At 37.3% G+C, this 288,358-nt stretch overlaps 3 protein-coding genes and 2 pseudogenes across 10 annotated transcripts; 2 read left to right on the top strand and 3 right to left on the bottom strand.

Moving 5' to 3' along the window:
- Window positions 1-15,810: 15,810 nt before the first annotated feature.
- Window positions 15,811-148,781, bottom strand: PPP2R5E (protein phosphatase 2 regulatory subunit B'epsilon). Of its 3 annotated transcripts, none has more exons than XM_019733634.3 (14): window positions 148,179-148,781; window positions 144,936-145,099; window positions 73,367-73,563; window positions 54,455-54,556; window positions 48,259-48,351; window positions 32,744-32,874; window positions 32,562-32,621; window positions 31,449-31,557; window positions 29,976-30,029; window positions 29,829-29,879; window positions 27,975-28,094; window positions 24,407-24,534; window positions 21,913-22,014; window positions 15,811-17,351 (listed from the first exon to the last, which is right to left on the bottom strand). In XM_019733634.3, exons 2-14 carry the CDS (start codon window positions 145,090-145,092, stop codon window positions 17,252-17,254), a joined length of 1,404 nt encoding a protein of 467 aa, XP_019589193.1. In that variant the 5' UTR covers window positions 145,093-145,099; window positions 148,179-148,781; the 3' UTR covers window positions 15,811-17,251. The 3 variants fall into 3 exon arrangements, with proteins under 3 accessions (XP_019589193.1, XP_019589194.1, XP_019589195.1); XM_019733635.3 differs by having other exon boundaries at window positions 144,936-145,096; window positions 148,179-148,312; XM_019733636.3 differs by having other exon boundaries at window positions 17,119-17,351; window positions 21,928-22,014; window positions 148,179-148,764.
- Window positions 148,782-154,683: 5,902 nt separating this feature from the next.
- On the bottom strand, window positions 154,684-200,819 carry WDR89 (WD repeat domain 89). 6 transcript variants are annotated; one of them, XM_074327393.2, is made up of 6 exons: window positions 200,544-200,675; window positions 190,730-190,807; window positions 186,864-187,029; window positions 164,409-168,633; window positions 162,074-162,301; window positions 154,684-158,471 (listed from the first exon to the last, which is right to left on the bottom strand). In XM_074327393.2, exon 4 carries the CDS (start codon window positions 168,600-168,602, stop codon window positions 167,439-167,441), a length of 1,164 nt encoding a protein of 387 aa, XP_074183494.2. In that variant the 5' UTR covers window positions 168,603-168,633; window positions 186,864-187,029; window positions 190,730-190,807; window positions 200,544-200,675; the 3' UTR covers window positions 154,684-158,471; window positions 162,074-162,301; window positions 164,409-167,438. The 6 variants fall into 6 exon arrangements, 5 of the variants coding, with proteins under 5 accessions (XP_074183494.2, XP_088653489.1, XP_019589098.3 ...); XM_088797363.1 differs by having other exon boundaries at window positions 200,490-200,645; XM_019733539.3 differs by lacking the exon at window positions 186,864-187,029 and having other exon boundaries at window positions 200,544-200,674.
- Window positions 200,820-226,950: 26,131 nt separating this feature from the next.
- SGPP1 (sphingosine-1-phosphate phosphatase 1) lies at window positions 226,951-268,345 on the bottom strand. Its single transcript, XM_088797364.1, has 4 exons — window positions 267,470-268,345; window positions 251,206-251,295; window positions 241,793-242,284; window positions 226,951-235,157 (listed from the first exon to the last, which is right to left on the bottom strand). Exons 1-4 carry the CDS (start codon window positions 268,163-268,165, stop codon window positions 235,074-235,076), a joined length of 1,362 nt encoding a protein of 453 aa, XP_088653490.1. The 5' UTR covers window positions 268,166-268,345; the 3' UTR covers window positions 226,951-235,073.
- On the top strand, window positions 253,853-260,244 carry LOC109448334 (peptidyl-prolyl cis-trans isomerase D pseudogene; annotated as a pseudogene).
- Window positions 268,346-280,092: 11,747 nt separating the features above from the next.
- On the top strand, window positions 280,093-282,508 carry LOC109448213 (60 kDa heat shock protein, mitochondrial pseudogene; annotated as a pseudogene).
- The last annotated feature ends 5,850 nt before the right edge of the window (window positions 282,509-288,358 follow it).

Raw genomic sequence — 288,358 nt, forward strand, 5'->3', positions numbered from 1 at the left:
TCAACTCCTCAAGTCCCACAAGGGATGGTGGGCTCCGCCCCCTGCAACTAAGATTGAACACGGCACCTTGAGCTGAGCTGCCGCTGAGCTCCTGGATGGCTCAGTTGGTTGGAGTGCATCCTCTCAACCACAAGGTTGCCGGTTCGATTCGTACAAGGGATGGTGGGCTGTTGGAGCTGAGCTGCGCCCTCCACAACTAAGACTGAAAGGACAACTTAAAGCTGAACGGCACCGTCCACAACTAAGATTGAAAGGACAACAACTTGACTCGAAAAAAAGGCCTGGAAGTACACACTGCTCCCCAATCCAGTCCTGTTCCCCTTCCCCAATAAAATCTTTAAAAAAAAAACAAAAAAAGTCTTCAAATTTTGGGAAATTGACAAGTTCACACTAGTGGATGCAAGTTTTTCAAAATTCTGATTTTCCCTTGACATTTCTAATTTTATTTTGGTGACAGATACTGCCAGTGGCCAGTTATTTTCCTTGAAGTAACAGATTCATTTGGTTAATCTTCTACAAAATAACTGCCAAATATCCAATTCTAAATGACCACAGATTGTCTGTCAGTAATTCTTTTAAGTAAAAGTGGTGTCCCATGAAAAACAATCAGCTAATTCAGTTTTCGACTCAGTCACACAAGTGCATTTCCTCAAGACAATCATCATTGCAAAATGCAGCAGAAATGCCATATGCACACTTCTCGTATCATCATCATTCAAGTATGAAAATGATTGCATTTTGGCAAAATTTATATTTACTGCTTAACCCAGGACATTCTTCATTGAAACTGGCTTTTTACATTTTTAACTAAGAATGTATGGTGGTGAAAATTTCAGTGACTACTATTATGGTTTGGTGATACTGCTTTAGTTCATGCCAAGGCACAGTACTTTCCTCTTCCATTGCTTTCGCTCTCCCAGTGGCAATGTCAATACAGTGAAAAGAGCAAACGATATCTTCATATTATTCTGAAAAAGAGTTTTTACCTTGCAAACTCCTAAAAGAGTCTCAGTGTCTGAAGATCACACTTTTGAGAGCCACGGCCCTACAAAAAAGATAGACTAAACTTTAACTGCGAAGAGAGAGGGAAGGGGAGAAAGAGAAAAAAGAGAGAGAACGAGAGATTTGATTTTTGGTTAATTCATTTCTAGAATTCACAATCATTTTCTTACCTAAACATATTCATGGTAGAACTAAAACAAATACATCCCAATACATTTTCAATAACTTTGAACTGTCATTAATGGTCACGACAGCAGTCACACATTGACTGACAGCAATTGCCAAGATTTCTTTCTGAATCTGAGAATCAAATTCCTATGGTTTTAAGGAAAAGCTGTTTTAACTGAAATAATGGTCTTCATACTAGATGATTCGCCTGTTAACAATGTTAGTTTTTATTAAAGATTCAAAAAGTGTTTTGCCCTGCAATACAGCTAATTCATGAGGATTTGTGATATGGCATTGGGAGTTGCTAATGACTTCAGTTTATCAGTGAAATGGCCCAAAAAAATGGAGCAGCAAAGAGTTGATATATAACAATTGTACTCAATCCTTCGCCTTCTTAAACCTGCTCAGGAACTTTAGATTTCTTTTGGGATACAGTCCAAATGCTTTAATCATGCCTGCAAAGCTGTGTGTGACCTACCTCCCTACCTCACCAGCCTTGCTCCTTGCTCCCTCCATCTGGACATCCATCTTCTCAAGGCCTCACTGTAAGTAAAAGGTGAAGTTGTCAGACTGAATAAAAAATTCTAGATGGATAAATGATAGAGAGGTAACTAGATAGGTCTATAGATTTTATATATATATATATATATATATATATATATATATATATATATATCACTATATATATAAAATATTACTATATATCACATGACATGTTATAGAGAAAGAGAACCTAAATCTTATCAATATTTTCCTTTTCTTGAAAAGCTAACATATTTACATTATTTGAAAAGCAAACCAATATTATAAGTCTTACTCCCACCCTGTTCCCATCCACCCTGTTCTGCCCTCATCCGCTACAGGTAACCATTTATATTAATTACTTACTTATACTTTCAGTGTTTCATTTGCCCAATACAAAAAAGTACCCCCTCAATCTTATTTTCCCCTCTTTTTATTACAGGAAAATGTAAGCATATTATATGAACTCTTTTGAATACTGCTTTTTTTTTTTCATCTAATGATATATCCTAGAGATCTCACTTTATCACTTCATTGAGATCGCCCTCATTTTTTACTACTAGTTGCATGTTACACTATAACATACTCCATCAGTCTCTATTGTTTCCTTGTTTCCAATCTCTGCAGCCACAAACTATGCTGTAATGAATAACTGAACACATATATGACTTTTTTAAACCTAGCTTTTCACCTCCTGATCAGGAGGAAAGTATAAGCATGCTTTTATTCTAACCCCATGGGTAGCTCTTGATCCCTTTAGCTTCCAATCTTTCACCCTAGAACTCTAAGAAGCTTAATTTGAAATGGAATGCCGGAAAACTTAATTTATCCAAAATTACACAACTGTGCAAACAAGGGAAACCAACTCTGGTAGACTGAAAAGAGAAGAAAGGCTGGACATTGGGCTCAGAGATCAAGCAAAGAAGAAATGACCTGGTCAGGGCAACACTAGTCACAGGCCACCACTGGCAGGACTGCCACTTGCTACTGACCAGTTCTGTTTGGGCCTCCTCCATAGGACACTGGATGCGCCCATGATGGATGTACCCCATCACTGACTCATGAAAGAATGCCTCTTCTAGAAGCATCACTCTAGATTCTAAAGTCCAGGAAAGAGGTGGGAGATGAGCTCTATGGCATGAGTAAGAAGGGGATTCCGATGTTGGCAGCCAAGATCCCAATAAATGTGTGCTCAAAAGAAATTAGTAGTACAGCCATAATTGGCCGCCCGGTCTTGGAGACATACGTTGTTCCTCCCTCTGAGACTTTACTAAGTTATTCCATCTCAGTGAAGACAACACATCCACAAACTTGCCCCTGGCTAGAGCTCAGGTCCTCTGGTCCCTCAGATAGTTCTAATGACTTCATTAGTGAAAGCCCATAGAATTTTCCATTACAGCTGTCGAGGAATGGAGAGTGGTCATTCTTTCCCTCTTCTCTTATGGTTAGCTATTTCCAATTAATTTTACCCCAACCAAATAATTTTGGTTTATTTTAATGCCAAATAAACTAGCTCTCAACTTGTTTCTCATAGAGTTGTGGCAACTCAGGGCTAAAAGGAACTCTGTCAATGGGTTAGGCCAGTGTTCCCCCCACCCCCCATTTTTTCTTATTATGGTAAAATACACATAACATGCAATTTACCATCGTAACCATCTCTAAGCATGCAGTTAAGTGGTATTAAGTACATTCATAGTATCAAGCAACCATCACCTCCATCTGTCTCCATAAATCTTTTCATCCTGACACTCTATATTGATTAAACAATAACTCCCCATTCGCCCCCTCCCCACAGTCCCTGGCAACAAACATTCTGCTCTCTGTCTCTCTGATTTCAAATAGTCTAAGTACATAATCTAAATGGAACCACACAGTATTTGTCTTTTTGTGAATGGCTTATTTCATTTAGCATAATATCCTCCAGGTTAATTGATGCTGTTGTCAGAATTCCCTTCCATTTCAAGACTGAATATATTATATACATTATAGATAGATAGATAGATAGATAGATAGATAGATAGATAGATAGATAGATAGATAGATAGATAGATAATCCCATTTTGCTCATCCATTCATCTGTCGATGGACACTTGGGTTGTGTCCACATTTTAGCTATTGTGAATAATGTGGGTGCACAAATATCTGAGACGCTGCTTTCAATTCTTTGGGGCATATCCCCCAAAGTGGAATTACTGGATCATATGGCAATTCTATTTTCAATATTTTAAGGAACAGCTGTGCAGTGTTTCTTCATTCAGATATACCTAGAAGGCCTGAGCCCCTCTTTTCTGACCTGCAGCAGTGCTGAGAACAGGACAATCTATGGAAATCTCCTCATGCCTGGGGACTCCTAGACTGACCTGCAGCCATCTCAACCTGGAGAACCACAAAGGGCAAGTTCTGTGGATTATGCCCCTTCTCCATTGCATATACACACATTCCCAGTGGGTGCTTCCTCACCTTCCAGGAAATCCCACCTTTCCCACATGAAAAATGAGACTCATGCTTCTGTCCTTATTTGTATGGGGTAAAGTCTAACATCTGCATAAGCCATGTTGTAATGGGCTTTCCCTCTGCACAGATATCTAATGACTCCAAAGCGGAGAAGAGTATATTCCACCACTCTGAGTGAAAGAAAATGGTAATTTCTGATTCCAGTTCAGTTTAGGCAATGGCTGTGGTCATTTCCCTCATAAATCATCTAAGTGCAAACAAATGTCATCCCAGCAAGTGTTCATTTTCTACACAGACAGCGCGGCCTGGTTTCACACAAGAGACATACACCCCTCTCAGCTAAATCCCTGGTATTATGAGGTCAAGGAGACCTCCGGTCCATCTTAGCCTTTTTTATTTTCAAAGGCCTTGCAATAGCCATTCTGGACCCATGACACCAGCTCCAACTAATCCTCTAGCCCCCAATTCTCTCTCTTGAAGGAACTCAGATTATTCCATGAGACCAAAAGACACTGCAAATAGTAACATCTCACACCCCTGCCAAATGTCCTATGCGTTAGTTTAGGGCTGCCTAAATGAGTTACCACAACCACGTAATTTACTCTTTCACACTCTGGAGGCCAGAAGTCCAAAATCAAGGTGTTGGTAGAACTGGTTCCTTCTGGAGGCTCTGAGGGAGAATCCATTCCATGCTCTTTTCCTAGATTCTGGTGGCTCCTGGCCACCCTTGGTGTTCCTTGGCTTGGAGCTGCGTAACTCCAGTCTCTGCCTCTGGCTTCACATCACCTTCTGCATCTCTTGTGTCTTTGTGTCTGTGTCTCTGACTCCCTTTGCTCTTCTCTTCTAAGGGCATCTGACATTGGTTTTAGAACCCACCCTAAATCCAGGATGATCTCACCCATTTCAAATAAGGTCATACTCACAAGTTCTAGGTGAACATATCTTCTGGGGGCCATCACTCTACTCACTACATCCTGGGGAAAGAGAAAAGGGAAGAGCCCAACTGATCTTGAGAAGAGACAGGAGGGGTGAAGAAATAGTACCTTTGCCTCTGCTAAGCCAGCTGTCCTTTCCTCCAGACAACTTACGCTCCAGGCTTGGTGATCAAAAATAATATATAACTTGATATAACTTGACCTGAATAGGAACCTACACCCAAAGAGCTAGTAAAACAAGAATTACCTTTGAATTGTTTTTGTTTTGTGATTTTTTTTTAACTATTGGTATTTTATACTTAGAAGAGACTCTAAGACAGCTTTTTTTCTCACACCCACTGAAATTATTATTACCCTTACACCCCTTTCCCTGGAAACCCTACCCACCCCAAATAGGGAAATAGATAATGAGCTTTAATTACAGTTGATCAGAAAGTTGGACAAAGGCCCTTGGAGCTGATTACAAGGCAGGGCCACCCATGATCGAGGGAGCTTTCCTAATAGACAAGAAGTAAAAATGAATCTTTCAAAGAAGACATAGAACATATTTACATGACAGCGGAGAATAGGATCCTGGTAAGAATTCAGGACTGTATGGACCTAGACTAAATGGAAACATATATAAGAATGGATGCTGCCCATGCAATTTCCCATGCAGAAGACTGATTCACTGGGTCAACTGAGATGTAAGGACCCCAAGCTATAAAGGCATGGCCATGGCATTCATAAGATCATGCAGAATAAAGCTCATGTGATACATATCAAGTTAGACAGGCATCATCTAGGGCACTCGAATGTCCATAGATTTGTCATTCTGGTATTTGCTATCGAGAGACATTCCAGATTAGTCGGGACCAAACATGAATGCCAAACAGCACTCTTGAGCTGTAGGAAGCCCCGAGCTGGGATCCCAAGGCTTCCCTTCAGCATGTATCCCAAGAAGTGGACATGGGTTATGGAATCCCATTGCCAACTTGGCTTGTCAAAAACAGAACAGCATTGCTAGAAGGGCTTTCTAGCCTGAAGCTTCTTTATCATGCTTTTTCATGTGTCAGAATGTTTGCATACCATGGTTGCCACCCCAGGGGACAGCAGTCACAGGAACTACTCATCCCTCTCAAAGGTCACACTGCTGGATGAAACATACGGGCAGTAGTCCAACAGCCTGCTGGGGAATTCATGTTTTCAGATGGGCTGGAGATCACAAACCCCAAACCCATCACCAAATGTTTCATCTCTCACACCCCTCTAAGTCACTCTCACCCAGTTGTGGCCTCCTTGATGTTGAAATTTCCCAGAAACCCCAAGCCCAGACTCTACACCCAGTGGCTTGGCTTCAAGGGAATTTGCCCGACTCACTCAGCAGAGAGGCTGAACCCCTCAGGCACAGTAAGAGCAAAGGCCCTGAGGCATGGCCAAGGAACAGGACGGCAGCCAGTGGAGTTCAAATCAGTGAGTAAAGGAGGGGAGTAGCAGGAGAGAAGGTCAGAGAGGTGGGTAGTGCCAAATAACGTGCATCTTGTAGACCATGGCTGAGAGTCTAGTTTTTATTCCCAGTGTATCAAGTAGTCATGGAAATGTTTTAAGAAGGGGAGTGACATGCTGTTATATTCAAAGCAATCCACTGCCTTTAAACCTTCACGCTTTCTTTCACTTGTCTGAATCAGTGATGAGTCATGGGATGAAAACAAACCCTGAGTATACTGGAAAAATCATAGCAGCATCTTTGTTATTTAGTCCCTTCCTTGCTCACCGTCCGATTTGTTTTAGAGCCTGGAACCTGAAGACGTTTACTGCCTACTCAGGTGTTGCTGGGTGCAACCAGAAAGTTGGCAGGACAGAAGTGAGTCGCTGTGGGTATCCCCACAGGGGTCATGCCTGTGGCAATCCTGATTGGTCCTTCAAGGAGTGGAAACAATTCCAGGGAGATGCAGCCACACCTGGCCGTTAGGTGTACACTGGAGCATCGAGCCACTCATCCCTAGACGGTGACAGAGCAGAACATCGTCCCTCTCCGTCTGTCTTCTACTTCTCACTTTGATTTGTTTTTATCTCTAAAAAGAAATTGGTAAAAATTCAGTGAGCTGTTCATGTATGATGCATGTACTTTTCTGCAAGATCTACTTCAATAAACAGTAAAAATGAAAGGATACATGTAATCTCATAATGAAAATAAAGCCTCCAAAATTAATATGTTTATTTATGAGCTTTTAAAAGGATTCTCCCCAGCATGTCCCTTCCCTCGTCCACTGCTGTAATTTGGCTGAACTGTTCATGCAGTGTCTTATGGATCTTCAGCGGTTTCTCTCTGATAATTCCTCATCAAATTACTGAGGAGTACAGGACGACATCCCCACAGGATGCCTTGAGACCTTTGGGCCCTCACATTTACAGGGTGTCCAGAAGCCATGATGAAAGCTCTTCTCCCTTTCCTGACTGCCTCCTCTCACGCCCTGGCTCCAAGTGGCCCTTTCCTCTTGGAGGCAACAGTGCTTTCTAAAGAGACGGTTCTATTCCCGAGTTCTAACCAGGAAATTGGCCTGCCTCTGAGATTCCACAAGCTCGATTTGTTCAGTCATGATCGGTTGATACTTCAGATTGCTCATTATATGAATTCACTATTGTCTGAGACAGTCCAGGTGCTGAAGTGCAATGGGGAACAGGGATAATATCCTTTTTGTGTCAGTGAAGCAGCCTGTAAATGCCTAACTAATTTGCGCCATCTGATGTTCACATTCTTCATTCAAGCAAACGGGAAGGCTATCTGTGCCAGTTTCGTTCTAATCTGGGATACAGTCAACAGTGGCACAGGTCAATTTCTGACCCCTATATTCTCAAAAGCTCAAGAAAATAGTGATGTATTTGGGGGGATATCGGCTCCACAGGTCACTTCCTAATGCTTGATCTGGGTGTGCTGTATCCTTATATATTGCAATCACTCTGGCCTCAAAGAAAGCCCCTGTTATAACAACAGGCATGTCTCAATCTGCTGCTGAGGGCCTGTAAGGTCTGTTGTATGAGCTTTTGAAAAAAAGAATGCACATTATTTGACCTCTTTCTCAGGCACTGAGACTTTGGTAAAAGATAGTTAGGCTCCCTTTGTATGGACACTCATCTCTTCCCTTTTGACTACTTTTAGCTAATTTTAACTCCTTAAACTGTCAGTAGTTGCTTCTACATTTCCAGTTGCTTATACTGCTATTCCTTGACTTAGCAACTCTACAGAAATTATCTGTAAAGGATTTAGTTTAATTTTGCGTGTCCTATGCCTCCCTTCTCCCATCCTGCTAATATAGCTATATCTCCATTTTAAATTAAATTGATAATCAGGGATTGTGTTAATATGACTATGTTACTATTCTCTGCAGCCTAGTAATATACAGTGATATCAGTTACTGTATATCAGTTACTGATTTACATGCACTGAAAGAGGAGCATCATCTCCAACGCATTCTCCCAAATAATGTGTAACTTCAATCTAATCATGAGAAAACCCAAGCTGAAGGACGTTCTAAAAAATAACTGGCCAGTACTGTTCAAAAGCATTGGTCATGAAAGATAAGGAAACACTGAGGAATTGGCACAGATTGGAAGAGTCTAAGAAGATATCACAACAAATATAAGTCCTGCGATGGATGCTAGAAGGAAAAAGGGACATTAATGGGGTTTTAGGCTGAGGATCAAACGATGTGAAGCAGGAGAACGCAAACAGAGAAACTCGCTTTCTGGCCTGAAGAACTAGAGGACAAACATCAGGACAAGTAGAGCCACTGGGAAGCGAGGGGCGTCCCAGGAAGGAGCGTGCCAGGGGGAAGGAATCCACAGTTTGTGTGTAATTCAGCCCAAGTTTAGAGCTAATGCCTGACCCTCACATGCATGGAATAAACTCCAGGGAATGGTGAAAGAATTAAACTGAGATTTGAGCAACTGCACAAGAAAAGGAGTTTGGCGTTTGATGCCCTCCAAGTTTGTTTTTGCTAGAACAAAATAATGCTCTTTGGAGGAATATTACATAACCCAGAGTTCCCATAACAAAATATTCAAAGTATCCAGAAAAAAAATCCAAATTTACTCAGCATATGAAGGACAGGGGAAATGTGACAAATTCTCAAGAAAAACACCATTAAAAAAGACATTTTTATATGACCAGATGATGCAATTTACAAACAAGAATTTTATGACAACTATTGTAATTATGCTGTTATAACATCTCAAATATTAAGATAAACCTATAGTGAATACAAAAATAGAAAATCTCAACAGAAGAGGAGAAACTACAAAAATGAACCATATCTAAAAGAAAAATATTTATTATATTAATAGAAATGAGAGGAAAGAGCCAGTGAACTTGAAGATAGATCAATAAGGTTATCCAGTTTAAGAACACTGAAAAACAAGATATTTAAAAAAAAAAAGAACACCACACCCACTAGAATAACTACAATTTTAAAAAGTAACAAGTTAGCAAGGATGTGAAGAAATTGGAACCCTCATACATTGCTGGTAGGACTGTGAAATAGTACAGCTGCTGTGGAAAACAGTTTGACAGCTCCTTTAAAAGTTAAACATAGCATTACCGCATGACCCAGCAATTCCACTCTGACCTACATACCAAAATAATTGAAAACAGGTATTTAAGCAATAACCTGTAATGAATGTTCATAATAGCACTATTCACGCTGTAAGGTGGGAACAACTTAGATGTCCATCAATTGATGAATGGATAAACAAAATGCGGTGTATCATACAATGGAACATATTCAGCCACAAAAAGGAGTGAAGCACTGATACATGCTATAACGTGAATGAACCTCAAAAACATAATGCTAAGTGAAAGAAATCAGACACAAAAGATCACGTATTGTATGATTCAATTTATATAAAACATCCAGAAAAGGTAAATCCACAAAGACAGAAAGCTGATCAGTGTTACCAGGGATTGGGGAGGGAAGAATGGGGAGGGACTCATTAATGAGTAGGGCATTTACTTTTGGGATGATTAAAATATTTTGGAACTAGATAAATTATGATTGTACAATATCGTGCATTAAATGTCACTAAATTGTATGAACATGGGTGCACAAATAAATATCTCTGAGACCCTGCTTTCACTACTGTTGGGTACATACCCAGAAGTGGAATTGCTGGACCATATGGTAATTCTAATTTTAATTTTTTGAGGAATTGCCATACAGTTTTCCACAGTGGCTCTGTCATGTTATATTCCTACCAACAGTGCACAAGGGTTTTAGTTTATCCACATCCTCGCCAACACTTCTAATTTTTGCAGTTAAAATGGGACGGGGTTAGGGTAATGGACTTAAAGAGCATGATACAGAAGTTTGGGGTAGCGCCTAGAATAGATAGAATGGTGAATGGAATTGCAAGGATGAATGAAATAAGTTCTTCTCGCAAGAAGAAATTTCAGTCTTTTTAAGTTATGGGGAGTACAATGTGACGTACGTACTCAGAAGCAGTCATCCTCCTGGATAGTGACCACCGTGCCGAGCAATTGGGAGGCAGAATCTAGCTTCAGTGTTTGGTAGCTGTGTGACCTCAGGAAGATGACATAACGTCTCTGAACCTCAGCTGCCTTATCCTTAAAACGGGGATAATAACTTCTATCCCAGATTGCTGTGAAAACTTAATGGATATAAAATTCTTATCACAAGGCATATAGCATTTGATATGTGATAACCATTAGAATTATTTATTCATATTTGTCACTACTGTAAATAATAGCTAATAAAATAAGCATTTATTGCAGGTAAATATATTAATTGCAGGTAACCATGTGCCAGGCTTTGTGCTAATTGCTTTAAATATAGTATCCAATGTAATATAACAACACTATGAACTAAGTACCATTTTACCTGCATTTTATAAATGAAACAGGCTTAGATCAAGAAACTTTCCCAAAGTCACACAGCTGATAAATAGCAAAACTCAGATGATCCCAAGGGGCTCTGATTTCCAACTCCAAGGTCTTCACCTTGGGTGACTCTGGCCAGAGACATCTTACCTGAAGAGGTTTAGCGAGGAGGAAGGGGATCTGATGTCCATCCTGGGTGTAGGCCTCATAGCACCTGGTAGACGCAAACTTGACTCCAAATTGTATGATTAATTCAGACTATGGTTTTAAAAGAGGTGAATTAAATCAAACGAGACATTACGGTGACAGAAAATTTGAACATCAGAGAATGGGCAAGACTATGGGCAGAGCCAATCAATAAACGCTGGCCCAACCAATGAATGCACATCCTGTAGCGGACTCTTAGGTGTGGGGAGCAGCATGCAGCTATCCAACTTGTTTTTTTTAATCTGCCTTTTCAAGAATCAAGAATAAATTATACAATGAACATGTATCACTAAAAGTCAAATTTTAATTCCCTTTGCTATCCGATAGTTTAGATTGTTCAAAAAAAACAAATGTGACCTTCATCTACTAGAAACCACCAGGAAACACTATTACCATGTTTCCCCGAAAATAAGACCTAACCAGAAAATAAGCCCTAGCATGATTTTTCAGGATGACATCCCCTGAACGTAAGCCCTAATGAGTCTTTTGGAGCAAAACTTAATATAAGACCCGGTCTTATTTTCGGGGAAACACGGAAGATAAAAATCTGGGAAATAGGAATTGGACTGTACATTTACTTTGCCTTCATTATCATAAATATTTTATAGGCAATGTTATACAAAGGATTAGGTATTCCATTGAAATAAACTCAAATTTCTTTGAACCCTAAAATTCTTTGTTACAATTTTCTTCCCCTGGTAACTTACCAAGAGGGTGATCCTCAGATGTTACAAATGGTTATGCTTTGAAATACAATAATGGCTGAATTTATAAGGATTTTTTTTCCTCCCTAACTTGAGTTTAACTGAACATGAAGCATGAACTTGTTAACTCTACATGGTTCCAAGACTGATGTGATTTAATTAACCACCTAATCAAATGCTTTACAAAGAATGTATCCCATGGTTGATTAGGGGTGACACTCCTCTCATCACATCTGTGTCCCCTCCACTAGAAGCTGAACAGGCCGTTACTACTTGACCAATACAAATACGACAGAAATGATGCCATGATAGCTTCTGGGCCCAGGCCTCAAAGAATTAGCAGTTTATACCTCCTGTCTCTTAGAACAATCATTCTTAGAACCCAGTTGTCATGCTGTGAGGAAACCCAAGAAGGAAGCCCCATAAGGCCTATATCATAAACTGAGGCCTCTGGTTGAACCCCAAGCCACCAGCCAGCACCAACTTGCCAGCCATGTTGAATGAGCCATGTTGGAAGTGAATTCTCCTGCCCCACTTGGCAAAACCCAAGTTGACGCTTGAGGAGCAGAGATAAGACCATCTTGCCAAGTCCTGCCCAAACTGTACATTTGTGAACAAAAAAATAACTGTTGGGTTATGCCACTAAGTTTTAGAGTAGTTACACAGCAATAGACGCTGGACCACTTCTCAACATTACACACTCCTAATCGTAAACTGACTTTCTCAAGATGAAAGCCTGAATAGGCCAATCCCATTGTCTCACGGGTAGGCTGATCAAATCTATTATTTGTATGATTCAAAAAGGCCACAGAGGTCACAAACAAACACAGCCAGGCACCTGAAAACTCGTCACTCCTTCTTTATTAGGATGCACCCACAGTACAGAACCTCTCACACACTGCGAAAGGGGACGGTTACATTTCTCTTTGGGAGCACCTTCCTTTTTGTCTCTGTTACCACTTTGAAGTAAATCATTTTCAAAGAAAGACATTTTAAATTCCAAGTGTTTGAGACTCGGCTTGCATTTTGTTGTGTTTGAAAAGGAAGTAGCATATTTTAGCCAGAGCTGGAAGATTGTTTTGTGGCATTTTAACTTTTAATGTGGATGAGAAGTCTTCACTGTCTGATTGAACCAGTCTACAATTTTCATATGCAACTTTTCTTATCAAAAATGTTTCATTTTTACCTCTACTCACAAACAGATACTGCTTAAACATACACACACGCACACGCACATGCACACACACACAAAACTAAATTTAAAACCAATCATGAACCACAGCATTTCTAACAGGGAAAATAAACTTTTGCTGCCCTCTCCTGCTAAAACAATGAAATACTGAAATACCAAAAGATCTATGAAGCTAAAGCAAAATCCTCAAACCAAAAGCAATGGACATTTCATTCTCATATACTTGAATCAAAAATCAGACAACAACCAGAAAAATGTATTGGTAATATTTATATTTGAAAGTTCCCCACTGATACATGAGGCTTGGATTACAACTTATTTACAATAAGTGATTTCTAAAAAAGTAAAGAAAGGGGAGGGAGGGAGACAGGGAGGGAGGGAGGGAAGAAAAGGAAACCTATATTCATAGACATCATAATATGGGATGTTTATTTCCAAGAGAGATACTACTGCTGCCATCGTGCACAAGAAGCAGCACAAATGAACATTCCACTAGGTCAAAATTTGCTCAACTTTCTCTCAAGATGCACAATTCTTTTAGATTTTCAAAATTAGAGACTGAGAAATATAAAACGCATTGCCAATATACCTACTACAAAAATCCTTTGTGGCTCATTCCTTAACTCCACTCAGAGAAGCAGCTGAGCCAGAATATAAAAATAAAAATATTGATGTGCAAAGAAAACATCACTGATCATGTCTGGTGTCACCTTTTTGCTGTGGGTGACTGTCAATTTGTGGTAACATTGGTAGAGAGAATCTTTTCATTTCATGGGCCAGGTCGGTGCACCCAATTAAAGGGAAAAAAGCAAAACGGGGGGGGGGGGGGGGGACAAAACTCTGAACACTTAAAAACGCCAATAACATCCATTCATCTTCCCTTTCCCACCCCCCTTCATCCCCACAAAAAAATAAAAAAGCTTTTAAAGCTCTAAATATACTTTTTTTTTTCTTTCCATAGTGTGATTTGAGCCTAGGGCTACACGTGTAAAGTATAGCAGGTGCAATTACAAGCGATTCCTGGCTCTGCACCCTGGACTGTCCCACGCATAGGAGGAGGTACAAAATAAATTAAACCCTTCCAGTTAGGCAAGCAAGCCCAAGGTGAAGGAGCATAACCCTGCTTGTGAGTATCCAGCGGCATCGAGGGTATTATTTATCTTACTTTTTTTATTTTTTATTTCATTTTATAAAAAAACAGTCAGATGTTAGGGAGAGCAAACTATAATAAAATTGAAAAGGACAAAAACTAAACACTGAAGGAAAACAAATGGGGACACTTGCACAATGAGAAAAGGAATGCATGCTTGATTCAAAGTATGAGATGGGTCAATTCACTCACATGGTTTTTCTAGGCCCACAGCCTAAGGCCTCAGCATCACTCTAAACCACAGGGTTTTTGTTTTTTCTTCCAAAGACACTCTGAATCCTACCCCTGAAACCAATATGGTAGGGATAAGTTTGGAGTGATCATCACTCACTAACTACAATATCTGCTATTTAAAAAATAGATTTATATAGAGTTCTGGAAATTATGAAGCAAACAAAATAAAACACAAAGATGCATTTGTCACAATGAACTCAAGTTGCAGCAACAGCAGAAATGTGGGGAAGGACAGAGGGCTGCTGCAAATGCAGCAAGTACGTCCTTAAATATGTCACATAGTGCAACAGTCAGATTACCTCAGTTACTGTGCGTCACCGGACACAACATGACAAACGTCACATTGTCACTTTCAATTAAAAAAGAAAAGACAGTGTTTCTTCTCAGAAGTTGCCCTATGAATTTTAGACATATAGCTATAATTGCTTCTTTCACTATGTCTAAAATTTGGCTTTATTCTCCTCAGTTTGGAATGATCAACATACAAAATTGACATCAAGGTATCTGTGTAGTTCTCACCTTAACTCTGAGGACAGGGTAAGGTGCAAAAAAGGAGCCTGGTTTTTCTCATTTTAAATGACTGCATTCCATTCTAATGGGCAGAGATATTTCACAAACCTGTGATTTTAATGTCCTCTATCTGAAAAGATGAGTTAATGGCTATATTGTCAAAACTACAAGTAATGCAGAGTGAAAACTAATGGGCTAAAATCAGAGATGATTTGTTACAAATTTATTTTTTATCTTTAGTATTTGAACTTGCACCTTTGCTCCAGCACTTTTAAAGGAAGTTGTTTCATCTTTGGCAGCCTCTGCCAATTTTACATTGAATCCCCATGAATGTTCTGTGTTTTTAAAAACTCTATGAATTCCATTAAACCATGTTGTGTTTGGTGTTGCATGTGACTCTTTTACTGCTGTTTCTTTTTCAGAATTAACAATGCCAAGTTTTGTTTCTGTTTTACAAAGTTATTGAGATGACAATGTCCATAATTAGCTGACTTTTATGCACAAACCGTGACCTGATAATCCTGAAACACTTAATAGGGGAGAAAGGTCAGCGGCTTTCCCCCCCTTTTTTTTGAAACAATACAACTGCATATTCTACTTTATATTTAAATGGAAGGAAGAAAATATACAAGCCCAGATTGATATTATTACTACGAAGAGCAACAACAGTTCATATGTTCAGGTTTGCTACTATCACATTTCAACACATGAACACGGTCAGCTCTATACCATGAATACTGCTGAAGTGATGGTTTAGGATTATCAACTCACTGCTGCCATGTCCATAACAAACAAAAGCATCCTGGAAATAAACCCCCAAACACATATCTTTCAGTACATAATAATGCAACCACATTAGGTAAGTACATACTGTACACAACTTTTATCAGTATTTTTATCTCATCCAAATGTAAGAGTCCTCGTTTAAATTAAATACAAAGCAGAGAGCCAATAGGATGTATCTACAATACAGCCCTAGAGTTTGTTTTTTTTCTTTTTCTTAAACAATTTGGTCACAATGCACCTTTGATATAAAAGCATTTTTAAACTTTATTATTAATACTCAGGACATTAGGAATTTCCAGATTTTTTTTTTTCAGTAGCATTTGTAGAACCACTTTTGGTAACAAATACAGTAGTTAGGAATACGCATCCGATGCAGAATGCATAATAATGTTTATCCTGAATCCTTTCTGGCTAAAAACAGGGCTGGCGCTGTGATGAGATATAGAACGAGAATCTACAAAAAACACTGTAACATGTTTGTTTTTTCCCAGAGGCTACATCCTCTTTTGCTGGAATACTTTATAAATACATATTAAAAAGTAAGGCAACAACTCCAAACAGTCCAAGCTGTTTGCTCAACTCTATTCCCAATTAGATTCGCAATCCTGGCGATCGATTTCATGGTTGTACTGTTTAGTGTTTGTCTTTCTGATTTCAAAATGGTCCAAAGGGATGTTTTGTGACATTTCTAAAACATCTCTGGTATGTGTGTTCAATGATGTACGCAACTAATACTGGTCAGGTACTGAAGCCTCTGATGCCCAGTGCCTGTTTTCAAAGGATTCAAGACATTGATTTGGATTCACCATGAATTCATGCATGAATCCAAAATTCCCTTCCTTACTATGTTTATCACCTCTTCTCGTTTACTCCTAATTTTAAAACTAAAGGAGTACCAGGACTACCTGGTTACTGGAGAGATGTTCACTCCGGTAAACAAAACTTTTATCAGGAACCTTTGTAATTCATGGCCCCGTTCTATGTGGACATTCAACTCATGAACATGTGCAAAAGGAAAAGATGTCAAATTACAGTCAAGTTACCCAGAGAGGGATGTTATACAAACTTATATGGAAATGACAGTCTTTTTTGTTTCTTCCTTTACTATAAATACATTTAACAGCTTAGCAGAAAGACAAGCTAAATTTAAGATTGTTCACATTTGAAAATTGTTTCATACTCTCTGCTAATGATAAAGGAACTTCCGATTAATGGAATTTTAACAGCAATTTCATCAACAGATCTTTGAAGACTGCTCTTTTTTTAAAAAGAGGGTTAGAACAATGATTATGTTTTGCAAAGTTCTGAGAAGTCCATCTACCATCCAAACTTTGGATTGAAGTCCTTATTTTTTTTTTCCTTTACTTAAGAGACAGGTATATACAGTGCTGTTGTAATAATGAAACAAATGTGAAATCTACTGTAAAGTTGCACAATACAGAAAACTGTTGCTCCATCTTCTACTACATAAATGTGTGACTCCACAGGTTAGTAATGTTGTTGTTATTATTTTTGTTAAGTTGGAATTATCCCATCACGTCGAAGACCTCTCTTCAATTCCAGATCCTCCAGTTTTTTCCACAATTCTTCACGCTCCTTTTCTTTCTTTTTCTCACTGGAGAAGAAACAGAATATAAGATAAACAACTGAGAAGGTTTAAAGCGGTTATTAATCAGTAACTTGTCCTTTGACATACTTTCCCCCATGTATGTTTTAAAGGGTCTTTGAAGTTTGGCGTTAAGCTTGTAGGTGCTTTTACGTTTTGGTTTTTCTCTCTGGCTTTTTTTTTTTTTTTTTTGGACCTTTAGACACACAGTACTATTAATGAACAAAGTAGGAAATGACAAAAATATTTTAAGATTTTACATTAACATTCCTTTACACTTAATGTTAGAAAATTAACTTCAAAATTACTGAGAAGCAAAAACGAGGATCATTTATATGTATCTGTTATCCTAAAACCAAGGGAACATTAGTGATTTTTACTTGGGATCTAGTTAAAATCTAATTTTCTCTTTATTTCCAAATACTTTCTCAAAAGAGATACTAAAAAATAATACTGATACAGAAAATGTAGTAGGTCAAAAAAATATACTTCCCCTTTATGAATATCTATTTTTCCTAAACTATGTATATTTAAACTCTTCAGCAGTAGCTCGTCCACACAAATATTAATCATCATAAAATCCAAGTTATTAACTTATTTTATACATACAACCAAATTAAACATTCTTTCTTTTGTGCTTTGTTTTAATGATCTGGACAGAAATTTGTTGATACCATTAGGCAATAAGTTTTTAATGTTTCAAGCCTTCAGATTTAGTTCAGTATCAATTTGACTAATGACTTCCAGACTGTTGGAAACATTGGTAAAATTTACCAAAAATCTGGATGTCTAAAATAGGATTAACAAATTTTATTTTGCCAAGAACATTTTTAGATTACCATGTTTTTATTTAAAAAAGAATGTTAATTTTAACATCAGACAAGTTGGAAGTACACAGTCCAGGAACATTTGACTACCATGTTTCCCCGAAAATAAAACCTAACAGGAAAATAAGCCCTAGCATGATTTTTCAGGATGACATTCCCTGAACATAAGCCCTAATGCGTCTTTTGGAGCAAAAAGTAATATAAGACCCAGTCTTATTTTCGGGGAAACACGGTATATTGTAAATTAAATAAATTCACACTTATTAAAAATAATTCACTGTAGCGTCCCTAGTTTTCTCATGTTGTGATGAACCAGTAAACAACAGACTCAAATGACATTTGTGTATCCATAAATTCAGATAATAAATTCAGATTATTCCTGAAAACAGGGCTCTGCCATCTCAGGTATGGGGGATATGGTCCGTGTGCTACTTCACCTACGTAGCAATAATTTAACTTCAGTTGCAGTACAATATTTACTCAGGGAAATCTACACAGGTTAAGTGAAATTTATATATAACTCCACGCCTCATATTTTTCGTATCATCACCAACCTTTTTTACAGGTACACTGATATCTATAGCAAAAGAAATTAATCTTCATTTCCCCCAAAAAAAATCTCTAGAAATACCTAAGCAATTTTATATTCTCATTCCACTAGTGTCTTGAAGGAATATTTAGTTATATAACATGGTAATTAATATTATCATTTCATAATTAATATTTTGGTAATTAAAGCCCTGTTTACTATAACTAGTTTCAGCTATATCAAATATAATCTTTGCAATATGAATTTTAGTGGGCATAATAGTTTTTCAAACAATTACCTATTGGGTAATTTTGACCCTGAAAAATTTTATTTACAGGACAATAGGGGCAAAATTAGATAATCCTTCAATCACTATGAATTCCAGATTCTTAACTGCAAAAGCAACCTGTTTGGTAAATTAGCACCTTTAGTTTCTCAGTAAAGGTTAAGGATAATATTAGGTTGAAACAAATATTATCATAGGACACTGATTTGAGTACACTTAAATCAATTCTATAGAACCTGCTGAATTTCAAAGCATATGACCTTTTTATTTGGAGGGAGAAGAATTTGGTAAGCAAGGGCTTAGAAACTTTATTCAATTAAAACCAGTTTAAACATACGTTAGGTTCATAGTGCCCTAATGTGCACTTTGAATTAGGGCTGACGTCATCAAAACACTCAATATCTTATTACTGAATCGTCATCAGGAGTTTTATGGCAATCTGTCCTGCGGGGTTTTTCTTACAGATGAATTCTATGCTGAGTTAGCATACGTCTTTTATGGTGACAACTAAATCTTCAAAAATTCTAAATATTTCTGATATAGTTAGTGTCACCCCCATTTTTTCCCACTTTTCTCTCTACCTGTAGGTGGGAATTTAAAAAGTTAACCACGCTGTCAGGCTAGGGATACTGTCAAACTCTCTCCCAATTTCAATTTTACATAGCATTAATGTTGGCATATATATCTAATAGTGTTACTTACTCCACCCACTATTTTCAGACTTGTGACACTTAAAAATTTTACCTGAACTGAACAGTTATTAATTTCTTGTCCTCCAGAAGTGTAATCCTCCATTTGGTTCTTCTCTGATAGTACCAAATAAATCTCTTTACTCTCTTTTCCTACTCCCACATTTATGGAAAACCCAATGTTCCCATCTATTCATTACAACCTTCTATTGCTCATTGGACAAAATATTACCCTTACTTAAAAAAAAAAATTATTCTCTCATTAAGGAAGTCCACTCACTATAAGGTACTTTAATACATCAGATCATGTACTTTAATAAAGTGTATATTCCTGCTCCCCTGGGTTAATTCTTATCTTTTTCAAGAGTTTGATCAATTTAGTTTATATCATAAATGATCACAAAACAGTTTTATTATTGTAGTTTAATAAATTTGAATGAAGTTTAATAAATTTGAATGAAGTTTAATAAATTTGAATTAATTTTATTTCAGACAATTTTAGTATTTTAGAAATAAGGTCTTTAATACTCTCAATGGGATTCTACAGAGTTAATCCTTATTCAACTAGGATAATAATGAGCTTTTAGTTGCCATAAAAGAAAGATTATGTATTATGCACTCTTTAATGGTATGTCACAGAATGAAAATGTGTCCTTTATCTCCTTTATTTAAATAACATTTTAAACAACATTTTAATTTAAATTTGGGACAAGGAGGGTTATTATAAATTTAATGATTTTGCAACTGTAAATATAGTAAACTACAAGTTCTTTAAATTCCAAGTGTGACACACACATCCCATAATTGATATTCATTCCAATATCTTATAAAGAATCTCAGCCTCTTCTGTCTTCAGTTAAACACTTGTCACATTCCATATTTAAGTTGCTTTTCAATATACCACATCCTGGTAATTTAAAAAAATAACTGTGACAGTCCTTTGTCTCCTGCCACCAAACCTTTCCCCTCATTTCCCTCTTTATCAGTAAAATGCAAGTAACACATTCAAAATCAGGCAAAGCAAAGAAGCAAGGGAACCACAGATAGCTTTGCTCAGGCGGTTCAGCAAGATTCTGGGTATGACCCCTCACACACACCGCTGGGATCCTCTAAGGTCCATGGTTTCATCATATACAAAGCTGGCATTTGCTTCTGGATGATCGAAGCCAAACCAGAGGTCCCACTACTAAGCTCTCTAGACTTTCCTCAATCTCTCCAAGTACATCAATGCCACGGTCTGAATATTTGTGTCCCCGCCACAATTCCTGTTGAAATCTTAACCCCCACAGGTGATGGTATTAGTAGCTGTGGCCTTTGGGAGGTGATCAGGTCATGAGATGGAGCCCTTCTGAATGGCTTAAGTGCTCTTATACAAGAGATGTCACAGAAATCCCTTGCCCTTTCCATCATGTGAGGACACAGTGAGAAGGGGCCAGCTACGAACCAGAAAGAGGGCCCTCATCCAACCATGCTGCTGCCATGCTCTTGGACTTTCAGCCTCCAGAGCTGTGAGCAATACATTTCTGTTGTTTATAAGCCACCCATAAAACATCCACATGTGGTATTTTGTTACAGCAGCCCAAATGGATTAAGACAACAGCTTTTGAAAAGTTGGACATATTGAACAAGAAATAACAAAATTCAGGAATCGTGTAAATGAAATCAAGAAAGGCTTTACTCAGCTAGAAGCATTTATTGTCGAGTTCAAGTGGTTTTTGTTCATATTTTATTTTAAACATTTCAATATTTGTACAATACCAGACTTTTCACCTCCATGTTTTTTTCACTGCCCTTTGAATTGTAATGCATTTGCTGCATTCTAGAGTAGAAGGTAAGTTGTGGGCCAAAGAGCTAAAAAAACGGTGCCTCATTCCTCCTGCTGCTGGAGTGAAGTACAAGATCAGCCCAATCCTAGTACAAATAAGTCCAGAAGGAAGTGAATCCAGCTGGCAAACTACCTAATGGTCCCCTCACATAAGCCTGAAACATCAGCTATGTGTCAGGCTCTTAACCCTGAGGCAGAAGAAAAACATCACTGAAGGGAAGGAGGAAAACAGCCTTTTTCAAAATGACACTTTGTTACCCAATGGTACACTAATAAAGACACAGCTAAGGAGCATGCAAAGCTGAAGATAAATAAAATTGTGCTGCTTATGATTTTGGGTACAATTAAGCAACTTCAGCAAAGAGCAAGGAAAGAACTCAATGCACAGCTGACAAAAAAGCTTTAAAAAGTTACCGCTGACGATCTGACTTGTATGTGGCGGTCAGCTCATCGAACATGGTGCTGTTCATTTCCATAAACGCCTTCAACACATTGTAGACTAATGCCACGATAGCCCTGAGGAGCACACAGAAAAGAGAGTGTGTCGATTAGCCTTACATACAGGATGCTGCATGAAGACAGCGAAAGCACAACCTTTGAATGAGCTCCACGTATTGCATGCTATCTCCATCCCTTTTTAATTGGAACTACTAGAAATGACCTAGAGTTCATTTCCACATCAACAGTTACATCCTTTATTGTTTAAGGCAAGATATCTTTCTGAGAGGTTGGCAGGATTAGAAAAATAAAAATCGAATTTTGCCTTTCTAATTATCGGTTCCCAGAACAGTCTTGCCTGCGGGCCCTTGTCAACTTCATTTAATAAAAAGGCAAGTATAAAAATAAAGCAACTTCATCCTAAAAAAGGAGCACCTGTGGTAGGACTAACCTTAGAGATCTGACTTTGCATAGAATTTTATTTATAAAGTGATAATATACATAATTCATCAAAATAAAATCTGTTCCCATGGAAACAAATGATACATTATTCATATTCAATGATACGACACTAAACCCCTGTAAGCTGGGCAGTTTAATAAGAGTTATGTTTCTAGTGTGATTTGCATGAGTCCGTTCATGCCTGCTTAGTTCCCCTGCTGAACTAGTTCCCCTGCTGAACTTAGTTCCCCATATGCTAGTAAGAGAACCGGCAAGCTGGTGATGGTTACTGTTTAGCTATGGGACACTGCATAGTTCAATAGCCAAAATGGCAGTCCTTACTTATCAAGTGGAAGAACAAGTGTGAAGACTGTCCCAGGATGGGTTTGGTACCTGCAGACTAGAGTCTAAATAGCACTGCCCTTTGCATGAATATACAGCAGTACTTCCATTTTGCCACACCATGCTCCCAACACCTCTGAAAAAGGCACTGGTAAAAGTTAGGCCACATGTTAAATAAACTATGAGTTTGATGTTTCCAAAACATTTATAAGAAAGGGTACTTGCTGTGTTGCTTCTGCTCTGTGCCTGTTATTAAAAGGAAAATGTAAGCTCCCTTCTGTTGAGGGGAATGACCTTCTCAAATACGATGGCGGTGATGGAGAAGGGCAGACTACAGTCCACACACAAAGAGGTTACGGACACTTTCTAAAGCCACTCTACATTCTCAAGAGACTATGTGCATAAGGACACTTAATTGTTTACCAGCTCTTTATTTTTATAAGTTTTGTTAATAAAATTTGGCAAAAATGTGATATTTTACAGTTGTATGTAAAACTTTTAAAGACAAACATATCATGAATATACTGAATTACAGCTGCTAATTTGTAACTTTTCTTTCTATTCCAGAGAAGCATGTAAAGCCATTCAAATACAGAATGCTCTAACTTTCGTAGAACTAGATGTTAAAATTCTCTTTGAAGATTTTAAACTTTTTCCCTAGAAACAATATATAATAACTGAGTTGGTTTTAAAGAAACGGATCTCCCTAAAATGCAAATCAATTCAGAACACTTCCCTCCTTACAACTCTTTAGTGTTTCCTTATCATCCACTTGGTGAAAGCTCACATGGGCTCCAGCCCCCTTCTAACCTCACCTTCTACCATGTTTCCCTGAAAATCAGACCTAGCTGGACAATCAGCTCTAATACGTCTTTTGGAGCAAAAATTAATATAAGACCTGGTCTTATTTTACTATAAAGACTTATTTTATAGTAAAATGAGATGGGGTCTATATAGTATAATATAATATAATATAATATAATGTAATAATATAATATAATACCGAGTCTTATATTAATTTTTGCTCCAAAAGACGTATTAGAGCTGATTGTCCGGCTAGGTCTTATTTTTGGGGAAACACGATAGCAACCTCCCTAAAACACCTTGTGCTTTAACCCTACCAAACTCCTAAGTCGCAGAACTTGACAGGCGCTTCATACACTTGTGGCCTTTTTATATGATGGATAGACCCACACTCTGAAAGGGCTTCTTCCATCCCATCCACCTGCCAAATTCCTTTAAGATTCAATCGGCAAATCACCACCTCATCGATGTCCACAAACCTCTCCTCTCACTCCAGAGCATCCCTCAAATATCTCTACTACATTCACAGACAGGTCAGGAAACCCTCAAGTAAACTGCTATGTTAACATAACACATTTAAAACAACTATTTTATAAAGTATCTGTTTACTTGTGGGGTCTCCCCAGCCAGTCAGTGAATTTCTAAAAGGCAGGGATTTTTATCTTTGTCACGTATCTGCCTTCAGCAACAAGCATAGCATCTGGCACATAGTAAGCACTCCAGACATTTCATTAAGCAAAAGAGAAGGAGGGAGGGAAGAAGGGAGTGAAGAAAGGAGGGAGGGAAGGAGGCAGAGAAGGAGGGAAGAAGGGAGGGAGGGAGGGAGGGAGGGAGGGAGGGAGGGAGGGAGGGAGGGAGGGAGGGAGGGAATGTATAAACCTACGGATTCCAATGTTCTTTTGAAATCCTATAAAGACTGGAAAACATGATGGGAAGGATGACATTAGAGTTTTCTTCTATCAAACTCATGATGTATTCATTATTCCAATAATAGAGTGCCCTTTCTGCCACCTTTGAGAAAAGAAAAATAAAACGTTAAGAGAGAAAAAGACAAAAACAAAATTATACATCTCCAAACAAAAGTATTTTAAGATAATTTTTATATCAATCATATGTAAAATTAAGTATTAATCACACTTTACATTTTTGTGGATTTAATATCTTTCAGAAACTTCCAAGGTGATCCATCCATTGGGGAAGGAAAAGAAGTTTTCCTACCTATTTCTATTCTCCTTTCATACCGCCCATTCCACCTGATTCCACATCTTCCCTGCGCAGCTCCCCAGCCGCAGCCCCCTTTACCCTACTTCTATACATCAGCCTGTTTTCCTTATCACTTTAACCCTCTTCCTGGCTCACCTCGTTCGTCCACACAGTTCAGATCAACTACAGGGCCCGGACATGGCCGGCGCTCAGCCAACAGCTGCTGTCCATCCCTGCAGAGCAGTAACCTCGGCTGAGCACCTCTGTGGAGGCCCCGGGCCGGCCTACAGGTAGAATGGACCGACCTCATCACCACCGAGGAGAAGGGACCATGGGGCTCCTTGTACAGAGGAGGACACTGAGGTTCAGAGACATGGGTAACCTGGCCAAGGGACCACTGCTAGTGAATGGTGAGAGCTAGGACTCGAATCTAGTGCCCAGATTCTTTACCAAGTTCATTTCTATCACCCTTCCTTTGAACTGGGTTAGCCAGGAGAAAGTCTCTCAGTTTCTGGACTCAGGGATACTAGCTGTACTACAGGGCCCAGGACATCTCAGATCCCTTTTCTGTGACTACCACACTATCAACTGACTCTACACATTCAATAGGACACCTCAAAAAATAATCTAAAAAATCTAAAAAGTAATCTAAAATAGTGATAATTAAAATAAGCCAAAATCGCAAAAAAATAATCTAAAATCTCTAAAAAGGATAATTATATGGAGAAAGAGAAAAAGAGTGGCTTCTTTCATTCATACAGATTAAGAAATTACGTTTCAAACTCATTTTAATTTAATTTAATAAAATGGTACAAGATGTATCCACTAATAGACTCTGAGAAATTAGAACCCTTCCATTTACATTATTCAACTTAGTTCAAAAAAAATCCTGGGACTCATGAGGCACTAGACCCTGAGGTACAAAGAAAACCATCATTATTGAATAATTACTATATACCAGGCACTGTGATGTTTCATAGACATACTATTTATCCTCACAACCAACATAGAGTGGGTACCGTTATTCCTATTTTGCAAATGAGGAAACTGAGGCTCTAGGTCAGATGGCTAGCAAGTGGCAGACTCCGAAGTCCCTGCTCTTAACCTTGTTACTCTGTTATTTCCGTTATGTCAGTGGAGAAAGGAGGAATCTATGAGTCTGTCCAATACAAACTGTGATAAATGCTGTATAAGACCTAGAAATAAAGTGCCAAAGGAGAGGGCAGGCAGAACCACCCAGATGACCTGAGAGAAAGGAGTGGTAGAATTATAACACAGGAGGTAACATCCAACCTGGGCTTTGAAGGACGAAAGAAGGAAAGCGCATTCCGGGCTGAGGGGATTATGAGAAGGGAGGGCAGAGGCACCAACATAAAGGATGTGTTTAAAAACCATGCAGCACATGGTGTGGCTGAGACAGGTAGGACAGGAGGTAAGGAAAGGGAAGGGGGCAGGGGAGGAGACGGAGTGAGGCTGTGCTGAAACTTACAGCTGAAAGGAGGAGCTTTTAGAGACCACAGGAGGATGTTGGTAAAGAAGGAGGGATCTAGGCTTTTCCTACATCCAATTAAGAGTCTAAAATTCACCTGCCTCTCAATGCTAACAAGTATCCTAATCTCTACATATCTGTTTGTCAATATGCCATGCAGTCTGTGGTGTTTCGTTATGGAACCTGCTATGGTCTATATATTTGTCACCCCAAACCTCATATGTTGAGATCCTAACCCCCAAAGATGATGGTACTAGAAGGCGTGGCCTTTGGAAGGTACTTAAGGCATGAGAGTGGAGCCCTCATGAATGGGAGCAGTGACTTTTAGGAGGCTGCAGAGAGCTCCCTCGTCCCTCCCGCCTCGTCAGGACACAACCAGAGGTCTGTGACCCAGAAGAGGGCCCTCACCTGACCATCCTGGCACCTGGATGTCAGACTTTCAGCCTCCAGAACTGTAATCCATTTCTGTGGTTTATAAATCACACAATCTGTGACATTTTGTTAGAGTAGCCCAACTAAGATAGCCCCAGCTTAGAGACACTTTGTCTCCTTTCTGAGCTTCTGAGCATCATGTAAGCCTTGCCCTCCCTTACACCACGCATCCTCATGAAAACTGAAAAAGGTAAACAATCCAGATGTTTGAGCACCACAGGTCATGTGTAATATGCACAACACCTACACAGTATCCTGCAATCTTTCTGTATCTAGACATGTGATATATATCATCTGAATGCAATGGTTTATATAATGGTTTCTACTTTTTTTTGGCTTTGTGGTACAATCACAAGATTGTCATAAGATCACTGACTTGACAGACTCATATGTCTTCAGACTACAGCCAGTGTCTCTAACTATGCAGGGTAATTACAGAGCAGGGAAAGCCCAGCATCGAGTCTGCTGTGTTAGTAATGTGGTTCTATGCTGCCAACCAGTCTGAACAATCTCTTCAAATCAGCAAGCAGTGTATAAAGTGTCAACTCTCTTGTCTGTGACATGGACCTTTAGTGAGATACAGAAGATAAAACCTAATGTGTTTTCAACCAGCTTACCCTCTTCCCTCCTCCTGTGTGAGGTATTTCAGCACTGCAGCACGGCTCCACCCCCCCACAACGGAAAAAAGGGTTGTCCAGATTCACTTTCCCTGAGTGGCCACAAGGAGGCAGAATGGTGCCATGGGAAGGTCCCCCCGTTTCCATAAGCTATACCAATCACTCCACTCCCTGTTAACTTGGGACCTTGAGCAACTCATTTTCTCAGTTTTGTTTTTTAAAATCTAAAAAATTAAAAGGGGGAAAAGTATCGCAAGATAATTTGAAGTTTAGAAATAATGTATGTAAAGCATTGAGCACAGTACAGAATATTAGTGTTCTCGTCTTCTCGTAAGCTTTAGTTAGCATTCTCTCTTACAGACTACAGGAACCCTACCAGTCCATCTCTTATTCAGCTACTTTACTCGAGACCAGTTATTTTACCACTTTGAGCTTCAGTGTTCACATCTGTAAAGATCATAATGCCCTCCTGGAAGGGTGGTTATGAGAATTGAAGTTACTGAACAGAAAGCACCATCACAGTGGCTGTCGCGTAGCAGGTGCTCAAGATAAAGATGGTTATTGTTAAAATTATTCTCATGTGAGAAAACAGCAAATAAATAACAACAGGTAGCTAGTATGTCCATTATGTATTTTTCAATGTAAATAAAATTTTACCAAAATAATATGTTACATAGGCCACGCTGGCTCATCCCCTCTTTACTACTAACCTGAAAATGGGGGCTAGAGACACACTTGGCAATTTGTTTAAACAAAGGTTCTTGAATTTTAACAAATTGTGAAGGTTCAATCACATCCAATATTTCTTCCAGCTCCCCAAGGAACATGACCTGTAAATACATGCAAAACACAAAATGTCAGGCGCTTCATTAAAAATCCATAGGAATGATGATGATTAATGAGAGTTAGCACTGTTTTAAGAAAAATTTACACATGAAACCAAACATGAACAAATCAGGTATTAACTCATGTTAGAAGATGTTCATTTCACAAGGAATTCACCAGAGGGAATTTGTTGACAGCATGTTCCCCACAGCATTGAAAATATGATTCTATTTACTTTGGAAAAAACACTCTATGTGTTCCAGCTATTACACTTACACACTGCAGTGGGGCTCCTATGAAACAGGACTGTCCCCGTGGGGCTCTCCTGTCTATTGCTATCAACACAGCCATCTCCTCTCCTCGCCCATATATTTTTAAACAATGGGGGAGTGGCCCTTCTGCATGGATGCCCATACCGGCACATGCAGATATTTCTGAAATATTTATAGCCCTTGCTATATGCTAGATGTTACTCTAGGATACGCTAGTTAACAGAACGCACAGAGTCAGAGAGACACCAATGAGAAGATTCACCCACACATAGGTACCACTTAAACCTTTCAGCACATGCTTACCCAGTCTTGTACACTTACTTCCCCCTCCCACACAAATGCACACACGTACGATTGCTCCCTATAGAGCACAATGCATCTCGTGGCCTCAGCACTATGTGCCTCAAGAAACAGCTTCAGATCACAAAATGGAGCCAAATCAATAGTACAGTCAATTGTTTTAAATATAATAGAAAACCGAGAGATATTAAAACCAGTTACCTATTCAGGCATAAAAAAATAATTACTTTAGAAAAAATTAGGTATGCAATCAAAATACAAAAAAAGACAATGTTTTCGTATCTTAAGATACATCTGGGTAGCAAAGCATAGTTTACTTTTACCTAATAGGTATTAAGAAATTAGATGATTTTCTGAAATTGTATAAAGTGGGGGTTTTGGAGAATTGAAACGGATTTGAGAAGAAGGGTATTTCTGTTGAAAGCAAAATACAGTAGATCTTTGCCATTTGTCAAGATACATAAATTCTCCCCAAATGTAAAACTAATAACTGACCTTGCTTTCTGAACCATTTTCCAAACAGTTTCTAACGTTTTAGAGGAGTGGGTGTAGATCTGGTACCCAGGAAGGCTCACCTCCAAGCTAAGAGACTCACTCCCCCACAACCTCACGTGGCACATGCCCAGGTAAGTCTCAGCAAAAGTACGAATGATTATAGGTCAGAGGTTTCCAAGGCCAGCTGTGGACAGTTGAAACTAAAGGTCTATAATATATTTTACGATTGTACATAGTAAGATCCCATCTACACTATGCTGTAAAGTGGGTATTTGGGCACGCTACTCTAGCATCTATCTATAGTGAAAGCAAAATCTCCAAACTATGAAGGTGATCACTAGGAGGTGACATTGAGAGAGCTAGACAGTTGGGCACATGACCAGGCCTGACCTGACCTGTGAGACTGAGCAGCACTGTGACAAAAGTCCAGGGTTCCCGAATCAGGGAGGCGGGTTCTGGCCTAACCACCAGTACTTAGTGTACTCGGGCAGGCTATTCACCTCTCTAGGGGCCAATTTCATAACCAGTAAAATGAAAGTACTTACAGTCCTGCCTTACAGAGCTACAATGAGGATTAGATGAGAATGTATTTTATACACGCTTCTTAGCCTGGTGCCTGGCACTCAGCCAAGTATTTAGTACACTATTACCATACTGACATTAGGCACTTACCTCTTTTTGACTACATGTTTTGGGCCAAAATTTCATTAACCCCCTAATAACCTAAAACGAAAAGGAAGAAAACAAATGACATTTAATTTTTCACATACACTCCATGAAAAGTGGTCCATGATCTGAAATTATGGAAAAAATACTTACTGGTTCTGTGAGTGAAGGATCTTTCTCCAGAAACTGTACTATGCAATATGCAAGCTGGAGAAACAGAATAAAAAAGAAAGAATGACAAAATTGGAAATTCAAGATACTAAGGACTCTAAAGATATGTTATTAAAACTTCCTAAAAAGTTTCAGACTCTGGTTTTAGTAACTTCACGCTCAATTCATTTTAAAAATAAAAAAATGTATAAAGCACAATAAAAAGCTACTTTTTCAAGCCAAAGACTGACCCTAATAAGGCTCCAGGGGAATTTTAAAAAAAAGAGTATCGGGACATGAAATAGCCAGCTAATAAAAAGCGGAGATGAAATGTCACATTCAGAATATCCTGGAAGTATCTCATCTACATATAGTTTGAGCTGCATCTCATGGGCTTCCATTCTCTCTTTGCTGACGTCAATAGTACTGGGTTTTACTGTGGTCCCAGAAGAGTCCAATATGAGAAGTAGGCTCTTCCTAAAATCTCTGCTGATTGCCTGAAATGTCACAAGCAAACTAAAGCAGTTTCAGGAAAAGATAAAAAGTTATTTCTACCTGCCAGTTAGAACCTGGAGAATATGAGTTTTATATCTGATGCTAACTCATCTAAGTAAGAATTCTCTTAAATGATCACAAAATGTGATATCCTATTTCAAAAACTAGAGGCAAGATTTGTAAAAGGGCTTGTAAAGATTCTTGGGCAAGAATCCACTCTTGCGAAACATTTTGATGGGTGTTCTAAATTAGAACCATATGGACCAATTTTTCCTCGAAACAAGAATTTCACATTGAAAGAGGAACACTGCTCAGGGAAATGTGTTACATTTTTATGCAAACTCAAAACATTCCCATTGGGGGCGTTCTGAAATACTAAAATTAAAACGCCACTAGATTATTTATCTACCCCCAGTGACACGCTAACCATGCAAGGCAGTGTTAGCACCGAAATCAAAATGGGTACAAGACAGAGTATGCTTTTTAAAGTACTAGAGGCTAAAAATAAAAAGATGTGAAAACACTGATTTGTTTACTTATGTATTTATTTGTGTGTAGAAAGTGAGAAAAAAATGATGAATGATCTAGAAGAGGATGCAAAGGACAACTGATAGACTAATACAAAATGAGGATAAGACAAAACATTCAAGAACATTCAAAAATGATTACACATGTCCAAAGATCTAAATCTGAAAAGCCCACATACATATTACTATAAGCAACATGTTCAATATATAATTTTGTGAACTGGGCAGGTCATTTAAGTTCTCTGAAAAATGAGATGATCAAATAAATGCTCCTTGCAGTTGAAAAATATTCTCATGAGTCTCCTATGCACAGAAAAACACACTTTTCATTTCTTTGGGGGGTTATTTTAAACTTTAACAGTCTTTTTTCTTTTAATTAAGTAAATATTAATATCAAAGAAACACGGTTCGCAAACTTTATTTTGCTTCCAAAAGTAGTTGTACAAAATTCTACCTGGGCATGGAAGAGTGATAAGCTCCTGACAGTGTGTAAAGGGATCAACACTTTCACCAGAAACTGTTTGTGTTCTGCCTTAAGAGGTAAAGCAAAGCCATTGATAATACTAGAAAAAAGAAAAGAGACATGAATTAGCAATGTTACCACAATAAGCTAAACTGAGACAAACTGTTCTTGTGACATCAGCTTAAATCTTAATCACTCTATGATTGGTCCAAAACAATCCCAAACCCATGCCCGTGGCATTCAAGATTTCTTAGTTACTTCCAAGAATACATTTAAGTAGAAAGGAAATGTCAGAGAAGAAAATTTGCTTCTGATTTACCAGCACAGACTCCTGTGCTCTTAAACCTAGTTGGATGGTCTCCAAATCTTTTGTATCAACAACCCTTTATTTTTCCTTCCCTCTTTTCCTTCCCCAAGTAATTGCCTGCCTTGCTTACTTATGACCCTTTCCATTTCCAGATCTCATTCCTTCCTGTCCCCGACATCTCTGTTCAGACCAAGAATACTCATGGACATAGAGCCCAGCCTAGGGAAGTCACAGAGGAAACCATGTGACTCCACCCTCTTTTTCTCCTCATATTAGGAATAGAGACTAAGTAATCACATTGTCTAGTTACATTAGCCTCCCTTGTGTATAGAAACACACAACAGCTGTCTCTTTCCAATTCATTCCACTATGGCAGGCAACAGCTGTTCAAGAACTACACCTGGGTACTCAGTTCCTTTGAAAATGACAATCTTCCCAATTTATTATAAACTGGCTTTCAAAAGGTATGACGAAGGACAGGTAGCCTAGAAACTAACAAGAAGAAGATGTTTTGGGGTAACTGGCCTGACTGCAATTAGATGTACTGTCTCCGTAGTAACGGATAAACTGTTAGCTCTTTCAGTCATCCCAGCAGAATTAGCAATGCATAACTGCAGACCAAGAGGAACAAGAAATCGTGTCTTGGAGAGTCAGTTGGGAAACATGCTAAAGCACAAATGAGAGTCCCTGATGTACACACAGTAAGAGATCTAGGTCAGCATTTCCCTGAGCCACCTGAACCTAATTTCCAGAATGATAGTCACCTGAGATTAGCAATTCGCTAAAAATGTGCTTACCTTCCTAATATTTCCAGCAGTTCAGCTACACCATTGAAGTGTTCTGTTTCATAAACAAACCTTTAAAAAAGAAAGGGGGGGGGGGGAAAGTCAGTACACTACGTTCAAATATTTGAGGTGTACTTAATAATTCTATAAAACCACCAACTTTGTTTCTCCTTCTCCCCCCTCCCTCCACTTACCTTAGAAAAATATTGTTAATCTGTTTTCGGATAAATGCTCTAAGACCAAGAAACTTGCCATAAATTCTGTGTAAAACTGTTTTTAAGTAGTCCCGTTCCCGAGGGTCTTCGCTGTCAAATAGCTCCAAAAGCTGTCGTAAATGAAAGACAGTGTAGCTGTCAAAAATGGTTTCAGGAAAGAATCTGGAATTCTGCCACTCATTATCTGAAATCCCTTCCTTCTTTCCTCGAAAATTTACTGAGCAACTATTATGTGCCAGGCATAGTGCTAGTCTTTGGGAATAAAAACAGTAATAAATAAGTCAGGCAAGTGAAGAGATACACAATAATCCTAACAACAGTAATAGGTAGCACATATGCAGCACTTAGTAGGACCACCAGGCAATTTTCTAAGCAATCTGCTGATATTAATACTCCCTATGAAGTACTTTTAGCCCCATTTCACAGAGATGTTAAGTAACTTGTCCAAGGTCCAAGCTAGTAAGTAGTAGAGCTGGGATTTGAACCCCAGCAGCCGAAGCCCTTGAGTCCATTGTCTCGACCACTGCACTACTCTAACATAAGCTACCTACAGCGCTTATGTTCCAGATATACAGTTAAGATAAGCCTTCAGCTCTACCAGAGCATACAGGTAAATGAAACAACGGAAACCAAAGCAAACATCAAAAAGTCCCCAATGATACTCGCAATGTTTCTTTCTCAATCTTAGTTCTTGTTACATGGGTGTGTTCACTTTGCAAATATCCACTGAGGTGAATATTCATGGTTTCTGTACATATGTTATACATGAATAACATTTTTTAAGTTCCTAATCGTCTATAATCTAAAGTCAATAAATGAATCCTGGTAAGATTACATCTTGTCATATGTCAACACAAAAACTTGTACATGAATGTTCATAGCAGCATTATTCATGACAGCCCAAAAGTGGGAACAACCCAAGTCTCTGGCAATTGATGCACAGATAAGCAAAATGTACTACACTGAACTATTATTCAGCCATAAAAAGGAATGAAGTAGTGATACATGTTACCACCTGGATGAACCTTTCAAGCATCATGCTAAGTGAAAGAAGCCAGACACAAATAGCCACATATTGTATGAAATTAATAAACTGCTATGAAATGTATAAATATTCCATTTATAAGAAATACACAGAATAAGTTAAATCAGTAGAGACACGAAGCAGAATGAGGAGAGACTGCTAATGAGTATGGCGTTTCCTTGGAGGAGGATGAAATTGTTCTGCAATATATAGTAGTGATGGTTATACAACCCTGTGAATATACTAAAATACAATGAATTATAAATTTTATGAATTGTATGGTATATAAATTGTATCTTAATAAAGCTACTATTTTTTTCCTAAATGACAATAGGCAGGTTCCTCTGGCTGAAGAATAAACTTGGAGACTGGTTTAAGTTTTGCTGAGGTCTTTATACATTCATTATCATGGCAATAAAGCAAAACTCAGTTCTAATGTTGACTTTGTAACAAAACATTTCAAGAGTACATAGTCTGCATACAAATGAATGCAGACTACCCTAATTACCAAAAAAGCTACCAACATACAAAAGCATGATTTCAGGTGTTAAGATGAAGACATGAGGCTAAGATTGACAGAATACTAACTCAGCGGGCAGTAATCAAGTAAATTATCTACATTTGTTGGGCACTTTTCTTTGAACAAAAGGCACCGTTATAGACCCCCCCCCCCCAAAAAAAAGAAAAAATGGCCCTTATAAAGGCAGGAAGCAATAACAAACTGAAGGATAGTCTTCAAAAATGGGCAGTGAGACAAATGCAATTTTTGGCTACACAATGTCACTCATCCATCCTTCCATTCATTCAAAAAATGAGTGTTTCAAATAAATATGTATGCCTATTAAGAGTCAGCCCGTGGGCAAGGTGTCAGGGACACAATGATGAACAAGACAAACACAATCTGCTTTGAGAAAGCTTAGTCTAAGGAGGGATGGTGGTAAATAAACAGCACGATAGATGGTTCAGGATGCTATATAAATACACTGCAGATACATCTACTCTATTTGGGAGAAATGGAGTGATCAGGGAAGGCTTCCAGAGGAAGTAACATCCAGGCTAACCTATGAAGAAATTAGGAGCTAGAGGTAGTTGAATGTTTGTGGCAAATTCTATGTCACATACCTTTACCAGCAGCCTATCTGAAAAGAAGATGCTGTTAAAATGCCTGCCATTTCTCTGCCATGCAATCAATCACTCAATCAATCTTTGCACATGCCAGTGACTATCCTCATTGGTGGGGACACGCATGGACACACACACACACAGGAACAAACTTGGAGTACACAGGAAAAGCAATGAGCAGGTCAACTATCCATTTCCACAGGAAACAGTCTAAGAAACAAAGACACGTGACCTGTAAAGGCAAAAAAGACGCCATGGCTCGGAATCTCTTATCTAGTACATGCTCAAAATGACATAAGATCACTTACCTGCCCATCCTACTCCTTGTTAATGGAGATAACCTTTAGAATTCTACTTTTTTAATTTGGTTTCTATTTTTAAGTGTGACAAAAGTGTTTAATGAGTAATTTGCAAGTACCATAAAAGGTTTCAAAGGGTACACTAGTAGCAAAACTTAAATTAACTATGCTTATGTATTGTTTTTAAGAGTTTAATGAAAACATAATTAAACAAAAACTACTTAACTAATGTTTTCATTAGTCCTTTAAAGAAAATGCATCACCAGGTACCTAACTTGAGTCATTTACAAAGCCACAAGCGTTGCATATATCATGTTCAGTGAGAAAGAAAGATGAATTGCAGTATGTAAATTACTTTTCTGCTACTCTATAGAACACACTTTTGATAACTTTATGATGAATGAGAAAAAGGAAAAAATATAACAGTGCATAGGCCAAAAAAGGGGGAGAAAAGGATGAGCTGTGATTTCCAAAACAAAACATGCATGCTTAGTTATATATATGCTCCAAACACCCCTCACCCCCCAAAAAAAAGCAATGAAAAATATAATCCAGCATCTGTAAATGCCTAGGTAGACTGTGCCACCTACAATACCCTGTTTCCCCAAAAGTAAGACCTAGCTGGACAATCAGCTCTAATGTGTCTTTTGGAGCAAAAATTAATATAAGACCCGATCTTACATTACATTACATTATATTATATTACATTATACCCAGTCTTATAGTAAAATAAGACCACGTCTTATATTAAGTTTCGCTCCAAAAGACTCATTAGAGCTGATTTTCCAGCTAGGTCTTATTTTCGGGGAAACATGGTATAATAGGCAACGGGTTGTTCAAAAAAGCAGCTGGAGAGTTTCCAAGGTGATTACAGAGCAAAGACAGACCTGTCAACATGCTGACTCCTAGTTAAAACCAGCCTTCCTGAAGCTAATGAACAGGGCTAAACTGTGTAGCAATTTAACCCCAAAGAACCCTCCTTTGAGCCTCACAGTAAACCAACAGTTCAGTGAGAGGGGCAAAATGAAAAGGACAGTAAAGGTCTTCCAGTTCTACATGCGGGACTGAACCTCTATCCTCTTGAACCTTCCCTGAAATGAGAGTAAAGGAATAAAAATGGAAGGAACTACGAGTAGAGAGGACTGGAGAACAAATTCGACAAATGTGTACACTTCTCAAAGATGGAAAGTGGATGGCAAGTGGCAACTATCTTAGGTTTCATCTTTCTCCACTCTGCTAAGTGTTTTTCCATTCTACGAGCAGGGAGGAACCCCAACAAAAAGAAAGCCAGTTCACACCAGAGAACCCTTAAAAGGCTTAAGAATTGAGGGGACCAGATGTATCTGGTGGCAAGGCATGCAGAGCTATAACAGAAAGATGCTTCAAAATTTGCAGGAGGAACAAGACGTCCTAGACCCCTGTCCCGTACAGTGTAGTGAAGATTTACAACCGAAGTCTGGAGAAGATAAATGTCCCCAAGTCTGGTCTTGGGGACACTGTATACAGTCAAGTGAAGCACTTATTGAAAATAACGGGGTTAAATGAAAACTCTGCATGCTGAACAGTAAGTCCTTGGCTAACTCTCTACCTTGACTAAGCTCTGAATTCTGGGTGAGGTCCCTTTTTAGGGAAACAGTCTCAGGAGGAAACACCTATAGATATGCTAATATTGAAGGGTTTCCCAATATAATGGCAAGGTCTCTGCCCAATATGCTAGGTGTCTCCCATACATGCACACATACACACACACAGGCTCTCAGAGGCTTTTTGACGACTAACTCATAACTATGAATATGAAGTCAAAGATCACCAAACATTCAAACATAAGACACAGAGACTAAAACAATCATAAAGAACTGAGAGGAAATAGCCACAATGCAAGGAGTAGAAAAAAGACTGCAAAAAAACCCAGAAAACAAAAAACCTGTTACAGACTCAGAAATAAACAAATATATTGGATCCTTGAAACAAAAATAGCACCTGTTACACATGAATATTCAGAAAATAAAAGGGCTTTTAAAAATTCAAAAGGTAATAGAAATAAAAATTTCTATTTTTATTCCAGGAGAACTGACACATTAAAACGAGCAAATCTACCCCAAAAGTATAACCAGAAGACAAAGATAATATAGAGAAGACAAGATTAAAAAAATCTTGAGGATCAATCCAGAAGGTCCAACACATGACTAACAGGCATGCCAAATAGGCACCAAGACAGAAAAATGGAGAAAATGAAGAGAAGAAAATTATCAGAGGAAGAATTCAATCCAATTTTCCAGAAAAAAAGACATGAGCTTCAACATCTGTAAGAGCCATTCTGTCCTTGCACAATAAATGAAGAAAGACCCGTATCAAAACACATCACTTTGAAATTTCAGAATATTGGGGACAAAACATAGATCTCAAAGGCTTACAGAGAAAGTAAGTCACTATAAGGTATAAGTAATTCAGCTGGCACAGGCCTTCTCAATACCAACACTGGAAGACAGAAGACAATGGAGCAATTCCTTAAAACTTCTGAGGGAATAGAATATGGCTTCCAACCTATAAATCTATACATAGCCAAAATGTCAATCAAGTATGTAGGCAGAACAAAGATGTTTTCAGAGAAACACATCTCAAAAAATTTTGTGATACTGTGATTTGTAATAAGGAATATATATTTGGTCTTCTGCCACTGTTCCTGACACATAGCTCCTAAAACCCTTGAAATTTCCTAAATGATGAGCTGCAATAAAGGTGTCTTTTGTTATGTTAATGAGGTGGCCCTTGGAAGGTGCCTAAGGATGGGGACTGGTTGCCAGGAGAACCAACTATGTGGTGAGAGGATTAAACTTTCAGTCCCACCCACCTGACCTCCAGGGAGGGAGAAGGGCTGGAGGTTGAGTCAATCACCCGTTGCATATTATTTAGTCAATCACAGCTATGTGTGAAGCCTCCATAAAAAGCCAAAAGGACTAGGTTTGGAGTGCTTTCGGGTTGGTGGAGATTGTGAAGAGCAGTGTGGTCTGAGAAGCATGGAAACTCCATCCCTTTCCCCCATGCATCTCTTCCATCTGGCTGTTCCTGAGTTTATAACCTTTTATAATAAACTGGTAATCTAGTAAGTAAAATGTTTCTCTGAGTGCTGTGGACAAACTCACCAAACCAAGGAGGGGCAGTCACGGGAACCTCCAATCTGTAGCCAGTTGGTTCAGAAACACAGGTAATAACCTGCGCTTGTGATTGGTATCTGAAGTGTGGGGTGGTGGGGTTGGGAGGGACAGTTGAAGTGGGGGAACAGTCTTGTAGGACTGAGCCCTCTTAACCTGTGGAGTCTGACACTATCTCCGGGTAGACAGCGTCAGTATCGAGTTGAACAGTAATACACCCAGCTGGCTTCCCAGAACTGCTTGTTGGTGTGGCACCTCCCTACACACACACAGGAATTGGGTACATGACCCCGTTAAATTTACATCCCCTTCATGCTCTTTTAGGAAGCATCTAGAGGATGTATTCCACCAAAATGAAAGAGGAAAATAAGCAAGTAAAGATATAGCCCAGAAGAGTGGCAAAGGGAAGTCCCAACCAGTGCCAACTAGAGCAGGATGACCAGGCCTCTAGGAAGGAGGCCTACAAGAAAAAAATTTTGGAACTGACAGACTAGCTGATGTGTGGGTCATACTGAGAAGAGTTATGTGGTGTGCTCAGAATTAGGAGATGAACTAGCGGCCAATATAGAGGAAAGCAAGCAAGGCAAAAAATAAGGCAACTATTAATTCCTGGGGTCTAAGGTAAAAACAAAACAAAACAACCTACAAGAATTGTAATTGCAGCATAATTTTTGCCTTGGCTATGAACAACATGTACACAGCCATACTAACGCAAACACTACAATTTGATTTAATTAAATTTTGTCACATAACTGTGTTGGAAAGATATAGAGAGATATAAAGGGAGAGATATAATAGTTTATAGTAAGAATAGGCAAAATCTAAAATGAAAAATAATAAAATAGCAGTATAAGGATGTTATTTTAGAAATATGGAGATAAACATGAAAGACAGCTAGAAGACTTGAATCTTACCTCTAGGAAATGAGACGGGATTGGGGAAGGAGGAGGCACGGATTGCTATTTTTCATCATATATTTTTCATTTCAATTTTTAAAATTGTTGTTACTTTGTTAATTAAAATTACTTTTAAAAATTAAAAGCAAAAGGCTTGAAATAAAAAAGCCCGATTACCCTCTACTACAATAAAGAAGCGACTGCCCTGCCCTATTCCATGTAAAAACACATTTTAAAAAACATCAGAAATCCTCAAGTAGATAATCAATGACATTAGTATTCTAAATATTTTCTTCCACACTTTGTTTTCATCCAAATTAAAATCAGATCTCCTATTTCTGGCTTTATTTTTAACCTTAGTTACTCTACTACCTGAAAAATCATATCTTCCTAATAATACCTTCACCTTGAATGAACAAGGAATGCACATGGAGAAAACAGCCCTGGAACCGAGAGGACAAGAGCCAAAGGCAACCTGACTCCAATGAATCCGAACAACTCAAAGGGATGATATGAAATGAGCCAACCTACGGGCAACCAATGTGAGAAAACATAGTGGGGACAAGGGACCAGAAGGTTGCACATTATAAGATTCTAGCAATCTGACTTCGAGACCTCTGTGAAAATTCAGTATGAAAATTTCAAAGGTGTAAAGTCACACAAATATGAACAACTCTGCCAAGTCACATGCTTTTTCTTCCCAATTTCTGGCATTCTTGTCACAAACTAAAGCAGTCCATTGTTTTCTGTCTCAAGCATTCATTTTATCTGACTCAACAAAACCTTAAGGATTTAAACCTTTACGACAACCAATTTGGTCGCATTTCGAGAAAGAGCTGTTATGCTATATAACGATGCACTTAGTGGGATGCAGGCTACATAACTAGCTACATAATTTGCCGGCCCCAATGCAAAACGAGAGTGCAGTGCTTCTTGCTCACAACTATGAAGAATTTCAAGACAGCAAGAGCAAAGCGTTAAACCAATCACGAGGCCCTTCTAAGCACGTGGACCTGTGCAGCTGGCTCTGGATGCAGGACCTCAGAGCAGTACAGCTCTTCTTTTAAGGCTTTTGAGTTACAGGTTGGACAGGATGGGATGAGGTGACTTACTGTTAATTGCTAATGGCTAACTGATAGAATTAAATTCTCCAAAGTTTTATAATTTTTGCTATAGACTCTGAGAAAGAAATGTAAACATTTTGATATATTCAAGAAACTTGTTAGGAAAATAGTTCTTTGTATTGGAGCTGAGATTCAAGGCCTCATGGAATTTATTTCAGCTTAGAATTTAAAAGTTTTAACAGGCTGGTTTCTGTGGAGAACAATTTGTCTTGAGTTTTTAAAAACACAATAACAAAAGGTCACTTTTAAGGACAGACTGAATGATTTGCATAATTTGCATAATAAATAAGGCACCTTTCCGCTAAATATAACTGCAAATGTGAAGTACAAATTATTAAATAGCATTCTCCAGCAGTACATATGTTTACCGGGCTCTTGAATAGTATGTCTCTTAGCAACCACCGACTGCTTTTCAGATTTGCAGAGTGGCTGAAAGCAGTCTTTAGAAATATGCTGCTAAAATCTTGCCACAATAATCCACCCAATGAAATAATTCAAGGTTTAGCAATTCATTTTTGGTCTAAAGGGGGAGGAGGGAGGCGATAATAAAGAAAACATTTTCCCGACCATCCTACAACATATGAAAACTGTCTTTACTGGAAATAGAGAAGTTGTTCCATAAGCCCAGGCAAGCCCACCTAGAAGGCAGTTCCCGAGTTGTCTAAATCTAAAATCAACAACATTGCCATAGACACAGTGCACTATGTAATCAACTGACTATCTTTGAGAAATCTGACAGCTTTCTTGTGCAAAGACTGAGATTAACTACATAAGAAATGCTAAAGGTTATGTAAACCTGGATTTAATAAAAATTACAATGAAATTTAAGCAAGCCAGTCATACTGTTCTTAAATAAAAAACAGCAAACCCTTCTTCAAAGGTACAAGTCACAGGCTGTTTTGTCTAACCCACATAAAAATCTGGGTTTTTTAGCTTATCTTAAAAAATTAGAAGATCTGGCAACACTTGGCCCACTTACCTACCAGCCAACAGCTAACGGGAGCGGACTGGCAGCAGGGTCCAAGCTCTCTAGGTCACCACTGTTTCCATCACTCCTTTTTGTTACTCAGACTACTTCATTTTGTACCACTTGTGTGGCCTCTGTAAAGATTTGAATGTGCTATCTCTGGTTCTCACTAATTAAAAAGTATATGCTCCTGGCACTAACAAACATTTATTTCCCCTACTGATTGGAAGAAATCAGTTGGTAAATTGGAACTGATGAGAATCCAGGGACAGGAGAAACCATATTTAACATCTTGAAAAACTACCAACAGCCAAGGAAGAACCATATAAGTAGAGTCCAAAGGGTTTTTTTATTTTTAAAATAGTAAAAGTCAGATTTCAAAAAATTCATAACATGCTAGTTAAGACATGATATACTAACATCATACAAATTCATGGAGTGAAACTATTTAAGAAAATATGGTGAAAGAAGGTTCTCAAAACAAGAACTGCTCCTAATAAAAACAGTAGTGATAACAGCAGCATAATCTTTACTGAACACTTACTATGTGTCAGGAATTGTTCTATGGGCTTATGTATGTATTCACTTACTAAATCTCCACAACATCCTTTTAACATAATTACTATTATAGTGCAGATATTTAGCATCTACTTTCCACAGCAAATGAGGCATAGAGTAGTTATATAACTTGCCCAAGGTCATGTCATGCACAAAAAACGTGGCAGAGCCTGAATTCAAACCAGTCTATATACTTAAGTGCTAATCTATACTGCTTCCTGATGAGGAAGAAAAATGGGAGGTATTGAAAAAGACTCCTGAGGCAACACAGGAAGCTTTTCGTCAAGCTTCAGATTTTAAAAGGACACATACAAATGATGAAATGAAGGAAACTCAATGAATGTTAAGTATAAAAGAATGGCTCAGTCTTACAAAAATAGTCTTAGGAAGGCTAATGCACAAAACCAGCTGAGCTTTGTGAAAATGAAAGGCAACAAAATGAGAACGTACTTATAACTGAAATATTTTTACTATTCTTATTGATTATAACACATGGGCATTATTTTTTAAATGCAAAAAAATAGAGAAATATAAAAATTAGAAGATCATCACACTTAATCACATCCTCTCAATGAACAATAATTGTATATATCTCCTTTCAAAAATTTTAATGCATATACAAATAATCCTTTTCCCTAAAATCCTTTTCCTTAAAAGACTCAGGCTCAGAAAAAATCATACTGTTCCATAATGTGCATGTTTCACTTAAAAATAGATCAAGTGTAGCTCTATCCTAATCTTTTTACAAACTTACGAATTTTGCACTATGTGAATGTCTACAGTTTATTCAACCAACCCCACAGAGGAACTTTTAAATTGTTTCCAATTTTCTAAGACTCATTAACAACGATGCATTCAATATCCTTATACATATATCTTTGTGTACATATCTGAATATTTCTCATGGACTTGCTCAATCAAAATTTAAATTCATTGAATACTATCAGATTTCCTCTTCAGAGGATTATGTCATTTTAATGTATGTGCGTGTGTACATGTATGTATGTATGTATGTATGTATGTATCTATCTATTTGTTGGTACATTTATTATGGGTTTCATGGCAAACTAAGTAGGGTCTTTCCTACCCAACCCTCTATTATATTCGATTCCCCTGTACCCAAACTACATTTTAAAATTAATGTCCCTTTATAGGATATTTTAATATCTAATGGTAAAGTATCATAGCATTAGAGTTTGTTTTTTCAAAAATTTATTTTATTTCATGAAAATTTCATTTGAGATTTTCAAATAAAGAAACTACTGAAATTTTAATTAGAATTGTGCTAAACGTACAAATTATTTGGAGATTCTACGAATATCTTTATGATGGCAAGTCTTCCCATCTAGGAATATGTTACAATTCTGCATTTATTCAAGCCTTTTTTGCAAAATTTTATTATAAGTGTCAAATAAATTTTTAAATTTTGTTTCAAAAGGTGGAGATTTAAAAAATAATACTAGAATCAAGAAAAATAAGATATCCTACTAAAATGGGCAGATAATATGAGAATAGTGTAAAGAGAAATTAATACTTAATGAGAAACTACTATACCCCATGCATGATACCAGCAGACATTGTTACAAGTCATTATCATTTTATCATCATAACAAGCCTACTTGTAAGTTGTAAGAGAGGTGACTGTTGCCATTTTTACAGAAGAAAACACTGAGGCTCAGAATAGTCAAAAATCTGCCCAATTTTTCAGTACCTATTTAAGATTAGAGGTAGGAATCCTGTCTTTATATCCATCATGTCAACTGAATTAAGCTTTAACAGCTGTCAGTTTGGGAGAGTTTTCCTGTTTTACTCAACAGTAACTCATTTACCCTGTTATCCCCATGTCACAAATAAGGAAACTCAAGCTTGAGCAGTAAGTGTATAAACTTGCTGAAAGTCATGCTTTCAGCCAGGGTTTGAAAGATAAGTCGGAAGACAAGCCAAGGTTTGAAAGAAGTTTCTTCTTACCTGTCATCTCATATCCTCAGCTCCTAAAATATACTTAGAGTACATAGGGGAGTCAGGGTTCAATTCCAGAGCTCCCGAACTTTCTTTCCCACTACATCATGTTAAAATAGCTCAATTCTTACTTTGCCTTTGTCTTTACTGGCAGGGGAATAAGAGTCAGAATAGGTTGTAAAGAAAAAGCTAGCTTCTATAGAAAGTAAAATTAAATCTCATGGTTAGAATAAATTATGTCTAACTGAATAAAAAAGTGTTATGTTGAGATCACCAAAGTTCTTTTTGAGCTCTTTGAGAATCCAGAGAATAAGAAATCTGATCAAAGACGAGGAACATGGTAGTTGACATCGCAGGGTGGAATCTCAGCAATAATAATGCCTCAAGCTCTCAGAGGCCCACCCATTTCCAGCAGGTCCCAAGTCAGGACCAAACCTCCCAGGAAGGGAGCGCGGGAGAGGTAGGCAGGGAATTAGGTCCCACTCCTAGAAAGTGCTGGGGTCTCACGTAAGTCATCAGCAGTAGGAAAAGGGACAGGAGGCCAACATTATAGGTGACCAACATGAATGGACAGGGTATTCTGGAAAATGGTGGCTAACTGGCATCCAGGGCTTATCCCCAACACGATAGCTAATGCACTGGTTAGTCACTATGATTACATTCAAGTACCACTCAGGGTGCCATTAATTCTGCCAATACCCTTACTATCCTTTTCATGACTGATTTAGGGACTGGGGTGAGCCTGGGTCTGAAGGTTGAGTTCATCAATAGAACCAGAAGAGGGAAGGTAAAGAAAGCAAACGTAAAAACGAGGCTGGGGCTGAAAAGGTAAAGTATAAACAGATGGACTTCACTATTTATACTTCATTTCTTGTCTCGGGCAAAGCTCAGGGACAGAGGATCAATCCCATGGTTTGTAAGTACTTAGGGCAACATTCCCAGTACATAGCAGTAGTTCCCAGAGTTCACTAATGCCCCATGGCAGATAAATGGCATTCCTTCTTATGATGAAGTTTCAAGGCCTATAGAAGAGGAAAATGCTGTAAACATAAAGTCCTGGTTTTTATCACAGCCTCTGACAAAGTCTGTACACTCTGCTTACGAACAAAATTTTAAAAGGCGGGAAGGATGATGACATAAGACTAAATTTCTAACTGGTTCAATGGAATTCCAAGACTGCTGATCAATAAATCTGTGCCAAAATAAAGGGAAGTTGCTAAGGGCCTGCTACAGGCCCCTGTCCTCAGGCCTGGCTAGTTTGATAACCTTAATCAATGACTTAGATAAGGCCGACAGCCAGCATATTTAAGAAGGTCACAGATGTGATTAAGATGGAAGACCCAGTGAATAAGGTGAATGACAGATTCAAGATCCAGAAATACCTCAAAAGACTGAGGAGAAATGGTATTCTACAGGAATATACCGTGTTTCCCCGAAAATAAGACCGGGTCCTATACTAATTTTTGCCCCAAAAGATGCATTAGGGCTTATAGTCAGAGGATGTCATTCTGAAAAATCATGCTAGGCCTTATTTTCCAGTTAGGTCTTATTTTTGGGGAAACATGGTATGTCAGATCCTACGCCTAGATAAGAAAAATCAAACTACAAAATGAACAAGAAAACAAGAGAAAGCACGGCTTTACAACAACATGTATAAAGCTAAATTAGAAGTCAGTTAAAACCACAAGCTTTTAACATAAATTAGCAGTGTTATGGAACAGTAAGAAGAGCTAGCGAGACCTCCCCTTTAAGAAACCTAGTCTCCAAAGGAATGGGGAACCCAACTCTAAGCTGCGCTGGACTAACCAGGCTCAGGGCACCGTGTTAGGAAACAGGTGTCACCCTTGAAGACAAACAGACACATGTTGAAGACTTCAAAACAAATGAGACAGGGTTGATAGAACTAAGGACTCAGGCTAGACTAGCAGAGAATGCATACTGACAGCTGGTAGGCTAGATCTAGAAGGCAGGTGGGCTTGTTCAACCTGAACAGGATTTTTGAGCTATCAGAAAATTTCACATAAAAAATCTGGATTTCTGTTTCTCTTGGACGGGGGAAAGTCTGGCATAACTGAAGGACGAGAGAGGGGTAGCCAAAGCTCCCGTCAGTAGGAGCCGGTCTACTTCTAACACCTGGCTACCAGACTTACTATAAATAAGCCTGCAAGCATTTGAGTTGCAACCGCTGTTCTAGAGAAAAAGAGCCAAGTGGTAAACACAAAAGCTGTATCCTAACACCTGAAAGGTTATGGCTGGCCCGTGATATATTAAACGACTATTCTGGAGAAATAAGGCCAAAGGGTACAAAATAGAGGGAGGTTCAACACAAAAAAAATTAACAGAATTTTTTAACAAAAATGGAACAGGCTGCCTGTGTATATGGCCCCTCCTCATTGAAAAAGGGTAAACTGAGGTCACCCTTATCAGGGTTTCAAAGAAGTCTGGTTAAAAAACTAGACTAGACAACCCAAAATGTCCCTTCCAAGTTTGGGTTTCTCTGACATTCTAATCTTAGGAGCTCTATTATCATTAGGACCTGTCTACCATGAAGAGCATACTGAGCTGGGCCCTGCATGTTTTTCACGTAAAGAAAGCACTGGCTTCATAGTGAGATTGTAGAATTTATTGTTTTCTATGTCAGCTAAACACAGGCTTTACTGTACAATCATTACCTGATCCTCTCAGGCACTTTATTTTACCGTAAATATAAATGAACCTTGTTATTTCATTAGTGTGGAGAAGTGAGGGCTACTCCTGCCTTGAAGTCCTTCCAAGTCATAGTGAGGTTCAGAATCACAAGGTGGTATCATAGTATAATGGGCAGAAAACCAGAATAGGAAATGTGCTTGGGAAAACTTGATGATCTTTCTAGACCTCAGTTCATTCATCTATAAAATGGACATAAAAGTTAGCCATGTCTATTTTAGATTGTTGTGTAATCAAAATAAGTAACACGTGAAAGGTGCTCTGACAATTACACTGTGCTACATAAATGCAAGGACTTTCCAACACAAACACAGACCTGTTATGTCTTTCTTTCATTTTTCCTTCTTGGTGTACGAATCTGGATCGGTCTACCCATTTACCCAGCGACCCCTATATTCACCTGTTTAACTACCTCTCTAACTATTTCCATCTCAAACCTCAATCTTCCAAAGCCTCCTGTGTTAAGGTGTGAGACGTGATTCACCAGTGTGGTACTGATGTGTGCTCAGTATGCAATACAGCTCAATGATCTGCCCCATGCAACCAGGAGAAAAGGTATGCACAGGTGCTAATGAGCCCCGCAGGCAAGGTACAACAGCTTCTTTCCGACTCTTAGCTGACAGTTGAATTGGGCTTTAATTCCACTCAGCCACATGACTGGGGATGTACAGGAGCCTCAGTGACCCTTAGCGCCCTGGAACTAGCCTGCCTCTGGCATTCTACTGGATTGAACCACATGAAACTGCTGTGTTTTGAATGTCAAAAACAGCCAAAATATCAGCTATGGCTCAACCTAATATATCCAAAATTCTAAATTTATTCATTTAGTTAGGGAGGATGAATGATGTAATCATGAAGGTTACCAATCTTTACCAGGTAAGGCACAGGGGACATCAATTTCCTGCCAAATGAATGTTTTAAATGTGAAGTTCTCACTAGGACACATGGCTTACTAGGCGATAGATATTTGTTCTTTTCTCCATGAGGTGCCCCATGTATCACTTAGAAAGGAGCTCTAATAGTCCACACACCAGTTGACACAAGTACCCATTTTTATAGATGAATGTCAACAACAAGAGTAAGGAAATGTTACCTAAAAACTCTGTGCCATGAAAGTACCCAAGTCCCAGCTATAAAATGTAAAGTGGCAAATCAGAAAAAATATGTACTCTGAAAAGTTCCAAACAGGTGAGAGTTAATCCCGTCACGGAAATTTTCAAGTCTTGAGTTGTGCTATTTCCTACTGTGAAAACGCACCAGTATTCTGATTTTGATTGTTTATTAAACGTTACTTATGCTCTGAGCCATGCCTACTCAGTTTTAACATATCTATGCAATAGTTCATTAAGACTCCTTATGAAAATAAAAGTTTTTAAGCTATGTAAAGATTCATGCAACTAGGGTTATACCAATAAAATTCCTTTGTAATTAAATTTGAGGAAAGAAAACTGAAGGGATTTAGGCATTAGCATTCCTTGTTGTTTAAAATGTAATTAATTTCCAGCACAATAAATTTAAAAAGTACCTATTACTTTTAATGGTTATTAATTGAAATTAACTTATGTATATATGTTTGTTTACAGGGTAATGTCACTGTCATTACTAGATTATGCAAACATCAAGAAAAAATGAGATAAAGTATTATCAATTGAATAACAAATACATGCAACCACAAGAATTTGCTTACCTGTAATACAAATTTCTGATCTATGTATTTTTTGGCAATGCTGGGTTGGAATTCTTGGCTTTCCAAAAATCGTATGAAAAATTCATATACAAGCTGCAACAAACAGAATATAATTAATTTTAAATTATAATTCATTGAGAATAGTATCAAAAACCGTAAAAAGCCTGTAACTCTAAAACTGACAGGTTTTAAATGTCGAATCACTATGTTGTACACCTGAAATGAATATATGTTAACTATAATGAAAAAAAAAACTTTTAAAGAAAACATGACAGGTCTTAGAAAACTGGGTTTTAATATAAATCGACTAGCTATGCTAGCCTTTCAATGTGGCTCACGGTTGCTGTTATGTTTTTAACATTTTAAATTAGAAAATATAGGCAAATAAAGCAAATAAAAATCCCCCATCATCTTCGCCATTCTGAGGTAACCACTATTAACATTTTAATGTATAAATCTCCCAATTTTTCTCTACAGTTCTACAACATACCAATGTCCTATAAATATATTTTATATAGCTTTATAAACTACTTTTACCATCTAAACAATATATTGTGAACAATTTTAACAATATCTACGCCATTTTTCTTAGTAGCTACAAGTATTCCATTATACATAGACTGTCCTATGCTTGGACATTTAAGTAGTTTCTGAATTACTTCTCCATCAAATTATGCCACAATGTACATCATATAACATACATCAGTGCATTTGCTCAATTATTTTGTGAGTAAATATTTCTAGAAGTGGAATTGTTAGGTCAAAAAATATTCAAACATTCCAGGATTTTTAATAATCATTGCCAAATTTCCTTTCAGAAAGTTTATGGCAATTTACACTCTTCTAAGCAACATATGATGGTGTAGCAGACTATTCTCATCTGCAAAGAGTAAGAATATTCTCGTTTGAAGAGTCAACCTTGAATACCTGTTCTGATAAGCACTGGGGGGGACACTGTTTATGTTCTTTGCATAACAAATGTGTTAAAGTATACATGAGCTCCTGGTATAGTGTGTAACAGTATATAGAAACCAGAACTTTGAAGAGACAGAAAGACACTGGGTTGGAAGCCTAGCTCTGTCCATTCCTAACTGTGTAACCCTAGGCAAGTTAATTTCTCTAAAACACTTCCTTCAACTGTATAATGGGGATGACAATCCCTAAGATTAAATATGATAATATATTCATATATAAAGCCCTCTGCACAGAGACTAATTATTGTCTCAAACTTTCTGGTCTCACTTCTTTACATTTAAAAATGATTAAAGACCCCAAAAAGGTTTTGTTTATATATATATATATACAATATAAAATGTTTAGATTATTATATAGCATACATATAGAGATAAAAACTGAGAAAATTTAAAATATGCATTACTATTTCATTTTAAAACAAGAAACTATTTTACATATTAACATATTTTTTGTGAAAAATAACTTTATTTTCCAAAAATATTATTGAGAAGGCATTGTTTTTATTTTTACAAATCTCTTTCATAGCATATTAGAAGACAATATTCAGTGTGTTTGGGTTGAAGTATATAAAGAAAATCAAGCCTCACATAGAGCTAGCAGTATGAAAAGGGAGCATATTTTCAGTCTTTTCATATAACTGGGAATATTTTTCTTTGGTACCATACTACAACACGATGAACAGTCGTTTCTTAAAGATGAATTGCAAAGTAGAATTTGAAACCATATCAATGAATTTTTCACACTCTGTTACACTAAATTCCAACAGTCTATCTTGCATTTTGAATGGATCTTTATCATCCATGGCTTCCTAACATCATCCACTGGTTAACTGGAAAATATTGGTTCACTGTGTTATGTAGAATCTTCAAATGTTGACACATTTCATTAAAGTCCCATTCTTTAGTATCTCCAATTTTATCAAAAAAGACTATAAGCTTTTGGAACTTGTAAAGTTCAAGGTAACAGATACAAGTTTTTCAAAATTCTAATTCTAAATTTTGCTTGAATGCTCTAATTTTATTAGTGGTAACAATTGTTTTCTTTGTTTGTTTTAGAGAAAATATCCACCAAACACCCAAGCTGAAATAATCCTAGTTTGTCAGGCATTCCTTCAAGTAAAAATTATATTTCATGGCAAAACGAAAAGCTAGTTTAGCTTGCAGCTCAAAACAATCACACAAGTGCTTTAGCACAAGATAACATACTTCAGTGTGCAGCAGATGTGCTTTATGCATACTTCCCATTTCATCATGAAGACTATTTTTTTAAATGTATACTCGAAGGTCAAGATTTAGCAAAATTATTTTTTGCTGCTTTTTCAAGGACATTCTTAATTGAAATTGCCTTTTTTTATTGCAAGTACATGGCAGTGAAGAATAAAACTATAAGGCCAACTGGGACCAACTGCTTTGATTTACGCTAAGGCAACAGCAATTTCAACCAACATCGCTTTTACAACTAATAGTGCAAACGTCAACAAAGTGAAAAAGCAAATCATGGAGATTATAAAACTAGTTTCAAATTGCAGGCCACTTAAAATCAGGTCTCAGGGCCCCCTAAGGGTCTGCAGATACCATTACCCCAAATATATCACACAGTAACCTTCTAAGTTCAGATACTAGTTTAACACTTAAATTAGGTGTTCACATTAGAATTTTACTTCTTTATAAAACTATGCTTTTCTCTTTGAAATTCTCTGAATTCAGAAAAACTTCTTTCCTAATGATCTGAAGAACACTGCCAAGTTATATATGTTCTCCTAGTCAGAATAGTGCTTGAGTCCCAACACCTCCATAAAGGGGGGTTTCCTCTCTCTTTTGACTCCCAAGAAGTGGAGAGATTCTTATCTTTCTGATCTGAATTGTGGGCTGGCAGGGCTTTCTAGCAGGATTGGCAAAGTGCTCTCTCCCCTCTGGTCCCTTGAAAGCAGTTATGGTTTAAAATAGTTTGGTGAAAAGACTTCAGACATATTTGTTAGTAAGTATAAATGTTCTCCATACTTAAGAGACATGTTGTACCTCAGAATCAAAAATCTCCCTTGAGTTTCTAAAGGGAGAGACAGGGAACAGGGGGTGATCAATTACTTTTCAGGGTCACATAAGGGAATTCTCTTAGGAACATGAATAAAAAGACTTTAGCTTTCCTGTTTTTCATTCTCAAGTGTAAAACATTAAAAATAATCCCTTAATTGTCAAAGGAAGTCCTGCAAAATCATATTCTACTGGAAATACAGACCCAATTTCAGAAAATACAACAAGAATAACTATGGTAACTATGGGTTACCAGTTTAAAAGATACCAATACAGATAATAGAAAAGATCAAATAACACACAAACCCCTTGACATACTTGAACTAAAATTTGTGGATTTAATATTCTTTTTTCTATTTTTAAATATCCCCAAAGAGCCATGATTTGTTATAATGAGTAGTTTTGAATGGGCCACAAATTTAAACCACAGAAGAGGTGCGCAGGAGCAGTCAATTAGCTGGGCAATGAACCTAGCCATTCACCCAACCACAGCTCAAAAGCAACAAAATCGCACTGAGATGTGGTGGTTGGCTGAGCTAGAGTTAAAAAAAAGTGAAAAGGTATAAGAAAGTGCTATGTTGTGGTAGGAAAAAGTGGATCAATCAATTAAAAAGTAAAATATGGAAGTTGGTGATGGATCATTATAATATTCGTAAATGTTCAGTGAGTGTGCTCTTGTCTACTAAAACCACCTATCAGTGAAAATGGAAAGGTGACTAATTGGTGGAGTCAAAATATGCAGAGGAAACACAGGATTCTTGAGACAAGTCAGGAGCCTGTACACAAACTTCCACTAAGCAATAGATGGTGAAGGCCAGTGTGCCTACCATATTAACCTTTACTATGCATGAAAGTTGATTTGTGAATTTTAAAAAGAGGTTTCCTTTACCTGATCCAGTATTAGTCGTATTTCCCCCTGAGCTAAAGAAGGAATGAGAGGATTACAGGCTTGAACAGGACATCCACACAGATGAAACCAGCCTACTTTGAATACAATTTGCTTTATAGCCAAAGGGGTGTAAGTTTCATCATCATTCCTCATTGCTGCTTTGATTTCAGAATTTAAAATGAACTAATGGTTCATGTTCCTGTACTGACATAGTGTAAGCTAGAGATTTTTAGTGGCAGAATTAAATTTAGTAGCTTTTGAAATTAATTTTTATAGAGTAAGCTTAGGAAGGATTAACTGAAATATTGAGGTAAACTTTTTCTGTGAGGTAAATTTTTATTGTAATTTAGGGGAAACATATTTATGGTGATCGTAATTTTTAGAGTACTCAAAAAGCTCTTGCAAATGGCAAAAGTGGTCTGTCTCTTCTTTGGGATATAGAGAAGACAAAAAGTTAAAGTTTTAAAAGCATCTCTTTCCCTGTCTTTTCCACCATAAGATGTGGAACTTTCCTGAGGACATTATCTTTTGTTGTTTGTTTTGTTTATAAAATTTCTTCTAGTCTACAATGCACTTCTATAAACTGCTGCCAAGCATTAAGAATAAGACATGACAAGAAGTCCACCCAACCGAAAGAGTAATTCTTTTTTTTCTGGATTTTTGTCACAATCTAGATAGAACATATCATGAAAAACACAAACAGTTTTACAAATTTCTTAGATTGTAGATAATATGCCTGGCACCTTAAAAAAACAAAAAACAAAATCAAGCATCTAAAATAGTAAATCAACTACAGTGTTTTAATTAATTTACTCAATTTTGCCATTATTAGTAGAAACACATATATATCATATGCCTGGGTAAGAGGTGAGAAAATAGAGCCCCAGAAAATTCTCTACATAACTAGGAAATAGCATACATGTATAGCTGTAGCAACCCGGAGCTGCCAAAGCAGGACCGGGAAAGTTGCAAATTTATGCCAAAAATTCTGAAGTAGAGAAAAAAATAAACCCTTGGACTATCTCTAGGCCCTATCTCCCTGCTGCACAGTTTTTTGCTCTTCAGAAAGTCAACCAGTAACCACAAGCACAGCTAGCTACAAAGATGCAGTGCCTTCTGCCTCAAGAAGTACAAGGTTATATTCCTTCTCTTCCACCCTTTCCTCCTTGCTAGTAGTCAGAGGACTAGCCTCTGAGAATAGTCTGACTCAATGAAGATGACTTCCGGTTCATTACATTCAAATTTTCCTCGTTCTACTCCTTTGAGAAATGTTGGTCTTGAGAGAAGGCAGCCAGGAAAGGATGGAAAATGAGCTGTATGAATAAGAAAAGACAATACTGATGGGCCCAGTGCTGGGAGAGGACATGTAGGGATGGCCATGATCTGTCCTGGTACACAAGTGTGACTGCAAATTATGGCCTACTTGGTGCAAGAGAACAAAACGGGCCCTCAAGCAAGCTTTCTCTCAGCTGTTGCTCTTCCTCTCAACACCTTGAAACAGCTACTGCAATTTGTTTCTGCCCTTCCAGGCTAAAGAAACACATCTGTGGTTATCAGGAAGACATGCATACAAAGTCCCCAGGCTACCCACTGCTGAAAACGAGATGTGCACGCTGTGACCTAATTACATCTAACTAATATTAATGTGAAAACAGTTCTGCTCTTGTCTGAGGTTCCAGCAGGCAGAATTGCACAGAAGCTCTAATAAAAGAATAAGAACAGCCAGCTGGACTTGTGAAATGGGAGGGTCCATACTACCGTGTTTCCCCGAAAATAAGACCTAGCCAGACAATCAGCTCTAATGCATCTTTTGCAGCAAAAATTAATATAAGACCCGGTATTATATTATATTAATTATAGTATAGTATAGTATAGTATAGTATAGTATAGTATAGTATAGTATAGTATACCGGGTCTTATAGTAAAATAAGACCGAGTTATATTATATTATATTATATTATATTATATTATATTATATTATATTATATTATATTATACTGGGTCTTATAGTAAAATAAGACCGGGTCTGATATTAATTTTTGTTCCAAGACGCATTAGAGCTGATTGTCTGACTGGGTCTTATTTTCGGGGAAATACAGTAAAACATTACACTGAAACTTACTATTTTATTCTTTTGGCATCCTAATTATCAAGAGTAAGAAACATAAAACACATTCTCTAGCTTCTATTAATGTACTGTAATTTTATTTCTTAGTGAATAAAGGCCTTCAAGAAATTCCCATGCTAATCAGCTAATAAGTTCATGGATCTTTCTTTTGTAACTAATAGTAGTTCAAAATACCTGTAAGTGTGGCCATGATGCCTCCAGGGTAGGTTCATCTTCTTCTGGATCAAATTCATTGCTGTCACTGGGAGGGAGAGTTCTGAATATATTGCAAGATACCTAAAAATAAACAAGCAGCAGAGTTAGCTGGAAGCACCTCCTGGGCAGCCTTACACAAGGTCTTTGCAGCCAGGCGAAGGGAACCCAGATGCCAGATGACAGGAGCACCACCAAACTGGAACAGGGACCTCTTTCTCTAGGCTTTGAGGTCAGGACCACCTCCAGGCAGAGCTAGAAAGCTAGCGTAGCACCTTCTACCCTCTGCAACAGTACTCCATCCTTATATGGCCATTCCCACCCCAGGTCCCTGTGATCGTGTACCTTCCATCAAAGCCTGCTCTTGGTTACTTACCAGAGTCAAGCATGCTTCTAATGAACCAATTTATACTAAGATATAAATTACTGCTAATGGGCTTCATGTATTTTCTTTCTCAGGCTATTCACAATTTGCAAATTTACAGTTGAACTAATGGTAAAATTACAGGCATTCACAAAAAGTACATCAGAAAAGATTATTTTGAAACTTTTCTAACATGCTTAAAAATCATACCTCAGTTAGCTTACAAAAGAATAACTGCCCAGGGTAAGATATATCTGGGATACAAACCTCTCTAAACCAGACATTCCTTTACCATAAGCAACTTTAAAATTTAATCTAGTTGCTCAAAGAATGGCCATGAGTTGGTTACTGTTGAAACTGGGTGATGAAGAGATGAGGATTCATTATACTATTAGACTATTTCTACATATATTCTAAGATTTCTATAGCAAAATGCTTATTTTTAAATGCTATTGCAACTATTCTCAGGGTTCCTTTTCCATTTCTTTTCTGTTTCTTGTCCTATTTGTACTCACCTATCCTCTTCTAAGTATCCTAATATGTGAGTTATGCCTTTAATTTCAAGATAAAAATGGGCTCTTGAATTTGTTTGAAAAAGATTATTGCTGCCAGGAGAGAGTTAAAAATCAGAGCTTACCGCAATTGCCTTCGAGCCTAGCTCACAAGTCAGTGGCTGAAAGACTCAACGTATGGGCCAGTTTAACCATACAGTTCAGCTCCAAAATCAGGAGATTACAACTGGGTCAGCCATGGACGGGGCGTGGAGGGGATCTCTAAATCCCCTAGATTTTCTGCAACATTTTGTATGTGTGAGTGCAACTTGGGAAAAGATCCAGTTGCCTTCATCAGATTTTCAAAATATTTCCTAGATCTAAAAATGGTTAAAAACCACTGCCCAAAATGGTAAATTTGCTTCCACTAAATCTTCCTTTATCACTAGCAGCCACTTCTGATTTATGGCCCAGGGTAAATAAAGTATTAAATAAGTAACGTTATTAAATAGGTAATGGCAGTGCCATGCTTACACAAATACATCATGACCACAAGCAGCCACCAGCATGACTCCCTACCATATAGCAGCTTTGTAGAGAGTCTACGTGACTGGATTAAAAAGCATCAAGACATTTCTAAAGTAGCAAACTGTCTCTATATTTAAATAGATGAGGCTCTAGCCTAAGCCTTCTATTTTATTCATTCAGGAACAAATTATCAAAAATGAACAAAAGAAAAAATAAAAGGATTTATTTTTCAACTATTTGATTTTAATCTACACTAGTGTCAATGCAAAGGAGAAAAAACAATTTAAGAAATAAGTGTCTTCGAGGTAGCCTAATTCATTTTCATACTAAAGACATTATAATAAACAGTGAACATTGGAATTAAAACTTGAAGGCCCTGGCCTGACCTCCAATAAGTGATTATTCGGACAGAAAGCAAGGCTTGGGGGGGGGGGGGGGCGGGGGGGGCGGTGACAGGCACAGATGTTAAAATCAGATAGAAAATCTTGGATTAGGAGTTCCGCTGAGTAACCTCCAGAATCAGAACACGTTAAAGACTATTTCATCTAGCTTTTTCATCTTATAAATAAGAAAAGTGAGGTTCAAAGAGCTTATGAGTTTCTCAAGGTAACACGGTGCCATGATAGGGTTGGGTTTTCAAGGCTCTTTCTCTGGCACCCACATCCACCTCCACCCCTGAAGACCATGTAAGGACCTCACTTCTTTATATCTCTCTCTTTTTCCTCTGATTTGACCTCCCCCCACCCATTTCTTTTATCAGTTTTATTACTCTTTCATTTTCTCATCTCTCCTTCCCCATAATCTCTTTACCAGGCCCTCAGTGTCGCCCATGGGCACTGTTTACCTACCTGAGGGCATTCAGGTGTAAGCTGATGACTTTCCTCAGTATTAACAGGGAAATACAACAATCTCTTCATCCTTGCTGTCTGGTTCAGACCCCCATCATCAAACATCTTGATTATTATAATAGTTTCCTCTCTGGTGTTCCGATTCCTCCCATCCGTCCTTACGTCCCCTAATTAGAATTTGGGCCCCTTAAGGACTCCTTACTAATTTCTGAATGCTTAGCACCTAATATACAATAAATGGAAATAATGGGGGTTGCTGGATAAATCTGAATTTCATATAAATAAATAATTTTTAGCTCAAGTATGTCCTCCATGTTGCATGGACACACCTAGACTAAAAAAACTATTTGTTTTTTTACCTGAAATTCAACTGTAACTAGTTGCCCTGTGTTTTTATTTGCTAAATCTCAAAGCCCTAAAATGACATTAACATTAACTAAGAACGTCTGCTGGCTACAACCCAGTGTGACTCAGAACTGGCACTGTAGCGTCCGGGGGAAGAGAAGGAAAGAGGGGATACTGCTGCAGGCCCAGCACAGGACCTACCAGCTGCTGGCTTTGAGGGACTGGGGGCTCTCTTATTTTTCAGTTCGTTAGTTCACTGGTGATTACTATTAACTATGGTGTAAGAAAATAAATTTCAAAGTCTTGGCCAAATGTGAAAGAGGAGACTAAAATGTTCCCAAGTACACGCATGGCCCAATAAGGAAAAAAAGAAGAAGCATTTAGGCATATTTTCATCAAGTTTTGATTAAACAAAAAACTTACTACTTTTTGACTTGCAATATAAAAATACGACGATTCATATTTTTAAATAGTTATTTAAATTACTGCAGAAAAAACAACTCACTGTGTGTGTGTGCCAACCCCTTTAGCTCCATAGAACTACTTACTAATTTTACACCATGATTTTGGATGATATTTTTTTTGTTGTTTAAGGAAAATGATTAGCAAATTATAAAAGAACAGAATGTGGTTGGTACCTAGTAACTACTCACTAAGTATCTACCAAGATCAACACTGAACAAACCAGAGAGTAAGGACAATACAGTTAAAGTTATTAAAAAACAAAAAAACTAGTAAAAGAATAGTTTAAGTTTCTATTAGTTATATATTTGTTAGCACTATTATTATTTAAGGATTAGGTAAACAGGCATGCAATGTGATCAGGGGACCACTTTTACTACAGTATAGCACTGAGGCAACTTAAATCATCTTCTCTGTGCTTCACAATAATAGTTTCTAGATGATTAGGTGTCATCGCTCGGGGATAAAAGCTGATGAATGAGCTGACCTCAAGAATATTTCTCTTTTATCTGTGAAACTAATGTCATACAATTATGCAATACTGCAAGTATATCAACTGTAAATACAAAAATGACATGATAGCTATAAAATGAATTTTCTTGAGATTATATCTAAAAAGTAAATTTTCTAATAAAATAAAGGACTAAGTGAATGATGTTCAATAGAGAACATTCAATCAAATTAAAGTATCATTATTCCTTTAGCACTATTTGTATTAAGACTTCATGTTAAGTAATGATTTCAATAATATCCCTGAATTTTTTCATCCAGTTCATTCCTTCATTCACTCATTACATAATCCATCATATACTGAAAAGAAACAAAATAATTTAATCAAGCATTTAGAACCAGAGGGAGGATCCAGTAAATGCTAGGTCATCCTGCTTTACTCTCATGGTATTTTGTGTTAACCCAACAGATGCATCCAAATAGATATGGCAAAACGAAATCCTGAAACAGGAAAATCTCACAGTAGTTTATCAACACGGCAAACATGGATACAATTTTTAAAAACAATTACATGCAAAACAAAAAATGTGAACACAAGCGAAACTTACTTTAAATTCTAACAAAGTTTACCTAGATACCCTGTTATGCTATGTTTTATAGCATAAAAACAATAATAAGCAACATACATATAATATTAACTTACTTTTGGTAACACCAAACTTAAGAATTCTTAATGATCCCAATGTTAAAGAACCTTCCAAATCTGACTCTTAGCCCCTTTTAAAGTAATTGCAGATAATTATGGATAAATATCTTTTAAGCCAATGCTTTGATTAGGGGGAAAAATGGCAAAATTTTTAAACTTTTAATTGGGACTTAATTTAATTCACTGGCAATTTGTTCAATCAGTAATTTGTTCTAAAGCTAAACTATGTATTTTAATTACCACAATAAATCTACTATAGTTTCCACTTCTGACTAGGTATATAGTTTCTTCTTAAACCTCGATTATCTATGTAACAAACCACAGCTGTTTAAAAGTTATCTGAACTTGTGAAACCATCAAGATCCCTATCCTAAAGACTTTATTCTAAATAGCAGAAATTTAATTAGATTGTTGTGACAACTTCCTAGATTATAAGCCATCCACTGCAGCTCTAACTTTATTCGCTAAGATATTAAACATGTAACTGTCACTGCTATGGAATATTACAAATACGATAAAAATTTTCAGACAAGATTTTCCATTAGTTATTATTCTAAACATGTTCACTTGAATTACATATGATTCCTTGAGCCAAAATGATCCCCACAATGCCCTTGTCTGCCACACATACAGGTCTCAACAACACAATAAGGACTAAACACATAGGTGTGGTCATCCAGTAAGGTTGTACACATTTTTATCATAAAACCACTTTTGTGGACAAAGCTCTAAACCTCTGAGAAACCATTCACTGAACCAGAACCAAAGATAGAGTGCACTATCTACATGTGACTAAGAAACAACATGTACTTGTGACAGTTGTGAGGTTTGTTTCACAACACCCGGAAATCTAGAGGAACATTTAAAAGATTTCTAAAGTTAATGTCTACAACCTTATTATCATTACACATACATTGCCACACTTTAAAACTGTATTAGCAGGGCTTTCTAGGACAGAGTAGGTCTTCTTTTAAAGCTGATTTCTGAAATGAGGCAGAAGGAACATCTTAAAATGATAAAAGATGCTTAACAGCCAGTTGAAGAAAGGGAATAATAATAAGAAAAAAAAAGAAGTTTAAAAATTTATATTGCCCAATTAGAATTTTAAAATATGTAGCCAAATTCAAAAAAACAAGATTAAGTAACAGAAATTCTGGGCACGTACTATTTTCATTTTCCTAACTCACAAGGGTATCATTTTTACTTATACTTCCCTTATCAAGTATTTCCCTCAAAATCTACTAGGTAGACACACTGTTCTGATTTATACAGACTAAAAAAATCTGTTTTCATTGTTATTGTTGCTGCTGCTGCTGTTGGTAGAAGTGTTTAACTGATAATTGTTATGATCAATTGGTGTAACTGGATTTAACATATAATGATTGTTTCTGAAAGTAATTTGTTCTCTTTAGACATTCAGTTTCTAGAAGGAACAGAATGTTGACAACTGGACAGAGAAAAGGAATCTGTCAAGGAGAGATCAAGAACAGAGAATCAACAGAATTTGAATAAATCAAGTGTGAATACAAGGGACAGTGTTGAATATATCAATATTTAGTTATAAGGAGACAAGAGGGAGAAAGTATGTGAAGAAAAGACAAGAAAGGATCCTTTTGTTCCACTCTCTTTGACTTATCCAAGCCTATCAGATGACAGAGATGCCACAAAGGCTGGAAGAGATTGGAGGTGGGGGGATGCAAAGGAAGGAGGAAGACATTTGAATTGAGTCCCATCCATGCACATTTATATAAAGTTCAAAACATGCAAAACTAATTGACAGCATTAATTACCCTGCCAGGAGAGAGGATTCAAACCCAGAAAATCGGTGCTCTTACAGTGCCACATCCAGTCATATTTAAAATGGGAACTCTGTATGAGAGGGCGGCACTGAGCAGTGGGTTTGCCTGTACTGAGACTGGCTGGGCTATCTCCTCACCACCATTAACTTTCACCCCTCTAGGCACTCTCCTTTAATTGGTGCCTTTGGGTCTTTTAAGCTCCAGAAGAATCATCTATCTCCTGAGTAGAGACATAAGGGATCTGGGAGCAGAGGTGGGCTGCGGTAGAGGACATTCCCATTCAATGTGCTCCCCTACTTTCAGAAAGGTGCCCACTGCTCTCAGCCGTGCCTAATGAGTCAGACTCCCTCCAGTTGAGCCTCTCCATAGACTAAACCTTCTTCCATTTTTTGCAGGGATTTAGGATAAGCAGTCACATGTCTGGCTGGTGTTGGGGGAGTGAGATAGGATCAAGAGTTCCAGATACTTCTTAATATAAACTTTCCACCAAGTCGCCTGCTTTTGCCCCCAAGCACCTTTACTTTGTAAGTTATCTTTCTAAACCTTCCTGGAGTTAATGTGGTACGTGTTGGCTACTTCTGGACTTTCCTTGCTGCTACTTAGGGTTCAGCTTTATGTGATCGGCCAAGGCAGAGACCACCAGTTCACTAACTTTCTAGTTTCCAAAATGTTGATTCTGAGATCTCCTCTGCATTTCGCTTTGCTCTTGTGAATTTTATTTCTTTTCAGTAATTTTTGTGTAATTTCAAGAAGTAAAGGAAGTAAACACATGCATTCAATTCCCACTACTTACTCAAAAGTTAGTGACTATTATGTTATTTCTTCCATTCTCCAGGAAATAGTGTTAATTCAAATAATTTTACTTTCTTATGCGAATATATCAATCCCGTTTTAGTGGGAAAGAATCCAAGAAAACCAAATGGCAGCGGCTCTAACCTTAGCCAAGGTAAAGTGAGAGATTCCCACTTCAGTATTCTTTCTCAGAATGAGAAAGCGTGAAACAAAAGCATAGTCTGGACACTGGGATTCTGAATACAGACATCAAACAAATGCCTCAGAGTCATCATGTCACCCAATGAACAAGTAAACAAATTTCAAAAACAATCAGCACTAGAACTCAAGGCAGAGCAAGGCAAATTCCTTGGCATGATGCTCTCCTCTCAATAATCAGCTGTCATCTTTTCTGTTGTGCTTTCTGTTTCCAGGCCACACGGATGTCTTAATTCTATACTTCTAGTTACATACAGAGCAGTTCTGACATCTCACTAGATCTCAAACTGAATCCAGTCAAAACCAATCTCATCCTCAATGACCTCCTCGTCTCCGTAAAAGAGATTCTCTTCTCACCTTCCCCATATGTCTCATCCTTTGGAGTTTTCTTTAACTCTTCCTCTCCTTTATCTGCTTTATGCAACTTATCAACAAGACATGTTATTTATTCCTTCACACCGTCTCATTGTTGCTCATCGTCGTGTTAATTTTAATAGTGGAAATTTGGAAACAGTTTAAAGGTCCCAAATTGGGAAAATAGCTTAGTAAGTAATAATATATCCACATAATGGTATATTAGGCAACCATTAGAATGATGCGTTTTTTTCCTCACTCAACAACTATTTCCCAACATCCTGGTTAACCCAGTTTCATTCCACTCTAATCCAATAAATCGTTTCAAGGAGGTAAGGTCTCTCTCCAACCACTTTGGGTAAATTAAAACTGGTTTAAGCCAATCTTCCTTTCACCAAGAGATGAGCAAGGGCATGAGATACAATTCTGGCCAATGGCACAGGAGGAGATGCCTGATGACCTCCAGAAAAGTCCTCTCACTCTTTTAGTAAACCACATAAGACAGAAAAACTCCTGTTTTACTGCTTGCAGACCTTTTCTTTGAAAATGCCATTTGTGGAGCTGGTTCAGCCAACTTGTGAGCATGAAGAGAACAAAAGCAACGTGCTGAAGGTGACAGAGAGGAAAAAGGAATGAACCTAGACTTTTGATGACTTCATCATGCCACTGAATGAATTAATAACACTAGAATTACTCTTTCTGTGGGTTTTCGAAATGTGAAATAATAAATATTATTTTATCTAAGCCAAAAAAATGATGTGTTTATTGCATATTAAGTATATATCAATTTTTTTTTAATTTAAGTGGAAAACCTCATAAAAAAATAAGATTAGGAGGAAACTGGCCAAAATGTGAACGACTGAATTTAAATAATGAAACTATGGGTGAGTTTTTTCCTCTTGGTTTCCTTTTTTTTTGATAAGCACATGGAAAAAATACAGGAGATGGGGAGTTCCTTTACATACTCCATTTCCTCTTCCTTTGGCATCATCTGACAAGATTAGGACATCAGCCCTCTGCCATTGGCCATCTGGGTTAAATCTCACAGCCAAAACGTCCTTAAAGGAGCTGGCAGAGGGCACAGACTTCCTTTGTGGGGGCTAAAGAAAAAGAATATCATTTACATTTCACCTCCTGTTCAAAAATCGTAGCAACTCCCTGCTTGCTGTCTATGTCTACAATACAAGATTAAGTCTAACCTCCTCCACTGCTTGCCAAAAACCTCTGTAATCTAGACCCATCCCTACCTCCCCACCTTATTACCCACAAATTCCAACCATGAACCCTCCACTCCCATTAGGCTTCTATTTCAAGATTAAATTTGCTTAAAATAAGAGATGTTTTACCTGCTGAAAGGGTGACAGTAACGTTAAATTAATTCTCCCTAGAATCTGTTATCCGCACATAAAACCATCGTTGGGAAATAATATTTCACACACAGACAACAATATTGCACTGTCTCCAAAATTGGAAATGTAGCAGTGAATCCAAAAGTGAAGATTGTTGATATTAAATCTTGGAATCCAAAAATAGAGGTGTAAACACTGCAATAGGCATAGTGCTTACCGTGTATAAACACAGAGCAGGCCGTCACCCTGCCGGCGCTCGCGTCGAGCACTCAGGCCCCACACAGGCTGGCCTATGATACCAGGTTTTGGCTACATTTCCTCATGCGTGGACTAAATCCCCAAAAAGTACTAAAATTGGTGAACTAAGTGATAGCTGTAAGAACCAAAGTGCACAAGTTGATAAAACAATAACATCACACAGCTTTTTTGAGAACACATATATTCTAACACCTGCTTTGACCACTTTATGGTTCAGAATCAGCTAATGCTAAGAGAAAAATTAAACCTCTTGATTCTGAATTTAAATACACACACACACACACACACACACACACACACACACACTACTTGAGGCTCCTGATGTTCGTTTCTGGCTACTGAATACATGTTCTTATTTGAAATCACTAAAAACAATCAGGAAACAAAACCAAAACTGCCACTGTCCCCTGCTCTGTGTAGGTGTATATGTCTCTCTGTGTCTCTGTGACCATTCATTAGTAAAACAAAGCCCTAAGCTAGCTGGTGAGTAATGAAAACAAAACCACACCTGAAGACATCTGACCACACTCGTAGATTAACATTGCTCCTTACGTGATAGTTCTGCTTCATAACTAGGCCACTACAAGGGAGGGCGGGACAGCCCTCCCTCACAGGCCTCAGTGAGGCTTGTCGGCCTCATGGGGGGGGGGGGGGGGCGCGGCAGGAGTGTGGATGTAAGTTCCCCAGAAAGAAACCAAGAGAGGGCTCTAGAAAAAGGAACTGCCCACCAACCCTGTTAGCTTCTATTTTAAATGTGCATTTAGATCATTGCCTTCCGATTAATTTACCCCTCAAATAACTGCTCCCACTTTCCAGAATAGGGCATAACGGACTCCCCACTTAGTACCTAATATCAGTACAAATACAAAACTCAATTTTCCAGACCTTCTCTAGTGTCCAAGCTTAACAAAAATTTTCTTTTATAGAAGAAAAAGCCAAAAATTCCCACAAAAGAAAGAGGCCTACATTATTCCAGAATATTCTACCCTATTCTCACAAAGGCCTTAACTTCTTCAGAAAGGGAAATCCCACAGTGTTTCAAAGCAGCCCATTTAGTACCTAACACTATCTGTCCAGTTCCTAATCCATTTGTTACCTACATTCTGAAGGGTTAGGAAACATTCTCCAATATAGGCTGCTTATCCATTGTATTAAAAAATAAACCCGTTCTCCAACTTACCAAAGAGTTATAAGCAGTCCTATTTTTATTCAGAAACATCCCCTCTTCTATGTGTCACCCCTACTCTCCTGGCTATGCTTCTCCTTGCCCAGGATCTGCCTGCTGCCTTAGGCCCTGGTCTTTCCAGTTTTCCCTTCTCCACTGCTCAGCCAACCCCCACCATTCTCTATTCATCATTATAATGACATTTTTACTCTAAAAGTCCCTTATCTTATCCTTACTTTCCAGAGGCAACTTCCTCTGCAGAAGTCACTGGATAGCATATTTCTTGTTTTCATGTACAGATCAAATTTGGCTTTTCACATTGGTCAGTAGCCAACTACCTCCTGGAAATGACCTGCTCATTGTTTTCTTGCCAAATTCTTGCCTCAAGCATTACTGTCTCTGAGAATTCCACATTGAGGACACATCTTTTCTCCGTGATTTTTTTTCCCCTGCTAATAATGCACCACTGTAGTGTAACCAGCTCTCTCCTTAGACAATCAAACAGTAAGTCCCGCTCATTTCTGTCTCACCTCAGTACAGAGACAGCTGAACCATATAAACTAGCACCGAGTGCTAGAATTACCCAGGACCCACCAAAGGCAATATTTCCCAACCATTTTATCATCCATTTTCTTGATGGATTTTTCAGAAGTCCTTATACCTATAACCATAATTTCAGTCTCAAGTTTAAATTAAAAGGTGAGAGAGAAAAAGAAACTTGAATGCAGTACTGTGACTTATCCTGCCAGCTTGGAGGAGTGAGGGGACGAGTAGAAGTAGTCTCCTCATAGTGAGATGACAGTATTGGATAGATCAGCGCTAGACAAGTCACAGCTGTCAATTTTAAGTACATTGAAAACTGAACGATCTGTAAAGCAGTTAAGCCAGAAGGACAGCTTGTAAATGAACCAAATAGCAATCATGAGTAGCTCAGTTGCTTCCCGAGTGAAAAACGGCTCCTTAGCACATTTGAATAAAAACTAAACACAGTAAAATCCCTGTCAAGATTCCTTAAGAGGGAATGTTAGCAGGAGAGAAATGGTAAATTATTAATGTAGTATGGACACGAATATACAAGTATATAAAGAAAATGTCCATTTAGGTTAACTACGGACAGTATATGTACATATACATATAATTATACACACTAACATATACAGATTTACATACAGAGTCCTACAAAAAAAAAGAACTGAAAATAAAATTTCCCAGAGAGAATTAATTTTAAAACCAACAGTCAGGAAAAAAGATATGGAAAGTCATCTTAAAGAGACAAAAAAGCTGTCAGGCTAGCAAGACTTCGTTATAACTAGAAAAACTGACTAATCCATCTAAAAGAAAAGTCTAGCAGAAGTGGTAGAGGTGGTATACCACGAATGACGATGATAATAATGACATTACAACAACCACATAAAGTTATAATGGGGTAACAAGCTTAAGAGGGTTAAGATTCATCTACGATCACAGCTAAGTAAGTGGCAGGAGTAGGCCCAGGTCTGCCTGTCTATACCACCAATCCAGGAAAGACAACACAAAGGAAAAGTGGGCTGTACACACATAAGTGCTTCCAAGGATTAGGGGCAATCACGGAGCTAGAGGGATGTTCCAATCATCTAACTCCCTTGCTGCAAATTCAGGCTAATCAAGCAACTTAAGGATGCCCTGTCTGCTGATAGAGCTTCCTGCTTCTAATGGCGGGACAGAGAGAAGAGGAATGGAGGCAGCCCATGGACTTGGGGGACAGGATCATCTCAAGGACTGTAGTTTGGGTGGAACAGAGTTTTGAATGACACACCCCTCCTCCTGGGCTCCTCTCACCTCCCCACCCCCCCAAATCACCATGCACTTAGATACTGGGAGGGAGTTGTAGGGCAGGAAAAAGGGTTAAGAATCATTAGTACACACCTTTGTGAAGAATCTCAGGATTAAGTACTTGACTACAATCCTAAACTATGTAACTATTGTTGACAACCTACCAAAACTGACACAAGATGAAATAGAAAATCTGAAGTGTCAGGCATGTATTTAAGGATTGAATTCACTACCAGAAACCTTACCACAGAGAGAACTCCAGACTCAGTGGGCTTCTTTGGTGAAATCATTCTAACGACTTCATTTTTCCTCTTTGGTTACTGCCATAAATGGGAAGTCCCTGCTCCTTTTCAATCTCATCCTATATTTTCCAACAGAGCAGCATCTAGTAGACCACTGCACACGTGGTAAAATCAAGCTTAAACCATTTTGAAGTCCAATATATCTTTGAACATTTAATCAAAAGCTACAAATCTTTTACCACAAAAACACACAAAATTTTGCAGTCAACATCAGAGAGTCCACTAACCCCACGAAAACCAATCTGTAGACACCCTACGATGCTAAATGAATACTGTTAAATGAGCATTAACTAAAGAAGCACAGATAGTTAAAGATGGTAATCAAGGAAAGCACAAAGGGCCTGCCAGTTTCTCCACCCTCTGGTAAATGACAAATGATAACAATCTTCTCCTAACATTGAGCAGTGAATTCTTTCTGATTTCATTCTAAAAATGTCTTTTGGTAATCTTTATTATCATAACCTTCATTTCTTTTCTAAGTACCAAGGAATTCTTTACTTCCTAATTTACTTCTCAGGTCCCTATCCTCAAAATTTACCAGTAACTTCAGTTCCCAAATAACTTTCTCAGATACCACTCCATTCTCTTCCAGTATTTATATTTCCAATCGTGTAAGCAGTCCACCTCCACCGCCTTGCAGCTCCGCTCAAAGGCTCACATCTTATCTCCACTGGGTCTGAAGAGTCACCTCCAAGGCAAATTCTGGCCAGGTTGTGTAGTTATATTCCTTATCAAATGTAGGAAGATGAAAAATGGAAATTTCATATTCCCCGCTGGTAGCTATTGTTCCCAAGGCTACTTTTAGATAGTTGTTATTGTATGAAAAGAAACTGTCCTTCAGCCAACTGAGTTATGTAGTGACATTAACAAAGCACTCCTCTAAGTGTCTGTGTAGGCAGACTCTGAGACCTTTCATTACAACTTCACAATTTTCTTCAAAACCATATTATTCTATTGAGAGGATAACCAGAGTTGTGATATCCAGTTAAATCAAAGAATGTACAAAAGATAAAGCACTCAGCTAACCCAATGACAGGGTATAATTTGAGAGTGGGGAAAAAAAAGTTAGTGGTGGCCAAGAAACAATATAAAGGGCTCAAGGAAAGGCTTCAATAGAACAGATGAAAAAATTGTTCAACATATTTTATCTTAAAATTATATTAGATTTGGAAAAATCACATTCTACAATTTGAGGTATAGAGACCCGTAACCACAGGTTAGGAGTGGGGCAGACTTTGAAACCAAGAAAAGCCAAGTCATAAAAACAAATATGAAAACAATAACAGCAAACAACAAGTGCGACAAGGTATACTTTCTGCAGGAGAGAAGTGACAGCATTGTACTCTAAGCAAAAGAGTACACTCAAGATTGCACCACTGTACGTGCAATCGTTATCTACGGTCATCATCTCAACGTCCTCCTATTTCACGCACTCCTCAACCCACTGGCTCCCACCTGTACCATTGTACTGATAATGCACAATTCCCTGGTATCACCTGGAATCCCATCACTTCTTTTTCTCCCTGCCCTACTCCCATGCAGATAATTACCAATCTCTATCTCCAGCTTTCCATATCTAGGTCTCCCATACCTTAAAGTTAGCACATCAAAAATCATTTCTTCAGCCTCCACCCAAAACCTGTTCTCCCTCCTGCTGTACCTTCCTCAAACAGCAGTACGACAAATTACCTAATTCCCAAAGCTATCCTAGACCCCTTCCTCTCTCACACTACAAACATCCACACAAATGCCAAGTGGCATCATTTTATCTCCTAAGTGAGTCTCAGATGCCATCCTTTCCTCTCCTTCTCTACTTCCACACCTGTGCTTGGTTTAGGGCCCCCACAACTTCTCTAATACAGTGGTCCCACAACAGCGTCCTCTCTGTCTTCAATTTCAGCCCCTTCCAATCTATCTGACCTGCTGCCATTACAATACAAATCTGATCATGTCACGCAACTGCTTAAAACTTTTCAATGGTTACCCATTGTGAGGTTCTTTCAAGATCTGGTTCACATCTACATCTTTAATTGCCACCATTCACCTCCTCCCATTCCCCAACTCACTCTCAGTCCCTCTCTCTCAATGCTGGAACAACACAGCACTATTTGTGTTTCTCTGAATCTATTGTGTTGGGGAATTCCTTTGCATCATGTAGTTCTCTTTCTCATTTCAACACTATTTCAGCACCTGGAAAACACGTATTCACCTTTAACACCCTACTGAGGCTTTACTCACTTTGTAAAGCCTTCCTTGACCACCCCTACCTACTTCCCATTTATCACCCTTTCTCTACTCCTTCCTCGCCTTGTACATACTTCTATTTATGCATATATGACATTATCTTATTATTTGTTCACACGAGTATCCTCTCTACCTGATTGTGAGTTTGTTGACAGAACAGGGTCGTGCCTTTTTTTTAATCATCAAAATGTAAAAGTATGGTTCTAAGTCATTCAATAAACATTATCTGTGGTTAACTAAACCAATGTCTTCACCAGAGAGATTTCATCTCTCACATCTGAAGTATCCCTGAGACATTTTCGAAAAGAAAGATATGTGAATATAAAGAATATAAAATACACAGAGTTTGAGTTTGAATAAAATAAATTAAGACAAGATTACTGGGAGAGCCAGAAATTCTAAGAAATCTTTCAAATGGATGCATGGCAACAGAATGAAAAAGAAAACATGAGCATAATGTGGTAAAAATACTGACTCAAGGACAGAAGCCTGACACTTGAGAAGCTGCAAAGCAGAACGTGCCAAAGCTAAAGGAACTAGAAGTCCTGCTGTTCATTTTTCCATCAGATATGACCCCAGGAGAAATACGTGCAACAAACCACTTACCTAAGCAACTACTTTGGACAAAGGTTTCTCAACTCTAAGAATGGCAGAACCCATTCTGAATTTCTTAGGCTGTGTTGACCGAGAAAGTTGGTAGTTTTCAGTGCCTGAGGGTGTGGGAAATCACCAGAAGTCCCTCCATTTATAACAGGAGAAACTGGGGCTTCGAGAGGAAATACTTACCCAAGATCACACCACTAGTTAAGTGGACGGTAAACAACGAGGACAGTGGCTTTCCACAGTCTGTGTTTAGGGTACTTTCCACTCCCCCACACTACTCCTCAGGTAAGTTAGGTGCTATATTGTTTATTTTGTTTACACATAAAGAGTTATTTTTCTTTCTTAATTCTAGCAGCGTGTAGGTGGTATCCAGACTTCATTTAAATGCTAAAAATGGCTTCCACAACTCATAGATTATTTTTATCTGCCATTCTTTCCTTCCCCTAACAGGAATAGCCACTCTCAAAGTAGAGGTCACACCAGGTTGGATCAAAAGCTTTTGGTAATATTGCTGACACCAGAACATGTCCTAAGTCATTACTTGTCCTAGTTTGTAAAACCTCGCTATCGCTTCATTGATATTTCATTAAAAGCACTGCCATTTCCTTCACTAATCCTAATGAAGCAGTTTCATTTTACTGTAACAGGAAAGAGGACTAGGTGGGGAGTGTTCAACAGGCAGGGTCATCTTGGAATTAGAGAATTTGAGAACAACTGAGACAACGGGGTACAACATCTCTAGCTGGCAGAGCATTTTAAGTCCACAAACAGGAACTCTGGGATCCACCAATGATTATAAAATCAAGTATCTACTAAGAAAATTATCAAAACACAATGATAATATTATAATATTGATTGAATGTCTGCCATGTGTTAGGACTGTTCTAAGAGCTTCAAACATCATCGCAAATTCCCACAAAATACCAAAAGGCAGGTATGACACACAAGGAAAGTGAGCGGTAGCAGCACCAAAATTTCTATGTACAAGGTGCTCAGAGGTGGCAAAATGGAAGGGAGTAGAGGTCACCAAGTGGGAACTTGGTTCCAACCCTGCTTATAGGGTGGTAAGCACTCTGCTTACTAGGTTGTACGTATGTATATTTGAGGTGGTGAGAACCTTGATGTACAAACAAAGCATAACAATTTTACTTTGGTGGACTATTCATGGCACAGGGTAAGAGTGACTATGGCCAACTTCCCCCCAATCCTACGTACCTCTTAGCACCACATGAAAACTGAGGGCCCCAAAGATGGAGGGTTCCATCTAAGGTGACAGAATAAGTGTGGCCAGAGCTGGTGCTTGAACCAGGTTTGTGTGGTTCCAAAGTCCTTTCTACTCTACCACACTACCTCCTCCTCTGTAAATGCCCTGAGTAGTTGAAGAACCACATAAAATTAGTAGTTAGCAATTTCACAAATCATGATATGTGAAAAATAAATTATACCTTTGAGAACCATAAACTACCACCTACAAAGCTAATTTTCTAATGCCCTAGAATACCATGCATGCTACAAATTCAACACCTCCTAAGATAGGCCTCAAGTATGTTTTAAATACACATTCACCACAACTGACAGAAATCTTTTTAAAAAATTTTTTGGCAAGGTGGGACGGGGGATGGGGGGGTGTGGAGGGAGGTGGTAAAGGAGAAGAGAAAATGGTCTCCTTTAATAGACCAAAGCTGGTTTAGAACCAAGCTGGTTCATAAGAATGAAAGAATTTTGGGATTTTTCCAAACATTTGGTTTAAAAACTGAGTAGAATCCAATGACATTCAATAGCTTAATCATGACTTGAGAGCCTGAAATGCTCATATTTCAAAAGGAAATTCATTTACTCATTCAACCAAGTCGAGGTAGGCCTGGGCTAGGTGGCATTATGGGGCCACAGAGATGTGCAGGGCATAGCTCCTGCCTAGAAGTGCTTACAGTCTACTGAGAAAAATCAGACAAATGTGTGAAAGGATTTTTAAAAAGCAGCAAATGAACAAATTTGCTGAAAAATCAACCCAATCTAAAAGGAGGAGCTGCCAAGAAGCTGAGAAACTGAAGGAAGGAAAAAAGTCTGGGTTTTTCAGGAACTGGTAGCACGTTAAGCCAGGTCTTGAACGGAAAGGAAGAAAGTGAATTAGTGACGGGGGGGGCAGGGAATACACGAAGGTCCAGGAACAGCAGGGGAAAGAAAGGCTATTAAAAACAAATCAGCAAATATACAGATGTTCTCACACAAGTGCATACTGATGTCTATACAAGGATAGTCATAGGATATTGGTTAAATAAATTATAGTACATCCACACAATGAAATATTATGCAGCTATAAGACTGAATGACAGTTTTATATGTACTGATATATATTATATATTGATAAGTGAAAAAAGCAAGGTACAGAGAGTGTGTATACTATGCCACCATTTGTGTTTACAAAAAACAGTATTTATACATATACGCTTGTATATGCTGACATTTTCATGGACTATCCATGGAAAGATGTAGGAGGAAGTTATAAACAGTGGATGCCTCTGTTGGCTAAGGATACGAGGAAGTTAAAACCAAGGGACCATCCTCTGCAGAAGGCAGGTGGACTGGAGAAGAGGCTACGTATCAGGTTAAGAGGCAGCATGCAAACTCCAGAGCAGGGTTTCTCAACAGCGGCACTATTGACATTAGAGCCAGGTAATGAATGCTTTGCTGTTGGAGCTGTCCTGTGCGTCATAGATGTTTAGAAGCATCTCTGGCCTCTCGCCACTAGATGCTGGTAGCACTCCCCCTCCCACCCCTAGTTGTGACAACCAAAAATGTCTGTTAGACATTGCCAAAGTGCCCTGGGAAGCAAAAGTGCCCCTGGTTGAGAACCACTGCTCAAGAGCCACAACGTTAATAGATAACTACAAAACATTCTATACTCTATTCCTGTAAATTAACAAAAATGTGATATACACTCAGATATGGATCTGAGGAACATATTGAATTTTGTTTTGAAATGACCTTCACATATCAGTCACAGTTTCTCAAGTTATGATAATATGCACTGACCCCTTTGCATCTCTGCAACACAATTTCACCAGTTAGTAAACCAGCCCCTACCCCCCCAACCCCCACCCCCAAATAGAATGCACTCTACAGATCCAAGATCTTCTAGGATGCCAAAGAAAGGCAATCCTCCCCCAGAAATCTAACAGAAAACTATATTTTGGCTCAGCTTTTGAAAAACTAATATAATTATTGACACAATAAAAACATAATTACTTGCATTATGCTAATGCTGCTTCTTTTAACTCCTAACAATCACACAAAGTGCAAAAACTGTTCAAAAATAATAAAAGACATCACCCCGATTTCAAGATGATAAAGAATGATTAGCTTAATGAAGCCAAGAGAGGCTTTAACTAGATTCTATATATCACAATTTTATTAAGCTTAAAGCCATTTCTAATATACCACAATGAATAGGAAGGAAAAAAAATCAAGACATCCAACTGGCTAGAATATTTTTCAAACACAGATCTAAAACTTTCGTTGATTCTCCTGTGTCTGTTCTTTTCCCAGTGCCAGAAATCCAGTAATAATACCCTGGCGATCTTGGCTTCATAGTTTGAGTCATTGATTTCTCCAATACTGTTGTAGATGAAAAGTTCTGGATTTGAATTCTCATGAAAGAATGCTCTTCAAATTCTAGTACTGTGCCGACTATTTGTGCTTAGCTCTCAGGAGGTTGGCTCTCTTTTGTGGAGGTGACCGCCAGTGACCTGACTCTGCAATAAATACACCTGTGAGTCGCTATGGAAGGTGCTTAAAAGTGTCCGCGGCGAAAAAAAGAAACTCACCATTCTAACTACTTCAGGGTAAGTCTGCTCTGTCAAACAGCCTCTGCTTATTGTAATGTAGTCCACCAGCTCATTAAGAGTGGAGCGCTTGTATTCTTTCATTTTAAGATCAGATAGCGTGTCCATGAAGTCAAAAATGACACAGCACTGCTGAAGTTTCTTTAGGAACAGTTCAGGCTGCTCTGAGGATGGAACGTCTAAGAAAAAAAAAGGAAATGGTGTAAGTCTGTCATCAATTTCTAGGTAACAGGAATTCTCTGTGAAAGTTACTTCAAAAGCAAGCTCAAAAAAATAAGAATCACATGACAACCGTGTTTTTCGTTTTTTTTTTAAACAGTTACACATGGGCAGGAGGGGATACCATATCCACTAGTTCAGACCTTGTCTTTGAAAACTACATGGTACCATCAGAATTGACAGCACTGCTATTCCACAACCAAAGACTGGCCAAAATCCCAAGAGCCATTAGAGAGTTGAAGCAAATTTTAACCAAAAACACCCCAATGTCAACATCCTTAAGCCAAAAACACCGAAAAAGGTCAAATTTCCCATTATAAGGTAAAAGCCAGAAGTTTTCACTGCTGGTTTAAATTAGTTTTACTAAAAAACTTCAAAGCAGAAATGTCAGTCAATTCATTTTAATTTCATGCTGACATCCTTGGTATTTAAAGCAACTGTTGTGTGTGTGTGTGTTTATATTTTTGGTTTTGTTTTGGCTTGATATCTATAAGGTTTCACTGTCAAAGAAACGTGAAAAATCAACACAATGAAATAATACCAACTCTCTCAAAAGAGCACATCAGTAATGGGACAATAAGAGCAATCTCTACTTAAATCTATGCTCTCTCTTTTGACACATCTGCTTCCATTACAGTGGGAGAAAACTACTAACATCATTATTAATATGTTCTCAGAATAAACATCTGTTCTTTTCTCACAAACAGCAGGTCAAGCATTTGGTTTGGTGTCATTTCTAAAAATATGTAGAAATTTTAGGTTAAAATCCACAGCTAGAATGGAAACTTGATCTACAGTTAAACTTGAAACATGCCAACTAAGTTGTAGATAGCCATTCCATTGCTATCTTCTTTCCACTATTTTATCCCCCAAACTGGAGCTTCCCTAGAAAGGCAATGCAATTATGACCAGAGTAAGCTTAGCTGCTTTCATCCAAGGCGATTAACTCATTAATCATCAAAACAGTCTTAGAGGTAAGCAGGTGGCATTATATTATTATTCTCTATTTTGCAAAAAGAAAAATAGAGCCGTCACTGAGGTCCCACGATGAATGAGTTATGGAGCTGGGCACCGTGCCCGGGTCTCTAACCACACTCTCATATTCCCTTTGTACTATTCAAGAAGGACTTTAACAATGTTTGGCCAGTCACTTGCAAACACCCTTAGTTGTCAGCCTGCAAGTAAATGCTTTATAGTGGCATCAAAGCATAGGCTACCTGCTCGGTGGAGGTAAATTCAACAGTTAACAGCACCCATCTTACAGCCACCAGCAGCCCCAGGGAAGAGAGTGAGGGCTAAGCTTCTATTCACAGGGTCCACATGACTCCTCTCCACAAGCCCACGACTCCTCACATCCCACAACCCAAGTGCTAGCCCCAGTACCCATGACCTCATGGGTAATTCCCCCCCAAACACTGCCTATGTTGACATCAACTTTAGAGTAAGCCTAAATGAGAATGGATAGGACACTGAAAGCATAGGATTTCTCTACCAGATGGAAGGGAACAAGAAGTAGTCAATTATTTTTGAAGGTATATAGCATCACTGCTACTCTCAGCAAAAACAAGTTATAAGGGCCAGCCCGGTGGCTCAGGCGGTTGGAGTGCGTCCTCTCAACCATAAGGTTGCTGGTTCAACTCCCACAAGGGATGGTGGGCTGTGTCCCCTGCAACTAACAATGGAAACTAACAACGGCAACTGGACCTGGAGCTGAACTGCGCCCTCCACAACTACGATTGAAACGACAACAACCTGACTTGGAAAAAATCCTGGAAGTGCACACTGTTCCCCAATAATAGCCTGTTCCCCTTCTCCAATAAAATCTTTGAGGAGGGAAAAAAAACAAGTTATAAATTTAGAAATTGTTGCTAACCAATGAGTTTCACCTCTCACCCCCATAGGTCCCCAAAGGCCTAAGGGATTTGAGTTAAGCCATGAGATATGTCTCATTCTATGCCCCTAGACTTACCCACTTTCAAAAGATCTAGCTTTAGACTATAAGAACTAAATTCAGTCAGATCAAACTTTCTCTTTAATTGTTATTTGCTGCACTGTTTAAAATAAGTAAATCAACAAAAACTAAACGGGGCTACTTATGAACATGACTATATATATCCTTAACCAATGGCTAATTACACGCACAGGAGCATTATGGTTAATGACTAAAGTCTTCTAAGTTCTAAATCAGACCCTATATGGGAAGCTGAATGAAGTTTTGATGCTGTATAGGGAACAAGAAAAAGTTTATTAATGTTACATTAAAGTTAAAATTTTCAGGAGAAATTTTAATTAATCCTATTTTAATACAGTAACTTTAATAAATCTTAAAAACCAGACCATGAAGAACTCTGTAACTTGGCACATATTAATTATGAAAACATCTACAAATGATAACCTTTCCTCAGAAAAGGAAACTGTATTTAAGCAGTGACAACAACAATTAATCTTTGCGGTCACTGCAATAAATACTCAAGAGATTCATATATTTGGCTATTTAAAAAACTCAGGCAGTTAACATTTAGTGCATTTTTTTATGTTAGGTAGTTAGGTCTTTATTTATCCAAAATTGATGTACTATCTATAGACAAACGTGAAGCAGGCTACTTACCTACCTAATGGAACAATGACAATAGCTTACATTTATTGAATTCGATTGGATATATTTATTGGGTACAATTCTAAGCACGTCCACATTATTATAGCTCATTTAATCCCCACAACAACCCTATGCAGTAGGTACTACTCCCAATTTAACACATGGGAAAACCAAGACACAGAGATTCAGTGACTGGCCCAGTCACAGAGCTAACAAGCAGTGGAGGAAGGCTTCAAACCCGGGCAGACGAGCTCCAGAGCCTGGACTCTTCACCACTGCGCAACATTCAAGCTCTGTGAAGGGTCAGAATAATATCATAGTCCATAGAACAGAGTCGTACACGCAAAGAGAAAAGATGAGGAAGAACGCAGAAAGAAATCAACAAATTAACTCCAACATGCCCTTTTCATAGAGAATCAGGCTGAAGCCGTTCTCTCTCTCACTCACACCTCTAGCCATTCCCCAGAGACTAATGTATGTAGCAATAAGCTATGCTTTATCCTTTATCACAGACTAAATTCTTCGAAAATGATCTTTTCTTCTTAAAGAATTTAAGTAATCAAGACTGACCAAATGAAAAAGGGAGGGAGAGGTTTCCTCAGAGCCAATTCTTTTACAGCAACAAATTTTCATTCATGCTGAAGGATGCCCTAACTTAATTGTCTGAGAAAAGGGCTCTGTCATATTGGCCCTTGGATTGCCCCACATAGCTATGCTGCTCCCGGCCTCTTTGGCCTCGTCTCCCTAGTTCCCAGTGGGATATAAAAGGTAGAATGTGAAAAGGTAGGAAGGCCAGGATCAGAGAAGGAACACTTTCTGAATAGTCCAGAAGGTTTCAAAGATAAAAGTTTAACGTCCATGGAACCAGTCCCAGAAGCAGATACAAATATTCTTTTTAAAGAAACATTTATAAAAGAAATATCAGGTACTAGGCCATAAAGAAAATCTCATAAATGACAAAAAGAAGAAAACAGACAGGCAGTACCTTTTTACCACAATGCAGCAACACAAGATTTTAACAACTCGAAGCTACCCACTCCAAATCCAAGCCACCTGAAAATCTAAACACTTCTGAAGTAACTTAGACTAAAGAAGAAAAAAAATAGAGAGCCAGTTAGAAATAAATGTAAAATAGAAAAATGAAAGGTCATCTTAGAATCAAAGCAGACCAGGCAATGGGTGCGTGTGCCGTCATCTCTCTTCCACTGGAAACCTCTGGCCTACACAGGCTATCCCTGAGCCCAGGAGAGGGATCCTATAGAATCATAACCATAAGTAATGAGAAGTCAATCAGTGGTTACATAATACCATGAAGGGCGTTAGCACAACAACCCATCCATCCAATGTTACTATTTGTTTAAAGGGAAGAATAACTGATCTAATTATCATAGCTTGATAAGATTCCATGAAGTCAGATTCCACTGCTCTGAAACAACCCTCAAAATTAAGTTGATTTCCAGAAAACGTTTCTCATCCCCCCAAAAAAGAATAGTCACCAGATAAATGGTAAATCCACTTGGCAGTTATATTTCTTACTGTATTCTCTTTCCTTTTCAGCATTATTCATTTTTTCCCATATGCCTTTTCTATTACCATCTCCCAGCATCCTCCTATCAACTGTCATCAATAAGCTAGAGAAAACAAGTACTCCCACCTACAAGGTGCTCATTATCTAAATAATTTTAAAATTTACAAGTGCCACAAGTAATGGAAAAATGGACGCAGAATTCAACAGTAGAGGGAGGATGCAGGTTCACTTAGGAGACAAAGATTCTCTTTGTAAATAAGAACAAACAGGAATTATATACATTATACCCACAGCCCATGCACCACCCCCACCACATGTGCACGTGGATGTGTGTGCATGCGTGCACATTATTCCATACCATCTAATGTTTGGGGCATAGAATCACGGATGCATTATCAGCCCACTTTCCCATGGGGCCTGAGTCAGGACTTTGCAAAGCAAAAAGTAGCGAAGGCAAATGAAATAAAACACGAGCCCAGTGTCCTTTGGATTCGGTGCTCTGGGATTCCAGTCAACTGAAGTTGTTGAAAATCAGAATGTTAAATTCACACTTGCAAATATGCCAACCAAATAAATAAAGAAGGCCCACATCATTATATTTATTAGCCATAATATCACAGGAAGAAGGCAGATTGGTTTGAAAAAAAATTGGGGCTGGTAACTTATTTACACATAGTCTGCTAAAATGTGTGTGGAACTACAGTAAATAAACATTTCTTAAAAAATGGTCATGTTTGCACTGAAAACACCAATAAACAGTATTTATAACCAGTTATTTCAATTAAAAAGATCTGAAATTAAATCTTTCTAAATTAACAATGTTTTTCACCTGAAAATGCCCTAAGATATTATTCAGCCCTTTTACATCCAATTCTCCAACTCTCACAAAAAATAAAGGTACCAACACAGACCGAACATGTAAATGTGGTGTTTGATCCCCTCCACCCCATCCCTTAGAACTTTCCTTAAGATATACAAATCCCCATCCATGTATGCCATCAGTCTCTCACATAAAACCTTCCAGAATTTCAGCAAAGCCAGTGAGAATTTTATTTGCATAAGGTATATGTGCCTGTATTTACAAGAACTAGTCCCACAGTACTAAGGAGAGCTTAGCACTAAAGCATTAAGCTGACTTAGCCCTGAAGAACTGAAGTGTGGCATGGTAGCACACGTGGTAAATGCCTCGTTGCCTGTCCGTGTGGTCCGCCAAACTCCTGACACCAACTTTACTTCAAAACACAGATACAGACAGCAGTCTCTTTTTGTAGCACATATTTCAAGAAACTTAAAGAGTCCTATTTTATTACCCCATTTCCCCGAAAATAAGACCTAGCCAGACAACAAACTCTAACGGGTCTTTTGGAGCAAAAATTAACATAAGAGCTGGTATTATCATATTATATCACGTCATAAAGACCTGGTCTTATATTATTGTAAAATAAGACTGGGTCTTATGTTAACTTTTGCTCCAAAAGACACATTAGAGCTGATTGTCTGGCTAGCTCTTATTTTCGGGGAAACATGGTAGTAGAACTATGCTTCTATTTTAACGAATTGCTTTTGACACCCCCAAAAATCAGATATAACCAACAATATTTCATCAAAACAAGGAGATATTTATAAATCTTTATAATGAATTGAATAATAAAATTAGACTTTATGTCCTATGAACTGTACCCAAGTATAACATGATTATACAGATACTTCCATGTAAATAAGCAAATAATAAACTAACATGTTAGCTAAAATAAGTATTAAATACTTGACCATTCCAATTACTTTATTACTGTATTTAAGCAGTGGGTTTAAAAACATTTGTTGTTGATGGTGGTGGTGGTGGTGGTGGTGGTTATGGTGCTTCCACTACTGGGTATTTGTATAAAAGCGTCTCAAGTGATTTCAATGAGTGGCCACAGTTGAAAACTGCTGTTTTTAAAGTAATAACTTTAACATCTTTCTTTCATCTCTTTCACCTTTGAAATTCTTTCTCTCTCAGTTTATTTAAAGCTAACAGTGAAAACTTTCCATTTCCAAGCAAAGAAAGGTCCCTGGAAGCATCTACAAGAGTGAAAGCGTTCCTTCCTGGCCTCAGCTATAAATAAGTGAATAGAGTTGGCTGCCTTTACAACTCTTTCCAATCTATTAAAAAAATAGAAAAACACTTTGCTGATTATTAGCATACACTTCTTTTAAAGGTTAAGAACATGTCTCATAGAATGGCTACACAGATTAAATAGTATCAAAAGGATAAGACCAAGGTGTGAATATTAATTAAACAACAAACTGAAAGGCAGAAAAGGCCAGGACTGGTATTTCAAGATAAAAATAACAACAGTGATAATGAACATTTACTATTGCAAAGCATTGCATTAAACTCCTGACGTACATTATCCCCTTTAATCCTCAGAATACCTTATGAGTAGCCACTATTAATACCCCAGTTTTTCAGATGAAAAAACTGGGGCCCAGAACAGCTAAGTCCCTTGCCTAACATCTCCCACTAGTAAGAAGTGCAGCTGGTAGCCAAACCCAGCAGTCTAGGAAGTCTCACTCCAGAGTCCATATGTAACAACAACAATGATGATGATGTGATAAATAATAGCAAGTAACAGTCACCACCACCACTGCAGGTCTGTATAAATTGTCATGGTTAGTTATTTAAGAAAAGGTATAATCCTAAAGTAATGGAAATTTTGATTGACTTTTCTACAAATATTTACATGTTTTAAAAACTTAAATAGCATAAAATCAGCTTTAAACTAGTGAACAATAGTAGGTGGGTAAATTACAGTTTTAAATAATAATATATTAATTATTCTTCCCAATTTGGACAATCAGCATTATTGCTCTTTCATGGATCTCTCCAGTTTGTCTTTCTCAAAAGCCCACCAACACGTACTCTCCAATTTATAACCAAAGGTCACCACTAATGCAGACTAGTGGCTTCTGCAGCAAAATTACAGGATTCAGGACTCACAGTATTTTGACACTATGTTCCAATCAGAATAAATACACACACACACACACACACACACACACACACACACACACACACAAACACACCCTCTCTAATAAGTATTTATTTCCAACCCTTCATGCTTTATGTTCCCATGGCAAGGCAGTCATTGAAATTTGTCAGGACAAGAAATAAAATATGTTAAACCTGAACAATTCCTAATTACAGATGTAGATTACTTTCCTGCCACCAAGCTCACCTACAGGACAGAAACCACCAAAGCCTCTGACACTGTCAAACTCTCCATTATTAATTCATTGCCTAAGGGCTGATTTCCAAAGATGGAGACACCAGGAAGATAGAGACCAAGGCCTTTTAAATACAAGGAATTCCGGAAGCATGCTGGGCTCTGCAGGTGGGAGGGATGGGGAGCCGGCTGCAAGAGTTATGCTGTGTTCTAAAGTATCTGTCTGTCAGTGGTCCTTCTGTTGAAGATTTCCCATACCTTATTTACGTAATTTTAAAATTACAGAAAAAAAAAAAAAAAGCAGGTTGCTATTTTTTAGGTAAAGGAATTAAAATAATAACTAGCCACCATTTATTTTCACTACAATTTCATAAAAAGAAAGGACATTTTGAATCATAAAAGAAGAAAAAAGACAATCTCAGAACAAAAGACAACTCTTCCTTAACAAGTAGGCTTGGTAATCCTATATACACACAGTCATATATTCTCTCCTTCCACATACCTTCTCTTCTACTAATTTTTCACTTTGCTCAGTACCAGTAAAAACTTTTCCACTGGCCTGTATCTGGGAATCTTTGGGTCACATCACTCTCTCTTCCAACATTTTTCTAGTAGCATGGGTAACAGAGTTCTAGCTGTAATGACAGTACTAATTTCAAATGTGTTTAGAGGACCGTAAAAGCTGAGAAGATGATCCTATACCTACAATAATATAGGAATATCTCACTTCACAGCTGCCATGTAGTCCCTAGAAATTCTATGACATAAAAATTCCCATAAAACTTTATACGTACCTCCATTCAAGGACTTGCTACATTATGCTGGGACTTTTTTTTTTTAAACCAATATATCATGTGTCTTGTTCATCTTTTAATACCCAGCCCCCTGCATAAGTTTCTAGAATTTGGTAGGTACATAATAAACACAGGCTGAGTCAGTAAATTGTATATATTAAATGTTATTTTCACATGTAAACTAAAACTTTATTCCTCTGGAAAAAAACTTGTACTGAAGAATAGAGAAAAAAGTTTAATATAACATATTTAATAAATTAGTTCCTAATATTTTAATAATACCATGTTATAAAATGCAAATTTAAAAACTAGGAAGGGCTAAGTGAAATAAATCAGATAGAGAAGGACAAATACTGTATGGTATTACTTATGTGTGGAATCTAAAAGAGCCAAACTTGGGTGGCCGGTTAGCTCAGTTGGTTAGAGTGCAGTGCTCTTAACAACAAGGTTGCCAGTTCGATCCCCACATTGGGCCACTGTGAGCTGCATCCTCCACAACTAGATTGAAACAACTACTTGACTTGGAGCTGATGGGTCCTGGAAAAACACACTTAAAATAAATTAAATAAATAAATAAGCCAAACTCACAGAAACAAAGACTAATGGTTACCAGGGGCTGAGGTTGGAGGAAGTAGGGAGATGCTGGTCCAAGAGTATAAACTTCTACTTATAAGATGAGTAAGTTTTGGGGAATCTAAAGTACACCGTGGTGATTGCAGTTAACAATACTGTATTATATACTTGAAAGTTGCTAATAAAATAGATCTTAAATGTCCTCATCACAAAAAAGAAATGGTAATCATGTGACCAAATAGTGGTGTTTGCTAAAGCTATGGTGGTAATCATTTGCCATATGTAAGTGTATCAAATAAACAAGTTGTACACCTTAATCTCACACAATGTTATATGTCCATTGTATTTCAAAAACAGCTAGAAGTAAATAAATAATTAGGATGGTTTTTAATAACACAACATTTATGAATGTAAAAAAAAAGCCACCTTATTTGACAAAAATCTAACTAAAAGAATGCGCAGTTCCTTAGTTCTTGGTACTATCTCCCCCAATGATATTCAATAAAATAATGCCTTCCTAACACTTTATTAAAAATTGAACTGACTTTTAAAAATAAAAGAATGGTTTATATTCAAGGATGAGAGAAAAATATAAGAAAAAAATTAAACATGAAGATGAATACACAACACGAATGACATAGTATAACTTGGAAATGCCCTCCATAGCAAAAATAATGTAATCATTTCTCAAACTCACCATTAATAAATGAAAAGTGGGAAGGTCTAGTGAAAAGGGCATGGGCTTTGTACTCACTCACTCACTCATTCATTCTTTAACATCCATTGAGGTCCACGCATTGCTGGGATACCACAATGAAAAAGAGAGACAAAAATCCCTTCTCTTATGAAGTCTTCCATTCTAGCAAGAAGAGACAAATAATAGCAACTAAAAATAATAAATACATTATATGGTATATGCTGTGGGGAACACAGTATGCAGGGCAAGGGGCACTGAGCAGGCTGGAGTTGAAGGGTACATTTTAAATAGAATATTAACCTTGGAAGATAGCATTTGAGCAAGTACTTTTAGGAGGTGAGGTAGTCAACTAAGAGAGTGTCTGGGGTAAAACAGTGAGCAGAGGACATAGCAAGTGTAAAGGGCCTCTGGTAGAAGGGAGCTTGAATTAGTGGCGTGGCTGGAGCCAGAGTGGACAATGGCAGGGATAGGCCAAAAGTATAAGGGATAAGTAGCTACAGGAAATCATCTTGGGCCTTGTGAAACACTGTAAGGATTATAGCCTTGACTCTGGTTCTGAACCAGAATTGCACCTTTATTGTCTACTAGATAACGCTGGACAAGCCACTTCTCTGGGTGTTAGTTTCCTTACCTGTAAAATTGAGAAAATGTACTTCATAGAGTTGAGTGAGGGTTAAATGAAAAGGCTGTTTGTAGGGTGGAAAGTGCTTTTCACAAAAAGTTATCATTCATTTGACAGACATCTATCAAGTATCTACAACATACAATATGAAATCAATTCCCTATTGTATAACTGTTATTAAATTATTTTCTGTATGGAAATACTTATATTTATTATTTTTGGCATGTCTTCAAAATTATTTTAAAACCGTTTTTGAAATAAATCTGAGGTGTTTCTAGAAACATTAACTGTTGTTGAAATTTTGTTTTAATAATATCAAACTTCAATTAAACAAAGGCTATCTACTTAGAACCCTCAAATAACCATAACTCTCTTCTGCACTTGGCCTTTAAGGCAAGGAATAAATCATAAAATTATGTGATAAAAAGGAATCAACAGAACAAACTTCCAGGGTGTGCCTGAGAGTGGGCATTGTGGAAGGCCATTCAAAGGTAAGAGCAAGAAAAATCTTCAGAAAGACTATTTATACTTATGCCATGGTTATAAGGTAAAGACATAAATTAATGGAATTACAGATTTTCCACAAGCACTTAACCTTTGACCCTCTCCCACCAAAAACGGTGCAATAAAACATTATTTTCAAGTAGTTCATTAATTGACTGTTCCCCCATCCCCAAGAGATTACTTTCACATGGGCTAAAAATGGCTTATTGACTTTCATTTGTTTTGAGGATTAACATCAATGTACATCATTTCAGAATGGGATGAATTTGTAGCTTTTCTAACAGTATGATAAGAGTTTTAAAAACAAATTAATAGAAAGATAGATTATCACATTAACATCAATTAAGCTCACTGTTATTTTACAACTTACACTTGACACCAAAGACATTAAACATTAAAAAAAAAAAGAGAGACAGATTTAAAGTGGAAAAAAAGAGTCAATCCAATGTTGCAATGCCAGCTTAGAGATGCTATTTCTGAACCCCAGTAGGGAGTTTTAAATATGAGACCTTAAGCTTCTGAGAGTGACACAGGACTAAGTGAGCACAGTGGAATGGCCTCTAATCCCAAGAGTAATAAAAAGTGTACACTTATAATTAAGGTCATAATCTGGACAATGAAACCCCGTGATGGCATGCAGTATACCACACTAATTGTGGAACTCACCTACATCATACAAAGCGTATTAATTCATATAAATTAAACATAAATGTAAGTCCATACATAAGGGTTGAGGAAATCCCCAATTCAAATTTGAAATACCATACTAAGAAAAATGAAATCCATTTTAAAACCTTATTTCCTAATATGTAGAAAAGCAGTATTGTCAAGCATAAAACAATAGAGGGAGAGAAACTTACTATGTGTATTTATGTAGGTACCGGTATGTGTGTATGTATACAGGTGTGTATAATTGTGAGTGTATGACTCCAAACTTTAAAACTGAGAGAAAAGCAACACAGAGAGTTTTTGAAAGACAAACAATGTATGTGGAAAGCTTAACACTTTCAGAGCGGAGAACCACTTTAAAATGCTGACTATCTGTAAGACAGGACACCAGTTTGAGTCAGGATACTTAAAGTCGAAGACCTTTCTTTGCTGCTGATTTCCTGACCACAAATGTCTGTCTCCAAGGACAGGAAGAGTCACTGAAACCTAAAGATAAGCATGCAATGATGCAACTCAAAGCACAAGCCTTTTCTCGGAATCTTGATATAACTCAGCATTCTATGTCCACTGTGGTACCCTAGGGCTTAGCTAAACATGCCACTGGGTAGTACGAACGTTTCTCAGTTATACTAAAAGTGACTTCCGCTTTCGGAAAACATATCATATAACTATCTTCCATTTAAGGAGCCAGACCAAATATGAGAAATAAGATTTGGCATTAATAAGAGTAATAAAATTAAAACTAAGCTGGGCAACTAAGTCCAGTATCTCAAAAATCTGTCAGTTGGAATTCTGGAGGAACATCTGAAAATGCTTACAATGCCAAATTAACTCATTCTTTCTGCACAATTGGGAACTTGAAAATAAATGTAACCTCATTCTGCATTCTCCAGGATGGCTAAGGTTGTCCTTTGGGCCACACACACCCAGACTTTGAAGTCAGAGGTCCTGGGTTACAAACAGGTTCCACTGTGTACCGGCAGGGCGACTTGGGGCAGTGTGGTGTGGCAGTTAGGACAATGTGCAACGGAATCAGGCCACTTGGATTCCAAGCCTAGCGTTGCCACTTCCTCACTGGGAAACCATAAGTAAGTCCCTGTGCCTCATTTTCCTCACATGTAAATGAGGACATAAGAGTTCCTACCTCATATAGTTGACTTAAGGATTAAATGAGTGAATAAAAATAAAAACACATAGAATAATTTAATGTCTGGAACATGTTAGGTGCTCAATAAACTTCAGTTGCTCAATTGTTGTTTAAAAAGCATTGACGAGCTTTAGTCTCCTTTAGAAAATAAGCTCTGCCACAATGCTAGCATAAAAATGTCATGAGATAATACATGCAATGTTTCACACAATGCCTGGCACAGTGGAAAATAATGTCGACAAATGTCAGCTTTTAAAAAAATACTTAACAGATGAACATAAATTGCTGACACATACAGGGTTTCTTCCTTTCCCTTTTTTTGGGTCCAGTTGTGTAAGCCATATTTGAAGAAAATAATATGGAGCTTGACCTACTAATATCCAGAGAGATTACTTCAACATAAAATTGTAATTTGATTAGAGGAAAGGTGAGGGTGCTGACTCAATTTGTTATGTGACATGATTCAGCTGTCAGGACAGGCATCCGCGAGGTGTCAGAATCCCGGAGGGTGACGAGATTTAGCGTTTGGATGAACTGAATGACAGTCTAATTGAATGACAGAGGATCTGGGACAGAAAAGCAAGACTTTATGAAGATTTCTACAATTTGGGCGAGCACTGCCAAGACCAGGACATACCCGGTTCTCACACATCCATCCCCAAAGTGCACGTACAATCAGGTTTATGCAAAGTTTGCAAAGGAAAGGAAAGCAAGCAATGTTTCACAGCTTTGTCCTTTGAGTCTACATTTTGAATTAATATTAGTATTCACAGATGTTAATACAAATTCTAGCTAAACATAATAGCAAAAATAAATAAGAAAAGCAATAATAGTAATTTACACTTAGAGTGCTTTACAATAATAAATTCGTAACAATACTATTGACCTCTTACTAAAATAACATCAAGTACTGAAACACTTCAAAGTATTTTGTAAACCTTTTTTCTTTTCCACACACCCTGTTAAAGATCTAAGGTCTTGGCTAAAGTTCTGCAAACTTTTTACAGCCTCCTACAAGGCCTCAGGCTAAGGCTGTAAGGAATATGATGGGTAGTTTCAATCTTCCCAGAAGAAACATGCATTTGCTTAGAATCTGGTATGTTTAACTCAATAATCAATCATTTATCCATTCATTACACAAATATTTACAGAACACTTTTTACATGCCAGGCACTAGTCAAGATCTTAAGTACACATTTCCGAGCAAAATCGAACATCCTAGTCTTTATGAAGTTTACAGAGCTAAAGGGAAGAAAACCTAATTTAATGGTCATATAAATAAATTCAAAAGTAAAACAGGTTGCTTTATGAAGAAAGGGTATAAGGTACTAAAAGAGCATATACTGCAGAAAATGAAAAAGAAACATACTTGTCCTCAAAAAAATTCAGTCTGATGAGAAGCAAGATTAACATACATAAATAAGAGCAAAAAATACAAGAACAATGAAACTAAGTACTACTTAAATTTCATGGACCAAGTTAAGAGACAGGAAAGGAAAAAGCACTTGGAGAGGAACCTACAATATTCCAGCCAGGATCCTTCCATGTGTTCGTTCTCTCACTGAAGCCTTGCAAAAATCCTGCAAGGTAGGATTTTACAGGAGAAAAATGAGGCTGCACGATATTCCCTTTTATTAGTATGGGTCAATAACTATGGTGTAGAAACAGCTTCATTACATAGAACCAGAAGGTATGATAACTGTACAGCAAAATAGAATCTTTACTTGACATTAATTTGGACAGCTATATGTTGCAGCAGAAATGTGGAGATCACAATGAATTTGTCCTCCTCATCCTCTACCTCCCTTTTTATAGCCTACCTCAACCCCACAAGCACACAGTATTTTCATCACAATCACATCCTCAAAAAAATCACACTCATAAAAATTGGCCTTTCCCTCTGGAAATGTGGTAGTTAATTACCTTGGCTGCTAAAGGGTTAATGGATTTACCATGAAGAAACATATTTATACTATTGCAAAGATTTCTTGGAAAAAATAACAGAATGGCTTATTCAGTGGCCTGATTTTAACAACGAGAATTTCAGACATAAAATGGGCCAATTATTTGGAGCCCCTCCAGCCACAGGCTCATAAGCAAGCCTTAGCAACAGATCTTGGGCTGGAGGGGCACATCCTGATAAAAGTAGTAAACGTCTCGTTCTGAAGTTTTAGCAATTTACATTGCTCACTTGTATCACTACCGCTCTCTGCTATTCCAAAGTTGACCGAGCCACAGTGTCTGAGCCACCCTGAAGTCCTAAGACTGGAGTTACCAAGCATTGCATGCAACTGACAATTGAAAAGGGCTGAGTGCAGCAACCTCAGGGGAGTCTTTCTAAATGACATTCATCTAGATCTCGGAAATTCTCATATTACATAAACCTGGAAAAATAGGCACCAGATTCTTTGTGGGAATGAAGAGCACACTCAAAATGTGCATGTTTCAAACTTCCAATAAAACCAGATGCTTTATCTATAGATTGTCCATAGATCCAGAAGGGAGGGAGAACCTCATTCACACAACCCTCATTAGAGTATTTTTCACAATCTATCCTCTATTGAAAATACCACGATCTCCGACAGGCAATCTGCCCTGTTAGGATCTGCAACACTATAAACAATGTCAAAAGATATTTGTTAATGAATGAATAAACCAAAATAAACAAGTCACCAAAGACAGATCAGGTATGGAAAAAAAAAGACACACCTTCTGAAGAGCTATTTCCTGTTTCACAATAAATATTCTTTCTGAAATGTTGAATGAGTCACATTTTTCCAGTCATATCATGTATACATACTAGTAAAAACTTAGTAAGCACTTACTCTGAGACAGTCACTGTTCTAAGCAGTTTACATGTACTAACTTATTTAATACTCTCCACAATGCTGCATAGTAGGTATTATCCTTATTTTCATGTAAGAAATTGATACTTATTAACTTGCTCTTGGTCACACAGCTAGGAAGGGGTCCTGGTGAGCTTCAGACCCAGGCAATCTGGCACCTGTATACAATATCACCTCTGCTAAAGAGTAGTATGACTTGGCTTATCATGAACCACTGTTGGTTTTTCCTCTAATACCTACAACATACGTACATTAGAGGGACCACCTGGAAGGGTTGATTTTCCTAATAAATTCTTTAACGTAGAGACCAAGGCAGACACGAGTTCAGTCATGTATCTCCACTTTGTACCAAGCAAAATGCAACTCTCAGGGGTTATACAGATTCTCTACCTGGCTTGTTATTTCTGTTAATATTTAAAGGACAACTTTATGTTAGTGTCAAGTCTCTCAAATGATGATTCCAAGTTTTCTCTGCTCTTTTCACGTTCTTCTTTGCACCTAAGCTGCCTTTAACTTTAAAGACTTCAATGTTATTGCTGTTTGGATTTAATTTACTTTTTAGGGAAATGAAATGACAAAGGTTTAGCTGTTTCATTTTGTTCAGGAACACCTGACATTTGTTGATGTTGATGAGTCAAATTGAGTGTTCAACCCTGTGTTATCACTGGCACAGCCTAAGGTCAAGAAGACATCCGGTAGGTTGAACTGCTCCCAAATCAGCCTTACGAGAAACATGAATAGGGCAAGGCACAAACAAAGGAAAGGTAAGAAGACATTTTAGGCAGGAACAGCATGAAAGAGAGTGAGCACATTACAGGGGAAATATGAGGAGATATGCATGACCAGGCAGGAGACAGTTCACTGGGAGGAGGAGGAAACCAGAGTGAAGGATTAGAATAAACTGGGCCATGAAGGAATGCTGGGTAAGCTGGGTTTCACAGCTGACAACAGATATGTTGGGCAGGAGGAAACATAAAGAACAAGTGTTTGAGAGAGGTTTGGAGGAAACACTGTCACCAAAAAAAGGCTCACCAAAACCAAGTACGGAGCATTATGAGGGCCTACACTCAGCTGGTGGCAGCGGAAGAAGGGAAGAAAAGGACGTCTGAGATATATTTAGAAGACAGGAATAAACGGATTTTTTTGCAGTTGTTGTTGGTCATACTAAGATGTAATAGAAAGGAAAGTCAAAGATTACTAACGTTTCCCGGTTGGGAGAATGATGACACTACTGGTAAAACTGTAATCACCAGACAGACAAGTTAGTTTATCAAGGAAGCTCATGCATTTTAGTGTTGGGGACAAAAGAGTGTGAGGTAACTCCAGGGCATCCAAGGGAGGGGAGATTCAAGACAGTGCTGGAAACCTGGGGCTAAACTAGGGAATAGAGATTCCAGAGTTTTCCCATCAAGGTGAAAGTCAAAGGGATAGATAAACTCAACTGACAGAGCAAATGGAGAACGAAGAACATAAGGTTAGAAATGAAACCACGGAATAACTAGAGACAAGATGGAAAAAACTCAACAAGGAGGCAGAAAGCTCTGTGTGGGATGGGACAGAGAACCAAGAAGATGAGGTGTCCCCAAAAACAAGAAGTAAAGCCACTTCCAATGCTAACAGTTTATGACAGACAGGCAAGTGGCAAAATTTCTCCTGTAACTTTAAAGAAACTCCCCAGAAGCTAATGCAACAACCCAAACAGTTCTCAAAGAGGTTTGAGAGATACCTACTAAAATCAAAGACTTGGGGGACTGGGGCAAGGCTAGTTGTGATTTGTTTTAGTGTGGTTTTTATTAAATTAAGAGGAGTATGAAGAAAGGGGGACAAGTGAAGGGAAAAAATCAAGTCCATTTGAATTTTTAGAAACTTGGTAGTTTTAACCCACATGCATTTGATTTTAAGATTAAATTTTAATTAGTAATGTCAGAAGAATTGCATGAAGAAAAAAAAAGCCAAGGTGAGGAGAGAATATCAAAAGACTAAAGTAAGGAGTTTGGACTTAATTCCAGATACAGTAAGGAACCACGGCAATATTAAAGCCTAAGGTAGAGACATAGCGTATGATTTGTATTTTTAAAAAGATTACTCTGATCACTCTGAGTGGAATGAATGGAAAGAGGCAAGATAAGAATTTGGGAAACCAGTTAGAAGCCCACTGCTGTGTAGGAGACTACTGCTATGAAGTCATGATAATGACTGGAGACAAACTAGAGAAATTGGAGGTGGAATCAAAAGTACTTGCGATGGTAACTATCCTGTGGGGAGGGTATGAAAGTGAATAGAAAACGAGAAACAGAAAGCAAAGATGACTATCAGTTGTCTGGTTTAAACAGGATGGTGAATAGAGGAGTCATTAAGTAAAAGGAAAAAGAAACAGTTTGATGGAGGAAATCAAGTGTTCCACTGAGAATGTGTTAAGCTGGAGATGTTTGGGAAATGTTGAGTCAGCAATTGTATATAAAAGACCAAACTTTGAAATAAGGTCAGAGTTGGAGATAGAAATATGGGAGCCAACAGAATATCAATGGTCTTAAAGCCAATGGAATACATGAGGCCACCTACGGTGAGAGTGCAGAAAGTGAAACCCAAGGAGCCCTGAAAAAAACCAACACCTTCAAGTTGATTAGAGGAGGAAGAGTCAGCAAAGGGAATAAGAAGAAACAGATAGAGGTCGGAAGAAAACTTAAGTAGTGTCACAGAAGCCAAAGAGAGTATGTTTCCACAAGGAGAATGTAAATAGGTGTCAAATCCTGCTGATACACATGTGTCCATCAAATTTTGGAGGTGGACTTGACAAGAGTAATTTCAGTAAATCAACAATAAGGACAAACCCACATAATGGGAAAATTTATAGAATCCTACCCTATGGCACCACATTAACGTGACTCTTGTATCTTCAGCTTCTACTCCTGCTTTCAAATGTTCTGTGTCAAGTTCAAATTTAAAGGTTCTGATTGGTACACCCAGTCACTCTCATCTCTATTGGGTAGAGCCTTTGGCAGATTACTGCCTAGGCCAAAGTCCTGTCTATTGATTGGATGGTCTTGGGTCACGTGGTTACTCAATCTGGTCATCTAAGACCAGAGCACAAGGTTCCACATGACAAACATTAGAAGGGGGTCTGCGGACATAAGCAGTATTCTAAGCCTTGGTCTGTCTCTAATGTGCTCTACTAAAATTAAAACAAAGACCAATGAATACTTTTACTGATGAGGTCTAAGGAATCTTATAAATTATAAGTGGTTTACTTTTTCGTAACTTGGGGCAGGAATCCAGATGTTCAAGATAGCATTGTTCTTTGTATTTTATAATTAGTTTATTAAAACGATTTATATTCTTTTAACTTGATATGGATGCAAAAGGGGCCACATACTAAACCTGACAAGCTGGGGGGGGGGGGGGGGCAGCATGGCAGACCTTACAAACTGAGATTAATTACATAGGATGGTCTGAACATAAAATCTCCTAAAAGTAGATCATGGTGGGTAGTCACATCTTAGACCTGTAACTTCCCTGACAAAGGTCAACCTTTACCTTAAGTAAATCTGTCTATTGTCTTTTTGCATCTAATATAACATACCCTTGGAATTCCAGAGTAATCCTGTTTTTCAGACCCCTCAGGGTACAACCTCCCACCAGAGCACAAGACCACTGAATACCTCATTGTTATCTTGCTCCCCAATACCATCTCCATGTGATATAAATCATAATTGCTAACTATCCTGTACCCACCAATGTAAAAGAAGTACATGTCTCTCCATTTCAGTTTTTATCCTATCCCAGAAATTTTCCCCCGCTTTGCTTTCTCCTGCCCCCATAATCTACCACCAGTGGATTTCATGGAACCCTCCTCATCTCTCCTCCTTTGATTCTAATGTATAAAATAAGCTGTAAAACTGGCATTCTCTGGGGAATTTCTCAATCCGTTGAGATCTTGCTCCCTGGCAATTGTCATTTGGCCCAAATAAACGCGTAAAAATTTTCTGCAGGTTTGGGTGTTTCTTACATCAACATTGGGTAACACATTAAAGACAGTGATCTTTTAAGAGAAAAAACTACAACAGCAAAGAAAAACTGTTTATGAGTACACAGTCACAATATCACATATTTTTAATCGTTAAATTAAGAAAAAATAGAGAACTGTTTTTTTAAACTTTTAAGATAAAATGTTATAAAATGAAAGAAAAGCATGCATTCATTCTCTATTAAAAAAAGAAAAACGTTTCCATCCAAAAACATTCAGGCCCTATAATTTTATCCCACAGGAAAGTCAAGTTAAAATGAAAACAACATCCAAAGGGAAGTTTACAGTGGAAACTCTGATACATGCTTAACTATAGTGTCATGAACAGCACCGCTATCATATGCCTACGTCTATTTAGCCAGATACAAATATACAGTCTTCAAGTATTCAAAAATATAGCGGATTATGATACTTAAAGCTTATACTTGCCATTGATGAACCTAAACAAAAAATTAAAACCATAAACACAAGCTGGAGCCAGAACACTCCCCAAACAATGCTCTTGCATTTGAAAGTAGAACTGATGCTAATTTACATTTGCATAGTACTCAAAAGTTTTCCAAGGCATTCTCAAAATGTACTATTTCATTTAATGATCCTAACAAAACTATGAGCTAGGCTGGCTAGGTCTGATGCTCATTTTGCAACCGAGGAACCTGAATTGCACCGAAGAGTCAAGATTTGCTCAAAATTATACACATAATAAGTAACAGGGACCACATTCAAATCTATGTCTTGTAGGCTACAAGAAGCCCACTACTCCTTCCACTAATGTTTATATTATATACCTTCAATATAGGGGTTTCAAATCCCTGCGAATTAGTTCAAATATCACATACCATTCTCTGTATGTGATAAAAACAGACTGAAGTATTGACCCAGTAATATGAATATTAGTTATGCTATGATTATCAGTTCTAAGGCATTCAATGTTCTACCATACTGAGGTACTACGAGAAAGCCAATTTGACAGTACGTTCATTATGTTACTGTATTATTTTTCTTGATGAGCACACAGAACTCATTATAAGGCTGCTGATGATCCCTGTGATTCCATCCTTTCTTGGAAGTGCCATTGATTTCAACCTTGTTCATTAACAATTAGTCATCATAAAGTAATCTATAAATTACTGATTCATAATATTCATGACATTCATGAATAAGGTCATATATTTAACACAAACCTAAATGAATAAAATGCTACTTTATTGTAACTGCCCAGTGTCTACTAATAGCTGAAAATTAAAGAACACATTGACTGTAAAGTATTAGAAAGCCTATTTGTTTTATGACTAAAACCTGTTTGTTTTATGACTTTACTACACACAACAAAAAAATCCAATACATCTCCATTTTAAAATCCTTATTTACAAGCATTAAATTTTCCCTCCACTTCCCATTTAATTCAATGGGCTGTTCTCAGGAGAATCCTTTATGAAGTTCCACAGTATCTACTAAATATTTGGATCACAGAGTATCACCAACTGCATCATTTCATAAAAAAAGAAAACCATTCTCACTTAGAAATTGAGACAGCATTAATAATAATACTACTTCACATCTTCCTCAAACTCAATATCCCATCTAAAAGCAAATATGCAATGTAGCAATAATATTAAATCATAAATAACTACCACTTACTGAGCACTTGATCTATTCCAGGAACTGCCAACCTCCTTTAACAATAACAAAATGATGATGATGATGATGATAATAATAATGGCAGCCAACATTTACTGAGCCTGTACAGTGAGTCAGGCAATGTTCTATGTGGTGTACAGAAATTAACTCACAATGCCACACTTTACACATGGAGAAAGATACATAGTCTTAAGTATTTTGCCCAAGGTCACACTGGCAGTGAAGGGAAAATCCAGCACCAGAGCCCCTGCTTTTTTTTCATCACTAGTGGGTGAAACGGGCTAATTTAAAGTGCTCAGAACAATGTCTGGCACATGATAAACACTCCACAAATACTAGTAATTATTACCAGTATTAGTCAATCTAGACAACAATTGAGTAAAATGAAAACAGTGGAAAAAAGACTGAGAAAAGCACAAGGAAACTTGGAAGAAAGCAGGAAATAGATCAATAAATGATACTTCCAAAAGAAAGTCAAAGCTTTCAGAAAGAATGGTCAAGTTAAAGGATGGCTGCCCAAAGGTTTGTTTTATAATCTTTGCAATAAAATGCCTTTTTATATCATTTTACTGATTTCTTTATGTTAAAAAAAACGCAGTGACAGAAAAAGAAGATGTGAAGGGGGAAAGGAGGAATAAGGGAGAAAATAGGGAAAGAGAAGTTAGACATAACTGCCAAATAAATGCAAGTCCCCACTTTAAGGCAGGCCCTTAAAAGAAAAAGTATAAATGTAGGGGAGCCGTAAGGTTAAGAGTCTCTAACCTATCCACTACTGGATCCTACTGAAAAAAGTACTTACTAAACATGTACACTGGAATTAAAAACCCAAAAGTCTACATAAGAGAAACCACAAATTCCAGTTGATACTACTCATAGCAAAACAGAGGCAACGATTAAATATGGTTTAGTTTGGGGATCCTTCGAATAGTCACACGAGGCTGCTTTCCTGCTTCAAATATGGAAACAGTAACAACAACAAAAGACACACCTCAGTTTCATTTAATACTTGTTTCATTTAATATTTGGTCATCTGTTGAAATTACTAATAAGGAAACCAAAGAGGGACAAGCTGAAAAAAGGTTTGTATGATATAGATACCTATCCTGTAGAACTGAACACCGAGACCACTGTTTTCAAACAACTTGCTCAACATCAAATGACAACTTCTGATCCTCAGCAACCTAATATTCAACATCCAACCCCACCCCCATTTTTTTTTAAGAAGTAGGAACTTGAAACCCAGAAAGGTTAAGTTCAACAAGGAAGCAGAATGGTTCCTTGGAAAGAGAACACACACTGAAATTAGACATACTTGGGGCGGAATCCTGGTTTCCTCACTGACTAAATGTTGTCTCAGTTTCCTCATCCAATGGGAGAATTGTACCACTCTCCCAGCAAGCTGTGGTTAGAAATAACAAAAACAATGTACAACACTTACCAAGTCAAAGGCACTCAGTAAGTGGTAGCTATTGGTATTAATGGTTCTACAATCTCTTTGCGGGAGATGGGTAGATGACAGTTATCATTATTGTTATCGTGAATATAACCTTCTCAGGGTGCGGACCTTGAGAAAAAAGAGATCTACAGTACTAAGAAGTGCTTCTGGTGGCTAATTGGGCTCAAATTTTAAAAACAGATCCTAGCACACATTTCTACACAGAGGTCTCTCACGCAACCTGCACTTCAGGGAGAAGCCTGCACTAAGTTGCCTGCCACCCACACTGAGCTGCCTGCCTGCATTGTGTTCCTGCTGTCTGAGCCCGCCCTCATAAAGGAGCTCCTGCAATAGTATTTCAACCAATAGGACTGAGGCATTTCCTGTCCAATCAGAGCTGTGCAGCTATATTTCCCCCATCAGCATCTTCAGTGACCAGAGTAGCTCCATTCTAATGAATAAGGACAGTGTCTTTGGACCAATCAAACAGAGGATCTGGAGTGTTCACTTGCATGAGGACAGACCAATCAGGGACAAGGGGCAGGGACTTCTGTCTATGAGGTCGGATAATTAAGTTCGCAAACTTATCCTAGAAAAAGTGCTACGTACCTCATTGCTGAACATCACTTTGGTCACTTTCAAAGTACTTTCCTTGGAAGCTATGCACTGATGCCAGCACCTAGTCCACCCTTCAAAGCAATTTTGGAACTCTTTTTCTGGAATGGCCATCAGAGCTGTCATCGTATTAACCTTGATGTCCTGGATGTCCTCAAAATGTCTTCCTTTCAATATGCCCTTTATTTTCAGGTAAAGAAAGAAGTCACTGGGGGCCAGATCAGGTGAGTAGGGAGGGTGTTCCAACACAGTTATTTGTTTACTGGCTAAAAACTCCCTCACAGACAGTGCCATGGGAGCTGGTGCATTGTTGTGATGCAAGAGCCATAGAATTGTTGGCGAAAAGTTCAGGGCATCTAACTTTCACGCAACCTTTTCAGCACTTCCAAATAGTAAACTTGGTTAACTGTTTGTCCAGCTGGTACAGATTCATAATGAATAATCCTTCTGATATAAAAAAAGGTTAGCAACATCACTGCAACAAGTTCTCGAACTTAATTGTCACACCTTGTATATTCATCAGCTCCTTTCTGGCTAGGAGAGCGCACTTTCCCTCTCCACCAAAGACTGAAGACTGCAGTTCCCCGACTGAGGCTGAAAGATATCTCCCCCAAGCAGACTGGCACAGAGCAGAGTGGAGCAGAGCCGAGCAGAGCAGAGCTGTCTAGCCAGAAAGGGGCCTGGCCCCAGGGCTGCCTCGCAGCTATCCTGCTTCACAATTGAGTTGTAACAGTCCTGAGCTGTTCCACAGCCCTGTGGTGCTGTATCACAATTGAGCCGTCTGCACTGAATAAAATTTCCCTCTTCTCCACATCCCAAATTGGGGATTCCTGTTGTTGTTGAATTGGTGCCAACAATCATCAGTTGACAGGGGCAAGGGCTGTATCTGCTTTAGGCAGTCAGTACAGGGCCTGGCATAGAGAAACCCTTATATAATGGAGGCAGAGAAGACAGAAAGATTACACAAGTAATTAATGGGGGAATTGATATTCAACCCAGTTCTCCAAAATCCCCTCAAGCCATATGTACAGTAACAGTAGGTCCTATTTCATCATTTTCAAACTCAATACGGGATTGAAACACCATATTTTTTTAAATGAAGTAGAACAAAACATAACAGAAATGAGTGCACCTAACATAGTAAATAAATGTTCTGACACATTCAACCTTTATATTGGTTACATTTGCACTTCTGTATTAACGTGTGTGTGTGTGTGTGTGTGTGTGTGTGTGTGTGTGTGTATTGGAGTTACAATGTAAAATGAATTCTTTACTGAGGGTAGCAAAATATTGGAAAAAATACCATCCTAGATTTTCCAGGACAGTTCTACTTTTACGTGATCTTGTATTTTTCAATAAATGTAAAATGACGTGTAGTAACTAAATGGGATCTGAGTTTTATACACATGTGTATCAAAACTATGAAGAAAAAAAATCTTTGCCAGACCCTAAGTCCATCTCTTGGTTTGGAAAACACAAACATGGCACCTACATTAAAAAACCAATAGCTTACACCATACATCCAAAATTGTACCAAGGAAGTCACCCTATAAAATGCAGACAAAACTAAAATCATAAGGCTTAGTAGTTCTAAACCACAGCAGTTCCCGCTCCCCGCCACTTAAGACATAAAAATTACTATGAAATCAAGGTCATTTCTGAACATCATAATTCCTTTGTGAATTATCACAAAATAATCATATTTCTGGGATTCTCTATAGTGAGGTCAAAGTATCAAAGTAAATTGTACTGTAGGCTAAGATCATTACTCAGCTCTCTAAAAAAATCTAGAGACTAGTTCTACAGAGGTTGCCAAAAAAATGTATACACATTTTAAGAAAGGAAAACTGTATTAAAATTGTAATACTCAACATTTACTGATAACAGAAAATGAATACAAGTCACATTTGACTTCTACAATTACAATTGGTTACCATCAGCGTCTAGACACTTCTGATTATGGTGAACTACTGTTTGAGCAACGCTGACAAGTGTCCACTTGTATCACTGTGCATGTTGTTTCAGTTTCTTCACACAGTACCATGCGTCTCAAACTTACCACAAATGCATGCAATTGTTAGGTGTGTTGGAGGTTCTGTTGCATACTCATGCCTCCATCATCGTTGTACTTCCATAACATTCTCGAATTTCAAATACCACTTCCAAATGGTCTTGCGCTCCTCGAAAAACAACCGTGTTTCCGCCATTTTCTTTGACTGTCCTGTCTGTCGCATGGTGACTCTAGCATTCATTTGATTAACGCCATCTTTTGAGCGAACGTCACACTATACATTGCTACTGTAGTTCAACTCTACTTCGAAAAGTAATACATAGATAACATCTCTTAAAATGTGTATACATTTTTTTTGGCACACAATATATTTTACAAAAGCCAGAGTTTTATTGCAATTTATGGCAAATGATACCTTATTAGGCAAAAGATACATTAAATGCTTAATATCCGCTGTGAAATTTAAAAACATAAAAGTAACACATGTAACTAGAGGGCCAGGAAAATCTGGGTAAAACAGTCAAGCTGGTTAGGACAGTACACTTGGATATGGAGCATGTACTGAGAATCCATGAGAACCTGACTCCATCCCTGACTTACCATGATAGCAGATTAGATCACTTCACTTCTCTAGATCCCAAACTCCTTCTCACTAAAGAACAGTATCTGTCCCCAGTCCGTTATTCCCATACTTGACAAAGACAAAAACACACAGAGGCACACTCTGAGCTCTTTAGAAGATTAAGTTCTCTCTCAAGTCAACTTGTCAGGTACTACTCAGGTGACAGCTCCACCTGTCTGGTCCCAAAGATTCTATTCTGTTCACTCAGCACCTCGCTAAATAAAGTGACCAGTTTGTTTGCCCACATTCAGGACTAAAGGGCTGAACAAAATGTAACTTAAGTTTTTGGTACAATAAAGGTAAAAAGTGGCGGCATGTTTAACTCGTCTATATAGCACCTAGCACCATAATGACGGCAAATGAAAACTTTTTGACAAATCTTTACTAAAAAAGACAGTGTTTGAGGATTCAAGAACTTAAAAAAAAATCTCCTTAGGCCATCAAACTTATTTGTTTCACCAATTAGTGAAACGAAACTGACATAGAGGGAAAAACCAATACATACCATCAAGTATTGGTAGGTTGAATCATTTGAAACTATCCTTTTTACAGGTCAAAAATGGTCAAATATTGGCAATTTTATTTGGTTCAACATAAGAGAATGCCCTATTCTGTTAATTGCACTAAGACTAATGGTGCTAGTGACATCACAGGACAGTAGTCTCAAACCAAACTACACATATGGAACTCCTTCCACAGAGAATCTTTGCTTTGTCTTTTTTTACCTTTCTTTATGGAAATATTAAAATATCTTCAAAAGTAAAAAGAACAGTATAATAATCAACCATGGACCTACAACCCAGACTTTCTCTAAATAATATTTATAATATCCTAGAAATTACACATTATACAATTATCTAAATACAGACGACAAACTTTTCAGAATCAATGCAAAAATTGTTTTACAAAATCCTTTCATGGTTTTATGACCCAAAATATATGAAAACTGCTGCCACAGGGCATGTGTAAGTTTGGATTTTATATAAGTGGTATTTTAAAAGCATGAGCTCTAATGAAATATTTTCTTAGTTGTTTAGTGGTTGAGCGTTGGCTTATATAAGAAAAGTGGTAATGTAAGTGGGCAGAAGACACATCTAGCGGACTAGGACATCCGAAACTAATAAATCAAATACAAAGAGCAAGCCAGCCTTTTATAAAAGGCTGAACTTATTTGAATGCACAAAAATCCTAAAAAGTATTTAATTATATTCACTTCTAAGTACCAGACAAGGGTACAGGCATACATCCCCCAGAAAGTCTAAACAGACGAAGCTGTTCATCAAGAGTTTAATTTACCCATTGCCTGCTGTGAGCTGGGCCCTGGCATACAAGTACACAGTCCCTCAGCAAATATTTCTGAGTATTTTCTAGGTATCAGACACTATTCTAGGCACAAATGATACAGCGGTGAACAAAAGAGACAAAGGTCCCTGCCCTGGTGGAATTTATGTTCTAGCATGGCAGCTTAAATAATATTATAGTTTAGAACATTACACAGTATGTTAAACGGGGACAAGTGCAACAGGAAAAAGAAAAAGCAGAGCAAAAAGGAGAACGGGAAGAGGGCGGGGTTACAATTCTAAATAGGGTGAGCTCACAGACTTCTGGAGAAGACAGATATTTATTTACCTAGTAATGACATCATGTGATAAGTACTACGTGAGCTTGATGAAGTCTCCGTGGGAATGAGGAGCCTCCCAGAGGAAGTGCTATCTGAGGCAACTGTTGAGAGAATAAGAGAAGTTGGCAAGAAGCACCAGAGGAGGAAGGGCTCTGAATGCCCAGAGAACAGCATGTGCGAGGGCACTGAGAGGAGCAACAGCCCAGAGCATCTGGAAGGGGCAGCTCCCTGTGCAGTCTGTCCTGTACTCTTCTTTCCCTCATACATCCTAGTGTATGAGGGAAAGGAAGCAGCCACCAGAGGGAGGCAGGCAGGGGTCAGATTAGAGGATTTCCATTTTCTGTGGGGCTGGTGGGTTAGCCAGTGGAGCTTTCTACCACAGAATGCTCACACCAGCAGCTCTGGACGGTAGCTTTGCAAGGAACCAGGCAAGAAATGACAGAGCAGAGCAATGATGGGAAAGAAGAATACAGGACACTCAAAAAGCTATATTGAGCAGCTAGAAGCAGAAAGACTGAACCCAAACAGATTGGCTGAGACCATAAAGGAGATGATGGTGCCCTTCCCTAAAATGGGAAAACGTGAAGAGATCCTAGAGAGATTTGGGACATGCTGGATTCAAAATGCCTGCAAAAGGGACCAAGGAGCATCTAGAAACGCAGGTGTGAATTGGAGGACATTCTAGCCTGGAAATACAGAAGTATTAACTGAAGAGTCTGAGAGGGGCAGCTGAAGGCATCAGAATGGATCTCTCTCTCTCTCTCGCACACACACACACACACACACACACACACACACTCAATTTTATTAAGTATAATAAAGAAGAGCACCAAGAACTTCTAATCCGTCCCTTTCTCAGAAAGAACTTGCTTGCATCAACACTACTATTAATATTAATATTTTTTTCATCTGTCCTAAGCAGGCACTGCAGCAAAAACCCACCATTATCCAAAAGTAAAAACGCAACTTCTTAAGGATGAGGCAATGACAAGAATGAGGCAATTACAGATAGTTTTCAGAACCACAAGAAACAATATTGTAATTCAAACAAAACAGAAGTATTCAGAACCTACTGTAGCAATCAGGAAGGCCAGACACAACAAGGTTCTAAATCTAGGCCAAGTGTATTTGCTAAGTCCTTCACAATTCTCTCAGGCCAGTAAAAGATACAAGAGAGTTTAAAAACACTATCAGGGTACCACAAAGTTCAGTTTTTATAGCCTATTATTTCCATACTTCACAATTAAAACATAAGACTAATTTCTTTTAAATTCGCAGGAGAGCGAGGCAGAAAGGAGCTGCCTACGGCAAACTGGGCAGGTTTGCTCATCTCTCTTCAGAGGATGCATTTGTGACAATACTCCCATATGAAGCAACAGTGCAACAGAACTTCTTATTTTAAAAATAAATAACTTTTTGGGCCGGCCTGGTGGCTCAGGTGGTTAGAGCTCCATGCTCCTAACTCCGAAGGCTGCCGGTTCGATTCCCACATGGGCCAATGGGCTCTCAACCACAAGGTTGCCGATTCAATTCCTCGACTCCCGCCAAGGGATGGTAGGTTCCGCCCCCTGCAACTAAGATTGAACACGGCACCTTGAGCTGAGCTGCCTCCCGGATGGCTCAGTTGGTTGGAGCGTGTCCTCTCAACCACAAGGTTGCCGGTTCGACTCCTGCAAGGGATGGTGGGCTGTGCCCCCTGCAACTAGGAAACAGCAACTGGACCTGGAGCTGAGCTGCGTCCTCCACAACTAAAACTGAAAGGACAACTGGAAGCTGAACGGCACCCTCCACAACTAAGATTGAAAGGACAACTTGACTTGGAAAAAAGTCCTGGAAGTACACACTGTTCCCCAATAAAGTCCTGTTCCCCTTCCCCAATAAATAAATAAATAAATAAATAAATAAATAAATAAATAAATAAATAAATAAATAAATAACTTTTCAGCACTTTAAGAGAAGGGAAAAAACAGCCTTTCTCCTGAAGTAATTATTATATACAAACTCAACAGTTCATTTCTTTAAGTAGCTTTTTCACCAGCCTTGTTTTTACACAAGTCAATGTTCTATCCAAAAGAAGCATCAATTCCTTTTGTGGAATTTGGGCCTGATATCTTTCTGATTCACAGAAGAGCTGGTATTGCTGTGGTATTCAAAGAAAAACATACTGGCAACATGTATGAACTATGAAATGTGAATGCCCTTTTCTTAGCTTTTTTCAAGGTAGAAAAACAAATCTACAGGTGGTTTCATTTTTAGTAAAACTTAGAATTAATTTGTTGCAGTCTGTGTGGTTGTACATATATTAACAGACATTTGTCATGGATAATCCCCCCAAAAGGCATTTCCTCTAAAAAATGTGCCCTAATTACATGTAGTTCTAGTTTTACTCTCTCCAACTCCCCTTTTCATTTTTCTCTTCTCACCTCTCCTTTTACCTTTCTCCCCCTTGCCCTCTAACAATTCCTCCTCTTCCTTTCTCTCTCTCTCTCTCTCTCTCTCTCTCTCTCTCTCTCTCTCTCTCTCACACACACACACACAGTCATACATAAAGATCTATTATATACATATTCCAGTATTCTTATTTTGAGATGTATACTAAATTACACACTGCAAATTCTCATCACAAAGTGTTGAACAACACCAGTTTGGAGTGTATCAGAATACAAAACTGCAAAAAAACCATGAGATCCACAGTACTCCATCATTGCCCTCCCTCCCATTTTCTTCCTTATCCTACTCTTTCCTGCCTCCTCCTCCCCCACAATCCCATATAAACTCTAAGCCCAGCCAAATTATCTGTGATTTAGCTGAAGACCCAAGCAAGCCACACCACCACCACCCATTTTGCCACATCAAATGCCCCTTCCCCCTCTAGCCTTTATCTCCATCTGTCCTTAAGAGATCCTTCTCAAATGTCACTTCTTTCATGAAACCTTTCCTGATGGCTCTCTCAGCCTGATGTGATCTCTCCCTTCTTTTGAACTGCAAGGGCCCCTGGCTTGTACTTACTGCCCTTAACTAGATTACATGACACAATATCTGTCCTCTTGAAATTATATTTAGTTATATTTGTAGCACCTATGAGGTCAGCACATAACATGAATGGAGCTCAGCTATCTCAAACCCATTTGTGTCTATAACAAATAACGTTGGTTGTTTTTTTAAAGATTTTATTGGGGAAGGGGAACAGGACTTTATTGGGGAACAGTGTGTACTTCCAGGACTTTTTTTCCAAGTCAAGTTGTTGTCCTCTTAGTTGTGGAGGGTGCTGTTCAGCTTCAAGTTGTTGTCCTTTCAGTCTTAGTTGTGGAGGGCGCAGCTCAGCTCCAGGTCCAGTTGCCGTTTTCTAGTTGCAGAGGGCACAGCCCACCATCCCTTGCGGGACTCGAGGAATTGAACTGGCAACCTTGTGGTTGAGAGCCCACTGGCCCATGTGGGAATCGAACCCGCAGCCTTCGTTGTTAGGAGCACAGAGCTCTAACCGCCTGAGCCACCGGGCTGGCCCAATGATGTATTTTAAATACAGCTGCCCGTAAAGCCACACCTGTACCCAAGCCCTTCAGAAGCACATTTTCTACCTTTGGAAGAATCAGAGGAAGTTATTTGTCCAGAAAGGAATACAAAACCAGTATCCTAGTACTTTAAAACATTGCCTCAGTTTCCATAAAGCCACGAACTAAACACATTATTTGAAAGTGAAAATAAATATTAGGTCAAGTTCTTAAAATATTTTAAAATACGAGGAAGTGTTATATTCCACCTGGAAATCAGGCTTGGAAATTAAAACACTTTATCCTGCCTCTCTTTTTTACATTTCTGTTTGGTCTTTCTCCAGAGCAACAGATGTTCTTCTTCTTCAGGTAAGTCATTTGGAGAAGACAAGGAGCTTGAAAATAGTTAAAAAAGCAGACGGGAAGCACAGTGGACATGCGGATAAATGGACAGAGTAGGGGCCCATGATGTGGGCATTTGAAAATCACTCCAATGGCTTCGGAAAAGCATTTCAGAGACTCCTACATAAGCCAAGGGGAGGTACATCTATGTTTTGAGGGTCTTAATAAATTTGTAATTTTAATCCTTCCTACTTCACAAATTGGTTGCTCAGCTTTCAAAACATCTTTATAAACCCAGTAATACACTCAACTTCTTCATATTTACTACATCAAAGAATCCTTCCTGGTATTTCTAAAATTCAACAACACTTAATTTCAGGGTTCCATCCTCACATCGGTCATCACAACACAATCATCTTTTCTCAATTTTTCTTAAATTCAGTCCAAATACTCTTTTCTTGTATTATCTCAAATATTGCTTTATTACAGTATTCTCAAGGTTTTGTTAATAATTTCCTCTTCCTTGTCTTTCACATGGTTTCAACTACTTCTTTATATTCTCCCTCATGTCTCCAAAATATTAAATGATATTAGAGAGATAATAAACAGAGAAACACCTTTTAAATTATACAGTACAATGTACATACTCACTTTATTTCTATTACTCATTCTCATCTTTTTGCTTAACTCTTTCCAACCCCATCTCATCCCCACCTCCCATCTTAGGACAATTTCTTCCAAATATTTTAGGGCTAAAGGATACTGTTTGGCACTTAGCAGGCACTTAATAAATATTCATTTAGTGCATGATTTCAGGAAACGCTCCTATACTCTCTTCAAGCTATATATTCCTCCTAAAAATTTCACAGTCTCTCACGAAAATTATCATGAAATTATGGTATTATATGATCAAAAAGACCAAAAGAATCTAATCGACTTTAATTCCTGGCTTCATAGATGAAGAAATGGAGATGCAGAGACATTAACTGACTTGCCCTAAATCATATACACGATTAATGACAGAACCAGATTAGAATCCAGGTCTTCAAACCTCTTCACTTTTGTGTACTTTTGGGTTTTTGGCTTTGTGCTTCTTTTTTCTTTAACTTTGGGGGTGGAGTTTATTTTTTATTATAAAAATGGTGCAGGCTCACTGCAGAATATTTGCAAAGTAAAAATGAGCATAAAATAGTGTTGACTCACTTTTAAAGAGTCACTGACTCTTACATACCCTCACCCAATCTAAACTATATTCGTCTCAAAACTCAGTTTCCTTTACTGAAGTGTAAGTTGAAATCCAACTTAGTCCTATTTTCTATCTGTAAAGTCTTAATGAACGTAGAGCTTATTTTCTTCTTCATGGGTTAATATAGCTCCACACTCAACATTAGTCACCAAATGTCGTAATTCCGAATTTCAATTATCTACAAGCTTCCTGAGTATGTTAACATTCAATTCAAGTAAGTCATTTTTTTTCTCCCACTGAATGACACTTTTCTCAACTGCCTGCCAGTTTTTAAATACATGTCACTGGAAAAATTGGTACATACACACACACACACACACACACACACACACATATATATGTATGTATATATATATATATATATGCACAGCCACAAACACAATGAAATTTGGGCCAATTTATGCCATCAACCACAATGCTGAAACATGACATACTTTGAGTATCTTAAACAAGAACAGTTGAGGTTACTAATTACAAAGTCTTTCTTTTTTCCTTAAGTTCCATGTGTTAGTATATGATCATTTTTGTCTGACTGTCCTGTAACTAATACGTAGTAAAATTTTTGCAGGATAGAAGCAGTCTAGTTAAGACTATGTGGTCAAGAGGGTGGGGAAATGGGGAGATGTTGGTCAAAGAGAACAAATTCTCAGCTATGGAGACTTAATGTATAATATGCTGACTATATTTAAAAATAATGCATACTTGAATTTTGCTAAGAAAGATCTCAAGTGTTCTCATCAACAAAAAGAAAAAAAAATGTTAACTATGTGAGGTGAAGGGTATGTTAATTAGTTTGATTATGGTAATTTCACAATGCATACATATATCAAAACATCACATTGTACACTTTAGATATACACAATTTTACTTCAATCAATCATACTTCAATAATGCTGGAGTCGGGGTGGGGGAAAGAACTGTGCTATCCAAGCTGTCCACTATGGCAGCCACTAGCCCACATGTGGCTATTGAGCATTTGAAATGACCAGTCCTAAGCAAGATGTGCTGTAAATATAAAATACACATGAAATTTCAAAGATTTAATATGAAAAAAATGTAAAATACCTCATCTTTTATGTTACATATTGAAATATTTTATATAATATTAAGTTAAAGCATTATAAAATTAACTTCATGTTTCTTTTGACTTTTTTAAAATCTAGAAAATTTAAAATTTACATATATGGCTCACATTGTGCTTTTCATCATATTGTTATTGGGGAGCACTAAACTGGGACAATGAAATAAATAGAGGGGACAGTGAGAAACAAAGGGAAAAACTTCCCATTCCCTTGCACCTGGAATAGCCCAGAACCTTTCTACTCTGTGGTCATAAAAGAAACCCAATCACTCTCTGTTCTTCAGTCACCTGACTTACATCTTACTACCTCTGAACAAGAATTACAGGTAGATCTTAAATAAACAGCATATTAAATTTTACACCTTGACATAAACTTCATATGCTTAGCCTTATTTACTTTATTTTCCAATGAAAAAACTTCCTTCTTATTCAAAAGGAAACTTACTTCATGAGACTTTCTGCCCCAAGCAGCTATTCTTTCCTGTAAGTACCCAAAAATTCTTATCTGTTTTTCTCTTACATGAGCGTTGATAATACAAGAAATTTGGTCAAATATAAAGGTACCCTTTAGAAACACATGCACAAAACAAGCAGTAAGTATTCTGTGCTATTATGGCTCTGAGGCTTCCTGTGAAAAATTTTAAAGGGTCACACAGGTTTAAATTAACCCCATGGAAAGAATCTGACATTTTAAAAGGATCTGATGACTCAAAACATTCTTTTGGACTCTCCCAGCCTCTTCATTGGAAATGCACTCAGGACAGTCATACCAGTTAGTTTTCTTTTAGGCTAGCCCAGGTCAAGTACAAACTTGAAATGTGAAATAAAGATAATTACTTTACATTCACCTTGTTCACTAGGTGTTTCGTTTGTGTCTGTTGGGTTTTTAGTGTTCTTTGGTTGGGTGTTTGTTTGTTTGTGAGGGAAGAGGGTGTTTGTTTTACTTTTCCATTTGAGTGGAAAGGTATTCACTAGCAAAATAATGATAGTCAATTCTTCCATGACAGAAATTACCAACTGGGAAGCTGAGTCTTTATACCAGGCTTTACTTTGCCAAGCTCTACCTACTTCTGCCCGTCTCTAACTCAGAGCAAAACATGAAAAAAAGGTAGCAATTCTAACAACAAAGTCCCCAAAGGAAGCCAAGGTTAGCCATTGTCACCTGATATACCAAAGATAGGCCTGGCATGTAGGTGCAAGAAATGAGGCAGAATTGGTTTAATTAAAGGTAATCAGATAGTTGTAAGGCTGAACAGCCCAACTTCTTTGTGTAGAGCTGGGTTTCCCACCCTCAGCAATCTCGATATTTTGGGCCAGATAACTCTTTATTGTCGGCAGATGTTCTGTGAATTGTAAGATCTTTAGGGGTATCCTTGGCTTCCCTACCCACTAGATGCCAAGAGTAACCTCTTCCTTCCCCTCCCCACCAGAGTTGTAACAACCAAAAAAGTCTCCAGACACTGGCAAGTATCCTGTGGCGGACAAAAATGCCCCTGGTTGAGAATCACTGATACGGAGCCAAGGCACCTGAAAAAAGTTGCGACCACAGCCAAATCGAAGACATCTTACTCTGTATCCAGGCTGTCAATGGACTCAAGCAGTCGCCTTTACACACATGGTAAGAAGTATTTCTGATGAAATTTCTGATACTACCAGGGTAAAATGATATAATGAAGTTCTCTACAGATACAAACCAGCCGAGCTTCACGTGACAGGCTCCTTCAACTACGGTGGCTTAAGTAAGGCTTCCTACCTAAGTAACTATTTTATTTTAGTTTGTAAACATTTTGCTTTACCAGATTAACCATAAAGATGGTCAACTATTCAGAAGTCATGATGTCCCAACTTATAAACTCAGATTTTATTATTATTTTAAATAAAGTTGTAAAATAAAAATAAGATATTACTTTCTGACCCACATAATTAGCAAAAATTAACAGGCTTGAGAACACTCAGGGACTGTGGGAAAATAGGTTATTCTCAGAGACCCTTGCTAAGAATGTAAATTGCTACTTATAATGCAATTTGGCAGCATCTACCAAATGTTTTATATTTTACTCAGAATTCTACTTCTAGGAATCTATCCTACAGACACACTCACCTATGCACAAGGAGAGATATGTATTAAGCAGTTCCCATAGTATTGTACACAACAGCAACAAACTGGAAACACTACAAATGTTACCATAAGGAAACGGTTGTAAATAAATTACTGTATATTCACATCTTGGAAGCCTGTTCAGCCATTTTTTTTAAAAAGCAACAATGTGACAAACTTTTAAGTAGGAAATAAATGTACAAAGAAATACATACAGAGAGAGAGTAGGGTCTCATTTTTGTAAAAGTAAACATGTCTATGTTTATAAGTAAACATAGGTAGATGTAGACAAAGAAAAAAGTCTAAAAGAATATATACACCAATTTGTTTTCATTTTTTCAACAAGTATTATTTTTCTAAGCCATTAACAATAATTTTCAAGACACAGACTTAAAATTAGACTTCGGCTGTCTTCATTTTTCTACTTTAAGGCTTAAAATCTTTCTTTTGCAAATGTCACTTTTCCTATAAATCAAGCTTTGTGGGTAATTCCGCATCATACATTGAGATGTATTGGTGTTCACCACCTGTCCACCAACATTATGCTGAAAATACTGAGCCTTCAAGCGAGTCACATAAGGCTTAATTCCATTTGCCAAACCAACTTCAAAGAGGTAGAAACTTCACTCACTTCCCCTCTTGAGCCATAACCAATCAACAACCAAGAACATACCCAGAAGTAGTTTAATTTAGTAAGATGTTTATTTTAATAAATGTTTAATTTAGCAGAATCTGATCATATGCAATCAAATTTAAATGATTCTAATTTTCCTTTTCAATTTATTGATATAAATGATCAAAGTACTGATGTGGCTTTTATTCTCCTACTTAAATCCTGAATGAACAACCAAAGAAGTCAAACATCTGAAAGACTGACAGACCTAGCAATTAATAAAAGTTAAAATCTCAATTCTAGATTTGGAATAACAAACTATTTTATCTGGGTGCACAGTAAAAAAGGCAGTTTTCCAAGAAATTTTTCTGGTTCTAAAATAAACAAGCAGACACGCTTCAAAACAAAATGTCAGGCACTCACCATAATAGCTATGGCCTTTAAACCACCCTAGCACCCTCCCTCAGTCCCCAGCTCTAGACAGTTTAACTACTTTTAAATGGAACTTTCTAGATGGCTAAAAATATACAATATTTCTTCCTGCTTAAGTTTCCCCATTTTTCTATGACATTTTAACTTTATTCAGGCAGTTATCACAAATATACAACACCCATATGATACCATTTCTAAACATTTTATATAGAACTGCGTAAATATGAGTGTGGTAGTATTTCCTTTCGTTGTCTTTTTTTTTTTCTTTTCTTTTTCCTCCTTCTTCCTCCTCCCTTTCCCCACTCTGGTTCAAGCCGTTGTTTCTCAGTCTAGTTGTGTAGGACACAGCTCCCTGGCCCAGGCTGGTATTATGAGCCTTGCGTTCCTCCCGGCTGAGGCAGTCAGTCACCAGTCATCAGTCAGCCGCTCACAGCAGCTCAGGGCAGCTCTCGCTGGCTACCAGCCATTCACAATGGCTTCAGGCCACTCATGGCAGCCCACCCAGCTCCAGGGAGAGCTGTTGTTCACAATCTTAGCTGTAGAGGGCGCAGCTCACTGGCCCATGTGGGAATTGAGCCGGCGACCTCGGCATTAGGAGCATGGTGCTCCAACCACCAGAACCACAGGACCGATCCATTTCCTTTTCTTTGAAACAACAATGTGAAAAAAATAACCTTGAAGGTCTTTATTCAATTAGAACCTGGATGTAAAGACTGGCTCCATGAGATTTCATAAAACTTAGCTTCACATCAAAAAGCCATAATCCTTTTCTTTCTTGACAATCACCATCTCTGGAAAACCCACACTCCTTCCTCCTTCAAAGGTAACTAACACGGTAAGTAAGTGGGTATAAACATATGAACCTGCTCAAAGTTTACCCAAAAACTGGAATGATAAGTCAATGATCACTGCAAGCTGTCACAGAACCCTGCTCCTTCTATGGCCAGAAACACAGGTTAGTGGTATCACCTGGTATCACACTTTTCCACTGTTCAATTTTCTTTTTGTCACAAATATCAATAAATCTCATTTTCTTATTCACTTAGAAGATATTATAATACATTTGATGAACTTTTGGCAATAACTGAATTCAATTTCTGTACTTTATGTCTTATTTTAAATATAATGCCAATTCAGTCAACAAAATAGTCATTTTACCAGAAATGAAATTTCCTTATAAGCTCGATAGCTTTTTTTATGTTCTTACCAACGTTTACTTTCCTCCAAATTTATCATATTTTTCTGCATTGCTTTAAGAAGTCTTCGTTTCCCTTTTCCCTAGTGTTGAGGTTCGAAAAGCCAGCTCTCAACTATAAACTAATCTTCATCTCTTCAATGTCTTGTCTGTATGTTGATTTAGTTTCATATGTATTTGTATTAGTTTTCCTCAGGAGTTATACACCAAAATACATGGATATTTCCTAGAAAGATATACAGAAGCTTTTTATCCTCATCTTACCACTTGACAATACAACTTTAAGTATGTTTTACACAGCTATTCCTTGGTCAAGGTCATTTGCAAGAGCAAGTCGGTTTCTGAAGAAATCTTGTTTGATGGGTGAAGGATCCACTGAGGGCTTCTCATTAGTTTTTCCCTGTATTCTGATCCACTGAACCTGGAAACGGTAAAGCTTTGATGTCACCACCTGCCCTCCCCAAGGACTACAGAAATCTTCACCAGTTGCATCCCCCTTTTTCTTTTTAAAGAGCTGCAGAAGGAGCTCCAAAAGCCCCAAATTTGGTCCTGCCTGGGGTTTTGATTGCTGAGATGTTTGTTCCCTTTTTCTTTGTTCCTTTGGACAGAGCCTGGTGGTGTCTTCTAAATTCATCTCCCTCCTTACTTCCAAATAGATCAGCTTTTCACTTTGGGACCTCTGTTGGGGAAAGGAGGGCCTAGGCATGCTGCGGGTAGCAGTGGCGACCCGGGCAGGCAGCTGAGCAGCACTCAGTCTTGAGTGACACATGGCTACCGCTGCTGCTCAGTTAGCTTTTTAATTCTTGAGGGTTTTCCGGAATGTCATTTTGTCTTGAGACCCAATACCCTAAATCCATTAAAGAGACAAATAATGTGGTTTTATTAAGTGAAACAGCAAAGATTGCTCAAATTCCTTAAGTTTTGCTGAAAATAGAAACTACTTAATGCTTCTAAATAAATGTATAATATCAGGTGGATCTTCTGACCATTTCACTAAGTTCCTGACATGGTTTCAAAGAATGTATTCCATGTTTTGTGTATATGAACCTTTGGAAGGTTTTTAAAGTGCTCTTGGATTTTTACATGCTAGTAATTGTATCATTGATATCATTAAAGAAAATAAATGACAAATGGTTTTTATGAATTCAGCACATGATGTTAAATAAATCTGTGCTTTAGTTTGACAAACACCTATATATATTTGAAAAACACTAATACATTTATGCCCCTGGCCTATTATTTACTTAGTTTGCAGCTCAGTGGTTCATACAGACAACTGAACCTCTTACAGTAACTTCATATACCTCTCCAGCTTTCAGAGCCCACAACTTGGAACCACTGGCAGAGAATATGAAATATACAACTGCCTAGTTACAAACAGAATGGCTCTTTAAAGTAAATATTTGCAATCTTAAGTGAAAATGTATTGTGTGTCAGGTACCAATATGTTTTTCCCCTATATAACTACAATTCCAAATTTAAGATCAAACTTAGTCACAAAAATCATTTATATACAAGCATTTACTTCATAGGCAATTTTTAAGAAATTCAATTACTCAAAAATGGGCTCAGGACACACTGGAACACAGGACATACCAGCTTCCGTTTCCATCACCACAGGGGGAAAGCTGATTTTAGTCCTGAGCTCCAATCCACTGCCCAACCAGAGCATCTGCAACTAAAACCTTAACAAGATTTTGAACGTATTACATGTCAGAGCTGCCTGCAAAGGAGACGAATACACATAGCAGAAATGCAAAAATACAAATCAGAAAACAGCCACCTCACTGTGAAACTAAAAGGGCTGGGCAGTAATAATAAGAATGAGAAAAAGAGCGATAAAACCACAAATGTAGAGATTTCTCTTCCACATCCTTCCCTGACTAATGCACAGAGAATTAATCAATGTTTGGTAGCATCTTGTTTGTTGTTATGAGAAACAAAGCCAGTAATTTCCGTTCTGGATAAGGCCCAAGAGACCACCTATTCAGGTCCCACTGTCTCATTTTACAGATGAGGAAATTGTAGCGCAAAGACCACAAGTGGCCCGCTCCGGGTCGTTCAGCTGACTAGTAGTGGCAAGTTCTGGTCCCGGAACTTCTGGTTCCTAGTCCAGTGTCTCCAGTGTCTTATCTAGTATTTCACAATCCCTCTCATATGTCCTAATCTAGATTTGATTCGCATTTATGTTGAAAATTATTTTGACAGTGATAATTATTTTAAACAGACATTTCTCACGCTTCATTTTACTATCCTACAGATCATTTAAATTGAGCCTCAGTGTGTTCCCACCTATGAAGGCGGTGGTGGAGGATATGTTTTGGGCACTGAATTTTTCTTATAGGAATATATCTCCTCTTTGATCTTGGAAGTCTATGAGAAATAAATGGGTTTCAAAAAATTAGTTTCGAATGCAACTCTCAAGAACCAAACTTACTTTGGTGAAAGTAAAACTTGACTTTCAGAAATCAATGCCCTAGATTTACTTTTACTTTTTAAATCAGATGGGTGCATCATCTCTCATTCAAATAAATACACCAAGTTGCCAAATGAAGATGTATAATTACACTGCCAAATGCTGCAGTTTCTTTTCACCAACTAAGTCTTTGTGACAGGAAATAATTTACAATGACTAAATTCTAAACTCAGAATTTAGGACACAATATGAAAACTGACCTGAATAATTTTTATGCACTTATAAGATTAGCTGTTAACAACACAGGAATAATAAATAAAACCAATTTGGAAAACTACAAAATGAATTAATTAGAAATATGACAGATCCTAGCATAAGAGCAGCTAAATTTATAGAACACTTATTGGAGACAGATACAATTTTAAGTTCTTTCCACATGTTAACTCATTTAATTCTACAACCCTATATGTAGATACTATTATTATCCCCCACTTTATAAAGTAGGAAACCAAGGCAGAGACAAATTAAATAACAAGTGCATGTCAGACTCTTGTAAGGTAGAGAGCCAGGATTTAAACTCTGGTAGGGTAGCTCTGGAGTCTGCATGGAAAATGCTAACAAGATACACAAATGGTGAAAATTTTACTGAAATTTCCAAAATAGGCAAATCAAAAAAGATAGAAAGTAGATTAGTAGTTGTCTGGGGCTGGGAGGAAGAGGTAGGGAGAGGAATGAGAGGGACTGCCAATGGGCATGGAGTTTCTTTTAGAGGTGATAAAAATGATCTAAAAATAGACTATGGTTATGGTTACAGAAATCTGTGAATATGAAAACTAATGAATTGTACACTTTAAAAAGATGAACTGCATGGCATGCAAATTATGTCTCAATAAAGCTGTTTTCTAAAAAAGATGGCAGTGAGATATTCAAAACTTAACCATACTCAATAAAAAAATGGAGATGATGGTTATGTAAATTGCTAATATTAGGGGAAGGAGTTTGAATTCTATGACGACTTTAAGTCTAAAATTACTTTTTTTAAGTTTGGGGTTTTGTTCTTTTTTTTAAATGGAACCATCAACATAGTATAAAGTAGAGGACACTGGAGTTAGAGGCAGAAAGTGCTGGCCCTGCCTCCGACCACACATAACCTCCCTTATGTAAATAATGAGGGTGATAATACTCATCCTCCTTCCTCCCTCACTTGCTATGAGGACCAAAGAAACATGATGTAATGAAAACACTTCTAAAATAATCATATACCATCCATACGAAGGATAAATATTACCATGTTGAGATTTTATAAAATCAAAATTATCAGTAGAATATCAGAAAATTCTCAGAAGAAGGCACCTGAGAGCTCATGAAATATAGTTATAGTAATAATAATCAATAGCTAATTCTTAGTGAGTACTCACTGTGTGCCACAATGGTCGTAGCACTATTCATCTGCTAGCTCATTTAATTCTCTCAACAACCCTGCAAGATAAGTACTATATTAGCCCCATTTGAGAGAAGCAGAGACTGAGGCACTCTGCCAAAGGGCACATGGCTTAATACCGTGTTTTCCCGAAAAATAAGACCTAGCTAGACAATCAGCTCTAATGCATCTTTTGGAGCAAAAATTAATAAAAGTAAAATAAGATCGGGTCTTATATAATATATTATAATTAATGTAATACCCGGTCTTATATTAATTTTTGCTCCAAAAGACGCATTAGAGCTGATTGTCTGGCTAGGTCTTATTTTCGGGGAAACAGGGTTTAAGTGGCTGTGCTGCGGTATGAACTTAAGCTGTCTGGCTCCAGAGTCCAGAGCTTTAATCCACTTTGGAAACTGCTCCTAAAAAGGAAAAAAAAAATTTTTTTGAGAGCTATTCATTCACCACTCGACCCTCTCATTCACACAGGCCCTACACAAGGCAAAAAAGATACAGTTGGACCCTCAGGGAGCTTACCTTGTAGTGTGGGAAACCAGGCAAATAAACCCCTACCGCCACTATGAGAAGAGTGCTTGCCGTAAGAGCGCTGGGGATGCTGTGAGAGTACAGAGGAGGGGCACTTCCCCGAGGCCAGGTGACTTCTGAGCTACACAGATCAGTAGGAGTTCACCAAGAAGAAAAGGAGGAGGAAGAGGAGAGCCAGGATAATAGCAGGATGACCAACAGAGCAAGACTAGAAACAGCAGAGCTAAATCCAGGACAGACAGGAAAATGACTTGACTGAACAGGAGGAAGAACACCTTCTGCATTGAAATAAGAGGGAAAACATATGGATGCCTACAAGATGAGAGACAGGACAGGAAGTTCAAGAGGATTCATGCCTGTTGGCCATCACGGAAGAGCCATGTTTCTGGTAGGGCATGGACAGGAAACAGGAAGTGGGGAACAAAACAGGGTGGGACTGGAGATTTGATGACAAAGTGGTTGTCCCATTTATCCATCAAATTAATCTCTTAAGTTTAGGTTTATTCCCATTTTATAGATGAGCTAACTGTGACTCAAAGAAGTTAAGGTCACACACAGGTAGAAAGCAGCAAATCCCCAAGGCTTGTTCCCTTCCACTACACTATACTCCTTCCAAGAACATAAAAAATCTCTGTACCAGCGCTAGCCAGCAGTTATGTGGATTCTTTCTGCCTGGAAGACCAGCAAGATGAGAAGGGAACAGGATAAATGTAAGCGTTGTCTCACAAATCATCACTCTCCAAAATGCAGAGAAACTGAACACGTACACTCTCCTTCCCCAAACTACAAGAAAAAATGTTCTGGCTCAGTTTTCAATATTAAAAAAATAGTCAGTGGTTCCCAAAACAGACATAGTTTATTGAAACAGAAGCACATATTACCTAATATTCTAGTCACACTGCTTTATAGTCTTTTCAGGGTTGTGGTTCAACAAGCACTGAGCTGACTAGGAGATACACTAATTGGATGAGATAATTACTCAATTTGACCTGATTAAAAGGCAAATTAATATAAATTACTCATAGTGATGACCTGTTAAACGTTTAGCAGATTAGTTAACAACACTAGAATAAGACAGAATCAGCACCTCAAAAAAATTTTTCTTGTTGTTTTCTTAACAAATAAATTCAGAATTACTTTCAGGACCATGAGCCCATACAAATAACAGCCACCACCATCACCTCATCTGCCACTTCTCCCCCCAAAAAGCCTGAAGAATTCACACCAGAATGTTTGAAATGGTAGTAATCATCTCTGGAGCTGAGAGTAGGGATGATTTTCACCTCCTTCTGTCATGTTCATCTGTATTTTCTATAATAATAAATTCATGACTTGTAGCTTTGAAAAAGTTTCTTTTTCTCCTTTATAGAAAAAGACCTAAACCACATTCAACTATTCACATATGAATAATTTGTACCTTTTTTCTTTTGGGGGGACAAGATTCAGAAAAACTTAGCTCAAGGCTTCTAACTGAAATCCTTACCTCAAAATCTCCTTTAGCAACTGTATATTCCATAAGACAATATTCAATCAATAGTACTTTAATTTTAACGGCTGTTAAAATATTACTTGTCACAAATTTACTAAATTATAATGTAAATGAAGTACGGATGGAAAAAGAACTCTAAAAATTAAAAAAGAACACTCATCAAATTTAACACTCTGTGGCTAATCTTAAATCATTTCTGTTAGTATAGTTTTTTTCTAAATAAAATATTTTTCTGTTATATGAAATTGATTTTAAAAAATGAGAAGAAATAAGTTGAATATTGTGCTATGGAAAACACCAAAACTTAAATTATCCCTACTTTCAAGGCACTTAAAAACTTATTGAGAGAAAAGGTCTATTTCTTACATTAAAAGGCAGAGGGCCAGCACACACTGTTATGTGGTGTACAACTTGTGAAGCTGTGCAGGGGAGCCCTGAAAGATATATCAGAAGGCAGGCCAAAATATGGGAATGGCCCAGTGAGCAATACGGACCATAAATCAAGAATTACATACTCAATATACCACAAGAGCCAACCAGAAAGGGAAAGCTTGAGTAAAACCAGCTCAATGAAAACAAGGTAGCAGCACAAATATAAAAATAAACAACAAATTACCCTTGTCCAGAATTAAGGAGCAACAGGAATAGGTGAGAGACTTGCAAACTATAAAGTAACAAATGCTGCTAATCAGCTCAAACCAATAGTTATCATGAAAGAATATTGGGCCAGTTTGTTAGAAATCCAGGTTTTTATGAGTAGCTCCTAATATTGGCAATTTTTTTTAAAAACTACCATATATACAAAGGAGTTTAGAGGAAGGCACCCTCTGAAGAAGCCAATCTCTTGAGCTGAGGCCTAAGGACACAGGAGATTCATTTCCATCTTGGGGGGAAGGAATAGAGCAAAGGCACTGAGACCATCCAAGAACATAGGGTGTGGGGCAGCAGGCTGGGACCAGGACAGATGGCGTATGTTGGGGAAAGCTAAGAAAAGAGGTTAGAAAGGAACACTGTGAAGCTTCCAAATCAGTGTCCGGTCTGTGTCTCACAGCATCCAAACCATCTGGCCTGCACATTCCCAGGCGAGACCTACTGAGCAGAACCACTGGGGAGTGCAGATGAGAATCGACAACTGGAACCAATTCGTTAGCTGATTCTTATGCACACTGAAGTTTGAAAACAACTGTTCCTGAACTAGGAGGTGACGATGAAAGTAGCAAGGGCAAAAACCAGTACACTCAAATCACATTTTAAATGTTGCAAGGGAGATAGCTGTTTCAAAAAATGTTGTTTAATTATAGCAAATATATATATATTTTTTTAAAGAAGTGTGCAGCTCACAGTGGCCCATGCAGGGATCGAACCAGCAACCTTGGTATTATTAGCACCACACTCTAACCAACTGAGTTAATCGGCCACCCCAAAGATGTTCTGTTTTAATACTCACTACTACTATCCTTCCCTCAAAGCGTTTTAATGTACTACGTAGTTTAATGAGTTTCACATCTGAAAATCGTAGTCTTTCTCCTCCTTAGGTATGAAACTATGAGAATTGCCTGAGGGCTCTGAAAGCCCTTACTAAAAATGTTCAGATAGCACAATGTGGGCAAAACTATTTGGGAAAAACCCCAATTAACTCAAACAAACAAACAATTCTGCTTTACTAAGGAGTGGCATAGCCCTAGTTTTAAAAGCAAAAAAGAGAAAAACTTTGAAAGTCTGATGAAGCATGCAGTACCAAAATCACATGCCAGTATCCTGAGTCCAAGATTTAAATACATAAGTTCATTATTCAGAAATGAAATCTATTTAAAGAGCTAGGGAGTATGACAGGTTCTGAATAACTCTCAGCTTACTTCCAAATTTTTCCTCCAAATGAAAAAGCATCCACAGGTACAGATTATTCCTACCATACCATCTGAATAACCAACCACCTGGAAGACCAGCGCATATTGTGTAGATTATGAACTTCAAAGTTCTCATTCTCCAAACAGCCCTCATGTTTTCTTGGCAAGCTGAATTTTTCTTGGCAATCAAAATACCCCATTAAAGAAGTCAATCAAGTTATTCCTGAGAACTATTTATTTGGCGTATTAAAATGATTGGCAGAATGAAACACACACAAAAAAAGCATAGCTTACAGTCGATTTGGGGAGGCAAAACCAACAGCCACGAAAAGCTACAACCTGTTTGCCTTGCCTGTTTTATTCACACTTTATCCTCAAGGCACAGCATAAAATATGTGTTCAATAAACTATTACATTAACTCTAATTTAGTCATATTGGTCACTCCAGCATGTAGCAAGTTCCTTAGTACAATGCTTGCTGAATGAATGAATGATGCAGTACACATGAATATGGCGGCATGACTTAGGTTAAGAAGACAGAGATCACTGAGGACTAAAGTAATCAAGAAATATTTCATGGCAGACAAAGTCTTGAAACATGAAATCTTAGAGCTGGAAGAAATCTTACAGCATTAGTAGAATTTCATAATCTGGTAACCCCCAAGGAAGTTTCCAAAGATGTCAAAAGCAGCTTTACACCTCTAAGGTTAAAAAGATAATTAAACTCGGTAGTAACTACATTAACATTGACCATGGGTATTATGGAACAGTAATAATAACAACCTGTTCATTGCTCAGCTCTTTGCCATTCACACTTGGCTCTCCCCACTCCTTCCCCATAGGCAAAAGACCCAGCAAGGGAAGCTGTGTTCTCAGAGCCAGCCTGTCTCCAGTCTCTGTCAAAGTCTGGACTGCAAGCTGGAAAATATCTTCTCTGAGGGTTTAACTCCTCACATGCTTCTGCACATACTCTACAATCTTAATCTAAACTGGTTTATGAAAGCTGAAAACCACAATCTATACCAGATGCAGCCCTTCTTTCGCTTTACAGAGTTCTCCAGAGAAATCTATCCATTCACAGCCAACATTTGCTGATTACCTTATAGTACTCTACTACATGTGCAGAAACTAGACTGGGAACACAGAGAACAGAACACCAGCCTCCCAGGGTATCACTGGTTGGGAGAGAAAGATATTACAAATAAATTACAAAACATGGTGGGCGTATTATAACAGATATTTAAAAGTATACACTCTAGGAATCCAAGAAAGGAAATAACTTTACATAAAAAGTTAAGCAAGGCTTTCAAGAATATATAGTATTGGGCCAGCCCGGTGGCTCAGGTGGTTGGAGCTCCATGCTCCTAACTCCGAAGGCTGCCGGTTCGATTCCCACATGGGCCAGTGGGCTCTCAACCACAAGGCTGCCAGTTCAATTCCTCCAGTCCCGCAAGGGATGGTGGGTTCCACCCCCTGCAACTAAGATTGAACACGGCACCTTGAGCTGAGCTGCCACTGAGCTCTCGGATGGCTCAGTTGGTTGGAGCGCATCTTCTCAACCACAAGGTTGCCGGTTCAACTCCCGCAAGGGATGGTGGCAACGGCAACTGGACCTGGAGCTGAGCTGCGCCCTCCACAACTAAGACTGAAGGGACAACAACTTGAAGCTGAACAGCACCCTCCACAACTAAGATTGAAAGGACAACAACTTGACTTGGAAAAAAGTCCCGGAAGTACACCCTGTTCCCCAATAAAGTCCTGTTCCCCTTCCCCAATAAAATCTTTTTAAAAAAAAGAATATTTAGTATTTCTTTCTTTCATATCTTCATTCATTCAACAAATGTTTATTAAGCATGTACTATGTGCCAGGTACTGCACAGACACAAAAATGAACATTTGCCCTAGATCCTGAAAGGCTAAGTAGGAAGTTTACTACTTAAAAAGGAGTAGGGTATGAGGAAGGCACTTAGTCAAGAAAACACATGCAGAGTAAAAACACATGCATAATAATGAAGCAGGAAAAGTGTATGAACAATTGAGATGTGGGTGAGATATTCTGCAGAAGTTTAGACATTGGTGAGACATTCAGCACATCTAAAGAAGATGTGCTAAAGAAATAGAACAGGCCAGCTCCAGCTTGTGGGAGAGCTTTAAATGCCAAACTTAAGTGTTTGGAGCTAATTCTTTGTGGACAATAGGAAACCAGTGGACATTTGAGAAGAGTGAAGTGACATGATCAGTTTGGCGTTTTTAGGAAAAGATCTTTCGTGGAAGATACACGGTGCAGGCAGAGCAGACAGTGACCTGCTCACTGTCAAGTAGTAGCTCATTAGTGACAAAACTGACTAAACCCCAGGTTCTCTCATCCCTAGCCCAATATTCTGCAGAATAGCTAAGGATTAAAAAGCAGTAAGAAAAGCACAAACAATAAAATAAAAAATAGATAAATAGGACCTTTATCACGATAAAAGGACTTTTCTTCTTCAAAGGACACTATCAAGAAAGTGAAAAGACAACCCACTGAATGGGAGGAAATATTTACAAATCACGTATCTGATAAGAGACTTGTACTCAAAATATAAAAAGAACTATTGCAACTCAACAAAAAGATAAAGCAAAAACAGGAAAATGATTTGAACAGACATTTCTCCAAAGATACACAAATGGTCAATAAGCACATGAAAAGATGCTCATCATCCTGAGCCATCAGGGAAACACAAATGATACCCAATAGGGTGGCTATAATAAAAAAGGCAAAAAAATAACGAGTGTTGGCAAAGATGTAGAGAAATCACATCTTTATACATTGCTAGTGGGAAAGCACAATGGTATAGCTGCTTTGGAAAACAGTTTGGCAATTCCTCAAAAAGTTAAACAGAGTTACCATGACCCAGCAATTCCACTCCTGCAGTATTTACCCAAGAAAACTTAAAACATATCCACACAAAAACAAAGTAGCATTATTCATAACAGTCAAAAAGTGGAAGCAACCCAAATGTTCACCAACTGATGAATAAATAAAATGTGGAACAATGGAATATTATTTAACAGTGAAAAGGAATGAAGCACTGATGATACATGCCACAATACTGATGAACCTTGAAAACATTATGCTCAGTGAAAGAAGTCAGTCAAAGGACCACATATGGTATGGCTCCACTTATATGAAATGTCCAGATAGGCAATTCTACAGGGACAGAAAGATTAGTGGTTGCCTGGGGCTAAAGGTGTCAGGGGTGGGGGTAAGAAGAATGAGGAATGAACCATAATAAGCACAGAGTTTCTTTTAGGAGGAACAAAAAGATTCTAGAATTAGACAGTGGTAACAGTTGCACAACTCTGTGAATATACTGAATTGAACACTTTAAATGGGAGAATTCTATGGCATGTGAATTATATCTCAACAACAATTTGTTTAAACAAAAAGCAGTAAGAAAAAAGGTTGGGTATTTTAGGCCACAGAATGAGAAAGAAAAGGTGGGAAAACAGTGAGCACTAAAGGACTGTCAACGGGCCTTCAAAAACTCCCCAAATGTCTTACAGGAAGAATTTGGGGGCTACAATGCTGGAAGAAGAGTAACGAGGGGCACAGCCTTCTGCTTGCCTGCCAGCTGTGAGCAGGAAGCCACTTCTAAAGCCCTCTGTCCTGGCAGTCCAAATACTCTACTTGGTAACTACCTGGCTCCTGGATTAATCGCTACAGGATAAACATGGCACATCTCCCTGGAGCCATTAACTTTACTACGAACACCAATTTTTAGAATGAAAAGAAGTGAATATATTATGAAATCTCTGAATTTCTAAAGCAAAAAATAAGACTTCAAAGAAACTCAGGACTTTGGCAAGGGTCATTTTTAATTCTATTATGCCTAGGGGTACTTGAGTGGATAGATTTGAGCATTATCCTAGAGTTCTGTCCTACACCAACTGGAAGAATTCTATCCTTCCAGAGCCTTTGTTGTATCATCCCCCTTTGCAGAGGCCTAGCTTGAGCAGCTCCTGGTTGCCTTTGGAATCAAATGAAATTGCCAGATTGAAGCCTGCAAGCCTTTCATTCCACCTGCCCCCTCCCCCCCCCCCCCCCCGCCACCCTCCCACCCTTGTCCTCAACACACTGCTGTACATACCAATGTTTTCTCCAGGCTCTGTAGCTCACTCCCCACCCCCACTAAGTTCTCTTCCCTCCCCACACACCTCACAGTCCTGTTTTGGAGCCACTGTGCACATGTGAGAGGCCCTGTCCATCCCTCACCAAACCATCCCACTCACTACCCACCATAGCTGCAGACCTGTGAGTACTATGGCAACCCCTTCCCCTCAGCCTGTCACCCTCATCCTCTGAAAAACTAACTGCACCTATTGAATACTTTCAGAGGGGCCAAAACGTCACATAAGCGTAAGACTGTGTGCGCCAGTGCCCATTTACTCTTCTAGTGTCCTCATCTTTCTAAATTCTTGAGAAAGTATACCTTCTGTATATATTACCTAACATTTCCTGAGCATATACTACGTACCTTTTATAGCACTAAGGCTTTGACATACATAACTTCATTTACTCCTTACAAGAAATCTAAGATACAGGCACTACCAGACCCCCTTTTTTATCACAAAGGAAACTGTGATATAGAGAGGTCAAATAACTTAAAGTCCCTCAAATAGTAAATGGCCAAAACTAGACCAAAACCGTAGGCTGTCTGCCTCCAAAGAGCATGTCAGCCCTGCCCCTTACCATCAAAAGCAGCTGGTTCCAAAACAGAACGACATCCCTGCCGTCATTTACCAGCACTTTCTCCACTGAATTACCTAAATCCCCCCTTGTTTCACCTCCTAGCTTTCTAACTTAACCAGCTTTGGGGCAACAAACATGAACCTGTATCCACACATGTTCTGGGATGGGAAATGTTTCCAAAGAGGATGACCTGACTGGCCAGGAAGGAAGGAGGCGGGGCAGTGAAGCCTCATGTCTCAGCTCTTCCTCTTCTGTACTTCCGTTAGAAACTTACAGAACGTGATTCTAATCGAGTACAAGTCAATCTGCACCTGCACATTTTCAGGTCCACAAACGGGGAGAATTTAATATAAAAATCAATCACTTTTTCCAATCAAAGATTTCAAGGAATACCAATTCCTTAGGTTCTTTGAATTTGCCTTCAAATTCTGGGTCAAGTAACAGACTTACACAGATTTTGCTACTTAAAACGTTTAGCTTATTTTGTAGGCCTGTTGTGAACTGTAAATATTTCCACACAGCTGACTGTGTCCCAGTTATATCTTAGTCTATCACATGCGCTGTAATTTTAAAAGCATATAATTGCCTTTATTTTTAAATATTCTGTGATTCAGAGATTTAGCCAGGATGCCCTTCCTCCTGCTCATTCAGGTCAGGTCTCATATTCCAAATTAGAGGTTGGACTATATATTACAAACACATACCTGCAAATAGAAAACCGTGACTGAAAGAATTCAGATTCAAAGCCTGAGAAGTAGCTATAAGAAAGCCATTTGAGAGACAAATGATACTTGAAGGACAGCAACTCTATGCCTGGGATAGCTAACACACACAGGAAGCGTGGCCCAGTGGGGCCTGAGCAATTTGGAACAGAGGTCTAAAAAAAAAGAGACTTGGGGAAGTGAAGGAATCTCAAGAGTACAAGAAGAAGGTAATAACACGACAACAAATACCTGAGCCTCCATGTCTAGCCTAGAGTGTTTGCTCTGTGTACCACTCTGCAAAAAACATACATGTGTGTATTTATGCATTTTTGGAAACCATCAGCATATAATAGAATGATTATATTTCTAAATCCATGAAGATAGGTATTCATAAAGAAAAATGATCCAAATTCATCAAGTTAAAATTGCTTATATATTTTTTAAGGGGAAGAGGATCGATGCTTCATTAAATATCATTACACTAGTCCAGCAGAGCATCAGGGAAGGAACTAGGTTGCCTCTAGCCCAGCAATGATGGGACACAGGCCTCACCAGCTCTAGGAAAGAGCCACCACTAAGACCAGCTAATGAATTTCATTTAACAGTTATTATTCCACTGAGGCGTAGGGAGTATATATCCCTGCACCAGGCACTGTTCTAGGCACTGGGGATAAACACTCAAAGTTGCTGCCCTCATGGAGCTTACATTCTAATTAGAGGGACAGAAAATAAACAAGTGTCAGGTGGTGATAAGTGCTATGCAGTGAAATCAAGCAAGCCAGAGACTGAAAGGAATGAACATTAGTTTACGTAGGGATATCAATGAACGCCTCTCGGATACCTACAGGAAGTGAAGGAGGGAGCCATGCTGAATATCGGGCAAGAAAACAGCAAATGGGGGACCGACCCAGTAGCTCAGGCAGTTGGAGCTCCGCGCTCCTAACTCTGAAGGCTGCCAGTTTGATTCCCACATGGGCCAGTGGGCTCTCAACCACAAGGATGCCGGTTCAATCCCTCGACTCCGGCAAGGGAAAGTGGGCTGCGCCCCCTGCAACTAAGATTGAACACAGCACTTTGAGCTGAGCTGCCGCTGAGCTCCCGGATGGCTCGGTTGGTTGGAGTGCATCCTCTCAACCACAAGGTTGCGGTTTGATTCCCACAAGAGATGGTGGGCTACGCCCCCTGCAACTAACAACGGCAACTGGACCTGGAGCTGAGGTGCACCCTCCACAACTAAGACTGAAAGGACAACAACCTGACTTGGAAAAAATCCTGGAAGTACACACTGTTCCCCAATAAAGCCCTGTGCCCTTCCTAACCGCTCCCCCCAAAAAAACATTAAAAAAAACAGCAAATGCAAAGCCCTGAGGAAGGAGCCCCTTTAGTGTACTTGAGAAACAGCAAGGAGGGAAGTGTAGCTGGAATAGGATGAGAGACGAAGAGAGTGATATGGGGCCAGAGAAAGGGCCATATCATGTAAAGTCTTGTAGCCTCGGTAGGGAATTCATATTTTATTCTTAATGAGATCAGAAACCAGTGGAAGGTTTTGAACACAGAAGGGACATGATCTGACCATTTTTAATAAAAATTTGCTCTGGCTGCTGCATATTGCACAGGGGGCAAGGGTGGAAGCAGGGAACCTGTTAGGAGCAAGGATGATAGTGGTTTGGCCTAGAGGGTCGCAGGGAGGTAATGAGAAGTAGTTGGATTCTAGATACCTGTGAAAATAGAGACAATATCCATTGGACCAAGATTTGGAGTCCTCAGAATATCTGTGACAGATTGCAAAAATGTCCACATTTTGTAATCATGCCATTTCAGTATAATTGTAAAGCTCCTCCAACAAAGAGGTGTTTTCTTCACCCTTAGAATTTCAGCTGGTCTTGTACCTTGCTTTAACCGATGAGATAATAGCAAACATATTGTAAAGCAGACATTTGAAAAGTAGTACTTAAGCATTTGTGCTTGCCCTCTCTTACTGCTCTAGAGAACCCCACAAACCACGATGTGGAGAAGCCCGGGCTGAGCTATTGGATAAGACTCACACAGCCCAGAAACCTCTGCAGCCACAGCCAACCAACAGTCAGTCAAGTCAACCATCAGATACGTGACTGAGACCATCAACTGCCAGCTGACTGCAGGTGCAAGAGTGAGGCCAGCAGAGGCCAGAACCATCACACAGCTGAAACCAGCCCAAATTGCCAAAACACAGAATGGTGAGCTAAAGAAATGGCTATTGTTTTCAGCCACCAAGTTTTAGAGTGGTTTCTCAAGCAGCAAAAGCTGATTCAGTATCTTTTCATCCCCCAAATCCAACCCAAACCACTCTCTTGGTTTCTCTAATGGCATTACACAAAAACAAAATTTCAATTCTGAAGTAAATTGAGAGAATGGGCACAATGTTGCTGAGTTGATGAGCTGATCAGAAGGCAGCACAAGTCACAAATGACTGGGTAGCTCATTAAAGGGTGATATGACAACAAAGGAGCTGAGCTCTTTACGCAATGGAATCACCAAGATAAGAATCTCAGAAAGCAGGGAGAATAAAAGATTTCACACCAACAGAATTTCTCTTTTAAACGTCCCACACACCGTTTCTGAAAATTATTAATTATTTTACACTCCTGCTGAACATCAAAAATGATGCTTTTTCAAGGTTATCTACATAGAAACATGAGCAATTAAAGCTCTTCCTTTATAGAAAAGAAACCAGTTACATTGAAGAGACCACAAGCTGGGCTTCTTTTACTTAGCTGATACAGACAGATGGGTAGATGGACGATGGATGCATGAAAGGATAAAAGAACAAACACACATACACCAAATAATACTTTAATTATTAATCTGACTGCTAATTTGATCAATATGGAAAGACTCCTATATATTTCCTCACGTTACAACTGATTATACCAAGGTTTAATCTAATGGTCAGCAATGTTCAACAGATCATTTTATTCCCAGTAGTTTGCTTACTTTCTATTAGTTTGGAAAACAAACACATAACTACCCTTCTGTTTTATAATTAATTTTTTTTATATCAAGGTAGAAAGTGAAACCCTCATTCCTATTCCCCAAAGATAACCACTGTTTACCATGTCTTTGTATTTCCTTCTAGACTATTAAAAGTTCTATGTCTGGGGCCAGCCCGGCGGCTCAGGTGGTTGAAGAGCCATGCTCCTAACGCCGAGGTCAGGTTCGAGTGTGAGTGACCGGCAGCCATCGTGAGCGGCCGGAAGCCGGCAAGAGCTGCCGTGAGCTGCTGTGAGCGGCCGACCGACTGGGGGAATCCAAGGCTCATAATACCAGCCTGGGCCAGGGAGCTGTGTCCTACACAACTAGACTGAGAGACAACGGCTTGAACTGGGGTGGGAAGAAGGGGGAAAAAAAAGTCTATGTGTCTGACACTGTAATTTTGAAAACTAAAACATTTGTAACTCTTTCAAGCTACCCCTATAAGTAGAATCCTCCCTATATATCTGTTCTGCTATCACAGCTTTCCAAACTCTAGATAAATTGAATATTAATATGTATGATATGTTGACTGGCTTGATTTCTGAAACAGCTCATCTATTATCACCAAAGAGAACTCAACAGCAACAAATGACCTCACTCTCCCTCAAAAAAGAAAAAAAAAAGGAAACCTAAGTATTTAATGGATAGGAGGAAAATTACCTTTTTTGGAACTGAAACAGAAGCTGTTTAGCTGGTTAAATGAAAGCATTTGCCAGAGTTTATGGGCCTAATTTATATATTTGACACATGGAAATGAGTCTTTGGGAAGAAAGAAAATTCCTGGAGACCGATCCTGATTACTTGTTCTCACCATTCTCACCAAAGAAAGGCCTCTACACGCTGCCTCTTCTTCAACTACAAAGGACAAGCACAGATACATAGATTGAGTCCTATCAAATTATGCACTGTAAAATGAAGAGCCCCAGAAATGAGGTTAGAAATTCTTCCCAAATACTTTACAAAGATTTTCAAAAACATGAACCACTGTGTTTCTCTTATTACTTAAAAATTTAGCCAACCACATCAAATCCTTGCACCTCTTAATTATACTCACTAATGAAGGGATAGAAACATGGATAACCTAAAATTCCCTTCTTCCTGGGTATTAAAAAATGTACCGATTGAAAGGAGTGGAAGGCAGAGGAGGGAAGGGGGAGGGCTTCCTGCAATAGCAAACAGAAACTTTTTCTTTTTAATTATGATTGCTTCAGGCTAAAGTTAAAATAAGCCTTTTAAATGTCCTGAACGCACATCAAACAAAGTAGAGACAGACTGGGGGAAGAGAAAAATCCATCTAAGAGGAAAGAGAAACTACACAGAGGACCAGAGTAGTAATTTTTATAGCACTTATCTTTCATTAATCATGATGAGCCAGAACCAGTGCCTCTGAGCTGACATAAATCCCTATAAGGCAAGAGGGGCCAGAGAGAGAGAAAGGACTAGAATATCTCCCACTCTCCCACTGACACATCCCCCACATATCCACACAGAGAAGACTACACAAATGTAATGCTTTTCAGGACCTGGGTTCCAGCCCAGTGAAAAGTTTTCTATGGTGTATTTTAAGGAGCGCAGAAAGTGCCAGGTTAGTACCAAGAACAATTGGTGTGAACCAGCAAATCTTTGGTCAAAACTGGAGATATGATAGGAAACTGAGTTGGTTTTAATTGTCAAGCCTGCTGCACTGAAATTCACTTAATGTTTGTATATTGTTTCTGCTCTCTAAAGCTAATCAAATAAATATTACCCAATAAAGACCCCACTAAATTTTAATACCTTAATAATCACCATATTCATTCATTCAATAAACACTCATTCCTTGGTTCCTTACATGACATACACACTGCCAGCTCTCAGAGCTGAGGAGACTGAGGATAAAACCAGAAAAGGAAACTTATGCATGAAGCCTATCAAAGCACTTGGCAACCTTCAGTAATCATGGGCCTTTCAGAGACTGTGATCTGTCCAAAGCAGCACCTTTTGGCTAACCAAAGCGGGCCATGATCATAAACCTCTGTCTTTAAAGCTTTGCTCAGTTTATTACACAACTACATTGCACAAACACTCTCTTTATTTAAAAAAAAATTCTTTAAAAAAAAATTAAGATACAAACCAGGAAAGAAAAAGGAATAAGTAAGAAGTGATTATAAGAGTCAGCACTGCTTTATACACATGAGGAATTCCCTTCCTTTTTGAAAGGATGGTTTCACTCAACAGGTACGCAGAGAGCAGTGAGGTGTGAAGGGGGCACGATCCTGGACGGTGGGAACACTATCATGAATGACATGGTCCCTGGCCTCAAGGATGGAAATATTACGACAACTGTCAATTACGAAGTGCCTACCATGTGCCAGTACTTGTCTAGGCATTTCACATGTATCAGCTTTCAAACTAATCCAGCAAGGCAGATGATATTATCATTACTTTACAGATGAGCAAACTAAGGCTCTGAGAAGGTCATTTGTCCAAGATCACCCAGTTTGCCAAGAAAATTGGCTGGAATTCTCAGACTGGCTGGCTGGCTCTCAGACCTACCCTCTTTCCATAACGCTACCCTGTGAACATGCAACATCTCTGTATCTTCATCCTCAGGCTCCCTAGCGTCCCACGCTACCTCTGTATTTCTGACCTGGCCAGAGCTCTATGATGCGCTAAGCAAACCCACCTGTAAAACAACTAATAAGCTGAAGTCAAAGTGTATATGCTTCAAGTACCCTGCCTTGACTGAGGCTTTCATCGTTCAGTCTTGGACTTTTTATTTAAAATCTTTAGGATAAAAGTAAGAACTCAAGGTAGAAGAGAAACACCAGCATCTACCAACTCAAGAAATAACTTGGAAGGGAAAGTTCTGATGGGCATTTCAATTCAATCACTTCCTGACCTCTGAACTGTCAGTTAATTTCTTGGAAACTGTGTTTCCCTTATTCTATACCAACTTCAAATATATGTACATGTTGCTTTTGTGAGTATTTTCACTCACAGTCACTTATTTTATCTGAAATCATTATGAAAAGAAAAAAAATCCACTGGGGTTGAATACATTTTCTTGTGTCAATAGAAATTGAAGATGTGTCAATGACGATACTCATTACCTTGACACAAGTATAAGAAACCAGTCGTTTGGACACTGTAATAACTGTTAACTTCCCATGAGGGAGAAAAAGGAAAAAAACTTTCTAGGTCTGACTAAAGACTAAATACAGGTTTCACTGCTAATCACAATTAAAGATGCTTAACAAATCCATAATTCCAGTTCATAAAGATAGCTTTAGGTAAAAACTCACAGATGAAGAAAAAATTTTAACACACATGAAATTCATATTCGAAGCCATCTGTTCCAAAGGTACTTTTGCAAAACTCCTAGCAACATCTTTAGATATTTTTTCAATTTTAGATTTTTTTAAAAAAATTTTTCAATGCTCCCACTTAATGAAACATGTTAGTTTAACAGCTATGTCCAGGTAGCATTCATCAACCTTAACTACATTTAGCAACCACCACCAGTCCCTCCCAATGTTTCCCAGTGATGATGTTCAGTGTCATCACACACATCCCACTCCCCAATCACCCCCAACACACCACACACACCAGCTGGGAAAGACAGGTGAACACAATGCCATAACATCTGTCATAAAGCAAAGCAGCTCACACTTGGCTGGACTAGTCCTTGGGTTTGGTAATATACCAACTTTGACAGCTTCCAAATGTTACTTCACTCAAAAATGCTTTTTAAATGCTTTTTAAAGTTCATTAGCAAATGCAATATATAGTGATATATTGCTTTACTTAAACAATTTAGTCTATGGATAAACTTAATGGATTTTTAAAAACAAACAGCCACTTCCCTAAACATAGAATACAGAAATAAATCATCTTTAAAGGATCCACTTGAAAGCCAAGTCTTAAAACACAGATAATAGGTAGTAGTTATAAATAAATAACATCAATGATGATGACAAAGACAGCTAACATTTATATGACATCATGACCAAGACCCTGCTCTAAGTGTTAGCTATATTAACTCAATCAGTCCTCAAAATCACCCTATGGAGAGGTTTTGATCTCTCATCTTTTTCATACAAGACCATCAAAATTTCATGACTATCTCACCAAGAAAGAGGCAAGCAACTGCTCAGTTATCCTTGCATTATGGAGAGAAACAAATAGCCATTATTAACTATGATGCCCTAATGTGAAGAAATTATTCTCGTAAGATACAGTACAGAATTACAAACAGCCTTGTTCAAAAAAGGGGCGGGGGATAATTCTAGCCAAGACTGTATATGTCACGTCCTACTTACATTAACATGCAAAAGAAAAACAATGTTTCATCAAGTAAAACCTTAAAGAAATATAATCTCACTAATACTATGTTAATATTAAATACAGATTTGCACTCACACGATTGCACACTGCTTGACTAATCAGGAAATGATTCTAAAATTATTTTAGAAAAATAAAAGCAAGCAATGATTAAGTGATTCATTAACCATTAAAGCACGTGAGTGGTCATTTAAGTACTGACTGTCAAAAACTCCAAACTCTACAGTCCTTTGATTTATTTTATTCGACTCTCCCACAGGTCAGAGTCTGAGATAATCATAGATGATGCTTTCCTCCTTATGTAAACCATCACAAATCCAGTTCTGCTTCAAGGACTGGTACTGAAAAGCACTCACTCCACTCAATTTTCACCACCCACAGAATACAGCACAGATAACGTTCAATAATTTAAATCATAATAGCTCAGGAAAATTTAAAATTAGCAAGTGACAAGGAGGTGGATTCAATTTTTAACTTCATTCAATTTGTCAAATTTAAAACACTTTCAATTATTTATTTTTCCAATCTTCACAGTAACCATAACACCATAACCAATGTTAATTGCTTTGCCCAACTGTAGTTTTACTGTTGCTCGCATCATCATTTAACGAACTTCAATTGGTGCTGACGGTAGTAATTCTAGCTCTAATCTTCTAAACCTTTATTCTCATAATGAATTAAATCCATTGTATTATGTCCCCCACTATTCCAAGCAGCAGTTCATAAAACAGTGAATTAAAATAAAACACATGAAAACTTAAGAATATGTACTTTAATAATACAGTGCCACCTATAGAGTATATAGCTGGACGTGCAGATGGATTTTACTTAGTTTTAAAAGGACATTTTGTACATTTAATGTTTATAATCTGTGAGAAAATCGGTAATATTTTTAAAAAGCAAGCAATGACTAAGTGATCTATTTTCAAAGAAACCTCAGTGTCATAAAATGACAAGATGTTACCATGACAAGAAAAAAGAACTTTTTAAAATTCCAACTCCAATAAGATTATCGCAAAGTAATCTTCCAAGAAACCTCAGTATCATAAAATGACAAGCACGATGTTACCATGACAAAAGAACTTTTTTCATTCCAACTCCAACAATAAGACTATCTCAAAGTAATTATAATGTTATTAATCATCGTAGAACAAAAAAAAATTTTAAGTGTAACACAAGAATATATAAACTCAAGGGGAAAATACTAATCCTCATGACTGGGTAGGGAGTTTTTTAGGTGATTTGTATATTCTGTGGTTGTACAGTTATGGATATGTACAAGGACAAGATCAAGGACAAACTTTAAGCCAGCCTGAATGATTTGGCCCTGACAGCCTAAATAGCCCCATCAGTCTCTGACCTCCAACTACAATGGCCTTTTGAGAAGAAGAACCTCGTCAACCTTCTTGTTTTGTTCATCACTGTGTACCCAGGGCAGTGCCTGGTGCATCAAACTGCTCAGAAATTTGATGAATGAATGGATTGACTTACACAGCCCACGGGACAATTACAAAAATGAGAATTTAAGACCCTTGAAGGAGACTATTTGGCCAGATCATATGTAGACTCCTTTTATAGCTGTTTGCTTCATACATACTTTGAAAAACATTTGCAAACAATTTATTTCATTGGAGCCTCACCATAATTCAAGAGCATGAGTACAGGGTCTACCACTCCTAAGCCCAAGGGCATCTAAAGTATACACCATTTCTAGAACATCCCACTAAACCAGAAAAGCCTAAATAGATTCTACCATTGGTTGAAATGCCTTTTACAATGTTTAGATATAAATCTAAATACAACAAAATATAGCTCTATCCAAAATCTTTAACAGCTAAATCTAAGTATTAAAGGGCCAAGTTTTCTCAGCAGCCAAAGGTTATGTCAAAGTTCCTTATACCTGAAAACACAGATTTCCCCCTAGATCCAGCCACATCCAAGTAAGTTTTAGAACCACTGAGTTTTAAAACTTCATCTTAACTGTTTTGGACTAAAATATCTTTAAGCTTTCTTAAAGTGAAATGAATATTCTTTCTAGATGGCTGATTAATGTTAAAAATACCAGTTCATTTTATCAGTGGTAGATGGAGTTGGAGATCAAATATAGATGGAAGCATGGAAGGACAGGACAGAACAAAGAGCACTGAAACTTCCTTTTACTTTCAAAACATTCCTTGTATCGATCTGCTTTCAAGGCATTTTGACTTCTGCTCATATGTTAGGGAAAAATACTAGTCCTTTTGATGCATCACTATCTTTCTGGAAAATTAACTTGATGAGACAAAGGTTGAAGTATGAGTACTGACCCTCAAAAGAAACTCGTTTTTGCTAATGTCCTTGATTTCAAAATATTTATTCAAAAACAAAAGTGTTGTATGCCTATCGTGTGCAGGGCACACACAGAGAGCTGTGATTTCCAAACTGCTAATATAAGACAGCTCCGTAGGAGCCTGAACCCACTCTAAATCCTCACTGTATTTCCTTATAAGGTGTGGCAGTGGAATATCCCCTTCCACTTACAGATACTGTCTTCTGGGGGTACTTGGGTAAAAGGCTAACTGGAAAGTCTGTATCTTCCTCATTAGAAAATAGTGCTTTTCTTGATATGATGCCAAGTCCCAATTTTCTCCACGTTCTTTTTCATGTTTTACCATTTTACTTTGAACTGTGTTCCAGGAACAAGCAACCATGAATTAATTAAATTAAAATGTAACATCACCATAAAATGAAAGTCGTTCATGGTGCCCACATAAATGGATGAACTTTTGCCAGATTTCTTTCCTCACAACACTGTGTATTCTGAAACAAGATCTAGGTCCATAGGAGTGACTCAAAGAAAGATCAATGATGAGCAGAATGATAAGGGAAGGAATATTTATTAAGCAGCCAACCACACATTACGCAGTTTACCCACATTATCTCCCCCATCACAACCACCTTGGGAAGTATCAGCCCCATTTTACAAAAGTGGGAATTGAAGCCCTAAAAAGGTTAAGTAACTGACCTCAGTTCACAAAGCTAGGATAATCACATAGACTTTAACCCATGTTCTTTCGTACTATAAGCTAGTTCCCAAGGATGGAAAGATGAATGGTAAGACACCACTATCGGAATGCTACCAGTTTACCAAACCCTAACCACCCCCATGGCTGACATGCCTTTACCGTGACAGCATCTGAGTCCTACTGGAGTCCAGAGGGGCCTCTTCCCCCTCTACCATTGTGAGGCGCCAGCTACCCTTCCTGCCGGCCTCTTGGCTGCACTGCCTGGCCCTTCCAAGGAGTGAAGTCTGAGGCCTGCTGCTCTTCCATGACTCTTGCCCATCATCACCCACTTATATCTTCCCATAGTGCTGCTACCAGCCTGGCTGTTCCTCCCATGCCTTCTCCATTTCTCCTCATCACTTCAGTCTCCTCACAATTTTCAGTTTCCTTCAAGAGGCAGTAAGATGATTCACTTACTAAATCATCCCAGCACAGCATGAGCAAGAGGGCAGTTAGCTCCAGTGCTCACCTGTGTTCATCTACCTGCTGCTAATGCACGGAACAGAGAAGGCAATGGCTTTGGAGCCAGATGGGCCTGGGGTCCCAGCGCTGGCTCTCTCTGCAGGAGTGGGCAAGTTATTCAGCCGTCAGTTAAAAGCAAACATCCCTTGCTCTTGGTGTTGTTGGGAAGCTTCAACGTGACACCGTGTGGTACACTGCCTGGCACAGGACAATCAACAAAGACTGCTTCTCTTCTTTTTCATTGGTTGTTAAAACCACTTATTCCCCAGCAAAGATAAACCTGACTTTCTCCTCCCCACTTCTTCCAGGTCCCCAGCTAGTCCAGGAAAAATGCTTTTTTACAAGCACACTCAATTTTACCATTGGTATTCCTATTCACCTGGCTTAATTTTTCAAATGATACTGATCAAAAATTTCCAAACAACCACACTGGAGTCACGCAGTAACTTCTACCTTCAAACACCTTTTAAACTTCTGTTTGATATCAAAAAGAATTAAAAATCAGGAAAGACACGCAGAAGAAACATCTTGTCATATGAGATCTCCTTCTACAGAAAGGGATTATATGACAAATTCTCTCTTTCTGCTCGGAGTGCGGAAACTGACCCCCACCACCCAAAGAAACTGGCCTTTGGAGAAACTCTTCTGAAAATCTGATGAAAGCTCTAAAGCCTTTGACCAGAAAAATGTCAATCTGCACAGAGACATAAAATACTGCCTGGAATTTCAAGAGGGTTAAGGGCTCTCTGAAACCCACCCACCGATAGCAAGATAAGAGCCCTCAACAAAGAACCACCTATGACACACCTTAAAACTGGCAAAATCCTCAGTTCAGATTTTGTTTCTTTAAAGTGCAATAAATTCAAAAACCTAAAGGCAAAGAAAGAAGTTTTCTCATTCAACTCTTCTCTTTTCTGGCTCAAAACAAAATGCTACAAAACTAACAAGCCTCAAAACCTGAAGAGGAGGTTCACTCTTGGCAGCAAAATTTCCAAAAAAAGACATGCTCAGGGCCAGGGCATGTGTTGGTAGGATGGGCAAGGAAAAAGGAGGTACATATATCAGGTACTAGAACATCTATACATTTTATTTCTCAATACCATTCTTTTTAACTTTCTATGTCTGTGTATGTTCTTAATGGGCATTACATATTTGCGTAATAGCACAGTATCCAATGTATAAACAGATATATACATTATTTTTACTGACAGGAGTAGGCAATTACAAAAAATGTTTGGAGACCCTGTCCCAGCAGAAGACTTCCAAAACCAATTTATTTAACAATAATTTTACCTGGTAACTCTGCACAAATGGAATTTCCCTAGAAAATAATTACATTAGTCACTTTAAGTCCTTATTCCTGAAATGAGAAGTCAGTTTGAAAGTGATGTTGACTAAATAGTAATGGTGAGATTGTTCCATAAGAACTAGTTCTCCTTTTGCTTTAAAGATCTAATTCTCAAAGCCATACACAGTCCATTTTTCTTCCTTAAATGGAAATAATCCATATAATGTATTAAAGAAATAAAAATCAACTGAAAAACATTGGTAAGTATTTTCCATTATACAGTTCCTCCTATACTTATGATAGTTAATATTGTTCAACTCCTACAATGTACCCAGCGCTGGGCTAAATGTTTTATCAGCTTGAAGACAATTAACCTGACTCTATGAGGTAGGTTCTAACACTCTCCCAATTTTGGAGATAAAAAAAAAACACATTACTTAGAAGTCACATAGCTATGAGTGGACCCAGAATTCTAACCTGTGTGTGTGTGACCTCCCCCCCGCCCTGAGGCCACCCTTCTCCCTTAGGTAATATATGTTACATATACAAGAATACACTGTTACGTATTAGGTAAAACTATTATAATATAACTATCATATTGTTCAATTAATATGTTCCTTTATGCTTAATTCTACTGTAACATAGAAATGAGACCCCTCTTTGTTTTTATAAAATCTCTAAATACAAAGGGCAGAAAAATATTTTTAAATAGTAAAAGAGGATGTCGTCTAAGTATTGCTTTGTCTTGTGCACCTGAAACTAACAAAATTAAAAAATAAATAAGTGAATAAATAAATAAATAAGAGGATGTCACCATTGGCAAACAAACCAAAGAACTACCTTAGTTATCAGCCTTTTTGAAACATCTGGAAACTTTACTGTTCTTTTCCATGCACTACAACATCTAATATTAAAAGCTAACATTGTAAAATAAAAGTTTGGACAAAAGAAAATCTGATCATAAAACCCTGCTTTGAAAGTCCATTATAATATTCAGATAAGCTATTCTCTCAAACTGTATAAAAAAGAACGTCTGGTGATCTGATTAGCCCATAATTCAATCCCCAAGCACCAGCACAAAAAAGGGATTTCACTGTACTGAACATCTGCAAAATGAAAGCGACGAACCCCCTAAGTAAAAGGAATCACTCTTAGTGTGTCATACAAACAATCTACTCCATCTCTCTCTACAAGATACCACTTCTGAAAGTCGATAACCGTATGACTACACTCATATGTGGGATATAGAACTGAAAGCTACAAAAGAACAAGACAAACAAACAAACAAATAAAAACTCATAGACACAGACAACAGTTAAGTGGTTACCAGAGGGTAGGAGGGAGGGGATGGTAGAAGAGGGAAAAGGGGATCAAATTTACGGTGATGGAAGAACTGACTCTGGGTGGTGAACACACAATGGGATATATAGACGATGTATTATAGAATTGTACACTTAAAATGTATATAACTTTACTAACCATTGTCACCCCAATAAATTTAATTAAAAAAAAATACCACTTCTGTGTTCAAGCTGAAACATGAAGAATTACCAGAACACTAAACCACTCTCAGAATTTTAAGTGAACACTCAATAATTTGATTCTTTAAAAATAAAATGTCTTCATTGAACAAGTTTATAATTTTGTGATAATACAAGTTAAAATAAAACTTATATGGCCTGAATTTGGGGGAAATTTTTAAAAGATATATATTTAGTAAAGAAAAATAAATGTCTATACTACTATTACTAATATCCTAGATGTCAACTGAAAATGTTCATTCATTTACTAACAAATACTTATTGAATGCCAACTATGTACGAGGCACTGATCTAGGCCCTAGAGATAAGAGAAACAAGGTTTCTACACCAAGGACGATTATACTCTAACGGGGGAGGAGAAACAGATAACATACAAGTAAACAAAGATAAACTAATTTTCAGATTATAAATAGGATGCAAGAAACAATAGAGTGATAGAAACTTCAAAGATGATCATTTTTAGAAGTCATGGGGGACAGTCCCTAAGAAGGTCGTATGTGAGCTGAAACTTGAATGATAAGAAGTCAGGGGAAGAAAGTTCTAGGTAGAAAAAGACCATCTCACCTTACGAGAAAACTCATTTGGCACCTCAATATTGTTATGCCCTCGCTGAAGAGACCCACATTATAATAAATTGTTGCTTGCAATTTACAATATTTCCTGGTAAGTGTCCAATGCATATGTGTTATATGTGTTCACACACAGCTAACAAGATACTCAGAAAATAGTAATAATAACAACAATTCTCAATCTTTCAGTATAAGCCAAAAGCTCTTAACTACAGAGAAAGAGCAAGAATGGTAGGGTTAAATCTTGGAGAATCTGATGAAAGCAATAAACTCTGTCCTAAAAAAAAACCAAAAAACTACACATACACAGAAACTTTGCATATAATTTTAGGAGGTTCTTAGAACCTTGAAGCCCATCCATATGCACGCACCCTATCCCCAAACAGAAATTCATGAACCATAGGTTAAGAATAAGCAGTAATTATCACACTTAGAAAGGATGGGATATAAATGCAAGCTGTTACTCTCCTTTTAAATGATTAATAAGTCAGAAACACTCTCAATTTGTTTTGGCCCACATAAGACTCTGTATGGGAATTTTCTCTATGCTACAGAAACAAACTATTAGGATATATAAAGAAAAAAAATATTCCCGCCACAAGTGAATGGAATACCTCTTCACTACAACTAAATATAATCTTTCACACATGAAAATGGTACAATCTGACACTTTAGTACAAGGTTTTATAATTTCTTCCCCAAAAGAAAAATATTCCTACAGTTTCAAAGGCTGCAAAGCTGAATGTTAACACCTATTAACTTACAGATGTTCTTGCGGTTCAAGAGTAAAGCTTATAATTAATTTTTAAAGGCAACCCTCTCTCTCTCTCTCTCCCCCCCCGCCCCCCCTTCTCCTCTCCCTCTCTCTCTTGTTACAAATTTAGTTGTCTAAAAAACATCCACCATTAATCTAAGATACAAACTAGCCTGATGGTTCTTAACCTTTTTGATTCAGACACCCCTTTGAGAATCTGAAAAATGCTATGGAATTCTCACGTTTAAAAAATGGACATAACACATATAAAATGTGCATACAATTTAAGGCTGCTGCTCAGTGCATTTCAAATTCAATCAAGGGCTGAAGACTGTCTATACAACTGTACAATATTATGACTGGTTGCTTCTACGAAGGGAAACTAATTGAATCAAGTAGGGAGGAAGATTTTTCACTATACATTCTTTCGTACCTTTTGAAATTTGAACCATATGACTGTATTAACAATTCAAAAACTGAGTAAGTTAAAAATAAAAAGCATTACACTAAAAAAAATATGGCAGGATACCAATGCAGTAGGTAAAAATCTACAAATAAAGATGTCTACAACTAGCTAGTCTACTAAATGCAGACTGTTTCTTGGAATTTTTTTTGGTTGAAAAAGGTTCATGACTGCAAAACTATGTTCTTGTTTCATAGTTTTCAGAGAAATTTCCAATTTCAACTTTTTGCTAGGAAAATATAAAAAGTCAAATAATAATGTCATGTTATTCATATTCTAACCTCTGAAATCCCCATTAAATAACAACAGCTCGTGTTTATTGAGTGTGGCACTGCCACATCTATTGATTATTATCATCATCCACATTTGGGAGACAAGGAAACCAAGGCTCTCAAGAGTTAACTCACTTGCCCCAGCAACACAGCCAGTAAGTGAGCTAGGACTCTTATGGGCAACAAAGCCCAAGTACTTTCCCCAGGCACCACTGCATCATAACCTACAAGGAGGAAGGTAAACTCTAAACTAGCGGACATTATTGCTTAAGAAACGATTCTCATTATAAATACAGTTTAGAATACTAGCCCATTATAAAAATTGGGAATTATATACACATATTCCTTCTTTACACTATACAAAGCAGATATAGATGAGAGAGAAGAATTATCCCATTCAATAACTAGAAAAGCACAAAACCTAAATTGGAATTTTTAAAGTCCTCACAAACCGTCACCCTAAAAAATAAAAATGTAATAAGGTGAATCATAAGCCTAGAATTTAAAAAACAATGCTTTGATTAGAGAAGGAGTGTTATAGAAACACAATGTTGCTGATCTAAAGGTTTCAACACCAAGAACCAAAGAGTGTCTCTCTGCTGAATGGGCACTCCCACTCATAGTTTTGGGAATGTTTAATACTGAATGTCCAACCTATTAGCAAAATGTCTCAGAAACATATAAAGAATTGTGAGGCTAGAAATAGTCATGCCACTTTCATTCTAATCCCATTTTCAAAGAGGTGGTAGTTTTCAAAAACACTTCCCTCAAATCTAAACTTACATAATCTTTTCAAGTCAAAGAAAGACGGAAACAAGGTATGGGAGGAAATAGAGTGGGGAGAGAACATAAATCACTAAACCAGATCCTACTACTACTATTACTTCTACACTATTACTACTTTAGTTATTATTATTATTATTATAAATGTCTATTTGCCTAAGTGTTCAATTTGGTTGTCCATATTCAGCACTTGCCTAGATAACTGTCAAAGTTTGCTTCATATCCTGCTGTGTAGGCACAAGGAAAGCATCCAAATCTTTACTTTCTTTACATAAGGCACTAAACCTCTACTGGATTCCCTTTATCAGTAAAATGAGTAAGTGTCCTTCAAGCTCAAAAACTTCAGGACTTTCTAAAATCACTTTCAGAAGTAAATGAAGATGGAGAAAATTCAAATGTCTGTATTTCAAGGTTTATCCTGCAATTTCATTATACATAACTGAGGAAAAGCTAGGTCACTCAGCATATAGTTACAGAGAACTACATGCTGGTATTGATGTCTATAGAAAATAACATCACTGATACAAATTTTAAAACCCCACCAATTAGCAAAAGGACAAAACAGATGAAACTTTCCTTTCACTTTATTATGGTGCTGCAAGTGAAAAGATTTTTAAGATGCTAAGAATTAATGTTAGTATTAGTTGTAAGTCGGTCAAATACTATATATGCATAACATAAATATTCTGATAATGCATACACACAAAACAAATAATCATTAATGAATATCTAATTTTGGAGCTTTCAAAAATTACATATTAAAAAGATGAGTTACATAATAACTATGTTACACAGTTTACATTTCAAACTCCCCTAAAATTAAAGATCTTGAGCATGTCTTTTACTTTATTCTTTAAAGCAACGCACAATTTTCAATTGCAATTTATACTGTACCCTCAATAAAATTAACTCAAACCTACCAATTTACTAAAACCAATACTACAGAAAATCAGTAACTATCCTTTGGCATGCATACATAATTTACTTGTTTCTCTAAAAGAAATTGTAAAAAAAAAAAAAAATTCCTATATTTTCTTTATATTCCATACATTACTTCCTAAAGCTGGTGAGAAGGCAATACACAAAAAGTCAACCCATTGTAAGAGAAACAAATGTCGTTTAACAAACTCTTTACATTCACTATAAAAATCAAGAGTAAATATACATTTCTGAAGGCCATATCTATATTCTTTGTTATTCCATAGACATGGAAATCTAATTTATGAAATGCTTTCCAGAAATATTTTCCCAGAATGGGCCTACAAGAATTACTTTTAGTCTGCCTGGAATTAAGTTTATGGATACATTATATGTATTTATACCTATAAATATTCCTGTTGCTCTCTAATTCTACCATGCTGGCAAAACATACAAGTTCACAAAAACCATTATTCTTGGAGAGCAAAGTTCTTGGACATTTTTCAATACTACCCAACTTCACTTAAAAACTGAGAAAGGATATAAAATGGGCAATAAGCATATGAAAAGATGCTTATCCTTAATTATTAATGCAAATAAAACCACAAGGAATTACCACTTCACACACATTATGATTCCTATTATAAAAAAAAAACCCAGAAAATAACAAGTGCTAGTGAGGATGTGGAGAAATTGGAAGCCTTGGGCATTGCTGGTAGGAATGTAAAATGATACACCTGCTGTGGCAAACAGTATGCTGATTCCTCAAAAAACACTAAACATATGATCCAGCAATTCCACTTCTGGGTATATACCCAAAAGAAGTGAAAGCAGGGACTCAAACAGATACTTGCATACCCATGTTCAGGACAGCATTTTTCACAATAACCAAAAGCTGGAAGCGACCCAAGTGTCCATTGATGGATGAATAAACAATATGTGGTGTATACATATAATGGAGTATTATTCAGCCTGGAAAAGAGAATTCGGACCCATGCTAAAAAATGGACGAACCCTGAGGACACTGTGCCAAGTAAAATAAGCCAGTCACAAAAAGACAAATATTGTATGATTCCACTTACATGAGGTACCTACCATGTTCCCCCGAAAATAAGACCTACCCTGAAAATAAGCCCCAGGTAAGATCATCAGCCAGACAGACACATTTAGCACTTTATGATGATGTTCCAGAAGATATGACTGTATTTGAATAAACGTAGACTGTGGTACATGAAAAAGTAAGACATCCCCTGAAAATATGTCCTAATGCATCTTTTGGAGCAAAAATTAATATAAGACCTGGTCTTATTTTCGGGGAAATATGGTACAGTAGTCAAATTCATGGAGACAGAAAGTAGACTGGGGGTGGCCAAGGGGTTAGGGATAGGGGGAATGGGGAGTTAGTGTTTAATGTATACAGAGTTTCAGTTGGAGATGAAAATGCTCTGGAGATGGGTGGTCATGGATGCACAACAAAGTGAATGTATTTAATGCACTTAAAAATGGTTAAAATGGTCAAGTTTATGTTACATATAGTTTACCACAATAAAAAAGAGATAAAAGACAACAAAATTTTAAAACATGCCAAATTCTTCTCAGGCATGCCTCTTTCACTACCCACAAAACTACTACCCTGGCTATGAGTGGTTACTTAAGTTCTAATGGAAATATTTACCATGAGCCCCCCAAAATTAAATGTAATAATAAAGTTTAAAACTCTTTCTAACCCTAAAAAAGTTTAATCTGCTTCCTCAGAATAAAGTCTTTTGCCAGATATAGATGCTAATAGCTATTATATGTCTAATTTGGATTAAATAAATTACTCAAGAATCCAATGTGCCTCCAAACTTTGTATTTTAAGCATGGTTAGTTTTACCCCCAGAGAGTTTTTCCTTTGTTTTTCTTCCAAAGTCTCATAAAGACTATTTTCATTTTTACTAGCAAAATATTTAGCCAATACCACCCTCCCCCAACTCATACGAGTTCATCTTTACTAACTCGTAGACATATCATCTTTACAGTAATAAGTATTCATTTAGTTTCACTGATTTCAACTATAAATATTGGAATGTCATTTGTGAAATCTCCCTCCCTTAAAAATAATAAAAAAGTTAACATACAAAAAATACAAGCTTGGCTAAAATTTGAGGATCCTTTCTAGTCAAACTCCAGGGTTTCTTATAATACCTTCTGATTTCACCAACTATTACAGAAATAAATGTCCATTAATAAACTAGCAAACCAGGTTTTCGGATTTCCTCTGAGCCACTAAAGTGCATTGTGTTGTTCACGTCCCCTTTCTCTTCACTCTTAAGTGCTAGGAAAACAAAAATCTACCTTCAAAGGTAGATTCTGATAGCTCCCATGCTAAATACTATGTTCCAATACATGTCAAGCAATACCTGTTCATAAACACAAAGGAAATAGATGAAAATTAAACGGAACAGAAAGTATCCACATACCTAAACAAAAGTTGAACGGTCTAATTTAGAAAAAAACAGTACTCATTAAAAATTTGCCCTTAATTCATTCCAATGGAAAGAGAAAAGTGGTATTAAACAAGCATGATCAGCATATACATTTTCTATTTGTACTACCTAAAAATAAGAATGCACATAATCAATTACCTTTTTTTAATTTTAAAAAATGAATTCTTTCAAACATCATTTTCTATATGTAAGTCAATGGTATCATCTCCTTTACTAGGTCTACTTCCTGTGACTAAGATGGTATAATTTGTAATTGTCACTGCATACAATGCATACATCTAAATGTCAACAGAAGAAAAAATAAAAAATACAGACCCAGACATCTTCAAGTTTCTCTGGCATCCAATTTTCCTACTTATCAATGTGAAAGATTCTCCTGATAATAAGTTTCTTTTCATTTGTCCACTGCTATTTTTATTTAATTGAACTCTTTGAAAAGAAGAACGAATACATCTGGTCACACACCAGTAACTTTAACACATCTGAAATCTCTTATCCCTTCAATGTGCAACACAAAATTTTAACAAATACGAAACTCTACAAAAGGAAATTTATATATAGAGATATAAAATGATCAGTTGAAAAGGAATTCATCACCTGGTCATGAACCTTACCTTTCAGCAGTGGCAGAGGTGTTAACTCAATAGGCTTGCCTTGAGACCTAAACTGTGAGGAACTTTGAGACCTCTTCTGTCTGGCTTTTCTGACGGACTTCCGAGAAAATCCGTCTACTTTATCCACTGATGGAGGAGTAGTTGGTGCTGAGGACATATCCCTACTGGAAAGAAAGAAATATCATAAACACATTCCCAAGGGGAAGCATATACGAGGTGTGATCACACAACACGGTGAATGTTTAAATAAAGTTTATTACAGTAAAAGACACATTGCCATTAACGCCCCTCTAAAATACTCACCCTCACTTCAAACACACTTATCCCATCATCCTTGCCACTTTCTGAAGCTGTTCTGGAAGTCCTCTTTCATGAGTGTCTTTGGTTGTGCTGTCATGGCTGCCTTGATGTCCTGAATCAATTCAAAACGTTTACCTTTCATGGCCATTTTGACTTTGGGGAAGAGCCAGAAGTCACATGGTGCCAGATGCGGTGAATAAGGTTGATGAGGACACACCATGTTTTTACTTGACAGAAATTGCTGTATACCAGAAGCAACGTGTAACACAGGGTGTTGTCATGACGCAAGATGATTTACAGCACTTTAAAGCACACCATCTCTCAACCGTAGCTCACACCCGACGGACTGCACTGAACAAGTTGAAATTTGTCACACACTGTTACTAAGGTTCAACGTGCCACTTCCTGTATTGAAGATCCTGCCTTTCCATTGGATGGCACTCGGCAGCAACATTCACCATATATTCTGATCACAACGGAAAGTCTCCGTGTCACACATCACTTCTAGCACAGCAATTTCTGTCAAATAAAAATATTACTGTGTGTCCTTATCCACCTTATTCACCGTATCTGGCACCGTGAGACTTCTGGCTCTTCCCCAAAGTCAAAATGACCATGAAAGGTAAACGTTTTGAATCGATTCAGGACATTGAGGCAGCCATGACAGTTCAACTAAAGACACTCATGAAAGAGGACTTCCAGAACTGCTTCAAAAGTGGCAAGAATGATGGGATTAGTGTGTTTGAAGTGAGGGGGAGTGTTTTGAGAGGGATTAATGACAATATGTCTTTTACTATAACAAATTTTTATTTAAACATTCACTGTATTTTGTGATCATACCTTGTGTGAGTTACACAAATTCTAAAATTCCCATTACAATATTCATGAAAATGAGAATATGTAATAAAGCAAACAAAATCCATTAAGAAAAGTCATGTTCAATGAGAAAACATGAAAATTTAGTGGAAAACAGAAGTAATATAACTATCATATAAGCAATATTATAATTCTAATGTATTGTGCTGCTCTCATTATGATAAGCATTAAAAATGCTCATTTAGACTAGAACTCTTTCTTCTAAGCTATCTACTCATTTTCAAACTGTAAAGCTCTTCTCATCTTGAGATTCCTGAAGTAATTTTGGAACTATTCTGCAGCTGGAAAACTTCCATCCATACAGTTTCCCAAGATATTTAATATTATGAATGAGCTCTGGAGTTGAAACCCTTATTGTACTTCAAAAACCTACACCAATGCATCACAGTATGGTGAAACTTACAATTACTGAAACTATTTAGGTATGACTTCTAATGCAATGTGCTGTGTTAGCTATGATAAACTATATCACACTGCAAATGAGGACAGGCTAGATTACTTTAAACAGGAACACATAAAAGGCATAATTAAAATCATTTCAAAGAAGTCTTCTTTGTGAATGAAACCATCTTAAGTTATTAAAGTTTAATAAACAAAACTATGATGAAATCATGCACCAAAGTCGAAATGAAAACTTAAATTCACAGCCTGCTTTGACAACCAAATTGAGTTCCCTTAAAGTTCATCATCAAATATTAATTTTCATTCCATCAAACTGATGAAACTGAAGTTCTTTGGGATTTTTTAGCCCTATCAAATTATTAAAACGAAGGCTATTCCCAAAAAGTAACAAGCATTAAGCTCAATTTCATTTAACAACTTAAATAGATGCCATCATTTCCATGGTACTGAGGCTTTATGTAAGATTAATGGCAGACTTGAATAGAAATAATGCATATGGCGGAAATGCTGAAATGCAATTACTCACCTGTAATTCCAATACACAAGACAAGTGTTTTTTAACTTCTAAATAAAAGAGTAAAGTAGTTTCTTCCTGAACAGGTAAGAATAAGAAGTGACCTGGGTTCTGACAAAGTGAACACAAAAAACAAACAAAACTTCATGATGTTGAGGTTTGGAATTCTGAAGTCTTGTTTGGTTCTCTTTTAAAATAAAGTTTTTAGAAATCTACCTTATTTAGGCTTAAAATGGGACAGATTCAAAATGAAATTGCAAACTATGAATGATTACAAAAGTAAGATCACTTTAAAATTTTCATAAAGACTGCATGAGCAAGAAGCAGCTCCACATCACATTTATATGTTGTAAATTTAGGGGCCGATTTTGCAATCTAGTATGTGAATTATTTAGATTTCATGTTACCGTAACAACACAGATTTCAGTAAATTCTGTTCCTCCATCATTCTTTTTTGTCTCGTCTTTATTCCTCATCTCCCATTTCTAAAGATGATTTATTGATAGCAAGTTTAAAAAAATCATTTGCCCCTTATGCCCCGCGGCCCAGAATAAACGTCAAGGATCTCAACCCTAAAGCACCGCAGAACTAAACGTGCAGTAGCAGCGGGTCCGTGCAAAGCCCGGGGAAACAGGTTTCGCCCTGGACCAAGGCGCCCGAAGCTTTATCTTCCTCTAAGCAGCCGGCAAGGGGCATTTTCAAGGCTCAGGCTATACCAAAGAGTGTACTGGTGTGGAGGAGAAAGACAGGCAAGGGGTTTGTCTTTGGGGATGCTCACATACTCCTTTTGCTCCTACCCACCCCCACCCCAAGCCCTGAAGATAGATAAGGTGCTTCAGAATCCTCACAACACCAATCCCCCCTTTCTCACCCCCGCCCCCGTCAGTGGATAGGGGTACAAGAATGCTCAACCAATGCCGGAAGGTGGAGAAAAGGGGTGAGGGGGCAGAGTGAATGAGAGGCATCATCAGAAGCATTTACAGGTAAATCAGACAAGTGGGACCCGCGCTCCCTCTCCCGCACCGCACCCCACCGCACTCCTCGCCTGCCCCGGCCAGGCCTTCCCGAGGCCGGTGTCCTGCAGGTTCCCCAGGAAGACAGAGAGGAGGAAGGGAAGCGGGAGAGCCGTGGAGCTGGAGGGACGAAGTTACCTTGAAGCTTCTGGGGAAGAATCCGAAGATGATCTGTGGTTTTGAGGAGCGGGAGACGGGTGAGAGGGCCGCAGCGGGCGCGGGTGGCGGGACCGGGACTTGCGGAGGGAGGTCCGGACAGCGGCAGGGAGCCCGGGGCGACGGCTGTCCGGCGCGGCGTCCCTCCGGTTCCGCGGCGGCGGCGCCTCTAGGCCTCACAGCCGGACCTGAATCTCAGCGCTCCGGCGACAGCGGCGGCCTCACGATCCTCCCCCGCGGGCCCGTCCCATCAAATCCGCACCGACCCCGTTGCGGCTCCGCCGGTGGCTCCTCGCTCACATTCCCGGCGGGCGGCGCCTCTGCTCGTTGCCCCGGACCTGGCGGCGGCGGCGACGACGTGGGGAGGGGGAAGGGAGGGAGGAAGACTGGATCCGCAGCGGCAGCAGGAGGAGAAGGAAGGAGGAGGAGGAGCCGCTAGAGCTGGAGCCGCCGCTGCCAGAGCCGCCTTTCAATACCCGCGGTGGGTCCCCGTCAATGCCCCTTTCTCTCTCCTATTGTCAATATCACCGGGCAGCTAGTCCATGGCACAAGCGCAACCGAACCTTCTGGCCAGCAGCGCCCGCCCCCGTTGCCCACTCACTGGAGGCTTCAAAAGGGAAGCGAGGCCTCATTGGCCGGCGTCAGCCTTCACTCCCATGCCATCATGTTCGGCTGAGAGCCGATCAGGGATTGGCGACGGGGGGGCGGAGAAATAGGAGGGTGGGAAGAGAGGAGACCAACGATTGGGCTGAGGAGAGAGGGACCCGGATGCAGCCGCGATCGGCGGCCGCGCTGCTGCCGCTTCCGCTAGGCGGTTGGTTAGGCAGAAGAAGGTAGTCATGGGTGCAGCTGGGCCTAAGAGGAGCTCCTTAAACCTCGGACGTGTGCGACTGACAGATCAATGGAATGGGTGTCCGCGCAATGCGGAGCCTCTGGGCGCAGTCACCTCTTAACCACAGGATTCTAAGGGCAAGAATCGACTACGGGTGGGGGAGTTTCTCCCCCCCCCCCCGCCTTGATTCCGCCTCCTTCAGCGGCTACAGTGGCCCTTCTGGGCTCGAGGAGCCCCACTCAGGACGGGAACCAGCGCTGCGTAGACAGAAATAATATTCCCCCGCCCTCGTCTGTGTAAATGGGTCCCTTGCAGCCCGCCGTGAAACCCCCGGCAGTAGCTCTCCGCTGAACCTTGTGGGAAGTCTGGCACTGAAATCTGAACCCCTGGGGCTTGGCCAAGGGTTGGGTGTCGCTTCGAATTCTCTCTCACAGCGTCTCCTTTTTCCTAAACCTCTTTTTAATATCAGCTCCCTGAAGCTCCTGCAAGTTTTGGTTGAGGCCGGCTCAGTGTAGCATATACAGGTGGGAACGCTCGCTCTAGCTCTGCAGTCATTTACTGATACCCACCGCATCGACCCTCCCGCTGAACAGAACTCAGAGAAACCCTGCTCCAAACTAGGAGCTTGGGAGCTTTTAATTGGCAAGGTGGATCCGAAAGAGTTTACGGAGAAGCCTTAACTCAACTCGAGCTAGACAAGTGATAAAATATTTAGAGATGTATTTACATGTTTGGTGAGCCCTAGGCCAAATGGTGCATTTCCAGAGAATATTCTTAGACTGTCACTTTATTTGAATGCATACTACATACGTCTTTTGCGGGGGATGAAGGAGGGGTTGCAAGAAAAAGGAAAAATTCTTAATGCTAACTACACGTCAGGGTACTAATTGTTCAAAACTTGGTAAATGAAAAAAACAAAAAGACATGGAAAAGATTAATATTCATAAGCCCTCAACCAATGTTAGCATTTTAGTGTACTTCCCGCCAATATTTTTTTCAGTATTGTGTGTTTCGTTCTGTAGCCTCGTTTTTTCCCCCTCAGCATTATACCACGTTTTCTATACAGTTAAGAAATACAACTATATATAAATAAAACTATATATATATACCATATGTACAAGTAATGACACAAAAATGCATTGCATTTCTCGTTTGTGTAACACTCAAGTATTGCAAATTTCCATACACTCTCAGAAATGGCTCCTGAGGGAGAAAAAAATTTTGTGCCACCAAAGATAATTCTGCTTTGAACTGAAATGGGAAACAGGAAAAGATGGCTCTCATAGGTGAAAGCAGGCTCCCCCTACTGACTCCAGATGATTGGCCACAGTATAATAGTGCCCATTTTTGTCCTGATAAAGTTAATCACCACTAGGCCCTATATAACTGACTTAGAATACCAGTCCTTCCTGCCTTCAAGAAACTTACATTTTCACATCTCAATTTCTTCTACCAGTCATAAAAACCTCGGTGTACCAGCCACAAAGAATTTGTTTCCTCAACCTCTGATTGAGGGTAAATGCAGAATTAAAACCAAGGAAGATTTTAAAGCCAACTCAAATTCCCTTGGCAACAGTTGAACCGTTGAAGAGTAGTGCATGTTTGAAATGCTCACAGCTGTTGCTTAGAACATTTCACATTTTGTAGAGTGAGGATTTTGCTTGCAAATTATGCATCTCTATAAAGACAATTCGTTTCAAAACTGTTTCCACTTCCTATAAAATGGCTGAGTAACTGAAATGAGCAGGTCTTTTTAAATCGAAACATCCTTGCTTATGTGAGAAATTATTCCTTGAACCAATAGTTTCTAAAGGAGGTCAGCATCCCAGGGGTGTGTGTACTCCAGGAATAGTGCAAGTCAATCCATTTGGGATGCAAGAGAAGAAAATAGGAAGACATCTATTTATGCCTAATTCAAATTGAAAAAGAAAAGCATTAAGCTCAACTAGTATTTTATGCGCAGAATGAGTAACCCTGAACTCAATCTATGGATTGGTCTCTTGGCCTAGAACAGCATAGGAATGCACTCAAGAAAAAGTGGGAATTATCCATTTCCAGGCGTTGGCAGTCGAGGTCCCACCCAGTTAGTTCCGGCTAGCATGTAGTGACTTATTGCAGTACATATGCTAGGTTAATCCACAGTTAAGTGGATTTACCGATTATATTATCTATGTTTAATTAAACTAACCCATTGAAAATAGACAAGTGACTTTACCAGAGTCCTTTGCAAAGAAACCACAGGAAAACAAGCAAATGACAGAACTGACACTTCTTCTAGTGTCAGATCTTTCACAACCACATTTCAAAGGTAAAATAACAATCTACAAAATCCAACCAAATTTTGTCTTAAAAAAATTCATAAACATTGTTTGGAATGTAGATTTATATCCACTATTATTAATGATGAACTTTTTACCCTAAGCATATATTAAGTTATAAGCTAATGATGGTAGTATATATATATATATATATATATATATATATATATATATATATATATACTTTATAAATAAATATACATATATTTGGTTAAGAATTACTCCCCAAGAATATACTGATGGGAATGAATAATCAAAAAAGTTTGAAGGCTGCTATTGTACATAATACAAAAAGAAATATGTTATAGCCATCTGGGAAGCCATTATCAAATGACAAAACACTGTCCATTGCTATCTGATGAAAGCACTCACTTCCCAGATATCAAGGTTGAGCTTATCGTGAATCTACTGGCGGGCTGGCCATGTGGTGAGACTAGAAGGCATAGACTATCAAATGGTGGCTGACTGGTGAACTAAAGAAGGGCTAAGGTAATAGCAGAAGCATCATCAAACCAATTATCAACTGGTAGAGGAGGAAAAGACCTATGCTGGTAAGACATCATCGGAGGTAGACTAGTCCAATTTGTGGGAGGTGGAGGGTACATGAAGCTGGGCTGAGAGGAAAGAACAGTGAAAACACCTGAGGCAAGAGCTCTTCTCTTTGGAAAAACAATAAAAGGAATATGCACACAGCTAGTGTAAACAAGGGACTTTGGTGATATATTTCTTTGAGCCACATTTTTCTACACAGGAAACACCTCAGCAGTGACATTTTCTTGGGTCACAATTTAAATAGTGCAGTTAGATGTGCCTCAAGGGTTGTAGGTTATTCATGCCTTTCCACATGATTAATGTGTATAATTATTGCTTGAAATGTAAAATACTTAGGTGCTCTAGTTCCCTACCAAGCAGTGCAAGGCCTTAGGTGTCACCAATGGATGAAAGCAGGAAGAGGGGCCCTATGTCTGGGGGAAGGAGATTGTGGAAGGAGAATTGGGGGGTGAAGAGGGGAATGGGAAGGAGAGAAAACCAACTTCAGGTATACTTTATTTTACACAGGATAAACACAAAATAATGTACCACAAGTAGTAATTTTGCTCGTAAAATAGTCAAATCACACAATTAAATGAACTAAAGCTATAACTAATTATAAGCATAATGATGAGAACTCAGACTCTGGGATCAGATACACCTAAAGTGGAATCCCAGCTCTGTCAGGAGCAAGGAAAAGTGACCCCTCCCAGCTTTGGTTCCCTGGCCTGTAAATAAGCAGACTAACACTTCATAACTCATAGGATAGACATCAGATTTAAATGAGCTTAGACATTTACTACAGGGCCTGGTACATGTTGACTGCTCAATAAATACTAGTTATTACCATAATCATCCACTTTCTTCATATTTTAATACTTTTTATCCATCTAGAAACTTTTCTGTCTCTTCCATCCTGAAGGAAGCCAATATTGAGGGAGAAACTTTGACAAAAGCCGAATTTTAGCAACACGATCGGAACTGCTGGATTCACCTATGTTTGAAGCTAGTTTCAGTTATATGAGCTAGTAAATTCCCTTTTTTTTTTAATGTTTGAGCTACTTTGTTGTTGAATTTCTATAAATTACACCAAAAGAATCCTGACTAATAATACACAGGCAAATCACTTAACCAGAGGTGAGGCTAGAACCCCTGGAAAGGAGCCCTAGCCCAGCTTGGGTCAGGTATGCATGCCTCATCCAATCAGCTGTGGTCAGGGGATGAGTCATGTTGCACAAAATGAATGTTGGGGGCTCTCTGCTGTTTCCATGTATGTTGGGGAAGAAAAAGAAGAGAGGGAGCAGTGGCCTCAAAATACATGCAATGATTCTCTACTTACAACATCTTTGATTATTTCCTCAAGCTCTATTTATAACAGTGGAATTAATAGTCTAAGGATATGAACATTTTTAAGTTCTTGATTAAGTTCTGCCACATTGCCAACATGATGGCTCCCTTCCTCATCTTGTCTACATTTATATGCCAAAAAATTGAAACTAATTATAACTTTCATCTCTGATTATATGAGGTCTGACAACTAAGTTCACAAACTTGTTGCAACAATGTTGCTAACCTTTTTTTATATCAGAGGGATTACTCATTACAAATCTGTACCAACTGGACAAACAGTTAACCAAGTTTACTATTTGGAAGTGCTGAAAATGCTGCATGAAAAAGTTAAATGACCTGAAATTTTCACCAACAATTCAGGGCTCTTGCATCATGACAATGCACCAGCTCACGTGGCACTGTCTTAACATGGAGTTTTTAGCCAGTAAACAACTATATTGAAACACCCTCCCTACTCACCTGATCTGGCCCCCAATTACTTCTTTCTTCACCTGAAGATAAAGGAAATATTGAAAGGAAGACATTTTGATGACATTCAGGACATCAAGAATAATACGACAACAGCTCTGATGGCCATTCCAGAAAAAAGAATTCCAAAATTGCTTTGAAGGGTGAACTAGGTGCTGGTGTCAGTGCATAGCTTCCCAAGGGGAGTACTCCAAAGGTGACTATAGTGATATTCAGCAATGAGGTATGTAGCACTTTTTCTAGGATGAGTTTGCGAACTTAATTGTCATACCTTCATAGAGTGAGAATAGTTAAACTATTTGCAATGTATTTAGTAGTCATTTAGATAGCTTTTTCTGCAAGTTGTCTATTGGTGTACTTTGTTTATTTTTCTATTATAGTTTTGGTGTTTTTTGTAATTGACTTACATAAAGTTTTTATATATTGACTTGACATAGAGGTGTATACCATATTTCCTTTAGGATTTCTTTCATCACTAAGTATAAATACTCCAAAAAGTCTTTCTCTTAAAAATTCTTTCCTCTGGAAATCTTTCAAACAAAAATATTCCTAAGGTTCACCAGGAATATTTATTACAGAATATTAATAACAAAAATTGGAAACAACCTAAATATGTATCATTTGAGAGATAATTAAATTCTGGCACATTCACAGTATGGAATATTATACAGTCATTAGATATAAGGGATATATATAAGTACTCATATGGAAAGGTGTCTAAAATATTAAGTTTAAAAAAGCAAGCATTACAGAATTATAAGTAAAGTAGTCCTATTTACATTAGAAAAAACCTGACATGAAATATACAGATATCTAGAAAAGGTAAATGTCTAGAAAATATCTGGGAGAATATACTTTCTGGAACTGTTAACAGTGAATACCTTTAGGCTTTGGTTGGAGGTTGGTGGTAAAGATTAAATCACATACTTAAATAATGTTTTAATTTATTATAAGGAATATACATTATCTTTACCTTTTTTTAAAAACAAAAGATTTTAATGGGGAAGGGGAACAGGACTTTATTGGGGAACAGTGTGTACTTCCAGGACTTTTTTCCAAGTCAAGTTGTTGTCCTTTCAATCTTAGTTGTGGAGGGCACAGCTCAGCTCCAGGTCCAGTTGCCATTGCTAGTTGTAGGGGGCGCAGCCCACCATCCCTTGCAGGACTCGAGGAATTGAACTGGCAACCTTGTGGTTGAGAGGACGCGCTCCAACCAACTGAGCCATCCGGGAGCTCAGCTGCAGCTCAGTTCAAGGTGCCGTGTTCAATCTTAGTTGCAGGGGGCGGAGCCCACCATCCCTTGCGGGACTCGGGGAGTTAAACTGGCAACCTTGTGGTTGAGAGCCCACTGGCCAATGTGGGAATTGAACTGGCAGCCTTCGGAGTTAGGAGCATGGAGCTCTAACTGCCTGAGCCACCGGGCCAGCCCATATCTTTACCTTTTATTTCACAAAACATTCAGACTTACAAAGTGCCACAGTGAGTAATATAACAAATACCCACGTACCTACCACACTGCTCTAGAAATAAATACCAACATGGTGGAAGCCTTTTGTGTAATCTTCTCCCATCACATCCTTTCTTTCTCAGAGGTTACAACAACCCTGAATCTAATGCTTTTTATTCCCATGATGTCATACATTTACTAAATAGGTACATATTCTTAAACAACATGTGGTACTTTTTTTTCATATTTTAGGATTGTATATAATTGGGATTATACTGTATGCTATCCTCTGTAAGTTAATTTTTTCACCCAACATGATGTGCTTTTAATTTAAACATGTTGATACAGATACTTTAGACAGCTTCCTTTCACTGCTATGTAACATTCCTTTTATAAATGTTCTGCACTTTATTCATCCACTTGTTTTGTGATATTGGATTGTTTCCAGCATTTTACTGTCTTGAACAGTGGTGCTGTGAACATTCCTGGAAACATCTTCTTGTGTACTATGGTTTCTTGGGTTTGTGTGTGTATCTAGAAGTGAAATCGGGTCATAGAACCAAGATGGGGCAAATTGCTTTTCTAAATGATTGCACCAATTAACAATCCCACCAGCAGTATATAGGAGATTCTGTTGCTCTAAAAATTCCTTACCCATCCAGAGAGAAGACATTTATCCTCAATTTTTACTTTATTTTTCTCTTACACTACTCTTTAATTGAGCTTGAATTAATTTTGGTATATGGTGTGAAATGGGAACCTGATGGATGTTTTTCCCTGATGGGAAAATAAATAACCCATTTTCCCACCACTGCTTATTGATAAGGCAAGTCGTCTTGCATTATATTTTTAAATCTTTTTCTTACTTATTGTCACCTGATGATTCATCTGGTTGAATTTCAGTATCACTTTATAGAGTTCTCCTAAACAACTCATTGAAATTTTGTTGTAATTGCAGTAGGTCCATACATTATTTTGGTCTAAAACCCACATTGAACAGCTCATTCCTCTATTCTCAAATCAAAATTACTAAACTCCTCACTGTATAAAATCCAATACCCTCAGCCTGCTACTAAAGTACCCCCATTATCTGTACCCCTTCTCATCTTTCAGGCTCATCGTTTCAAGCGGGCCAGTGTTCTCCTTGTCCTCTAAGCTTTCCTCATTTGTTTTTTCCTACAAATTTTGCTCTTGAGGTTCCCTCCCACCAGGAATGCCAACCCTTCCTTCTATTCCCCTTGTTTTGTTTATTCAAATCTTTTTTGTCCTTCAAGAGCCAGCTGGGTACTAGCTACTCTGACCGAACTAGTCAGGACTTAGTTCACCAACTTGCATTGCTATTCAATTTTCTTACATGTCTATATTTAATCTTTCAAATTCTATAACTGAGTTAACTAAAATAAGAAAATTGAGACAAGTGGAACTTGCCTGGGGAGAAGTAAGGATAGTTGCTGGTAAGAGGATCAACAACCAGGTTAGGCATTCCACTTGTAACATCTGTAACCTTGGAGAATATGGCAGGAAAAATGGAAGAGAGAAGCTGGAGCTGGTGCCTCAATATGCCCCATGCCCGGATGTGGCCAGACACAACAGTGAACCCCGATAATAGAGAAACCCACCATCATCACCATCCAAATGCCTCACTTTGAATAGTGCATTAGGGCCTGCCAACTTGCACACACGTCATCTCATTGAACCCCTGCAAAATTCTTTAAAGTCGGTGACATGATCTCCATGTTACCAGTGAGGACACGGAGGTTTAGGGGTTAAATGCAAGCCCAAGGTCACACAGCTAGGAATTGGCATTGCCAGGTCTGCAACCCCAATCTTCTAACTGACCCCAATTTACCACTCATTTTATCATACCCGCAATTACTTCCATATTCACCATGTTAACTTTTCAAATGTTTTTAATTTTTGATTGTGGCAAAAAACACATAATATTAAATTTTCTCTCTTAAATTACAATTTTAAATGTACAGTTCAATAGTTTATATTCACATTGTTCTGTAACAGGTCTCTACCAGAACTTTTTCATCTTGCAAAACTGAAACTATACCCAGTGAACAGCAATTGCCCATCTCTCCCTCCCCCGCGCCCCTCGCAGCCACCATTCTACTTTCTGTTTCCATAATTTTGACTCCTCTAGGTATTTCATGTAAGTGGAATCATACAGTATCTGTCCTGTTGTTTATTTCACTCAGCATAATATTCTCAAGGTTCATCCATGTGGTAGGAGATGACAGGATTTCCTTCTTTTTTAAAGCTGAATAATATTCCATTGTATATATGTGCCACATTTTCTTTATCCATTCACCTGTCCATGGACATTTAGGCTGCTTTTACCTCTCTGCAATCGTGTAATGCTACACTGAACATGGGTGTGTAGATACCTCATGGAGACCCTGCTTTCAATTCTTTTGTATATGTACCCAGAAGTGGAATTGCTTTATCATACGGTAATACTATATTTAGATTTTTTAGGAACCATGTTACCTTTTAAATGAATAGCCCCATTCTCACGGACTCTACTGAAATATGTTAAGAGGTGGCATATCGCCTTCCCTCTAATTAAATGAAGATAGCAATCATGCTCATATATAACCATTAAAATATGTTTAAGCTTCTTACTTAAGATGCATTAATTACAATGTTGGCAACTGTAGACGCTTCCATTTCCTTCCAGTCTCCGTGAAGACGCTGGTTTTCACTTTTAACACCCACCCCCCTACCCCAATCTCAGGGTCACTAGGTCAGAAGATTCGAGATGAAAGAACACACAACTGTGCCTCAGGTAGTGAGCACAGTAGCTGGCATGTAATAAGCACTCAAACTGGATAAATGAATGAGTGCATGACTAAAAGACCATGTTGCTGGGTACAGTGTAAAAAACTGAACTTAAACCCAGGAGTGGGTGTTGTCATTGATGAGAGGGAATAATTTAGCACTTCTTATTCCAGCAAGCAGGAAGTAGAACACAGATGGCAAAGAGACATTCAATGACATGAATTTCGCCAGAATAATGATACCATCCCTAGGATAAATTCAGACTAAAGCTCTGACAGTAACACAGGATCATACCAACCATGAGGATTTGGGGAACCTGGGGAACCCTTGGAATTATAATAAGGTCCCACTAGATTAGTGGGGCAGTGCTATAGGTAGGAAACGCCAAGAGAGGGCGCTAATAGTGCAAGACTGTATTTACCTTGTCTTTTGCCAGACCCCATGGACCCTGGGCACAAGCCATTGGAAGCAAAAGTGTTGACACATCAAGTGAAAGATCCTCCGCTGGCCAGCCTGCTGCACAGGAGGCTGGCTGATGGCATCTAAACAGGGAGCGGGGTGTGGAAGCAAAGAGAGTATTAAGCACACTGAGGGTAGTTACTATCTCGTGGAGAAAGCAAACTCCTGCTAAAGGCTGCTGTCCATACACCTTGGACTTGATATATACTCTTTTGAAAGAAACTGGAGGAAATGGGATTACACTGTATCAATAGAAATTAAATTTAGACTTAACAAAGATTGCATGAATTTTTAAAAGATATAGGCCCTAGAACAAATTATTCCATGCAAATTATGCTCTGCACATATCTAAAGAATGAATGAATTGTAAACTCTCTTCCATTCAAATGAGGAGATGGAATTCAAGAGAAAAGTATCTTCTAAAAGGCAAGTCCCTCAAAAGAGATAAAAGACAAGGTTAGGCTGCTTAGTGATTATGTGAAATCTTTCCCAGTCTCTCAGTCAAAAATTTAAATTCACACTAGCAGATTAATATGGTAAATAGGGGGCCCTTTTATATATTGCTAGAGTAGTCAGCATGTTTAGTGGAAAACCTGCTACACTCGGGTCAAAAACTTGAGTTCTGATATTGGTACTGTTTTGACTACTTTAGCCTTTTAGAGAATTATCAGTTCCCATGGTCTACACTGAACAGAATGATACAAATCTGATCATGTTAGTCCCCAACATAAAATTCTTGACTCCCGCAGGGGATGGTGGGCTGTGCCCCCTGCAACTAGCAATGGCAGCTGGACCTGGAGCTGAGCTGCGCCCTCCACGGCTACGACTAAAAGGACAACAGCATGACTTGGAAAAAAGTCCTAGAAGTGCACACTGTTCCCCAGTTGAGTCCTGTTTCCCTTCCCCAATAAAAAAAATCTTTAAAAAAAAAAAAAAAGGAAACAAAACTCGACAGCATGTCATACGTGTAACAGCACAGGTGTGTGAGTCAAGTACAACGGAAGCAAAAAAAAAACCACACTAGCAGGTGCTTCCAGATGGTGCTGAGACCTGGAACAGCCTTCAGGCTTGTAGAAAATTCAACCCAACTTCAAAAGGAGTTGCCAGGCAGAGTGTTGCAGCTCCGGGACAGTCAAATCATGCCCGGCTCATGGCTCTGTGGGACTCATAGCCAACGAGGGTCTCTGGGAGAAAGAGTACGTACTTGGTTAAACCTGTTAGGATTTCATTCAATTCCTGGGCCAAGACACATTATTTGCAAAGCCCCTAAGAAAATATGGAATCTGTATTCTGTCCTAGAAAAGTGAAATGAAAACACAGATAGCAACTTCATACATAGACTAGTTTAATAAACGAGGAGGTTATTGGAATCAAAAGTAACCAAGCAAACAAGACTCAAGCTATATTAATGCTGCATTGCCCCGAGGCTACAGATGAAAGACAAGAGTTAGAAAACTGACAAACCTGCTGTGAACTAGAAATGCAAAGCTAAAAACGAACCGGCAAGTTTTTACAAGGCAATCTTACAAATGCTCTGAATGCCAGAGAAGAGAATGAGCCTGAAGGTACATAATGGCACGATGAGTGGACGGCAGGGCCTTGAACTGGCACTGAGGACCATTTCTCCAGAATAGTAATACTGACAACTCAGTCATTATCCAGTGGTACTGAGTCTAGAAAACAAGCTCAGGGAAACTGTGTCCTCAGAATTAACAAGATAAAAAACCAAGACATAATAAATGCGATGAGCCACCTGCAGAGGTAACTCACCCTAAGAAATGTTGTGTGAATGTGTTTGCAGAGAAACTTGGGAAGGCCCGAGTCCAGGGCTTAAAACTAAAATTAACCACGTATTTTACACTCTGCACCTTTGCACATGTTGTTCCTTCTGCCCATTTCATCTTTTGATGCTCTTTTTCCCTGTCTCTAGTCTATCGGGCAAAGACTTTTTCTTTCAGAATACAGGCATCATCTTTTCTCAGCCTGTGCCTGAGAACAGAATAAATCATTTCCTCATCCTTCCTACTTTTGTGCTTTGCATATTATTATCCCCAGCATCATCTACTACAGTGCCCAGCCCAACAGATATTTATCTGACCTGATCAACTGCGTGGGCCAGGAGAGGGGAGGAATGGTGTATCAGGATCTCTGGGGGAGGGAGTGGTGGTTTGCAAGATTGGCGTGTTGAACATTATAATAGATTTAGGGGCAGTAAAAGAATCAATATGAGCCATGAGATTTTTAGGTTTATTGAAAGAGAATTCCAGTTTTGTATTGTTTTGTTTTTAATGAGTGGTTTAGTAGTGAGACAAATGTGTAAACAAAAGTGTGCAAGTTGCTGTAAAAGTATACACAAGGTTAAGAAGTCATATAAGGCAAAGGGAGGATTAATTGCCAGGTGGGGATCAGAACAAGTTTCATAGCGGAGGAAATGATTGATCTGGGTCTTAAGGACAAAGAGGAGTTTGCCAAACAAACCGCCAGGCAGAGGAACAACCTTACCAAAGCATGGAAACAGTATAACATTATAAATATTACTCTCTGCTTATGCTACTCGGGCTGTTCTAAGGGTTTTTATAGGCATTAGCTCATGTAATGTCAACAATCTTCAAAAGTTTATACAATGTTATCAGTTAGGTTCCACTGCTTGTAACAGAGAACTGAAATAACAGTGGCTTAAACAATAGAGCAGTTTCTTTCTCCACAAAACCTCAGGATCCCAGACTCCTTTTAGCCAACTACTCTAGAAGGTAGTTGTGGCCTGCATCCTCATGGTTCAGGATGTTGGTTAGAGCTCCAGCCATCACATCCACATTCCAGACAGCAGGAGAGGGGACATATGTGTCATTTTATGTAGGTTCTTAGAAGTTTACACATACACCTTATTATTCCAACACAGTCTTATAACCTCAAACAGTTGTAAAATATTCTGGGAAATATAATCTTTATTCTGAGCATATAGAAATTTGGGGGTTTTATAACTATAAAAAAGAATAATGGGAGATAATTTGCATTTTCTGTCATATACTCTAATCTCCATTTTTCAGATAATGAAACCGATGCAGAATGGTTGCATTTTTCCATGGTGCATTCAGGGATTTCAAGTAGGGTTTTTTTGTGTGTGTTTTTTTTGACTTACGATAAGGTGTAGACTGAGAAGAATGAAGGGTAATGGGCTACAAAATGATTTTAATTCTGACACTTTACACAATAAAAGCTAATGGGCAGTGAAATGCACAAAACCCAGGCAGCACTAAAGTGCAGAAGATAATGTATGACTAATCTCAAAGCTAGATAAGTGAGAGTTGGTTTGAGTATCTGAAAGATAGATTTACTAATGGGTCAGTAATTGAATAGTAAATTGATTCAATATGACATTGCTGATTGCAGTGGCAGATTACATACAATTTGCCAAAAGGACAACAACAATCATCTGGCCCATTTTTCAGTTTCTTTTTTTAATTTTTAAAAATGTCTACCTCTCCTCTAAACAATAGTCCAATAAAGGTAGAATAGTTTGCATTTAATGCATACTGATTAAAGTAAAACTGTGCAAGTTAATTATTACCTTACAAACATCTTACATTTGATTCGATGTTAAAATGACAATTATTTTGAAGTAACACATACACATAATTGAAATCAAGTAGTACCTGTAGAACAACTGTTCATCAACCCAACCTACCTTCTGTACCCTTCTTGGAACTCATGTGCTTCAGAGGAGCTCCAGCCCCACAGGCGGTGAACCAGGATTGGGCCAGCTGGTGGTGAGCACATTTCTCTTGAGTGTGACTATTCTAGGCAAAGAATCACAGGCAAACAAAGTCCCTTTTCCATTGGACATTGGTGAGTGTGGATAAGATCACTGGTTGATTTTAGTCATCTTGTGAACATGAAGCTAGAAAAATGAAGACTGGCAAAACAGAAAAGTGGGAAGAATTTACATTAACAACCAAACCCTGGAAATGCTTCTGGACTTATGTGAAGTATTTTATGTGAAGTTCCTTATTTGGTCAATTTGAACTGAGCTGTTCTTTGCAGCCAAAGTAGCCTGGTATTCTACCGCCAGGTATGTATATATAGCAGAAATCAAAGACCAACAAAAACAGCAGTCCCCCAGCCCTTCTCTTCTGCCTTTCTCTCTTCTCCACAGGAAACCACTTTCAACTCTTAGCAGTTGTGGCAGGTGACTTACTTACATGATTCCAAATAATATGCTTATACTGCTATTTTCTTGATTTATCCATAGAAAGAATGTTAACTTTCTATTATGGAAGAGGAAAACTAAGCATTTCCACACCCCTTCCACTTCCCTTCGCTGCTCCCAATATAATTCTACAACTTTTCATTAAATCAATATTGTGCTTACATTATTATAAATAAATATTTTCACTACTGGGTCAAGTAGTATACGTACTATGATTGCATTACTTATACAGATTTTACCCCTTGGAGTTAAAAGTTATCCCCCCACCCCTTTTCCTTTGCATGGTTTTCCCTGTGCCGGTTATTGGTTCTCAAACTCTCTGACAGAGTTGTAATATCCTCTCAAAGTAATTTTCTTGTCTTTCCTATTAAAATATTTTTGTCTTATCTTCTCTCTCCTCCCTTTCATCCTTCCTTTTTTTTAACTTCTAAACCCAGTTCCATTCCCTTCTAAGAAGTCATTTTATTGATAATTTGATGTTTATATTTTTCACTAGTCAAAACCTTACCACATTTTTCTGTATCAATTAAGGTAATCATGATTTTTTTTTCCTTTTTGTCCATTACTGTGATAGGTTTTCTGATGTAGAGTCATTCGAATAGTATTCCTGAGATAAATCTTACTTGGTAATTTTTTAATACACCATTGGATTTGGTTAGCTAATATTTTAACTGAATATATATTCATAAATTAAACGGACCCAACTTTTTTCTTCATTTTTCATTTGGTTGTGGAATCAACATGACATTAGCCTTAAATTCCATTTTGTCAACAATTAACATTGTCGCCCTGGCTTTTTGTTTCATATTGGTTTATCCTTTTATTTTTTTGGACAATAGCTTTATTCAGAGATAATTCACACACCATACATTTAATCTATTTAAAGTATATAATTCAATGGTTAATGTATTCACAAAGTTGTGCATCCATAATCACAATTTTAGAATTGTGATTCTAAAAATCACAATTTTTCATCACTCCTAAAAGAAATCCCATACCCTTTAGCTATCACCCAACAACTGTTCATTTCCACTCCCACCTCCCAGGCCTAGGCAACTACTAATATTCTTTCTTTATAGATTTGACTATTTGGGACATTTTATGTAAATGGAATCACACAATATGTGGTCTTTTGTGGCTATTTTTACTTAGCATGTTTTCAAGATTCATCCAAGTTTGTAACATGTATTAGTACTTTATTCCTTTTAATGGCTGAATAATATTCCCTTGTAATGGATATAACATATTTTACTCATTCATCAATTGAGAGATATCTGGGCGATTTCCATCTTTAGGCTATTAGGAATAATGGTGTTATGAACATTCATGTAGTTTTTGTGTGGCCTATGTTTTCAATTTTCTTCAGCATATACCTAGGGATGGAAATGCTGGGTCAAATGGCAACTCTTGTTTAATTGAGGGATAGCCAAATTATAGCCATGCCATTTTACATTCCCATCAGCAGTGTATGAAGCTTTCAATGTCTCCACATCCTCACCAACACAGTATAAGTGGGTTTAACCCACTTATACCATTTCCCATATGATCGAATGCATTGAGTAACCTATCAGTTCATTTTTCTCCGTGGACGTCTCCCTCGTTATCTTTTGTCCTCTCGTTCCAATGTGGAATGAATACTGTAATCCTGCTGCAAAGCTGTTATCCTGCCACTATGCTAGGCTGGTGCCTATTTCTGGTATCTTGTCTCCCTTGATTTAGTCCCTTATTTTTTGTGGGATACATCCTCTAGTAGCCTTTTAAATAGCTGCATAAAAAGTAGTTTGAAATCTTGTATGTCTGAAAATGTTTTTACCTTTACACTTGACGGCAGTTTGACGGTCATTGAATCATACATGTGGATTGGAAAAGTATCTCCTGAAATCCAAATCTTTTATTTTTGATTCAGCCAATGAGTTTGGGTAGCAATGAATACTCTGTGATAGATCTGGTCAGTCCAAACAACTTTGGTTCCTGAGTTTCAGAGAGCAAGTACGAAGGAATGTTTCACAAAAAAATTATTGTAATCTATTGGCTTCATGAGTTTGAAGAGAGTAAGTTCAGATAGCTGGAATTTGTCCTCAGAACTTTGAAGGCATTGATCACCATTGTCTATCATCCAGATTTGCTAATGAGGAGTCTAATGCAGATGTTATTTTTGTTCCTAAGTGATTGTTTTTCCCCATCTCTTTGGAAACTTTTTAAGATTTTCTCTATTTTTTGAATTCTGAAACCTCAGAGCTATACCTTCATGTGTTTTTTTCATTCATTATACTTGACACTGTGTTAGACATTTCAATCTAAAGACTGAAGTTCTGGAATAGCTTCTTACATCATTTCAATAATCGCTCTGCACCCCCTTTACATTTTTTTTTTCATTTTGTAAAACTTTTGGTCAGATATTAGACCCCTATATTTATCTTCTGTGGTTTTTATCTTTTCTCACTTTGTCTACTGAGTTCTACTGAGATATTTCTTCACTTGCATTTTCCAACTCTATGAATTACTTTTGAATTTTAAGTATTTTTAAAAGCTGTCATTCTGATATTCCTATTTCCTGTTGTTTATAAATGCAATTTCTCCAAGTCTGTTTAACCAGCTTTTCCCATTTACAACACAGTATTCTCATATCCGAAATAATCTTGAAAGCATGGTTTCTAATTTTTACAGTGTTCTATCAAAAAAATCAAAATGTATGAAAGATTTTAAGCAACATGAGACATTATCAAATCTGTGTTTTCGATGTTCAGCCTAGAAGTGGTGTGAAGAATGAATTTGGAGATTAGAGACAGGATCTGTAATCTAGGTGAGAAATGATGACAGTCTTATCTAAGGCAGTAGTAGTAACAGCGAAGGACAGCTGACAGATTTTAGGAGGTGGAATTGCATAGGACTTGGTGATTCACTAGTGAGGAGAAAAGGGAAAAGTCCAGAATTACCTTCAGATTTATGGTGTGGACAACAGCAAGAAGAGCTCAATTTCTCAAAAGAAGGATTATAAGTTTTGAATACGTTTAACAGTGACTTACCTATTGTTTAGTCTCAAGTGAGTTAAGCTAGATCACAGCCTAAACGTAAGCTGCATTGTTCCATAGAAAATTAAAAATGTCCCCCAGTATTACAGTCTCAGAGATGTCATTACCATTTAAGGAGAAATGTAAGAGTTTCTAAAGTAACATTTGTTTTTCATGGCACTATTTCCAATGGAAAAGATAAAAATATTTTATAATAATATTTTATAAATTTTTATAAAAATATTTTTATTTTTAATTAAACATAACAAATCTTTAGAAAGATTAACTTTTTAATTAAAATTCTTTGGAGAAATGTTTAAAAGGAATAAAACAGTAACAGTAAATAAAAATTCTTTTAAGATTATGGATAAAAATACTATGGAAGAAAACTTTATCAAAAATATTAGGGTCTTTTTGAAATAAAAACAGTCATTCTGCTATCATAAATACTTTCATTTTTGTATATTCACTTTGAGTCTCAAAATGATTTATTTTCGTTTTTTTAAAAGGTTTTACTGGGGAAGGGGAACAGGACTTTATTGGGGAACAGTGTGTACTTCCAGGCCTTTTTTCCAAGTCAAGTTGTTGTCCTTTCAATCTTAGTTGTGGAGGGTGCCATTCAGCTTCAAGTTGTCCTTTCAGTCTTAGTTGTGGAAGATGCAGCTCAACTCCAGGTCCAGTTGAGAGGACGCGCTCCAACCAACTGAGCCATCTGGGAGCTCAGTGGCAGCTCAGCTCAAGGTGTCATATTCAATCTTTAGTTGCAGGGGGCGCTGCCCACCATCCCTTGTGGGACTCGAGGAATCAAACTGGCAACCTTGTGGTTGAGAGCCTGCGCTCCAACCAACTGAGCCATTCGGGAGGCAGCTCAGCTCAAGGTGCCGTGTTCAATCTTAGTTGCAGGGGGCACTGCCCACCATCCCTTGTGGGACTCGAGGAGTTGAACCGACAACTTTGGTTTGAGTCCACTGGCCCATGTGGGAATCGAACCCGCAGCCTTCGGAGTTAGGAGCACGGAGCTCCAACAGCCTGAGCCACCAGGCCAGCCCCCAAAATGATTTATTTTTAAAAATTAATTTATTTTCCAATTACAGCTGGCATACAATATTAGTTTCAGGTGTACAACACAGTGATTAGACATGTATATACCTTATGAAGTGATCACCCTGGTTAAGTCTAGCACTCATCTGACACCATACTTCAAATGAATTTTGCAAGATAATTTCCTTTTCATCGGTGAAACACCTGTTTACAGTTTAACCAACATTATAAATACAAATATATACTAAGCATACTTTTATTAGATTGAAATAATTTTATTTCAAAAAAGTTTAATTCTATTTAGACTCAGAATGTTTATTTTTAAATATCCAATGTAATCTATGTGTATTAAGCAAGTAGGAGCTCCTTAAATGAACAAAATGGTCTTATTTGCTTTTATAAGTAATAAAGATGATTTAAAATGTAAAAAATTGAGCTTAAAAAATATAGTCCAAACCACCTGTTTTTCTTTTAAGTCACACCAGCCATCTACTTCTAAAAAGTCTTGATCAAAGCTATTTCTTCAAACTCAACATTTACTAACAGATGGGTTTTTAAAATGAGTAATGTAATTTTACTTTCAACTCACTGATTATATACTCAACTGGTGACTTAAAAAAAAAATTAAAATACGTGAAGGCCTGAAATAAACCATTCTCAACATTTTCCCAGGGCTGTTTGTTAACTGGCTTATTTTTACATATGAGCTTGAAAGATATCTTTCACATATAGTATATAAAAGTAATGATTTGCAACTAATAAAACCTATCAAGTAAACTCCCAATGTAACATCACTGTTTTTTCCTTCTCTTGTAAGAATCACTACTGTGAACTCGAACTCGCTGGTACACAGAGGATGCTATTTTCATGCTGTCTTTCTTTGTAAATGTCTTCTCTATCGCTCCAGGTTTCCAAAGTAACAACTGTGCATCTTCTCCTCCAGTTAGCAAAGAATCATCCTGCATATTCCAACACAAAGAACGGACCGTAGCAGCATGACCTCCCTGAAGGCTGGTCATATGGATCAATCCTGATGTAGTACAGCTCATTAAGTGAATAATTCCTGTGTTTGCTCCTCCAACAATAAACAATTTGTCCATCTTTTCATGATATATGCCACCAATCAAATAATCCAAAATACCTTCTTTCACATTAATTACTTCTCTGACATCCGGGATGTTCAAACGTGTAATTGGTTCATCGGTATCCAGATGATTAAGATCCCACCAACAAAATCCTTCATCATGTGTCATGCAGTATATCTGTTTATAATCTTTCCCCGACCACCCAATACAGCTTACTGATGAAGTTGAGTTACAAGTTGTAATCAGTGCATCCTCTTCATTATCAACACTAATATCAAATACATTTACCAGGCCATCAGTTGAACCCGAGACTACCATGTTGGGATTGCTGGGATGAAAACATACTTGAGTGATGTCATCACTATGTGTCTCTGAATAGGTACCAAGAGGGTCTTTAGTAGTAGACAAATCCTGAGAATTAATTCGTGCATCCCAAAATACCAACAATGCATCATCGTCAACTTTTTCTGTACCAGCACAAATGACGTGATCATTACAGCTTACATCAAAACTGATAAAAATATTGGAAGGATAACCCTTGAACAGCTGGACCGGCTTTTCACTGGCTAATCGAGCATCCCAACATTTTATAGTGCCATCAGTACATGATGAATATACACAGTCACAAGAATGTGCAAATTTGACTCCATTGAGAAATCCAGGATATCCACTAAATTCTCGCAGTACATTTAACCTTTCTTTATCATATATTCTGATGGATCCATTAGAACATAAAACAGCAACCAAACTTCCTTTCTCTGCTTGTACAGTCTTTGATGTGTCTATGCCAAGCAGATAAGTAGGCTCTTCAGTTCCTGAGGAACGTTTAACAATGTTCAGATTAGCAAATTGTTCCTCAATCTTCTCCATATCAGGAGTGGCATCCAAGGGTAGCAAAAATCTGTAATAAAAACAAAAAAATTAAAACCAAAACTTCTCTAAAATTGTAATTAAGAACAATTTCCTTCTGAGGGCTGGCATAAAAACAAGTAAAATCTATTCTAACATTTTAATCATCTCCCTACTACAATGTAACTAAAACTCAATTGCCTCCTTCTAATTCACTCTTGAATACCATATCTGCCATATACACTTGATGCCAGTAAGAAATTCAAAGACATATACACACACTGCTGAGGAACTGTTTTCAGCTCAAACCCTACTGGTCCTCCTCACTGTCCGCAGCATCAGCCAGGGTCTCCACTTCGGAGTCACTGTCTCCTGGTCCCAGCTGCCTTACACTTTAGAATATAAACGTAGATGTGTAGGCCGAAAAGTGGTCCCCCCCAAAATGTACATGATTAATCCCTGGAACCTGTGAATATATTAGGTTACACGGCCAAGGGAAGTTGAGGTTGCAGATGGAATTAAGGTTGCTAACCAGCTGACCTTAAAAAAAGGGAGATTATTCTGGAGTATCTTGGTGGGTCCAATGTAATCATGAGTGTCCTTAAAACTAGAAGATGAGAGTCAGAGGGAGACGCTACTATGGAAGAAAGGCAGAGAGATACGTTGCTGGTTTAGGCAAAGGTGGTCAGTAAGTAGGGGGCCTCTAGAAACTGGAAAAGGAAAAAAAAAAAGAAAACCTCTCCCTTTAGTGTTCCAGATGGAAATGCAGCCCTCAGGATTTGTGTACGAGTAAAGACCCACTTGGTGCATACTCAAGAGACACAGTGATGATATCACTCAAGTATGTTTTATACTTCTGACTTCCAGAACTGTAAGATAATACATTTGTTTTGTTTTTAGCCACCCAGTTGGGAGTAATTTGTACAGCAGCAATAGGAAACTACTACAACAGAGGTTCCCAGAATGGAATTCTGGAGAAGTGCTTCCCAGGCTCGCTGGGAAATGGTACAGCTGGAATTTGAACCTAGGCATTCTGGTTTTGGGAACTGTGCTCTTAACCACCACACTAGATTACCTCTCAATGGTAGGTTGTCTGTATAACAAGTTCAAGGCCAGAAAAATATGCATGCCTAGTGACTTGACCACAGAATTTTCTATCTTGCTTTCACCCCTGAATATTCTAGCCTACCTCACAAATTCACATTTTCATTCTTAAGATGAAGTGCTTTTTTTTCTGTTGCTATAATGATAGATGTTTAAGTGTCTGTCTTTTCATCTTTAAAAGGCGAAACGAGTACTAACTCAAGAATTGTTAAACAGATTAACTGAAATAATGTGTTCAGCACAGTGTCTGCTATATCATAATACACATACAATAGATATTATATAAAAATCACTTGTGTTACCATTACCAACACCACTAACACCACATGCAGGAGGATTTGTATCTATCAGAGTGGCTCCAAACAGCACAATTAAACCAAAGGGCAAAAAAATATTCAAAAGTTGGATTTAGATTCAAAACAGGAATAAGCATCCTCTCCAACTTTTATTCTGAATATTTGAAAACTTACACTTTATTTTGATGAACTATTTGAAAGTTAACTGCAGACAAAATATCACTTCATTCTTAAATACTCTAGCACAGGGCACCTCCCCAATTTTTTGTTTTATGACACTGAATTTTTTGAAAAGTCTAGGCCAGTTGTCTCATAAAATGCCCCATAGTCTGGATTTTTCTAATTGTTTCCTCATGATTCGATTCCAGTTTTATATATATATATATATATATATATATATATATATATATATATATATATATATATATACACATATATACATATATATACATATATATACACATATATATATTTTTTAATATTTTGGGGGGAATAATGGGGAACAGTGTTTTTCCAGGACCCATAAGTTGTGAAGTCATTGTTTTCAATCTAGTTGTGGGGGGGGGGGGGGGCGCAGCTCACTCGCCCATGTGGGAATTGAACCGGAGACCTTGGTGTTATGAGCAATGCGCTCTAACCACTGAGAAAACCAGCCGCCTGTCAGTTTAAAATTTTTGGCAAGGATACTATTTAGGTGAGGCTGGGTACTTCTTACTGCATCACATCAAGGAAACACATAATACCAAGTTTGACCACTTGCTTAAGGCAGTAACTGCCAGATCTCTCCATTTAAAATGTACATTCCTTCTTTTGTAGTAAGTAATCACATTTGATTACTTATGTGATCAAAAACAAGTGACATATTGAGACTATATGAATAGCCTGTTCTCCAACAACCTTTCATCCAAAGATTTTAGCATCCATGGATTATCCTGGTCTGAATCAATGATTTTGGGATTTGCAAAACAGTCCTTTCTAATTCTCTCATTCTTTCTATCTCATCTGGCATTCTTCTATAAAGAAGAACTTTTTCCTTTTTCTCTTTGAAAAACACTAAGAAATTATGACCTTTAAAAATTGTGTGTTATAATCCATTACTTTGTAGTTCTTGTTGGTGCTCAAACTGTCGTCCCTGATAGGCCACTAAGAAACCCTTCAAGCAAGCTTTTCTGTCCTTTTGCTGTGATCCCATTAATCTGTAAGCCCTTCATGTAAAAACTGTGTAAGAATAAGATAAGTCTGAAAATGGTGAGCTTCCTTCAATATAAGTATTCAGAGACTAAATGGCCTTTTATCACTTATGCTGTGGTAGTCACCTCCACAATAGCACAACTGTTGGTTTTCCAACCAGACAGACTAAAAAGGTCTTCTTTCCTTGAACATGTCATGCTTGCTTGTGCCTCAGAGCTACAGAAATAGATGTTTCTCTGCCTGGAATACTTTACGTGTGTGTGTGTGTGTGTGTGTGTGTGTGTGTGTGTGTAACTCCTTTCTGTTATTCAGGTCTCAATACTGTGTTTCCCAGAAAATAAGAGCTAGCCGGACCATCAGCTGTAATGCGTCTTTTGGAGCAAAAATTATAGTAAAATAAGACCCAGTTTTATATAATATAATGTAATACAATACAATATAATATAATATAATACCGGGTCTTATATTAATTTTTGCTCCAAAAGACGCATTAGAGCTGATGGTCCGGCTAGGTCTTATTTTTGTGGAAACACGGTATGTCACTTCCCAGAGAGACCCTTCCTAATTAACCAACCTAAAGTACCCCTGTCATTCCCTATGATAATGCCTGTTTTATTAATTTAAAAATTAAAAATGCTTAATTATGAAATATTTCAAATGTACGAAGCATAGAAAAAAGTATAACAGACACCCAAATACGTATTACCCAGATTTAACAGATGTTAACATTTTGTCACAGTTGCTTCAGTTTTTTGTTTAAAGAAATGAAACATTACAGACTCAACTCTTATGATTAAAATTTTATTACAATGGCATCACATTTATATGTATCTTTTTTTTGTAATTTGCTCTTTTCATTTAATATTTTTGATAAAACATATTTTACTGTTGAACTTATTACCTGACTCTTTCTTGCTTATTTGTTATAAATGGTTGTTGAATAAATAAGTAATTGGGTCAACTTTCATGCACTAAGAGCAACAGTTCTAGGAGAAACAGAAAAACCTAAAGTATACTTACTGCATGTGTATGTCTGGAGGGGAACTCTTCTTATGGAAATTAGTAAAATAATGGCATTCTCTAACAGTATTTTAAATAAAGCATAAAAAGGAAATATAGAGATTTTTATTTTTGTGAAAATATTTAATTTTTTATCACAAGAAATTCAAACAAGTCTTAAAATGTGCATTTACTTAAGAGTGTACTGCCTATATACTCCAAGGAAGAAACCCTTTTTAATTACAGATCAAAATCGCCCATTCTTGAAATATACAAAGTGTTAATATGTTATAAAAGAATCAGTTCTTTGCTATTGCTTCGTATATGATGTCTGTATAAGAAAAACCAGACTGATGAGAATTTTAAACAATAAGAAAGTTTAATATGGCTTTTAAGCTAATAGTAAGTTATAGGATTATGACTATGGACTACTATACCCAAGCAGGACAGTAGTACTATATTCCTTCCCTCCATCGTGTTGCCTGGAAAGCCTGTTTCACACTGGAACAGTCCTGCAAGGCTTTCGCTCAAAGGGTTCTGGTGATTGGTAAGGCAGGCAGAGTGGGCGCTACAGCAAACTAATACTTCAAGACCATAGCAATGGTAACCATCACAATGGTTGACCACGTAACAGTAAAGAAAGAAAGAGGAAGAAAACAAGAAAGGTATCAGAGGTCAGGTAGGTATATCCTACAATACTCTCAAGCTACAGAGCTTGTATTCTTCCACAGATTCAATCAGTAAAATAGTTTAATCTCTTATGGGGAAACATGTAAACCTCTAGCTTGTGTTTCAACTTACTAATATGCAAGTGAACCATATTTCAAATATAACTTCCAAGGCTATATAGTTAATTATTAATTTTACATACCAATGAATTATTCCAAAATGATGAATACACTATTTTACTTCTATGTATAGCCCTTATCTGAGTTTTCTTTGCATGATCCACTTCCCCGTACTCCAGAAAAGCCACAGGCTCCCTTTTCCTTTCACTGCATTCTCATGGGGTAACCTCATTCACATTCACGCTTTAAGTGCCACCTATATGCCAATGATCTCATCTCTCTGTTTACAAATCCATATTTCCAACTGTGTACTAGCCATTTCTCCTTAAATGTGTCCCACTATGCCCCCAAATAAAACTGATTATTTATGCTTCCCCACCAAGCCTTCCCCTTAAAAATAAAAACATAAACTTATCAATTTTCTCCATTTTGCTCAATCGTATTGGCACCACAACAAACTCCAGTCTAAGTTATCTAAGCCAAAACCTCTGGGCAATATCCAACATTCCTACTATCAATTTCCAAATCCTACTTTTGGGCTACCAGCTACTTAGGGAAGTGTTAGGTTAAATCTGTTTCTGTAGATCAAAACAATATTGACAACTTCATATGGTTCAACCTAACAAAAACATATAAGGAGAACAAATAAGACTAACCATAATTTTTATCTTTTCTGTTTGTTTCTGTCAGATGCATAAAAGGAAGCTTAGTTAGCATTCTAGATCTCAACAGACTAGTGAGAGCTGAGGCCATGCAGTGAGCCTTACATTAATACATACATACACACGTGTACAAACTTAAAAAGGGTAGAAAAAGAGAGGGACAGAAAACAGTACTAAAGCAAAGAGTAGAGAGAAGAATAATGACAATACAAAAGAGAAAGGAATGGATAAAACAAATAAGGAATCACTGCCACTACCTCCTTAATCACACGAGGGTGAAACACTGCAGTTCTTACTTTCCCAACACTGAGATGAGACAATGAGAAGAGGTCCAGATAAAGGAAGTTTATTTAGTAAAGTCTAATGCTAATAGTTTGCTGGGCTAAAAAGAATTTTTCTTCGTTTAAAAAAAATTTCTTGTCCTTAAAATGTAGTAACCAATCATAACCAATTTAAATATGGACGTTACTGTTCTAAGAATGGAGGCAGAGCAATTACTAATATCTCATCTTGACCCACCTGGTACAGATCGGGAAACAGCAGAACCCCAAGCAGTGCCCTGACACTGAGCCACCACTGCTGTTGTGGTTCTTCCTGGGATATAGAATTCTCATGTCTGAATATAATGCAGTAGGTGCAAGATGTTTAGAAAGCCACCCCACAACAAATACCTTAGGGTAAGCTTTAAGGAGGTGAGAATATTAAATTCTTAAGAATTACTAATAATTGTCCTTAGATAATTAAGAGTTGATCACTTAATAACAAATCCTTAAACATAAGTATGAATTCCTCCTGTAGCTTTTGCCTTAGTAAGATTTAAGTTATTTTTTATCAATTGTAATTTCATTTTATTTCCTATTAAAATAAACCCAGTAAAATGTTCTTTCTGCAAATAAAGTACATCCTAAACAACGATAGCTGCAACTAGGTATTGCTCCTATTCCTGAATTAGCTAAGCTTGAATATGAAATCTGAAAAGCAGTCTAGCTTAAATAATTCCATAATGGATGAAGTAGCTTCCCCCCCACCCATTTGAACAAGGGACAAAAAGTATTAAAAGAAAATAACATACATTTATACCTATTTAGAAACTATTGATTACAAAAGGCACTAAGTGTTCCATACATTATTTCGTATAAAATCAGAAATGACCAAAACAAAGACAAAAAAGAGAAACATATAAAATCAGAAATGAGCGGTATCCTTAGAAACGGATGTATTTTTATCTTTCAGATATGAATGTTCATCATACTTGAAAGATCTGATAGCCAAGTATCATTTAACTACTGAAGAGTAACAATTGTATTTGAAGTTTATGTTGGATAAAGGACTAGCTCTATTTTGAGACAATTTATTAGATTTGGGTCAAAAAACCTAATTCCCCACAGTTAAAACTTAATATTGTCCATTAACTATCAGGCACTAACTATGATGATTGTGCAATGCAGAGGTCCAGCAAATATCCCAAATGTAGGGAGGAAGACAATGGGGAGAGTCATTCAGGAACGGGCTCTATTAACTTCGAAATCCATACTTATAATTCAATTACAATAATGCTGTCACATCTATCAAATTGGGCTAGGATAATTGAGTCTCATAGAGAAGAAAATATGTAAACATAATTCGAGTTCAATAAATGCTAGGCTAGAAACTTACATCTAATTTTTTTATCCTAACCATTTAACCCTATTAGATAGGTACTATCATCCCCGTTTTACAGAGGAAATGGAAGCTCAGAGTAACTTGTCAATGCTCTCATAGCTACTAAGGGGACGATACGGGGGAGTCTGGTCTGAAACTCAAGTTGTAACTTCAGAACCTGTGAACCTGTGTTGATTCCAATACCATGCTATTGCTGTTCTACGTAAGTACTGAAGTATTAGTGTTAACTTTAATTGAGGAATATGCCAATTAGAAGCGGAATTACATGTAAATTCTACATATAAACAGAGGAGAAAAAAAGGGAGCAGGATGACTGAAAAAACACACACCAACCTCAAAAAATGTTACCGTAAGCAACCACCATTTACTCTTTATTTTCTTGTGTCCCATTTTTATTTCTTTAAAATGTTTTTATTATGGAATTTGCATGGAGTAGAGAATAGTAAAAGAAACCCCAAGTACCCACCATCTAGCATGAGCGATTACATTCCTCAAAAGTTATTATTAGGGACCGAGGGATCAGTTATCCATCACATTTTATTTGAAGGGCAATTAAGAAACTCTAGTGGACAATATGATGGAACCCCTCCAACTCATTCTCCTCTCTCCCCTCCAGTGGAATCAACATTTCAGGACTTGACCCTAGCTCCTGAGGCAGAGCTGATTAGCCTAAACCAATCACAGTAATTCCATCCCTTGTAACTAGTAATTTGGTTCAGAAACCTTACATTTTGCTAATCCATGCATGTATCCCCTCCCAACTACAATTTGTTCATATATGGAATACTAATTCTAAAGTGGACCCAATCCAACTGATGGAAAGAACATTTATTTTATGTTTATGAGAATCCATACTTTCTGACTATTTAAGTCAGTTTGCAGCAGAATTAATGCAGCCGGAACCACCCTAACTAATTAGAGATAATCAAATGAAGTCTTGGGTATATCAAGTACATACTGATTAAATGTAAGAGGCTCCTACAAAGAAAGATTTAGGGTACATACTTTAAAAAGTCAAATTTCTTTCATATTAAAAAGAGTGACTTTGATTTTTAGAAATTCTATCCTCTCACCCTCCCCACCTTTTTAGTTGTTTTTGTTCCAAGATAAAATGGGAAAATAGGACACACAAAGGAATTCTCAGAAGACTATAAAACCCTATGCTCAGTAATAACTATAGGATTCCCTGATTCTAAAGACATCAACAAAATAAAAAACAAACCATTGACATGACACAATATTTAAAAATTTAATATAAAAGTCCATCTGGCAAGTGTCTTTGTATTTTAAAAATGAATTTATGTTTGTTTAATATCTAAAATAACTACATGGTTCAAAATTCAAAAGGTTCCAAAACTAAAATCTTGGATTATTTCTATACTTAAGTCCCTTTCCTCTTACAGGAAGCAACAAATATCATCAGTTTCTTATGAATACTTTAGAGATTGTCAATTTGGAAATAATGTAGTTAAGTATTTTCAGCTTATCAAAAAAATGTCAATGTGGTACAATAAGAAAAGCAATAGGTTTAAGAATCAAACATCCCAATTTCAAGCCTTTGTTCTACCACAAACTAGGAAAGGCATCGTTGTACAAATTACCTAACTTCTATAAGACTCAGTTTCCTCATCTTTAAAATGGGGATAAAAATTGACACAATACTGAGTGCTTATTATGGCTAAGTGCTATGCTAAATGCTACAGACTAAGGGGGGCGGGCAGTGAGGGGATAGTATTTGCTGTCTTCAAGAAGTTTGGAGGTAGACCAGCAAACAATTATAATATAGGGTGATAGGTACACGGACAGGGTAATCACAGTATGATACAGGAACACAGAAGTATGTAGAGGGCTCAATTCTTGACATAAAGAAAATAACTAATAAATATTAATTTCCTTTCTAATAAATTTTCATTCAATTTGCCTAATTCATTTAATTTCATTTCATATTTACATTTTTAAAACTGCAATTCTTAGTTTTAAAAAAACCTGTTTTTTACAAAAAATCTGCCTGTTGCTTTTATATTAAAACTATTTTTAAAAAATGACTTAACATGAAAAATTTCATGAACACAAATGTAAACAAATAACTCTCAAACCTGAATAAACTATTGACATATCAAAGTGAGTTGGTCTTTGTAAAATTTTATTTTTCGTTTTATAGTGAAAAATACACTTCTAAAGAGCAATTCACTGCCTTAAGTTCTTAGTGTACTTCTCCAAGGTTTCCATCTTTCAGTTAGGTACCAATCAGAAAGGCTTAAGAGCTAACCTATTAAAAATACTCTTTGAGGGGCAGCCGGATGGCTCAGTTGGTCACAGCGTGAGCTCTGAACAACAGGATTGCTGGTTCAATCCCCGCATGGTATGGTGGGCTGCACCCGCTGCAACTAAAGAATGAAAACGGTGACTGGACTTGGAGCTGAGCTGCGCCCTCCACAACTAGATTGAAGGACAATGACTTGGAGCTGATGGGCCCCAGAGAAACACAGTTTCCCAATATTCCCCAATAAAATTTATTTAAAAAAAAAACCTTTGAGCTCTTTGGACAAATGGCTGATCCTAGGTTAGGAGCAAGGAAAATACAAGATGAGCCTAGAACATCAAATAGTGCCAAAAAGTAAAGAAATGTTTGAGGAAAAAAAAAAGGCACAGGAGCCACAATGTCCCACTGGTCACTCTAGACCAGTCTGAGCAACAAAACAACAACATTGAATTATAACCAAAAGATAAAATAAGTATCTGTGAGTCCATACTGATTAAAAAATAAACAACTAAACAAGTAAGTAAACGAGAAGGAGGGGACATAGTTTCCTTACAGAAGAATTCTAAGTAATATAAGCGGATACAACCCCACCAGAAGGTGGAGCTTAATTCTCCTGACTTTGAGTACAGGCTTAACTTAATTACTTGCTTCCAAAGAATAAAGCATGGAAAGAATAAAAGATAGTAACTTCAAGCAGAGAAACCTGGAAAATACCACCTTAACCAACAATTCTAGGTTACCATCAGTCATGTGGATGTCACTTGCCCCCTGATGTGACGTGATGAAAAGATACTTCACTTCCATGGCGATCTTCCCCAAAATCCGTAACCCCAGTCTAATCACAAGAAATCAGATAAACCCAAATAGACGGACATTCCACAAACACTTTGCTAGTACTCTTCAGAAGAGAAACAAGGAAAGTCTGAGAGACTGTCACAGACTGGGGGAGACAAACTAAGGAGATGTGACAACTAAAGTAATCTCTTTGATTAGACTCTTGACCAGAAAAAGAATATTCATGGAAAAACTGGTGAAATCCAAATAAACTCTGTAGTTTAGTTAATAGTATTGTACCAGTGTTAATTTTAGTTTTGATGATGTATCATAGTTATGTTAACATTAGGGAAACTGGGTTAAGGGTATACAGAAACTCTACTATCTTTGCAACTTTTATATAAACCTATCATTATTCCAAAACAAAACATTGTTGTTGTTTTAACACACCTTGATACTCATACATATTATGGATGTTTGGAGGTTCTAGGAAAGAATTTCAGGTACTTACACACTAGAAATGTTCCTATGCCAAAAAAACTCATTTTATTTATTTTTGGTTTATTAAATCGAAGTTAAATTAAATGTAATACTATTTACAAAAAAATGTATAGTACAGATGGTTCTCAACTTTTATGTTCTAATAAACCCACTGTAAATTGAAAATGCACCTAACCTACTGAGCATCATAGCTTAGCCTAGCCTATCTTAAATGTTAGTTGCTCAAATCAAATCAAGGCCATTTTATAATAAAGTGTTGAATATCTCATGTAATTTGTGTAATTATGGCTTACTGCCTTCATGCTGGGCAATTAACTTGAGTTTCATCTTAAAAGTAATTGCCTTCTTCTTCTTCTCACCAGAAGCAAGAGACACAGATGGGCATTTTATAGACACAAAAAACATGAAAAACAATATCTAAAAACGTGGCAACACAACACAACACAGTAGAGTATCGGTTGTTCACCCTCCCTGACCAGCATCACCAGAGAATAGAGAGAGAGCACCGTACCACGTATCGCTAGCCCGGGAAAAGATCAAAATTCAAAATTTGAAGGTTTCTACTGAAGGTGTATCACTTTTGCACCATCGTAAAATTGAAAGTCTAAGTAAAACCATTGGAAGTCAGGGATTGTCTATACACGATCCCACTTTAATAAAATTATTCGGCAGCACCCTTCTAGTTGCTAGATGGGATGCTGCCTAGTTTATGAATTGCTAAAGAAAGCCAGTTAGATCTTAAAAAAAATAAATCCCATTCCTGCATGCTTCTGTTCATCCTGTCTGTATATATGCACAGAGGGGTCTCTGGAATAATGTTCATAAAATGTATTTCAAGTATGTGATGTGTGCGCATGTGTGCGGAGGTGGTGTGTTGCCTTCTAATATTTTTCTACATTGCTAAAAATTTTAATAATGATTATATAACTTCATAATGATCCCATAAGTACTATTATGTTCATTAAACTGATGATAAAATCCCAGCTAATATGCAGTAAAGCTGGTTTCTGAACTCAGGCATTCTTGTTGCAGAACCCATACTATTAGCTCCTATACTATATACTGTCTCTATGGTAAGTACCTATATTTTTTAAAATTAGGGGTAGACTATGTTACCTGTATAAAACACACATATCATACTTATTTGTTTGAAAGAGGGGAGGGTGTATTAGCAGAGCACCTAACAGCAGCAGCTGCTAATGGCTAATGTCTAACGTGCTACTGGAAAGGTTGGTGGCAAAGTTGACAAATCTAATGGTAGCCACAAAAGCTCCATACTGGACATTAAAGAAGCTTATTATTTATCAAACATATCTAATGTCAGCTTATCTGAAGCAAAACTACATAAGTGAAACTTAGGAATCTGATTATTAATATTTCAGAGAAGCATGAAATAGGAACAGTCACTCACATGCATTACTAGTATGTCCTAGAGGAAATAATACCTGGGAATTAAAAGCATGCATGGGTTTAACTTCAGCAGAGCATGTCTCAGAAAACTTTTACATAAAAAATTTAGAGAAATTTGTGTGTGTGTTTTAAAATAACAACAGAATTGGCTTTTAAACAATTTGCCAAAGAACCATTTGTTGTAAATTTGGAAGAAGTGCTGAATATTTAGTGGAAGGTATGCTAAACTGACATCTGCTACCGTGTTTCCCCGAAAATAAGCCCTAGCTGGACCATCAGCTCTCATGCGTCTTTTGGAGCAAAAATTAATTACATTATTTACATATTACATTATTTACATTATGTAAGACCGGGTCTTATATTAATTTTTGCTCCAAAAGACGCATGAGAGCTGATGATCCGGCTAGGGCTTATTTTCGGGGAAACACGGTATAATGTCAATATAATTTTAAATATATTCACTAATGACTGAGACTTAATGCCTTTGTGTAATCCTGCTTAGTGAGTCTGAATATACTATTGTTATTCACATGGACATTCAAGACACTGGTTGCAGCAACATATGGCATCTCATGCATTAAATATACTAAAATTCTTAGGGAAAGCAGTTTTTAAAGTGCAAGATCTGTTACCAAGGGAAAGGGGGAGGGATAAGAGGGAATGACACACACTTTTTCATGCAGTATGAGATTATCCTTCAGGTTCTAGATAATACATTCAAAGTTATCTTTTTTTTTAAAGACATTTTCCTCAATAACATCCTGAGAACGTCCATTTTCACAACTAAATCTTCCACCCAAGACCCAGCTTCTTTTAACAAGAACAATTATCTGCCTTTGCCTTTCCAGAACAACCAGCTGGTTAACCAAACAGAGAAACTAAACTTCCTCAGTCACCAGATGTCTTAATTTGGAACAGTTAGCAGCAATGTGAAATAATTCAATTCTTGAACTGGCACTATATGTTTACTACTAATTCTTTTTCTAATTCGAAATAAATGCTTTTAAAAATTACGCAACTACTCTCTTCAAAAATTGCAAAAACAAAGGGGACATAAAGAAAATCATGGCCTGTAACCAAATAATATTAATAAAATTATGAAATAAACAGTCCCTTGAATATTGTGTTATAGTTAGAAATTGATAAGCACTATAACAACATTAAATCTAGCAGAAGTCCTAAAAAAATTACCCTATTCAATAATTCAAAAACATTTATTGAAGGGCTGACATAACAGGCCTAGAACACACTGGTTGAGCAACGAACATAAGCAAAATCCCTGCTCTCCTTGAAGGTAGTGGGGCGACAGACATATAGACGAATAACTAATTTTTATAATGAAACTAGGCAGTCATAAGTGTTATAAAAAATAATATTGGGTACGGCAAGAAAAATGAGGCTGGAAAGGCCTTTTAGATTCAGTTATTAAAGGAAAGCCTCTTCCATGAGGTGACATTTGAACAGAGACCAGAATGAAATGAAGGAACAAGATATTGGGCTATGAGGGCCAAAAGCCAAGACGAATGGTTCCCAGGGCTGGGGGTGGGGGAAAGGAGAAATCGGAAGTGACTGCTACCAGCAGAGAAAAACTATGCAAGTGAGTGGGCAAAAGACTGGCATTATTAAAGCATTGAAAGCAAAGAAAAACCTGTCAACACAACGCTCTGCACCCAGCAAAAATACCTTTCCAAAAACACGATAAAAGACAATCATATTAAAAAAAGCTGAGAAGAATCATTGCCAGCAGATCTGTAAAATAAGAAATGTTAAAGAAAGTTATTCAGCAGTAGGAGTACTGAAAATCTGACTGACATAAAGAAATAAAGAGCACTGGGATAAACATGAGGGTAAATACAAGACTTTTTTTTTTCTTTAAAAAATTTCCTTAAAAATAATTAACTGTCCAAAGAACAAATATGAACATCTTGAGGAGTTATTAAAAGTAAAATATATGATAGCAATAAGAGGATGGGAGGGAGAAAATGGCAAGAAAATGTTGCAAGGTTCTTACAACATAAAATGGTATCATCTTATTGGAAGGCAGACTTTGACTAGTTAAAGAAGTATTAGATTGGTGCAAAAGTAATTGTGGTTTTTGCAAATATATTGTAAACCGTAGAGCCACCACTAAAGGAAATATTTCAAGAGGTAAAATTAATACGTTAATAGTAGAGACAAAATGTAACTGTAAAAAACACTGAATCCAAAAGAAGGCAAGAAAGATGAAAAAAGGAACAAAAAACTGATGAGAAAAATAGAAAACAAGCTAGAAACAACTAGGAAGATGGTAGACTTAAATCCAACCATGTCAATAATTACACTAAATATAAATGGTCTCAGCACCTCAAACGAAGCACAGAAATTCTCAGGTTGGGGGAAAGAGGAGAGGCAACACCCAACTATAAGTTGCTTAAAAGAAACCTATTTTAAATATAAAGTAGGTTAAAAGTAAATGCATGAAAAAAAAAAAAGAAATAGCATATAAACACTAATAAAGAGAAATCTGCAGTGGCTTATTAATGTCAGACAAAAGAGAAGTCAAACAAGGAACGTTAATTCACTCAAAATTGATCATAGATTTAAATGTGAGAACAAGAATTACAAAACTTGTGCAAAAAACATAGGAAACCTATGACTTAGGGTTAGGTGAAGATTTCCTAAAACACACAAAAAAGCACGAACCAGAAAAGAAAAATTTTATTTAAGTAAAATTTTAAAATTCTGCTTTTTTGAAAATCAGTTAAGGAAATGAAAACTGTCAACCTAAATAAAAGAAAAGAAATAAAGTGAGGTGAGCTCAGGAAACCAGAAATCGAGTTTAGTCAGGAATAGCAGAGGAATTGCAATTTGGGACACGTATGGGCAAAGAGTACAAAAGAAGAAAGTCCAGTTAGGAGCCATGCAGCAAGTTCACTGGCTCAAAGATGGGGAGAGATTCTTGGTGGATGCTCACTGGTCTGAAGATAAGTTTCGATCTTCTATAAATCAGGCATGTGTGGGACTTTAGTTTCTGTCTTTCAGTTTCATTTTTCTAAGGGCACATGGGTGAGATTCTCCATTTCATAACCTTCTATTCCATTTTAATGGAAATCTTTCCACGTTTCCCCCTTTTGAGTAAGACCTGCCACTAATCAACCTTATTGTTTGTGTATTTTGTTTAGTCAGAGATGTCATTAGTCATAAGTAGATTATATGTCCTTTAGAGCTGAGGAGGACCATCCTCAGATATCCTGTCCCATGGAGGAGGGAAATGGCAAGTGATTTTGGCCTCACTCGAACAACAAAAAGATCAAGGAATGAGAAATTTTAGTCATGCTCCTCTATGGTGGTCAATTTGGTTTCTATGGTCAATTCAGCCTCAGGATAAGCCTTGGAAAGGAAAAGAACTTCATTTTGTACATACATCTGGGAGGAAGACGTGTCTTGTTGACACAAGACAGTAGAAATTTAACTAAGAGAGGGTGAAGTCCAAATACAGTTACTGACTGGAATAAACTCAACCAGTTTCCCCAGCTACATATACATTTAATAGGTTGAAAATGTCCTAAGTCCCTGTGCTCGGTTTATTTCAGTTAACAGTTTGGTACTGGTTTTCATTACTTTTAGTTCTTGCATTATTTTTCCCAATTTGTTTAACATAAAACCAGCATTCTTCCCCAAGGAGGGCACAGGTTCCTCCCTGTTTTGCAGTGAAGAAGTTTAGGGGTCTGTGGTTTTGTAGGACTATTCTGTAGGCTGTCTATTTGAGTTTGTTGATATTCAGAAGTAGTAAAGCTAGTAGCCATGATTAGAGAGGTTCTGAATTGCTCTTTCAAGTTCTGTTCCTCCAACTCAAGGGGAAAAGGCTTGGACGAAGGCACACCCAAATCCATTTCTATCTGTGGGGTTATTTGGGGGCATCCATCCAAAACTATACCTATTCCAGTTTCGATAGACTTTTCTAAGTTGGTAGGAGGAATAACCCCATTGAGGATATTGGCAGTGAGAGGGCTTTCCTGACCTTGGCATCAGGAAAGAGCAAAAACTCCACTGCATCGTTCTATTTAAGGGAGAGTGCAGAGTCTCTTTCTTCCACACAGAAAGAAATAACCAGTGTTTTCTAAAGATTAGGCATAAGTGGGCCCTTTTGCCCAGATTTTCTCCTGGAATAAAAGTGATCTCATGATCAAAAACACAGTCATTTACACATAGTGCACATAATAGCCAGCACAGTGGGAATGGCTCTAAGAACATCTTAAATCTCTACATATTTGGAGCAATAGGTGAGTTTGATTGATGCAGGTGGGGTTCTGATAGAGGTCTGGAGAATCTCCAGGAAGAAGGTAAGTGGAATTAAGTTCCCACCATTCTCAAGATTTTTTATCAATTCCCCATGAAGTACCATTGAAAGGAAGCACATCTGCTTCCCATTGCCCAGTACCATTTTAATTTTCATTACCCCACATACAGATACATTAATGGAGGACACATTACAGTCTTCTTGATTCCAGCAGGGAGTGAACTCATGATAATCTGAGTCATATAGAATTGTATAGCTACAAGTGTTCAGTGGGAGGTAGCCAAGAGTTTCGCCAGTCCCATTAATGTTTTCAAAACACAAAGAAGATTTTAGGTAAGGGTCCAGAACTGAGTGAGGGGTATTCCTTGATGGGTGGAGAGCATCCAATGAAATGGTGCTAATTTATCAGAAGGGAGAATATGTACAGCCTCAAAGATACCAAAGGAAAATCCTGCATCTCCGCCGACAGCTTTCACCATCCTTCCAAGGATAATGGCCAGGCCACCAGTTCAGGTTTATCATGAGTGTTATTGTCTCTGGCTTAAATCAAACAATCAGTATGGTGAGCGGAATCAGAAAGCTTTTGTAAGGTGGGAACAAAGGGATGTGTTAAACTAAACTAGCTAAACTAGACAAAGCTAAACTAGAGGGTGGCAAAAAAGCCAGGAACAGGACAATCAGAACTTTAAGCAGCATGATTTGGTTGTGAGATACAGAACGGGGCAAAGTGGGAGGTTACACAGGCTTGGTCCGGATATCTTAGGAAAGCTGTCTACTTCTGATGTCATCTGCTTTAGTCCTTAGAGATTTTTGGTTTTAAGTCACCAGTTGGGGTGCAGATCCATTCAGGTTTTGGGGCTTTCAGATGTGACACGTGAATCCAGGAGTCCATCCCTTCAAGCTTGCAGCACAGGGATTAGTCAGCAACACCTGGTAGGGGCCCTTCCAACAAGGTTGGAGGGAGTCTTTATGGAGATGTTTTTTCCAACAGACAAAGCCTCTAGGCTGTAAAGTGTGGGGTGTTTGACATCTTCATCTCCCAGGAGCATGAAACTGTTCTACCAGTTATTCTCAATAATTAATTAGACCCTTGCAAAACTGAAATATGTCCTCTTTTATTAGTTGCGGGTCAGAGTAAGCAAGGGCTACATGCATTGGCTGTCCTGTAATTATTTCAAAGAGCGAGAGCTTCTGAATCCCAAATGGAGCAGATCTAAGATTGAGAAGAACCAGTGGTAGTACTTTTGGCCAAGGTATTTGGAGGGTTTCAACTATTTTAGCCAACAGGGTCTGGATAATTTCATTTGTATGTTCAACCAGTCCTGAAGACTGAGGATGGAAATGTTGCATAACTGATAAAAGTACTTGGCCAGTAAAATGGGATCCCCCATCACTATGGAGTTGCAGAGCGGTTCCCCAATGGGAATAGTCTTTTCTAAAAGGAGCTACCAAAGAGACAGTCACCCTTTTACATGGAAATGCTTCAGTCCAATGTGAAAACAAGCAAACCATTATTAGAATATTTTTATATCCACAAGATAGGGTAACTATCTGAAATCCGTCTGCCAGACCTCAAATGGCCCACTGGGTAAATCAAAATGTCCCGAGGCAGTCCAGATAGGCTTCCTTAGGTTGACTTCAGGACACGTGGAACAAGATTGGTGCTTTTTGGTGGCCTTGCCAATATTTCCCCACCAATACTGATTTATAAATTTTACCATTTTCTCAGTGGACAAATGGTTTAATTCAAGTATTGTGGTTAATAATGGAAATTTTAGATTATTTTGGCAAAACCAGCTTATTATTGGGTTCAAATCAAAGTCCGTTTTCTTCATGGTACCATTCATTAGCCTTTGGATTCCCAATTTTGCTTTTCTCTTTCAGAGGCCATCTGTTGTACTTCCCTGGTCATTTCCCTTAGGTCCTACCCAGGGGGAATACCCTTTGGACCATGACAAAGGTTTAGCCTATGGGTCTCCTAAGGGTAGCTTTTTTTTTCCCTGAAGTATTAGCAAGGTGTCTTCCTTTTACTTCTTTAGAGAATCAGATTTGAAATGTCCAGGGACAGTAATGATAGTTAGAGCTGCTGGCAACAGTTTGACATCCAACAAATTTTGGACCTAAGAGCCATTCTTAATTTTATCTCCCCTGGAAGTGAGAAAACCCCGCTGCTTTCATAACATTCCAAAGACATAAGCCACTCCAAAGGCATATTGACTATCAGTACAGATGCTTGCTGTCTTGCCTTCAGCTAAAATGCGCACTACAATTCAGTTCATTGGGCTGAAGTGGCCTAAGCAAGGGTGCGGTCTAAATGACCTTAAAAGTAGCTGATATCCAGCACAAAATTTACCATTCTCATTTTTTAGATAAGAGCCATCAGTCAACCAGGAAAGATCAGCATTCACCAGGGGGTTTCGTGTAAGTCATCACAAAGGCTCAATAGCTGATCCATCAAAGTCAGACAGTCTGGGGGCATTTCATCAGTTGAGGAGCGAGGAAGGGTAGCAGAGCTGAGACTGTAACAGTGAACAAGAGTGACATAAAGGGCAGTTAGTAAGAGGAACTCATAGGAGGTAAGACAGCTTGCTAAAAGGTGTCGAGCGTGGTGCAAATTTAAGAGAGCCTCGATAGGGTAAGGCACAAAGATGGTCAAGGAGGGTCTGCAGCCTGTACTAAAAGAGTGGTAGCAGGTATAGTTTGAAGGCATGGGGGATATCCTAATGCCACTGGATCGAATTGTTGGCTGTAGTAACCTAGAGGTCAGTGATAGCCCCCATGTTTTGGGGTAAGTACTCCAAGGGCATTCCACTCCTTCTCAAATACAAAAAGGAAAAAAGATAGCTGACAATTTAGGTGTTCAAGGGTAGGTGGATTTAGTAAACTTTCCTTCAAGGTCCCAAAGGCCAAGCTACCTTGTTATGCCAAACAATGGGGTCAAGTTTGGTGTTCTTTATTAAGGCATATGGGGGATGAGCAATTAAGGAGAAATGTGGAATACAATTACGACAATAACCAGCTAGTCCAAGAAAACCACAAAGTTGATGTTTGATTTGGGGGTCTAGAAAGTTTAAAATGCCTTGAAGCCTATCAGGATCCCTGCTCTGAGAGTAAATGTCCTGAATATCAAACCTGAGTTTAAACAAATTGTAATTTCTCCCTCAAGATCTTGTTTCCCTTAATGGCTAAGATTTTCAATAAGTAAATACTGGTTTTTTTTTGTGTGTGAGGGGTCTTGGGAAGGCAAGCAAAGAAGTAAATCATCCACATATTATAGTAAGGTCGAGCCTCCAGAGAATTTTTTTTTTTAAATTGGGGAACAGTGTGTTTTTCCAGGATGTCAAGTCGTTGCTTTTTCAATCTAGTTGTGGGGGACACGGTTCAGCTCCAAGTCATTGTTTTCAATCTAGCTGTGGAGGGTGCAGCTCACTGGCCCATGTGGGACTTGAACCGGCGACCCTGGTGTTATGAGAACCATGCCCCAACCACTGAGCCAACCAGACACCCCCTGGCGGCTCAGCTCCAAGCTCAAGCTGCTGTTTCTCACTGGCCCATGTGGGAATCGAACCCGCGACCTTGCTGGTATGAGCACCACACTCTAACCACTGCGCCAACTGGTCGCCCCACCTCCAGAGAATTTTGTCATTTAAGTCAGATGTTAAAACTTGTGAGGACTTTCAGAAAAGCCCTGAGGCATGTCTGTCCAGGTATATTATTGTACTTCCCAGGCAAAGGCAAAAAGGTATTGACTATCTCTATCAACAGGGATACTAAAAAATGCACTGCATAAGTTGACCAGTGAAAAAGTTGCTTTCAGTAGAGATGGATGCCAGTACCATTGGGGATTAAAGATGACAGGATGGAGGGGAATTACGATGTTATTTATTGTCCTAAGGTCTTGGATAAATCTCCATTCTTGGCCATTGGGTTCTTTTAATGGGTAAAACAGGGATATTTCAAGGACTAGCATAAAGGATAACGAGTCCTTGGGCCTTATCATCCTCTAAAATAGGCCTTATGCCCTGTTAAGTCTTCTTTATTTAGATGGTAGTGATTTATTTTTGGGAGCGATTTTGAGGGGTCAATCTGGATCTTACTGAGAGGGACACTATGAATTCTGCCTATGTCTATTGAGAATTTTGCCCCAAAATTGGGGGTGGGGGTGGGGACAGGGTACCAGGTTTAATAATGGAGATGATCCCAAAGTTTGGACTTCCTTACTTTGTAGAACGCAAGTAAAGGCAAAATGGTTGAATTTTCCCGAGTGTTGGATTCAAACTCAAGAGCTATTTCCTCCTTTTGAAAGAAAAAAAATGACAGTATTATATTTCACCAGGAAATCTCATCCTAATAAATGTATAGGAGCCAATCATGAGGAGAAATGGGTGTTTGTGTGCAAAGGTCCCAGACAAAAAGATACGGGCTGAGAAACAGGGACACGTTGTGGTTTATTTAAGACCCCCCATTATTTGAGCATATGTATTACTACGAGGAAGGGACTATTTAATTGTAGCACTGATAAAGTAGCTTCTGTGTCAATACTGCAAGAAATTCACTCCCCATCTATTAAATGGCAGAACGGGGAATAGTCCCTATGTGTCCTCAGAGTCACATCATTGGAGTGGATTTGGCTGTTGGTTCTCGGAAATTTGCAATTGTTTGGATCTGTTTGTCACAATCCTTTTTCCAATGGCCAAGTTTTTTTGAAATAATGACATATTCCTATAGGATGTATTTGTTTTGGTGTTCCCATCTGTTGGAGTTGGAGATTCAAAACATTAGTTGTCTTTCTTCTGATGTCATCTTCTAGGGTGCAAACTAATTGATTAGCCAGATTAACAAGGTTAGGGATCAGGCCTTTAAGCCATTTATGAAGATGGAATGAAAAGCTACCTGGGTGGATTCAACATCTACAGGGAGTCCAGAATTTTCTTTGAAAATAATTTGTAGTCTGCTGCAATAGTCATGAATAGATTTTGCAGGTTTGGGTGCATACCTGAATTTTATTCCAATCCATGTGTTTGGGGAAGGCTCTAGGGATGGCTTTTGACTGTATCATAAGCTTGACCATATGAAAGAACTGTTGGTTCATTTAGTTTTAAACCCTAGAGATTGTTTGAGGTTTTCCCAACCATCAGTTTTTTTCGTTTGTTTGTTTTTTTATTTTATTGGGGTGACAATTGTTAGTAAAATTACATCGATTTCAGGTGTACAGTTCTGTATTACATCATCTATAAATCCCATTGTGTCCAACCATCAGTTTTAAACCAGTGTTAGGCTTGACCCTCTCTGACAAGCATGTGGACTAACTGATAGAGACTGGAAATACCACGTTGGTAAATCAGGGTGACGATACTGAATTCTTCAGCAAATCTATGGGGTCCTCAGTTACGGTGGGAAAATTCTTAATTATAGCCCTAAGTTCAGCCTTTGTTTAATGAGATATAGGAAATGTAGGGTGGCATAGTAGGATATTCAGAAGGTCTAATTTTGAAAGGGAAGATTTTAATTGGCTTGGTTGGTGAGGTTCCAGTAATAAGAAAGACAGGAACTTCAGATAGAGGGGAGGGGTTAGGCTGCAAAGAGGGATACAGAAAGGTGGAGCAGTGGGGTTAACAGGGACCTTGGTTAGCACAGAGCTCGTAGAGGCCTGTGGCTTTGTTTTTATCCATATTTAGTTGTTTATTTGCTTCAGTTGTTTATTTGGTTTATTTGGAAATTTAGTTGTTTATTTGGAAAGAGTATTTTCTAAGGAGGTAATTTAGAATATTGAAATGTTTAGAAGCCTCTACATACCAATTAAAATCCCATTCAAAGTGTTTAGTTTTGTAGCCACAGTCTTCTAACTTAGTTCAGGGAAAAACAAGTTCGAGGACATCAAAGGTTCTCCATAACGGCCACTGGAGTGCTAAGTTATCCTTAGTAAGATGGGTCCATTTAGTCAAAAGTGTGCATGAGGAGGGACGGACATAATTTTTTAATATAAAACCGGCCAGGGTTCCCTAAAGAGGACCACTCTTAGAACATTCAGATGACTGAGGCCCCATGATCAGAAACAAAAGAGTGCTCACCAGGACAATTTGTCCCTATCCACAACCAGAATAACATCACAGACCTTGACCAAAAGGAGGGAGCCTGAGCTCTAAGAGGAGGCTTACCAAACCAAAAGTTACAGTGACTCGTGGAAGCCAAGAGCCTAAAGGACTCAAGTGTGCGTACCTCACTTGATTCCAAACGTTGTCATTCCTTGGTGATTAGCTCTTTCACATCCCACCTCTGACACAATGAAATGTCGACCTAAAAAAAAAAAAAAAAAGGTAAACTGAGACAAGCTTGAGTTAGCAGAAATTTGAGTTTATTCAAGAATAGCTGAGGAAGTGCAATTCTGGACATGCAAACTGCAGAGAACTACAGGACAAGTCTGTTAAAAGTGTAGGTCAGGTTGCTTTTATGGGCAAAGAGTGCAAAAGGGAGAGTCCAGTTAGGGACCGTGTAGTGACTGGTTCAAAGATGGAGAGAGCTTCTTGCAAATGGTCATTGGTCAGGGGATAAGCTTCAATCTTCTGTTAACCAGATATTTACAGGAAATTAATCTTTCAGTCTTTAAGTTTTGTTTTTCTGAGGGCACATGCATAAGATTCTCTACTTCATATCCTTAGTTCCATTTTAGATTAAAATTCTTTCACAGTTTTATCCGTAACAAGCCTGAAGAATGTGTGAGGGAAGCCAAAGGAGGATGTACAACAGACACTTGGATACATTAGTCTACAGCTCAGAGAGGAAAGTATGTGATTATGTCATTAGACTATAGGAATTGGGCAGTAATTAAAAACTAAGAAAGTGGATGAGTCTCCTGAAGGGGAATTATACGGAATGATATAAAACAGCAGGTCAAGAATGAATCCCTAGACCACCATGTGTAAGGAATGAGCAGAGGAAGAATAAAAAACTATAAAGTGGACCCCCCCCCCAAAAAAAAAAGAATTGGAAGAAAACCAAAATAGTATCCAAACAGCTAATATTAACTGATTGTTAATATCTAGGTTCCTATATCAGTCTCTTTACATGCATTGCTTAATTTAACCCTGCCAATCATCCTAAAAGATAGTCTTCTTATTACTGCTTTTTAGATGAGAAAACTGAGGCTTAATAGGTATTGCACAGTAGTTAAGAAAATGGGTATAGAGCCAGACTGTTAGGGTTCAAGTCCTGGCTTCATTAGCTATGCTTTAAAGAGGGGATTACCAACCTCACAGGGTTGTTATAAGGAATGAATTAATTATCACATATTAAATGCTCAGAATGACTACAATAGTGTCAAATGATAAACTTGTAGAACAAACTATTTGACATAAATTCTACTACATGTTATATACATATCCCATGCTGTTAATTATAACAACACACACACACACACACACACACACACACACACACACACACGACTAGATACTCCCAAGGTGAATTCAAAGAACGAAATGTTTCCCCAAAATGTCGCCAAACAGAAAGAGGCTTTAACATATTATTTAAATTTCCACTGTTAACCAATGATTGAAACAAGACTAAGGCAGAATGCGGCTTCCTGACTGGACAGCTTATAATCATGTCAACATCTCTCATATAGTAAGGCCGTATTTTATAAATATTTATAAATTAATAAAGATACTTTCTTTTACATTTTGAAGTAGATTTATTATTTAATACTCCAAATTAGGTGAATAGCTAAAAGGAATCTGCTGAAATAGAAATCAAAACAGTGGTAAAACTCTTAAACATAAATAGTTACAGCTTTATACACATGCAAAGATATAGTAGGACAGACAAGCTCTCTTAACCACTTTGTGTCATCTCGTGGGAAGATCAAAATCTAGTTAAATTCTAAACTCATTTCCTCTCTTCTGAACATAGTGGAAGATCCTGATATCAGAGAAATAACCAACAAAAGGCATAACTCTCAAACCTTCCTGCAAAAGCCGGATATTAAGGAAAAAATTTTCACACTTACTTTATAGATCTGATGTGAATGACAAAAGGACTGGAAATAATGTACTGTCAATTGTAACTTTACTAAACATACGAAAATGCGTAGCTTAGATCAAACTCTAAGTAATTGCCTGACTTGCCCTTGGCATTGATTACTACTGCCATCTAGCAACAGGTCCAAAAATTAGAGAATGGCAAAAAAATCATTCGGGACTTAACTACAAACAGAAAGATGCTTAACTTAGTAATTATTTAAATTTCCGCTATTAACCATGATAACTGAAATTGAATTGATTTTTCTGAGTTGTTCATTTCCTCTCTTCCCCTGGCAACATAAATTGTTATCTCTATGGGAACTCCTAGATTTTATCCTCAACCCTGATCTATCTCCAATATTCCACTCCAATGTTTCTAACGTCTGCCCAGACCCCTACCTCTGAAGATGCTCCCAAAACTTCAAATCAAATATACCCAACATATAACTCAAATATCTGCAGTCTTCATCTCTGTTAACCACACAATCTTCTGTCATCTAGGCTCAAAATTTCAGAATTGTCTTTGTTTAAAGGGAGGCAAAGGACAAGAGTCAACTAAACCAATAAATCTTACCTTGAAAATCACCCTTCACATCTATCTCCTCACTGTTTGCGCTGCCATTACTCTCCTTTGGTTTTTCATTACCTCTCATCTGCAACTGTAATAACCTCCTATGTGCCTGACACAGAGCAGGACAGGAAACACTTGATCTAACACCTGAGTCTTGGACAAAGGTGACAAGAACAGTACAAAATCTTACTTTCCACGTGAGAGATATCATATAGAAGAGTTTTACTCTTAGAAACTAATTTCATGTTATAAAAAACACTGACATTCGGCATGACACTATGTGGAAAATAAAAGCAAATATATGATTTCACAAACAGTTCTTAAGTACATAAAATGAAATGCTTAAGTTTTATAAAGTATCATATACATTTTGTTGTTGTTTCTGCATGGGCTGCAGATGTTTGAATATGTGAATTACACGGTATTTTATAGCAACCCCAGACTTATCAATATTTTAATGGGTAAAATTATTTTTCCTACAATAGAACTGCATAAAGGGTTGTTATTCTCTCCAAGAATCCTACATCGTTTTCTTGAGGTATCTAGATCCTACCCATGCTTCAAGGTCTAGCTCTAATGCTACTAGCACTACAAAATCTTTCTTAACCCAGCCTAAAGCAAGTTTCTACTTCCTCTGAATGCCAAAATATTGTGTTATTCATACAGCAACAATCATACACTAAATATGTATACTGAAGTGTTAGTTATCTCTAGTTATGTTTTACATATCTATATTTGTTTCTCCCTGCTGTATAAACTTCTTAAGGATAAGAACCATGTTCTCTAATTCTAATATCAACCCACTACCAACCTACCTCACAAGACCGTACTTCCAGCGAGAGCAGTGTAAAAATACAAACACACCCAAAACAAACTCAACAGAGGAAGACAAAAAGGCAAAGATAAGGAACTACATATATATTAAAACAATGCCAAAGACAGGAAAAGACACACACACCAAGCCTTAGAAATACACACATGCACACCCCAAGCCTTAGAAGCAGCTATCCCTTTTCTGGAGAAAGCAAAGCTACTACATAACAAATAAATCAATTAGTAACAACATTAATGAAACATCCATAACCACAGCTTTGACAAAGTTAATTCACTCTAACCTCCTAAGTCACAGAGAGCACCATGAAGACATAACTGAGGAAGCTAAGGAAAGGTTTAGAATTTGGGAACACCATCTTACCATCTTACACAGTACCCTATATGCAGAAAGCATTCACTAAACACCTGCTTGTTTGAATTAATTTAATAGCTAGTCCTAAATACTCAAATTCCAGAATTAAACAGTACGTTCAAAATGCTCTTCTTTCAGGAAATATTTTATAGAATCAAATTATCTCAAATTTCCTGCAAATAATTTATTGCAAGTAATGAAGTAAATACTATGTGCTTTGCTTATATAATATAAACATATTTTTTATGCCAAAAAAGATATATCTACATTCTAATCATTCAAGATTTTCAAAAATAACCCAATGATTCATAAATTGTATTCCTCCTATTTTTAGAATGGCTCGGGGGATTTGTATGATTCACAAACTCCTTTCTCAGTTCCTAAGAAAAACCTCGATTTGATTTTACAATCTCAGGAAAAATGGTAAGTTTGGAGAGAATAAAACAGCTTCATGAAAATAAGTCAATGCCACATTAAATACAAATTAATGATAACTAATACAAATCACAACTTAAAAAAAACTAACCAGTATAAAAATTTCGCTTTAATATCTATTCTTTCTTGAAAAGAGATGCCTATGATAGTGCATGCTAACAACTTTAGGTCTGAGTAATACAGGGCTAAAGGAAGGATTCATGAAGAAAGGCAAGGGCTTTGACAGAATCAGAACCAAAAAAAAAAATATGTACTCTAACCCACAACCAAGAACTGGAAACACAATGGGAAGTGAAGGAACCTATCTGGGATGGACCGCCTCAACATAAAAAAGCTGAAGAGGTGTTACGGTAGAAAAGGAGGCACTGTTTTTAAAGAAAAAGTTCTGCACTAGAAGTGAGGAGGCTTACTTTTTTTTTTTGCATGTGACCTTCAGTAAATCACAGATCCGATTTGAATCTTGGTTTCCTCACATTTCCACTTGTTCTAATTATTGGTTCTTTTGTGTGCACCAATGATATAATAGTAACTAAGATATACTGAAGTCTTGCTATATGCCAGGAAATGTTCTAAATGCTTTACATGCATTTTATCTCATTTAACCTTCTGGACAGCCCTATAAAGTAGGTACATCTACTTCTCCCATTTTATACTTAGAAAAGAGAGGCTTAGAAAAAGTAGATGATTTAAAAAAAAAAGCAGATGATTTGCTAAAGGTCACTCGACTCACAAATACATAGGAGGGAATGGAACTCAAATATGATTCAAGACCGCATATTCTTAAATGTTTTCTTACATTGACTCTCAAATGATATAAAGGACATTATTTTACAAAGCATTTTTAAAAGGCCATTCAAATGTAAAGTGGTGTTATTATAATTCTTATTTGCATTAATGGAAATGAATCATCATCAATCAAACAAAAAAGCAGCACAGTTAAAATATTTAAAGCATATATATGTGGAACGCCTTAACCTAAGAAAATTTTTTTTAAGATGATGGCAATATCAGTGATGTGAAGTTCAGTGCAAATTTTGGTTGCCTGGGCCAAGTACTTCCAGTCTTAAAGAGAGATTTAAAATAATATCAGCTATAAGATACAATAAATTTAAAATATAAGCATCACCTAGAGCTTTTTCTATTAGGTTGGTGCAAAAGTAATTGTGGTTTAAAAGGTTAAAAATTATTGCAAAAACTGCAATTACTTTTGCACCAACCTAATAGCTATTATTTCACATTAATACTTTATGATGATATTGAATAAAATCAATGAGGAAGGAACTTATTTAATAGTGTTTGTCAGGCACTGTTTTAACACTTCACAAATACTCATTTATTCTCATAACATGCTATGGTACTTATAATTATCCCATTTCACAGATGGGAAATTGAAGCACAGAATGGTTACATGTAAACAGCTCAAGGTCACAGAGCTAGTAACTGAAGCCTGTACTCAATTCAGGCAGTTTGCTTTAAGAATTTGTGCTCTTAATCATTAGCTCTGTGGCAATTCAAGGAATGGTGCAATTCTTTTAAAAGCCAATAAAAAATAATAATGATCAGGATGAATGTCCACAAAGAGAATGGAGACAGCAGTCACTTATCTCAGTATACATACTAACACTAAGGAACGTGTAAAGGAAGTATCTTAACTGACATGATAAAGAGCCTAATCTAAATTATCTGGAAAATTGTTTTCATTACAATGGCACACCAAGCTTATTAGTCTTTGGAAGAAGAGATTCTTTTTAATTTTCCTATGAAATTGTAAAGCAAAATGAAATTTTGACACTAACTTAACACCAATATTAACTTAAAAGACTTGATAGACAAGATTTTTGTATTTCTGGTTCTGTCAACTGATGAAGAGGCAAACAATTGTGGTAAACTTAAAAAAATTTTGAACTCTTTTAAGATACAATAGATACTTAATATAACCTTATATTTTATTAAAAGAATCACATTTTGCAAAAAACTACAGTATTTGTCATTTCATCGGATTCTCACAACTATGAGAATTAAGTAGGACAATTACTATTACTCTTTCTTTACAAATAAGTAAACTAAAGCTTACAAAAATTAAATATTTTGCATGATCTAGATAGATCCATCCTGTGATTCCAAGTGCTCATTCTATCACATCATGTTGCCAACAGTTTTATGCTTTATACTTTTCAAGTTGTGTCATAACGATTAATGCTTAGCCCAGGAAATTTGGAAACTATAATAGAACACATAATGAAATATTATGATCTTTTAAAAAGTTAAAAGGGCAGCCAGATGGCTCAGTTGGTAGAGCACTAGCTCTCAAACAAAGTTGCTGGTTCAATTCCCACATGGGGTGGTGCCCCCTGCAACTAAAGATTGAAAATGGTAACTGGACTTGGAGTTGAGCTGCACCCTCCACAACTAGATTGAAGGACAACAACTTGGAGCTGAAGAAACACACTGTTCCCCAATATTCCCCAATAAAATTAAAAAAAAAAAGTTAAGAGTTTTGCTAAAAATCTCATTATTGCATGATATACAATTTATCTAGCTGAAATGAATCAGCTAAATCACTGGAAACCAAGAAAACCTGCATTTATTAAAGCAAAGAGAATCCAATTTTAAGTGTTAACCTGTGAAATAAGATGACCCTACAACAGCACTATTCTTCAAGACTTAAAAAAAAAAAAATCAGTTCTAACAAGATTCATCTCAATCACTGAAGTTTATTCTAAATCAAATAAGGCAATTTATAAGATCAAATGATTCTACATGATGATGAGGAAACCTAAGAAACATTTTAGTCACTGAGAAATACTAGCTTCCCCATAATTATCAGCTTCAAAGAGTTTTTTTAAACTGTTCATTCCTCTACATTTATTTCACCTAGATTACCACCAAACCAAGGAATAGAGAGGGCTGGTGAACCAAATGGGAACATTTAACAAATAAGTGACATAACTTAGACTACTGGGTGAAATTTTTTTATCAGTTATATATTAATCATCAAAAAAAAAAAAAGTCCAATAAACTGCAAGTGTAGAAAAATAAAAACTTTGTAGCCTATAAACTGCACACTGTACCGTCACATCCTAAAACCAGGTGGTAAACCACCCATATTGGGCTAGCAAAGATGGCCTAAAACTAGTTTTGCAATCATTAGTTTTGACACCCATTTTGAGGGAATAAAAGCACCAAAGTGAAGAGGCTGGAAAAAGAATTTCTTTTGAAGAAGTTGTGAAAAAACATTGTGGAATTGTTTTCCTTGTTCCCACTTTATCATGCATGAGTAGCTCAAACACATAGCCTTAAACAGGTCCCCTGTAGTGTTGATACAGGATCCATGACTAGGAAAGCCTAAGACTGTGGCTGGCTACCTGTTCAAACAAAACAAGGAAAAATGGCTGCATTGCATTGTTTTTGGCCTGTGTACACCCACACTCTGTCAGAGCAAGGGATGTGAGGCATTTTCCTGTGGACCTGATGACAGTTTAAAAGGATTTTGTCCAACAGGGTTGTCTAGAGAGGCCAATGGAGAGTTCAGACGGTGAAGAAACTAAAAGGTGGAAACTAAGGGCTGAGAGTAAGTCTTAAGAAGCTGGCTAGAGGTATTGCCCATTATAGCAGATTGCTAACTCATGAGATCATTAGCTAGGCACATAAGTAGCCTAGTGAGGTGTGACTATGTGACAGTTCTAGCCAAAGAAATGTGAGAAAAATTAATGTAGGGCTGATCCACAGAAATGTCCCACATGTGCTTCTCCTTGCCTTCCTTTTACAACTCCGTGCAAAAAGCACAGAGACCTTTACTAAATAGTTATTATATACTGAATGCCTCCTGAGAGCTGTTTTTTCATACATTATCTTATTCCAATAAGAGGATAGTAACAAGCTCAACTCATCAGATGCTGTTTCCTGAGAATTATGAATTCCAGCCAGACAGGAGAGGGCAACAGAAGGTTATCTTCTTCTGAAAATATGACAAAAAACTGAAGTCATCAGAGCTACTGTTTTCTTGCTAAAGGGATTGGAGAGTATCAATGATGAGAACTATCAGTCCAGTTCTCATGAAGCCTAGTGCACAGTCTAAGCCTTAGGAGCAATGGGACCCAGAATCTTTATTTGGTCACTTAAATGGCTTCCTTATAATGAATCCCAATCATCTGAGATCATGCTTCTTAAACTGGGGGACACATACCTATGACTATAGTAAACTGGCTACTATAAGAAGCAGATCATAAACAGTATGTATTGAAAAAAAAGTCATGTATAAGTAGACAGTAGACCAGCACAGTTCAAACCTGTGTTTTTCAAGGGTCAACTGTATACCCTCTCAACAGCTTAGCAGTGATCTGCACAAAACTGGTCCTAAAACACTGAACTAAATATGAATAGCACTCCAGTTCAGAAATATAGAAATTCTTTTGTTTTCAATTATGGTCTTTGCTATCAAGTAAATGAAAATATCTTAAATATGTAGAAATCATGGAAAAGCATCATAGGAAAAAGGAAAAATAAGCATTATCTTCAGTCCTATTTGTAACTGTAGAAGTTGCAGGGAAAAGAGTCATGATTTTAGGTTAAAACAAAGATACAACTCAAAAACTGCAAGGATAACAATACAAGCTAAGAGAAAAGAATTCACAAAAGCAGTTATGTGGGCAGATCTACTTTTGCTTTACGCTATTTACAGCAGCCTAAGGTAAGAATATAAACCAGACAAGAAAGACTTATGCACTCAAAGGAATACTGTCCTGAACCCCAGGTAGTGGGACACATAAGGTTAAGTGGTACGAGGATACATGTTACCACCGTTATATATTCTTTGCACTAGGTTCAAATGATAGTCTAGCCTCCACAGGAAAGAATATGAAAAGTAGAAAGTCATAGTTAACATCAGTAATTTGTATTTTAGATCCATTATCTCATTGGATCCTCACAAATCTAAGAAACAGACAAGGCTGGTACTAATTCCAATTCTGCACTTGAAGAAGCTGAGGCTGAGGGTGACTTCCCCAGTCAGTTAGTAAATGGCTCCTACTCCGATGTCTTTCTACTAGTTCATTTTACCTCGATAATAGCAATCACTTTTAGTTGTAGGTATGTTGTATTCATTTCTAAAATAGCTTCAAGTTAGAAAACAGTAGCAACATTTTACAAGTAATAGCACATTTATATTTTACGTCCATGGAAACCGAATGCCACACTCAATTTAAGTTGTCAAAGACAAGCTTAAGATAACACGTGGACTTAGCAATTTAACGTGAGTCTTCGAGTGAAAATGAGAACAGTAATTGTACCTACCTTTTTAGATTGTTATGGGGATTAAATGAGAGCACATGTGAAATGCTTAACGTAATACGTGGTCTCCTAGTTCGTACTATATATCACATGACGTCTTTTCCCAAAAGAAAATTTGCTTTCTGACCTCGAAATTAACAAACTCGGGAGGTGGGTAGGAAAGAATGCGAAGGGACAGAGGGAGGAACAGGGGGAAACCCAGGTCCTGGCTACTCTTCCTTGAACCCATGGCGAAGGGCTCTACGCTTTTCACGCAGGAAGACCCACAGGAAGTGCTGGGGGCGGCGGTGGTGCCACCAACCTAACCGGCGGAAGGCCCTCGGGGCAAGGACTGCAGGAGTTTGACAGAGACTCAGACCAAAGCACTAGAATCCCCAACACGTGGTCCCTCCTCCCGACACCTCCCCATTTCCCTCAACTCCTCGAGTTAGAGGCTCAGCGATTCCGGCTGTCTAGACTCAACCGGTACTGCTGCCTCACCTCAAGAGAGCTTCCCATCCCGGAGACTCGCCAGCCCGGCCTTTCAAAATGTACCTCAGCTATTAGCCCACAACAGGAGCAGGAGAAAACACTAGCTCAGGGACCGCGCAGAGCTGACGACCGGAACTCCACCCTCTACCTCTCTGATTGGGTAAACGCGAAAACGAAAATGAAGACGATTGGTCAGCAGCAGAGAGGCGGGCCATAGCCCAGAGGAAGCGAAAGAGGAGGGGCAGAGAGGGGCGAGGAATTGCCGGGAGCTGGGCTCTCTTCGGATTGGACGAAAACAGGATGTCTGCGTTTGTGTAGACCCAGCGTACGTCTAGCGTCGTACACCACCGCCCCTTACGTTACGTTAACGGAAGTTTCAACGACTCATTGGTTGTGATGTAGGGTTGAGCCTCCTGGCTGCGTGGCCAATAAAGGACAAGAATAAAGTGAGTTCCGCCTCTTCCTCCTGCGATTGGGTCCTTCCGTTGACACTGGGCAACGCGAGTTGCTTTCTGCATTTAGACGCTAGAATTTCCATCGAGCCAATCTCGGGTAGAGAGTTGTTTTGGTGACGAGGAAGCTTCTACTCCGAGTAAGAAATACGTAGTAGTTAGAAGTGGGCCTTGAAACATCCACATACGTTCAGAACTTCTAAGTATGACTTCAGTGTTGGGACTGAAAGGAACCAGTCCTTTACTCCCTCTTTGGTGTAACTGTGTCACTGGCTGAATAAGTTATCAGTTTGAAGGTAGCTCCATCTCCGCCCCACGGAACTCGGGCGTTCGCCCAAGTCCTACAGCTTTATGCGTGGCTGTTGCTACTGAATTCTGCCTTATTAACACCCTCTGGCGTTTACCCCGGTTCTGATGTGTGCCGTTGTGCTTTTTATCCTTGCACTTATCAGCACTGTTAAAACCAAAGGACAGAGGAAAACTGAAAAGACTTCATGTATGCTTGTAAAAGATAAATATTAGTGTTTCAAACATTTTACTACGGTACTCTGCTAGGTGTTCGTAATTATAGTACTCGGGTGGATAGTAACATTTTTGGTTTGTAAATTTTTTTCTGTTATGAGAAAATAGTGTTTGATTTTCATATTAGTGTCCGTTTGAGAATATTTGAAAAGTTCCCTAAATTTAGCAATTGTACATACTATAATGGTGCAGGTAGCAGCTGCTTACATAAATCAAGTGTTGATAAGACATGAAGCAGAACTAGCTCCTGTCTTGACAAGAAAATAGTGCTGTAGTGAAAATTGCAAGCGTGAACAGTTTCAGCAAGTACACACATGGTACATTATTAAAGATTGTATTATGAAATCCATTTTAAGCCTTTATTAAACCAAACATCATGTTGATTTAAGGCAGGGTTTCCCTGCCTTTATTGAATCATGAAGGCCTTTTACTTCTTTGAGTCCATTTAGTAATATTTCATCACTTTGTGTTTAGCAAAACTAAAAGTCAATCTATAAATACCAAAAACTGTACCTGAGTGGACGTTTCTCTTTCGATAGGTTTTTCCTATTTAACAATACAAAGTGTTTTGTGTAAGAAAAAACAGGGTTTGTGATACATAGTAGTTCTACATTTCTAGATTAAAATTTAAGTACACTTTACAGGAATAAAGCCAAGCAAAAAGCCACTGCTTTTATGACTGATTTTTTTGGAGTTACTGCATTTTTGTTTTAAAAAATCAAATTATAATTTTTTGTGTCTTGTTTCTAAATGAGAGGTTTCAGATTGTTATTTGTAAATGAAACATGGAAGATACAACTTTTTTTATTTTCAATAAATGAAGAGCCAAACTGGGTGTAATCACCACTATATTTCTCCTTTTAATAATTTATATGATGTACTAAGTGAAATATATGGATACAAAAATCACCCTGAGGCAAAAAATGAACAATTATCAGTTTTAATGCTTTCTTTAACTAGCATTTTAATGGTAATCTTTTTTTTAACTATCATTTTAATGGTATTTTCCTTATGCCTCCTATTTTAAATTAATGGCCCATTTGGGATAGCAATTAAATTCATGTGACTAAGGATAAAAACCATTAAAAACTGCAGGTATGAAGACTGCTGCTGTGGTTAGCAGTGTTGGGCAGAGTGATTGATCAACTGAGTGACTATCATGAGCACATTTGGCTGATCTGTGTTAACTGTCTTTAGTGCTCACTCTTTTGGAAGCTCCCAGAGTGTTCCATTTTAAAGTGAAAAAACTTAGTTATTTTATTTGTTGAGAATTTAAAAATAGAAATTAAAACAGGCATCATTACTGCCTTTTAAGATATGAACACTGGAATCATCTTTGTACAGCATTTTTTGGGAAATAGTTTAAGGAATGACCTCAAAGTAAGATAAGTATAAGATGACCCTTGAGATGCAGGAAGAGAATTATAACCCCTTTTTGCATTTACTTTTTAATCTCAATGTTTTTCTTTCCATTTGTGTTTTAAAAAATTCTATACATGATATAGCAGTATAAACTTTTTGAAATATGCATATATATACATATATACACATGTGTGTGTGTGTATATATGAACTGGAATGAATGGTTAAAAATTTATTGAGAAGTGTGTAATCAAAAAAGTCTGGAGGTGTTAAAGAAAAATTATTCCTGACACTTGTTAAAGATGGTAAATCAGACTTTATTCAAGGGAGGACTACTGTGGTGGGGTTTTTAGTAGGGGTGAGAAACTGGGCTCAACTTTGAATACACCAGGAAAAGTGAGAATTTATAGCCAAGAGTAGTTTGTGGGGGTCAGTGAATGGAAAATTACCAAGAGGAAACATCAGCGGTAAGGGGGATTATTGCTAGATTGACTCAACAGGATTCTGAAAGTAGTCTAGATAATGAGACATCACCTGGGGAATAATGTAGGATGAGGAACCCAATCAAGGGAGAGGGATTCTGGTTAAACTGACTTAGCAGGATTCTTGCTAGAATTGGACACTACAAGGAAAGACATGGCATCTCAAGTTCGGGCCTAGTCAAACAGAACACATACTCGTGTATGTACACACACACTCCTAAACACACAAAAATATTTGTATTTGCTATTATTAAAATATAAAGTCTGAATTAACATAATACTACTTGGAAATACTCATGCTCAATCACTGTATTAGGGCTCAAACAGAGAAGCAGAACCAGCGGGAGATATATAGTAAAGAATTTTTTGCAAGGACTTCACTTACCTAATTGTGGGGGCTGGCTAGGGGGCAAGCCTGAAATCTGCATAGCAGGCTGTCAGAAACGGCAAGCTGGAACTCTCAAGCATGAGCTGAAGTTTCAGTCCACAGGCAGAAAAGAATTTTTTTTTTTTTTGGCGGGGGGGGGGGGGGGGGGAGGGAACAGGACTTTATTGGGGAACACTGTGTACTTCCAGGCCTTTTTTTTCCAAGTCAAGTTGTTGTCCTTTCAATCTCAGTTGTGGAGGGTGCTGTTCAGTTTCAAGTTGTTGTTCTTTCAGTCTTAGTTGTGGAGGGCACAGCTCAGCTCCAGTTCCAGTTGCCGCTCCAACCAACTGAGCCATCTGGGAGCTCAGCGGCAGCTCAGCGGCAGCTCAGCTCAAGGTGCCGTGTTCAATCATAGTTGCAGGGGGCGCTGCCCACCATCCCTTGTGGGAGTCGAGGAATCGAACCGGCAGCCTTCGGAGTTAGGAGCATGGAGCTCTAACCGCCTGAGCCACCGGGCCGGCCCCAAAGAATTTCTTCTGGGAAACCTCAGTTCTACTGTAAGGCCTTTCAATTGATTAGATCAGGCCCATCCAGACTTTGTAGGGTAATCTCCTTTGTTTAAAGTTTACTGATTATGCACTTTGATCACGAAAAGTATCTACAAAATACCTTCACATAGATGAAGACTTTCAGATCATTTGTTTGAGGGTGGGGTTTCAGGTCTGGAAGTCATTCATCCAGAACCAAGTTTGACACTGTGTTATATTTGTGGGAGTGGGTTAGTATAAGCATACAGAATGTACAACTCAATCCCATTTTCCACTCTCTGGTAAAATACATCTAAAAGGAAGTTCTACCTTAAAACTCCATTCTAGCCTGCCTCTCTAACTCCCTGCTTCATTTGGCCGGCTAGTCCTTGAGACCTTCATTTAACAGCCTCCATTTGAAGCCTCTGGCTCCATTCCTAAGCACCATAATATGCCTTTGCCTAACCCTTGAATCCCACAGACCCTTGAAGGTTTCCTAGTACCTAAGGCCCACACCTAGACATGCATACCTCTACTATGTAAGGAGTACTTTCTGGCAAGCTATCAGCTCTGGAGCTTTTGAAAATGTCAACAAGATTGTTCTTGAAGCCAGAGAGCATGGGGTTGTAGTGAGGCTATCCTATGACAGCTGCCAGCTGGTTTATGACAGTCACGATGCCAAACTTTTTTTCAAGATAGTGGTGATGTTTTAACTCCTTCAGTTTTAAGGTAGATTTTACTATTACCCCTTTTAGAGAGATGAAAGTTGGGGAAGAGGCAGAACTAGTATTGAAACTAGTATTAATAAAAAACACCAACTACCTCCTAAAAACCTCTTCACAGAGCTGCTCAAAAGTTGTGAATTGATTAGCTTAAGCTGTATGTTCTCTTCCTGCCACTTGGAAGTTAAAAAGAATGAACACAAATAATAACACAACTACTTTAAATGGAGTTAAAGAGAAAAAGGCCAAAGGATTTGATAAATTAGCCTCTGGGTCTTCTATTTTTTTTAATTAAAGTTTATTAGGGTGACAATTGTGAGTAAAGTTACATAGGTTTCAAGTATACAATTCTCTAATACATCATCTATATATCACATTGTGTATTCACCACCCAGAGTCAGTTCTCCTTCCATCACCATAGATTTGATCCTGTTTACCCTCATCTACCACCCTCCTCCCCCCTTACCCTCTCCTAACTACTGAACTATTGTTGTGTCTATGAGTTTTTATTTCTGTATTTGTTTGTCTTGTTCCTTTGTTGCTTTCAGTTTTATATCCCACATATCAGTGAAGTCATATGGTTCTTGACTTTTTCTGTCTGACTTATGGGTCTTCTATTTAAGTAAGAATTAGGACCACAGTTTATTTTAAACAGAGAAGTGTGGTTAGGACTAAAGGGAGCAGCTTAGGATCTTAATAATTGCTATGAAAATAAATTCATGTCTTTCTTAAATAAGATATGAAAGTGCCCATTTGCCCACGCATGTGAAGTGGATTCAGGGCATATGCTACAAGATTGGCTGTAAATGGATACAGCTGAAAGTTACTGAATTGCTAAGGCCAATGCCACTACACATTTATACTCTTGCACCTATTTTGTCCTGATTCTACTTTTCAGATTATACTTACCTTTAAAATCTGTTCAGTATGGAAAAGTTCCACTTTTCAAAAATGGAACTTTTCTACTTGTCTACTTATACAAAAATGTAGAAAAAATACCATGGGCTCTTGTATATGACCATATCACCCAACTTCAATTGATGGCTAAACTTGTTCATATCTATACTGTCACCCACTATATTACCATATCTCCTGTCAGATTATTTATAAGTGAATCCTAGCTGTCATTTCATCTGTAAATATTACTCTTTGTATCTCTAAATGATAGGCTTTTCCCCCAAATATAACCACAATAGGCAGATATTTTAATAAGGACTATTACTCAAAACTAGGGTGTGGTTTTGGCAAGTTTTTTTTATCTCTGTAATCCTCAGATTACTCATCAGTTGACAATATCTTTCAGGGTTTTATGAAGATTAACAATGTAAATAAAACACCTAGCACAGTGCTTACCACATTGTAGGCATTCAGGAATTATTAGTTCAAGTTCCAACCTTTGATCCACTTATGCCCCTTGCTCTGAGAGATTAAAGGAGGGATAACCAAAAAAAGATGTTTGTTGAGCCCTTTCATTATTGAAAATGATCCCTGAAAAAAAGAAAAATTAAATGATAGCACCAGAAAAGTACAATAGCCAGGAAGTGGAATCAAGGAAGTTTAAATAAAGTATATCAAAGTTAGGCAAAGTAGAGTAGTGCCGAATATTAAAAAGAATTAATGTGAATTTATGTGAAACACAGACTATTTGACTAATCTGATATCATTAGTATTTTTCTTATTTTCATGTGATCTCCAACTGATGTATGTGATGATATAATACAGAATTATTTATCTGAGCTGTAAAAGACATGTGAAAGCCTTCTGTTTTCTTTTGTAGGAGTTCTGGAACTTTTGGCCTCCAGACTCAAATATCAATGGTATCCCTACTCATTGTCTATGTCTTCTTAGATTTACATATTGTTTGCTCTCTTATCTCCTATCCTAGAAAAGTATTTAGTAGAAGGTTGGATTTAATTTTCTAAACATTGTGGTAAATACATTTCCTTGGCAGAATACACAATATCCTAAATTGTGCTGAGCGTTATAAAGATGGATCTGATCATGACTGTCAGCATCTTAATATCTGAGCAATAACATCACATTGTAACAGAGCCATGTTTTCTTTCATAACGTAAAAAATACATTATGATAAAGGAGATAAAACAGAGTCCCAGGGAGAATTGACAGCTTGAATAAGTTTTGTAATCAGATGATCACAGATGATTGCTCTCAGGTTGATGAAATGAAAATTTAGAAGCTAAAAGGAACATTAAGTAAATTAAGTCTCAGTCATGAGTATATTAATCTAATTAATTAGCATTTTACCCTTAAATTCAAGTATTGAAAATTGATACATGATAGTTGTTGATTTACTCTATAAAATTACTACTTTTGATAATCATTTTCTGCTTAAACGTGTGGCATGTAATAATTTTTCCCATAAATCTTCAACACTTAAAAAATTACATTTGAAAAAACTTACAACTACTTAGCACAGCATAAACAGTGAAAAGAAGAAAACTTTCTTTCAAAGAGCAAAAGCATAAATAGAAGTATGAGTGGCATAAATTATACCCTTTGCCCCCACCTCTGTGAAAATGCTCTCAGGAGGAGAAAAACAAATCTTCTCCCTTATAGTTGCCTTGCCTGCCTGTTTGATTGGCTAAGATAAGGAGAAGCAAGGATTTCAAAGTTTTGCTGGAGCTTTGAATAGACAGATAGTAACCCTCGAGGTAGATGACACTGTAACATGAAATGATCACATTTTGATCATTTGGCCCAGGAGGCCTCTGGGCATGATTAGGGAACTAGAGGATGAAAAATGAGGAACAGGGACCACTCTGCAAAAATAACAGAAAGTGTGACATCTATTTAATTTACATAAAATGTGTTCTATTTAGAAACTATTTCTCCTTAATATGAATTGATTTATTCATTCAACAAATATTTTTGATCACCTATTATGTGCTTGGCATATTTTAAGTCCTGGAAATACAATATTAAAACCAAGTCGCTGCCCTCATGCTACTTACTTTCTAGTTGGCAGACAGACAATATCTACAATTTATATTAAAAAGCATATAAAGTGATTTTAGTTAATGATAAGTACCATGCAGTGTAGAATAATCAAAATATTCAGCACTGGTATGGCCGGCTTGGTATCACATCCCCTGTACTCGCTTGAACTTGCTCTCTTCCTTCCCTGCCTCATTTTCCTGCTCACTCTAACTTCCTTGACCTTGAAATTACCAATGAAGTGTCGGTATATAAGCTTTAGCTTGTGTCTGTATTCCTACCCACTCCCCTCCCTACCCCCACTTTACCGCCTAATTAGAACATGGACCAGCCTTAGCCTTGCTGTGACTAGTGTTATGCCTCTAGTTGCTGGATCATGGGAAAGTCTAGTAAATGCTGGGGTAGCAAGAGCAGGGGATGGACTCAGGATCTGGAACAGCAGCTATTTACTTAGCAGCACAGAAGTAGGGTATTTTGATTTTATAGCAATTGATGTAGCCATGCTAAGGTATATTGGCTGAAAATTGGCACTGGTGCTATGAAGAAAAATAAAGCAGGCCAAGAGGGTGGAGAGTGATAGAATAATTCTGTATTCTTTCTGAGAAGTATAGTGTCCTTGGGAGGGATGTGTATGTGTGTGTGAGAGAGAGAGAGAGAAAGAGAGATCCTAGTGCAAGACAAAAACCTTGTGGGTGGGTGTTTGTGTGTGTTTTAAGGGGAAAAGAAGTGCTAGAAGGAGATCCTAGGAACTTCAGGAATGCCCTTCTTTCTGAGGTTGAGCTCTCTCTGTGCACTTGGTCACAGGTCCTCTGAGACCTTGAATCATCAATAGTATCCTCACTTTATTTTTGATCTCTTTCTTAGTTCTACCATTTCCTTCTTCCTACAAATATGTCTCTTTCACTCTATAAACAACTTACCTCTGACCATGACTGCCTATTGATTTATTCCTTTTTCTATAATACCCTATATACGACCTCTATTTCATCATCTCACCTTCATTCTTCAATCTGCTAAAATATAGCTTTAGTCTCCAGGCTTCCATAAAAACCTTCTCACAGGTCACAAGGCAACTCTTAATTGCTAAATCCAAGGGCTTTCTCTACTTTTTTCTGACAGTATCTACCTACATTTTTAAATGTTGACCCCCGCCCACCATCGTGTGAAACTCCACTGTACTTTGGTTCTCTTTCATCCCGGTCTTCTTTCAGTCCCTTTGCCTCCTGCTAAATGTAAATATCCCCAAAGTTCCACAAAAATTTTTCTCCCCTTTCTACGTTCTCTCCCCAGTGGCTTCACTACCCCAGTCAACTACACTAAGAGCCTTAACATAATTTGTGACTCTCTTCATTCAGTCACATGCTGATAGTACCTGGGAGAAAAACAAAACAAAACATTGTCACGTACCCTTGCTTTCCCCACGCTACTACCCTAACTCAGCCCCTCATTATGATTTGCTTGGACTTTGCAATAGCTTTAAACAAACTTTGCCTCCATTTTCTCCCTTCTCCAGCCTCTTCTCTATAAAGTCACCAGTGTTTTATCTTTTAAAAGACAGGACATCCTTAACTCTCCTACTTAAACCTTCAGTGGGCTTTTGATTTTAAAAGGTGGAGTAACACAATAGTTTTTCTCTGCTTTCTCCCATTTTCTAAACTGATGATAATGCAATGAAAAAAAAATTAACATAGAAGGACAAGAGAGAAAACAAGAGAAATTTTAATGGATTTTTATAAGATGAAAATTGAGTGGGAGAGTGGCAATTGATTTAGCAGGGTGGAGGAAGTAACAATTGAAGGAACAAACATCAGAAATGTAAATGAAAAGCAAGCTAATTAACTCTGAAGAACCTCAGAGGCTCCGTGCTTATAGGCTCCAAGGCCACAAGATGGCATTAGACATGGGACCCAAGTCTGTGACTGGACTCCCAATTCCCCTCTCCCAGCCCACAGATCCTCACCTCTAAAAATGAGCAGACAGCCAAAGATCTCAGACACTGGAGAAAAACCTCCAGCATAAAAAAAGTAGCATCTGGAGAAAATAGGGTCAATGTAAGGAAAACTAATTGTTATTATACACGTACTCGCAAAGAGAGGAGTTTGCATATATAATAACTGGTATGTGTGTATGTGTATGTATTACATAATACATATAATAACAAGCCTCCTTATCAACTGACATATACTAATTAGATATGTAATATATATAAGTTAACAAGAAAGAGCTTGATATACATTATATATGTATAACTGATATATTTTAGTTAACAAGAAAGAGCTTTTAGAAATGAAAAAACTCACAGAAAGTAGAATAAAAAGCAAAGAAATGGAAAATAGAAGAAAAAATTAAAGAAAGTATCAATTCAGAGGTTCATTTAATATGAGTTCTGGAAAGAGAAGAGAGAAAATGGAGGTGGGGCATTTATCAAAGAAATAATACAAAAATGTTCCTAGAACACGAACCAGTCTGCATTGCATCCCCTAAACAACAAACGACGACACACACTAAGGTACAATATTGTGAAGTGTCAGTATCCTAGGCTTGCAGAGGAGATCTAAAAAGCATCCACAGTAATGAGGGGGCTGGGCCAATGGCTGAATGAAGTCCTCATCCACTATGCTGGGAATCAATATCTAAAATTAACAAATAACCCTTATTTATATTATTTATAAACATAGCTTTAATTTGGGTAAACAGAAGAGGTGAGGACAATTGCCGGGTGAACAGCACTGGGTGTAGAGCAGGGAACTACTGCTTTTAACTGTAAGACTTTTAGTACCAGGTCTTGTTAAAAACACGAGCATGTATTACTTTGGAAAAAAGTAAGTTCTACTAACAAAGAATAAAACCTTTCTAGCTTCCCTGCTCCCTTTTACCTACATAATAAACCTTAAATCTCCACAACATGCTCTTTAAAATCAGGCTTCACCCTGCCTTCTTATCTCATCTATCAGCCTCACACATCCTGCATGCCCGTCACTCATTCCTTTAAGAACATGTATTGAACACCTACTGTGAGGTTGTAGGAATAGAAAGTTGCTTACTCATCTTCACTTAACTGTGTAATGGCAGAAGCAGATGCATAACAAATAAACACACTTCAGTGAATTTGATACACAAATGAAAGTATGAACAATGACCTATTCTATGAGAATCCAAAAGAAAGAACAGTATGTTGCCCAAGGTTGTCTCTCATTCATAGTTGCATGCTCTTGATAATGCTGGTTTGTGTGTTTGGGGTTTGTTTGTTTTTTGTAGATATATAGAAGGACAACATGCAACTTTCTCTTATTAGTCCTGCTCTCTGCCTCCTCCCAGAAACAAAGGCTTTTTCTTTCTTGTCCCAAATCACTTTGTCCATTATGCTCTGATTCTGTTTCAGTCAAAACATGTTAAAGATAATTATTAAGAACTCCTGCGCTGGAGTCGAGAAAACTGACACTTCTTCCCTCCCCCCACCTTTCCCCCACTTCGGCTGCCTACAGCAGCAGCTCACGGTAGCTCTCGTCGGCTGCCAGCCACTCACACTGGCCACCGGCTTCTCATGGCAGCACTCAGCAGCCCGTGGCAGCACACTGTAGCTCACTGGCCCACGTGGGAATCCAACTGGCGACCTCAGTGTTAGGAGCATGGCGTTCCAACCACCTGAGCCACTGGCCTGGCCCTCTGACACTTCTTAGATATGTGACAGGGAGGGCTACATATCTGCTTGGCATCCAGTTGCTTTATTTCTTCTATAGGCAGTAGGACTACTGATATAATAGGGTTGTGTTGAGGATTATGTGACATAATGCATTTAAAATGCTCGGAACATGGTATGTATTACGGTCTTGTCAGTCTCCCCCACTGGATATGCTCCTGAGAAGGACAGGGAGTGTCTAGCCCAGAGCTTGGCACTTGCCAGGTATGTGTCTGCTAGGATGATATGGGCAGAAAGAAAAGGTAGTCTAAGAAGACATAATGGAGACTATGGGACCTGAACCAGAGTTCAAGGATGGATAACATCTAGCCAGGTGGTGGGAGTGGCCAGTACAAAAACTGTATCACTGAGAAAGAGCATGTGGGAACCTGTGAGACAATCAGCCTTTTTTGCAGAGAGGGTGTGTACTGGGTTAATGGGAGATAAGGTTGGGAGGTGGGATTACATTGTGAGAATGAAGGCAAGCAAAGGTGTTGATGTCTGAGGAACTCAGACAGTATACAGGAACTCTGTGGCTCTTGAGCAATAATAATGTGACAATCCCAATACTTGAGGAAGGTTAATGCGTAAGTCAGCAGGACGCAAGACTGAATTCCTGTCCCATTTCCTTCCCACACTCCACACCCGATGAGTCACCACACTTGGGATGGAGCTAAGTGAAGAGCACGCATCTGAGAAGTTTTAGCAATGAAAGAAAAAAGACATGGGGCAATGGCTACCTAGAAAGAGCAGCAGAGTCAAGCAAAGATAAATTTGAAAAGAAGAGCAGATTTAGAGTTAAACTGGAAGAGCAACATTCTTTTTTCTTAATTCAGCATATACTTATCAAAATGAAAAATACTTGATACTTATTGAGCCTCTGTTACATGCAAAGCACCGCTGAGTACAGTGATAAATAGAGTCCCCTCTGTTTAAGTAGAGGGAATAATACAGGTCCACATATCTCCATGTACAAGAAGATAATGAAGACAGAAGATGAATGAAGGAGAGAGCATTCTACAACAGTAGTTCTCAAACTTTTGCGTCTCAGGACCTCTCTTCATTCTTCAAAATTATTGAGGACTGCAAAGAGCTTTTGTTTATGTACATTATGTCTATCAATACTTAACCATATTCAAAATTAAAACAAAATTTTAAAATATTTACCTATTTTAAGTAACTACTAAACCCATTACATGTTAACATAATATATTTTATGAAAAATATATTTTCCAAAATAAACAAAAATAAGTAGTAAGAAGAGTTGCTGTTTTACATTTCAAATTTCCTTGATGTCTGACAGATAGAAGACACCTGGCTTCTCATAACCTCCTCTGCCATTCAATCAATTGTGATGTGTTGTTTTAAGTATTTGAAGAAACTCTAACCTGGTACAGATACAGAGTAGGAAAGGGGAAGAATTTGCCGACCTCTCGAATGGGTCTTGGGGAGCCCACCCTCAGGGTCCGTGCTCCACATTTTCAGAATCCTGTTTTTAGATGGTAATCAGTTAACTCCAGTTAGGATCTATTTGTAGGTAACTATCCTCATTCCCAACACCAGGGAGAGCTAATATAAAGGAAGTAGGACACAAGTCTGTTATTTAAAAAAAAAAAATAATAATACCCCTCCCTTTAAAAAAATACATAATGCAAGCACATAGTTCAAAAGATACATGTGAAAAGAAAACTGTCCTTCTATCCCTGTCCCTCAGATACTCAGATTCTCACACAGGAGGCAACAAACATTACTAGTTTTTTGTCTTTCCTGCCAGAAATATTCTATGCCTGTACCAGGATGTAGCATAATTAATAATGTACCTTAGAGATTTGTTCATATACACATACAAAACATAACATTATTTTACAATGTTGCTTATTGTGGATATAGCATGATTGTTTAATTTTCTGTTATTACAAACAATGCTGTCAGTACCCTTGTTCATGCATCTTTATGCACATATACATATTTTGCATAAATAATTAGAAACAGAATTGGTGGGTTAAAGGCATGTGCAGTTTATATTTTGATAGTTACTACAAACTTGACCTCCATAAAATATTCTTCCAACCCTATACAGAACAATGTATTAGAAAATTATTTTAGCAGTCATCTAATAAATGAGAAAGTGCTATTATTGTATTACAGTTTTTAATTTGCATTTCTTTTTTTGTAAGTGTTCCGTTCCAATGAGCTATTTCTTGCTCATTTCCCTATTAGGTCATTGGTTTAACTGATTTGTAGAAATTTTTAATATCGGAATGATGGAAATGGGGGATTCTGGCAAGCCTGAAGATACATAGTATGAAGACACCAGGCAAATGTGGGACAGGGTGTCCACATAAAGAAAACAAAAAAACAAAAATACACTGAAAGGGGAGGTGAAAGGATGTAGAAGACCAGCTTTTTCTATTTCACATGTTTTCTAGGCCTGTGCTTCCTGGTACAGTGATATCCAAGATGGAGTTTGTAAGGTTCAGGAAGGTTCACTGAGGTTCAGGAAAAAAATATTAAAACCTGTATTTAAATGTCTTTTTAATCTAAAATCAGGAAATTAATGTTTACTACTATTTAATATGTGGAATGCCACTTGCATCTTTACTCAGTCCAAAGGTCTGATGGTCACATAAGGTGGTGGGTACCCAGGAACACGAGCAGGAATTCCACAAGTGTCACCTTCATGTGTTTGCTCCTTTTCATCACGTTTTGACACGTTGTTGAATGGTAGACTATTCAACATGGTATAATGGTATACCGATTATAATATCTAGTTTCAACTAAACTAAACCTCACAAAATGGGTGTTGGTGCCCTGCCAAGATGCTCCTTACTGGTCTTGCACCCATTCCGCATATGCTGTGACTCTTGGCTGCTAGCAGCTTATAGCTGTACCATTCTGCTTGGGAGAATTGCCCTTAAATGATGTGAGCTACCTAATCGAGGAGGTTATACACTACCACCATCTTCCCACCCCCTTTTCAGGTGGCTGGTAGCTGATGACTGAACGATAAACAGATACAAAAGGTTTCCCTCCTCCTTTCCTCAAGGTGAAACAACTCCATGGTGCCATCCATACACCATAGCTTTTGAGAATGACCTTGAGCTGAACCCCTGTCTTTGCCTAGCCTCTTCTACCCTTTTCTGTTTCCCTCACTACCTTCCAGGTTTCATCTGGTCAAAAAAATAGGGGTGGCCGGATAGCTCAGTTGGTTAGAGTGTGGTGCTAATGACACCAAAGTTGCCGGTTCAATCCCCACTTGGGCTACTGTGAGCTGTGCCCTCCTTAAAAGAATAAAAAATAAAAAAATAACTGGCACAAAAGTCCTCATCTCAGACTCTGCTTCTTGAGAACCTGGCCTAAGTCAATAAACCTATGATTTTAAAACAGTCATGCAAAGAAGACAAGCATTAAAAAGATCAGTAATAAGAGCAAAAGCAACAAGAAAATGGCAGAACTATATTTTTCCTGTTTCTAGTAGAATCTCTTCTTACCTAAAATGTGATAAAAATGAATTTAATGAGCTCTAACAAGAAGTTAGCTAAAAGAATTAGAAATGATAAAGAAGACTTTTTAAATATGGATTTCTATCCACTTCTCTAGCAAATGAATCATGCCTTAGTGACTAAAATTGTTTGATATATTAGCTAATGATAATATAAAAATCAATATTAGCAAGGTATTTAAAATCTATGCATCCAGAATATGAAGCTAAATCTCAACAATCTTTTCATTGATATTTAAAATTATGTAACATGTAACACTTTACACTATTTCAATAAATTAAGTGATAAGTGTATGAAATTCTAAGATTTCTTATTTCTGAGCTTTTTTATGTAACAGTGAAAGACAAAACAAAAATAGCAACAACTGTAACAAAAAGAAACCAACTCATATGCCATTGGGGAACTATTTCTTTGCTGCTACAGTTAAATAGCTGAAATAATTTAAATAATTTTACAAAAGAGACAAATTTAAACATTCCTTAGGTAACATATACTAAAGGGAACATGCATAGAAAATATTGTCGAAAGTTGAAGAAACAAATATTAGAATAAATAATGCCATGTAGGAGGTTCCTATTCAGTGTAAGTGTTTGTAATATGTGTCAGCTTATGGTATTTGTTAAATTCTGAATCACTACTGCAATACAGCATGAACTATTTTCTTAAGCTACTAAAAGAAAGATATACCAGAGAGGTTATGTTTTCAGTAATAAATGAGTTCTTAAACAAAAACTTTTTTTATGGGAAAACAAAACTCTGATTTTTTTTATTTTTGATTTTTTTTTGTGGAGCAACTAAATTTCACTAGAATAAATGAATTATCTGACATACGTGCTAATGACTGTGAAATCAAGTCCTTGTATTCTTCACTGGCAAGTTTTAATAACAAGAAAATTGGAACCAGATTGTATAAACTCCCACAGGATATCAACAATCTAGTTATTATAATAAAAACAAGACTTAAAATTTTTAGTGTAGATTCTTTACGATATTTTTAAATTATCTGTAGAATGGCCATAAAATGTTTTCATAAAACAGAGAGAGGTTCACTGATATTTTGTGACAAAATACTTAAAAGAGCTGCCAAAGTGAAGATGAGTTACACATTTTCCTCTTACAAAAAAGACAGTGTTTCAAATTTCCTGTCATTTCCTGTGTTGATAAGTGGCTCTCTGGAAAGTGAAATGTTGGCAGATATTTTGGGAAACAGGAAAAATGAACACTTTATCTGTTCCTTCAAGGTAACAATGACCTTTTAACAGTGAATGGAAAAATAATTGCTTATCAAAAGCAAGTATAATTTGAAAATACATTTGGAAATGTTTCTATCATTCTGTGATTTTATTGCTGAAAATCATGTAAGTTTGTCACCTATAAAAATTCAAATACACTGAAATTTGGAAATAGACTTGCCAATCTTGTTTGAAAATTTTCTAAATGAAGAGTTACTGTAGATTTTTAATACGTTTGTTAGATATAAAAATACAACATCTGATTGACATTAGAGAAGATGGATATTTCTAGTGGAATTTCACCAACAACCTTCCCATAATTAGACTATGGGACAAAAAAAATGAGTATCCTGATTTTGCACTACTTCCTTTTGAATCTTAGTACCTTTTTGAAGTATGTTTTTCATCTATGACAGACATTAAAACCAAGAAGTGAAATAAATTGAATGTAGAATGAGACTTTCAAGTAGCTTTACATCAGAGATTTTTGTTAAACCAAGATTTTCTAAAATAATGAAATTATTATTAATATTTTTGGTGAGAGCAAAATATTTCAAAATCATTAATAAGTAAAAATTATTTTGGAAATCTCTTTCTTTAAAAATCCCTATTCCGTGTGTATTTTATAATATAAAGAACATTATTGTAGTATATATAGGTAATTTATTAGTTAAAGATTGGGGATGGAAATTTTAAATTATTTTATAATGAATGTACAATCAACAAAGAGTGGTGACCACTGGCCTAGTGAATACTAAGTACCACATTAATAAAAGAATGCTTTTTATTTTTTAATCAACCTATCCAAGCTGATACAATGAAGCATTTTAACTGCATTCCAAAATAGGTGAAAATCCAAGATGTAAGAATGAAAATACAATTTGCCATTTTTTCTTGGCCAAACAATCCGGAATTTTACACGAAGTTATGTAGTATGTGTAACTCAACATCCCTTCTATATTGGGAGAGTTATGTCAACAGAGTAAACATGTGAACCAGCCTGCTGCATGGTGGATTGGGATCTGCCTTCCTTACTGACTACAGAGAGCCAAAAGAGATGGACCACATGTGAGCCATGGCTTTTCACATGAATTCTACCCAATACAGAAAGGTGATCCAATAGATGTCATATTATCACCATTTCATCACACAGATAAATCACTCTTTCATTCACAGAGGTGGAGAGAAGACATCAGCATCTCCCCTAAAATTTCCCCCAAAATGGACGTTTTGGCAGACATTCCTATCTTACTGGCTGAGGCAAAAGTAACAAGAATGAGAGAATGAGTTCCCTCAAAAACAGTAAGAAAATCCTAAAGGCAATTGGTTACAAATTTAATACACAAAGATCAATAGCTTTCTGATAAATAGAAAAGACCCAGTTAGAAAGTAAAATGAATAAAAGATCCCATATACTATTTTAAAGATTATGTACTCAGGGTGAAACCTAAGTAATGTGCTGGGCCTGTATGAAGCCAATTGGAGGACAGTAGAGATGATTTAAGTATATTTTCCAGAGTCAGCTCAGTTATCACCTTTTGTTTGTATGTGCAATTGTTTGATTAATCTCTATCTCCCCTTCTGGATTTCATAAAATCTATGATAACAGACTTATTACTTTAGTTACATTTATATCGTCAGTGCCTAGCAGAATTCCTGGTGTAAGACACTCAATAGATGTTTCTTCAGTGAGTGATGAACGAAAGAATGAATGAATGACTAAGTGAATGAATAAGATAGAAAGACATATTATTTTTACATATTACATTGTACAAATGTCACTTCTATGTAAATTAATCTATACATTGAATAAAATAACAATCAGAATATCAACAACATTATTTTTGAGAACTTGACAAAGTGTTATTAGAATTCATCTAGATTCTGGAGATGGATGGTAGTGATAGTTACACAACAATGTGAATGTGCACAAGAAAGCTGTATGCTTAAAAATGGTTAAAATAATAAATTGTATGTACATTTTACCACAATAAAAAAGCTGGCTAAAAATTCATCTAGAAATATGAGAGCAGGTAGACAAAACTTTTTAAAAAAGTATTAATGGAGGATTAGTCTTACTAGACATTAAAACATTATAAAGCTACAGTATTTGAAACATTTTGCAACCAGATAAACAAATCAATGAAGCTAAATAAAGAATCCAGAAAAAAACTTTTATGTGGAAATTTAGTATATGATAAAGAGGACATTTCAGAATAATAAGTAAAAATGGCTTATTCAACATTGGTTTTGGGAACTAGAATAGCCATTTAAAAAGGGTAAATTTGAATTATCACACTTTACAGAGAAAAATTATGGATTTTGAATAGGTGATTCACATCCATGGTGAAAAACAAAACAAAATCTTGAAACAGTACAAAAATGCATACAGTAAAAAGTGAAATCCTCTCCCCTCTGTCTCCCCATTTCTTTTCCCAAAGGCAATCACTACAACCAGTTTCTTGGGTATCTTTCCAGAGATATCCTATGCCATATATGTATGTTATCTGTTTTTGGTAGACAGATGGGAGCATACTTTTCTTCCCTTTGCTTTTCTTACTTGGAAATATCTTGGAATTAATTCAATATTAGTATGTATAGAGTTGCCTCCTTTTTTGTAATTGGTTACAAAAAATGGTCCATTGAATAATACTATATATGAACGTATATGTTTGTTTGGTTTTGTTTGGAATACTATGTATGTGAATGACATAGAAAGGGTTAATCTGTAAAGAGCTCTCACAGATCAGTAAGAGAAAGAAAAACAGCCTAAAGAAAAATTGACAAAGACATGAATGCATAACAGAAGGAAAAAAATAAACACTTGGTAAGATGCTTAACATAAATACATAAATGCAATATAAAACAATAAAAACAATTTTAAGAATGAAGCATTTTTCACTCAAAGGGAAAATATGGAAAAGTTCAATAATATCCATCTTGTATTGATGATGAATAAGGAAGCAGACACTCTCATACCATTAGTGGCCCTATAAATTGATATAACCTATCTGGAGGGCAATTTGATAACGTTTATCAAGACCTTAAAATCCACAAAAGCTTGACTCACCAATTCCACTTCACATAAATGCATAAAACATATATATAAGGATGGTCACTGTATCACTGTAATTTTTAAAAACCTAGCAATATTTTAAATGTACAGAGTACTACTGTGTTTCCCCGAAAATAAGACCTAGCCGAGCCATCAGCTCTAATGTGTCTTTTGGAGCAAAAATTAATGAGACCCAGTCTTGTATAAGACCAGGTCTTATAGTAAAATAAGATGGTCTTATATTAATTTTTGCTACAAAAGATGCATTAGAGCTGATGATCCGGCTAGGTCTTATTTTCAGGGAAACATGGTAGTTAAATTATGCTACAAGAATAAAATAATATTCAAACATTAAAGTTAAATAGATCCTTCATATACATTTTTAAATAAAGGAAACTGTACAGCATCATATATATATATATATATATATATATATATATATATATATATATATATATATAATTTTATTTAAATTAACTTTAAAATATATGTATATCTAGTGTATACATTTTAAAATGTCTACAGAAGAATCAGTCAACAGTAGTTACCTCTGAGGAGTAAGAATAACTGATGGGAGACCTTTTTCATTTTATATCTCACTTATGTTTTAATTTTTTTATGTAACTATGAGCAAGTTTTATTAATTTATGATAAAGTTTAAAAAATATCAATGCACCAAAATGGCCGCATAAAATGACTACATTAAAATGTCATGTACCCAGTCAGAATTCTTTGCTGCAACCCCTCCTTAGGACCAAGCAGCCCTTAGTTCTTAGAACAGGGTCTCTATATAGACTGCAATAGAACATGAAAACTTGCTATTTCAGACTTTCTTTTTTTTCGCTATTTCAGATTTTGACTATAAGGGGAGATTAGACTCTCCGTTGTTAAAAAAAAAAATCAAAATGTAATTACAAAGTTGTGGAAAAATTTATTTGTAAATTTTTCATCAAAAGTGCTTCCTTTTTAACAGTCAACTAATTTAAAAAAATTAATCAAATAGTTCATCTCAAAGCATTCTGGTTAATTTTGTTTAACTGGCAATTGACTATAAATCAATGTACTTTAAACTATAGATAATATTAAAATTTACAATTTAACTCACTGATCTCTACCCTTAAAATGTGTGCAGTTTATTGTACATAAATTACATATCAATAAAGTTGATTTTATATTTTTAAAATTTGCAGCTTACTGCTGATTAGTTTTAGGACTTCTCTATCAAGGACAGTGAAAGTAAGTTGTTAGTATTATTTCCTGATTTTACAAAACTCCAACATATTGTTTTGAACAGCTGCAAAGAAATAGAGAAGTTCTTTCTCTGGAAAAAACAACTACTATTTCACTGTCCTGTGGTTACACAAATTACTAAATTTTGAAATATAAATGCAATTTTTATTCTAATGAGAGCACTCTCTTCATTAGATAAACATATTGAGACTACCATTCTAGGAATACCATATGCAGAAATAGGACAGAATTTCTTTTTAAGAAATGCCAACCCGTATCACTAGAATTTGTAATGAACAATTATTTGAAATATTTATATATTGAAAACCTTGATAAAGGTAGCACATATAGCTTAAGGTCCCACCAATATTACTAATGATACATTGATAGGTATGTAATATTGGAAATTACCAACCAAGTATTCATCATGCTCTCTTTTGAACACAGTAGAGAGGAAGATCTGTGTAAGTCTGGCAACAAAGATTAATTTCCAAATTGGTAACAATACATGTTAGCCTTTTAAAGTTTTAACTGTTAGTTAATGAGCAATTGGTAAATGTTCACCCTTTAGTTATGATTTATTTTAGACCTGAGAAAACATTCTTCTCCTCTGCTCAGTCCTTAATCAGATGACATTCTTGATTGGAGTCTTAAGCTCCAATAGCATAAGAGAGTTGTGGGGTTTTTCCCCACCTGTTTTATACCTTTATAATTATTATGGAGTTAATTTGAGATGTTTTTTTTTCCTGCAATAGAAATGTCTTTAAAGGGAAGTATTTCAAGTTCAGGACTTTAAAGAGTGCTGCATAGCAGAAAATAAAATGCTGATTTGAGATTCTGGATAAATTTAGGCGGAAGTCAGAAATTTCAGTTTGTTCAACTTACTCTGAAAGAAACTGAGTTTATTAAATACACAGAGATAAAGACCTTAAGTAATCATAAGCCTGAAAGGGAGAACTCAACAGAGAAGCATGTTTTCTAGATGAAGGGGTCTTTTTAAGGGATCTGATTATTTTGAAATGTAGTATAACGGAGCAATGTAACAGATGTACGCATAAACTGCTGTAAAATGAAAAGGGGAAGGATTTTTGCAGGGCACATGTTGCAAATTGGTAGTGAGCCAAAAGTTCAAGGAAACAATATACTCATCACAGACGAATGTGTCAAAAATTACTGTATGCAGTTTTGATGTGTTAGGAATTGGCTCTGGGTGCCTGAGACTTCTGAGTTCAAGCCATGGCGAGTTAGGGAGAAGAGGTTCTCTCACTGTGGGGATTGCTGGTCCTCAACATGAGTGATCGTCTTTCCTCCCGCTCAGAGCTTTCTTACTAGACCACAGCTGGCCAACAGACCACAATACACTTAAAAGGCTTTTAGTTGGCTCTAACCCCTTCAAAGGGTTTGGCAGTACATAATCTAGGTAATCTAGGTCAGGCAGACCAAGTAGATTAATAATTTACCAACTATGGTTTATTTAATGAGAAAGTGCTGGTATAATACAGTACCTTGAGTGTGCACCCAAATCACTTGGTGGTCTTATTCAATACATTGCTGGGGCCCTGCCCCCAAGTTTTTGATTCAGTAAGACTGAGATGGGACCCAGGACTTTGCATTCCATCCCTGGAGATGCTGATGCTATGTGTCAGGGAAATGCATATGGAGAATCACTTCTCCAGGTAGTTTAGCTAATCCCCTTGATGTGGTTCCCTAATGTTTTCTCTTTGTTTGGCAAATATAAGATAAAAGCTAGATTAATAATACTAAAATTTATTGCTTAAATTCAGGTATGACAAAGTCATTTGATGCATATTGTTCACTTCAGGTTTTAGGTTCTTCCTGATTCAGATGCAGTCTAATCTTAGATTTAGATTTTTAAAAACTGTATGTAATAAAATCAGTTGTAGCGTGTAGTAGCTACCACTATCAAAAACCTATAAACTTCAGAAATGTACATACTGCCTCATTCCCCAAGTCCTTATTCCCCCTTAACTCATTATAGTCTGTCTACTGCCCTGTCATGCAGGGTGTGATGCAGAGTCTCAGCTCCCGCTCCCCAAATAAGAACACAGGACATAGTGAGGCCAAAAAGGAACACCCACCGAGCCATAGATAGGGGAGTCATACCACTATATTCTTGCTGGCAGCTGGGTTGGAGACACAGGAAGCAGGAGCCACAGAATCCACAATCCACACTCCGCCACACTCCGCAACCTGCCGTCCACTTGTCTTTGCCAACCAACCTCACCTGCCAGCTGCAATCCGCTGTGCTAACTGCAAACCACTCTTGCAGGCTCAGCCACCATCTTCTTGCTAGCCCCCATTTGCTGCTAGCGCAGCCATGGCAGTTATATTAGTGGCCAGTGGCTCACTGGTTACAGCTGACGGCCAACTAGCCACAGCCGATGGCCATGCAATCACAGTTGATGGCCATTTACTACTTGAGTGAGCACCTTTCCATGTGAGGGCGAGAGCCTGGAAACTGCACTCCTGGCTCTGTCCCCACATGCCCCTACCACAGATACTATTGAAATTGCTTTCTTAAAAGTAAACATGAAAACCATGGGTTTTCTCTACCCTCATCCTGAATCTTTCTACTAGCATTTGACACTGCTGATCATTCTTTGTTCTTCTGGGAACTCTCTCCTCCCTTTCAGGATTTTAGTGTCCCTTTTATTGGGACACTTACACCTCCTCTTATCTTCCACCTCCTCTCCCCTTTTTCCTTGGACAGAAATCGCTGATTGTAGCATGTCTATGGACAGAATCTGAATAATTCTTCATAATGTAGCCCTTCAAGAAAACACTCAGTCAATTGGTATTTGTCCTGAGATGAAACATGTATTGTTAAGACTCTAAACTCTCTCCAGAAGCAATCATGTCTATTTCCATGGCTTTAGATTTCTTTGGATCAAGCCTGGCCTGAAGCCTTCTATTTCTGGACATTCAGTTAAATGAGATAATTAATTCCTTTTATTTTTAAATACCATTTTGACTAAGGTTTCTGTTACTTCTCCATGTACTTCAAGCTCTATATTGTGTTCACATATTTCTTTAAATACATATTTTATTTGGTGAATTAGTAACAATAAACTTTAAAGACTATCTCATACCTGCCTAAAATATGTTAATTGGTCCTTATGCCTCTTTTACAGTTCATTTGACAGGTGTTATTTTGCAATATATTCTTGGGCTTGAACTGATAAAACATTGATAATTTGTTGAAATTCATATTTGAGAATTAGTTATACAATGTTATCAATGTTATTATTTGTAATTTAAAAATCTGTACTATCCAGGGCCGGCCCGGTGGCTCAGGCGGTTAGAGCTCCATGCTCCTAACTCCGAAGGCTGCCGGTTTGATTCCCACATGGGCCACAGGGCTCTCTCTCAACCACAAGGTTGCCAGTTTGATTCCTCGACTCCCGCAAGGGATGGTGGGCTCTGCCCACTGCAACTAGCAATGGCAACTGGACCTGGAGCTGAGCTGCGCCCTCCACAACTAAGACTGAAAGTACAACAACTTGAAGCTGAACAGCACCCTCCACAACTAAGATTGAAAGGACAACAACTTGACTTGGAAAAAAGTCCTGGAAGTACACACTGTTCCCCAATAAAGTCCTGTTCCCCTTCCCCAATAAAATCTTTTTTAAAAAAAAAATCTGTACTATCCAAAGGAACATATTCTGTAATTGAATTAAAGTGGCTAGGCACAGTATATAGTACTCACAAGGAATAAAACATTCTCATTTTAGCAAAAAACTTAGAGAAACGGTAAGAAAGGGAAAGAGGAAGGAATACAAGAAATTATTGGCCATGAAGAACATTAGCAGATCTGTTGTCTTTTAACTCTTGCTACTAATTTCTTAAAATAAATTATATATTTTATTTATTTCAATATACTAATAATTTTAAATATAATAATATAAATAGCAATAAATATCCATTAAAAATTATAGTTACAAAATGTTCAGTAGAGGACTTTTTAACATTGTGGTATCAATTGCTGAAGATGTGTATAGGCAGGGAGCCAACAGGAATAAGATGATGAGATGAAAGATCAAACTTAAAACTATTTGCAGAGGTAGTTTTAAGGGTTATGTTCTATCTTATAATTCTACAGGGGGTTCTGAGATGTAAGAGAATTTTAAATGTAACTAGACTGGGACATACATTCTGGATGATAAAGCAACAACTTCCTCTTTCAACATGAGCTATTAGAAACAACAAACATGCTTTATTTTTAAAAATTACTTTGTGTATGAAGGCTCTTTAATTCTCTGTGGGAAAAGGAAATAGAAATGATATCAGGGAAAAGGACAGGATATAGTCTTACTTATTTGTCTCTTGTTGACTCCCTGCCTATATGCAGTCACATGCAATTACAAAAAAAAGACACATCGAAGAATCTTCAGAGCATTGTTATAGCAAAAAAATGGGCAGCAATCTGAAAGTTCTTTAATAGGCTAATGGTTAAATACATTGTGGTAGGTTTATGTAATTGTACCATGCAGCAGTATAAAATAACAAGTTCAGTCATTCATAGGACAAATGTTTATTGAGTCCCTACGAATTCTAGACGCTGGGAATAAAGCAGAGAACATGATAGATATGGTCCCTGCTCTCATGGACTGCCCAGGCCGTGGGGAAAGAATATACAAGTAAACAAGAAAATTTCAATGATATGAACAAAATACCAGAGGATAATGTGACAAAAACATATAGGAAATAGGGGTTCCTTTAGATAAGATGACCAGGGAAAGCTTCATTGAGAAGATGCTATTTAAGCTGAGATCTGAAGATGAGGGGACGCCACCCATACGAGTCAGGTGGTGGGTTCAGGCAGAGACGATGGCAGTGGCAAAGGCTCTGATGCTGGAGGTAGAGAAGTTGGCCATTATGCCTGGAATGGAGTTTAAGACAAAGAAGAAGCTAGGGGCCCTTGACATTGTGAAGGTGTTTGGATTTAATTTCAACTACAATGGGAATACACTACAGTGTTTTAAGAAAGGGAATGGCATACTCTGATTTACATTTTCAAATATCTCTATGTGGAGATGAATCATTGGAGGGATAAAGAAGCCAGTGTGGGGGCAGGAAGATTAATCAGCAGACTGTTAGACAGTAGTCTAGGCAAGAGCTGATGGCGCTTTAGGCCTGAGGTGAGGCAATGCAATGAAGTGGCGGCATTCAAATTATGCTTTGAAGGTAAATGGATTACTTTGTGAAGGATAAGAAAAGTAGACCGACCACTTGGTTTTTGGATTGAAAAATTGAGGGTTGATACACTTGAGTAGGACTAGGTTAGTAAAGGTTTGGTGGAGAAAATCAAGAGTTCTGCTTTGCGCATGTTAAATTCAAGATGCCCATTAGAAATCTAAGTGGAAAGGTCAAGTAGATAGTTGGATATATGAATCTTGGGTAGGGAGAAGATTGGAGTGGAGTTATCCAGGAACTGGTTGAAACTGCCTAGGGAAAGAATGTAGATAGAGAGGGGAAAATAGTTTAGGAATGAGCTTTGAGGCATTTCAACATCAGGAAGTTGGCAGAGGAGGAATAGCCAGTAAAGGAGACTGAAGGGCCAATGGCAGAAGAAGATGTGATATCATGAAAGGGAAAATAAATTATTTCATGAAGAACAAGGTATGGACTATGAGGAATGCTGCTGAGAATTCAGGAAGATGACCATTGGATTTGACAACATGAAGGTTGCTGCCGACCTTGATAAGAGAATTTCAATGGAGTGGTGAGGATGGAGGTCAAATTGGAATGAGTTGAAGAGAGAGTTGGAGGAGAGGACAGGAGAAAGTAAGTATGACAAACAGAAAACATAAAATAAGATGGCACAAAAGGCCCAAATATACCAGTAATTCCAATAAATGTAAATAAACCAGATTCACAGATTAAGAGAGATGCCAAGACTCTTAGATTTGATTAAAAACACTAAATCTCAGTATGTGTTCTTTAGGAGACAAACCTTAAATAACATCACACAGAAATTTTAAGAGAAAAAGAGGAATATGTCATGCTAATAATAGGAATTGTCTATCAAGACAGTATGATATTCATACATATAATACTGTGTTTCCCCAAAAATAAGACCTAGCTGGACAATCAGCTCTAATGTGTCTTTTGGAGCAAAAATTAACATAAGACCTGGTCTTATTTTACTATAAGACTGGGTATAATATAATATAATAAATATAATATAATATAATTAATATAATATAATATCAGGTCTTACATTAATTTTTGTGCAAAAGACACATTAGAGCTGAATTGTCTGGCTAGGTCTTATTTTCGGGGAAACACGGTATGTGCACACACCTGACACCATATCTTTGAATTACGTGAAGGAAAAACTGATAAAGTTACAGAGACAATGGATAATTTCATAATTTTAATGGTAAAATTTAACAAACATCTCTAAGAAATGAATAGATCAAATAGCCCAATTAGCTAGATTGATTTGAAAAACAAGATTAACAATCTTAATCAAATAAATAAATAGAGACTTTTTCCTCCAAAGATTTTTTTCAACAACATATGGAATATTTTCAAAAACTAACCACATACTAAGTTACAAGAGAAATGTCATCAAAATCCAAAGATAATATACAGGCCAGATTTTCCAGTCACATTTTAATAAAAGTAGAAGTCAGCAGCACAAATACCTTGAAAATCCTCTACAAATTTAAAAATGGAAAACAATACTTATATGTAATGCATTGTATTAATAGAAAATTATAGTATAAAATATGAACTATTTAGAACTTAATGAAAATAAAAGCACTAATACTGAAACTTGTGAGTGAAGCAAAAAGTTCCCTTGAGAAAAATGTATAAGATTAAATGAATTTATTAGAAAACAAAAAGATTTAAAGTAAATTAGCTATTCAATTAAATAAAATATGAACCCCGAGGAAAATAAGAGAAAATAAATAAAAATAATAGAAGAAATTAATTAAATAGAAAAAAAATGTTTAAAAGCTGGAAAATTATTCTTTGTAAAGACTAATAAGATACAAAATCTTCTGAAAATGCTGATTAGTACCGAAAGAGACAAAGTAGAAATCAACCCTATTAGGCAAAAATAATAGAAATAACTATAGCTACAGCCCACTATCATTGTTACTATTAAAACTTCTACGAGAGGCTCTAGTCAAAGCACAAAGACAAGAGAAATAAATAAAAGGCATATAGTTTTAAAAGAAAAAGTCAGTGGCCATTATTTGCAGATGATATCATCATTTATACAGAAGAATAATTAGTTCTGCTACAGAAGTACAATGGCAGTACTACTCTGAAACGGTGGTAGAAATAAAATCAGTGTATAAAAAAGTGTAGCTTTCTTTTCTACCAGAAATAGCCAATTAGGAAAAAACAAATTTTAAAGATAGTACTGACATAGCAACAAAAACTATAAAAATCTAATACATATGATAAAAATGGCATAAGGCCTTTGGAAAAAGTAACTGTATTAAAGGGCACAGAAGAAGAGCTGAATAGAGAGCTATACTACGTATGTTGATGAGGGAATGCAATCTTTTAAAGCTGTGATTCTTTCCAAATTATTTTAGAAATTAGTGTGACAACAGTGTAGTTTAGGAAACTTAATAACCAGGTTCTGAAAATCACATGGAAAAATAAATCTGTACAAATATCTAAGATAATTTTTAAGAACACTTTATCAGATATTAAAACAAAAGCTGAAGTAGTGTAAAGAGTACAGTATTGTAAAATATTAATGTAAAAAGTGTAGTGTGCTAATGTAAAAAGCAGAGGTGACAAAGAGATCAATGAAACAAAATAGCCTAGAAATTGATTCATACAAATATAGGTACTTAATCTGTGATATGTTAACATCACAAATAAGTGGCTCTTCAATAAATGATATCAAGATAATTGGCTCTCCATAAAGATAAGAGAAAGTATGTCCCCTATCATGCACACAAAATAAAATTCAGATGGAGTAACTATACACAGATGGGGGGAAAAACAGATTCTATAAATATTAGAGGAAAATATGGGGAAATATCTTACAACCACAAGGTAAGGAAGGCTTTCGTAAACGAAACTTTAAAAGCATAAGCCATAAAGCAAAAGATAAATAAGTTTATTATATTAGAGAAAAGATATAACAAACAAGGTTAAAAGACAAGTGACAAACTAGGAGAAGATATTTGCAATTTATTATAAAGAATAAAGGACTCCTAAAATAAAAATTTTAAAGACAATTCAATAGTGAAATGAGTAGGCAAGCCACAAAAAGAAACTCAAGTGGTTATTAGAGTATTAAAGAGTAGAGACGCAAATAAAAGCAATGGGATCCCATTTCACACCCCTAAGATTGGCAAAAACTAAAAAGCATAAAAACAGAATGTGCTGGCAAAGATGTGCAGCAAAAAGTACTGTTATTGGAAGTGTAAATGGCACACTTGTTTTGAAGAGCAATTTGGTTGTATCTACTAAAATTATAAATGTGTGTAACTCATAACCTAATAATTCCACTTTGGATCTGTACCGAAGAGAAACTCTTACATAATTCCACAAGGAAATTGGTACAAAGGTATTTATAGAACCTTTTCAGTTTTTGTTTTTTAAAAATGTACAACTTACCAAAAAAAAAAAAAAAAAAAAAACATATTGTGTACAATTTAAAAAAAAAGTACAACTCAGTGGGGTTTACTCAGTGCAAGCATCACCACTATCGAATTCTAGAACATTTTCATCATTCCCCAAAGAAACCCCATACTCACTTATTTCCCAATCTCTGCTCCCCCGCCCCTCCCCCAGCATAATTTATCTATTATACTTTCTGCCTCTATGGATTTGCCTATTCTCTGAACATTCCATATAATGAATTCATACAATATGTAGTCTTTTATATCTGGCTTCTTTCACTTAGCGTGATATTTTCAAGGTTCATCCATTTCATAGCATGTATCAGTACTTAATTCATTTTTATGGTCAAATAATATTCCATTATTTGGACATCACACATTTTGTTTATCCATTCATCAACTGACGGGCATTTGGATTGTTTCCACATGTATTTGTGTGGACATATGTTCTTAATTTTCTTGGGTAAATACCTAGGATAACTGTTTACATTTGGAGGAACTGCCAAACTGTTTTCCAAAGTCACTGCACCATTTTTCATTCCCACCAACATATGAGAATTCCAATTTCTCCACATCCTCACTAACACTTGTTATTATTCATCTTTTTCATTATAGTCATACTAGTTGTGAGCTGATATCTCATTGTGGTTTTGATTTGCAGTTTCCTAATGACTAGTGATGCTGAGCCTCTCTTCGTGAGCTTATTGGTCACCTGTATATCTTCTTTGGAGAAATGTCATTCAAATCCTTTGCTTATTTTAAAAATTAGGTTATTAATCTTTGTGTTAATTGAATTGAGAGGTCTTTGTATATCCTGGATACTAGACCCTTATCAGATACGTGATACAAATATTTTCCTCCCACTCTATGGAATGTCTTTTCTCTTTTTTGGTGGTGTCCTTGAGGCACAAAAGTTTTTAATTTTCATGGAGTCCATGTTATCTATTTTTTCTTTTTTTTGCTTGTACTTTTAGTATCATATATAATCAATTATTGCCTAATATAAGGTCACAAATATTTATTCTTATGTTTTCTAAGAATTTTATAGTTTTAGCTCTTAAATTTAGTTGATGCATTTTAAGTTAATTCTTGTCTATTTTATTTGAGTTTTTTTTAGAGCAATTTTATGTTTACAGAAAGCTGAGAGAAAAATAGTTTCCTTATGTCCTCTAATCCCCTCCCCAACTTCCTCTATTATTAACATCTTGCCTTAATATGATACATTTGTTATAATTGATGAGTCAATATTGATATTATTAACTACAGCTCATAGTTTACCCTAGGGCTCACTCTTTGTGTTGTACATTGAAGCATATTATTATTTTAACATAAAATTGCACATTATTATCTGAAAGAAGCCAATCTGAAAAGGCTACTACTGTTTGACCCACCTATATGACATTCTGGAAAAGGCAAAACTATGCAGACAGTAAAAAGATCAGTGGTTGTGAGAGGTTTGGGGGAGGGAGGAACAGGTAGAGCAAGGGGATTTTTAGGGCACTGAAATTACCTTTGTATTACGGATACATGTCATTACAAATTTGTCAAACCCACAGAATGTACTGGTGCAGGATGATGATGGCAGCGGAGGCTGTGTGAGGTGTGGGGCATGAGCCAGGGAGATGTGACACCTCTATGTACTTTTCTGTTAATTTAACTATGAACCAAAAACTGCTCTAAAAAAATCGTCTATTAATTGTTTTAAAGAAAAATACTGATAATCTAGATTCTCCACTTTAGAGGAGTAGATCAATCAATTGTGGCATAATTATATGATGAAATACTATCTATATACAGTTGACCCTTGTACAACTTGAGTTTAACTGCACAGGTCCACTTATGCATGGATTTTTTTTTCAATAAATATGTACAGCACTGTAAATATATTTTCTCTTCCTTATGATTTTCTTAACATTTTCTTTTCTCTAGCTTATTGTATTATAAAAATACAGTATACAATATATCTAACACACAAAATATGTGCAAATCTACTGTTTATGTTATCGGTAAGGCTTCCAATCAACAGTAGGATATTAGTAGTTAAGTGTTGGGGGAGTCAAAAGTTATATGCAGATTTTCAACTGAAGGGGGCAAGTGGACGACAGTGCCCCGAACCCCTGTGTTGTTCAAAGGTCAACTGTAGTAGGTAACAAGTGAATTAGATCTATACATTATAAACATGGATATATCTCAAAAACATCATACGGAGTGAAGAAAAGCAATTGTTGAATGATATCATTGGTGTAAATTAAAAACAACACAAAAGTCTATATTGGTTATGGAGATGTACATACAAGTACAAAAATGGACTGAAAGGACTCACGATAATAATTGCCTCTGTAAACCACGCGAGTAGATGGGAATGTGGCACTCATTAAAAGATGCTTTAGGATCATCTGTAAAGCTTTAATTCTTTAAAAATAGACTGGATCACTAATCATCAGGGAAATGCCAATCAAAACCACAAAGAGATACCACCTCATACCTATTGGAATGGCTAATATTAAAAAGACAAAAATTAAAAAGTGGTGACGTGTGCTCGCTTCGGCAGCACATATACTAAAAAGTGGTGACGATATGGAGAAAAGGGAACCCTTGTGCACTGTTGGTGGGACTGTAAATTGGTGGAGCTCAGGTGGAAAAATGTATGGAAGTTCTTCAAAAAACTAAAAATAGAACTACCATATGACCCAGAAATTCCACTTTTGGGTATTTATCTAAAGGAAACAAAAACACTAACTCGAGAGGATATCTATACCTCCACGTTCATTGCAGCATTATTTGCAATAGCTGAGACATGGAGGCAACCTAAGTGTCCATTGATGGATGAATAGAAAAAGAAACTGTGGTGTATGTGTGTATATTTGTATATTTGTACATACACACACATATATAATGGAATACCATTCAGCCATAACAAAGAAGGAAACCCTGCTATTTGTGATATGAAATAAGTCAGAAAAAGACAAACACCATATGATCTCACTTATATGAGGAAACTAAAAACAACAAAAAACAAACTCAAAAACCAAACTCACAGATACAGAGAACAGATTGGTGGTTGTCAGAAGTGGGGTGTGTGTGTGGGGGTGGTTGAAATGGGTAAAGGTGGTCCAAAGGCACACACTTACAGTTATGAAATAAATAAGTCATGGGGATATAATATATAGCATGGTGACTAGAGTTAATAACACTGTATTATATATAGAGGGTGTCAAAAAAACGTATACAAATTTTAAGAAAGGAAAAAACTGTTATTAAAATTGTAATAGTCAATATATACCGATAACAAAAGATGAATACAAGTCATATGTATTTTTTTGGCACCCCCGGTATATTTGAAAGTTACTGAGAGAATGTACCTTAAAAGATCTTATCATAAGAAAAAAATTTGTAACTACGTGTAGTGATGGATGTTAACTAGACATTGTGGTGTTCATTTTTCATAATACACATATTTCAAATCATTATGTGTACACCTGAAACAAATATAAGGTTATATGTCAATTATAGGTCAACTTAAAAAATGAAATAGACTGGAAGTAAATATGACCAAATACTAAGGGTAGTTCATTCCAGGTAGGGGGAATATAGTTATTATATTCTTTTAACTTTTTTGTAATTCTTGAATTCTAAAACAAAACAGAAGTACTGGGTGGTGAGGAAGTGGAGACAGAAAAATACAGACGATTCTCAAGAAGTAAAAGAGAACAGAGAATGGAGCAGAGCATGTTTGTATGTTGTTGGCAGTATTTAGAAGATAGGGAGAGGTTCATGTTTCAGGATAAAAACAATAACTCTAAGAGAGAAATTCTATATGAACTCCAAGACACAGCATTAATTGAAAAAAAAAAGAGGGGAGTGGTTTGCAGAAGAATATGTACAATATCCTGTTTTTGTTTTAAAAACCCAACCTTTATAAAATACAATTATATATTTCAACATATGTGAATACATACACACAGAAAAAAACCAACTCCAAAATAGTAACAGTGGTTACTTCTGGGAGGGGAATGCAATTGTTATAATGAGCAAAAGGGGACTTCTGTCCGTATATATCTTCTGTAATTTTCTGTGGAAAGTAACTTCTCATTTCTGTGAGAATTTCACTATATAAGAAAACAGTTGATTGACATTCAAGAATAGCTTCATGTTTTCTAACGGAACTTATGAAATATCCTTTAAAAATAATTTTCTGTAATAAGCATTATTAAATTTTAGAAATGTTCTAATGAACAAAGGTAGTAACATTATGTTCTGCTCATTTTAAAAAAATACAACTTGATAATGTGCTCTGCAAATGTCTTGAATACAAGGGTCTTATTTTCTAAAACATCACATGAATCTTCAAGGTTCATATGAGGTTTATGCTTGTAACGAGGTCGTTTTACATTCTTTATCCAGCATTCTTTTGGTTTTTCACTTCTGAATGAGATTCCCAAAAGAGATTTTCTTCTCTATTTTTTTTCATGTTATGACCTTTCTAAAGCAATTAACTCATTGCTTCTGTTTGGAAAAACTTCTAACTTTCTTAGAGGAGTGTACAAAACTTTTTACGGACAGTACAAGATCTACTTCCTCAGTGAAAGTGGATTAAAATACTGTTTTTGTTGTTAAATTTTTGTATCCTAATAAAATAGAAATATTCCCTTTGTTTTTGCATGCTTGGTCTAGTAGTTTATTAAATTTTAACACTGAAAGGAATCTTAGAGACTATCAAGTCCAACCTCTTCATTTTAGATGTCAGGAAATCAGGTCTCAGAAGACAGAGCTAGTGCCTAATGGTACAGCAAATTACAAAGACAAAGCAAGTCAAAACAAAATACTCGTCCTCAGACTTCTTTTTCTGTAACAGTGGCTTGAGTCTATTTGTTTTATCCAACGTACCTGTTTTGTCCCTGTGTTTATTGGAGAAAACAGACACAAATGGGAATATGAAAGTCAAGGCCAGTTTGGCACCAGCATCTTCATGCAGAATGGAATTCATACACAGAAATTTTCATAATGAACAAGAGTTCTGTAAAATGGCAGGGTCCGGATTTGAAAAAAACACCACTGCTTGCAAACCTAGAAACTGAAGCCAGCTTCATGATAGATTTGCAAGGGCAAGAATAAGGTGTAACATATCATGGCCATGGAACACTTTAAAGCCCCCAAAGACAGAAATCTATAATCTTTCCTTTCTACTTAGGAAACTGTCTCATGGAAAAGTCACCAAAGTTGGCATGAGAGTTGCAGTGTGTGATACGATACATATGGAATGGCTGGCTCTACTTGCTGATCTGCAATGTCTAGTAACATGTTTGAGGGCTAATTTTAAAGTAAATGTAAGACAATATGGTCATATGTCTTTTAAATTGGTAACAGAAACACACACACACACCCCTGATGAGAAAGAACCTTCTTGAACAATTTTGAATCAGAAAAATTGGTGATCATGGGTGTATTGTAGATTACCTCACACATAGGTATGGTCTCTGTGACTCCACTAGCAAACATCCTTCCTACATCACCTCACAATCTTCATGTCCCAAGCAAGCAGTTGTGGTTAGTCACATGTGTGATAGATTCTTAGCTCAATCCACAGATGAAATTTGATGGTCTCAAGTATGGTGGGATAAGTCATAAATTGAAGAACACGAACGTTAATCCCAGAGCATGCCTGGAAACCCCAGAGTCCTGCATGGAGAACATATAAAGGCCCCTTGTCGCTGGTCTGTAGACTCTTCCTTATCGTTCTGCATTTCCTCACGGTCTGTTACCAGGTTTCCGGATATGTCATTAGCTTGCTTTACAACCCTCTAGCGAGGTTTTGGAAGGTGGTGGTGGTGGAGGAGGTCCTCAAGATGTGATTGCTGGTTGACCTGCAAGCTGGACCTGGGCAATTAGAGGCTCCTCAGCCCTCCAATCTCCGGAATGTATGCTCCTCTTGCCTTCCCTGTTCCCATTAGCTGCCCCAAGGATACAGCCTTGAGAAAATGAGATATCGTTGAGACCATTTGGACAGTATATTAATTACCCCAGTTAGGGCCTCTATATACTTTTAAGATTTGGGAGGCAGGTACAAAGCTGTACTCGCTGCCCAAGACAAGCTTTTTAAACCTGCCACCTACCAATCTGGAATAGCCTGCCCCTTTCTTTGGTCTCTCCCTGCCTTCCTTATGTTTCGGATTACAGAAGGGACGCGCCTAAGGAGATTGCAAACTAACAGGTGGGGGGGGTGTAACTTCACAAAGTTCTCCTAACTCTCTGGGGGCTCCTCCTCTAAATAACTGCAATTACAGCAGTCACGATTCCTGTCACTAAAACTCAAGGCCTTGAGCTTTATATAAAACCCAGAATATAAGAAATTGCCTTATTTCCCCTCTTAATAAGTAAACAAGACTTAGACTTTTTGTTTACTTAATAAGTAAACAAAACACATCATTGTCTTTCATCAGATTTTTAAAAGAAACAATTACTTCATAATTAAGTTATCAATCAAATAATAGTTTTGATTACCTTCCACTGAGTGAAATTTCATCCACAAGCTAAGTGAGCAGTAAATAGTGCAATTCTTCTACTGGTAAAGAAAGGCAATGCTTCACTAGACCCTTGTGTACTGATCATTTAAACAAACTTTTCAGCTTTACATCCTACTTCTCCCTTCCAGGTACTTTGATACTCCAGACAAACTGCAATCCATTTCTTTGCCAAACATGTCTAGTACAATCCCATTTCCATGTATTGATTCATCCTATTTCTTCTTTCTAAAATGTATCCTCTGACCCACCACCCTGCTCTTAGTCCATCAAAATTTTATTTCCCTTAGAACTACTCAACAATGCATCATAAAGTTAGAGTCTGCCTGACTGAGCAAGTATTTAAGATTGCACATGATTATCTGCTAATATTATAGATTTATGAATCGGGTAAGAAGTTGCCATATACATGGGTTCTAAGATCCCATTTATATAAAATACTTATAACTCTACAATCACCCTTAATATATATAGCATAGTGGGAAAATGTAGACTATTTTTAGGAAAGGCAGAAAAATATTTCAGATGTAAACGTTACATTTGGGTTTATAATTGATTAATGATATTTATAAATTAAGTTATATAGTTATATGTTAATTTTTTAAATTTACAGCTTGTGTCAATGAATAAATAAAATTTTGGGAATACATTGCCAAGAGGAAAATATTTTTAAAGTATTTATTTTGTAAAACTATTTGAAACATTTTGCAAAGTAGAAAATTTTGAGGATTACTTCAGTTTTTTTACTTTTACTATTTTAAGAGCATTATCAGAGCATTTCAATCAGAAAGGAGCAAAAATAATACTATCCACTAAAATAAGTTTGGTGAATTTTATCCCTTAAATCAACCAAGATGGAAGAGGGGGTACCCTTTAAATACTAGGGGAATTAGAATCCATGTTATTGCCATCAATTCCAATTGAGTCCCATAAACCTGGGATGGAGGGGTATGAGTGAAATGGGTGAAGGGGATGCAAATGTACAAACTTTCAGTTATAAAATAAGTCATGGAGATGTAATGCACAGCATGGTGACTATAGATAATACTACTGTATTGCATAATTGAAAGTTGCTGAGAGATCTTAAAAGTCCTTATTAAAAGAAAAAACAATTTGTAACTATATATAGGGGCATATGTAAACTACACTTCTTGTGATCATTTCACAAATATCAAATCATTATGTTGCAAACCTAAAACTAATATGAAGTTATATGTCAATTATACTCAATTAAAAATTTCTAGGCCTGGAGATCTTTGGGACCAGGGGAGCCTTTATATGTGCTTAAGTAAAAAAATTGATATTTGGGCCCTGCATATATCTCATTTACATTTTAATTACAAATAACAATTTAATTGTAACTATCACAGATTGTGAAGTAGTTGGTTATATTAAAGATTAAAGATCAAGTGTACAAAGTAATATTCTCATGAACACATTTATATCTTAACTAAAAACGAAAGTTATATCCCTATATATACAGAATATTTTCTTTTTGGATTTGGTTTTAACTCTAAAGAAAATAGTATCTTAAATTTAATTTGTATACATTCTATACAACAGTGAATTGTAGTAATTACATGCAAAACATTTCAAGGATCTAAATTATCCTTTAAATATTTGCATAGAACGACAAAATTCTTACCAGATAAATTGGAAGCATTTATTTGCAGCCTAAACTTTTAAAACAGCTAAAACAAGAAGTAAAAGGTAGACACCTACATGCTTTTAAACTGTTTTAGATCACTGACCTCTTTGAGAATCTGATGAAAGTTGTAGAATTTTTCCCCAGAAAAATGCACATGCTAGCGCCTGCCTAAGGATTCAGTATTCATTCAACATATAATAACTGAATGCCTGCTGTGTCCCAGGATGCAGAGTAAATACAGGTACAAACTGTTTTTCCTCCTGGAGCTTACACGATGGAGATGAAGACAAAAATTTTAAAGGTAATACATAAATATGTGCTATAATGGATTTAGGACAAGGGATAAACCTCAAATCTGAAGAGGTAATACTACCTCTTCTGGTACTTTTTTTAAAAAAAAGAGAATCCATTTTATGTCTCATAAACAAATACTACAAACCACATAACTGGTAAGTTTTGGAATTTTTTTTAAGTATAGCTGGCATACACTATATTGGTTTCAGGCATACAATATAGTGATCTGACATTTATAGACCTCTGATGTAATCAGTATACTGTCTAGTAACCATCTGACAGTACGCAGGTATCACCCCATTATTGACTATACTCCCCTTCACCTTTTTTCACCCACCCTCCCACCCACCCTCTCTGGTAACCACCAGTTTGATCTGTTTCTATGAATCTGTTGATAAGTGTATGAACTTACAAAACCTGAGATAATGGACTTTGTGACATTTAAGGTTGAAAATAAATCTAATGATGTTGAAGGTATCATGATACAATCTGTTAGTACAGGTCATAAAGCAATTTTAAAATTCATTTGGCTTTCAGAAAATGGTGGGGAAAACCATAAAAAAACAAACATATTCTGTCATATCCTGTTGCTTGCAGTACTACAGCTGGGCTTTTTAGATATTCATGGAAAATGCACCAAGACTAAAGATGATGAAAGGAAAAAAAGGACACATTAGGGAATACCAACTAGTTAGTGTTCATTTCTGTAAACACTTTTATTTTAAAAAGTTTCATTTATTTTTTCTTTGAATTTTCCATATTGTGTGTCTCACGAGAAAGAAATGTTTTATAAAGATCTGTAGTGGTCTGGTGGGCTTAATAATAGAGAGCTTTCACAAAATAACTCCCGTCCCCCAATCTACTACCCACCTGACATGATATATAGCTGTTACAATTCCACTGACTTTATTCCCTATGCTGTACTCCATATTCTGTGACCATATATATATATATATATATATATATATATATATATATATATATAAAATTACAGTTGAATTCAGTATTATTCAGCTTCAGCTTATGGTGTACAGTGAGGTGATCAGACATCTACACCATCCGTGAAGTGGTCTCCCTAATAAGACAAGTGCCCATCTGTCAGGGGTGTAAATGTCTATTACATTGTTTTGTACACCTGAAACTATTAAAAAAAAATTAAGAGCTTCCTAGAATGTCCATTACAAATAGCATGTTAAAACTTATTATTGTGCTATTTATAGCTCATATAACTAATTAAAATTCAAGTGTGAAAGTTTTTTTAACTTACATGTACTCTAGAAGAACATGACCAAAATTTGACAAAATATCCAGCATACTATGTTCAATTACTCTTTCTCATACTATGTTCAATAACTCTTTCTCTTCTCTTTCTTAAAAATCTCCTTAGCAAACAACAGCTCTCTTCAGAAAAAACATATTCAACTGCAAAATTGAATTTTTAAAATTGGCCCTTCTTGATGTCCCGATTAAACAGTTAGGTTTTTAAATCTAGAGTAAACATTGTTAATTAACAAAAAAAGAAATTGCTTTGGCAATAAAAAAACTTTGCTGTATAAAATTGTGATTATATATTCAAAATAAAAACATGTTAGTATTTACATACTCATCTTTATCAAATGTTTTATGAAAACTTGCCTTTAAATTGTATTCATACCACTGAATTAATTTTTATGTTGTCTCTGAAAGACACATTTTTAAAATTTACTTATAAATAAAGCTAGTAAATAAAAAAAAATAATTATGTAAGTCTGTAGTAGCACTGCTTTATATTCAGTCTTATGATGAGATTCTGGAAGACCTAGTTTTTTAATTCACATATTATGCATTTTAAAATCCAAAAGTGAAATATCCGTTTATTTTACTTGAAAAAATAACTGTTCCTAGAATTATAATTCCCGAATTAATGGATTAGCAGTCAACTGCCTACAATAGTTGACAGATTTTACTGAAACATGTTTTATATATATGTTTTTAAAGAAATTATGAAACTTCACTAAAAGTACAATGTCAGAATGATCATAAATGGAGTCCAAAGCCAGTTTGAACCTTTTTTTCAATGTCTTCTAGTACTGAAAACAGTATTCTTGACTTTGAATAAAATGCTCCAGAAGGAATGCCTGCTAAAATGAAGATCCTGGACACTTTATAAATCTCTACCAGATAACACAGAGACAAATGCATAGAAGGCAAACAAAACAAAACACCTTCCAATCCTGCATTTGGCTTTTATTTTTAAATACATTTAGCATGAAACTATCATTGAACAGAAAATAATAAAACCCAAAAATCTGGAGTTTTTCCAAATATCTTTAAAGCTAGATATAAAAATTAGTAAGATAGCATAGACCCAAATTATAGGATATTGTCCCTAAAATTTGATTAAACACATTTTGAAAGAAAAGTTCTTTGCACATTTTCCAATGTACTGATGTGTTCCCAGGTGCCTTGGTTTCCTTTTAACTATTAGGTAAAGGTCCCAAATTTAGTTACTTTATTTAAAATTATCAGATTCAGTATTGGTAAAAATGACCATATCCCTAAATTCTCAATCAGAATTATAAAAATATGAGCTCAAATAGTTATGCTGCCCAAAATAGAAACATCTTAAGTGATACTTCTGGATAATCAGACAGATATTGCACTAAAGTAATTCCATACCTGATGCTCATTTATATGGAAAGTTAATTCTCCTCTTTATGAAACACTACAAATAAACTTAATGTTAACCTAATTATTATTACACTTCAAAATATAAAGGCACAGACAGAATAAAGAATAGTTTAATACTACACCCAAATTTTCCACTGTGAAAATAAAAGTTGAAAAAATAGGATCTAAATACTGATACTTTTAGATTTTATAATTTACGATAAGTAGCTAATAAGTGGGTATTAAAAAGTAACTGCTAAATCCAATCCTTTCCAAATAATGTAGGAAAATGGCTTGTTTACACATGAAGCATGTGCATTGTCCCATCTAAACATTTCAATTACATTTCCATTCACTGGAACACCTACCTGCACTATAAATAAACAATCAAGACAATGTAAAAAAAAAAACATATCTTGATCCTATAATTTACCAATGCACAGAAAAATACCTAGAAAAAAGTAAATATTTATCCATTTAGTTTCTCCATAAATTAGTGAGTTTAGCCCATTCCACATTTCTTTCTAAACAAAGGCTAAAGAATTGAGTGTGTTTTACTTCTAGTCCTGTTAGCTGGACTTACATTTTTAAAATATTTGCCTGATTATATGTAACTTAAGATTAAGTTAGCATCTTATTTTTATATCACAGTATACATGGCATTTCTCAATACAGCAACAGAAAGGCACAATTAGCAAGCAATAAAACTCAGTACCTGAATTATTAAACTGATGTCAGAACAACTGCAAATAAAGTACATTCAACACAGTATACAGAACTGGGGAAAAAAAGGAATCCCAAAACTAATTTTTCTGAAAATTTGGTCCATTAAAAATGCCTCCCATGTTCAACATCATGGGTTAACATGAAAGCTGATGGCAGTGTAAAAAGAGGCAGTAAATCAATATATGGTAGCATATGAATTCTGGTCGAATAATTCTGCAATTTAATTAGGAAATGGCTACCATAATAAATAAACATTAAATATATCTGTTAATAAAAACATACCTGTATTAAGTCCAAATACACAGGCACAACTGTTTGCATATTATTATTGATTTTATAATACACCCCCACAGTTTAAAAAACTTAGGTATAGTATTTTATATATAACATATATTAGATATATAATTGCATATTATGTACCTTAATACATATTATATATAATGAATCCATAACAGCACAAAACTCTCCAAATATTACATGAACGTTCTAAATGGATACTTTTTCTCAGTGTTGAAATAGCTCAGCTCACCTAAAACAATATCTTGATGTGCAATGATAAAATGCACCAACTCTTAGGAATTTACTTAAATAATTATTTAAGTTAAATTCCTGTAAAAGCCTAACTCTGATTTGGCTTTTAACTAGAATATATTTTAGATATCAAAAACTGATACCCTCCTTTCTCATCATAAACAATATTTTTCCATCAAGAGATACCAATAAAGAAAAATATGTAAGGAATCAAAAATGTGATAGAGAAACCAACCATTCCATAGGTAATATACCGATAGGGAAGTTCAACTTCCATGTGCTGTCTTGCTTTTCGAATATCATCACATGGTTTATTGAAGATTTTACAGGCTAAAGGAATCGTGATCTTTTTCATTATATCTCTGATTACTAGTACAAATGCCATCCCTATGAAGATCCGCAATATGGCTTTTCCAAACAGAGTTACAGTAATGGGGGGCCTAACCAAAGGTAATGCATCCAGAGGAGGATCTAATATCAGACCCATGTTATAGGTAACATGAGATCCACAGGCAATTCCAGCACCACTTCCTAAAATCTCAGCTGTGTCTCCTCGGGATGTACTCCAGGTATCAAGAGTAAAAGAAAAGATCCCCAAGGCTAAATGAAGCCCAATGATGATTAATGGAGCATATTTGTGAGTTTGGTTGAAGTTGTCAATCAGGTCCACAAATGGATAGAAGATAGCTAAGATTACAATGGTATATAGGAATCCAGCAATAATATCCTGGGGAAAGAGAAAAGTAGAGCTGTTTAGTAGAATACTATTTTTGGCATCTAAAATATATATATTTCACATTTCAAATGTTAATAGATATAAATTTTTAAAATGTATCACATTCTCGAAGTAAATTTTACAAACTGGCCTAAAAACTGTTTTAATGACAATAAAAATATTTATTAATAATAATAAAAGAACTGTTTTCATAGTTTTACCCTTTTATAAATTAACTTGCAATGTAATTTAAAAGTATATATATATTAAATTTAAGTAAATACATGTGTATATATGTATATGTGTGTATGTGTGTGTACATATACATACATATAAATATATATATGTGTATATATATATATATATATATATATATTTTTTTTTTTTTTTTTTTTTTTTTTTTAATATATCACAAATTTACATTCAGATCCCGAACAATTAACTATGCTTAAATTATGAAGTTTTGATTTCTGGGAAGAGTATACGTATTTTATAAAGAATCCATCTTCATTTTCATGATTTCAATATATAATTATTTCCATAATTAAAGAAGATACAAAGCCTGGGTAGTTTCCTTTTCTCATTCATTCATTCTTTCATTAATTTACTGAACAAATACTTGTTAAGTACCCACATATGCCTGGCACTATTTTAAGGACTGAGGATACATTGCTTAATAAATGACAAAATTCCTGCTGTCATAAAGCTGATATTTTAGTGGGGAAGATGGACAATAACCCTTTAAGTAAAAAGTAGATAAATATTGTAATTTCAGATAGTTGTGTTATGCAGAAAATTGAAAAAGGACAGAGGGATAACATGATGAAAGGCCGTATTGGAGTGATGAGGGAAACCTGTGTGAGGAGTTGACACTTGAGCAGAGACCTGATTCCAAAAACAAGTCAGTCCTATCTTTAGATTTAAAGAAAAGTATTCCATGTAGAAGGAATATTAAGTGTAGTGTCAAGGGCTTGAGGCAGAAAAGAACCTAGTGAATGCAAGGAACTGAGAGAAATCCAGTGGGGCTCAAATAGTGAGCAAAGGAAAGAGACAGGCAGAGGCCAAATCATGAAGGGCCCTTGTAGTCTAGGCAAGGAGTTTAAATTTTATTTCAAAAGTGATAGGGAACCATTGAAAGATTCCAAAGTAAGAGTGTAACATTCCATCTGCTGTGTATAGAATGAATTATAGAGGAAAAGTATGGAATGGACAGGAGACCACTGGACACACTGGTGGGAGGCTACTGCAGTGGTTCACTCTAGACATGGTCCATAGCTACATGAAGAGAAATACACAGATGGATTTGTAAACTATTTTAAAATTAGAGCTGACACTTCAACCTGGTGATAGATTAAATGTGGGAGAGAAGCAGAAGGGATCAAAGATGATTCTTCGCTTTAGGCATGAACAATTGGGTAGGTGATAATGGTTTACTGGAGGAAATAAAACTATTTATTGTTAAGAACTTTCCTTTCTGAATCATTCCTGACATGAACAAAAACGTTTCAGAATTTCCATCTTAAAACAAACAAAACAAAAACCTATGGGATCTACTCTCTGTTACTGAAAATTTTATCAAGAGTTGCATATATTCACTGCCTCCACTTCCTCACCTCTTTTTTCCCCCCTAAACTCATCACTGCACTGACACCACTCTTTTCATACTAGTTGTCTTTACGATGCCAATAACAATGGTCACTCAACATCATTCAACACAGTTAAGGGGACTAGTTGCTTAAGGTTTTCCTGTCTGAAATTTTCTACTATGTAATATTTGGTACACATAAAAAGACATGTGGTGTGCATATGAATTTAAAAGATTAATATTTATGAAATCACTGCCCAAAAAAGAACTATATTACCAGTACTCTGAATCTACTGGTGTGCTATCTTCCAATTTTATCACTCTGCATTCTCCATTATATACTTTTTTTGGCTCAATAAATATCTGTTTTTAAAAACTGTTTTATCACATATCTCCAAACAAAATATTACCTACTTTTGCTTCTTTCTGAGCTTTATAAAAAATGTTATCATACAGTATGGAGTCTCCTTTGATTTGCTTTTTAAACTAAACATTAAGTTTTAAGATTCATTCGTTGTATTTAGTTGTAGAGCATTCACTTTCACAACTGTGTAATATTTTACTGTGTTTACACAATTTACCCATTTCCCCACTAATGGTCATTTACGTTGTTTTCAGGTTTCGGATTAATTCATTGGTTATGGTTGAACTTGAATGCTTTCTTAATTGGTATCTATTCTTAAGCCGACCAGGAATATTATTGACAATGCTACTATATTCTTTCTTTTGATGTTCCCTGGGGTGGGTCTATGAGTTTCTTGTAGGAATGGAATGGCAGACTCATAGGATATATGCATGTTCAATTTTACAAGACAATAAAAAATTTCTAAAATGTTTGTAGAAGTTTATTTCTCATCAGTTGTTGTATTTTCCTGATTATTATTTTTTTCATAAATTTATGGGCTATTTCTTTTCTATGCAATGTATATTTGCGTCATTTGGGCAACTCTTCTTTTGGATTTTCTTCTTGCTGATTTACATGATTTCTTTATACAGTCTTCATATAAATCCTTTATCAATAAAATCTATCAATAATATGTGTTATAAACATCTTTTTGGAACTGGTGGCTTGCATTTTAATTTTCTTTTTGGCATCTTTTGATGAATGTAAGTTCTAAATTTTAATGTAGTCATATTTATCAGTATTTCTCGTTTAAAAAAGTCTTTCCTGTTGCAAGATCATAAAGGAATATTATTCAAAATGTTTTTTAAGTTTGCCTTTTACATTAAGACTGCAGTGTACACCAAATTCCTGCCATTGTTCTCACTGTGCAGTAGCAGTTCAATAAAACCTTTGTCATCGATTGGCAGAATCAACAGTACAATGCTTGAAACATTGTTCTAAACAATATTCAATTCCAAACTATGGAATATAAAAACGGCTACAGAAGATACAGACAGTTACTAAACAGACTAAGAATTGAATATTCAACTAAAAATTTTTGAGGAAATAGGTTGTTTTGTTCACCACCATCTTTTTAATTAGTTTAGTATATAGTAGACGCTCAAATATATGTTGAATGGATGAATGAATGAATGAATGAATAAACAAAGCCTTTATAGGAATTTATCCATTTTAATAAACTCGACTGAATTATTTGTAAATGCATATCTTTACTGTTTCTCAACAATTACTGTATTATAGGTATTAGAAAAACATTTAAAATTTTTATTTCTACATAAAACAAGTTTTTACTGATATTTTCCTATTCTACAATATGAAGTGAGATTATTTAAAATTGTAGTTGTTTTATATGACTCCTTTTATAGTAGGTAGGAAAGATATAATTAACAAAATGTCTCGGAAAGTATCAACTAAGGCAATAAATACCACTTGTGTACTCAAAGTTCTTAGTACATATGAAGCATTTCATAGCTGGCTTCTGCCTATCATTAAACTTCAATGCCAGATCCCACAATGAATTTGTAGACTCTATTTCCTCTCATTTTGGAATTACATTTCCCACCTATATTTTAGGCAAACCATTACGTATCTTTTAAAATTCTGCTCAGGCATCTACCTCCTTCATAAACTTTCTTCTCCTACCCCATAATAAGGAACGTCCTTCTCTTTGCTTCCTTACCATCTTCTACATACCTGCAACAACAGTTATCACATCATTTTCCATTTCTTTGCCTGTTTATTTCTCCCCAAGACCAAAGGTTCACAACTCTTGCTCCCCATCAAAACCACTCAGGGAACTTTATAAAAATATTGGTGCCTAGGCCAATCCTAAGAATTACTGATTTAATTCAATGAAGTGGGAGTGGGGCATCAGTATTTTTTTTTTTTTTACAAAAAAGCTACCCAGTGATTCTTTTGTTTAGCCCCAGTTGAGAACTACTGCGTTACATATTTATATTACATACTAATATTTAGACTGATTTCTCAAAGGCAAAGACTTTATCTTGTTTATATATATATATATCTCCAGTGCCTAGCACACAGTAAGCAGGCAATAAATATTTGGTTAGTTAAATTAAGACAGTTAAAGTAATTCTTTAGACTCATCACATTTTGAGTGACAAGAACTCTGTATGAGAAATAGATGAAACATAATTTCAACTTAGACTAAAGACCTTTTCAGGGAATAGTAATAATTTGTGTACTAAAAACACTGCTGTAAGACTACATTTATTGTCACATTTAATCCTTACAACCACCCTGATATGGCTTGCCTGGGACAATCTCATTTTGCTGTTGTCCCCAAAGTAAATATTAAAAGTTCCCCATTTATCCCTTTAAAAGTGTCCAAATTTGATGAAAATTTATGGTTATTTTAATTAACCAGTTTTTAAATAAAGAAAACTAGCCTAAAGTCACACAGCTAGTTATTTAATCTCGTAGACTGAAAGCGCTCAATACATCTGTTGGCTAAAAAAAGAAAAAGAATATTCTCAACACTAGGAATTAAATATTGGGTGTGAAGAGAAACTAAATTTTCAAAAATTTTTTTGAACATGAGGTCTTCCCCAAAAACTCACTGATATACACTAAAAGTTACCTAAGAATTTTGGTTAATTGAATTTTACAGCAATTACTCAAAGATCCAACAAGTACCCAAACCGACCATAGTTTTGAATATGGAGATTGTAAATTATGTGACTGTCAAACTCTATTCTTCATATTTCAGATCCCCAATTGCCAAATAATTTCAGTTTATGAGGTTATGCTTCTTTTGCTATCTTACCCCTTCTTCCCTAATTTGTAATTAAAGGCACAGGTCTTGGGGAATAAGCACAGGACAGTAGCTGTTGCTTCATTTTTTTATTTAAATTTCATGACTGATTCAAAATTTTAAGTTTTATGCTAATGTGGAAATGTTTTGAGCCTTATAATTCTCAGAATGTGTACCAAGTTAGATATTTTAATTAAATGACATTTGATGAGTTATTTATATAAAACCATATATATTTACTTTAAGGTTAAATGAAAGCAGGGTTAATAGCTCTGCGATCGGCTATTTTTAAAATTACAGTTCTTTTATATTATAGATGTAAGTACATGTTCATTCCTATAAAATGTTTTTTATGATACCTTAAGACTCATATCAATTATACTTCTGGAAATACATTTCAGTATGACATAAAAATCCAATATTTGGTGTCCTCTACTTTTTTTGTGTATCTCCAAGAATATTAGATTGCTACAAGACTATACAAATCTGCTTCCTTTTTTGATTGAGTCATTGTTTATGATATTACCCAGGATAGTAAGGGCATTTTGAACCTCCATGCAACAAAACCAGAAAGAAGGAAGGACTGAGTTCAGGATATAACTATGGTGGCTATCGCTGTGATATTAATGTCTAACTAAATGCTTTTAAGCATCACACCACAAAGTGTGCAGTGAAGAAAATTAGTGTTAAAAACATAACTCAACGTAGCAAATTTTCCAAAAAGAAACTTGGCAATTTTAGAAACTTATTATAATTTTATGCCCTTAAGGTTAATTGACAATTATGCATTTAAGTGGATTATTCAGGGTTATCATCAAATTTCTGGTAGAGAATATCAAATACCTTAAATTTAATAAAAATTTATTATGTATTAAATTTGGAATTTTCTCCTTTTCATTTTTCCTGATGAGGAAATAAAACAAGAGAGTCTAATCATTCATTAGTTGTGACTAGAATTTAGAACTCTGCTTGTCTCCTAGTGTTTTTTTGTTTTTTGTTTCTGTTTTGTTTTAGTTATATTTCAGGTGTCAAGCTTCTAATTTTTAATATGCCACTGATACAAAGAGGGTTTCTAACAACAAAATGTATTGTTGGAATGGATTGTGTTTGATCATCTTCTTTACGACAAAAATTTCAACATCCATCCTTAATAATAAAATTCAAATGTAATACATACTAACTATAAAAAAAAAACAAGAAAATACAGATAAACATTAACAGTTATTATCCAGAAATAACCAATATTAAAACTTAGTGTTAACTGTTCTAGATCTTTCTCTGAAACATGTTTTTAGGGGTTTTTTGCTTTTTTTGGCTTGGTTGTTTTTATTTTTATTTCTTGTTGTAAAAAAGGGTTAGAGACAGACACTACTTTACAATCTCATAATACCTTTCTAAAAAGCTTTTCCATATATAGACATATAAAATGTTAGTAATATTTGGGGTAAATGTAATTACAACATATTCATAATTTTATTAATGTAGAAACAAAATAGAAATTTCACAAGTACTCAGTCTAGTAACTTGAAGTGGCTTGTGTTTTAAGAAATTAAATTTTGAGAGCTAGGTTTGATCATAAATGAAGAAAAAAATGGATGTAGTAACTCTCCTTTTCTGCAGATAAAGAAAATTAATTTAGAGAAGTAGGTGGATATTAAAAATAAATGAATCTGTTACTCTTTGTGTTGTAACAACAACAAAGCATGTAGCAAATGCTGAATGAAGTGTTCATTATAAATTATTTAGAACATATTATTAGAACTGAATTCTTAATGTTAATGAAGATATCAACTTACATAATAAGGTATCTAATCACCTATTAGAAATTCCTCGGGCACACAGCCTATAGTTCCATACTAACTTCACAATAAACAGTGAAGATTCAAAATATGATTGAGAAAATAATTCAAACAGCAAGTAATTACTAAAACATCAAAATATAGGAAAAGCAAAAATTGTGGGAATATATTAGACCCAAATGTAAAAAAATGAGTTCATTATGGATATAATTTCATATATCAACTATAAAATAAGAAACAATATATTATTGATGAGGAATAGTTGTGGTTATAACACAGAATCATAATTTACAATCGTTATCTGGTATATACAAAATGAACTAAACTCAGCTTGAATATCTGACCAATCCACTAAATATTTCTCTCTTTTTTAAAGAGCACCATAATTGAATATATATATATTCAATATAATCAGATTCTTATTACTCATGTTATGGTGATAATGAATCTAGGGATAGATAATAGTATTTAATATCTTTTTCCTTCAATAAATATCAAGGATTCATTTATTTTATCACTCAAAGGTGCATAACTATTTTGAAGTTCTTTAGGAGTGACATTGCTAACTTTTGGGAGTAGAAAGGAATAACTCTAACAAGGCACAGAGATGGATAATAATATTTTCTTATGACAAATTAGATTTGATATAAGACTATGAAACTTAATCCCATAAAATTAGTAAAGAAGAGCAAAGAGAGAGAACGGTACATAAATTCACAATTTGTATTAATATAAATAATTATAAAAAGTCAAACACAAATAATTTGCTTATTACAATCATATTTGGGCCTTTGGGAAATTTTATTAGTGAAGGGGTAAGTGCTAGAGGCAAACAATCTAAGTAAGAAATAGGAACCCAGTATTTCCATAGCTATGACAAAACCTAATGAGATATTTTTATAAGCAGAAAATTCTAAAAGTGAAAGTTGTTAAGGACAAGAAAAATTTTATGTAACTTATTAGAAATTTATGGATTCTGTGAATTAGTTCATATTATCTCCACCATTTTCTGATCGTTTATCTAACAATATAATACATAATACGTTTACAGAGTGTGTTAAGAGACACCACACTAGACGCAAGGGATAGAGAGAGAGAAAACAGTTACTTTTCTCACGTTGCTTGTCTATTGTGGGTGACAGATAAGGAAAAAAAGCACTTTCAGTTTAGGGTAAGTGCTATGCCAGAATTATGCTCAAAATGCTCTGGGAGAAGGGTCACCTAACTAATATTAAGAAAGTAAAGATGGGGGCAGCCTGATGGCTCAGTTGGTTAGAGCTCGAGCTCTTAACAACAAGGTTGCCAGTTCAATTCCTGCATGGGATGGTGCGCTGTGCCACCTGCAACTAAAGATTGAATATGGCGACTGGACTTGGAGCTGAGCTGCGTCCTCCACAACTAGATTGAAGGACAGCGACTTGGAGCTGATGGGCCCTGGAGAAACACACTGTTCCCAATATTCCCCAATAAAATTTAAAAAGGAAAAAGAAAGAAAGGAAAGATGGGAAAGGTAGGAAATAAGAGCATTTCTGTGAGTCTTGAAGAACGTATAGGATAGTTAGTTAGGCTAAGGTGAAGGGCATTTCAAGTAGAGATGACAGCAATCCCAAAGGTACACCTTTTGCATTTGAGGAATCATATAATTCAGTATGGCATCATATTTGTGTTTCAGGAAGTATATTATAACAGGAGACTGAACATGGAGCCGTGTCAAACCAGAAGTAGGACTACTGATTAAGAAGCTGTTGAGTAATCTGGTTAATTGATGAAGCCGGCCAGAACTAAAGGAATGTCAATAGGGGTAAAGAGGAAGGGAAGTGAGTATATGTAGCTGAAAACAGTGCAGGGTCCCTATGCTGCTGCTTTTAAAACTGCATTGCATTTTCAAAATAAAATATCTGCTGTGAGCCCTAAAATACTGTTGGGAAAGAAAACTACAGTTTAATAATATAAGTATAATTGGCACCAGGATAGTTTAAGTGCATTTAAGTTTCTAGTCACTGGGTCTTCATTAATACTAAGTAGAGCTCTCCTTGGTTTCTGCATTTACATTGTTGGTTTTGACTCAGCATTAGGAGAGCCAGAGAAGAGAATGAGAAGGAAAATAAAACTGAGACTGGAAAAAGGGAGAAATGTTATTCTAAGTATAATACTTGGTTATTGTGGGTGCTGGAAACTCTTTCTATGACATACACGATAACTATTTTAAAACTTCACAAAGCATGTTGATTTTTTGCAAAACACAAGATTTATAACTATATTTTCTAAATTATGTTTTATATTACTTTGCAAATGATTAAAAATTATTAATTATTAAAATGCTTGTCAATTTCAGAAAAAAATCAAGCACTATGAACACATTTTCCTTACCAGAATGGAGTGCATTCCCATGTAAATTCTACTTAGGCAAACTAGGGAACACCAGCATGGAATAAGAATCAGTCCATATATAAGAGGATACTAAAGGGGAAAAAAAGTAAAATTAGTTAAATAAATTAGGTTAAATATAAACAAGCAAATTAAAAACAAATCATTATGCTATAAAATTCCACAAAAACAAAAACTATGAGTTTTTATTCTCCATTTTATTCCCAGCACTAACCCTAAGCATGGCACACAGCAGACATTCAAGAAATACTTCTTCATGTATGAACAAGTGAATGAAATCTGATGTTTTTACACTCTTCTTTGTTGGAACTGGCTCATTTTTGCTTCTACAGTAAAGATTCAACCACCAGCATGTTATAGAAGAATAAAAACAGGTAGCAGACATACTTTTCACATGGCTCAAAAATGAGAGTGCCTCGGGAATATTGCCTGAATCTGGGCATGTACGGGTCCGCACTTCCCTAGGGAGGCGGACAGCATTATCTCGCTCTCACTCCCATTGGTAACTGCTATCTGCAATTTCTATTGACATTTCGCCATCTTGTATTCAATATTCAACACCTTGTAACTTGTTTTCCACTTCTGGCCCTCAACTAAAATTTTAAATTTAAGTATTTAATAAGTATTTCTTATTGAGAAACTTAAGTATTTAATAAGTATTTCTTATTGAGAAAATATTTGATAGGATACCGGAGAAGGTCATAAAAAAGAAACAAAATGTAGACAACTCTTGGTATCAACGGCACTGGTTTAGGAGTTGGCTTTGACTCTCCTGGGATTAGAGGAGAGGAAGAACGAGTAGACTTGCAAGATGGTAAGTTTGTAAAGAAGGGGGCGGGGGGAGGCACATTTGAAGCAATTTATGACTCATTATTTCAAATTTCTCAAGAATTTGAAGACAAGATGGTTTAACTCAGTAGGAATTCAAGGTGGTTCAATAAGAAGTGAGGTTGAAAGAAGGGAGTTAAGTAGGGTTGTAAGAATGGTAAAGATTTAGAACATAGTTGTTTTGATTTGACTTTTCTACTGCATTTAATATGGCCCACAACTTTCTTCTTGAAACTCCAAATACCCTTGATTTTTATAGCATCACACTCTCCTGGTTCCCCTTTAACTATATATTTTTTTCTGAGTTTCCCACAAGAGACTGTATCTTCCTCTGCTTGCCCTTTAAACATTGGTATAAGTAAGAATTCAGCCCTTACTAGTTTTTTGCAGCCTCACCTTTCCTATTTTTTCCTCTACTTAGCATGACGAAGACCTATCCATTTCCCTAGGTTTAATAACCACACAGCCAACTACTGCACATATCTCCACCTTGAGGTCCCTATGGAGTTAAACCCCAAATACCTCAAACCAAACTCATCACCCTCCCAATCAAACTTGTGCCTCCTCTCATATTCCCTATTTCATTTGGAAACATAATACATGTAATAATCTAAATGATAAATATGAATTATCTTTGATTTCTTCCTTATCCCTCATATTCAACCAATAACCAAGTCTTGCTGATTTTATCTTCTAAATATTTCTTGATTCTGTCATCTCTTCTCCATCCGACGTACACTGCCCTTGTTCAGATCCTCTTTTCTAAGCTCCACCTATTTTTCTAGCCATTTTTCCATATGCACGAGAAACTTGGTAATGAGGCAAACAGATGCGTAACCATATAATGAGGTAAGTGCTATCATATTAGCATACTGAAAGTTCAGAGGGTGTCTAAGGAATGAGCATTTAACTTAGTTTAAAGATGTAAACAAAGACTCATAGATTAAGTAAAATTCAAGTTGTCCTGAAAGATGAGTAGGATTTAGTCTTTAGAGAAAAGGAGTGTGTACAGGGGAAAAAAAAGAAAAAAAAAAAAAAGGGGGTAGAGGACATTCCAAACAGCAGGAAGGAACACCGTGAGCAAAGGCTTGTGTACAAGACACTGTCAGTAGTGTGGTTTTCTGGTAGAATAAGCTTACGTTCTTGGTGGGGGGAAGCACCAAATAGTAGACATAAGATATGTAAATTATACATACGTATATAAATAATATAAAATACATAAATCATACAATAAAACATGGTAAAAAGTTTGGAGAAAGAAAGAGAACAGGTGTTGAAAAAATATCAAGTATTCCTTCTGTTTCTCCTACATCTTCAGTTTACCTGCAGCTAGATTGGGACCAGGTGACTAGTTTTGACCAATAAGCTGAGGAAAAAAGTGACTTATGCCACTTTCAATCATTCTATGAACTCTCTTTTCCCCACAGATGTGATCCTGGAAGGCACATGTTGAGATTCATCAGAAGATGGGGAAACTTCCGTCAGCCTGGTTCCTGAGGTTCTAAGTAGAACAAAGTTGTGGGATAACTCATAATGAATATGTAACACAATGAGAAATAAACTTTTGTTGTTAGCTGAGATTTGGGGGTTAAGTCATTCCCAGAGCATAAACAAGTCTATCATAATTAAAACAGTAACAGAAATAGCATCAGGAGTTTGGGAATATGCATGGGGCAGGTTAAAGTATTAAATAAACGATAGTCAATGTGGACTTTATTTAGAAGCTGATTTGAGGCAAGACTGGATGGAGATAAGATAATTAGCCAAGCAGATATCCAAGGGAAGAACATACACCAGGCAAGGGGGTCAGGTACAGCAAAGTCTCTAATGAGGAAATGTGACCTGGCAAGGAGGCCAGTGTGGCTGGAGCAGAGGGGGAGAGGAGAGAGAAGTAATGAGGGCTAGAGCAAGCAGAACTGAGGCCACTGTAAGAAATTTGACTTTTATTGTGAATCAAAGGGGGAGTCATTGAAGGGTTTTGAACAGAGTAGTGTCATGATGGCTGCTATGTTGAGATTAGACAATAAGGGATCAAGGGTGGAAACAGGGAAACCAGTCAAAAGGCTGTTGATATAACCTAGGTGAGAGATGACAGTGGCTTCAGTCTCTCTATCAGGCACTCATACCTTTTAAATTTTTCTGTTAATTTTTTTTAAAAATTGTTAATTGCAAGGAGAGCCAAATAAGTAAACAATAACCAAGAAATTCTCCTATGCTAGCCTCTTTTTTTTTCTTTCACTTAGACCCTATAAGGAAAAACGTACAGTTATTGATGGGAACTATTTATACACAAAAGATTGAAGAAAAATTCGTTTATGAAGTCTCAAAAGCTATGGCCGATGGTGGGGCAAAGGGAGAGTTTTTGAGTGGGGACAATGAAACGGAATTTAACTTAACTCAAACCACATCTATTCAGGTTTAAATAGGAGAGTTGGGAATGCAATCGAGTTAGAGGCAGAGGCTAAGGAAGAAGCTATGAGCCTTTTTATTTTCCTTTTCCCTATTCTAGAGCACCCTTAGACTTCACTGGGGATAGGTTAACTAGTTGGGAAAAGAATAATTCACTTTTATTCTTATTGATTGGTTGATGTTTTCAGCTATTAGTCTCTTCCTTCAGAGTATTTTTCCTAGATTTTCTTTTTCTGGGAAGAAACACATTTGGGGGAATACCTCATCCAATTCTGACGATATGTGACTTTAATATTTACTCCCCACTGAATAAAAGAATTCTGAATCACAAAGTATCAAAGCAAAGAAGCATTTCATCAGTTAACTTTAAGCAGATTTTTAAAACCCATAAATTTTAATACTAAAGGAAATAAACTAGATCTAAAGTGAGATCCTGTGGGGAGAGGAAGAATTATGCATAATAACCAATTCACCTGGCATATTTATTTATATTTAAGAATATCCAAACTGCATTTATCTTTAATTTTATATTAAACTCTCTCTAAAATCAAATTTAGGACCACTATCCTCATTTAGATGTAACTGGAAGGAAAATAGATTTATGCAGAATTATCCTTTCCTAAGAAATAATAGAATTTGGTGATGAAAGGAGAACTGACTCTGGGTGGTGAACACACAATGGGATTTATAGATGATGTAATACAGAATTGTACACCTGAAATCTATGTAATTTTACTAACAATTGTCACCCCAATAAAAAAAAAGTTATAAGCCAAAAACCAAACAAAAAAAGAAATAATACAATTTATTACAAATACATAAAATATACATAGACTACTCTCCATTTCAGCCATCTTTGTTGGTTCTCCTTTTCTTCACAGCTCCTTAATATCAGTGTACCCAAGGGCTTAGTTGTAAGGGTACTTCATTTCCCAATCTATACTTACTCCCTGAATGATTTCACACAGTTTCAGCAATGACATACAATCTGTATGTTCATAACTCAAATTTCTGTCTCTACCTGAGACCTCTACTGAATCCCAGACTTGTATATCTAACTGCCTACTTGGTATTTCCACTTCAATGTCTAATAGGCATCTCAAATGTAACACGACTAAATCTGAACTCCTCGTTTGTCTTCCATTTCTTCATCTGACAAGCTACTTCTGCCGATATCTTCTTTCCAGTAAACAAATTCTCCATTGTTCCATTCTGAAGGCCAAACATCTTGTTATCTTTGACTTCCTCATTCATATCTATCATCCAATCCATTAACAGTATCAGTTATATCTTCAAAATATACCTTGTTGTTAATTGTATCCCATGGTAATTACAAAGAAAGTATCTAAAAAAACATATACAAAAGGTAATGAGAAGACGATCAAAATGGTATACTATAAGAAAAATCAAACACAAAAAAGCAGTAATGTAGGAAATGAGAAACAAAAAAGGTATAAGACATACAGAAAACAAATAGCAAAAGATGGAGATTTGCAGAATGGATAAGAATACATGACACCAAACTATATGCTGCCTAAAGAGACTCACTTTATATCCAAAGACACAAACTGGTTAAAAGTCAACAACTGGAAAAACACATCCATGCAAACAGTAACCAAATGAGAGATAAGTGGGTTATGTTACTATCAGACAAAATAGACTGTAAGCCCAAAACTGTTACAAAAGAAAGAAGAACAGGATGTATTGATAAAAGGTCAATTCACTGAGGGGATGAAACACTTATAAACACATGTGCACCAAATAACAGAGGTCCAAAATAAATGGAGAAAACATTGACAGAATTGAAGAGAGAAATAGACAGTTCTACAAGCCAGTGTCATCAGCAACGAAAATCTGATCTTCCACAGAGTCCCTTTCCTATGTAAAACTTAGCAAGTATTTAAAAAATTCTCCAGCAGTCTCTTGATCTTACCTCAAGATCAGTGCAAGTGTAACATTTTTCATGCCTTTTGAAAAGTGCAAGCCACCTGAAAAGAGTTTGACCTTTTCCTTACTCTGGGGAACACGACTTTAAATTTCCTTGGCTTTCAGCGTCACGATAATGCTGTCCACTCTGCTTCCTTTCTTCGTAAAGTGACTGTCATCTCAATGAACCCACAAATTTAGTCACTTTTTCATCTTTTCCATAGCTTCATCATACACTACTGATACTCCTTTGGCACTTTCCTTCCATACAAATTGGTGAATTTCCTCTTCCTTTTTCTGGACACACTGTATTATTGATTCATTAACACTGAACTCAAGGTCAACAGAACTATAACTGCTGCCTGAATAAATCTTATCTAACACACGTATACTTTCTTTGTAAAGCATATCACAGCCTTCTCGTGCCTAGGAACACTAGGCAGCACTGCAGCACTGTGCTTGGGAATCATTTTAAACAGTGAAACCACCAACAAAGAGCACAACAATGTGCAAAACAGGACACTAAATCGACTGTGAAAGAGTCTTTTGTTTACAGTGTAATAGCTGAAACAAGAAAGCAGAGCACTGCCTTGTTCAACTTTGGCTGGGAACATGTACACCAGGTGACTCAAACTTGTCACCAGTCTGCACATGTCTATATGCATGTATTAATTTGGGGGTTACACATAAATTCCAATGAGTAGGTAAATTTACAAATATGCAATCCACAAATAATGACAATCAACTGTACGTAGAAATTAAATTACTCTTAAATAACTATGGGCCAAAGAAGAAATCACAAATCCCTAAGAACTACTTAGAGACAAATAAAAACAAAAACACAATGTACCAAAAATTATATAATGCAGTGAAAGCAGCACTCAGAGGGAAGTGGAGAGCAGTGGATACCTACATTAAAAAGAACAAATGTCTCAAATTAGTCACAGCACTACACCTTAAGGACTAGAAAAAGAGAAGAAAACTAAGTGAAAAGCTAGCAGTACTAGGGAAATAATACAATGATTAGAGTGGGGAAAAAATGAAATAGAGAATAGAAAAAATAATAAAGAAAATCAACAAAACCAAAAGTTGTTTCTTTGAAAAGATCAACAAAATTGGCTGTCGGGTTTCAGCTGGTGAGCAGCCATGAGGTACTTACTCGAAGAGGATTCCAAACGCAACGGCAAGTGAAAATGTTGCATCTCTTCCCCCAGGTTAATCTCAGTAACCCCCGAGTTTTCCTTGACACCAACATCAGGAGGCGAGCAAGTTGGTTGAACTGTCTTATAATTGTTTGCAAATATTATATCCCAAACTGCAGAAAGTTTTCGTGTATTGTGTACAGGAGAAAAAGGCATTGGACCCACCACTGGGAAAACTTTCCATTTCAAAGGATGCCAATTTCATCGAATTATTAAGAAGTTTATGATTCAGCATGGAAAATTCTCAAATCAGAACAGGACAGGTGGAGAAAGTACTTATGATGAAAAATTTAAAGATGAAAATTTATATTATAAGCATGAACAGGAGTATTTATTGAGTATGGCTAAATGCAGGCTGAAATACAAGTGGTTCTCAGTTCTTATCATAACAGTTCCGACTCCTCATTTGGATGGGAAATGTGATATTTGGCCAAGTAATTAAAGGAACGGATGTGGCAAGAATTCTGGAAAATGTAGAAGTGAAAGGTGAAAAAACTGCTAACTTGTGCATTACTGTAGAATGTGGAGAACAGAAGGAAGGGGATGATGGGGAATATTCCAAAAGATGGTTCTGATGACAGTCATCCAGATTTCCTCGAGGATGCATATATAGATTTAAAAGATGTAGATAAAATATTATTAATAACAGAAGACTTAAAAAAAAACATTGGAAATGCATTTTTGCAAATCCCAGAACTGGTAGATGGCCATTAAAAAAATATACAAAAGTTTGAAGTTATATGGAAGGTTCAAAGGCTATTACTGACAAAAGAGATAGATTGAAGCTGCAACCTGTAGCTTTAAGCTGCATGCTGAATACTGGTGCTTGAAAACTGAAGATGTCAAATTGGCAGGGACCAATCGACAGTTGTTTGGAGGCTCTTGAAACAGACCCATCAAATACCAAAGCATACTGTAGAGCTCAAGAATAGCACAGATTAAAAGAATACTATCAAGTACTGGTTGATCTTAAGAAAGCTCAGGAGATAGCACCAGAAGACAAAGCTAGCCAGGCAGAATTGCTGAAAGTCAAACAAAAGATAAAGGCACAGAAAGAGAAAGAGAAGGCAGCGTATGCAAAAATGTTTGCTTAATAAGGAATTCAGTTTTGCTTAAATATTATACATTGATTGTATAAAGGCAGTAAGAAAATGTAAGGGGTTTTTGTCTACTATATATAATCCCTAATATGTTTCTATTGATACTTCAGTTCCTCATTGTTTATAGTTTAGGAATACTGACACGCGTACACTGTTAATAAAAGTGTTACACAATATTTTTTTAAAAATCAAGAAAATTGACAAACTTTTAGCCTGGCTGACTAAAAAGACAGAAGATGTAAATAACTAAAGTCAGAAATGAAAGTGGGGCATTACTATTGATCTTACAGAAATAAAGAGGATTATAAGAAAAAAGTATGAAAATTATATGCCAACAAATTAGATAACCCAGGTGAAATGGACAAATTCTTAGAAACATACAAATTACCAAAACTGACTCAGGAAGAAATATAAAGTCTAAACAGACTTATAACAAGTAAACAATTGAATCAGTAATCAAAAACCTCCAAAGAAAAGCCCAGGTTCAAATTGTTTCACTGATGAATTCCACCAAGCATTTAGGAAGATTTTACATCAGTCTTTCTCACGTTCCCCCAAAAATAAAAGAGGAGAGAACACTTTCTGACTCATTTGATGAGACTATTATCACCCTATTATCAAAACCAGACAAAGACATGACAAGAAAAAAACTACAGAGGAATATCCCTTGATACCAATGCAAAAATCTCCTAAAAAGCATTAGCAAACCAATCCAACAGCACATTAAAAGTACTATATACCATGACCAAGTGGGTTTTATCCCAGAAATACAAGGCTTGCTCAACAAGAACAAATCATCAATGTAATATACCACATTAAAAGAATAAATTAAACAAAAACAAAAACACATGATCATTTCAACTGATGCCAAAAAAAAAAAGACAAAATCCAACACTCCTTATGATATTAACATGATAACGGGCATTTATGATACATCTACAGATAACACTATACTCAATGGTGAAAGACTGAAAGGTCCACCGCCTCCATCTCCCAACCTCCAAGATTAGGAAAAAGACAAGAATGTCTACATCTCACCACTGCTACTAACACTGTATATACAGTAAGTTCTAGCCATAGCAATTAGGCAAGAAAAAGAAATAAAAGACATTTAAATCGGAAAGGAAGAAGTGAAATTCTCTCTATTGACAAATGACACGATCTTAAAAATAGAATAATTCCAAAGAATCCACATTCATTTATCTATTACTAGAGTAAATAAATGAATTCAGCAAAATTGCAGGGTACAAGTTCAACACACAAAAGCTCTCTTCCTAGACACCAGCAATAAACAATCTGAAAAGGAAATTAATACAACAATTATAATAGCATCCAAAAGAGTAAAACACCTACTGCGTTTCCCCGAAAATAAGACCGAGCGGACCATCACCTCTAATGTGTCTTTTGGAGCAACAATTAATATAAGATCCAGTATTATATTATATTATATATTATATATTATATTATATAAGACCCGGTCTTATATTATAGTAAAATAATACTGGATCAAAAGACACATTAAAGGCACATTAAAGCTGATGATCCCGCTAGGTCTTATTTTTGGGGAAACATGGTAGGAATAAATTTAACCAAGTAAGTGAAAGATTGGCACACTGAAAACTGCAAAACATTACGAAAAGAAATTAAAGACCCTTATCTTGACATAGGCTATATTCATGCACTTGGATATATTTTATATATATATTCTGTATATACACATATATTACATATACTTATACATAATATTATTTTAATTACTGTCTATCTCTTTCCTCAAGAATGTAATTTCCATGGGGGCAGGGACCTGAGTCGTTTTGTTCACTGCTGTATTACCAGTGACTACAATAGTGTCTGCACATTGTCAGCAGTCAATAAACTCTGTTGAATGAAATAAACATAGCCTTCCAACACTAAGGGTATCAGTCGTACAGTATCACATTCATGATAAGTTGGGGTTACCAATGATACCGTAGTATCATTCAGTTCCTGGCCTCAAACCTGGGCTGTGTTAACCTTTAGTTCTAAGAGCATCTCTGGCTGGAATCTACCATAATAAATTGCAATCTGAAAATCCTTTTAAATAAACTTAGGAAAGAGAATTTCCAATGCTTGTTTTAGAATAAGCATTAACTTTACAAAGGTACATATTCTGCAGCTTAAGCTATTAAAACTAATATACTTTCTAAAACAAAGTAACCCAAATTGCACAGAAATATAAAACTCACTTCATACAATAGCACATTATGAACTATATTTTCTCTACTAAAAGCAAAACAAACCAAAAACCTTAATCAAAATAGAATGGTACTTCCCACAATGGTAGACTAATGTTGAATAATATATGGGTTCAAATAGGTCAAACAAAAATTGACCCATATACAGTCATTTAATGTATACATCAATGATAAAAATGTGAACTGAAACATTTTCAACTCAATCCATTGTTTTGACCAATTCACATCTGATGTCATATTAGTTACTGTTTCTCTTTTGAATTGTTAAGTCACGAAGTATCAGTTTAACAATAGAACTCATCACGTAAATGTTAATTATAATTTAAATATATTTTATATTACAAAGCATAATAAAGAAAGTACTATTGATTACCATACTAGTTGATGTACCCTTATGATACAAAAATAGGAACTATTTCTCAATTCCTGTACAGGGAAGGGATATGTGAGGAAAGAAAGAGAAGGGTTATCTGTTTTAACTTATGTATATCATTTTAGAGCTGCAGGCAGACCCCAGCTTTCCCGATAGTTAAGATAAACAAGAAATTCCTGATTCCCTCTGCAGAAACCAGAGTAGACACAAAAGAAACAGTAAATCCAGTCTTCCAGACAGTTTCCAACTCATTAATTCATTCTAATTCCAATCTATCAAAGAATTTTTTTATCTAATTGTCTCTTGGATAATCTAGTCCTGTTTGCTTCATGGCCCCAGAAAACTTCTCTAGTATCTAGTGTGGATTCTGTGGGATTTGGTTTTTAAAAATCCCTATTCAAATCTCCAGGCTTGGGAGCGAATCTAGGCTGGGGCAACAATAGCTCTTAGCACTCTGGGAGAGTAAGTAGAGTAGGAGCAATTAAGTACAGTAATTTTCAAAATGCAAAATAAAACTCAAATTCTGTCTTTTCCACATTGGCAAATTTGGCAATTCTGTAAGAGCCCTAGTTTCTTTTTTTTTTTTTAAAGTCAGAACTAGGAAGACTAGAAAGGACTACTTCTTCCCGCTCTGCCATAGCAATCTAACCAACTTCTTTCACTTCTGATACATCTTTGCTGTACTGTCCTCCATTTCACTCTCACTATCTACCTTTATTCTTACCTAATCCAATCCTTTATTTCTGAGAAATGAAGTGGGTGGATTTTTTTAAAACCAAAATTCAATTCTAGGCAGATGTTTAAAAAAATGAACGTGGATTTGTTCTTTACTGAAATGTTAATAGATTAAATAATGATATTTAACATATAATTTACTCTTACATACCAGGCACTATTCAGAGAGCTTTATAAACATTAGTTCATTTAATCATCAGAACAACTCTTTGGGGTACATATTCTAATTTAAATTAAACTGAGGCAGAGAGGCCCAAGATCAAACAAATATGTATTAAGTTATAGAGCTGAGATTCAAACACTGCAAGTTTGATTCCTGAGTCTGAGCTCTTAACCACTATGTATTATATTGTAATAGCCTATTCTGATGCCTTTTGCAATTTACCAGGCTTGTTACTTTACATTTTTATCACTACACAAATAGGTAATAATTTTAAGTTTGGTAGGAGTTTCTAGTTTCTAGTATCTTTCTTAGAGAATGTTGACCTTTATCTGCTGAATTTATCTCCTCTAATAGGGTTTTTACTTAAATTTAATCTCAAATCCTATTTTAAAAAGATGAAAGAAAAATTTATAAGTCCTTCACATTATTTTCAAAATAATAACTTACCAAACCCAAAACAGATCACAGGACCTCCTAGATGCTTTCAATTTCATACAACCGTCTAATCTTTTCACTGCACATCCTACACTACAGGAACACTTATCTAAATATTTCCTTCAGTTATTCTACCAAACGGTTTTATTCCTACTGATATACTTTCCGTAACTATCACACATAATCAGAATTATTTTTTATATTATGGCATTTTCCATTCACATTCATTGAAGTTAATAAAAGTAAATAAAATGACTTGCAATTAAAGCAATTACAAAAACTTATCTCTAATAGATTTTTAAAATTTCAAAGTAACTTAAATATAACAGGCACCAGAAAAAAATTATATTTTGAATTTGAGGAATGTATAGTATATATGTAAACAACAGATGACAAGGATAACACATCAATGATACATTTGCCTTGTTCTCATATACTCCTAGTTTAATGAAAACTGATGCAAACTTTCTGGAAAGCATTTTGTTTATACATAAAAGAGTTCAAAATGTTCTAAATGTATATACATTGACCTTGTCATCGCTCTTCTAGAATTCTATACTAAGGATATAGAAATATAGGCAAGGGTTCATATATTAAAATGCTTATCCTATATACACATACATACCACACAACAACGAATAAGTCAATATTTATCTATTAAAATGTAGTAATTTAAAATACGGGTTTTTGGAACTATACAGACCTGGCTTTAGCCATTTACTACATGCATTTATTGGGACTCAAAATAAAAATGTAAATAAGAAATCAACTTAAATCATCTTGAGGAGAAAAAAGACATAAGGATATAGAGTGTCTCACAGAACACTAAGGCAGAATGAAGCTGAGCTTCAAGAAGAAACTGGAACTATAAACTGAACAGTCATAGGATCATCTCTTCTTTTTACATATATGCTTCATTCTTCTTTTTCCGCGGACCAGCTTCTCTACTCTTCAGTCCACAAGGTAGAGGAACATTTCTGAATTTACTTCTTCATTGAGGAAACCTGCCCAAACTCAGTATCTATTCTCAGTTCCTGATGGACAAGACCAGGTAGATAAAACATGGCTGCCCAATAGTTGCGGGAGCTTTTAGCAGGTTGTCAGTGAGGCACATCCTCAAAAGGTGCCTCCTTCTTCGGGTGTGGAACCATGGGCTACTTTCATAACCTCTTGGCACCAGTTTCCTCATCTACAAATGGAGATAATATCTACAGTAAGGATAACCCTACAGTGTAAAAACTATTTTGTAGGAATATAAAAATATTACATTCATTAAGAATGTTTTCTAGGAATTTTTACTGATTGGAAAATTTATGACATATTAGTGTTCTCCAGAGAAATAGAACCAATAAGATGTATCTGTGTGTGTATGTGTGTATGAATGTGTGTGTGTATATATATATGGAGAGAGAGAGAAAGAGAGAGAGAGAGAGAGAGAGAGAGAGAGAGAGAGAGGTTTACTGTAAGGAATTGGCTTTATTATTGGATTTAAGAATTGTGGGGGCTGGAGTCCAAAATGTTCAGGGTAGGCCAGCAGGCTAAAGACCCAGAGAAGAGTTAATGTTGTAGCTCAAATCCAAAGGCAGTCTGCTAGCAGAATCCCCTCTTCCTTGGAAGGGACAATCTTTTTTCTCTTAAGCCATTCAACTGATCAGATAAAACCCCACCTACATTATGGAAGATAATCTACTTTACTCAAAGTCTACTCATTTAAATGTTAATGTCATGTAAAAAATATCTTCACAGAAAAATCTAGAATGTTTGACCAAAAATCTGGGTACCGTAGCAGAGCCAAGTTAACAAATAAAATTAACCATCACACATAATATTAAATTTTAAAAAAAAAACACCTCATATACAATATGGCCCCAATTATTTTCAAATTCTAAGGAAAAAGTTAGCTCTAGCTTTTTCCTATTCTTTTCACTTCTCTTCAAGCCTTCTGTAAGTTTCTGTATTTATCTTGCTTGTCCTCTTAGCATTTAACAATATTAACTACTTTCCTTTTCTAGAAATCCCCTCTTTCTTTCACTTGTAGTGTCCCTTTATAGTATATTTTTATGATATTGTCCAATCTATACCCCTCTTCTGCATACATCCCCACTTAGACCCAGCAGTGTGGCCCTGGAGACACACTGTGTGATCCTGCTGCGCTCTTGGCCACAACTATTGAATGATGAGGCATGGACAATGGCCCTAGCGAAGCAAAACCATTGGCTGGACTGAGTTTAGATTCTTTTTCCTAATAGTAATTTGAAAGAAAGTCAATCAGTCTCTGTTGTGTGCTTGAATTTGGAAATGTTGTAAAACTAGGGTGAGAGGCATACACATGCCAAAAAGCAGAGAGATAAGAAAGAAGCAGAAATGAGAGATGGGTGGCATGCCTTTAGTTCTGACGGTATTCCAGAGCCTGGCTCCATTCCTTCAGGACGCCTGACAGCACTTTCTTGCCCTTGACTTTCATGAGATACCCTCTCTGGTCTTCAAATAAATTTTGTTGTTGTTGTTTTCTGCTGAATCTAGTTCAAATAGGTTATTTAGAATCCCCGTATATGCGCGCGCGCATGCACACACACACACACACACACACACACACACACACAGCCTTAGACACACCAGGCTTTCATTGTTTAATTCTTTTCCCAGTTTCTAACATTTTTTCATTACCCACTCTGGACATCTAAGCCTCCAAAGTACTACAATACTAATTGACAGAGGACCAAAACAACTGAGGACATAAACAACTTAAGCAAAGGAACATACTTTTGTTTTCAATTCACAGTAAGGATTTAAAAAAACTATAAAGGTAAAAAAGTTTTGTTTTTTTGTACTGAATTATTAAAGTCAACCATCTATAAATATAGAACTTTTACATAAGGGAGTGTCTTTCAAAATAACTAACCAAAAGTAAACAATTATTCAAATTTAGAAGTTTATTCAAATTTAGAGTGAAAAACATAAAACAAGAAATTTAAACTAATTATATAAGATTAATTCTAAAGTAATTGGTCAGTTTCCACATCAATAAAATGACAGTTTGAAACTAGGTTTTATTTCCAAAGTCCTGTCTAGCTCAAATTCTAAAGTTGTACAATACACAAATTCCTCAAACTTTGAATTAAATATACTAGGTTGTTCAAAAACTATAAGGTAAGCTTATTCTAATAATTCAAATAACCCTGAAATGTTAGAACACTGACAGAAGCATCCTGTAAACAATCCAGCAGTACTGTTTTCAGACTTCCTGTAAGCATTATGTTCTGAATGAATGATGAGCAAAAAATAACTATTTTCTCTTACTTAGACTACTAAAATTAATAGCATGCAACATAGCTACTCATTGAGAAGTTATAAAAAGGCCTATAGTTACAGAATCCTGAAAATCTCAAGAACATAAGAACATAAGAGAAACATCATTAGCTAACCAGTAAATATCATACCAAACATATCTGAACAACAACCTCAAATTCTGAAATATTTAGATTCAATAAAATTTGAGATATTTATCTCTTATGCAAAACAGGCAGCACTACTTTACAATCTGAGTTTCACTGTAAATCTCCTTTGGTTAAATAGGAAAAAAAAACACCTGTCCATGGTACTCTTCACTAATAATTCTGTCATTCTTACTATGCACATTACATATTTTCCATGTTAAAGTAAGAGAGATGCACTGCACAGAAGTGTCCATGAGAACAAGATTTTATCTATACTGAAACTAAATCTGGGAGAAGTAAGCTTATCAAAATGGAGTTTTCTACAAATGTTTATTGAACAATGTAAGGTGATTTTATGCTGTAGCGGAGGAAAAATGACAAAGTCTGATTCCTTACGTTCCCCATAATTATTATCTTTATTCTTAAATTAAGGGACCAATTTGCAGGATGAACAAATCTCCTTAACAATTTAAAAGACAGATAAAACAAGACAGCAATCTAAGAATACATTTTGCTTCTATAAGAAAGAGAATTAGTTTTTAAACCTAATTTATGGACCATGAAAAACTGGCAAAATTTAAAATGTTTACCATTAAAAACTCATCCCAAATTGCCAGGCTGACCCTGCTGTCATACTTGCCATTTTTACAAACCCACTAATATGATCAAGAACCCTATTAAGAATAAAACCAAGCATTTTTAAAGCTCAAATGCTGTAGCTCAACAGCTACAAATAAAATGCTATAGCTCAATAGCTGTTACTACAGATCACTAATCCAGAAGATAAATTTTGCACCTATCAGCAAATTAGCAACCACACACCCTTTAAAAAGAGAACTCAGGCTGTTCTCCATTAACTTCCATAAAGGGTGGCTGTGGTTTAAAATTCATCACTTCATTGCCTGGACCTTCCATGTTTGTTTTGGTATTATATTATACTACTGTTTTATAAACACTGTCTCAGAGTAAACTTAATGAATTTACCTAAACCTGAAACAACCAGTGTAGGGGGAAGGCTCCACACACTGTGGTGAAAATGAGTCTTAGTTACCTAACAACTCATTATAAGGACATTATAATTAATCACAATTCTATTCGGTACATCACAAGAATTAAAACCGTTTAAAAACTCAACCAAAGCCCAGTGATGATATATTACTTCACGAAGTTTTCCCTTTGGGTTCTAAGAAAGGCATTACTATTACAATATAGTTTGAGGGCTAAATCTGTTTACCCAATCGCTGAAATTTTTAAAACCTAGAAAGGAAAGGGCCTGTTTGCGGGCACGGTGAGAACCTGCGGAAAGAGAAGTTTGGGAGCGGAACGGCCAAATCAAGATAATCGTGCAGAGCAAAGAGAACTCCGAGTTCTGTAACTCCCCCAGGCGACCAGAGGGACCCTTACCTGCCAGCGGCCGTAGGTGAGGAGGACCATGGAAATGGGGATGGCGGTGCCGGACATGGCATGGGTAGAGGGCATGCTGTACTCGGAGTTGTAGAAGACCTCCAACTTGATCACGGGCGGCGAGGCGGGCCGCGGCCAGCGGATGATGTCCTTGGTGCACTGGCCCAGGTACATGACCAGCACCCAGATGACCACGAGCCTCCGGCCGACCAGGGCGTCCAGATTCCATATCCAGAAGGGGAAGAACAGAATGTAAAAGAGTTCGTTGCCCAGCTCCGTGCCGAAGCAGAACAGGTAGTAGAGCGGCCAGTTGCTCACGTGGGCCAGCTCGCCCTCCTCGTTCGTCAGCGAGTTTCGGCGCAGGGCGCCCGCCCGCCGCGGCGAGGCCGGGCCCGGCTCGGACGCCAGCCCGTTCCGCACGCCGTTGAGGGCGCCGCCGCCGCCCGGCTTGGCGGGACACTGATTGCGGTCGCTTCCGGGGGTCCGGGGACCTCCGCACGCCTCCAGCTGCGGTTCTCGACGCCGACAGTCTCTGGAGAGCGGCGCTTCCTCCTCCTCATCCTCCCTCAAGTCGGCGGAGGCCACGGCGGATCGGCTCAGCGGTGCTTCCACTCCGCACAGCCGCTGGAAACGGGCCACTTTCTGCGGCTCCTGCAGACGACCAGCCAGCAGCGCCAGGCTCTGCCTTAGCGACATGATAACGGGACCCGCACGTCCTACGAACCAGAGGACGGCAGCGGGAGGGCGGGCCGGTCCTCGGTGGAGCCCCCAAACGTTCCCGCGCGCCTGGCCAGTGGCAGCAGCAGCAGCAGCACCTCCCTCCACCGGCTGGGCTCTGCCGGGTGACGGCTCCACAGGCCGCAGTACTCGCCGCGCGCTCCCGTCCCGCGCGCCCCTCCCTCGCCGGCGCGCGCTCCGCCACGGTCCGCCGCCTCCACGCGCCGGCGCGCGCCGCGCCCCGCCCCCACTGCCGCTCTGGGAGGGTCCCTGCTGCGCGGGTCGGCCCCGAGCGCATCCGGCGGCATCTGGGTGTTAAAAGAGGGCCCCACCGCAGCCTTGAGGATCGTCTTAGTACCCACCAGGCGTCACGGCAATCGGCGTGCGGGAGGTTGCGCGTCTCCGGTCTCCAACTTCAGCCTTCCTTCCCTGCAGGCTGGTGTTGCCGGGCTTTCCTCTGTAGAACGTTGGCTCAGAGAGGCCACGGTCCTGATGCTAGCTAGCTTCGCCGGTGCCAGTGGCCAAGCACCCGGACATCCTGCTGGCACAGAATCAAATGGTGAATGGTGAATGAAGCGAAGTAACCACCACGCTCCCGGAATCGTTCGACTCAAGTAATCACAAGTAATTACAAAGCTGTCTCTGACAGTTGCTGTTCTGAAAGCCACGTGCCAGTTGACCAGTGGTGGCAAGACTAGATGTAGATTCCTGGACAATACTGTGTCATTGATCAAATATTTTGTTATAAGTTAACAGATCCCAGTTATTTTTGACTTACGTGTAGAATTTCCTTTTAATAAATTCTAAGCTGGGAGGCTGGCACTGAAGCAACTGATGGCTGAGTACAGTGCATAGATTTTTGAAGTTTGATAAGGTTGATTTAGAGACTTAACGTTCCATGTCTCGTAAGTTACAAACTTGACTTCTAGAAAGAATAGTTTTTATTAGAAGGTCTCAGAACTCTAATTCCAGTAAGTTATTTGGGGTAAGGTGAATGTCTATACTTAAAGAATTTGAATCTCTTCCAAGAAAGAGGCTGGAGAATTCCCCTGCCCTTACTTATTAGAAAGATTTCCTGCTTTTCCAGGGAGAGTTATTCTCCTCCTCCCACTCTACTTGCTAGGCTGTGACCATCCCTGCCCTCAAGTTGCTCACAGTATAAATGGGGACAGAATAGGCCCACCTCTAGAGTACAGAACAGATGGAAAGTGCTAAAACAGAGACATAAGGTGCTCTAGAAAGAAGAAACAAGATGACTAAGGACAGCAGAAAAGGTGTTAGGTGATTCTGTTGAGCTGGACAGTAATTGAAAGCAAGATGTCAATAGATGGAGAAGCATCTTAGGAAGAGAGAAAATGAATAAAGACAGGGGATGGAAATGTGTAAAAGTGTATTTGATAAACAATAGTTCATAGAGTACAGAGTAGGAAATTTAAGTGATTGGAATGGGGTTAGAAAGGGAAGATACGATCACATTGTTAAGGCCTTGAATCCAAAGCTGGGGATTTTATTTTGTAGTCAGTAGGCAGTTTATACAAGGCTTTCTTTCTTTCTTTTTAATTGGGGAAGGGGAACAGAACTTTATTGGGGAACAGTGTGTTCTTCCGGGACTTTTCCAAGTCAAGTTGTTGTCCTTTCGATCTTAGTTGCAGAGGGCGCAGCCCACCATCCCTTGTGGGGGACCAACCGACAACCTGTGGTTGAGAGCCCACACTCCAACCAACTGAGCCATTTGGCACTGGCCCAAGTGGGAATTGAGCTGGCAGCCTTTGGCATTAGGAGCACGGAGCTCCAACCGCCTGAGCCACCGGGCGGGCCCGTACAAGGCTTTTAAGAAAGGGAGTGACAACATCAGAACTGCATTAGAAAGATAACTGAGAAGGAAATAAAACATGAATTGCCAGCCATCAGAGACCAAAGGCCAGGTAAATAATTAGAAGATGATTGCAGTAATCAGGTGAGAGAGAGAGAGGGCCTGAACTAGAGCTGTAGTTCTGAGCCCTGGGAGGAAAGATAGATTTGAGCACGATTTTAGAACTAGGAAAATAAAGTGTTTCTTTTGAATTCACAGGTCTGCAGCCAAATAGGTTTGCAATATATACCTATATGCAATCATTATGCTGTATGCCTTAAACTAATACATTATTCTATTACTTAAGAAAATGATAATATTCATTTTTAAACTGAATATTCATTAATATCCATTTATTTTCTTTTGCCTACCTGGAACCCAATTTAATTTTTTGTTTGTTAAGCTACAAAATTTGTACTTCCAAACTGCTTACCATAAATTATGACTATTACTGAAATATTTTTGACATGTAGATGTCAGTACATAGCACATTATGGACATCAATAATGGTAATTATGAATTTGTTATTTTTGAATGATTAAACCTGTGTTTATTAAATTCTTACATAAATACCTAAGGATTTTTTTTCTGTTTAAATGTTTCTTTTTATTAATTTCAGGTGTACAAAACAACATAGTTATTAGACATTTACACACCTTACAAAGTGGTAACCCCAACAAGTCTTCTATCCACCTGACACCATACATAGCTATTATAATATCATTGACTATGTTCCCTATACTGTACTTACATTCTGTGATATTTTTTAAATTCTAGTTGACATTCAATATTATTTTATATTAGTTTCAGGTGTATAGCATGGTGGTTAGGCATTTATATAATTTATGAAGTAATCCCCCTGGTAAGTTTAGTACCCATCTGACACTATACATTTATAACTAATGATTTTATCCTGCATTTTTGATTAGTTATATTTCTCAAAAGTAGGATGTCCTCTGAATTCTCAAAAAGATGCCTACCATAGCACAAATGTAAATAAAATGTGATACACATAAAGCTTTATAATTAATAGTTCATGAATTTTCTGTCCTCTATGTTTTCTCTGCACCAACCTTCCAATCACTTCCCAAATAGTCTTTAAAAAAATATATCTTTACAGAAAAATGGTCTGAGAGTATTCCAGGCAACAAAATAAATGGTCTCGCACCCACTTTATGTTTAGCTCATGTAGGCTGAGATGACCAAGGAATTCTTCTCTTAACATATAGATTATTTATACTCAGTTTTATTTTACCCCATCTCTGTAGTACTTTTTTGAAACCATTTTTTGCTTCCTAAGATTGCCCCTTTTTGTTACTTCTATCTCTCCAGCTCTACTTTTCTTATTTTTAAAATCTGATTCATGACTTTCCCCAATAAAGTCCTGTTCCCCTTCCCCAATAAAATCTTAAAAAAATAAAATCAAATAAAATAAAATCTGATTCATGACTTTTTTTCCCCAGAAATGATTGGAAATACAGATGTATACCCAATCTAGAAGATTTTTTTTTTTGAGTTCAGAACTTGAAATCTCCAACCACATCTGCTCATTCATCATTCCAGAATTTTGGTAGGTCTTGATTTGCCCCTAATATTTTTATAGTTGTAATATACTAAATTCTCCATTAATCAAAGTGGTTAACTTAATTTTCTAGAGAACATAAAGTGTTTTTATAAACTTTAGCTTTTGGTGAACATATTCATAAGATGTTTGGAATATTTTCAAATGTATATTTTTGAAAGTACAGTGGTTTAGTGGTTACCAGAGGGTAAGGGGGGTGGGGGGTGGGAGATGAGGGTAAGGGGGATCAAATATATGGTGATGGAAGGAGAACTGACTCTGGGTGGTGAACACATAATGGGATTTATAGATGATGTAATACAGAATTGTACACCTGAAATCTATGTAATTTTACTAACAATCGTCACCCCAATAAATTTAAAAAATAAATTAAAAAAAAAAAAAAAAGTACAGTGGACCAAACAACCTGTCTTTTTTGGCATTATTAAATTGTGGTAAAAAATATGTAACAAAAATTTACCATCTTGACCTTTTTAAAAACCTATCTTTTTTGTGTGTGGTTATGTGAAGACTTTTAAGATTGGGATTTAGAAATGGACTCAGAATTGTAGAGCTAGAAGGGGTTTAGAATCCATTTTATTAATTTCCTAATTTTATGAGAATCATTCAGTTTATTAATCTGGTAAATTAAGCATTAATTGTGCTAGATTCCTGGAGATGCAATGTTATTAATGACAAATCTACTTTTAAAATGCTTAGTTCAAATCATCACTAAGAGTACTATCAAGTGCTATTATCCTTCTACTGTGTTTACCTGAAAATAAGACCTAGCCAGACAATCACCTCTAAGGTGTCTTTTGGAGCAAAAATTAATATAAACCTGGTCTTATCTTACTATAATATAAGACTGAGTCTTATATAATATAATATAATGTAGGACCGGGTCTTATATTAATTTTTGCTCCAAAAGACGCATTAGAGCTGATTGTCCAAATAGGTCTTATTTTCGAGGAAACACGGTAGACTCCCAGATGAATTTTGAATTTTACTTCTCTGAATTCTCTCACCCATTCTTTGTTCCCACTGCCACAACCTTAAGCCAGGTGACAAGGAAGGAACATTCCAGGAAGTGGTTGAGGATTTGTTTATGTTACGAAGTGGGGTTTGAGAATTACAGTTGCATCTATGTAAGAAACCTATAATGGCTGTTTCAACTAGAACAAATTCTATGTTTTACCTTTTAATTCCATCATAATCAGTTTCTACCTAACAATCCAGTATTATTTCCAGTAGGAATAAGAATGCAGTCTCCACTCTGATCAGGCTTGTTGTCATGCAGGGTGACAGGCGGGGTCTCTGCTCCCGTTCCCCACAAGAGAACGCAGGACATGGTGAGGCCAAAAAGGAACACCCACGGAGCCATAGGTAGGAGAGTCATACTACTATATTCTCGCTGGCGGCACTATAGTCTCACTGGAGGCTGGATCCACACTGTCCACAACCCGCCATCCTAACAGCAATCCACGCTTGCCAGCCCAGCCACCATCTTCTTGCTAGCCCCCATTTTTTCTGCTAACGTAGCCACAGCAGTTATTCTAGTGGCCAATGGCTCACTGGTTACAGCTGACGGCCAAATAGCCACAACTCATGGCCATGCAATCACAGTTGATGGCCATTTACTACCTGAGCCAGCACCTGTCTATGTGAGGCCGAGAGCCTGGAAACTACTTTCTGGGGCTCTGCCCCCACACTTGTCTTTCATTCATAGACCACCTATATAACTAACGCAAAGTGTCCTTCCCTTACCTGGAACACTGGCTTTCTTCCCTTCTACTTAACTATATCATGCCTCATATACAAGGTTCATGTCTTTCATAAAGCACCTAAGAAAATGAACACCTGGAATAATCTTGCTAGCACTCTGCGGAATTGATTCCTCTTGTGGCCACAGGTTAGACTTCTGTTCGGCCAAAGGAGTAGGCTCTCTGAGATTTTTGTGCTTTGGGCCAGTAAGAGCTTGGGGTGATCTTTCTCTAATGGCTAAAGCTTTAACTTCGAAACTCAGAAACGTAGTAGACATATTTCTCCCTTTAGAGAAAGTTGGTTGGCAGTGAGAAAAAGTGAAACTGCCATACAGACAGCAACAGAAACCAAAGATTTCAAAGGCTCCTGACAAGGTTTGAGCTTCCTGTTCCAGTTGTTCCTAAAGCTACCTCTATATGCCTTTCCGATGCTTGACTGTTCAATTCTTCCTTGGATTTCATGAGCCAACAAGTTCCTCTTTCTATTTAAGTTTGTTTGAAGTTAGTTTCTGTTATTTTATTCAGTAAAATATAATCATGCAGGTGGTTAGAGGCAGAATTAGAACCGGAAGCCAGATCTGATGGCTGATCTACAGTTTTGCCAACAAACAGTGCTGCTGTCCCTCAGAGGCAAGCATCCATGCTGATCTAATGCTTTTTCATTTCTACTAACATAGTGCTGGGAGCAAAGTATCTTCGTCAAGTGTCTACTGAATTTCCTCTGTGATCTTAGGCAAATAAATCACGATCTCAGAGGTATGACTCTTCATTGCAAAATGGGATGAATAAAAGTCCTACCTATCTTATAGGATTATGAAAAGGCTAAAACGACGTTACATAGATAAGACATTTTAAAACTATAAAGTGAATTAATAACCACATGCATTTAATTGTAGTATAGGAAATTGTACTGAGAGTGTGCTGGGGATAGAATATACCTTGGAAATTTTATTTAAAGAACTGAAATGATATCTTACTATCATCTTAACATCATTCAGATGTCCGTCATTATCACAAACTCAGCATATTCAGACAGAATGCATTGTCTTCTTCATACTTCTGCCTTCGTTCACCAACCCCACAAATCTCTTCTCCATACTGCTTTCAAAACTGCGTTCTGAAAGGCAGGCTTGATAACAATTGCACCCTGCTTAAAATCCTCCAATGTTTCCCTATTGCCTTCAGGATAAAATTCAAATTTTACATTGGCATTCACGAAGGACTAAATTTAGGTCTCTCAGGATACATGAAGAACAGATGATTGAGGTCTAGTTTAGTCAGAATTTTAGGTTCACAGAGGCTGTTTGGCAACCTACCTGGCCTTTTGTTTTCTTCTCCCTCCCCCTGTGAGATACACAAACTGAAGGGACTTTAACAGGCAGAGTGAGGGAAGCCAGGTGTTATTCAGGCCTCACATACAAGGTCTTCACTATCTTGCCCCTGCCTCTCTCTCTTACCACTGCCCTGATACCTTCACTCTGTATTCAAGGATTCTGAAAAGAAGTTCCCTGAATATTCCATGTCCCTTAGTGCCTCTGTGTCTCGGTTCATATTATTTCTGTCTTGATCTCACTTCCTTCCATTTCTCACTTGGCTGAGTCTTTCAAGACTGTCTCCTACACTAAATCATGAGTTAGTTGCAGACAAAAACAGTTTCCTTGGGGGCGGGGAGTTTTCACTTTGTGAGGGGTGTAAATGTCTATTACATTGTTTTGTACGTCTGAAACTAATAATAAAAAAAAAAAAACCAGTATCCTTGATTTCTATATCCCTAGCACCTAAATGTTTACTGAATAACTGAATCAGTAAATATAAATGAATAACCTTTGGAAATTCATTCCTATAAATTTCCCTAGAAAGATACTGAAGTCAAATGAGATTGTGAAAACGTATGTAAGCTTTGGCTCATTTCCAGTGCAGCTGTGGATTATAAGAGGTCATTCCCTTGTCTCGTTCTTATGCAAATCTTAGAGGAGACTTGATAAACCTTAGAGATGCCACAGGTTCTACTCAAACCGGTGTGTCCAATAGCTACTTGGTAGTAAATTCTTTGGAATTATTTGACTTAAATGATCCCAAAGGGGCAATAAGAAAGTAAAGCTTTTCCTTTTTGGATAGTCAATTTTGATAATAAAGGTAACATTAACTGGCTCTCATTAGGCAACGTGTACTAGTGTACTATTTGATGTGCTTTACAGATGGTAAATAATTTAATCCTCACAACAACCCTGTAAGGTAGGTCTTCTATCTTTATCCTATATATGAAGAACGGAGGCACAGAAACATTAAAGAATATGCTCAAGGTCACAGAACTAGTAAGTAGTAGAGCCTGGTTTCAAAGGTCTGAACCCAGCAGAGCAACACTCTTAACACATCATGCTTCATTGCCCCCAAGAACTCTCAAAACTAATGGTTCAGACTTTGTTGTTCTCTTATTACCATCATTATTTAGGAAATTCCATCTTCTGCCTTACGGTAAACAACATTCAATTGCCTTCTGAGTCTTGAACTCTCACATTATATTAAGTTGCTCATTAAGATATAATGAACCTACCTTACATAAAATGTTACATGGAACCATAAAGGAGATAGAATATTGTTCCATTCATTTTAATTAAAAGAATGAATATTGAATGCTTTCCAAATGCAAGACATTAGGCCAAGAACTAGAGAAGATACACAGAGGAATAAGGTACTGCCTTGCCCTCAAGAAACTTATAACCTAGAAGAAGAGATAAAAAAATGTATACAAGTTGCTGTAATAAAGGACAACTGTGTTAAATGCTTTAATGGAGGTACAGACAGTGTCTGGAAATAATAATACAAGAGATTAACTCCCAAACAGGAAAAGAATAACATTTGTGTTGGACAGAAATTCTGAGTAGGGAATTTTGGAAGGAAAACATTTGAGGCACAAAAAAAGAAAATGGACAAATACAATGAGACTGGAAAGAGAAAAGCAGGTTTTTAGGAACTACTGCAAGGGTTCATGGAAGGAAGAAGAGATGAGCTTATGCCTCGTTATGGAAAGACTTAAAAACTTTGCTAGGGAATTTGGACTTTATTCTTAGGCAACAAAGAGAAAAAAAGAGCAAGAAGTGCAAAAGAATGCTGAGATGGGAGTAGTAATCTTTAGGAAGATTCATTTGCTAGCAACGTGTAAAATTAAATAAAATTGGAGGCTAGAACAGTTAGTAATGGACTAGGATGAGGTCAGTAAGGGACTGAACAGGAGCAGTGGCGATGGAAAAAAGGTGGCAGATGTAAGATATTCAGAAAATATCTCTATTTAGAATAAAATAATGTGAAATCAGTTTAAGAAATGTCATAATCAAAGATAGACTATGTCAAATAGAAAAAATCTGAAAGGATTATCCAGGTGAAGGTAGGGGGGAACTGTTGCCACAGGAGAACCCTGGGACGAAAGACCTGTGAGCATCTCAAGAGGTGGACAAAAAGGGTGTTTCTTTTATAGAGAGGAATGAACAGGCTAGAAAGAACCAGGTTGGGGACATGGGATGAAAGTTGTGGTGTGATGGGACGGTAGAGCAGAGAATGTTTTACCCTGAGGCCAGCTTCTTCTCAGGGAGCTGCCCTTCAGGAGGGGCCATATGCTGGCTTGGGCTCAGCATATGGGCCAATGTTCAGGGTCCCCAGGAAAGGAAAGGGGCTTAGCCAAAGTTTGAATTAATATTGTTTTGTTCCTGTTGATTAGAAGAGACAAAACAATTCAACTAGTCATTTATGAAGCTAAGAATGGGAATTTGGAGGGTCTATATCTGACATTGTAATAGGTAAACAAGGCAGGCATCTTATCTAAGTCGAGGGCAAAAGTGGTTCCTTGCAGTAAGCTCTTTGCACAAAAGGGTGAGGGGACTTGTTAACCTTCATGTGACAGTCAGCATTGTCAAAATAAGGAGGCATTACTTTATACTCAGATTCCTACTGTGGAGTGAAAGTGTTGCTATTCTTTGGATATCAAGCCCAAACCTATTTGAGTTTCATTTCAACACCTAGGCATATTTGTTTACTCTGACACACGACATCCAGTACATACAGGACAAAGACTCTAGCATATTAAAATTTATTTGGAGCATAGTCATTTCATTGTTTTCAAAGCCATTCTTATTACAACTTAATGCCCTGGGATAGTCACTAAGAATAGGAGTAGATGCCAAATACTAAAATTACTGCTTGAAGGTAAACTGCAACAAGAATAACAACAAGAGCTGACATGAAGCAACCTAAGATTTTCCCAGTGTGAGACTAGGAAAAGCTGAGAGTTAAACCATCAAGTCAAGAGACAGACATCAACCACTGACAAAAACTTTCTCCTTGACCAAGCCTGAGAAGGGCTCCTTCAGCCCTCTTCTCACCTATGTCCCAAGTTTGGGCTCTGTCTTTGGCTATTAAGTCCAATTTTAGCAAGAATCCTGTTGAGTCAGTTTAGTGAAAATCCCCCACCCTGCATATCTAATCACCCTCTATATCAGAACAAACTCCTCATCCTGCATCCTTGATATCTTATCACCTTGACCTACCTTCAGCAAGAATCCTGTTAAGTTGATCTACCAAGAATCCTCCTTAGTAATTTTTCCTCTTAGTAATTCCCCATCCACTGATCTCTACCATCCTCCTTGGCTATAAATCTTCATTGTCCTTGTTGTATTCAGAGTTGAGCCTACTCTGTCTCCCCTACCACAAAAACTTCATCACTGTAGTCCATCTTGAATAACATCTTCTTTACCATCTTTAACGAGTGTAGCCCTGGGGAGAAGGGCAGGGCACTCTGAAATGGGTTCACCCTGAGAGAGGGGCCTAAGAGAAGGCTGTGCCTTGGAAAGCACTGTGTCTGGTAAGCTCTTGCTAGCTTTTGCTTGGGTATTCTTAGATGACTAAGAATCTTTGTGGTGTTGCCTGAGGGAAATCTCTAGAGCGTGAAGCAATCCTATAGGGATATCCATGGTATGTAGCTTGTCTGGAGACAGGCACGTAAAGGCTGGTTTTTCCCAGAAGTTTGTTCAGACTCTGCAGATCTCAAGTTAACATGGGAAATTGTGCCTCTGACGCTAACAAGCCCCAAACAGCCAGCCTCCCATTTATACAAAGATGGTTGAAATGAGGATTCTTTGATATGTCTAAATTAATTGATATGTGCACAATTAGATAAAGATGGCTATAAAATTAGGCAGAATGAATGGGAAATATATTTAATGGGCCTCTTGAAGCTTCAATAAGAGGATTTAGATAAATTGGTCAACCTATAATGTCATGTAGGTGTTGACCCAATTCTTTGAGGTTGTATAATGGCTGTATTTATTTTAAAAGGGGGAAGGTCATTTGGAACTTGACTTGACTATAAAAAGTTCCAAAACAAAAATTGTATCCAAGTTTTCTCTGTTTGTGTCTGTCTGTGTAAGTCTATATATGTATGTTGTAAATGTGAGATAATTTTCTACCTCTGGGTGGTATTATTAAAATTAATTCAAAGACAAGGGCTTGTAAGGGTTGGGTATTCTAAAATTCTCAGAAATATAGAAACTAACTCAAATGCTTTTCAAGTTCTGGTGATCTAAGAGTAATCCTCAGTAAATAAAAGCTAGCTTAAGTTTGTTGGTTGTAAGTAAAACAGACATGTCTTTATTTTGCCTGCATTTTACAAAAATAAGTTAATGTTAATAATTGACTTTTATGTCTATGAAAAATGTTTCTAGGGGTTATAAAGTGTCTAAGGGAAAGAATGCTAATTGGTTACCTCTTAGTTTTCATTAGACATTGAGGTTCTAAGGGTGAAAATCTCAATATATGTAGGAATAACTGCGATATAGCAGAAGGGCCCCTAGAACACCTCAAAGATTTGTTTTATGTGAAATTGCATGGGAAGCATTGTGAAGTAAGTGATGAAACACTTTTAAGGTATATTGTGTGGGTAAACAATGGTTGTAAATTAAATGGTAGGGCTATGGGAAACCCAAGAGAGCTGTTGGTTCTTCCTAGCTCCCTGGCATCCCTTTTTTTGGGTTTTTACATTGTTTTATGCATCATAGTGCATTTAAGCTGGACTTAGATGAAGGAACATGAGTGACATTATTGAAAGGAGACATTTCCGGCAGCCAGCATGTCTGGCCGGCAGCCATCGTGAGCAGCCATGGGCTGCTGTGGGCTGCCGTGGGCTATCGTGTGCTACCATGAGCAGCCAGTGGCCAGTGTGAGTGGCTGGCAGCCAACGTGAGTGGCTGGCAGCTGGCGAGAGCTGCCGTGAGCTGCTGTGAGCGGCCTACAGACAGCTGGCAACCAACTGCCTCAGCTGGTGGGAGCACAGTAATACCAGCATGGGCCAGGGAGCTAGCTGTGTCCTACACAACTACACTGAGAAACAATGGCTTGAACCTGAGTGGGTGGGGAGATGGAAGAAGGGGGGGGGGGAAAGAAACGTCCAAACATGTAGAGAATTTTTATGAGTTTGTTTAGCTCAAACTGACAGACATATGCCAGGGAGCAAGATCTCAAATGCTTATGAGAGTAACAGTTTTACAGTTTCTTTACGCATGTGGAATTAAGGAGGGATTGTAAGGAAGATTACATGAGAGTGGGAGGAAACAAGGCAGGGATTAGATTTCAAGATTATGTGCTTTCTTAAGGGTGATTACACCTTCGGGTGGTATGAGTTCTGGTATTTCAAAGGTGTGTTAACCTAGATGCACAAGAACAATGGACAGAGCTTGCTTGAAAACCTTCCACTAAAGAGTTATGTAGCCCTCATTCGCCACCGTCAACTTGCCTTGCCGCTTGCACGCCCTGCTGCTGCCCCGCAGAAATCCTTCGATTACATGAAGTCCTTCACCAGATTAGGCCAGTATCCAGGGTACTGGCACCCCGTCTCACTCGGGCATATGCCAAAGATGTAAAGTTTGATGCCGATGCCTGAGCCCTAATGCTTTAAGGTATAGAACTTTTAGCCAATGCTGTAGACATTACTATGGGGCCAAAGGGAAGAACAGTGATTATTGAACAGAGTTGGGGGAGTCCCAAAGTTACAAAAGATGATATGACCATTGCAAAGTCAATTGACTTAAAAGATAAATGCAAAAATATTGGCGCTAAACTTGTTCAGGATGTTGCCAATAATACAAATGAAGAGGCTGGGGATGGCACCACAACTGCTACTGTACTGGCATGCTCTATTGCAAAAGAAGGCTTTGAGAAGATTAGTAAAGGTGATAATCCAGTAGAAATCAGGAGAGGTGTGATGTTAGTTGTTGATGCTGTAATTGCTGAACTTCAGAAGCAGTCTAAACCAGTGACAACCCCTGAAGAAATTGCTCAGGTTGCTACGATTTCTGCAAATGAAGACAAAGAAATTGGCAATATCATTTCTGATGCAATGAAAAAGATTGGAAGAAAGGGTGTCATCACAGTAAAGGATGGAAAAACACTGAATGGTGAATTAGAAATTATTGAAGGCATGCAGTTTGATCGAGTTTATATTTTCCCATACTTTATCAATGCAACGAAAGGTCAGAAGTGTGAATTCAAAGATGTCTATGTTCTACTGAGTGAAAAGAAAATTTCTAGTGTCCAGTCCATTGTACCTGCTCTTGAAATTGCCAATGCTCACCGTAAGCCCTTGGTCATAATTGCTGAAGATGTTGATGGAGAAGCTCTAAGTACGTTCGTTTTGAACAGGCTAAAAGTTGGTCTTCAGGTTGTAGCAGTTAAAGCTCCAGGTTTTGGTGACAATAGAAAGAAGCAGCTTAAAGACATGGCTATCGCTGCTGGTGGTGCAGTGTTTAGAGAAGAAGGATTGACTCTAAATCTTGAAGATGTTCAGCCTCATGACTTAGGAAAAGTTGGAGAGGTTATTGTGACCAAAGACGATGCCATGCTCTTGAAAGGAAAAGGTGATAAGGCTCAGATTGAAAAACGTATTCAAGAAATCATTGAGCCGTTAGATATCACAACTAGTGAATATGAAAAGGAAAAACTAAGTGAACGTCTGGCAAAACTCTCAGATGGAGTAGCTGTGCTGCAGGTTGGTGGGATTAGTGATGTTGAAGTGAATGAAAAGAAAGAGTAACAAATGCCCTGAATGTTACATGAGCTGCTGTTGAGAAAGGCATTGTTCTGGGAGGGGGTTGTGCCCTGCTTCAGTGCATTCCAGCTTCGGGCTCGTTAACTCCAGCTAATGAAGATCAAAAAATTGGTATAGAAATTATTTTAAAAAACACTCAAAATTCCTGCAATGACCATTGCTAAGAATGCAGGCATTGAGGGATCATTGATAGTTGAGAAAATTATGCAAAGTTCCTCAGAAGTTGGTTATGACACTATGCTTGGAGATTTTGTGAATATGGGGGAAAAAAGGAATCATGGATCTGACTAAGGTTGTGAGAACTGCTTTATTGGATGCTGCTGGAGTGGCCTCTCTGTTAACTACAGCAGAAGTTGTAGTCATAGAAATTCCTAAAGAAGAGAAAGACCCTGGAATGGGCAGAATGGGAGGAATGGGAGGTAGTATGGGAGGTGGCGTGTTCTAATTTCTAAAATAGTGCTTTACTGTTATTAATGGGAACTGTGAGAGGAAGCTTCAAGCCAGTGCTCCTCACCTATAACGTCAGAGAAGTCAATTAAAGGAAATGACTGGAGAAAAGGCTGGCTGGTGTTTAAGAAAATCACTATAACCATCAGTTACTCGTTTCAGTTGACAATATACAATGGTTTACTGCTGTCATTGTCCATGCCTACAGATAATATATTTTGTATTTTTGAATAAAAAGACATTTGTAGGCCGGCCTAGTGGCTCACGCGGTTGGAGCTCCTTGCTCCTAACTCCAAAGGCTGCTGATTCGATTCCCACAAAGGCCAGAAGGCTCTCAACCACAAGGTTGCTGGTTCAACTCCTCGAGTCCCGCAAGGGATGGTGGGCTCCGCCCCCTGCAACTAAGATTGAACATGGCACGTTGAGCTGAGCTGCCGCTGAGCTCCTGGATGGCTCAGTTGGTTGGAGCACATCTTCTCAATCACAAGGTTGCCGGTTTGACTCCCGCAAGGGATGGTGGGCTGTGCCCCCGGCAACTGGACCTGGAGCTGAGCTGCGCCCTCCACAACTAAGATTGAAAGGACAACAACTTGACTTGGAAAAAAGTCTTGGAAATACACACTGTTCCCAATAAAGTCCTGTTCCCCTTCCCCAATAAAAATCTAAAAAAAAAAAAAAAAAAAAATGTTTGTACGTTCCTGATGACTTAAGTGCGAGAGCCATATACCAATATACTGCTTTCAACTTAAATCTCTGAGGCATTTTTACTATTATTCTGTTAAAATCAGGATTTAGTGCTTGCCATTATCCGATGAGAAGAAGCAGCCTTTCTGTGGAGAGTAAGAATAATTGTGTACAAAGTAGAAAAATATCCAATTATGTGACAACCTTTGTGTAAGAAAAATTTGTTTTAAAATTAAAAAAAAAAAAAAGTTATAGGCCTGGAGTGTGACTACCCATGTTGAACCCCCCAGTTAGGAATTATGATTCATTACAGCACCCCTTTTTTATCCACATAAATATGGAATACATGTCGAACTATTTATTAGGTTGGCTCAAAAGTAATTGCAGTTTTTGCAATTATTTTTAACCTTTTAAACCGCAATTACTTTTGCACCAACCTAATACCAGTGAAATGTCACGATGCCTGCAACTTACTTTCAAATGGTTCAGAGAGAAAAAAAATGCTAACAAGTATTGAATCCAGGCAAAGATTATGTGTAGATTTATTACACCATAATGTCCTCTTTTCTGTAGATTTGAAATAAAAAGTTGGAAGAACATGATGTAAACAAAAAGATTTTGAAGTCTACAATAAAGGGGGGGGGTTTCCCCTTAAAGTTTTTTGTAAAGAAGTAATACCCGTGACTTTTAGAGGCTAAATAAAACCTATTTAACTAGTAAATCACATTTTATAATAATTTGACTGAAATACAGATTTATGACTGAATGCTAAACTTTTGTCTTCCAAGAAATTTTTAAAGGAAGGCAATATAGATAATGCAAAACAAATTTGCAAAATGGGATTTTTTCTGGTATCAGACCAGGATAATGAAAATTGGGGGGAATAACTGTTGTAGGCAGAAAATATGACTAAATTTGGGCATGTCTGGTCACAGATAAAACTGACATGCTAGACTACAGACTGGACCAATGACATACCTGAAATGTTAGAAGAGTATTTTACAAAGAGCTCCATTGTGTTTGCATCAGTGAGTGCTGAGGGGAAGGTGGGAGGAGATGGCATCAGAGCCTGGGGGTGGGCTGACAAGTAGGAGCAGGACCCCTGCAAAGAAGGAGGGAGAGAGGGAGGGAGGGAAAGCTGGAGGGAGGGAAGGAGGAGCTGTTCCCTGGGATCTGGAGTTACCTAGGAGACAGCCAGAGGGGAGAAATCCCTGCCTTTCCCCTTCCTCCCCTCTAACCTTTCACCAGTGCTTCTCAATAGCCAAACCTATGGAGAAGTCTGGCAAGGGAGTTTGGGAAAAGTCGTTTCTTGTGATAAAAAACAGAGTAGGGAAAAGGAATGGAGGGCAAGGAATGGATCTGAGAGCAAGCTGCTAGAGAAGAGGCACACTGTTACATCTTTCTGCTCTTTTTCTGAAATTTCTCACATTTACAGTCATTTGTGATAGGCTGTTTAGAAACAATAGGAGATATGAAATTCCACTAATAAATAGTAATTGTTGAGTTCATTTACGACTAATGAGAAAACAGAATTTGAAAATAGTATGTTCTAACTATATCTGGACTTAATACAGGATTGTTACAAAATAACAAATTGATTTTGCATCTTCAGTAAATAGTGAAATATTTTTAATAATTTTTATCTGCCATTAGTATCACCTAACTAATGTGTGAACAAAAATATCCAGAGTGGAATTAGCTTTCCAGGAGAATTTACAATCTTAAATTTTGAATACCTATTTGCCTGAAGGTAGAGCATCATCCCTGTGATATGGAAACAGCTGTTGGGACACCTGGTATAAACTGGGGAGCAGTATCTTTGTTATTGTATGGTTAAGTACCTACTATACTCAGCTATCCACAGGCAGGGAATTGTACAGTATTACAGACGCACAGATTTGGCAGTGGTGATAAGCTCCTTTAATTATTCTCTTCTAGTTGGACTGTTCTCTCCATAGGGAAACCATTCTGAGACAACGTTTTTTAAACTTTTCCGTCTGTAGAACACTTCAGGGCTTCCCTTTAAAAAGGGGAAAAACAACAACAAAGAAACCCCTTGCATTTCACCTATGCTGCCTGCTTACACTTCCCTCTGTAAAGAAAACTTCCCTGGGAAGAAAGGGACAAAAATGCCCTTTGACGTACTTCTTTCTCAGGTCGATCACTTTAGGATATGAGAAGGAAGTGAATGAGGATGGGATTGAAGGTTGGTGGTAGACTGGAGAGAGAAATGAAGAAAATGGGGGAGAGAACAAGATCTAGTTGGATCATGTTTTGAAAGTCAGGTGATGAGTTAGTTCATGGTTAGAAAGTCATCATGAGACGCAGCGTCTCAAAGATCGTAGAAAAGCAGATATGTTTTATTCAGCTTGTGCAATTATTTTGTAAAGTTTTAAGTTATTTGACATTAAAAATTGAGAATTACATTTAAAAATCTAAATGCTAGCGTCTCTTCTTTTTTTTTTTTTAGCGTCTCTTCTAAATTGGGATGCTCAGGCCACACTGGGCCCTTATTCCTGCATGGCAAACCTTTGCTGGGGCAGGCCCTTGCCAGTTCCATACATCCCAGCTTCCCCTGGTTCAGATGCTAGAACCAGACCCATGCATGTCACTCACCTGTCCTCTGTAGGCAAGCAATCCTCTTTTCTTTCTTCTCTTCATTCTAGACTGGCTAAGGATTTGCAGTAGTTCTCACCCTCATGTTTTCTCCTTCTGTGCTGAATCAGCTTCTGTAGCACTTAGAGTCTGCTTGTTAAATCAGTAATTGAATCAGTGAAACCCCAGCTCAGAAATTCTAATAAGTACTCCCATGATACATCATCTCAAATTCTTTGTGAAAGAAGTGATATTTGAAAGTGAGTGTGTAATTACATACATAAACACACCTTTGCCTACAACAAAAAGAATTTGCATTGACTTGAAATGAAATTAGATTATAAAACCAGCACAGTTTTTAAAAACTAGAAAAAAGGGCGAATATCTAGTAATAAAGGTTAACTGGCTGAGGTTAAGTCCTTGTGCTGTACGCTTACTTTGAGTCTTCTTTTGTAGCAGTGACCCAGTTACAGCTTATTTGATGCCTTGCAGTCCTGCGAGACCATACGTTCCTGATGGCAGGGGTACTTTTAGTCTTTTATATTGCCACATTCCCAAGTGAATAGCAAAGAAGTTGTTCATTGGTTCAACAAATAGATGAAAACATATCAAGACACATTTAGCAAAGCTATAGTAATCAAACATAAAATGATTTTTCAGATTCCTAGCAACTTCTAGATTCCTAGAACAAAGAGAGAAGCAGCCAAGCAGCTCGTGCTGTGGCCTGTCCGTATTCTAGGATTAGCCTCTAACCCAGAAAGCAGTGTTGAAAAACGAACACTCCAGCTAAGGAAGTCACTCTGCATTCCTAGTTGTTAGTGCCTTGAGGAGCAGAGTACAGGGTCCACCCTGGCCTGGGTTTCACAACAGGACTTTGGACTCTCGGAGGAACACAGTCATAGAGGTACTTACTGGTTTTCCGATGGGAACCCAGTTGATGAACAAAACACAAACGTTGTTACTTGCACTGAGGGTTTAGGAGATGGCAGAATCCCCTTACTAGTCCTGGCCAACAGGATTAGAACAGGACAAGCTAAATTTGTAGGAAGTGACCAGAGCTAATGCACCAAACTTCCCACCTTCAGGACTGGTCCCAGCATCTTGGGAAGGGTCAAGACTGTGGTGGCTGGGGAACACTCTAAGAATAGAGACTCGGGTGGGCCATTATAAGTCCTATGGGCAATAGTCATTCCATCTCATGATGTGTCTTACTGTGGCATAGTGATATGGGAAAATGTAATAAAAATAGTAAAATAACAGCGGGAAAGATGAGATTACTAAAAAAAAAAATGCTTTGAAACCCCAAGATCTTGATGTAATAGTGAAAAGTACTCAAAGTACTCAGGAAAGCTAGACACCCCTACCCTCTGGATGCTTGAATGCCATGCTGCACGTTCCTGGACCCCTTTGGGCTCCCTCTGGTGGCACACTAATCCTTAGTGATTACTGAGGATTTTCAAGAATCTCATGAATTCATTCACTGAAGATTTCATTGAAAATAGGTTTTTAGGTGACCAGTCTTACATAGTCAAATAAGTGAAAAATTAATCCAAACAGATGCTAGAAACAGATCCATGGACATATGGAAACCTGGTATAAGACAGGGGTGGCCTGGCAAATTAATAAAGAAACACAAACCCACCAGAAAGTGGACAAATGATACAGTTAGATATTTCACAGGAGGGGGAGCATTATGGTCAATAAACATATGGGAAGATTCTTAACCTCATTAGTGATCAGAGAAATACAACCTAAAACCAGTGAGTTACCATTTCATGCCTACCAGATGGGCAAAAACTTAAAAAGTGGTCAATTTTTGATGTTGTGAGAAAGTGGAGCCACAGAAACTCTAATACAGTCCTGATGGCACTGTAAATTTGATAATGATATCGGGTAATAATTTAGTATTGCCTTTAGAGTTGGAAATGCCATTTCTAATGATCCAGCAATTCCACTCCACTCCTAGATAGCATTTGTACATACACCAGTAGGCATACACAGGAATTTCTTAACTGCACTGTTCATGATAGCAACACACTGGAAACATCATCAAATGATAAAACTGTGGTATATTCAAACAATACACTACTATACAGCAGTGAAAAAGGATGAACTACAGCTATGAACTAGACACAAACATGGATGAGAGTCTCAAAATGCTGAGGGGGGATAAAAGCTATCACAGAAAAATAAGACTATGATTCCATTATATAAAGCACAGGCAAAACTAAAATATAACAGAAAATGTATACATAGGTAGCAAAAAGTATTTAAACAGTTAAAAAGCTGGTGCTTATTATTTCTTAAACTGTACATACGTATTGTATTTTGTGCTGGCATTTATGATATATCTCACATTCATAAAATAAAACAGAAAGTGTTCATTTAATTCTGTATTCTGTGAGAGTAGGGATTACCCAGCTGCTCTTGGTCTCTGTTTCATATCATTATGAGACTAGCCTCCCAAACATAGTTTGCGTAACAACCAGTTCCCTACTCAGCTGGCATCAAGGCTTCCTGTTCACATGGTAGGACAAGCAATTGCTCCGGGGAACAGAGGATTCAAGGCCCTCCCCAGTCTGACCCCAGCTGAACTTTCTCATCTTTTTCTACCTCAGCACACTAATACCTACACATACCTCCTGGTCTTTGCTTCTGCCACTATACTACTTATTAGTTTCAATTCTAAAAACTTCCTTTTGTCACCGTCAAGCTACCTACCAGCATTAGCAATTTTTCATGTTTGGAATAAGCTATCTGTTTTTAATATGTTGTAAACAGCAAGACTGTCATGTCTAAAGCAACAGACTTCAATTTTAAATTAAAAGTTCAGACACCAGCGCATTTGCCTGTGATTATCTGCGATTATACTTCTGACAGAAGAATGTTTTGTTTGAGCTGAGCACATCTTGTTTCTGCGATATGATTATAGAATTAGAGGCCCTGACCACTAGTGGGAATCTTACAACTGTAATAAACTTACTAGTGCTTTGTAGTACATGCTGTGGGTAACAGCCATTCCGTTGATTATCAAGTATTACTAGAAGATATCTCCCTCATTTTACAGTTCAGGAAACTGAATACAATAGAATAACATAATTTGGTAGGTAAGTTTAAATTATTGCATCAGTAGTAGAAATAAAAATGGCAACAATAATAATACCCTGAACATGAAAGA

This window comes from Rhinolophus sinicus, chromosome 3 (genome assembly GCF_057876585.1).
Source record: "Rhinolophus sinicus isolate RSI-liver-muscle chromosome 3, RSI-T2T, whole genome shotgun sequence".
Classification (NCBI taxonomy): Eukaryota; Metazoa; Chordata; class Mammalia; order Chiroptera; family Rhinolophidae; genus Rhinolophus; species Rhinolophus sinicus.

Excerpts from the sequence above, each read along its gene's own strand:
- PPP2R5E (XM_019733634.3), bottom strand. The coding sequence starts at position 145,092 with ATGTCCTCAGCACCAACTACTCCTCCATCAGTGGATAAAGTAGACGGA. Across the intron at positions 32,875-48,258 it reads ATCAGAAATTTGTATTACAG|CTTTTGGAGCTATTTGACAG; the intron begins GTAAGCAAATTC and ends CATTTACGACAG. Across the intron at positions 32,622-32,743 it reads ATTAACAATATTTTTCTAAG|GTTTGTTTATGAAACAGAAC; the intron begins GTAAGTGGAGGG and ends TCTTTTTTAAAG.
- WDR89 (XM_074327393.2), bottom strand. The coding sequence starts at position 168,602 with ATGGAGAAGATTGAGGAACAATTTGCTAATCTGAACATTGTTAAACGT.
- SGPP1 (XM_088797364.1), bottom strand. The coding sequence starts at position 268,165 with ATGTCGCTAAGGCAGAGCCTGGCGCTGCTGGCTGGTCGTCTGCAGGAG. Across the intron at positions 251,296-267,469 it reads TCACCTACGGCCGCTGGCAG|TATCCTCTTATATATGGACT; the intron begins GTAAGGGTCCCT and ends TTTCCCCTTTAG. Across the intron at positions 235,158-241,792 it reads GGTATATTACCTATGGAATG|GCTGTATCCTTGGGGCAGCT; the intron begins GTTGGTTTCTCT and ends CATTTTCTCAAG.